General features: G+C 43.6%; 7 protein-coding genes and 1 long non-coding RNA gene across 22 annotated transcripts in view; 6 read left to right on the plus strand and 2 right to left on the minus strand.

The window, feature by feature from the left end:
• Nucleotides 1-5,485: 5,485 nt before the first annotated feature.
• LOC135544259 (U2 snRNP-associated SURP motif-containing protein-like) lies at nucleotides 5,486-17,743 on the plus strand. Of its 2 annotated transcripts, none has more exons than XM_064971732.1 (24): nucleotides 5,486-5,540; nucleotides 6,169-6,262; nucleotides 6,349-6,460; nucleotides 6,588-6,697; nucleotides 6,779-6,846; nucleotides 6,940-7,034; nucleotides 7,124-7,227; nucleotides 7,378-7,543; nucleotides 7,661-7,866; nucleotides 8,870-8,913; nucleotides 9,894-9,998; nucleotides 10,101-10,167; nucleotides 11,023-11,189; nucleotides 11,341-11,503; nucleotides 11,691-11,770; nucleotides 11,872-11,959; nucleotides 12,076-12,204; nucleotides 12,361-12,541; nucleotides 12,630-12,704; nucleotides 12,787-12,850; nucleotides 15,298-15,442; nucleotides 16,793-16,903; nucleotides 17,033-17,241; nucleotides 17,331-17,743. In XM_064971732.1, the coding sequence occupies exons 2-24, from the start codon at nucleotides 6,176-6,178 to the stop codon at nucleotides 17,458-17,460; spliced, it is 2,706 nt and encodes a 901-aa protein (XP_064827804.1). In that variant the 5' UTR covers nucleotides 5,486-5,540; nucleotides 6,169-6,175; the 3' UTR covers nucleotides 17,461-17,743. The 2 variants fall into 2 exon arrangements, with proteins under 2 accessions (XP_064827804.1, XP_064827805.1); XM_064971733.1 differs by having other exon boundaries at nucleotides 7,163-7,227.
• Nucleotides 17,744-17,872: 129 nt separating this feature from the next.
• Nucleotides 17,873-35,078, minus strand: LOC135544258 (WD repeat-containing protein 44-like). 2 transcript variants are annotated; one of them, XM_064971731.1, is made up of 20 exons: nucleotides 34,533-35,078; nucleotides 34,046-34,079; nucleotides 33,514-33,591; nucleotides 26,483-27,089; nucleotides 26,108-26,232; nucleotides 22,592-22,681; nucleotides 22,321-22,457; nucleotides 22,039-22,122; nucleotides 21,815-21,921; nucleotides 21,538-21,689; nucleotides 21,253-21,391; nucleotides 21,081-21,145; nucleotides 20,807-20,917; nucleotides 20,583-20,705; nucleotides 20,250-20,441; nucleotides 19,988-20,089; nucleotides 19,039-19,154; nucleotides 18,825-18,952; nucleotides 18,573-18,719; nucleotides 17,873-18,444 (listed from the first exon to the last, which is right to left on the minus strand). In XM_064971731.1, exons 1-20 carry the CDS (start codon nucleotides 34,604-34,606, stop codon nucleotides 18,326-18,328), a joined length of 2,730 nt encoding a protein of 909 aa, XP_064827803.1. In that variant the 5' UTR covers nucleotides 34,607-35,078; the 3' UTR covers nucleotides 17,873-18,325. The 2 variants fall into 2 exon arrangements, with proteins under 2 accessions (XP_064827803.1, XP_064827802.1); XM_064971730.1 differs by having other exon boundaries at nucleotides 21,072-21,145.
• Nucleotides 35,079-36,410: 1,332 nt separating this feature from the next.
• On the plus strand, nucleotides 36,411-109,573 carry LOC135544260 (kelch-like protein 13). Of its 7 annotated transcripts, none has more exons than XM_064971734.1 (9): nucleotides 36,411-36,497; nucleotides 45,347-45,432; nucleotides 74,051-74,122; nucleotides 79,464-79,605; nucleotides 89,685-89,817; nucleotides 93,261-93,457; nucleotides 93,674-94,469; nucleotides 97,473-97,586; nucleotides 108,390-109,573. In XM_064971734.1, the coding sequence occupies exons 2-9, from the start codon at nucleotides 45,368-45,370 to the stop codon at nucleotides 108,875-108,877; spliced, it is 2,007 nt and encodes a 668-aa protein (XP_064827806.1). In that variant the 5' UTR covers nucleotides 36,411-36,497; nucleotides 45,347-45,367; the 3' UTR covers nucleotides 108,878-109,573. The 7 variants fall into 7 exon arrangements, with proteins under 7 accessions (XP_064827806.1, XP_064827807.1, XP_064827809.1 ...); XM_064971735.1 differs by having other exon boundaries at nucleotides 45,347-45,420; XM_064971737.1 differs by lacking the exon at nucleotides 74,051-74,122.
• A 17,465-nt stretch (nucleotides 109,574-127,038) lies between these two features.
• Nucleotides 127,039-147,343, minus strand: LOC135544264 (uncharacterized). Of its 3 annotated transcripts, none has more exons than XR_010456317.1 (4): nucleotides 147,294-147,343; nucleotides 144,220-144,262; nucleotides 143,941-144,001; nucleotides 127,039-127,099 (listed from the first exon to the last, which is right to left on the minus strand). It is a non-coding gene; the product is annotated as an uncharacterized LOC135544264 (long non-coding RNA). The 3 variants fall into 3 exon arrangements; XR_010456316.1 differs by lacking the exon at nucleotides 127,039-127,099 and adding an exon at nucleotides 137,809-138,120; XR_010456315.1 differs by lacking the exon at nucleotides 127,039-127,099 and having other exon boundaries at nucleotides 143,763-144,001.
• Nucleotides 138,194-142,820, plus strand: LOC135544263 (leucine-rich repeat neuronal protein 4-like). 2 transcript variants are annotated; one of them, XM_064971744.1, is made up of 2 exons: nucleotides 138,194-138,361; nucleotides 139,329-142,820. In XM_064971744.1, the coding sequence occupies exon 2, from the start codon at nucleotides 139,334-139,336 to the stop codon at nucleotides 140,075-140,077; it is 744 nt and encodes a 247-aa protein (XP_064827816.1). In that variant the 5' UTR covers nucleotides 138,194-138,361; nucleotides 139,329-139,333; the 3' UTR covers nucleotides 140,078-142,820. The 2 variants fall into 2 exon arrangements, with proteins under 2 accessions (XP_064827816.1, XP_064827814.1); XM_064971742.1 differs by lacking the exon at nucleotides 138,194-138,361 and adding an exon at nucleotides 138,372-138,595.
• On the plus strand, nucleotides 146,717-154,854 carry LOC135544262 (zinc finger protein 436-like). The gene is made up of 3 exons (XM_064971741.1): nucleotides 146,717-146,863; nucleotides 150,016-150,105; nucleotides 152,393-154,854. The coding sequence occupies exons 2-3, from the start codon at nucleotides 150,066-150,068 to the stop codon at nucleotides 154,663-154,665; spliced, it is 2,313 nt and encodes a 770-aa protein (XP_064827813.1). The 5' UTR covers nucleotides 146,717-146,863; nucleotides 150,016-150,065; the 3' UTR covers nucleotides 154,666-154,854.
• A 12,695-nt stretch (nucleotides 154,855-167,549) lies between these two features.
• si:ch1073-224n8.1 (zinc finger protein 587) lies at nucleotides 167,550-174,262 on the plus strand. Its single transcript, XM_064971745.1, has 2 exons — nucleotides 167,550-168,696; nucleotides 169,950-174,262. Exons 1-2 carry the CDS (start codon nucleotides 167,985-167,987, stop codon nucleotides 170,921-170,923), a joined length of 1,686 nt encoding a protein of 561 aa, XP_064827817.1. The 5' UTR covers nucleotides 167,550-167,984; the 3' UTR covers nucleotides 170,924-174,262.
• Nucleotides 174,263-183,047: 8,785 nt separating this feature from the next.
• The window catches only part of LOC135544266 (latent-transforming growth factor beta-binding protein 3-like), a 51,578-nt gene continuing 20,366 nt past the window's right edge, over nucleotides 183,048-214,259 (plus strand). For all 4 annotated transcript variants that reach the window (XM_064971746.1, XM_064971749.1, XM_064971747.1 and 1 more), the window contains exons 1-2: nucleotides 183,048-183,724; nucleotides 212,120-212,401. In XM_064971746.1, the coding sequence (XP_064827818.1) occupies nucleotides 183,484-183,724; nucleotides 212,120-212,401 (523 nt within the window). In that variant the 5' untranslated portion in view covers nucleotides 183,048-183,483. The remainder of the gene's footprint in view (nucleotides 183,725-212,119; nucleotides 212,402-214,259) is intronic.

A 214,259-nucleotide genomic window follows, 5' to 3' on the forward strand; every position in this document is an offset into this window, starting at 1 on the left:
CTGTAATCAAGGCAAAGAGTGGCTACTTTAAAGAATGTCAAATATAAAATATATTTTGATCTGTTTAACACTTTTTTGGTTACTATATGATTCCATATGTGTTATTTCATAGTTTTCATGACTTCAGTATTATTCTACACTGTAGAAAATAGTCCAAATAAACAAAATCCCTGGAATGAGTAGGTGTGTCCAAACGTTTGACTGGTACTGTAACAAAACGTGGAGAAAGTCAATACTTTCCGTAGGCACTGTATCACTGCACTTACAGTAATAGAGACATGCAAACAGAGGTAATTTACAGCACAAGGAAAATAAGGCATATTACTGGGTACTGTTCAGTTAATACTTATGTTTTCTTATGGTTTACAATAAATGATCTTAGTACGATGTCTAATACCTACTAATTAATCTTAATGAATACACAGAATTATAGAAAAATAAACAATTACATGTTCATTTTTCCGGCTCCTTCTCCATTTCCTGGAGCAAATGGAAAATTGTATAAGTACCAAAAGGTTAGAAGGTGAGATGATGTAACTGTGGTTGCTTGTGACAAATAAACTATTTTATATTGGCAGTATTGCTCATCGTCATCTGCTCTCATATAGCTGGAGAAAGGCGTCCTCTAGTGGTTCTACCTTGACAGTGTCACTTCCCGACTGCAAAACCAACCCAGAGCCCACAAACAGTAGTACAAACTGCAACCCTGCTTTACTGAAATGCATTTGTGGTGTTACGGATACAGGTATCCTGTGTGTGTGTGTGTGTGTGTGTGTGTGTGTGTGTGTGTGTGTGTGTGTGTGTGTGTGTGTGTGTGTGTGTGTGTGTGTGTGTGTGTGTGTGTGTGTGTGTGTGTGTATCCTGTGTTTGCTCTCCTTCTCCCCGCACAGGTGAAAATCATCACTCCCCAAATCAGTCACCAATCAATCATCAATCAGAAGACACACCTCCTCCTGTTTCCTACCCAATCACAGTTCCTTTCCCTTGGTTTAAAAACCCTGTCAGTTGTTTGCTCGAGAGCTCAATCTCTCTGTAAATGCCATGTCTGTAGGTCTCCATGGTGCACTCGCTCGTTGTGTATTAACCTTTTGTTTGAGCACCTCCATAGCACTTTGTCATCACCTGTGAGTTTTGGTTATGGTGTTTGGGTTTGATTGCTGGTGGGAAAAGGGGAAACCAAGACAAGTCGCCCATGGGCATACACTACCCGTAGTTAAACTTTGTTAAATACACTAGTTAGAACTGGGCGGACCACCCACTGTATTTTTGGTTAGTTAGTTAGCTGTTGTTAAAATAGGCTAGTCTAGCTTAGGGGTGTTTTTGAATACTTATTGTTTCTTTCCTTGGGTCCAGCTCAGCCCCTTTTCCTGCTCCCCCCATTACCGTGTGTTTTCAAATAAACCTTGAGTTTGACGGTAGATTTCAGTTGTCCTGGTTATTTCATTCTCACTTTTACTTTGTCACAATTATAATTTGCATGAGTTATGTTACAGGTCTCTTTACCACCCCCCCCCCCCCCTAGACTGTCGGGCCAAAAAGGGATCCGTAACATAAGGGTTCTGCACAAAACAAAGGTTTACTTGTAATTAATATGGATTCAGTCTACAAAAGCTCATTCTTATCTGTCCTGTGTCTTCACCTGATGTCTCTCAGGACCAAGGTTAAGGAGGCCACAGTAATGGATGATTCAGTCCATCAGGGGCAGGGCGTGGGATGTCCATCCAGGCTAAAGGCATCCCTCTCAGATTTAACTTCAATGCCACTGTAAATCAGGTGATATGCCATTACCTGTATTTAGAACATTTAGTACCACGACACCTGCTCGTCAAACATTTTATTCCAAAAATCATGGGCATTAATATGGAGTTGGGCCTCCCCTTTGTTGCTATAACAGCCTCCACTCTTCTGGGAAGGCATTCCACTAGATGTTGGAACATTGCTGCAGGGACTTGATTCCATTCAGCCACAAGAGCATTAATGAAGTCGGGCACTGATGTTGGGTGATAAGGTCTAGTTCGCAGTCGGCGTTCCAATTCATCCCAAAGGTGTTCTATGGGGTTGAGGTCAGGGCTCTGTGCAGGCCAGTCAAGTTCTTCCACACCGATCTGGATAGACCATTTCTGTATGGACCTCTCTTTGTGCTCGGGGGCATTGTCATGCTGAAACGGGAAAAGGCCTTCCCCAAAATGTTGCCACAAAGTTGGAAGTACAGAATCGTCTAGAATGTCATTGTATGCTATAGCATTAATATTTATTTTCCCTGGAACTAAGGGGCCTAACCTGAACCATGAAAAACAACCCCAGACCACTATTCCTCCCACCATTCTTTTAAGTTGGCACTATGCATTCTGACAGGTAGCGTTCTCCTGGCATCTGCCAACCTCAGATTCATCCATCGGACTGCCAGATGGTGAATCGTGATTCATCACTCCAGATAACACGTTTCCACTGCTTGAGAGTCCAATGGCGGCAATCTTTACACCACTTCAGCCGGCGCTTGGCATTGCGCATGGTGATCTTAGGCTTGTGTGTGGCTGTTGAGCCATGGAAACTAATTTCATGAAGCTCCTGACGAACAATTATTGTGCTGATGTTGTTTCCATGGGCGGTTTGGAACTCGGTAATGAGTGTTGCAACCGAGGACAGACAATTTGACGTGCTACGTACTTCAGCACTCGGTCCCATTCTGTGAGCTTGTGTGGCCTACCACTTTGCGGCTGAGCTGTTGTTGCTCCTAGATGTTTCCACTTCACAATAACCGCACTTACGGTTGACCAGGGCAGCTCTGGCACAGCAGAATTTTGAGGAACTGACTTGTTGGAACAGTGGCATCCTATGACGGTGCCATGTTGAAAGTCACTGAGCTCTTCAGTACAGGCTATTCTACTGCCAATGTTTGTCTATGGAGATTTTATGGCTGTGTGCTCGATTTTATACACCTGTCAGCTACGAGTGTGGCTGAAAAAGCCGAATACACTAAGTTGAAGGGGTGTCCGCATGCTTTTGTTTCCTGGTTTTCAGACAGGAGTGACCCTCAATGATCGCTTCGCTGGTATGAGGATCAGGGCAGGCCCAGGACAGGGTCCACAGAGGTGCAGTGGCGGGGAAGAGGCAGAGGCCGGATTGTCATCCTGCAGTGATCACTGTTGAGGACCCATGTGCTTTCTGTGGCCTATTTCAAAAGCATCTCATTAATCACACTCTTAACCCTTCTGATAGGCTTACATTTAACACTTTAAAAACTCAACATCATTAAAAATAATCTTCAGTGTTCCACCACTAGCCAATTTAAAAAATGTTTGCTTTCTCTTTACAGATTTACTGAATATCAACTTGTTTGACTGTAATCTAAAAGCACTAATGCAGTTACTGTACATGCTTTCTCATAAAGGTACATATAAGTACATGAGTCTGAAAGTGTCAAAGGCAAGTCCTCATAGTCCAGTGGTCAAAGTTCAATGAAGTACCCAAAGATGTAGGATGTTGCCACTTCATCTTGATGTTGGTTTTAGTATGTATGGCACAGATATTCATGACATTTCTTGGCTGTTGTAATAATCAGTTACATGGAAACCCGCAAAAGCGTTTTGCAGAGCAGTTAGGCCCATCACCTGAATTAGATTTGACATGTCAGAGAATTTATGTGGCTGTGTTTACAAACGTTTTTGACCTCTGAAGAACTCAATTAATATTAGAACTCAAAAGGACAAGTGATAAAGAAGATCTGAAGTGACAGGCTACACCTATGTTCACACTCTTCATATAGACCCTAGACACACATGTTATTTTGGGAAACATCATGTGAGGTTTGGACAGTGACCTGAACCTGTTACCCAAAGTATTTATAGCACTGGTCTATGCAGCTGCATGTATACAGTGGGGCAAAAGTATTTAGTCAGCCACCAATTGTGCAAGTTCTCTCACTTAAAAATATGAGAGGCCTGTAATTCTCATCATAGGTACACTTCAACTATGACAGACAAAATGAGAAAAAAATATCCAGAAAATCACATTGTAGGATTTTTAATGAATTTATTTGCAAATTATGGTGGAAATAAGTATTTGGTCACCTACAAACAAGCAAGATGTCTGGCTCTCACAGACCTGTAACTTCTTCTTTAAGAGGCTCCTCTGTCCTCCACTCGTTACCTGTATTAATGGAACCCGTTTGAACTTGTTATCAGTATAAAAGACACCTGTCCACAACCTCTCAAACAGTCACACTCCAAACTCCACTATGGCCAAGACCAAAGAGCTGTCAAAGGACACCAGAAACAAAATTGTAGACCTGCACCAGGCTGGGAAGACTGAATCTGCAATAGGTAAGCAGCTTGGTTTGAAGAAATCAACTGTGGGAGCAATTATTAGGAAATGGAAGACATACAAGACCACTGATAATCTCCCTCGATCTGGGGCTCCACGCAAGATCTCACCCCGTAGGGTCAACATGATCACAAGAATGGTGAGCAAAAATCCCAGAACCACACGGGGGGACCTAGTGAACGACCTGCAGAGAGCTGGGACCAAAGTAACAAAGCCTACCATCAGTAACACACTACGCCGCCAGGGACTCAAATCCTGCGGTGCCAGACGTGTCCTCCTGCTTAAGCCAGTACATGTCCAGGCCCCTCTGAAGTTTGCTAGAGAGCATTTGGATGATCCAGCCAGTCTCCAGATCTCAACCCCATAGAAAATATTTGGAGGGAGTTGAAAGTCTGTGTTGCCCAGCAACAGCCCCAAAACATCACTGCTCTAGAGGAGATCTGCATGGAGGAATGGGCCAAAATACCAGCAACAGTGTGTGAAAACCTTGTGAAGACTTACAGAAAACGTTTGACCTCTGTCATTGCCAATAAAGGGTATATAACAAAGTATTGAGATAAACTTTTGTTATTGAACAAATACTTATTTTCCACCATAATTTGCAAATAAATTCATTAAAAATCCTAATGTGATTTTCTGGATTTTTTTTTCTTCTCATATTGTCTGTCATAGTTGAAGTGAAAATTACAGGCCTCTCATCTTTTTAAGTGGGAGAACTTGCACAATTGGTGGCTGACTAAATACTTTTTTTTGTCCCACTGTATGTAGGCCATATTACATGATGTTTATAGCAACTGCTCTGGAAATCTACTGATACAATGTCAAACATTGATTTTAATGAGACTCATATGTTGTAAATTAATTACGAAATATACAAAAAAAACGTAGGAGTATTAAATGTTTTATTTATTTGGTCATCATTACATTTGCATTACCTGTATCTACACTTACATATGTATTGGGTAAAGATAAATTGTATTAAATGAAATTAGCTAGATTATGTAGCTAAATCACATTGCATGCATATTATGATATAATGATTTTATTATAGCCTTGGCCTACTTTTATGAAAGCCTACTGAAAGATCTGACAAACTGAAGTCATATTTCTGGGGGTTTTATTGGTCAGAGCGTGTAGTGACATCAGTTTTTCTCTATGTCCAATTTTGTCGTATTCAAAATGGTGGAGCAATAACAAACGCATTGTAAATTTCTACGGTAAGGAATTTGCAACTTTTAGACTTAATGATTCATACTCATTGCGATGTAGATCATTCAAACCAATCATCTATTTTATTAACTACATATTTGTCTTGCAGTAAGTTAGAAATGATCGCCGTAGCAAAGCTTTGCACCATATCTCACAGCAAGCAAGCGAGATTTGGCCTAGCTAGCTAGCTAACGTTAGCTACACAGTGATTGAATGGGAGGGGAGGGGGCTTGGCAGGCAGGGCTCGTGTATGATCAACTGAGCTAACTAGTTTTTTTTGAAGATTAATGGAGGAAATGATAGCTGGCTAGATATTAATAAGCAAGGTTAGGTTCGTATCTGGCGACGAAATGTGCAGGTATGTCACAGTCAACAAATATGATGACATGTCCAGCTAGCTAATGTTCTTTGGCCATAGCTCGCAGTAGTTCGATAGTTACAGAACTTTCCTAACTACTGTTATTTGCTCCGATTCATGCATCTGCAGTTGTAATACGTTTGCATGCAATAGCATTCATTACACAACATGCTTTTGCAGAGCTGTAGCTGGAAACAAATAGAAGTGTGTGAAGAGACAGAGAGGGGTGCATTTTATTAGACTCCATTTCTTCAATATGACACTTTTTTTTATATAAGTATCAGCATGGCAGACAAAAATGTCAAGAAAGGGAAACCTGTAGGCGTGAAGAGAACATTGACCAAGAGAGAACAAGAAGATCTGAAGAAAAAGGTAAGAGATTTGACCATTTTATAGATAGGCCTACACTTTGTTGCAGATGGCTATGATTTTCAATTTTAAAACAATCCTTTTTCCAGGAAGAAGAAAAAGCAGCTGAAGTTTTTGAAGAGTTTTTAGCATGTTTTGACAGTAACGACAAAAGTGGAGTGAAGACTTTTGTCCGTGGGGGTATCGTCAATGCAACTAAAGGTGAGTGAAACATCCTGGCTAATCCAACTTTGGTTGGGTCTGTGTTGCGGACACTATATTTTTCATTATTTTAATATCTACACAGTTACAGTTACAATTTCTATTTTATTTTTATTTTATTTTGCAGAAGAGGAAGCAGTAGAGGTTAAAAAGAGCAAGCTTTACCGACCAATCACCAAGTTTACTTCAGTGTCCCAGAACGTCTCACCGGCACACTCTTCTGAAATCAGAAGGCCTGTGAGTATCCATGTGAATCACTTACTGTGTATACAGAATGATACATTATTTTGTCCCCTTATATGTTTGTCTGGTCCACAGATTGTTAAAAAGAAGACGGAAGAGAAGAAGAAGAGCAACCTTGAACTTTTTAAAGAGGAGCTAAAGCAGTATGTTTTTGACACGCCGTCGTAATTCATGTTCTTTCATTATTTTACCAATTTGTTGTTTATTTTTGTGTGTAAATAATTGTGTTCTCCTAGAATACAGGAGGAACGTGAAGAAAGGTACAAAAGAAAGACAAATGAGCCTGGGGGAGGATATGGAGACCTGGACGTACCACTAACACGACGATCAAGTAAGAGCCAAGTCTGTCCCTTGCAGTGGAATAAGATTAAGGTTTACTACAATAAGCCTTTGTCCAAATCAAAGATGAACCCTCTGTAGCTTTTACATGTTTAGCTACATATGAACGTCTCCCTCCAGTATTTGATGATGACCCAGCCATACCGAACACAACCAACCTGTACATTGGCTGCATTAGCCCCAAGGTAAAGAAACTATCTGCTTGGGATGTTTTGACAGGAGATAAAGATTCACAATAGAGCCAGCTCTTCGTTTGTTTGGGACAAATTCAACTAACTTAAATGCGGACTGAATTTTTGTGAAACTTTGCTGATATGATACTTCTAATGTGTCAGATGAATGAAGAAATGCTTTGCAAAGAGTTTGGCAAGTATGGTCCCCTGGCGAGTGTGAAGATCATGTGGCCCCGTAGTGACGAGGAACGCACAAGGGTCACAAATAGAGGCTTTGTGGCCTTCATGACCAGGAAAGATGCAGAAAGGGCCTTGGCTGCTCTAGACGGTGAGTCAATCTGTAATTAGGGAATATTGCATTCTGTTCAGTAAACGATGCCAGATGATAAATGCCCTGCTCCGTGTTCCATTAACCTTGTAGGATCATTGCTCCTTTTTGCTGCAGGTAAAATGGTTATGGGTTTTGAAATGAAGCTGGGGTGGGGGAAAGCTGTTCGCATCCCTCCCCAGCCACTTTATACGCCCATAGGGGTACTTAAAATGTCCACACCCCCACCCCCCTCCGGCCTGCCCTTCAACGCTCAGCCCAGAGACCGCTTCCGCAATGACTTTACCAAGCCATGGGGCAGGTCCAAGGAGGAGTTGGACAAGGTAGGTTGGCCCTTTAAAAAAACATTTTTTAAAGAGTGTAGGGCAGGACGCTCCAATCCTGTTTGTGGAGAGCTCCCATCCTGTAGGTTTTCGCTCCAACCCTAATTTAACACACCTTTCTAATAATTAGCTGGTTGATAAGCTGAACCAGGTTAGTTACAACTGGGGTTGGAGCGAAAACCTACGGAAGGGTAGCTCTCCAGGAACAGGGTGAGGAGACTCCTGCTATAGTGTATGTGCATGGTTCTGTCAAGTTGTTTTAAATAATTGTTTTATTTTGTTTTGAACTACAGTTAATTTGCCAATATTAGGTGTGTGTAGTAGATTTTCTATGCATGTTGATACATTTATCATAGGCCCAATCAACTGGACATTGCTTAGAATTCAGAACGGCATTTTATGCACAAAACACAAGAGATGTGATGGCCATGTTCTGAAATAGCAGTTCCGAGTTCCATTTCCCTTTTTTAAAATCCAGTTGGTTTGTCCTGTGGTGCGTGTATAGACCTGTTATGAATCTATTCAGGATATGTTCTAAGGCAGGGGAATTTGACCCAGATGGAGTTATGAGGTAGTTACAGAACCATATGTAATTAAAATGTTACTGTAAAAGTAAGAGGGTGGGGTTATTCTATAGATAATGTACTTTGACAGTGTACATCTACTGTAAAAGTAAGAGGGTTGGGGTATTCTATAGATAATGTACTTTGACAGTGTACCTCTACTGTAAAAGTAAGAGGGTGGGGGTATTCTATAGATAATATACTTTGACAGTGTACCTCTCTACTGTAAAAGTAAGAGGGTGGGGGTATTCTATAGATAATGTACTTTGACAGTGTACCTGTCTCTCGAATGTGGGAACTTTTCCCCTCGTTAAAATAAAGTATAGCTGTTACTGCTGTCCTCAGTTGATATGCTGTATGTATCCTGCAGTGTTTCATCTGTGTATATATATACTCACTTTTTTTTATATCTTCACTATTTTATTTGACTTCACGAACAGACTCTGTCCGAAGCTGTAGTCAAAGTGGTTATCCCAACAGAAAGGTACACACTCTCTATCCATTCTTACTACTACGACTGACCAGACATTCTCACAGACAGAACCGTGTTAGAGGACAGAGGCCCTGCCCTGGTGTACTGTTCTTGTGTACGTACGTGACAGACAAGAAGCCCCAGTCCTAAGTGCTATGTCTGTATGTACATGACTAATGGGAGAGGACAGCTGAGAACATAACTGTCTCATAGTTTGTAGTAGTGTCCTGTTCTAACATTGGTCTATCTATCTTGTTGACAACATGGCCTATGTTCAGGGAATTGGTAACCCCTGCTGCTTAGGACTGGAGGCCCTATATCTAACTAGTAGGAGGGCCATGCGCCTCAGTTGAGCATGGTTGAAGTGAATCATTGGCCTAGTAAGCAAAGCCCACAGTTTATTCATTCATGTCATCCTCATTAGATTAGTAAATGTCACCATTGTAATCCCCTGTCAGAAAAATTGATTGTTAGACTTAAGTGATTGTTGGAGTCAATTATATCCATTGAAACGTACTGGTACTAGCTTCAGTGGCAACCTTTGTTCTTCCTACCTGTGTTGGCTGAGACACTGCAGACAGATGCAGCGAGAAAGCAAATGCATTTTAGATTAAAATCAGTAGTAGCTAATGGTAGTTATGTTGTCACTCATATATATAATATATATAGTCCCTCTTTTTTTCATTTAGACACACTTACTGCTTCTTCATTTAGACACATGACAGAAACACTACTTCTGATGTAACTACACACTAGGGACAGACCGTCTCCCCCACTCACTCGTGTGTGCAGACCAACATACATCACACAACATATCCTCAACGTTGCTGTGATAAATGATTGCAGAGGGACAAATGTTCTAGAAGAGAGACAGAAAGAGGTTAAGGGGCTCGGGGCCAGTGTTCAGTGAGAGCTTTGACATGGCCACTGGTCTGGATGAGGGGGGACAAGTCACAGCGTTTGGTCTCATCCCCTCTCCTTTTACTCCACAGGAATCTGTTAGGCCTCATCCACAGGATGATAGAGTTTGTGGTGCGTGAGGGACCCATGTTTGAAGCCATCATTATGAGCAAAGAGAAGAACAACCCTGACTTGAGGTGATTTACCATTGCTGAGCTCTCCCTTTCCCTCTAGTCATATCACTGGTCTAAAGATGTCTTTTTAAACTAATTTTGAAACTGTTTTATTCATGATTCCAGGTTTCTCTTTGACAACAAAAGCCAAGAGCATGTGTACTACCGCTGGAAACTCTACTCCATTCTCCAGGTAGGACATGATCTGACCTGGCTACAGCCCTATGACCATGAGGCCATCTCAAATCAAGTGTTATTTGTCATATGCGCTGAATACAACAGGTGTACTTGACCATGAAATGCTTTCTTACGAGCCCTTCCCAACAATGCAGAGTTAAAAAAAGTATACAAATAGTAACACAATTGGAATAACATAAACAAGCATGATGCTGTATGCAGGGAGTATCAGTACCAGACCCATGTGCAGAGGTATCTGAGGTAGATATGTACATGAAGGCAGGGTAAAGTGACTAGGCATCAGGATAGATAATAATAAGGTATTTGAGGTAGATATGTACATGAAGGCAGGGTAAAGTGACTAGGCATCAGGATAGATAATAATAAGGTTTTTGAGGTAGATATGTACATGAAGGCGGGGTAAAGTGACTAGGCATCAGGATAGATAATAATAAGGTATTTGAGGTAGATATGTACATGAAGGCGGGGTAAAGTGACTAGGCATCAGGATAGATAATAATAAGGTTTTTGAGGTAGATGTGTACATGAAGGCAGGGTAAAGTGACTAGGCATCAGGATAGATAATAATAAGGTGTTTGAGGTAGATATGTACATGAAGGCAGGGTAAAGTGACTAGGCATCAGGATAGATAATAATAAGGTTTTTGAGGTAGATATGTACATGAAGGCGGGGTAAAGTGACTAGGCATCAGGATAGATAATAATAAGGTATTTGAGGTAGATATGTACATGAAGGCAGGGTAAAGTGACTAGGCATCAGGATAGAAAATAAAAGGAGTAAAATGAAGAACAGTACCTACCCACTACACCTCTGCTGCGCCTCATCCATGTCCCTCTCCTTCCATCCCCAGGGCGAGCCCCCCAGTGAGTGGAGGACGGCAGACTTCCGGATGTTCCGTGGGGGCTCCATCTGGAGGCCGCCCCTCCTAAACCCCTACCTCCATGGAGATGAGGAGGCGGAAGAGGAGTCTCCCTCCCTGGAGGAGGAGCTGCTGAAAAAGGGCCAGCTGAAGCCCGAGTGAGTTGCGTACATACAGGGCAGAGAGGGAGGTTCTGAGGCAGACTGAAGATGAAAAGCATTCTCTCATGAATCTGACGTGTTACTGGAAAAACTGACTTTGGAATATGGACATTCTCAGGATAACAATGAATGCGTGTTTTTATTCCAGGCACAGGGAGAGACTAGAGATGCTGCTGAGAGGACTCACCCCTCGTAGGGAGGACATTGGTGATGCTATGCTGTTCTGTCTGGAGAGAGCCGAGGCAGCGGAGGAGGTGGTGGGGTCCATCGCAGAGTCCCTGTCCCTCCTTCAGACACCACTGCAGAAAAAGGTCCCTTATCCTATGACAGTCTTACACTACCAAGCACATTCACATGGTATATAGTATATAGAAAACATGTATTATCAACGGTCCCTGGAGAAATGAGTGTTAAGTGACTTGCTCAAGGCACATCGACCACTGGGTTACCTGCCTCCCAGAGTATTGCTCACAGTCATGTCTATCTTTATTCCCACAGATTGCCAGACTGTACCTTGTATCCGACATCTTGTACAACTCCTGTGCCAAAGTTGCCAATGCATCTTATTATCGCAAATAGTAAGAAAAGTATATTTTAAATAAGTCTGTCATTATATAATACACATGTTCAGTGGTCACTGTGTTTTTCTGTCTAACGGTTTGTTTCTCCGTTCCTTCAGTTTTGAAGCAAAATTGCCGCAGATATTTGGCGACATTAGTGATGCATATCGAAACATACAAGCAAGACTACAAGCTGAACAGTTCAAGGTAATGAGTGCAGTTAAATAAATAATGCTTTATAATGTTTTTCCATGCTTGTGATCTGTTATTGCCTTGGCCAGAACAAATACATTATCACTCACCCATATATCTTCTGTCCTCAGCAAAAGATAATGGGCTGTTTCAGGGCCTGGGAAGACTGGGCCGTATACCCAGAGTCTTACCTGATCCAGCTACAGAACATCTTCCTAGGTCTGATCAAGGCAGGAGAGGAGGTGATCGAGAGGGTAGAGGTGAGCTGGATCTCAGGACCTTTCCTGGACAAGACCTGGAAAAGAGTTTTGATCAATGCCTATTTTACTGATGACGCTGTTACATTCTCTGATAGTGTGTGTAAATATACAATTCAGGAGCATTGGTTTATGTGGGCTGCGTATATCTCACCTCAGGTGTCGTCTCCAGACCTGGATGGAGCCCCGTTGGACGGGGCGCCGTTAGACGGAGCTCCGCTGGAGAACCTCGACGGCTCACCCCTGGCCTGGGACCCTGCCTCCCTGGATGGGGTGCCTGTTGATGACATCGACGGGGTTCCACTGTGTGCACCCATGGAGGACATTGACGGAATGCCTTGTAAGTCAATCTGGCAGAATTTCTGTGAAAAATGGAAACCATGAAAGCGTTATAAGATGTGGACTTGATGTAAGTTTGTGTTCTGCAGTGGATGAGCTGGCCCACTCAAGAGTGGCTCTATCTAAATGGGAGAGGGTGGACGATGCTGACGCTCTCCCACAAGGTACTGTACTGTCAGCACTGTCAACCCAACAATCATATCTCTACTCCTAACCTACAGCTCACCCTGCCGCTTCCTCTTTCAGCTAACACTGAATCCAAATGGGACACTTTGGGAGAGCGAGACTTGGGGGATGACCTGAATGCCAGGTAAGAACCTGGTGCAGGCACTCTTTTCCCCATCACTGAAACCCAACTCAGAGTTACTGTAACGTAGCATTTACTGCTGTTGAGTGGTGTTTTCCAGCTCCAGTCCTCCAGTACCCCCAACAGTACACAGTTTTGTTGTAACCCTGGACAAAAAAAATGGCTAAATGATTAATTTACAAGTAGAATCAGGTGTGCTTGTATGGGGCCATAACATATATGTACTGTTGGGAGAACTGGAGTTGGGACATAGTGGCTCTTGCGTTTTGCTAAGAGATTGGTTGACTGGCAACAAATTGTTGCTACATTTGGGGGAAACTTCATCTATTTTGTTTTGAACAAATCGTAGATTGCTTAGGGCTGACAAGATAAAGGTAAACTGCAGGCAAGGAGATTGAGTCTAAAACAAGTAACTTAACTTGGTGTATCCCGAGATCAATCCCTTTCTGGAGACCTGATTTCTGCTCAAATTATTTCTAAAATGGCAAACAAATAAACATTTTATATATGTTATTTGGATGTCAAAGTTAAGAAACTGCATGTTGATTATTCTGCTCTGCTTGGTATAGTGGGCTATGAAAAAAGCTGAAGGAGAGAATGCAGGTCATGTAAATGCTGAATGTCCCCCCTAGGACCCAGTGTTATCAGGTATATGCTGAATGTCCCCCCTAGGACCCACAGTGTTATCAGGTATATGCTGAATGTCCCCCCTAGGACCCACAGTGTTATCAGGTATATGCTGAATGTCCCCCCTAGGACCCACAGTGTTATCAGGTATATGCTGAATGTCCCCCTAGGACCCACAGTGTTATCAGGTATATGCTGAATGTCCCCCTAGGACCCACAGTGTTATCAGGTATATGCTGAATGTCCCCCCCACAGTAGGACCCACAGTGTTATCAGGTATATGCTGAATGTCCCCCCTAGGACCCACAGTGTTATCAGGTATATGCTGAATGTCCCCCCAGTAGGACCCACAGTGTTATCAGGTATATGCTGAATGTCCCCCTAGGACCCACAGTGTTATCAGGTATATGCTGAATGTCCCCCTAGGACCCACAGTGTTATCAGGTATATGCTGAATGTCCCCCCCCTAGGACCCACAGTGTTATCAGGTATATGCTGAATGTCCCCCTAGGACCCACAGTGTTATCAGGTATATGCTGAATGTCCCCCTAGGACCCACAGTGTTATCAGGTATATGCTGAATGTCCCCCCTAGGACCCACAGTGTTATCAGGTATATGCTGAATGTCCCCCCTAGGACCCACAGTGTTATCAGGTATATGCTGAATGTCCCCCTAGGACCCACAGTGTTATCAGGTATATGCTGAATGTCCCCCCTAGGACCCAGTGTTATCAGGTATATGCTGAATGTCCCCCTAGGACCCACAGTGTTATCAGGTATATGCTGAATGTCCCCCTAGGACCCACAGTGTTATCAGGTATATGCTGAATGTCCCCCTAGGACCCACAGTGTTATCAGGTATATGCTGAATGTCCCCCTAGGACCCACAGTGTTATCAGGTATATGCTGAATGTCCCCCTAGGACCCACAGTGTTATCAGGTATATGCTGAATGTCCCCCTAGGACCCACAGTGTTATCAGGTATATGCTGAATGTCCCCCCTAGGACCCAGTGTTATCAGGTATATGCTGAATGTCCCCCCTAGGACCCAGTGTTATCAGGTATATGCTGAATGTCCCCCTAGGACCCACAGTGTTATCAGGTATATGCTGAATGTTCCCCCTAGGACCCACAGTGTTATCAGGTATATGCTGAATGTTCCCCCGAGGACCCACAGTGTTATCAGGTATATGCTGAATGTTCCCCCTAGGACCCACAGTGTTATCAGGTATATGCTGAATGTCCCCCCTAGGACCCACAGTGTTATCAGGTATATGATGAATGCCCCCCTAGGACCCACAATGGGGTACAGGAGTCCTGGAGAAGTGGGCTTGTTACCTGTGACATCTTAAAATGATCGTGCCCCAGGTTACATGAAAAACCACTTGGAATGGTCTATAACCAACAGTCACAATACCAGAGCTAGTATTATGTCCAAGAGTAAACAGTGCTGTGAGGACCACATTTTTCTATGGAATAGCCTCCCCTTGGAGATCAAGAAAAAAAAATAGCTAAAGATTTATTTGGACAAGGTTGTCCAAGTAAGAGAAACCACTCCACTGCCCCTTGTGTCCCTACTGCTGGTCAGGTGTGATGTGAAATTAATATGGTTGATTAAGGTTAGGGAAAAGTGACACTTTAGGATGTCAATGTTCATGGTTGTTTAATTTTGTCTTGCCTTTTAATCATTGTTATTACCATCAAGGTCCACTTTGGAAACAAGCATTTTAATGAATACTTTAAAGATGTCCACATTGAACATTTGGTTGTATGTCTGTTACCCAAAATAAATTCAATTCCTCTTATCGCCCCATGGTCCACAGTGCTAACATTAAGGGAGATGGGAAGTCCGAGGATGACAGCAGCGATGATGACAGCCCCTCTAAGTATGACAATGCTGACTTCAAGAGCTCCCTCAGCAGTTTCGAGATGTCCGAAAGCAAGAGGAGCCGGCTGAGAGAGCTGGAGGTAAGCACAGTCAACAATGTCTACTAGGACCAAGTAACACACTGCAGCAGACCTTCTGACGCAGTCCATACCGGTCAACAGACTTACTTTCTGAAGGGCCTGTATGTATTGTATTTACACCTTCACTTATTCCACATTTTGTTATAGCCTGAATTCAAAATTGATTTGTTTATCACCCATCTACACACAAAATCAAATCACATGTATTTATAAAGCCCTTTTTACAGCAGCAGATGTCAAAGTGCTATACAGAATCCCAGCCTAAAACCCCAAACAATGCAGAAGCACAGTGGCTAGGAAAAACTCCCTGGAAAGGAACCACGCTCTGAGGGGTGGCGAGTCCTCTTCTGGCTGTGCCGGCTGAAAATAACAGTACATGGCAAAGTCAACTCATTTAAATAAGTATTCACACCACTGAGTCAGTACTTTGTAGAATCACCTTTCGCAGAGATTAGTGAGTCTTTTTGAATTGTGCAACATTTACCCATTTATTTTCAAAATTCTTCAAGCTCTGTCAAATTGGTTGTTGATCATTACTAGACAACCATTTACAGTTCTTGCCGTAGAGTTGTCAAAACTAACTCAGCTGTCTTCTTGGTAAGCTACTCCAGCGTAGGACAGACATCTTTTGGCAGAAAGCTTAAATTCTTGTTAATCTAACTGCACTGTCCAATTTACAGTAGCTATTGTTTGAGGAGTGCAATTTAAACAGTTATTACTAAAACCATTTGGGCAGTCTTGATGCATTGCTGTTAAATTTTGTAATGGTTCATCAGATCAGTCAAATTTAGCATATACACGGGTGCCATCTAGTGGCCAAAATCTAAATTGCACCTGGGCTGGAAAAATACACTACAGCCCTTTTCTTGCAGTTCAAAGATGATACAAAATAACTTTTTTCAAATGGTACCAAGAATATGCACATCCTTGCTACAGGCAGTTAGATTTTTGTATGTCATTTTAGGCAAATTGAAAAAGGGGCGGATCCTTAGAGTAAATTCTTAATTGTGGTTAACGACAGATTTTTACCTTGTCAGCTCTGGGACAAGGTAAATGTTAGAGTTCAACTTACATGACTTGTTATTCACATTAACCCTGAACTTTAGGCTTGCCATTAAAAAAAAAGGGGTTGAATACTTGACTCAAGACATTTCAGCTTTTCATTAATTTGTAAACCCCCCCCAGAAATTATCACTTTTAAATTCAGGCGATAACAAAATGTGGGAAAAGTAAAGCGGTCTGAAGGCAAAACCCGAATACGCTCGGCAGTTTGTTTGATTTACATTCATTTATGCAACAATTGGACCCACTGTATGTATCTTATATTTACTCAATGTGTCTATGCTGCAGGTGAAGGTGATGAAGTTCCAGGATGAGCTGGAGTCTGGGAAGAAGCCCAGGAAGTCAGGGTTAAACATGCAGAAACACGTGGTGCACTACAGAAACAAGCTATTGCAAAAGGTGGGTTTCTAGTGTACTTTTTCATAAGTAAGGGAAACTGTCCAGATACCATGAAGTTACAGGTTTAAAATGTGACTTTAAAAAAAACTTCACCGGTTGCAATGGCTCCACATGTTCTGTTTACATCAGGAGTTTGATAAGGATGACAAGGAGAAGAGAGAGAGATCCATTCCGAAATCAAAGGAGCGATCAAAGAAGGATGAGCGGAGAGACAAGGCAGAGGAGACCAGTAAAGGACGGGACAAGGAGAAGAGTAAAAGGAGTCAAGACCGGGACAGGGGACGGAGTAGAGACACAGAGGAGCGGACACAGAAATACAGAGGACATTCTCCCGCAAAGTAAGGCCTGTGTGAAACCATTGTTCTGTTTAATTTGTGTTCAGCATTCAATATTTTTTGCACTCACCCCTATCCCACCCTTCCAACAGAATCAAGTCAAAGTCTCCCAAGAAGTCCAAGCGGTCGCGGTCGCCCTCGCCAGTCAGGAAGACGTGGAGGAGGTCTAGCTCCCGGTCGCCACACCGCTCCCACAAAAAGACTAAGAAGAGCAAACACTGATCCTGAGGCCTATGCCTCTCCCCCTGAAGCAGCTAGGCGGCTTTCATGGACTGCCCTGCTCTGCCAGTGCTGACCATGCCACGGCACCACACGCTTCTTTCCCACAATGCCTCTGAACTGCCTCTGCAGACCAACTGACAGCTGTTCCCCTCTGCAGTGAAAATTTGGCCATTTTTTTGTAAGATGAACATTGTTTGTACAGTTCTGTTTTCCCGTCAGGTTGTTTTTAAACCCCATTCAGATTGCGACTAGTTCCTGAGACAATAAATCACTCTTGGCAATGTGTCTGTTGTCATCCATGCTCTAGGATGCTGAATGGATTAGCAGAGGGTACCACGTCATGTCATTTAGCCTTTCTAAACAGCAATGGAAACTAATCTTATCTCCATGGAAAAAAATGTAATGAGAGCACTATCCTTAAAGTGGTTCCATTTTATTTTTCATAATACAAGACACAGATGTACCCGAAATGATTAGAGTTGGTTTTAATTTTAAGACTGACATTCCTGGCAAGGAGGAGAGGGTACGAGAAAAGCAGTGAAGTTCAGAGTAAGACAGTGCCCATTAAAACTGACATAAAAACATACATAACCGTCCACACTGCACTTGTTTAACCAAATTCTGATCCAGTCTCACAAACCTGCTTTACTTTAAACACAGCGTACTTGTGCTTTGTGACAGGACATCTGGGAGCCACCTTCCCATCATCATCCTCTACTTTAGGGTCCCTGTTCTCCAGAGGGTAACTCCTCCCTCCTGGAGCACTCACCAGTAGGAAATTGTCCAGTTCTCGAAGCATTGGCAGGGCAGCGGGTTGCTCTGCCTCCATGGTAGGACTGCACACTGACAAGAGTTCAGTATATGTTCAGGGTGAAGCCTTTAAGGCAGAAGTGCTCAGTATTTTTTTTACATTGATGAAAACTTTAATGGCGCCGGTGAAGTCAGCAGAGAGCAGAACCTCTGTATGATCGGCCTTCAGAGCCCCTGTGGACAAGAAATACCATGTAAAGCATTGAAAGTGTTTTACTATCCACGCAACACAAAGCATTCATCTATCAGTTTATGGTAATCCCTCTGATTAGTCTAAGCGTATCGAAACCGGCATGCTGTACCTGAGGGAATGGTCTCGGAATCAGTGGAGTCCACGCTCTTACACTCTGCTTCGGCCCCAGCCCCCGCTTTCTCTGCCCCCGCCTCCTGGGGGACGATCAGGTTCGGATGGGGGGCGAAAATGGCCGATGTCACTACTGCATTGTGGGCTGTAAGACAAGACTAGACTTAGCAGAGGGATACTACAACCAAACCAACCAGACATTCATGTTACCAACAGTAAAGACCTGAGCACCACAACAGTATCTAGGTACCTTTAATTCCCTCCCAGAAGTCATTGCGGTCTCGTCGTACGGAGGTAAACTTGCTCAGATCATGGTAGGTGCTCCAGATGTACACGTACTTGTCTTCTGAGCCACTCACAATGAACGAATAGTCATGGCTGGAAAATAAAGAGCATAGCAGTTCCTCGATTTGTTGATCGGCAACACTGAACAACATGGCGGACTGAGGTGGAGTAGTTCTCACCTGAAGCTGGCTTTGATCTGACTACTGCTGTTGACATAACCCTTGTACTTCATGGACAGAGACAGGTCCCGCAGGTCATACAGGCGGATCCTGCAGTCATTGGAGGTTACCAGAATCTAATAACAAAATAAAGAGACTTAGCTAACGGACAACTGTCACTGGCAACATACACTCAATTTTAAGTTAAGTGGTCAAGAAGGCTACTGTGGCTATTTGATCATAAGGTAGGGCTACCAGAGTGGCTTACCGTCAAAAACAATAGAGAAAATGCATCCCATAACATTTTAACATGATAGCAGTTTATCATTCAGCCTACTGTAACAGCCTTTGTGTGGTGTTCAATGTAGGCCTGCATTCCATGAGACTTTTGAAGAAAAAAAAACATGCAGGGCTTGACAACCTGTTTATCCACTTGTCTGTCAGACAAGGAGGTGACTGAAATTGTGTTTGATGCAAGAAACCACTACAAAATAAAATGCATTATTATTCCCCAAACATTATTACAGAGAATCAGACAAATTATACTACCCACTGCCCATTGGCTACTTAGCTTATTCAAGCCTGTCTCAAAATACCCCAATAAGACAAAAAAAAGCTAGTGCGTGACAGTAAAATGGAATCCTACGCCGATGCATTCTGCCTACCTTCAACAAAATCTCTTGCATAGTTAGTTTTGGTATGTTGCATTGAAAGTGGATAATAATGCGTTGACTTGATCACAATTCCCACAGTAAAGGGAAATGTTAAGTGTTAACTGAGGGGGAAAACTAGAGAAAGTTGATTGACGTTCAATCTTGTGTTTCTCTGCGTGGGCTGATATTTCTTCTGCGCGGCAGTCCCGGGGAGCTGCACGCCCACAAACGTGTGCAGCTTCGTGGGAACATTGGTCACTAGTAGGTCATCTCCAGAGAGGCATGTCTATGGCAAGTTCATCAGAGCATGGCTATACCTTGTTCTCTCCAGGCAGAGGCTCGATGCCTGTGATTTTCCGTCCCACTCGGTTCCTGCCTCTGGTTGACCGTACATGGATCTGGGTGTGGTATTTAAGGCGCTGAAAAGAGAACCAACTTAGAAATGGTGTACCATTTCCTGTGTTCCTCATTTTCATAATTATGTTCAGCCATTGTAATGCTCAAAGAATCATCAAACATTGGCTGAAATAATGATTCTTCAAACTTGAGGAACAGTGTATAATTCTCCCTCCACCGTACCTCTGTGTCGTAGAAGATGCAGCGGCCATCGTAGGTGCCAATGACGGCGTACTTCCCGTTCTGGCAGAAGTTGGCAGCAGTGATGAGGCGTGTTTGTCCATCCACCTCATTCCATAGAGCCACCTTCTTGTCTGGGATGTTCCACAGACGCAGCTTCCCATCCAGAGAGCCACTCAGAAAGTACCTGTCATCCTAGGAGAAATAACAGATAATTAGTCTGGCTATCAGAGTCAGAACACAAATATAGCCAACTCACTCTGCACTTAAAAAGGGCCATACTTAAACCTAAACACGCACTAACAAAGGCACACAAGCGCACAGAGGCCCACTTACTCTGGGATGGAAAGCGATGGCTGTGACAAAGTCAATATGCTGAAAGCAACATAGACACTCTCTCCTGGATATGTGCCACAGTCGGACGGTCTTATCCATCGACGAGGAAAGCAGGAAGTAGTTCTGGAAACAAAGAACACAGGGAATATTAGGACACAGTGTACAGTCATTTGGGAGTGTTGTATTTTTTAAAGGGGAAGGAAGAAAGGGATTTGGAGTATCACCTTTGACCAGGACAGGTCAAGCAGGTCAGCTGTATGACCCTTGTACTTGCAGAACGGGACTTGGCGGAAGGGGAGATTCTTGTCCTCAGGGTCTTCAGGAACACTGCTCATCTGGGAACAGAAGACACTGAGGTCTGAATGGTAACACCGGTTAAGTTAGACCTTCTGGACAACTGGGTGTGATTGAGCAATTACTACCTCCTTTAGTAGTTTGAGTTAACACAAATAAACCATGCATCTGATTATATCACATATGGGTCCTAACCTTACTCACCCCACCGTCCGTGTCCGATTTGGAGGAACACAGGCTTTCCTGAGAGGGAGAGGGAGACACACGACCTGGTTGACAACATAAAGGGAGGAACCATGAGAAACCCACCAAACAAGCCTTACATTTTCCAAAGCTGTGGTAGAGAGAGAAACTAAACTACTCACGGTCTACCTACCTTCAGTGTTGTACTTTGCCCTCATGTTGTTGAAGTAGTCAAAGGAATTTTTCAGAACCCAGATTCGCACCACATTGTCTTGGCCTGCTGTTGCCAACAGCCTCCCACAGTGAGAGAACTTCATGGTCCACACTGCACCCTGAGGGAACCACGGAACAAGGGTTTGGTAAAATATACATATACTCACGTTTTACATCTACATTCATGGTAACATATGCTTCAGTCACGGCAGTAGTCAATTATTTAATGAAATGAAAGCACTGACACATTAACACACAATCTTACCATGTGCTCCCCGCTCAGGTCCTGGACCACCTTAACCTGATCAAAGTCGAAGGGACCCTTGAAGCTGTGGGCTGCCTTGAACTTGACAGGCCGGGTGTAGGGCATCCCCTCATCGTCACTGGACGACGGGTCATCCTGGTCGTTATGGAAAACTGAGACAACCACGCAGTGAGACTAAACAGGAGCAAAACTACTGACCAACTGATGAAGATCAAATACAAAAATATGTCCATCATGAAAACAAGCAGGCATGTGATTGGGGTGGGGTTTGGCATACCTTCATCACGGACACTCTTCACCTTGTTGACGGCCTTCTCACCATACTCCTCAGCCAGATGCTTGGCCCTCTTCACAGACTTGCCCAGGAACTTCTTCAGCCGAGTGCTGGGGGAGTGAAGACAGACGACAAAACTCCATGAACGTTATCACAGGCTCTGTCACAGCAGCAGAGAGGAAAGACTGTAACCACAGCAAGAGGCAAGGCACTGTTCCAAGTCTTACGTTTTCTGTTTCAGCTTCCCTCCGTCTGTGTCAGTCAGTGGAGCCTGGCCTCTGTCATCATCATCGGACTGTGCTGCGTCATTCCTGACAGGAAAAAAGGAACAAACGGTGATATCCTCCTCTGTATTGCTGCATGTGAGTGCTACTCACTATATCCTTACCAAAGCAATCTGTTAGCACAGGGGAAGGATTATATAGCTGTATGTTTTTTAACCATATACCAGGGATTGGTGTGAGCCCATGAGATATTAGAATAGTTTAAGTAACAGGAGCAGTTCTTACGTGATGTACTCCTTGGTCCTCCTCATGATGTGTAATGTGAGTGGGTTGATCCCTGTAGGAAGCTTCTCCTCTGCCTGGATCAGAGGGATCTCCTCCCCAGTGTCCAGATTCTTGATCATCACACTGGCCAGGATCTCCTATTACAGAGACAGCACACCCAATCAATGAATTGGAAACACACACACTCAAAAAGGTATGTGTAGACAGAAGCAAACCTGTACAAAAGGAGCTGAAGGCTGAATGAATGAAAGACACAGACGACGATATGTACCTCATCAGTCAGCTCTCTGCCAGAGTTGGAGCGTGGGCGCTGAGGACCTAGAGAGTCAATGGGACCGGATGCCTGCTCATCCTCATTCTCCTGTGGGAACACACACTAGGTGTTAACTAACAAGGTATTCAAAATTGTTAAAGGCTGTTGAAAGAGGACAACATAGAACTAAAAGTAAATCCACACACTGGTATGCTGCTCTTAAAGTGTTTATTCAGAAAAGGACTGGGTCTCTGTCAGTACAAAGTGTTCACCAGGTGCAGAAGAATATATACAGTGCATTCAGAAAGTATTCAGACCACCTCCCTTTTCCCTCATTTTGTTACGTTACAGCCTTATTCTAAAATTGATTGATTGAGGGGGAAAAAAAATCTACACACAATACCCAATGATGATAAAACAAAAACAGGTTTAGACATTTTTGCAAATGTATTAAAAATAAAACTGAAATATCACATTTACATAGTGGGGCAAAAAGGTATTTAGTCAGCCACCAATTGTGCAAGTTCTCCCACTTAAAAAGATGAGAGGCCTGTAATTTATCATAGGTACACTTCAACTATGACAGACAAAATGAGGAAAAAAATCCAGAAAATCACATTGTAGGATTTTTTATGAATTTATTTGCAAATTATGGTGGAAAATAAGTATTTGGTCAATAACAAAAGTTTCTCAGTACTTTGTTATATACCCTTTATTGGCAATGACAGGTGTCAAGCGTTTTCTGTAAGTCTTCACAAGGTTTTCACACACTGTTGCTGGTATTTTGGCCCATTCCTCCATGCAGATCTCCTCTAGAGCAGTGAGGTTTTGGGGCTGTTGCTGGGCAACACAGACTTTTAACTCCCTCCAAAGATTTTCTATGGGGTTGAGATCTGGAGACTGGCTAGGCCACTCCAGGACCTTGAAATGCTTCTTAAGAAGCCACTCCTTCGTTGCCCGGGCGGTGTGTTTGGGATCATTGTCATGCTGAAAGACCAAGCCACATTTCATCTTCAGTGTCCTTGCTGGTGGAAGGAGGTTTTCACTCAAAATCTCACGATACATGGCCTCATTCATTCTTTCCTTTACACGGATCAGTCGTCCTGGTCCCTTTGCAGAAAAACAGCCCCAAGGCTTGATGTTTCCACCCCCATGCTTCACAGTAGGTATGGTGTTCTTTGGATGCAACTCAGCATTCTTTGTCCTCCAAACACGACAAGTTGAGTTTACCAAAAAGTTATTTTTTGGATTCATCTGACCATATGACATTCTCCCAATCTTCTTCTGGATCATCTAAATGCTCGCAAGCAAACTTCAGACAGGTCTGGACATGTACTGGCTTATGCAGGGGGACACGTCTGGCACTGCAGGCTTTGAGTCCCTGGCGGCGTAGTGTGTTACTGATGGTAGGCTTTGTTACTTTGGTCACAGCTCTCTGCAGGTCATTCACTGGGTCCCCCCGTGTGGTTCTGGGATTATTTTTTTTTGCAATCATTTTGACACCACTGGGTGAGATCTTGCGTGGAGCCCCAGATCGAGGGAGATTATCAGTGGTCTTGTATGTCTTCCATTTCCTAATAATTGCTCCCACAGTTGATTTCTTCAAACCAAGCTGCTTACCTATTGCTGATTCAGTCTTCCCAGCCTGGCGCAGGTCTACAATTTTGTTTCTGGTGTCCTTTGACAGCTCTTTGGTCTTGGCCAGAGTGGAGTTTGGAGTGTGACTGTTTGAGAGGTTGTGGACAGGTGTCTTTTATACTGATAACAAGCTCAAACAGGTGTCATTAATACAGGTAATGAGTGGAGGACAGAGGAGCCTCTTAAAGAAGAAGTTACAGGTCAGTGAGAGCCAGAAATCTTGCATGTTTGTAGGTGACCAAATACTTATTTTCCACCATAACTTGCAAATAAATTCATTAAAAATTCTACAATGTGATTTTCTGGATTTTTTTCCTCATTTTGTCTGTCATAGTTGAAGTGTACCTAGGATGAAAATTACAGGCCTCTCATCTTTTTAAGTGGGAGAACTTGCACAATTGGTGGCTGACTAAATACTTTTTTGCCCCACTGTAAGTATTCAGACTCTTTACGCAGTACTTTGTTGAAGCACCTTTGGCAGCGATTACAGCCTCGAGTCTTCTTGGGTATGACTGTACAAGCTTGGCACACCTGCATTTGGGGAACTTCTCCCATTCTTCCCTGCAGATCCTCTCAAGCTCGGTCAGGTTGGATGGGGATTGTCACTGCACATCTATTTTCAGGTCTCTCCAGAGATGTTAGATCAGATTCAAGTGCGGGCCACTCAAGGACATTGAGACTTGTCCCGAAGCCACTCCTGCGTTGTCTTGGCTGTGTGCTTAGGGTTGTTGTCCTGTTGGAAGGTGAACCTTCACCCCGGTCTGAGGTCCTGAGCGCTCTGGAGCTGGTTTTCAGCAAGGATCTCTCTGGACTTTGCTCTGTTCAGCTTTCCCTCGATCCTGACAAGTCTCCTAGTCCCTGCCGCTGAAAAACGTCCCCACAGCATGATGCTGCCACCATCATGCTTCACCGTAGGGATGGTGCCAGGTTTCCTCCAGACGTGACGCTTGGCATTCAGGACAAACAATTAAATCTTGGTTTCAACAGCCCAGAGAACCTTGTTTATCGTGATCAGAGTCCTTTAGGTGCCTTTCGGCAAACTCCAAGCGGGCGGTCATGTGCCTTTTACTGAGGAGTGGCTTCCGTCTGGCCACTCGAACATAAAGGCTTGATTGGTGGAGTGCTGCAGAGATGGTTGTCATTCTAGAAGGTTCTCCCATCTCCACTTTGAGGCTCTGTCAGACTGACCATCGGGGTTGTTGGTCACCTCCCTGACCAAGGCCCTTCTACCCCCGACTGCTCAGTCTGGCCGGACGGCCAGCTCTAGGAAGAGTCTTGGTGGCTCCAAACTTCTTCCATTTAAGAATGATGGAGGCCACTGTGTTCTTGGGGACCTTCAATGCTGCAGATATTTTTTGGTACCCTTCCCCAGATCTGTGCCCCGACAATCCTGTCTCAGAGGTCTTCGGACAATTCCTTTGACCTCATGGCTTGGGTTTTGCTCTGACACGCACTGTCAGCTGTGGGGACCTTTATATAGACAGGTGTGTGCCTTTCCAAATCATGTCCAATCAATTGAATTTACCACAGGTGGACTCCAATCAAGTTGTAGAAACATCTCAAGGATGATCAATGGATACAGGATGCACCTGAGATCAATTTTGAGTCTCATAGCAAAGGGTCTGAACACTAATGTAAATAAGGTATTGTATTTTTAATAGATTAGCAGAAAAATACTAAAAACCTGTTTTTGCTTTGTCATTATGGAGTAGTGTGTGTAGATTGATGAGGAAAAAAATAGAATGTAATACATTTTAGAATAAGGCTGTAACGTAACAAAATGTGAATAAGGGAAGTGGTCTGAATAGTTCCCGAATGCACTGTACATCTTGGGCAACAATTAGTGGACCTGTGTCCTGTGCCAATGGAACGCATGGGAAACAAATACCAACTGACCTGTGCTGTGACCACCTTGTCCCCGCTGGTGGCACTGGCCAAGTCCAGAGAGTGTTGCAGATCCTTGGTGATGCCTCTCACTGTGCTGCTGGGAGACACCAGGCCACACTGCTCCTCTGGCTCCACTGCACACAAAGGCCAATCACACAGCAGACAAGCAGGGTCAAAGGTCAACACAGTAACCTTGTCTCCATTGTTAAACAATTGTTTTTAATAGAAATTATAAGTAGAGGTGTGGGGACAGAAATGACGATTCATGAGAGGTCAATGTATTTACGCCCAGTAGGAGCATTTTTAATTGACATGCATATCAGCATTCAGTCGATTGACCTAATGCAATTGGGTGTGTGGTGAAACAAGTACAGCGTTATTTACCAGCCAGTCCTGTGGGCCTCATACACTCCTGGGACTTCTTGCTGAGGGGTAGAGCAGGTCGGGATGGGGGAGGTGGTCGTGGAGGAGGAGCTCCGCTGGGAGGAGGGGGGCGTGAGGGAGGAGGCTGCTTGGTGCTGGCCACAATGTCAGGCTCTACAGTGAACTGCCGTTGGGGTTTAGAAGGCCCAGGGTCGGTGGAGTCACATAGCTTCTTGTCTGTGAGGGGGACCTGGTCTAGGATGTCTGCAGGTCTTTGCTCACTGTCCTCTGCAGACACCCGGGGTAGGTCAGGGAGGTCCGGCGGGAGGTCTGGTTGACTCTGGCCCTGACCCAGGGTGCTGGTGATGTCTGGGGGCTGGACATGCTCCTGTGACCCAACCGACGGGCCGGGGATGTCTGGGAGAACCATGGCGCATGCTCCCTGCTGTTCCTGAGGTTGCTCTGATCTCTCAACCACAGGCTGAGGTTCCACAGCAGGATGCTCTGGTTCTACAGGGGCCTTATTCTCCTTCACCACTGACCCCGCCCTCGTCTCAACATCCCTCTCTCCCAACAGAGCCTCCACCACAATTCCCTTCTGGCTCTCCTCAATGATGCTGTCGATGATCTAGGTGGAACAAGACATCAAAGATGAAATCATCATCATCCAAAGGGAATTTCTCATAACAGGATGTTCCTCTAATGAAGAGTTTGTTCTTGTATTTAGTCACGGTGAAAGAGGGGTGTGGAGAAGGATTAGACAGACAAATGTTGACAAATGTTGCTAGTTATGTATATTTTGATAACCATGATCACCATCATTGCTTACGTTGCTGACGTTAGCCTTCCACAATACAACTTGGATTTGGCTCAGAAACACATTTCAAAAGGCAAATAATTAGTAGGAAAACCTTTGTCATAATTGTGATGTCGCCAGATTGACTTTAGATGCTGTATAACTTTAGCCAGTTAATTAAGATTGAGGGGACCACTGTATTTTAGCGAGCTAACATTACCAAAGCTGGCCATTTTTGAAGCGCTTTGATCACGCACTCCATAGCCGATATGAGCAAGACCTTTAAAACAAGTCAACATTCACAAGGTCCACGGGGCCAGATGGATTCCCAGCATGTGGAATCAGAGCATGCTTGAACCAACTGTCAAGTGTTTTCACTGACATTTTCAACCTCTCCCTGACCAAGTCTGTAATACCTACATGTTTCAAGCAGACCACCATAGTCTGTGTGCCCAAGAACGTGAAGGTAACATGCCTAAATGACTACCGCCCCGTGGCACTCACGTCGGTAGCCATGAAGTGCTTTGAAAGGCTGGTCATGGCTCACAACACCATTATCCCAGAAACCCTAGACCCCACTAATTTGCATACCGCCCTGACAGATCCACAGATGACGCAATCTCTATCGCACTCCACACGGCCCTTTCCCACCTGGACAAATGGACCACCTATGTGAGAATGCTATTCATTGACTACACTGTGGTGTTGACTACATTCAACACCACAGCGCCCACAAAGCGCATCACTAAGCTAAGGTCCCTGGTACTAAACACCTCCCTCTGCAACTGGATCCTGGACTTCCTGGCAGGCTGCCCCCAGGTGGTAAGGTTAGGCAACAACACAGCCAAGCTGATCCTCAACAATGGGGGACCCTCAGGGGTGTGTGCTTAGTCCCCTCCTGTACTCCCTGTTCACTCACGACTGCGTGGCCAAGCACGACTCCAACACCATCATTAAGTTTGCTGACGACACAATGGTGGTAGGCCTGATCACCGACGAGACAGCCTATAGGGATGAGGTCGGAGACCTGGCTGTGTAGTGCCAGGACAACAACCTCTCCCTCAACGTGATCAAGACAAAGGAGTTGACCCTGGGCTACAGGACTGTAGTGGAATGGGTTGAGCATTTCAAGTTCGTTGGTGTCCCCATCACCAAAAAACTATCATGGTCCAAAACACAGCAGCACCATTGATAGGATCCTGACCATTTGCATCACCGCCTGCTAAGGCGACAGCTCGGCATCCGACCGTAAGGCACCACAGAGTGTAGTGCGAACGGCCCAGTACATCACTGTGGCCAAGTTTCCCACCATCGAGGACGTATATACCAGGCGATGTCAGAAGGCCCCCCAAGTCTACGGTCAGCACTTGTGGGTTCGATTACAGGCTCAAAATGGCCAGAAACAATTAACTTTATTCTGAAAATCGTCAGTCTATTCTTGTTCTGAGAAATGAAGGCTATTCCATGCAAGTCCTCAACTGGCAGCTTCATTAAATAGTCCCCCCAAAACACCAGTCTCAACATCAACAGTGAAGAGGTAAACTCCAGGATGCTGACCTTCTAGGCAGAGTTCCTCTGTCCAGTGTCTGTGTACTATTGCCCATCTTAATCTTTTCTTTTCATTGGCTAGTCTGAGATACAGATTTTTTCTTTGCAAATTTGTCTAGAAGGCCAGCATCCCGGAGTCACCTCTTCACTGTTGACTTTGAGACTGGTGTTTTGCGGGTACTATTTAATGAAGCTGCCAGTTGAGGACTTGTGAGGCATCTGTTTCTCATACTAGACACTAATGTACTTGTCCTCTTGCTCAGTTGTGCACCGGAGCCTCCCATCCTATTCTGGTTAGAGCCAGTTTGCGCAGTACGTTGAAGGGAGTCAGTTTATTGAGAGCTTCAGTTTATTGGCAATTTCTTGCACGGAATAGCCTTCATTTCTCAGAACAAGAGTAGACTGACGAGTTTCAGAAGAAAGGTCTTTGTTTATGGCCATTTTGAGCTTGTAATCGAACTCACAAATGCTGACGCTCCAGATACTCAACTAGTCTAAAGAAGGCCAGTTGTATTGCTTCAGTTTCAGCTGTGCTAACATAATTCCAAAAGGGTTATTTAATGATCAATTAGCCTTTAAAAATTATAAACTTGGATTGGACACAACGTGCCATTGGAACACAGGAGTGATGGTTGCTGATAACGGGCCTCTGTACGCTTATGTAGATATTCCATTAAAAACAGCAGTTTCCAGCTACAATTTACAACATTAACAATGTCTTTCTGATCAATTTGATATTTTAAATGTACAAAAAAAAGTGATTTTCTTTCAAAAACAAGGACATTTCTAAGTGACTTCAAACTTTTGAACAGTAGTGTACATTTGGAGGACATAATATGGCAGTTGTTTTCTTCTAATTATTTCCCTACTTTAGCCATGTAATTATATTTCCATGCCACTAACTTAGACAAAACCTTAACATTAGCATCCGAGGTGCAACCCATGTCTCGGGCACAAATAAATAATGGATGCAGCGATGGTGGTACTATGTAGCTCATGTCTGACTACAACAGTGTACTAACTAGCAGCAACAAACTCAAACCAACCCAGGACCATAGCAAAACATGGTCACAGTTGGTTGCATAGTGTAACTGTGTCACCATTCTGAATCTAATCTGGAGCTAGTCAGTCAACATCTGTAAAACATAAAATTATCTTCCAAACAAGATTAAGTTATTTCTCGAACTATGTTTATAACTGATGGATGATGACGACAATCGTTGACCCTGCTTTTCTGTTCAACAAAGTGCACAGTTGGGTGCCAGACTGATTCCCTGGTCATAAATGGATGCAAGCACCTACCAGAAGAAGCATAGGTACCATAACATGTCCAGCAAAGTGATAGCAATGGTTTAGTGACCTCCAAAAATAATCTTGTTCACTTGCTATTTTCACAGGTTGTCAGGTAAGACCTCCGAATAAAAGTGTCATTTGACACAAGTACTCGTGACACCTCTGTTGTTGCCAGTCTTCCATGACCAATGAAAAGGCCCCGCCATAATGAGGTCTCTGTTCGTGACCCGAATTGCTGCCCTAATGAACAACGACAGGTAATGTGTTTTGTGAAAAGTTGCATATAAAAAAATCCCTCCCAGTCAACACCACCTCATAAGATTGCCTGTTGCAGTTGTTAGAGAGAGATCCAGTTTACATCCAAATATGCAGCATAGACAAGACCAGCAAGGGGGCCCTGAACAGCAACATGCACTTTACTGTGAGAATTCCTATGAATGGAACAGTAAGCCACATGTTGACAAGTATCCGGCCAGCAACAGCTTTCACAGGTTCATCATTTGTACAAATACAGAAGGTAAACCACTTCATTACTTTGATAAATTGCTGCTTATTTTCTACTTCTTAGATGCATATACTTTCCAGGGCATAACCTAGCCGGATAGAACCAGCCTGATCGCTGTGTTTGCCATTCCAGTTCACTTCACATTTTATATCTGAAGTGAAATAGAAAGGTTAACGCAGAAATTAGGTCAGTTCCACTATTGATAATGTAATCAGTGCTCTGTGTGACCAACCAGTATTTTTGGTGAGAGGCCAGGAGCTTAACTACGCTGCTATGCCCATCAATTAGGCTCTGGCAAAGACCTCACCTCTTGCCTGCTCACCAATGGTTGTCGATAGGGAGAACAGAATTAGGTAGGTTTGGTCTGCCCCTTTTAAACTTCAACATAGTATATGTTTGTGTGTCAAATATCACTTATCCCTAACTGCCATTAGTAATAGAACAGTGACTGTTTTACAGAGCATTCAGAAAGTATTCACACCCCTTGACTTTATCCACATTTTGTTGTGTTACAGCCTGAAATGAAAATGGATTACAGTGAGATGTGTCACTGGCCTACACACAATACCCAATCATTTCAAAGTGGAATAATGTTTTTCAAAATTGTACAAATAAATAAAAAATTAAAAGCTGAAATGTCTTCAGTCAATAAGTATTTTGTTATGGCAAGCCTAAATACAGTCAGGAGTAACAAGTCACATATGTTGCATGGACTATGTGTAATAAAAGTTTTGAACATGAATTTTGAATGACATTAATCTCTGTAACCCACATACAACTACCAGGGAGGTTTTCCAATGCCTCGCATAGAGTACACATTGGAAGATGTGTAAAAATAAATAAACATTGAATGCACCGTGAAGTTATTAATTACACTTTGGATGGTATCAATACACCCAGTCACTACAAAGATAAAGACATCCTTCCTAACTCAGTTGCTTGAGAGGAAGTAAACCACTCAGGGATTTCACCATGAGGCCAATGGTGACTTCAAAACCATTACATAGTTTAATGGCTGGGATAGGAGAAATTTGAGGATGGATCAACATTGTGGGGTGGCAGGGTAGCCTAGTGGTTAGAGCGCTGGACTAGTAACCGGAAGGTTGCAAGTTCAAACCCCCAAGCTGACAAGGTACAAACCTGTCGTTCTGCCCCTGAACAGGCAGTCATTGAAAATTAGAATTTGTTCTTAATTGACTTGCCTAGTTAAATAAAGGTAAAATAAATCAAAACAATTGTCATTACTCCACAATACTAACCTAAATGAGAGAGTGAAATGAAGGAATCCTGTTTTGGAGTATTTTTTTATTCTGTACAGGATTCCTTCATTTCACTTTAGTGCCTCGTTTACAAAAAGGCACTAAAGTAACACCACAAAAAAAATTGGTAAAGCAGTATATTGGGGGGTCCTGAATACAAAGTGTTATTTTTGGGGCAAATCCAATCCAGCACATTATGGAGTACCACTCTCCATATTTTCAGTTTATGGGTATGCTTGTAATCATTAAGACTGGAGAGTTTTCAGGATAAAAAAATAAACGGAATGGAGCTAAACACCGATCAACAACCAATTTCAATGTGGAATAAGTCAAGGGTCATGAATACTTTCTGAAGACACCATATGTGTTCAGATGCATGAGAGACCTGGCACTCAACACCTCCACAATGAGGTGATTACTAATAATAAAGTACAGCACTAATGTCCAGTAATAGCAACACCCTTTTCTTTCCATGTATCACTGATGAACTCTGCCTATTTCTACTGATGGACCGGAGATGCTTTTGCCAAGCGGCAGACTCAGTCATTTGATGAGGAGACCATAGTAGGGTAGGTTTTATCTGACCTGTTCAAATTTCCACATACCACCTGTTTGTATGTCAGATATTACCTATCCTAACTGCCATTGGTAATAGTCACTGTTCTATGTGTGTATGTGTTCACAGAAACATGTATGGAGCCAGCACATGGAGACGTGATGTTTCAGACGAAAGACAGGCTTGATACTGATGTTTCTGAATGGAGAGAGACCAGGCACTCGGCATTAAAATGTGCCACGGTATCCCCATTAACACCAAAAGGCACAGTATCTGTATCAGCTGGGAATGAGAATGAAAGATATACATTGTTATATTAGCAGAGCACTGCTTCTATGGTATTATGTTTATTCTACATTAAGCAATTACATTCTTCTCACATTACTCTGTAGGCTACTGACCTATTCAAAGCTTCCTCCAGCATCTCACTATGCATCTGCATGTATTTATTGAACTCAGTCTGCAGGCGATATGTCTGATGTGAATGAGTGGGGGGAAAAGGTTGCAGGCAAGGTTCTGACCGATTGGTGTGTCAAGAAACTCCCACATCAAACCACACCCCCAAACCAACTCACATTTGGCTTCTGCCAGCATTTCTTGAGGAGCAAGCCAAAAGGGTACAGGTTTTTTATTGAACCTTTAACTAGGCAAGATAGTTAAGAACAAATTCTTATTTAAAATGATGTTCTACACCGACCAAACACGAATGACTCTGGGCCAATTGTGCACCACCCTATGGAACTGCCTGGATTTGAACCAGGGTGTCTGTAGTGACTGAGATGCATTGCCTTACACCGCTGCGCCACTCGGGACCCCCCAGTTCCCCTGTAATGACCTAGACCACTTAGTGGTGTAATACACCCCTCACTGGCAGCGACTCCATAGAACAGTGAGACTAGCTACATTTACATAAATCCCAGGACTCAGCCACCATAAAAAACAACAACATTTAGACATGAACAACATGTACTCAGTGACTTTTTTTTTTTAAATCACAGGGAATAAAACAAAACTTTGCTTCCTCATGACATTCATAATGCCCCATCTGAGTAGGGATTCATGAGTGTTGGCAAAGATTTGAAGATGAGGAAATACCTGGATGGGGTCATTTTGGCGTGCCTCAAGTGTGGCCAGCCCAACAGCCACGTCCTCTGGTGGGCTCTCTACCACCCCCTGCAGGAACACAAAACAAAGGCACAAAAACAAAAGGGAGAGTCAAACAACCTCATACAGTCCAAGCACTTTAAAATGCTGGGATGTGCTTATGTTTTGTAATATTTTACTAGTAAATGAGATGACAGTGTCCTGAATAGAGTATTTAAAACAACTTCACTGGCAACTCAGGACATGTAATAGCAAACTGCTTATTGCAAACAATCCCACTTAAAGTTGTGTTTTGGGTTAACTTTAACCTCAATAGAGCACTTAAAAGCCATCCTCTAGCTAGCTCATTTGAAAGTAGTTAACAGCAGATATGCCTTTTAAGTAATGATTTAACTAAAACCAGCACTCTGGGTTACAGTCTTTGATATGCCGCTCCAAAGTTAAACTTCACTCTTTAAAAAGGAGATGACTGTTAGAAACAAAATGTTCAAAACTGTAAAATGCTAGTAAGAAGAAGACATACCAGAGGTGTGGGAAGAACAAACTGTGTCGGTGTCCTAAGCAATAAAAAAAAGATGTGTAAAAGTGTGTTAGTCACAAGACTAGTCCTGATATGGTTGTGTGTCAAAGAGACACAAGTCAGACTTCTCTCTCCCTTACACATTGATCACCGTGAAAACACAATTCCTGTTGGTAGACTTGGGGAATTGATCTCCCCACAACATTTGAATAATTAAAAAGATGGGAGTAGAGTAAACAAGGCAAAATCATCCAGACAGATGAGTCGTTATTGTTGTCAAATAATGATAGCTAATAAAGGAACAAAAAAACATTAGTTCCAGAAGAAACACTGAATGTATGAACAAAACAATGTTCTCTCTTGCTAACATCTGGTGCAACTCAATGGCCAGCATCATCTACGTCATATCTGAGAACGTTTCAATGCCAATCACAGCACATAAACACACCATAGTTCTTTAAAAATAGTTGTAAGTAGAAAGGTCACTTACAATTTAGGCGGTGGAGTAAAATTTACGTCTTCAGCAGCATCGTAGAATTCCTCTGTGTCACTATCTGACGCCATTTAGCTAGCCAACGTGAACTAGATATCGTAGAGGCCCTGCATGCATCTAAACTAAGGGAAATCGCTGCAATATTTATATTTATGTGTTCGGTTCGAAGTGAAGAAGACTTCCAATTTGTGCAACAAATAAAAAGGTCATAGACTGAAAACTCACTTACTTCGCTAGGATACACCCAGATGTTGTTAGCTACTAAGTTGCTAATGCATTTGAGAGGCCACTCACCTGTGTGTACTAGCTACTCCTAACTGGCTGCTAACGTAACCAGCTAGTTAACGAAGTTACTTAGCGCTAGTTTTTACCTAGGTAACTACCAAGTTTCTTGAATCAATTCATAAATACATACTCCGAACTAAATGTCTAACGATAAAACGCCTGCACATTAGCGTCTTCCTCAACAACAACAAAAAAAAGGGCTGCAGCCAGGCCAAATGTAGCTTGTGTAATCACAAATAAGGAAGAACACCCCAAAAGATTAATAACGCATACGGAAATCTCGCGATAACTTATCTGAGCCCACTTCCAAGCCCACTCCTCTCGTATCCTCCCCTCATATTGATGTAAATGAGAACTTGTTCTCAACTGGCCTACCTGGTTCAATAAAGGTTAAATTAAAAAATGTAAAAATACAAATATCCTCATGTGTACAGTCCATGGAATGCGTCTCTGATGGCTTCACAGTCAGGCACCATTGTAGCAAACCGTGAAACACCCATTGTGGAACTCGGAACTGGGTATATATAAACACTGCTCCAATAGGGTTAACTCACTTAAGCTTTTCTTGTCTATGTTTCATGTTTTTTCATGTTTTGTGTGAACCCCAGGAAGAATAACTGCTACTTTTGCAACAGCTAATGGGGATCCTAATAAAACACCAAAAACACCACTTTGGGGAGATTGTATTGAGCCTAAGCAAGGGTCATCATTACACTATTACTGAAAAAAAGTATAATACGCATGAATCCTTTATTAACAGCCCTGAAAGAAGTAGACTATTGACCAAATCAGGTTCCCTCTTTGTTTATATATGAAGGAGAGACAGGGACCATGAGCATATGAGAGAAGAGAGGAGTGGGCTTGAAAGTGGGCTCAGATAAGTTACTGTTGCAAAAGCAGTAGTTATTCTTCCTGGGGTTCACACAAAACATGAACCATGACATAATACAGAACATTAATAGACAAGAACAGCTCAAGTGGTTTAACCCTTTTGGACCAGTGTTTAGCAATAGATACCTAGTTTCGAGTTCCACAATGGGTGTTTCACTGTTTGCTACAATGGTGTCAGACTGTGAAGCCATCAGAGAGGCATGCCATGTACTGTATACATAAGAGACTTGGTATAGTGAAGTGTGGAAATTCACTCTCTGAATAGAAGGGATAGTGTAACAACCCTTGCATAGCAAGGCTCATCACAATCACCCCAAACTTATTGAAACAGTGGTTAGTAGTCATTTGCTTGGGGAGCAAACATAGTCTTCAGGTCTGAAGGAAAGAGTGTGGTTCATCGAACCAATTCAATTGCAGGGGTTCAGACCAGACTCAGAAATAAAACACATTTAATCTGGTTAAAAACAATTCCAAAAAATGTGCTATCAATAAAATTGATTTATAAATAAAACCAACAAGATCGATATTTACAGAACTCTTCTTTCTTCTATGAGGTTTCACAACTCCAGTAAATGGCATATTCTACCACCAGCTGGACCACGTCTACTTTGTTTGGTATTTAAGTTTTGCGACTATGAAAAATATTGCCGTATGATCCTACCATTTACCAGCGTGGCTACGTCACGTTCCTTGCAAACGACCATTGGATAGGTTGGAGGCGGACCTTAGTGAGATCTATGGGTAGAGTGGATTTGAGGGTTTAAGAAGAAAACAAGGACGTATCAGGTAGGAATTTCGCTATTTAAAAGTTTATAGAACGTCTTTTAAATTCTCATTTTATATGTAAAATGTTGAATACAACAAAACGCAACCCAACGTTTTCAATTACGGGTAACTAGCCAAAGAAGTAGCTAGCTAGCTAAGTAGCTTAAGATGTAGCTTCAGCTGGCTAACTAACTTCACGGGTAGCCATGCTGTGTGGTTTGTCCTTCCTACAAATGCTCTCGCCCGGCGAAGTTGGTATACATTGACACTGCTTAATGGGTTTAAGCACACTACGATAGCTAGCTGGATAAATATGCGTTCCACCTTTATTTATAATTGTTGCCTTAGCTTTTCACTTAGGTGATCATGAATGTTTGGAATAAAGATGTGTTGTAACTAACTATCCAGCCTGTAGTTACAGCTAGCTAGCTATCCAGCCTGTAGTTACAACTAGCTAACGTTAGCTATCTAACTTTCAGACTTTCTGAACAGTGGTGGTCATACTAGGTAGCTAGCTAGACAGCTAGCAAGCTAGTGAAAGTTTTAGAAGTTTCCAATAAACATGTGTAGTCATGTCCTCCATGCATGGCTACGCTGGGGTTAGCTAGCTTTAAGTTTAACAACGAGTTAACAGTTGACTGTACAGCAGCAAGTTAACTGTTATCTATTTGATATTTTGGTTAGCTTGTATGAACGCCAGGAAAGTGAGGCATGGATAATTATTAATAATAATTTACCTTGTTACCACGATATCGGCGTGACAGACTGAGGTTTAGAATATTCAATTGAATTGAGGGCGTCGACTGGGCGCTGTCCTTTTTTTCTAGTTTCAGATGTCATTCTTGCTGCTCTTTATCATCTATGTTAACGTATTGACTGACATTAGCTAATGATTTAATGACCTTTAACCATGTGAAATTTGACCGACTCAATTGCTCGACAATTTGTGCATCACCTGTCAGAAGGCCTTCTCGTGTAAATCATTTGTTTGTAATATAGGGTCGGTATAGGTGCACTCAGAAGGTGCATGTGTTTATTGGAGGAGCTGGTGTGATGAGGATTGCCATACGAGACAACATCCAAACCGCTAACTGAGTTAGTTACATGCCCCAATGGAGCATGCACGTATTTGCTTTCAAAATCAGTATATCATTATGGAAGCAGCAGACCATCACATGAGCCCTTTTTAGTGTAATGCCAATTGTTCTTTTGATACATGTTTGTCAGATCTGTCCACATGTGGCAACTACATAGCATGTACGGTAGGCTACACAGTATACATCAAAACCTCTGTGTAGGCTAAAGGCTAGCCAGACCTAGTAGACTAAACTCCACGATGAAGGAAGTTTATGATGAACTTCACCAACAGAGTGGAGCAGAGACCAGGCTTTGTGGAATTGAGCTCCGGCGACATCGATTCAGCCATGGTCAATACTTAAATGTAAAATGGTAGGCGTTTCATGATTTACATGTGTCCTCTGTAGTTGCTGGACTTTCTTTGCTGAAATCATACTTTTTCAATAAACGTGAATCAAATACAACCACCAACCTTTTGCTCGTTTCTGTCTCTCAAAGATGACAACTCAGTGCAAATGCACATGTGTCAATTGAATCTCAAAGTATGAATTTCAGCAAACAAAGTCATGCAAGTAAAGATGACAAACATAGGCATAGTGTAGGCATTTCCTGATTGAAAGTTTTGACCTTGGGTGAATCAATGTAGTCGGAGCTAGATCCCACAAAGCCTGGTCTCTGTTGGTGCAGTCATCATAAACGTCCTTCTCCATGGAGTGGCGTTTAGTCTGCTAAGCCAGACTTAGTTTTTCTCAATGTTGGCCATGTTTTATGTGTTTTTGTGTTCTTTGTCCTGAGTGTGACTGGAGAAAATAGTCTACACATTGTTCGCAGTCAAACAAAGGGCCCTTTGCCACTGACCTGCAAAAATAACAAGTAACGTTCCATGTCCAAGATGGCCACTGATTGGCTTTGTGTTTTGGCCTCTCTGGATGGAGAATCATGGTTGAACCTTGTTTATCCTGTCTAGGCCTTAGTAGTTTAGTTCTTCAAGGTTGCCCTCTCCTGGCTTAGCCTGACCTACAATCATGTCCTCAGGTGGAAACTTTCAAGATCAGGAGGCATTTCATTAAAACTAAATGCATGCTCTTCAACCGATCGCTGCCTGCACCTGCCCGCCCGTCCAACATCATTACTCTGGACGGTTCTGACTTAGAATATGTGGACAACTACAAATACCTAGGTGTCTGGTTAGACTGTAAACTCTCCTTCCAGACTCACATCAAACATCTCCAATCCAAAGTTAAATCTAGAATTTGCTTCCTATTTTGCAACAAAGCCTCCTTCACTCATGCTGCCAAACATACCCTTGTAAAACTGACCATCCTACCGATCCTCGACTTCGGCGACGTCATTTACAAAATAGCCTCCAAAACCTTACTCAATAAATTGGATGCAGTTTATCACAGTGCAATCCGTTTTGTCACCAAAGCCTCATATACTACTCACCACTGCAACCTGTACGCTCTCGTTGGCTGGCCCTCGCTTCATACTCGTCGCCAAACCCACTGGCTCCAGGTCATCTACAAGACCCTGCTAGGTAAAGTCCCCCCATATCTCACCTTGCTGGTCACCATAGCAGCACCCACCTGTAGCACGCACTCCAGCAGGTATATTTCTCTGGTCACCCCCAAAACCAATTCTTACTTTGGCCGCCTCTCCTTCCAGTTCTCTGCTACCAATGACTGGAACGAACTGCAAACATCTCTGAAACTGGCAACACTTATCCCCCTCACTATCTTTCAGCACCAGCTGTCAGAGCAGCTCAAAGATTACTGCACGTGTAAAAATCAAATAAAATTTTATTTGTCACATACACATGGTTAGCAGATGTTAATGCGAGTGTAGTGAAATGCTTGTGCTTCTAGTTCCGACAATGCAGGAATAACCAACAAGTAATCTAACTAACAATTCCAAAACTACTGTCTTATACACACAAGTGTAGGGGGATAAAGAATATGTACATAAAGATATATGAATGAGTGATGGTACAGAGCGGCATAGGCAAGATACAGTAGATGGTATCGAGTACAGTATATACATATGAGATGAGTATGTAAACAAAGTGGCATAGTTAAAGTGGCTAGTGATACATGTATTACATAAAGATGCAGTAGATGATATAGAGTACAGTATATACGTATACATATGAGTGATGAATGATGTAGGTTATGTAAACATTATATTAAGTAGCATTGTTTAAAGTGGCTAGTGATATATTTTACATCATTTCCCATCAATTCCCATTATTAAAGTGGCTGGAGTTGAGTAAGTGTGTTGACAGCAGCCACTCAATGTTAGTGGTTGCTGTTTAACAGTCTGATGGCCTTGAGATAGAAGCTGTTTTTCAGTCTCTCGGTCCCAGCTTTGATGCATCTGTACTGACCTCGCCTTCTGGATGATAGCGGGGTGAACAGGCAGTGGCTCGGGTGGTTGTTGTCCTTGATGATCTTTATGGCCTTCCTGTAACATCGGGTGGTGTAGGTGTCCTGGAGGGCAGGTAGTTTGCCCCCGGTGATGCGTTGTGCAGACCTCACTACCCTCTGGAGAGCCTTACGGTTGTGGGCGGAGCAGTTGCCGTACCAGGCGGTGATACAGCCCGCCAGGATGCTCTCGATTGTGCATCTGTAGAAGTTTGAGTGCTTTTGGTGACAAGCCGAATTTCTTCAGCCTCCTGAGGTTGAAGAGGCGCTGCTGCGCCTTCTTCACGATGCTGTCTGTGTGAGTGGACCAATTCAGTTTGTCTGTGATGAGTATGCCGAGGAACTTAACTTACTACCCTTTCCACTACTGCTCCATCGATGTGGATAGGGGGGTGTTCCCTCTGCTGTTTCCTGAAGTCCACAATCATCTCCTTAGTTTTGTTGACGTTGAGTGTGAGGTTATTTTCCTGACACCACACTCCGAGGGCCCTCACCTCCTCCCTGTAGGCCGTCTCATCGTTGTTGGTAATCAAGCCTACCACTGTTGTGTCGTCCGCAAACTTGATGATTGAGTTGGAGGCGTGCGTGGCCACGCAGTCGTGGGTGAACAGGGAGTACAGGAGAGGGCTCAGAACGCGCCCTTGTGGGGCCCCAGTGTTGAGGATCAGCGGGGTGGAGATGTTGTCTCCTGCCCTCACCACCTGGGGGCGGCCCGTCAGGAAGTCCAGTACCCAGTTGCACAGGGCGGGGTTGGGATCCAGGGTCTCGAGCTTGATGATGAGCTTGGAGGGTACTATGGTGTTAAATGCCGAGCTGTAGTTGATGAACAGCATTCTCACATAGGTATTCCTCTTGTCCAGATGGGTTAGGGCAGTGCGTTGAGATTGCATCGTCTGTGGACCTATTTGAGCGGTAAGCAAATTGGAGTGGGCCTAGGGTGTCAGGTAGGGTGGAGGTGATATGGTCCTTGACTAGTCTCTCAAAGCACTTCATGATGACGGAAGTGAGTGCTACGGGGCGGTAGTCGTTTTGCTCAGTTACCTTAGCTTGGTGGCCCTCTTGAAGCATGTGGGAAAAGCAGACTGGGATAGAGATTGATTGAATATGTCCGTAAACACCAGCCAGCCAGCTGGTCTGCGCATGCTCTGAGGGCGCGGCTGGGGATGCCGTCTGGGCCTGCAACCTTGCGAGGGTTAACACGTTTAAATGTTTTACTCACCTCGGCTGCAGTGAAGGAGAGGCCGCATGTTTTGGTTGCAGGCCGTGTCAGTGGCACTGTATTGTCCTCAAAGCAGGCAAAAAGGTTATTTAGTCTGCCTGGGAGCAAGACATCCTGGTCCGTGACGGGGCTGGTTTTCTTTTTGTAATCCGTGATTGACTGTAGACCCTGCCACATACCTCTTATGTCTGAGCCGCTGAATTGAGATTCTACTTTGTCTCTATACTGACGCTTAGCTTGTTTGATTGCCTTGCGGAGGGAATAGCTGCACTGTTTGTATTCGGTCATGTTTCCAGTCACCTTGCCCTGATTAAAAGCAGTGGTTCGCGCTTTCAGTTTCACGCGAATGCTGCCATCAATCCACTGTTTCTGGTTTGGGAATGTTTTAATCGTTGCTATGGGAACGACATCTTCAACGCACGTTCTAATGAACTCGCACACCGAATCAGCGTATTCGTCAATGTTGTTGTCTGACGCAATACGAAACATATCCCAGTCCACGTGATGGAAGCAGTCTTGGAGTGTGGAATCAGATTGGTTGGACCAGCGTTGGACAGACCTCAGCGTGGGAGCTTCTTGTTTTAGTTTCTGTCTGTAGGCAGGGATCAACAAAATGGAGTCGTGGTCAGCTTTTCCGAAAGGAGGGCGGGGCAGGGCCTTATATGCGTCGCGGAAGTTAGAATAGCAATGATCCAAGGTTTTGCCAGCCCTGGTTGCGCAATCAATATGCTGATACAATTTAGGGAGTCTTGTTTTCAGATTAGCCTTGTTAAAATCCCCAGCTATAATGAATGCAGCCTCAGGATGTATGGATTCCAGTTTGCAAAGAGTCAAGTAAAGTTTGTTCAGAGCCATCGATATGTCTGCTTGGGGGGAATATATACGGCTGTGATTATAATCGAAGAGAATTCCCTCGGTAGATAATGCGGTCGACATTTGATTGTGAGGAATTCTAAATCAGGTGAACAGAAGGACTTGAGTGCCTGTGTTTTTGTGACCACACCACGTCTCGTTAGCCATTAGGCATACGCCCCCTCCCCTCTTCTTACCAGAAAGGTGTTTGTTTCTGTCGGCGCGATGCGTGGAGAAACCAGCTGGCTGCACCGACTCCGATGGCGTCTCTCCAGTGAGCCTTGTTTCCGTGAAGCAAAGAACGTTACAGTCTCTGATGTCCCTCTGGAATGCTACCCTTGCTCGGATTTCATCAACCTTGTTGTCAAGAGACTGGACATTGGCGAGAAGTATACTAGGGAGTGGTGTACGATGTGTCCGTCTCCGGAGTCTGACCAGAAGACCGCTTCGTTTCCCTCTTTTACAAAGTCGTTTTTTGGGTCGCCGGCTGGGATCCATTCCGTTGTCCTGGGTGAAAGGCAGAACACAGGATCCGCTTCGCGAAAGTCATATTCTTGGTCATACTGATGGTGAGTTGACGCTGCTCTTATATTCAGTAGTTCTTCTCGACTGTATGTAATGAAACCTAAGATGACCTGGGGTACTAATGTAACAAATAACACGTAAAAAAAACAAAAAACTGCATAGTTTCCTAGGAACGCGAAGCAGCCATCTCTGTCGGCGCACATCTATAGCCCATCTATAATCGCGCCCATATATAATTTAGCCCAAGCAACTACCTCTCCCCCTACTGTTTTTATTTATTTATTTTGCTCTTTTGCACCCCCATTATTTCTATCTCTACTTTGCACATTCTTCCACTGCAAATCTACCATTCCAGTGTTTATTATTATTATTTTTTTAACTTGCTATATTGTATTTACTTTGCCACCATGGCCTTGTTTGCCTTTACCTCCCTTATCTCACCTCATTTGCTCACATTGTATATAGACTTATTTTTCTACTGTATGTTTGACTGTATGTTTGTTTTACTCCATGTGTAACTCTGTGTTGTACCTGTCAAACTGCTTTGCTTTATCTTGGCAAGGTCCTAATTGTAAATGAGAACTTGTTCTCAACTTGCCTACCTGGTTAAATAAAAATAAATAAAATAAATATGTTGTTTAGCAAGAGACTAGAGTTAATTTCAATCTTCATAGAGTTTTTTTTATTTAGGCAAATTAGGCTAGGCACCGGTCGTGGACTGGTCTTTTCCAACCAATTGCATTTCAGCTTGACTATACTAAAGTCATGTCCCAGCCTCTGTTGCACTGCGTGTATGACAACTCCAACTACTTTAATATACATCTGAATGGTGACTAGTAGGAAGAGATTTCTGTCACTACTTTAAGTCATTAGGATATGCAATGTAGCTACATAATTGTACAATTGTAATGCCACTATGCGCACCTAAAATTAGCTTGGATGGTGTGGAAGCCACAGGTGTTGTCACCTTTTATTATAGGTAGCAGACTAACTGCTATATTATCTACTCGCTTTTCATTTTCTGTCACCTCTCTTCCTATGTCCTTCTGTCTGACTATGTAGACCCCTGGTGGGGTCCTGTGGACTGAACTATCCACACAGACTGTGCTGCAATTATCACCCCATCTGATCTCCACTGTAATCATGACCAAGCTGAACAGTGGGGTGCAGGGAGGACAGATGGCAGACAACGCCCCAAAATATGAGTCTGAAATATTAATAGAAAGGCCATATGCTCATGCTGCTAATAAATGGAAAAAGAGAGGAGGCAGAGCTGAGCTCTGTCCACCTGGCCTTGTGGAAATTTGGGAGAGAAATATTTGTTGCTTATTTAATTGTACAACATTTCATTGTCATGTGTTTAACCTTTATTTAATTAGGCAAGTCTGTTGAGAAGAAATTCTTATTTACAATGGCGGCCTACCCCGGCCAAACCCTAACCCGGACAACACTGGGCCAATTGTGTCCCGCCCTATGAGACTCCCAATCACGGCCAGTTGTGATCCAGCCTGGAATCGAACCGGGGTACAGCCTGGAATCGTAGAGATGCCTCTAGCACTGAGATGCAGTGCCTAAGACCACTGTGCCACTTGGTCAACCCTATCTCTCTTATTGAAGATATTTTATGAGGTTAATTAGGATAAAGGTGAAATAAAATGAAACAGTCTTAAATGTAGAATTTTGAACGACTATATTTGAGCAATATTGCTAATAACACAAACCACGTGTTGGGTAGCTCTGCTACCCAACACGAGCCCGACGGGCCCGACATTTATAATGGATTTGCTAAAGGAGGAAGTTATTTTTGGTTCCAGGCAGGGCCTTAAATTTGGCTATCGGGCCTGGGTAGGGCCTGAACGTCACGGGCTTAAAATTCATGCCCAGCAGGGTTATATCCTGAGGTGCCTTATTTGGGATGGGCGGTGTCCAGATTTTCATATGGTCATGTTGTTTCTGTACCATACCGGGGTATATGGTATTACCGGAAGTGCACACAAGGGGCGCTATTTCCACAAAAAATAATTGGACGTAGCGATCTTGATCCAGGAAGGGATTGAATGTCTCTGCTGTAACCAAGAAGCTTGATCTTGACATCGAGCCACTTAACTAGCAAGTTATCAAACCAAATGCATAGCTGGAGCCCAGACCTGGATATAATTTATTTGACACTTAGTAATACTTAACTTATAGTTCTAAGCAGTGGCGTTGGTGTTGGGGGGGGGGGCTCTACTGTATATCGCCCGAGCCTTATTGCTATTATAAACGGGTTACTGGCATGAATAGAACAGTAAACACCTATTTTTGTGTCATACCCATGGTATATTGTCTGATATACCACGTCTTATAGCCAATCCGCATCCAGGACCTAAACTACCCGGTTTATAATGCGAGTTTGAAAACAAATGCACTACAGGAAGGGATTAGCCTATTGCATTTTATGACTTTGAAACTAAACAGGGGAACGGGGTTTGGCTAGGAGTCAGTCAGTGTTGGCAAGGGGGGTAGCACTGTGACAACTGTTAAAGTAGTGTAGATTGTCCATCTCCCATTTCCAGTTTGCGGTCTCGCAGCCCTGAGCTTCGGCTTTCACTGGGACAGAAGGTGACAGTGGAGAAGTGGGATAGGACTGAACCGGTCTTAGATTTTCCCAACACTCCCCAAACTTTCTTTAGGCTATTCATGTGTACAGGCGAAGGGGTTGATGATTGTATTATCACCTAAATGACCTTTGAAGAGCCTTGACAATATCATTAATGTATTGTTCACCTGTTTTTCAGTGGTGTGGTTTTGGCGAGGGCATGGAGCACCCTGTACACAGAGGGGAGACGATGTCCCTCGGACTGCACGACAGGTACTGTGCAATGTATGTCCAAAATTTCTTCTACATCTATACACACAATCATTCAACGTTCCTCACTTTCCTCTGAAGTGGCTCAGTTTAGCCGTTCTGGGTTTTAGCCGTTCTGTGAACATGTAACGTTAGTAATTATCTCATCTCTTAATTAATATATGAAGTTAGTCTAACGACATTAAATATTTTTTATTCTCTCATTTTTATCGGGTCTGCTTGCTTTCTCTTACGGACAGAGATAGAAATTGTGGTTTTAAACAAAAATAATATTTCCTTTTTGATAGTCTGAGTTTCTACCTCTTGCATCATTTGCAATATTCTGTTTCTGTTTAAACTTTAACTTGCCTGTTAAGTAACATTCATGATTACATCTTAAAGTGAGTCAAAGACATGGACTCAGTATGGAGTGTTCATGCAGCTCAGTGTGTGTGGGCTAACTTAGCTGTTGACGATGCTGCAGCAGTGATTCAGGTTGGGTTACAGCATGTATCCATGACTCAGTCTGTCAGAGGGCTGTCATTGTCCCCCTGTTGCTGGGTAAATGGCTGCCTCTTTGGGCCTGTCTCCAGGCCCCTCTTTGGGACATGTTGTTTTTGTACCAAGTGACTAATGCCTTATTTCAAGCTGTGAGTGGATTTTTATCTGTAAGCCAGTTACTATTGTCAACGGTAATTAATTAGGAAGTTGTGTGATTGTGGAGAGTCAGGGGAGATTACTCACAACATCATGACTGTTGACTATTTTAAATTCTGCTGCTCTCATGACTGTATTTTTCTGTGTCCTCTATGGTGTAGTGTCAGCTAGGCTTCTCTAAGCCCCTGTCCTTTGTGCCTTCCTGTGTGTTGCAGCAGCTGTTCAGGGATTTTGTCTTCTCGGAGCACTTCATGAAGATTTTAGTGGAGTGCCTCAACTAGAAATGCTTTCATGACACAATGTTACAGATTTAGCTCTAACTAGAATCTGTGTCAGTGCATTTTGACCTATGGTTTATTAGAATGATGAGCTCTGACTACTCAAGTATACAGTTTTTTTGTTTTTAACAAATTGTATTTTTTTCCACCAAAACAAGTTGCTGTGATGTCGAACCTAATCCTGCCTTCAGTCATTTCCATGACCATAACCACAACAACAGATCTTAACGGGCAATACTTCAGTCGTGTGGTTTTATGGTTTCCCTTTTGTAAAGTTTGTATTTCCTTATTATGTTGTGTCCAGTCCTTTTGAAGCTAAGCAGTAGTTTGAGGCTGCCGGATCATAGGCTTGGGCAGGGCTCTACGCTGGCCTTTAAAAATAAAAATTACAAGGAGCACGTGTGCGCCTAAGTTCAAATGTAGGCACGCACACAAAGAAATTTAGGAGCACAATGAAAAATATTTGAGGTAATAAAGCTAGAATTGTTCATTTTTCTAGGCTCACTGGTGCGCTTAAATAAAAAATAAAAAACACATCCCACAGAAAAATATTTAGCCGCATATGCCAGTAAACTTGTCACACTGTAGATAGAGCCCTGGACTTAGAGTACTGTAGATAGAGCCCTGGACTTAGAGTACTGTAGATGGAGCCCTGGACTTAGAGTACTGTAGATGGAGCCCTGGACTTAGAGTACTGTAGATGGAGCCCTGGACTTAGAGTACTGTAGATAGAGCCCTGGACTTAAGGTACTGTAGATAGAGCCCCGGACTTAGGGTACTGTAGATAGAGCCCCGGACTTAGGGTACTGTAGATAGAGCCCCGGACTTAGAGTACTGTAGATAGAGCCCCGGACTTAGAGTACTGTAGATAGAGCCCTGGACTTAGAGTACTGTAGATAGAGCCCTGGACTTAGTACTGTAGATAGAGCCCTGGACTTGAGCGCTATACAGGGGTATTATTTTCAATACCGTTGAAACAATTTCTAGCTTATTCTTTATTTTTAAATACCTGCAGTCGACTTGTGCGCTAGGTTAATAGATAAAGCAGATCGCGTTCTTCAGTTCACCTGTTGCATTATTGTTTCATTATGAAGCTGTTCCCCAAAGCAGCTGATTAAGCCAGCCACATGGTAGGTTTGTTATCAGAGCAAACGGAATCTTTTGGGACATGACGATCCACTGTTGTGCAAGAGTTAAAATTTAAATTCACTACAACTGTTTGCCAGAGAAAATCTTAAACCTATAGTTATAACTATCTAAGATTCTCTACAGCTCAGGGCTCCAGCATTTGGTTAGCTAACTTGCTAGCTAAGTAGCTAACTTGCTCAAGATCAAGCTTCTTGGTTACAGCAGAGACAGTCAATCTCCTCCTGGATCAAGGTCCCTGCTGTCTAATTATTATTATTATTATTTGATATATTTAAACTTTATTTATAGATTTTCAGATATAACAAAAACAGTACAACACCAACCCCCCATTCTCCCACCCCCCCATCCTTAATTATTTGTTTTGTGCGTGTAGCAAACTTTCAGTAGCCTATTGAGATAGTTGTATAATAAGCTGGGTTGTCTGTACTTGCAATTAGTTTGTTTGCTTGCGCTTGTTAGCATTTAGCTACTGTTTGCTATGGGAAGTTTGGAAAGACTTGCACTGCCGGTAATACCGTATACCCCGGTATGGTATAGAAACAGCATGAAGCTATGAAAATCTGGACACCACTGAAGCCTACTGGACCAGCATGTCCCTCTGTTGTCACGCAACTTGCTACCTCCTAACGAGCATCAAGGAATAGTTGCTAGGCAGTGGCAGTCTTTGGCCAGAGAGCGTGCCGCTGGACTTGACAACGTGGTGCAGTGGAGCGAGAGTAGACTACAAGCTGATGGGGGGAGAGGTTGATGGCTTAATCAAACGCACAGATGGGCAGTTATTATTGACATAATGGGTTTGTCATCATTTCTCCCCTCCCAACCAACAGTACCTTCAGCTTTCTTGCATCACTATTTTTCGGTGCTGTTGTAATGAATAAACCATACAGCAGCTTGACTGGGTTTTAGTGAGTGTATTGTGGGAGTTGAGGTGTTTTATTTCTCTTTCATTCTGTGCTAAGCAAAGTGCCTTTTCAATTTAAGTAGGATCACTATAATGTACATTTCATGTCCAGATGGAGGTAGTAACAATGCACCAAAAAGGCAGGAACATTTCAGTGCATCACTTGTCAAGGTGATAGTCCTAATGCCACAGTTGTTGGCCAGCAAACACTAGACTGCTGCAAACCTTCTTTTGAAGTGGACAGTTGACTCTTCTTAATAGCAAGCTCATGGGAACGTATGCTGTTGGCAAGGTTTGTTTCCCCCATTTTCGCTTTCACCAGCTTCCATCTGTTGCATCGATGTAACCCAATTGGCAAATCCACATCTGTATGCGGCGCTACACTTCTGCTGCCCACATATGAACTCGAGTACCTAAATCCAATGTCTATTCAACCCTGTATACTGAGGTGAATCTGTATTTTCTAAACCCAACTCTTTCTTCTGTCCTCAACCACATACGGTGTGACGATTGGTTTTGTCAAAGGTCTTTTTTTGTACTGCCCTGAATTGATCCCTGTGACCTAGCCTAACTCTGTATTAGAGGTCGACCCATGATGATTTTTCGTCACCGATACCGATTGTTGGAGGACCCAAAAAAAACAATACCGATAAATCGGCCGATTTTTATTTATTTATATATATATTTGTAAATGACAATTACAACAATACATCAATAAAATCAATTTAGTCTCAAATATACACTGCTCAAAAAAATAAAGGGAACACTAAAATAACACATCCGAGATCTGAATGAATGAAATATTCTTAAGTACTTTTTTCTTTGCATAGTTGAATGTGCTGACAACAAAATCACACAAAAATTATCAATGGAAATGATGGAGGTCTGGATTTGGAGTCACACTCAAAATTAAAGTGGAAAACCACACTACAGGCTGATCCAACTTTGATGTAACGTCCTTGAAACAAGTCAACATGAGGCCTAGTAGTGTGTGTGGCCGCCACGTGCCTGTATGACCTCCCTACAATGCCTGGGCATGCTCCTGATGAGGTGGTGGATGGTCTCCTGAGGATCTCCCCCCAGACCTGGACTAAAGCATTAGCCAACTCCTGGACAGTCTGTGGTGCAACGTGGTGTTGGTGGATGGAGCGAGACATGATGTCCCAGATGTGCTCAATTGGATTCAGATCTGGGGAACGGGCGGGCCCCACTAGAGTGAAAACACCGCCAGCATTCAAAAGTGACCAAAACATCAGCCAGGAAGCATAGGAACTGATAAGTGGTCTGTGGTCACCACCTGCAGAACCACTCCTTTATTAGGGGTGTCTTGCTAATTGTCTATAATTTCCACCTGTTGTCTATTCCATTTTCACAACCGCATGTGAACTGTATTGTCAGTGTTGCTTCCTAAGTGGACAGTTTGATTTCACTGAAGTGTGATTGACTTGGAGTTACATTGTTGTTTAAGTGTTCCCTTTATTTTTTTGAGCAGTGTATAATGAAACATGTTCAATTTGGTTTAAATAATGCAAAAATAAAGTAAAAGAAGAGTGCAATATGTGCTATGTAAAAAAGCTAACTTTTAAGTTCTTTGCTCAGAACATGAGAACATATGAAAACTGGAGTGGTTTACCTTTTTTGGCCCGACAGTCTATGGTAATGAGAGTCTTCAAAATTATAATAGTGACAAAGTAAAAGTGAGAGCGAAATAAACAGGACAACTGAAATCTACCGTGTTTATTTGAAAACACACGGTAATGGGGGGGGGAGCAGGAAAAGGGCCTGAGCTGGACCCAAGGAAAGAAACAATAAGTATTCAAAAACACCCCTAAGCTAGACTAGCCTATTTTAACAACAGCTAACTAACTAACCAAAAATACAGTGGGTGGTCCGCCCAGTTCTAACTAGTGTATTTAACAAAGTCTACCTACGGGTAGTGTATGCCCATGGGTGACTTGTCTTGGTTTCCCCTTTTCCCACCAGCAAACAAACACCATAACCAAAACAATACTCACAGGTGATGACAAAGTGCTATAGAGGTGCTCAAACAAAAGGTTAATACACAACGAGAGCGTGAAACACAGAGACCTACAGACATGGCATTTACAGAGAGAGATTGAGCTCTCTAGCAAACAACTGACAGGGTTTTTAAACCAAGAGAAAGGAACTGTGATAGGGTAGGAAAACAGGAGGAGGTGTGTCTTCTGATTGATTGGTGACTGATTGGGGAGTGATGATTTTCACCTGTGAGGGGAGAAGGAGAGCAAACACACACACACACACATCCACAACACCAGGTCAAGTTTTAGGTTGTAGTTAATATAGGACTATTTCTCGCTATACCATTTGTATTTCATATACCTTTGACTATTGGATGTTCTAATAGGTACTTTAGTATTGCCAGCCTAATCTCGGGAGTTGATAGGCTTGAAGTCATAATTTATTTTTATTTTATTTTACTAGGCAAGTCAGTTAAGAACAAATTCTTATTTTCAATGACGGCCTAGGAACAGTAGATTAACTGCCTGTTCAGAGGCAGAACGACAGATCTGTACCTTGTCAGCTCGGGGATTCAAACTTGCAACCTTTCGGTTACTCGTCCAACACTCTAACCACTAGGCTACCTGCCTCTTCAAGCATTGCGAAGAGCTGCTGGCAAACCCTGTATAGTGCTGTTTGAGTGAATGCTTACAAACCTGCTGCTGCCTACCACCGCTCAGACTGGTCTATCAAATCATAGTCTTAATTATAATATAATAACACAGAATTACGAGCCTTAGGTCATTAATAAGTTCAAATCCAGAAACTATCCTTTTGAAAACAAAACATTTAATTTTTCAGTGAAATACGGAACTGTTACGTATTTTATCTACTGAGTGGCATCCATAAGTCTAAATATTCCTGTTACATTGCACAACCTTCAATGTTGTGTCATAATTACATAAAATTCTGGCAAATTTGTAAGCAACAAGCCAGGCGGCCCAAACTGTTGCATATACCCTGACTCTGCGTGCAATGAACGCAAGAGAAGTGACACAATTTCCCTCGTTTTATATTGCCGGCTAACACTAATTTCTTTTAATTAAACATGCAGGTTTAAAAATATATACTTCTGTGTATTGATTTTAAGAAAGGCATTGATGTTTATGGTTAGGTATATTCGTGCAACGATTGTGCTTTTTTCGCAAATGCGCTTTTGTCAAATCATCCCCGTTTGGCCAAGTTGCCTGTCTTTGTTAGGAAGAAATGGTATTCACACAGTTCGCAACAAGCCAGGCAGGCCAAACTGCTGCATATACCCTGACTGCATGCAATGAATGCAAGAGAAGTGACACAATTTCCCTAGTTCAAAGAAATTCATGTTAGCAGGCAATATTAACTACATATGCAGGTTTAAAATATATACTTGTGTATTGATTTTAAGAAGTGACACAATTTCCCTAGTTCAAAGAAATTCATGTTAGCAGGCAATATTAACTACATATGCAGGTTTAAAATATATACTTGTGTATTGATTTTAAGAAAGGCGTTGATGTTTATGGTTCGGTACACCCTGGTGCAACGACTATGCTTTTTTCGCGAAAGCTCTTGTTAAATCACCCGTTTGGCGAAGTAGGCTGTGATTCAATGATAAATTAACAGGCATCTCATCGATTTATATGCAACACAGGACAAGCCAGTTAAACTAGTGATATCATCAACCATGTGTAGTTAACTAGTGATTATGTTAAGATTGATTGTTTTTTATAAGATACGTTTAATGCTAGCTAGCACCTTACCATGGCTCCTCGTGGAGTGCTACGCAGTCTCCGCGTGGAGTGCAATGTAATCGGCCATAATCGTTGTCCAAAAATGCCGATTAGCGATTGTTATGAAAACTTGAAATCGGCCCTAATTAATCTGCCATTCCGATTTATCGGTCGACCTCTAGTCTGTGTGCCGTATTCTCTGACTGGCTGTCTGTGATTATGCAGATGGGGCTGATCTCATCCCATTTAAGATGTTTAAGAAAGATGCATTTTATTGACCGTTAATGTGAAAAGTTAAACATTAATCAGTAACCCATTACCCAGCTAAGCCTAGTTCTAGTAGCAGTTCTATTGTACTACACCCTGGCTTGTTTTATTTAGGACTACACAGAGTTTGTATTGTCTGGCTGAAAGTGGATCATGACAAAAGGCACACGTAGAGAGTGTTCTTATGGTAGAGGTTTGTAGGGCTTTGAGCACGGTTCTATCCATCCTTCTCCAGCCCTGCCTGCCTGCTGCTGTTTCTGCACTCCTCAGTAGAAGTCCTCAGCCTTCAGCATCTGCTGGGCCTCTGCTTTCATCACCTCATCCCTCTGAATCCAGGCAAACGTTTGTTGCTCTCCACCTCAGTCTTTGATTTTTCTACACTGGGTGAGTTTCTCTTAACTAGCACTTTCAGCAGGATTATTTCTCACCCCAGAAATGCTTTGATAACGACAAATGCATATTCTTTTCTGATAATCGCCAAGCCTTGTGAAATGCGTTAAAATGTGAAACAAACCAGGTGCTGTTTCATAGCTGGAACATGACATTCAGGGCACTTGCTTTTAATTATTTTTCTTTTTTTTTACGTGGTTCTTATTTGGATAGAGCCATTAGTACTTTTTAATGTCGGTTCGATTTCAGTTAGATTATATAAAAATTATCACAGTTTTCGGTTCAGATTTTTAGATATATATTTTTTTTTACAATAAATGCACTATACGTTATGTGTGTTCAATGCCGTAACACAGAATAAAACAATTCATAAAAGTCCCATGATGGTAGTGACTGCCCATTACAGCTTATCACTTATTAACTATAAGTCATTCACATTACTTTTTATAAATATTTCAGATGTTGTGTATATTACATTTGTTTTGTTAAATTACTTTATTTGATTCCAAGTCATCATCTCATCTCTATAGAGCTGCTGTCTATGCTGTCTGACAAAACCACTATTTTAGTTGTTCTTCAAAGTAAATAAGGCATACTTTTATGACTGCTGAATACCAACTATCAATCACTTAGATCATGTATTTTCAGGCTCATGAAGCAACTGCTTTATATTTCTCTCGATAGTGCGTTCTCTCAATCTCCGTGTCCGCTGCGCACAAACGGACAAGTTTTTAAGCATGTGTGCAATGGATTATGGTCATTGTAGTTTAGCACTGAAAACGTGGTAATTAACTATGTAGAATATTGGCTTGTTGGAAACTTCAACTCCCTGCTACATCGCACAGTTCAGGCTTGATCTGATTTATCTCTACAAAAACTGCACATCGATCTCACAGGAAAAAAAGCACGAAGTGGAATTCAAATGATTGAACTGTCAATTATACTGAACAAAAATATAAACTCAACATGCAACAATTTCAAAGATTTTACTGAGTTACAGTTCATATAAGGAAGTCAGTCAGTTGAAATAGATGCATTAGGGCCTAGATTTCACATGACTGGGCCGGGTTGCAGCCCACTGGGGAGCCAGGCCCAGCCAATCAGAATGAGTTTTTCCCCACAAAAGGGCTTTATTAAAGAAAGAAATACTCATCAGCACTGTTTTACCAATCCTGTGACAGCTGGATAGACTGTCCGATGAGATGAAGGTTTTGATAATTCTGATCGGGCCAGAGATAGGATGGATGAGGAACCACACTGTGTGGTGGTGACCGCATGCGCAGTCAGCAGCTTGCTTGAGGGGGTATATGGCGTTTAGACAGTACAGTTCCCTCTGTGTCCACTAGATGGTATACATTTGTCTGTTCTGCAGTCAGTCACGAGGGCTGTCTGTTCCCCTGATGCTCATACAGGCATGAACCCACGCCTAATGGCCAGTACAAATGTCAGGCAAAGGCAAGGTGCACCAAACGCAATGCAAAACAATCTTATGGACAAGAAAATGTGTAGATGGTCGACACTTTAATATGGTGTATGTGTTATTTTAGTCCAGTGTGTTTCTGTTAGAACAGTGATGGGGTGTGCGTTAAAGTGAGACAGATTTGAGCAGTGTTACAGCACAGTGAGGATGCATTCCTGTCATCCAGGGCTGTTGGGTCAGTGTGCATAGCTCAGGAGTCTGGCTGTTTCTCTCTCCTCTCCCACCCCTCCCCCCAACGGCCCTAATCGCTTCTGAAAGAAGTCCACAGACTGATGCTCACCAAGGCTCTGATAAAAGCAGACATTGTCAGGCTTCACTCTAAAAGCTGGGGGTGTTTGGTTATTGAGGACTAGGCTATCAGTGCTGCCTCCCCTCTTTGTTCCCAGCCTGTCTTGTTCTTCATAATACTGCTCAGTTATTGTGGCTTGTAGGGCAGAAGTCAAACGACGTAATAATAACGCAGTTTCTTCAATAGATGTTCAGGTGACATTCTGTTTTTGAAAAAGGGAAGTGTTTCATGATGAAACATACAATGATTGCGAAATTGCATTGGCCTAACTAGCTTAGTCCTAAATGTAGAGTTGCCCATTTAAAAAGACTATCTGGTTTCATGACAGATCCAGTACCATGTTTAGATGTTTGCCCTCTCCGTTTTTGATTTAGGATTGTATCTAAATAAAGAGGAGCAGCTTTGGTACCCTAGATACAGGCTGTTGTACAGGTCAGTATAACCTGCACACAGAGCTCAGACTGTAGTACAGGTCATAATAACCTGCACACAGAGCTCAGGCTGTTGTACAGGTCAGTATAACCTGCACACAGAGCTCAGGCTGTTGTACAGGTCAGTATAACCTGCACACAGAGCTCAGGCTGTAGTACAGGTCAGTATAACCTGCACACAGAGCTCAGGCTGTAGTTCAGGTCAGTATAACCTGCACACAGAGCTCAGGCTGTTGTACAGGTCAGTATAACCTGCACACAGAGCTCAGGCTGTTGTACAGGTCAGTATAACCTGCACACAGAGCTCAGGCTGTTGTACAGGTCAGTATAACCTGCACACAGAGCTCAGGCTGTAGTACAGGTCAGTATAACCTACACACAGAGCTCAGGCTGTTGTACAGGTCAGTATAACCTGCACACAGAGCTCAGGCTGTAGTACAGGTCAGTATAACCTGCACACAGAGCTCAGGCTGTTGTACAGGTCAGTATAACCTGCACACAGAGCTCAGGCTGTTGTACAGGTCAGTATAACCTGCACACAGAGCTCAGGCTGTAGTACAGGTCAGTATAACCTGCACACAGAGCTCAGTGTTTTGATCCAGAGACAGGCTTGGTGCGTTTTTTTTTCACTCTGATATTAATTGTATTTTGTATGGAGGAGGAGCAGGTACAAATGAAAGTATTCAGCCATGCTTTGTTCACTCAGACAGACGCATATTAATAATTTTTATGTGCTCACATCTGGCTCAGTGCCATCCCCACTCATCTGACAAAGGGTTTTTAATCCCCTGGTTTCCATTGTCTGTTTCATTCCTACCGCCATCATAGAGTTTAATCTGCACCCATAAAAATATTCTCCCCGTCATCCTCTGTAACCACAGACAAAGACTGAGAACATGACTACCCTGCCTGAGAGAACAGGCTGTGTACTCTGTTGAACGAGTTTCATAGTGAAGAAGTGGTCCAAGACATCATGGCCCCAAAGAAATGACCTGCAGTGGTTCTATTGGTTGATATTCTCCCTAGATATGGGACGAGATGGTGAGGAGTCAACCTTGAGGGAGGGTTTAAGAGCAGGTTGGAAGACATTACCTTAGTTAAGCTCCAGAGTGAGAAAGCAGGAGTGGGCTGACTAGGGGTACCAGCTTGGCTGAGGCTGGCACTTTTAGAAGTTCCACAATAGGTCGTTTTTCATGACGATGGGAGTAGAAGAGATTTGAAACAAAGGGCTAGAGAAAGGGCTTGTCAAAAGGAAGTAGCACACAGGAAATTACTTTGCTTTAGACTTCTTGACAGGGCCTTCAGAGCTCTTTGGACAAGAGGGACTGTAATCGTGGAAATGAGCTGCACAGTGCTCTATTCATAGTTGTATTTTTCTCTTAGTGCTTGGGTGAATGTTGATCTGAGGTTTAAAGGTGTTTTAGTGTTCCATCTTGATCAGCTAGCTGTCTCAGGCAAGACCATGGCTTACTGCACACTGTGGGAAGATCTCAATTGCATACTCCTCGCATCCTCTCTCCTTGTCCCCTTTTCAAAACGCATTGGATTAGAAAGCCCGAGGTCCCTCCGCTTTTGACTTTCTGATCCAATGGGTTTTGAGAAGGAGAAGATGAGAGAGGACGCAAGGAGTATGCAATTGAGATGATCTCTGTGTTCCTGCCAGATAAGAGGGCACCGTGGATGACGGCCATGCAGGAGACACTATGAGGGGACAATACAACTGCAAGGGTCCAGTGAATGAGATCTTCATTGTATATCTACTTGTATAGGCTATACAATCTGCCATGCTTGCATATTAGGCTTATATTTTATCTTTGATAAAAGTGGAGAATAAACATTACCTCCGAAGGTGTAGGGGGACAAGTTGTCCATAGAAATATAATTCTATTCCTATGATGTACTCTCTCTCCCACATGGAATTTCACCTAGCCTCCTAGCCTATCTGAAGTCGCACTGTAGAGGTTTTATTACTAGTTATAAATGGGAGGATGTAAACTTAATGGATTGCTGGTTAGAAATACCAAACGTTCCTTTTTATTTCCCAGTGTAAACTAGTGGTATTTTAGTCCCCGCTCTCCTGAGGGTGGGAGAGACGCTAGCTACTGTATTTAAGCCTCTGCCCAGTGCTGTGGGTTTTTTCTCCTCCCTTTCTCTTACTCATCCCTCCTCTCCACCTCTCCCCTCCACCTCCCCCCTCACTATAACAAGCCCAGCACTGCAGTCGCCGCTCCTTTAACAAGGTGGCACTGTTGTTGAGCTGCTGGGCTGGAGACGGCACAGCCTCAAAGGACTGGAGGCTTTTCCCCTTCTAACAGAGATGACTGTGAGCTGCCGTTGCCCCTGTAGACACAGGAGATAGGATCTATTGGCTTCTTCTCACTGCTACCACTGCTACCGTTAGTGTCATAAGCCGGTGTAGCCTGCGCTGCTGTTGCTGCCTGTACCACTCCACCGCTGTCGCTGCTGCTCTCCCTGCCTCTGATCCTTGTGGGCAGAGTGGGATGGAAGCCCTCGCTGGAAGCCTGTTCATGGAAATGCTCTTTGCCGTTGTTTGCACTGTAGCTCCGTGCTGGTGACAACATGCCGTTAAAATGGAAAAGCGGTTCTCCTGTCAGCTGGAAATTCCCAGTGCAAGTTCTTAAGACATCCAGGTCCTCACCGCTCTCTCCTGCCTATATGTGAGTAAGGAACAAATTCCATTCATAGCATGCTGTGGTGGTGTATTTTCAGTTTTAGATTTTGTTCAGTTGTGGTGTATTATTTTGGGGTATGGGGAGTCCCCCTCTCTCATTGCAGCCTAATTGGGCAGAATATGATGGGAGCTTTGTTGTGTGTCGATTTAATACCCTCCTTTGTGCCGCGTGTGATGACTGGCCAGCTAGCGGAGCGCTGTCCTCTAGATCAGTGTGATGACTGGCCAGTCACCGGAGTGCTGTCCTCTAGATCAGTGTGATGACTGGCCAGCTAGTGGAGCGCTGTCCTCTAGATCAGTGTGATGACTGGCCAGTCACCGGAGTGCTGTCCTCTAGATCAGTGTGATGACTGGCCAGCTAGTGGAGCGCTGTCCTCTAGATCAGTGTGATGACTGGCCAGTCACCGGAGTGCTGTCCTCTAGAGCGGTGTGATGACTGTCCAGCTAGCGGAGCGCTGTCCTCTAGAGCAGTGTGATGACTGGCCAGTTAGCGGAGTGCTGTCCTCTAGAGCGGTGTGCTGACTGTCCAGCTAGTGGAACGCTGTCCTCTAGAGCAGTGTAATGACTGGCCAGCTAGCGGAACGCTGTCCTCTAGAGCGGTGTGATGACTGTCCAGCTAGCGGAACGCTGTCCTCTAGAGCGGTGTGCAGACTGTCCAGCTAGCGGAACGCTGTCCTCTAGAGCGGTGTGCTGACTGTCCAGCTAGCAGAACGCTGTCCTCTGGAACAGTATGGCTTAATATCCATGGCCATGGCCCATTTTCAATTTTTTTGGGGCCGGGACCACATCCACTGCCCCTCTCCGCCCTCCCTGGGGCTGTGTTTTTCCGCCTGCAAGGACTGTCGGCCGCCACAGCAAGCTTGGGAGGAGGAGCCTGCCTTCCTTTGTCAGGGCATCAGGCTTGCCCTGGTTTAGGAGCTATTGTCTGTTGCTGTGGAGGGGGGAAGGGCAGAATATGGAGGGTCCCTCCAGGCTCTCCTCCCTCCATTTCCTCCTTTCTGGGGAGAAGCCCCATATCATATCATGTCCTCTGCCAGTCACCCTGCTAGGCTAGCTCTAGGTAAATGGCAGGGATCAGAGTATCTTTCCTAACCAGTGTACAGTAGTAACCTGTTTTAATCTGTCTTGGAAGACAGTGTACAGTAACCAAGCTTAATCTGCCTTGGAGGATAGTGTACAGTAACCAAGTTTAGTTTGGCTTGGAGGATAGTGTACAGTAACCCGGTTTAACCTGGTTTGGAGGACAGTGTACAGTAATTTGGCTTAATCTGGTTTGGAGGACAGTGTACAGTAATTTGGCTTAATCTGGTTTGGAGGACAGTGTACAGTAACCAGGCTTAATCTGCCTCGGATGATAGTATACCGTAGTAACCTGGCTTAATCTGCCTTGGATGATAGTATACCGTAGTAACCTGGCTTGGAGGATAGTATACAGTAGTAACCTGGCTTAATCTGCCTTGGTGGATAGTATACAGTAGTAACCTGGCTTAATCTTCTTTGGTGGATAGTATACCGTAGTAACCTGGCTTAATCTGCTTTGGATGATAGTATACCGTAGTAACCTGGTTTGGAGGATAGTATACAGTAGTAACCTGGCTTAATCTGCCTTGGTGGATAGTATACCGTAGTAACCTGGCTTAATCTGCCTTGGAGGATAGTATTACCATAGTTACCTGGCTTGGAGGATAGTATACAGTAGTAACCTGGCTTAATCTGCCTTGGAGGATAGTATTACCATAGTAACCTGGCTTGGAGGATAGTATACAGTAGTAACCTGGCTTAATCTGCCTTGGAGGATAGTATTACCATAGTTACCTGGCTTGGAGGATAGTATACAGTAGTAACCTGGCTTAATCTGCCTTGGAGGATAGTATTACCATAGTAATCTGCCTTGGAGGATAGTATACAGTAGTAACCTGGCTTAATCTGCCTTGGTGGATAGTATACAGTAGTAACCTGGCTTAATCTGCCTTGGTGGATAGTATACAGTAATAACCTGGCTTAATCTGCCTTGGAGGATAGTATTACCATAGTAACCTGGCTTGGAGGATAGTATACAGTAGTAACCTGGCTTAATCTGCCTTGGAGGATAGTATTACCATAGTAATCTGCCTTGGAGGATAGTATACAGTAGTAACATGGCTTAATCTGCCTTGGTGGATAGTATACAGTAGTAACGTGGCTTGGAGGATAGTATACAGTAGTAATTTGTTTTAATCTGGTTTGAAGGATAGTGTACAGTAACCTGTCCTAATCTGGTTTGGAGGACAGTGTACAGTAACTTGTTTTAATCTGGTTTGAAGGATAGTGCACAGTAACTTGTTTTAATCTGGTTTGGAGGATAGTGTACAGTAACCTGTCCTAATCTGGTTTGGAGGACAGTGTACAGTAACTTGTTTTAATCTGGTTTGAAGGATAGTGCACAGTAACCTGTCTTAATCTGGCTTGGAGGACAGTGTACAGTAACTTGTTTTAATCTGGTTTGAAGGATAGTGTACAGTAACCTGTCCTAATCTGGTTTGGAGGACAGTGTACAGTAACTTGTTTTAATCTGGTTTGGAGGATAGTGTACAGTAATCTGTCCTAATCTGGTTTGGAGGACAGTGTACAGTAACTTGTTTTAATCTGGTTTGAAGGATAGTGCACAGTAACCTGTCTTAATCTGGCTTGGAGGACAGTGTACATTAATCTGTTTTGGAGGACTGGCATCCTCAGGAGCAGAGAAGGTATCAGTGCTGTCAATCCTGGCAAGTGAAAATGAACGGTGGTACATTGCTTCTTAGTTAAAGCTAGATTGAAAAACTCATGGTCAGTTGATGAATGTGTGTTTGATTGTTGGCTTCATTTTTATCCTGATATTTCTAGTGGAATTTCAGGCTCTGTTTGCTAGTTCTTTATTGCAAGATGAATGAGATGGTCTCGATATATGCTTTACCATACAGTAGATGCGTCATTTACATTAGATATTGCATGCGGTTACATTCGGCTTATTGATATAAAAATGTCTACATTTTACCTTGCCTTTCTATAACCTTTCTATGCCTCCTGAGTGGATGCAAATACTGTAAGTTTGTTTACATTGCGGTCGTCCATGCCCTATTTAAGTGAACTCCCTAATGCGTTGCAGGCGCGTAGAATGTTTGATTTTTCCCATCCACCGAATTATATTTACATGGTAAAGCACCAAGAATATGCCTTCAGGGTTTGAGGTAAATGGAATGGCAGGTAAATCTCTAAAAGAAAAAGGGGTTGAGTTTTAATGTGCATTAGTTTACATACGGACTCGCATTAAGTCTCTGCCTGTAATGTTTTTGGCTAATTTCCCAAAACCAGAATGATATCATAGAAAAAATTACTTTACAGTCACGTTACATTTCTAAATGTAATTCAAATTGAACATTTGCGCATAATTGTATATCAAAACATTTAATTTATTTTTGTATCCTAAATTGAATTGACATGGACTTGACCCCAGTCCTGGAGCCACCAATTCTCACATGGGAGACTTAGTTTAAAGATGATTCATATGGATTGAGAAACTAACATACAGACTCCAACCACTACACTGGGGCTATAGACCTACATATTTTACCATTGCATATAGCACCTTGTCTCTAACGTTAGGACAGTCAAATAGCTTTTTCCTTTATAAAAATGACTAACAAAAAGACTAACCTTTTAATACTGAGTCATGCCCTTCCTAGCCCGGCCCAGTTGCTATTTTTCCTTCTGATTCTAGGTTTCTCTATACAGCCTACGGCAAGGATGGGAATAGGCTCTGTGTGCTTAGCTTCTCCCCTTTCACTAGATATGGCCGTTTTCAACATGGAGACTGAGTAGCATATGGGGATGCCTCTTTAACATCTACCACAGGGATAGGGTGGAATTTTAGTTTTAATGTCACGGGCAAAAGTACAGTGAAGTAAATACATTTCTAATAAGAGCTAACATCTGCATTGCTTGCTGTTTGGGGTTTTAGACTTGGTTTCTGTATAGCACTCTGACATCTGCTGATGTAAAAAGGTCTTTATAATACATTTCATTGATTCATAACCTCAACAATTCAGTAATAAATATTAATGCAGTACTAAAAATAAATTGAGTTAAAACAAACACAGGAGAAATAGAAATAAGAACACAAGGTAAATAAGCTATATACAGGGTCAGTAAGCTATATACAGGGTCAGTTCCAGGGTCAGTAAGCTATATACAGGGTCAGTTCCATGGTCAGTAAGCTATATACAGGGTCAGTTCCAGGGTCAGTAAGCTATATACAGGGTCAGTTCCATGGTCAGTAAGCTATATACAGGGTCAGTAAGCTATATACAGGGTCAGTTCCAGGGTCAGTAAGCTATATACAGGGTCAGTTCCAGGGTCAGTAAGCTATATACAGGGTCAGTTCCATGGTCAGTAAGCTATATACAGGGTCAGTTCCAGGGTCAGTAAGCTATATACAGGGTCAGTTCCAGGGTCAGTAAGCTATATACAGGGTCAGTTCCATGGTCAGTAAGCTATATACAGGGTCAGTAAGCTATATACAGGGTCAGTTTCAGGGTCAGTAAGCTATATACAGGGTCAGTTCCATGGTCAGTAAGCTATATACAGGGTCAGTAAGCTATATACAGGGTCAGTTCCAGGGTCAGTAAGCTATATACAGGGTCAGTTCCATGGTCAGTAAGCTATATACAGGGTCAGTAAGCTATATACAGGGTCAGTTCCAGGGTCAGTAAGCTATATACAGGGTCAGTTCCAGGGTCAGTAAGCTATATACAGGGTCAGTTCCAGGGTCAGTAAGCTATATACAGGGTCAGTTCCAGGGTCAGTAAGCTATATACAGGGTCAGTTCCACGGTCAGTAAGCTATATACAGGGTCAGTTCCAGGGTCAGTAAGCTATATACAGGGTCAGTTCCAGGGTCAGTAAGCTATATACAGGGTCAGTTCCAGGGTCAGTAAGCTATATACAGGGTCAGTTCCAGGGTCAGTAAGCTATATACAGGGTCAGTTCCAGGGTCAGTAAGCTATATACAGGGTCAGTTCCAGGGTCAGTAAGCTATATACAGGGTCAGTTCCAGGGTCAGTAAGCTATATACAGGGTCAGTTCCAGGGTCAGTAAGCTATATACAGGGTCAGTTCCAGGGTCAGTAAGCTATATACAGGGTCAGTAAGGGTCCAGGGTCAGTTTCAGGGTCAGTAAGCTATATACAGGGTCAGTTCCAGGGTCAGTAAGCTATATACAGGGTCAGTTCCAGGGTCAGTAAGCTATATACAGGGTCAGTTCCATGGTCAGTAAGCTATATACAGGGTCAGTTCCAGGGTCAGGGTAAGCTATATACAGGGTCAGTTCCAGGGTCAGTAAGCTATATACAGGGTCAGTTCCAGGGTCAGTAAGCTATATACAGGGTCAGTTCCAGGGTCAGTAAGGTCAGGGTCAGTTCCAGGGTCAGTAAGCTATATACAGGGTCAGTTCCAGGGTCAGTAAGCTATATACAGGGTCAGTTCCAGGGTCAGTAAGCTATATACAGGGTCAGTTCCAGGGTCAGTAAGCTATATACAGGGTCAGTTCCAGGGTCAGTAAGCTATATACAGGGTCAGTTCCAGGGTCAGTAAGCTATATACAGGGTCAGTTCCAGGGTCAGTAAGCTATACACAGGGTCAGTTCCAGGGTCAGTAAGCTATACACAGGGTCAGTTCCAGGGTCAGTAAGCTATATACAGGGTCAGTTCCACGGTCAGTAAGCTATATACAGGGCCAGTTCCAGGGTCAGTAGCTATGTACAGGGTAAGTTCCAATACTATATTTACAATGTGCATGGATACTGGAGTGATGGAGGTAGATAGGTATAGGGGTAAGGTGACTAGACATTAGGATATATGATGAACAGAGTAGCAGCTTCGTAAATTAAGATGATATGTGAGTGTGTGTGTAGAGTGAGTATAAAGTGTGTGTGTGTGTGTGTTGGAGTGTCAGTGTGCGTGAGTCAAATCAAATTTTATTGGGCACCCACACATGGTTAGAAGATGTTATTGCGGTGTAGCGAAATGCTTGTGCTTCTAGATCTGACAGTGCAGCAGTATCTAGCAGGTCATATCTAACAAATTCCACAACAAAACCTAATACACACAGTCTAGTAAAGTAATGGGATGAGAATATATAAGTATAAAACATAAGGATGAGCAGTGACAGAGCGGCTAAGATGCAATAGATAGAATAGATAGTGTATTATACAGTATATACATATGAGATAAGTAATGTGAGATATGTAAACATTCTTAAGTGTGTAGAATATTGTGAGTGTGCATAGAGGCAGTGCAAAAATAAAACTAGATAGAAAGTCCGTATATAACTAGACTCAGTCCGTATAGCCATTTTGTTAGCTATTTAGCAGTCTTATGGCTTTGGGATAGAAGCTGTTCAGGATGTCTCGTTTCAGACTTTATGCACTGGTGCCACTTGCTTTGCTGAAGGAGAGAGAACAGTCTATGGCTTGGGTGGTTGGAGTCTTTAACAATTTTCCGGGGCTTCATTTCACACACTGATTATAAAAGTCCTGGATGGCAGAAAGCTCTGCCACAGTGATCTACTGGGCTGTCCTCACCACCCTCTGTAGTGCCATGCAATCGAGGGTGGTGCTGTTGCCGTACCAAGCAGTGATGCAGCAGGTAAAGATGCTCTCTATGGTGCAGCTGTAGATAGTGCAGCCAAACATTTTTTTCAACCTCCTGAGGGGAAGAGGCACTGTTCGCACCTTTTCCACGACGGTGTGTAGACCATTTTAAGTCCTTAGTGATTTGGACCCCAAGGAACTTGAAGCTCTCGACCCGCTCCACTGCAGCCCAGCTGATGTGGATGGGGGCGTGTTCCTGAAGTCCACAGAAGAAGAGCTGGTATGTGTGTTAGCTGGAGATTATTATAGAGAGGGGTCTGTGTGTTTGCCTTCAGTGATTCCACTCGTGTCTAAATATAGCCTCTGCCCGTGGTGCAGATTTCACGCTTAGAAGGAATGTCAAAGGTGCACTGCCCAGAAGACCCATGGAAGTTCACTGGGAATTTCGGGTGTTTATCCTTGCCACTGTGCAAAGTCCTTTACAGTTAATTTCATCCTTGCGTCAAGGACACTGATAAAATTATATTCAGCGGTTTGTGCTATTTTAACATTCATAAACATTTTCCCATCTGTCTTCCTCAACCAATGTCCATAAGATTGTTTGACCCTATGTTAACCAGTGAAAGACCAGGCCATAAGACAAATTAGTTTAGGCTGTATGATCTGATCTTCGAATGACATCATATTAATGAAACATTAGGCCTACGGTGATCAACAAGAAATGAAATGGAAGTGGATTATTGTTCTATGGCGGCGTAAGGAGAACCAACACCCTCATGTCCTGATTTTCCTGGCATCCGAGGGAAAACAATTCACTTAAGTGAAAAAAAAGAAACATGTAATAAACTGTCTGGAAAGCATATTGTGCAGTAAGACTTTGCATTTGGCGGCAGAATCAGCTCATGCAAACATTGATCTCTACTCCCTGAGGAATGTAGCTGGCTGGCCCTAACCCATCAAGGCTGCTCCGTATCTCTATTTTCGGTTCTCTGTCCACTGCTCCCAGTTCCCTTGACACCACTGTTTTACCTTGTTACGATGAGGCTGGACACTACAGTCCAATTTGACACTGCTGTTTTATCTTGTTACAATGAGGCTGGACACTACAGTCCAATTTGACTTGTGTGATAATCATCCTGGCTTGGCAACCAGAAAAGTGGAGTTTCCAACCTAGTGGCCCATACCATAGCAGGGGGGGTTGTAGACTAGATGAACTGTAACTAGTCTAACCACACATTAATTTTAGTCTCATTACTCTCAAGAGAGCGAGCCAGCCAGGAAATCTCTTTTTGGGGGAGCCTTATGGGTTTTGAACTGTTTTAGCCTTGTTTCATCAAAAGCATCCTACTCTAATCTTACATTATTGTTCTTTAGTGAATGGGCGTATTAAGGTGTGTGTGTGTGTGTGTGTGTAGCCTGGCAGGTACAGCAATGCCATACGACGTCCCCAGTCCACTGTGATAGACAGCTAAACACAACAGCACCACATTTCTCCAAGTTTGATTGTCCAATGTTTTCAAAAACACTCCAACACTCATTAAGCCTACATGTTTTGTGCCCCCTGCATATCAATTCAGTATGGTTGAGAAGAGTGCACCCTCAAAAACCCAATATAAATGTGATATGATTATGCAATACTCAGGATTTATTTACACAATAGGCTAGTAATAATGCTTGAATGGTTTGTCTACAATTCAGAGTCCTTGCTCTCCCTCCCAGACAGTGTTTTCTGATGAATCATACCTCTGCTTTCACAAAATGGCCACAATGAACCTTTGCTACAGAAATAGACATTTGACAAGTAAGACTTTCTTCAAGGGGCAGTGCAGTTAATAATGTGATTTTCAATGTTTTTTGGTGATATTTCCACACTGAGGTTGAAATAACACTATGATACTGCCCTGTTTGTCTTAGAGCTGTTTCAAAACAATACCTGGATTTTTAGCCTGCTCAGGTGGGATGAAACTTTTGGTCCACATCATGACGTCACAATGTGATCTGATTTGTAATAGACCAATGACTGTTCATCTGATTAAGATTCACCAATTTGTAAGTCGCTCTGGATAAGAGCGTCTGCTAAATGACTTAAATGTAAATGTAATTAAGGGGGTGGGCTCTTGTCCAGCATATCTGCCAATCAGGGCTGTGTAAAATACTGTATCTTCACATTTGTTTCCTAACACCAAAGAAGCTCAGGAAAATAAATGATAATGAAAATACCTCTGACATATTTTTTTAAATAAGCAGTTATTTCAAACCAAATTTTATTGGTCACATGCACATATTTAGCAGATGTTGTTGCGGGTGTAGCAAAATGCTTGTGTTTCTAGTGCCAACAGTGCAGGAGTATCTAACAATTCACAACAATACACACAAATCCAAAAGTAAAACAATTGAATGAAGAAATAAATAAATATTACGATGAGCAATGTCGGATTGGCATTGACTAAAATACAGTATATCCATATGAAATGAGTAAAGCGTTATGTAAACATTATTAAAGTGACCAGTGATTTCATGTCTATGTATATAGGGCGGCAGCCTCTAAGGTGCAGGGTTCAGTAACCGGGTGGAAGCCGGCTAGTGATGGCTATTTAACAGATGTCCTTGAGATAGAAGCTGTTTTTCAGTCTCTCGGCCCCAGCTTTGATGCACCTGTACTGACCTCATCTTCTGGATGATAGTAGGGTGAACAGGCCATGGCTCAGGTGGTTGATTTCCTTGATGATATTGTTGGCCTTCCTGTGACATCGGGTGCTGTAGGTGTCCTGGAGGGCAAGCAGTGTGCCCCCGGTGATGCGTTGGGCAAAGTGCACCACCCTCTGGAGAGCCCTGTGGTTGCGGGCAGTGCAGTTACCATACCAGGCAGTGATACAGACCGACAGAATGCTCTCAATTGTGCATCTGTAAAAGTTTAGGGTTTTAGGTGCCAAGCCACATTTCTTCAGCCTCCTAAGGTTGAAGAGGCACTGTTGCGTCTTCACCACACTGTCTGTGTGAGTTGGCCATTTCAGATTGTCTGTGACGTGTCGCCGAGGAACTTAAAGCTTTTCGCCTTCTCCACTGCGGTCCTGTCGATGTGGAAAGGGACTTTCCTCCCTCTGCTGTTTTCTAAAGTCCACGATCAGCTCCTTTGTTTTGTTGCCGTTGAGGGAGAGGTTATTTTCCTGGCACCACTCCGCCATGGCCCTCACCTTCTAGACATACAGTTATGATTTAAAAATACAATTACTAAGACTGCATGGGGCCTTTAATCTATGTAGGCTAAATGAAATTGATATCGGCTTATGCAGGTGTACGTGTTCAGGTGAAGGAGACTTGAGAGGATTGGTATTTTATTAGTGTTGGGAATAAGTCTCTAATAGAATTGGCCTTTGCCTTTTTACGAATAAGAAGTGCATTTTCTCGAACACATGGATTGCTGTCTGCCACTGAGACAGTCAGTGGAGAATAGATGCTGCTGTGTGTTTGGTGTGGCTCCTCTTCATACGCTGCATTCACCCCAAGGTTTATTTCTGTTCCAGACAGCTCAGATAGGATGGCATTACAGCAGCTCCCAGTAGCTTTAGCATATCTTTCTTCCTGACTTTTTAAATTATGAAATAGAAAATCTGCCGACAATACTGCTGGATAAATAAATGCTGGAGATCTTAAGCGTTTCTCAGTAAAGCACATTTGATGCAGGATGTGGTGACTCATTGCGTGAATGGAACTCTATTCTCCTTCATATCAGAAATGTCAGTTTTCTTGGCATAATCTCTAAAACTATCCCATCAGTGGATGCTCACAAACTGCAGATCACCTGCACTCATATTAATGTAGCAGGAGAGGATACCAGGGGTTGCGTGAGCATTATCAATCAAAGTTTTTTTTTAGCTGCTGTGTCAACTTAACAGTTGAGTACAATCTGTGTGCAGTTAAAATGCACCCTGTCTTTAATAAAAATGCCCGCTGCTTATATTACATCATGGCTACTTTTTTGTCTCAAAGCTAGTATTATTATACACCTAACATTTTCTGTAAATTAATCTGTTGTTTTTGCTCTTTATTCAAGTGCTTGGTGCTTTATTTGCAAATGGGTATAAACACTAACGGGCTCAGCAAACATTTTATTATTTTCTAGTAAGCAGCGTCCCGATTTCAAAAGTCAATGGGGGGGGGAGTAGAAAGACACCTTTCTGTTTGATCTGGTCGCTCCTTAATCCAGAGGCGAGCGTCGTGTCCAACAAAGTTGGGTAGTTGGGTAGTCAAAGATGGGGATGTGCTAAGGTCAGTCCCTCAGTGTATCTCATTCACAGGGAGAAGAAGTCTGGCACAGAATGAAATCACATCACAGCTGCCCTTCAAACCAGTAGCCTATTGGAACACACTGTAGTATATCATTATTAATTATTTTAGGGATTGTGCTGTTCTTTTCTTTTACCTGTCTGAAACGATGTCCTGGTTTTATAAAAAGACACAGTAGAGGAGTTCATGAGGTGAATTAGGATTTCCCGGTGTGCTGCAAGGGGTCTTTTCACCTCCTTTGAGGTACTGTTGGCCAGATAGCAAATATGGTATCATCCCGTGTTGGTGTTGGAGGGGAAACCTGGGCCAAACTATAACATTGTAAAACATGACTTGCTGCGAATAAGTGGCTTTGTTGGATCAGTATGCTGCATAGCATCTAGTCATTTAATTTTACTGAACCAGTTCCCTGGGGGAGGGGGGGGTATTATCTTTCGTTGGTGTTTGTGATGTGTTCTTGTGCAGTATGTTTCTTTTAATTCTTTAATTGTTTTGTCAGTAAAGGCATCATCTTTAATTTATTATTCTTAATTCCAATGATTGTCACACAGACAGGAAGTGGAGAAATGGCCTACTAAACAGTGTCCGTTTGATGAATGAGCAGCTGTCAATGGGTTTTATTTCCTCATTGTAGGGTGGAGATAGATGGTTTGACAACACTCTGTTCCTCTATATTTAGTTTTAATCCAATACTTCCCCACTTTTATAAATTAATCCCTCAAACAGATGTGTGAATGAGAGGAAATAGAGACAGTCTGCTGCTCTTAAGATGCATGTTTTCATTAGTCATCTTCCAATTTACAAAAGCAATTAAGATGCATCGCACACCTAACCCCCATCCAATTTGTCTAATTCTAATGAATTATTCCCTGATGTATTTCTGATAAATGGTTCAGTCCCCATTCTATAAAGCAGACCCAGGTTTTGAATGGGTTGCGAGTGGCTGAGTAATTTTTATTTATTTATATGTATGTGTGTGTGTGTGTGTGTGTGTGTGTGTGTGTGTGTGTGTGTGTGTGTGTATTATTATTATTATTATTATTATTATTATTATTATTATTATTGTGTATATATATTGGACATATATATACTTTTGTAACAATACTGAATGAACATTTATTTTAACTTAATATAATACATATGGGCTTCTGGATGGGTGTTCTTAAGGTGATTCCACAGGTTGGTGGTATTAGCTGTTGCTGACCACATGTTTACATCTTTATCACAAATAAGACACCTTGCTTTCCCTGGTGCCAATTCCATGTAACAGTCCCACACTGGTGCTCTGCTTTTCTCTGCCATCTGTAAAACACACACACAGCTCTGAAGTGACAATGATGCTGAAGAGTCTGCTTAGGAGACAAATACTCTCAACTGTTTGAATAAAAATAGAGTTTAAGTTACCTGTGATGAATGTTGAAAACAAAAACTAATTTCTATATGCAGGTAATCCTATTTTAATAATGGACATGGTAAGAATTGACTACCAAAGTGCAGGTCATAATTCTCATGACACCTAGCAAAATCTGAAAAGCGGTTCCTTCATTTATTCCATAGGATATTTTTAGATTCACTTAAAATAAGGTCTGTGTTTCGTGTAGGCTTATACCACCGTGCCAATTTTAGAACTGTGTAGATATCCATAGGACAAGGTAACTGATCAACATTGGCTAAATATAAGCAAAGATCATTTTTTTTGTAGAGTGCATTTATGAAAATATTTTGACAAACGTTACATTATCCTAGTGAGATTTACACGGGTATCAAAACGCCGAGGCGGTTTAAGCCTGAACAAAACACAGACCTTATTTGAAGTAGCTCAAGACGTTCTCTATGGAAGACATGAACGGTAAAATAACGAAGGAACATCTTTCAAGTTCAGCCGCAAGTTATTACAGGAATTAAGGCGCGTCGACTGTTTCTCTCTAAACCATATACCTTTGACTATTATGAGCCTGCTGCTGCCTACCACCCCTCAGTCAGACTGCTCTATCAAATATCAAATCATAGACTTAACTATAATAAACACACAGAAATATGAGCCTTAGTTTCCGGATTTGACCTATCATCTCAAACAAAACGTTTATTCCGTTCCGTATTTTATCTAACGGGTGGCATCCATGAGTCTAAATATTCATGTTTCATTGCACAACCTTCAATGTTATGTCATAATTACGTAAAATTCTGGCAAATTGGTTCGTAAAGAGCCAGGCAGCCCAAACTGTTGCATATAACCTGACTCTGCGTGCAATGAACACGAGAAGTGACACAATTTCACCTGGTTAATATTGCCTGCTAACCTGGATTTCTTTTAGCTAAATATGCAGGTTTAAAAATACATAATTGTGTATTGATTTTAAGAAAGGCATTGATGTTTATGGTTAAGTACACATTGGAGCAATGACAGTCATTGATTGTTTTTTATAAGACAAGTTTAATGCTAGCTAGCAACTTACCTTGGCTTACTGCATTCGCTTAACAGGCAGGCTCCTCGTGAGGCAGCTGGTTAGAGCGTTGGACTAGTTAACTGTAAGGTTGCAAAATTGGATCCTCCGAGCTGACACGGTAAAAATCTGTCGTTCTGCCTCGTTCCTAGGCCTTCGTTGAAAATAAGAATGTGTTCTTAACTGACTTGCCTAGTTAAATAAAGATTAAATAAAGGTGTAAAGAAAAAAGTCAAAATCGGCACCCAAAAATACAGATTTCCGATTATGAAAACTTGAAATTGGCCCTAATTAATCGGCCATTCTAGATAGATAGATAGATAGATAGATAGATAGATATATGCTGAACAAAAATATAAATGCAACATACAACAATTTCAAAGATTTTACCCAAATTCATTGGGCCCTAATCTATGGATTTCACATGACTGGGAATACAAAATATGGATCTGTTGGTCATAGATATCTTTATAAATAAAGGTAGTGGTGTGTATCAGAAAACCAGTCCGTATCTGGTGTGACCACCACTTGCCTCATGCAGCGAGACAACATCTCCTTCGCATAAAGTTGATCAGGCTGTTGATCGTGGCCTGTGGAGCATTGTTCCACCCCTCTTCAATGGCTGTGTGAAGTTGCTAGATATTGGCGGGAACTGGAACACGCTGTCGTACACATTGATCCAGAGGATCCCAAACATGTCCAATGGGTGACATGTCTGGTAAGTATGCAGGTCAGGAGGAACTGGGACATTTTCAGCTTCGAGTAATTGTGTACAGATCCTTGTGACATGGGGCTGTGCATTATCATGCTGAAACATGAGGTAATGGTGGCGGATGAAGGGCACAACAATGGGCCCCAGGACCTCGTCACGGTATCTCTGTGCATTCAAATTGCCATAGATTACAAAGCAATTGTGTTCATTGTCCGTAGCTTATGCCTGTCCATACCATAACCCCACCGCTACCATGGGGCACTGTTCACAACATTGACATCAGCAAATCGCGTGCCCACATGACACCATACACGCTGTCTGCCATCTGCCCAGCACGGTTGAAATCGGGATTAATTTGTGAAGAGCGCACTTCTCCATCGTGCTAGTAACTGACTTCAGGTGAGCATTGACTGAAGTCGGTGACGACGCCGAACTGCGGTTAGGTCAAGCCCTGGTGAGGAGAACGAGCACGCAGATGAGCTTCCCCAAGACGGTTTCTGACAGTTTGCAGAGATTCTTTGGTTGTGCAAACCCACAATTTCATCAGCTGTCCAGGTTGCTGGTCTCAGACGATCATGCAGGTGAAGAATCCTGATGTGGAGGTCCTATGGCATGGTTACACGTGGTCTGCAGTTCTGAGGCTGGTTGGACATACTGCCAAATTCTATAAAATGTCATTGGAGACAGCTTATCGTACAGAAATTAACATTAAATTCTCAGCCAATTGCACGCTCCCTCAAAATGACATCTTTGGCATTGTGTTGTGTGACACAATTGCACATTTTTATAGTGGCCTCTTATTGTCCCCAGCACAAGGTGCACCTGTGTAATGTGGAGGCAAAAGAAACGCACACCTGTTTAGGTGAGGTACACCTGTGTAATGATCATCAGCTTTTTGATATGCCACACCTGTCAAGTGGATGGCAAAGGAGAAATGCTCACTCAAACAAATTTGTTCACTACATTTTTTTGTGTATGGAACATTTCTTGGATCTATTTCAGCTCATGTAACATGGGACCAACATGTTGCGTTTTATATATTTATTTATTCTTACCCTCTTTTCTCCCCAATTTCATGGTATCCAATTGTTAGTGCTACTATCTTGTCTCATCACTACAACTCCCGTACGGACTCGAGAGGGGCGAAGGTCGAAAGCCATGCGTCCTCCGAAACACAACCCAACCAAGCCGCACTGCTTCTTAACACAGCGCGCATCCAACCCGGAAGCCAGCCGCACCACTGTGTCAGAGGAAACACCATACACCTGGCGACCTGGTCAGCGTGCACTGCGCCCGTCCCGCCACAGGAGTCGCTAGTGTGCGATGAGACAAGGATATCCCTGCCAGCCAAACCCTCCCTAACCCGGACGACACTAGGCCAATTGTGCGCCGCCCCATGGGCCTCACGGTCGCGGTCAGCTGCAACAGAGCCTGGACTCAAACCCAGTCTCTGCTGGCACAGCTAGCACTGCGACACATATATATAGAAAAGTATGAACTTAAACCAGGTAGAAAGTGTGTCAATTATTATAATGAACAAATTAATAAATAATTTAATCTCTTAACAATTTTTCTTTAATCACAATATTTTCAATCTAGAGATTTGTGGTCTCAAACCATTGCGTTTATTAACATTATTTATCAATAATATGGGCAAAATTGTGTTATTGACAATGAAAGAGGTGGGAATGTTGTTCCCTTCTCATAGAATTGTGACATTTACTGTCAATATAGCATAAAAAAATATCCAATATATATTGCTGATTTATTTTTCTAGACAATTTTGGTCCCGAGGCACAACTTGTTCACGAAAATTGGCTTAGTCTGTGCATTTTTATTTTGTGCGTGTGTATGTGTTTTTCACTATAAATCTGCTGCTCGTGGATGAAACGTCAGATGCCATTTGTGTTTGTTCCTCCCACCGACAGCAAGAAACAGAGTTTTTATGACTGGGATGCTGTAAGTCAGGGGTCCCCAATTACATTCAGTCATGGGCCGATTCTTCCTTGAGCGGATGATATGGGGGCCGGAACATAGTTATACATAATTTGTACAAAGCAAATTGACCACAATAAACCCAAACTGTTTTATATAGTATTTGACAAAACGGAATAGTTTCAAACCTTGATTAAATTGGGATATAATCACATATGCCCCTCTAGTTATGCCTAAGAATACTTGAATAGATTTAGTCAATTAATATCACTTACAGTGTTTTATGTCTAAGAACGAACATTATTATTATTTTTGTTCAGAAAACTTGGGAGGCCAAATAACATCATCCTGCTCTAGATGTTGTTTTCTTTGTTTTTCGTTCCGGCAGCCACCAGCACTCCTTTGTGGTATGGACAACCCACTCTCTCCTTGCTGCTTCTCCGACTTACCACCTGACAGGGTAAATGTACCAGTACCCTGCCTGTGCTGTGTGTCAGTGTGTTTGTTGTCACTCCTCAAGCCATGAATCCTCAGCATCTAGTGGTGGTGGTTTTGACCCTGAATTCCTGCAAGCTAGAGCCCACTAGGCCATCCACCCTCACCTCCCTGTAGAAACACTAGAGCCCACTAGGCCATCCACCCTCACCTCCCTGTAGAAACATACCTGATAGTATTAACTGACCCCCTGATTGTCTCATCCAGTTACATTCATTAGAGACTCCTGGATGATCATCATATCATGTGTTTAAAATAACTTGTAAAGAATGTGTTGTAAATAAATATGGACTGGTTGTCCTTAGTTATGGTGGTAGCCCTAGATCTATAAATAGATCTCCCTTCGTGTGAATTCGATTTTTCTTTGTTAGTTTTATACATTTTTGCATTACCATGGTTTTTACATGCCGTGTGAGGAGAATGAGATTTGCGATTATTCTTCCCAGCCTCTCTGTCTGATTATTCTTCACAGCCCCTCTCTGTCTGATTATTCTTCACAGCCCCTCTCTCTGTCTGATTATTCTTCACAGCCCCTCTCTGTCTGATTATTCTTCCCAGCCCCTCTCTGTCTGATTATTCTTCACAGCCCCTCTGTCTGATTATTCTTCCCAGCCCCTCTCTGTCTGATTATTCTTCCCAGCCCCTCTCTGTCTGATTATTCTTCCCAGCCTCTCTCTGTCTGATTATTCTTCACAGCCCCTCTCTGTCTGATTATTCTTCACAGCCCCTCTCTGTCTGATTATTCTTCACAGCCCCTCTCGGTCTGATTATTCTTCACAGCCCCTCTCTGTCTGATTATTCTTCCCAGCCCCTCTCGGTCTGATTATTCTTCACAGCCCCTCTCTGTCTGATTATTCTTCACAGCCCCTCTCGGTCTGATTATTCTTCACAGCCCCTCTCTGTCTGATTATTCTTCCCAGCCCCTCTCTGTCTGATTATTCTTCACAGCCCCTCTCTGTCTGATTATTCTTCACAGCCCCTCTCTCGGTCTGATTTATTCTTCACAGCCCCTCTGTCTGATTTATTCTTCACAGCCCCTCTCTGTCTGATTATTCTTCACAGCCCCTCTCTGTCTGATTTATTCTTCACAGCCCCTCTCTCGGTCTGATTTATTCTTCACAGCCCCTCTCTCTGTCTGATTATTCTTTCCAGCCCCTCTCTGTCTGATTTATTCTTCACAGCCCCTCTCTGTCTGATTATTCTTCACAGCCCCTCTGTCTGATTATTCTTCACAGCCCCTCTCTGTCTGATTATTCTTCACAGCCCCTCTCTGTCTGATTTATTCTTCACAGCCCCTCTCTGTCTGATTTATTCTTCACAGCCCCTCTCTGTCTGATTATTCTTCACAGCCCCTCTCTGTCTGATTTATTCTTCACAGCCCCTCTCTCGGTCTGATTTATTCTTCACAGCCCCTCTCGGTCTGATTATTCTTCACAGCCCCTCTGTCTGATTATTCTTCACAGCCTCTCTGTCTGATTATTCTTCACAGCCCCTCTCTGTCTGATTTATTCTTCACAGCCCCTCTCTGTCTGATTATTCTTCACAGCCCCTCTCTGTCTGATTTATTCTTCACAGCCCCTCTCTCGGTCTGATTTATTCTTCACAGCCCCTCTCGGTCTGATTATTCTTCACAGCCCCTCTGTCTGATTATTCTTCACAGCCCCTCTGTCTGATTATTCTTCACAGCCTCTCTCGGTCTGATTTATTCTTCACAGCCCCTCTCTCGGTCTGATTTATTCTTCACAGCCCCTCTCTGTCTGATTTATTCTTCACAGCCCCTCTCTCGGTCTGATGTATTCTTCACAGCCCCTCTCTCGGTCTGATTTATTCTTCACAGCCCCTCGGTCTGATTTATTCTTCACAGCCCCTCTGTCTGATTTATTCTTCACAGCCCCTCTGTCTGATTTATTCTTCACAGCCCCTCTGTCTGATTTATTCTTCACAGCCCCTCTGTCTGATTTATTCTTCACAGCCCCTCTGTCTGATTTATTCTTCACAGCCCCTCTCTGTCTGATTATTCTTCACAGCCCCTCTCTGTCTGATTTATTCTTCACAGCCCCTCTGTCTGATTTATTCTTCACAGCCCCTCTGTCTGATTTATTCTTCACAGCCCCTCTGTCTGATTTATTCTTCACAGCCCCTCTCTGTCTGATTATTCTTCACAGCCCCTCTCTGTCTGATTTATTCTTCACAGCCCCTCTCTCGGTCTGATTTATTCTTCACAGCCCCTCTCTGTCTGATTTATTCTTCACAGCCCCTCTCTCGGTCTGATTTATTCTTCACAGCCCCTCTCTCGGTCTGATTTATTCTTCACAGCCCCTCTCTGTCTGATTATTCTTCACAGCCCCTCTCTGTCTGATTTATTCTTCACAGCCCCTCTCTCGGTCTGATTTATTCTTCACAGCCCCTCTCTCTGTCTGATTTATTCTTCACAGCCCCTCTCTCGGTCTGATTTATTCTTCACAGCCCCTCTCTGTCTGATTATTCTTCACAGCCCCTCTCTGTCTGATTTATTCTTCACAGCCCCTCTCTGTCTGATTTATTCTTCCCAGCCCCTCTCTCTGTCTGATTATTCTTCACAGCCCCTCTCTGTCTGATTTATTCTTCCCAGCCCCTCTCTGTCTGATTATTTCAGCACTGCCAATCTTTGAAGTAGAAACCATTGAATCATTATTTAATGCAAAATGATTTGATGAGAAGAAGGGGAAAGAACGTCTTCCGTCCACACAAACAACTGCCCCATTTCTAATAAAAGTTACTGTCTGAGCTTTCTTCCCAAGTGAGCCTGAATGTGTCTGACTGAATTGTTACAGCATTAAAGCAGCATTAAATCTGTTCTGTTTGAGGAATTCCCATAGCAGTTGCATGCTCCATTGTGATTAGGAGTGTGGAGACATGTTGGCCATGATGCATCTCATAAAAGTGCATGGTGCTACTTTTCCTTGTCTGAGAGAACGACTTCCCAAAGTGAGCTCCCTCTCCTCCTGCATGTCCTCACATTAATGACCCTCATGGTTTAGGTGCTGTGCCCTACTAATCAGTGGAAACACTGGTCAGTCCCCAGTAATTATAGGCCTAATTAAAGTTTCTGTAGTTAAAAAGATGTTGCGTCTGTGTGTTGCATAGAGCACTAGTATTGCTTCATCGGGTTCGGGGTGGAACGCTCCTATTGACGGAGCGGAATGTGGCGGAGGAGTTAAGCACACCATTATGATTGGCTCAGGGGCACCAACCAAAGCAAGTCGTGTCATTCTCTCACAATCTCAATGAGAGCATGGCCAGACCGTCTGACATCAGAAACTATGGGATGTTAATTGCAGTTTCTGATGGACAGAAGGTTGAGGTTTGCTGTAGGTTTGAAGTGTGAGGATGATGATAGGATAGCGCAGGGATATTCAACTCTGACCCTACGAGTTCTGGAGCCTTCTGTTTTTCTGTTCTACCTGATCGTTAATTACAACCAACTGGTGTTTTATTTTGTTGGTTGTTAGTTCTGAAATATTATCTTATTTTTAAATATATATCTCCGTTATCTTTTATACATACTTTATTTCTGGTTTTAGTCTTTTCAGTTTACACTGACAATGTTTTAACATCCCAAAAATTATTTCTCCCCCCACCCCAAATGATAAAAAATAAATAAAAAAATAAAACATTTGCAGTGGTGGCCACGATTTAACAGACGTGGTTCACCACTGCTATATGCATATAGGGGAAATAGGACCTCTTCACTTGTTAATTCTGTGTATTCATTATCCTTTTCCACAAACCCCCTTCCTTAGCCTCTGTGCTTGTACAGTGCATTCGGAAAGTATTCAGACCCTTTGACTTTTTCCACATTTTGTTATAGCCTTATTCTAAAAATGATAAAATTGTAATTTTCCTCATCAATCTACACACAATTTCCCATAATGACAAAGCAAAAAGTTTTTTTTTTAATTAGTAAATGTATTAAAAACATTTACAGAAGCATTCAGACCCTTTACTCAGTACTTTGTTGAAGCACCTTTGGTAGCGATTAGGTTGTCAGGTTGGATGGGGAGCGTCGCTGCACAGCTATTTTCAGGTCTCTCCAGAGATGTTAGATCGGGTTCAAGTCCGGGCTCTGGCTGGGCCACTCAAGGACATTCAGAGACTTGTCCCGAAGCCATTCCTCTGTTGTTTTGGCTATGCGCTTAGGGGCGTTGTGCTGTTGGAAGGTGAACCTTCACCCCAGTCTGAGCCCCTGAGCATTCTGGAGCAGGTTTTCATCAATGATTTCTCTGTACTTTGCTCTGTTCATCTTTCCCTCGATCCTGACTAGTCTCCCAGTCCCTGCCGCTGAAAAACATCCCCACAGCATGATGCTGCCACCACCATGCTTCACCGTAGGGATGGTGCTCGGTTTCCTCCAGACGTGACGCTTGGCATTCAGGCCAAAGAGTTTAATCTTGGTTTCATCAGACCAGAGAATCTTGTTATTCATGGTCTGAGAGTCTTTAGGTGCCTTTTGACAGGCCGCTTGGAGTTTGCCATGTGCCTTTTACTGTTGGTGGAGTGCGGCAGAGATGGTTATCCTTTAGGAAGTTTTTCCCATCTCCACAGAGGAACTCTGGAGCTCTGTCAGAGTGACCATCGGGTTCTTGGTCACACCCCTGACCAAGGCCTTTCTACCCCTAGTGCTCAGTTTGGCCAGGCAGCCAGCTCTAGGAAGAGTCTTGGTAGTTCCAAACTTCTTCCATTTAAGAATGATGGAGGCCACTGTGTTCTTGGGGACCTTCAATGCTGCAGAAATGTTTTGCTACTCATCCCCAGATCTGTGCCTCAACACAATCTTGTCTCTGAGCTCTGTGGACAATTCCTTCGACCTCATGGCCTGGTTTTTGCTCTGGAATGCACTGTCAACTGTAGGACCTTATATAGACGGGTGTGTGCCTTTCCAAATAATGTCCAATCAATTGAATTTAACACAGGTGGACTCCAATCAAGTTGTAGAAACATCTCAAGGATGATCAATGGAAACAGGGTGCACCTGAGCTCAATTTCAAGTCTCATAGCAAAGGCTCTGAATACTTGTGTAAATAAGGAACCTGTTCTTGCTTTGTCCTGATAGGGTATTGTGTGTAGATGAGAACAAAATTATATTTAATCCATTTTAGAATAAGGCTGTAATGTAAAAAATGTGGGAAAAGTACATGGATCTGAATACTTTCCGACTGTACTGTGCTTGCAAAACACACTCAATAAGTAGATTTTTATTATTAATGTGTGCTTGTACTGCATGATTGTGAGCTAAACATCTCTTTCCCTCTCTGCCTCCCCTGAAGATCCCTTGTGGAGGACGACGACCCTCACATGAAAGTGTCGCTGGGGTGTGGTGACATGGGCATCTCTGCCCACTTACAGGCTTCCAAAACAGGAAACACTCGCTTCTTCACAAGCAACACACACAGCTCAGTGGTCCTTCAGGTGAGCAGTAATGGATGGGAGGAAGAGGTACAGGAGAGAGACCGAGAGATGGTGTTGCTTCGGAGGATGTTCAGATTGATGAACCTCATAAAAGCCCTAATGAAATATGCCAGGGTGATTTTCATGTGCCTTCAGAGGTCCAGTGATTGATTGAAAAGCTAGATAGTCAGTATGTCTGTATGGTGTCTGAGAATCTTCCAGACAAAGGCCAAGGGTCCGATCTGGCCTTTACCCAAATCTAAAAATATCTACAACACAACAAGAAATTACACAAATGGCCCTGGGATTGTTTCCATTAGGTTTTCTGTAGAAAATAGTTTTCCAAAACCCATTGCCGGTAACAAAAAGTAGTTCCTGTGCAGCACCAAACATGCGCATCTATCTCCAACAATCTAATCTCTAGTGTATGATTTTTTTTATGCAACTCTAAATCACAAGTCATTTTTCCTTTACGGTAGTATTGCATGGTATACCTGTACCGCTGTCATATCACAGTACCAAAATGTCATGATATAAACATTTTAGAAGGAAGTAGTACCATTTCATATGATTCTACTACATTTTTCAGCCCTAGCGATCTAAAGAACCTGCTGACTCCTGTTATAAAATGTTTATGAATTCAGTTGAATTGAAGTGACAGCCACTAGTCTCTGGTATGCACAGGTCCAGTCATATCCACATCACTTTCATGCTCACATCACGTGTAGCAGCTGTAATCAGCCAGCTTAACCCCCTACCAGCTATAACCATAACTACCAGCCCTCTTTCACCTGCTTATCTCCTGCTGCTCTTCATGAGCATCTATTCCTCAGTCAGTTAAAAAATCAAATCAAATTTTATTTGTCACATACACATGGTTAGCAGATGTTAATGCGAGTGTAGCGAAATGCTTGTGCTTCTAGTTCCGACAATGCAGTAATAACCAATAAGTAATCTAACTAACAATTCCAAAACTACTGTCTTATACACACAAGTGTAAGGGGATAAAGAATATGTACATAAAGATATATGAATGAGTGATGGTACAGAGCAGCATAGGCAAGATACAGTAGATGGTATCGAGTACAGTATATACATATGAGATGAGTATGTAAACAAAGTGGAATAGTTAAAGTGGCTAGTGATACATGTATTTCAGAAAGATGCAGAAAATGATATAGAGTACAGTATATACGTATACATATGAGATGAATAATGTAGGGTATGTAAACATTATATTAAGTAGCATTGTTTAAAGTGGCTAGTGATATATTTTACATCATTTCCCATCAATTCCCATTATTAAAGTGGCTGGAGTTGAGTCAGTGTGTTGGCAGCAGCCACTCAATGTTAGTGGTTGCTGTTTAACAGTCTGATGGCTGTGAGATAGAAGCTGTTTTTCAGTCTCTCGGTCCCAGCTTTGATGCACCTGTACTGACCTCGCCTACTGGATGATAGCGGGGTGAACAGGCAGTGGCTCGGGTGGTTGTTGTCCTTGATTATCTTTATGGCCTTCCTGTAACATCGGGTGGTGTAGGTGTCCTGGAGGGCAGGTAGTTTGCCCCCGGTGATGCGTTGTGCAGACCTCACTACCCTCTGGAGAGCCTTACGGTTGTGGGCGGAGCAGTTGCCATACCAGGCGGTGATACCGCCAGGATGCTCTCGATTGTGCATCTGTAGAAGTTTGTGAGTGCTTTTGGTGACAAACCGAATTTCTTCAGTCTCCTGAGGTTGAAGAGGCGCTGCTGCGCCTTCTTCACGATGCTGTCTGTGTGGGTGGACCAATTCAGTTTGTCTGTGATGTGTATGCCGAGGAACTTAAAACTTACTACCCTCTCCACTACTGTTCCATCGATGTGGATAGGGGGGTGTTCCCTTTGCTGTTTCCTGAAGTCCACAATCATCTCCTTAGTTTTGTTGACGTTGAAATTGGAGTGGGTCTAGGGTGTCAGGTAGGGTGGAGGTGATATGGTCCTTGACTAGTCTCTCAAAGCACTTCATGATGACGGAAGTGAGTGCTATGGGGCGGTAGTCGTTTAGCTCAGTTACCTTAGCTTTCTTGGGAACAGGAACAATGGTGGCCCTCTTGAAGCACGTGGGAACAGCAGACTGAGATAGGGATTGATTGAATATGTCCGTAAACACACCAGCCAGCTGGTCTGCGCATGCTCTGAGGGCGCGGCTGGGGATGCCGTCTGGGCCTGCAGCCTTGCGAGAGTTAACACGTTTAAATGTTTTACTCACCTCGGATGCAGTGAAGGAGGGTCCGCATGTTTTGGTTGCAGGCCGTGTCAGTGGCACTGTATTGTCCTCAAAGCGGGCAAAAAGGTTATTTAGTCTGCCTGGGAGCAAGACATCCTGGTCCGTGACGGGGCTGGTTTTCTTTTTGTAGTCTGTGATTGACTGTAGACCCTGCCACATACCTCTTGTGTCTGAGCCGTTGAATTGAGATTCAACTTTGTCTCTATACTGACGCTTAGCTTGTTTGATTGCCTTGCGGAGGGAATAGCTGCACTGTTTGTATTCGGTCATGTTTCCAGTCACCTTGCCCTGATTAAAAGCAGTGGTTCGCGCTTTCAGTTTCACGCTAATGTTGCCATCAATCCACGGTTTCTGGTTTGGGAATGTTTTAATCGTTGCTATGGGAACGACATCTCCAACGCACGTTCTAATGAACTCGCACACCGAATCAGCGTATTCGTCAATGTTGTTGTCTGACGCAATACGAAACATATCCCAGTCCACGTGATGGAAGCAGTCTTGGAGTGTGGAATCAGCTTGGTCGGACCAGCGTTGGACAGACCTCAGCGTAGGAGCTTCTTGTTTTAGTTTCTGTCTGTAGGCAGGGATCAACAAAATGCCTTATATGCGTCGCGGAAGTTAGAATAACAATGATCCAAGGTTTTGCCAGCCCTGGTTGCGCAATCGATATGCTGATACAATTTAGGGAGTCTTGTTTTCAGATTAGCCTTGTTAAAATCCCCAGCTACAATGAATGCAGCGTCAGGATGTATGGATTCCAGTTTGCAAAGAGTCAAATAAAGTTCGTTCAGAGCCATCGATGTGTCTGCTTGGGGGGGACTATATACGGCTGTGATTATAATCGAAGAGAATTCTCTTGGTAGATAATGCGGTCGACATTTGATTGTGAGGAATTCTAAATCAGGTGAACAGAAGGATTTGAGTTCCTGTATGTTTCTGTGATCACGTCTCGTTAGCCATAAGGCATACGCCCCCGCCCCTCTTCTTACCAGAAAGATGTTTGTTTCTGTCAGCGCGATGCGTGGAGAAACCCGCTGGCTGCACCGACTCCGATAGCGTCTCTCCAGTGAGCCATGTTTCCGTGAAGCAAAGAACGTTAGTCTCTGATGTCCCTCTGGAATGCTACCCTTGCTTGGAATTCATCAACCGTGTTGTCATGAGGCTGGACATTAGCGAGAAGAATGCTAGGGAGTGGTGCACGATGTGCCCGTCTCCGGAGTCTGACCAGAAGACCGCCTCGTTTCCCTCTTTTTACGGAGTCGTTTTTTTGGGTCACCGGCTGGGATCCATTCCGTTGTCCTGGGTGAAAGGCAGAACACAGGATCCGCTTCGCGAAAGTCATATTGTTGGTCGTACTGATGGTGAGTTGACGCTGCTCTTATATTCAGTAGTTCTTCTCAACTGTATGCAATGAAACCTAAGATTTTCCCCCCGACTGACACAATAACAAGCAGGTCATTATGCAGTGTTTTCCCCTTACTGATACAATAACAAGCAGATCATTATGCAGTGTTTTCCCCTTACTGACACAATAACAAGCAGATCATTATGCAGTGTTTCCCCCTTACTGACACAATAACAAGCAGATCACTATGCAGTGTTTCCCCCTTACTGACACAATAACAAACAGATCATTATGCAGTGTTTCCCCCTTACTGACACAATAACAAGCAGATCACTATGCAGTGTTTCCCCCTTACTGACACAATAACAAGCAGATCATTATGCAGTGTTTCCCCCTTACTGACACAATGACAAGCAGATCATTATGCAGTGTTTCCCCCTTACTGACACAATGACAAGCAGATCATTATGCAGTGTTTCCCCCTTACTGACACAATGACAAGCAGATCATTATGCAGTGTTTTCCCCCTTACTGATACAATAACAAGCAGATCATTATGCAGTGTTTTCCCCTTACTGACACAATAACAAGCAGATCATTATGCATCTATATTCCTTCCTCCCAATCCTCTAGACAAATCACAGATAGGCCTTTGCAAATATGAGCAAATCAGCCATTCTATGAAGTATTATATTATATACTAAGCAGTGTGAAGTTCAATTCAATATGTTGGATTGAGTAGAAGTGTGAATTTCACTGCCAGGTTTTTGAGTAGCACATGCACAGAACATTTAGAAAATGGTCAATGTTTTAACTTGTTTTTCCATATATAGACAGACACACCCATGTGTTTGAATAAAACCAACTACATATTTTTTTATTTAACCTTTATTTAACTAGGCTAGTCAGTTAAGAACAAATTCTTATTTTAACCCGGACGAAGCTGGGCCAATTGTGTGCTGCCCTATGGGACTCCCGATCATGGCCGGTTGCGATACAGGGATCGAACCAGGGTCTGTAGTGACGCTTCTAGCACTGAGATACATTGCCTTACTTAGACTGCTACGCCACTCGGGAGACAATGTACTGAGTTTGTCTGATGTTTTAAGCACACTGTTTGATTAAATAATTAAGACACACACATGACTCAAGAACGAGCCCGACGGTCACACTTTAAAAAACTAGCGCCTCTGTGACTGGCGCACGTTGTCTCGCTCTCCTCTCTCCTGCAACAAAAAGGCACCACAGCAAGTGTTTATTGCGCTGTCCGTGCTGAAGCTGCTACATCATTTCAGCCATTTAGTTTAATTTTTGCTTGTGACTCAAAAGCTATGTTACCGAAATCCCTAATTTGTTTAGGAAAAACATTCCCTGTTCCCTCATCCCTTGCTCTCTTTATGTGAAACATGGACGCATTTCATCGCATCTGACCAATAGCCGATCATAGTCACATCAATAAATTGCTTATAAGAAACTCCAAACACTGTAATGTCGACAGCAAAATGAATGCTGAGGGCGTGAAAAAGAAACTCGATATGGGCGAATGTTTAATGGTTTCTCTGGAGGGAAAGGAAGTCAGATGTGTGGAAGACATTTGATTTAGGAGATCAAGAAAATGGATCTTAAGTATTATGTGTGCCAAACAGTTGCATTTTTCTGACCATTTGGAACATTGTAAATAATGATAATGACATGACTTATTATTATTATTATAGTGATGATCGTAATAATAATAACAATAAGAAGATCATAAAAAAGGAGGGAATAGGTGCGAGGGCTGCGTGCATATCTGTGATAATCACGTGCTGTTAGATTACGATATTATTTTTTTGCCTGTTTGGAACAGTGTAAACAACATGAAATAAATTATAAGTAGTACTAGTCTGTTGTAACGGAAGAAAATGGAAAGCCATTATTACAGCATAATAAATGCCAAATATGTGAAATTGCTTTATCCGACATTTTGCCATTGCATGAGACTCGGTGTACACGGAATCAGTAGGCTAGTAAAACAAACACTCAAAATGGCAACAGAAGCAGCTTTTGTCTTATTTCATTAGATATATATGCATGATTGATCAAGCAAGGCACATTTAACAGTTAGGCTATTGATTATATACCTAATTTAAATTGGGGTTTGCCCGCTCCTCAATTTTCTTAGACAATTGGGCTAAGCCCTATTCGCACGGGGCTAGTATTACTAGACAACGTTGGTGTTGTAATTATTACACCAGAATGTACATTATTCCAGAGGACGGTTCGGATGGGATTAGTTTTTTTCCAAACTGCTCCCTGTAATTATTTCATTTTTTTCTAATTAATTGACAGTTATAACGGACACCTGGAGTTTTATTTTCTAGGTGTGAAGACAAGTCCAGACGATAAAAGGGCTACACTGATAACTCGAGCTTGGTTCCCAAATTTCTAAACCTTACCAAACCGTCTGGTATAGTGTCGAAATAATATTTGAATTGAGGAAGTGTGATCATAATCATTAGGATATTTTAGCGATCCGCATTAGACGTCCTAAATGCCCCACAGCCTTCAGATGTGAGCTAAACAGTGCACTTGCTCTTGAGATGCGTTTTAAGTCTGTGGATGCGAAAGTGAATTTATTATTTCCCAACATTTAGGTCAGTTGTATGCTGCTTTGCATCTATTAACAGAAATGGTTACATTAAATAGACGCAATATTTTTAACTGATTCATTTGACAATATTCAATTCATACTCACAAAACGTATGAACAAAAACATTCACTGTGAAAGTTGATACATGTAGGCCCTTCAAATATTTTGATGATGCGCAGCACTTCATTCAATTTATCGAATCCGTTATTGTTTTCTTGCTCAAACTGTTAGAAACACCTGTCAAACTCAGACATTTATCTCAAAACACAGGGATGTCGATTCGCATAGGTCTAGTATTATCAGAGGACCTTTTGAGTTCGCCAAAAAAACAGTACAAATTACTGACATGGCAGATTCGGACTGGACTAAAATGACAGATGTGGTGTTTTGTGCTTGGTCACATAATTACATTACCCGACCACACCCAGCAAAACTAATCCCGCCCGAATAGGTTTTAAGGCAAGGACTGCCTCCGCAGCATTGTTCTCAATCCCAATATGATGGTTAATTTTGCTATTATGTACATAGCAACATAGAGAAAGGCGCATTAATTATACGGCGCACTGAAGATTGTTTCAGAACTGTATACAGTGACCATATCCAATGCGGGATAAAGCGCATTTGTTATAAAATAATTTTGGATTTATTAGTGTTGCACCATTATTTTTTGACATAATATAGCCATGTACAATTTCAGTATCACATGTCTTAAAGTGATGGACTGTGCCATCCCCGTGGCATCCGCAATGGATTAGTCCTCTGAGACAGGTGCCACAGGTGTCTTGACTGCTTGACTACATGCTGACCACACCGCTCCATCGCATGAGTTGCAAAATGCTTGCGCACGCCAAAGTGCGTCTGCGTTGCCAAGCCCTAAAATGAAGTCCGTTTTATTTGTGATGCTGAACACGGTGCAATGCCTGCATCTCCCATCTACTCATTGGTTTATGGAAGCATATACCCACATGCCATCTCCTCATTGGTTATACCCACGTGGGTGATTAAAAGTTGGTCGGTTGTGGTAATACACCTTATTATGAAAGTTAGATGCCAATTGCCATATAAAGTCCAAAGAAGAAAAAGCCTGGAAGGAGGAGAGATGACTGGAAATGATTCGGTTGACCGTTTTATGTGTGGCTTAATTGTCAGAGTAGAGGACCTTGTGCATTTCAGGTAAAATAACAACTCAACGTTTATATCCCAGGACAAATTAGCTAGCAACAGCAAGCTAGCTAATAGGACAAATTAGCTAGCAACTGCAAGCTAGCTAGCTAAATTGCCATACATGTTTAATCCTTTTCGACCTGTCCCTAAATTAATATAATTCTTTTGGAGTTTTTGCCATTTCAACCTGCGTCTTGTGCTCGTGTTTGGTGTGGGGGGACATAATCTATTTGCACATGATGGCACACGCATGCGAGTGTCCGGGTTTGGGCATGGTAGAAATCTCTGTCGACCAAACAATGGACATGTCGACTAAATGGGGTCAGCCTTAGAAAAAATCTGGTGAGTTTTTTTCACAATGCAGTGAACGCGTCACCTTTATATAATTCTAACAATCACACCCACACTAAGAACACGACTCACCCACTCTAATCACTGGCACATCTGAAGTAAGGATGTGATGCGTGTGGAGGGTCAAAGCACATAAATAACGGAATAAATCAGGGTCACGTGTGCAAGCTGGTTAAGATAAGACTGGACTTTCATACCCATTCACTGCATTTGATAAGGAGGATGATCAGTCAATTATTCCGTTGACTCAAAGGGAATTATGTTCTAAGAACATTGAAAACGGTCTGTTATGCTCTCTACAAAGAGTTGTCAAACTGTGTCTTCATGAAGTTGGATTGAAATCACGGAAATGGACTGTTCCCTCTTGTTGAAATGGTCTACTTTTTTCATTGCACGCATAGAACAAGATGTCTTCTGCATATGAGAAGATAAAAAGAAAGCGTAATACAACTGAATTGTAGAAGAAATCCATGATATTGTTTATATACAGTAGCTAGTTGGAAGGGAGAGACATGGTGAGTGAGTCATTCAGTGAGTCAGGCTCCAAGGCCTGCCTTGCCCATGCCAGTCTCTGTCCACATGTGAAGGTCGTCACGGAGAGAGGGGCCCCCAGGCCAGGCAGGAGCTGGCAGAAAGCTGTTGAACTAGTCAATGTGTGACCTTTCCACACTGTGTGTATTCCACAACCTGCCACTATGATGGAGGTGTGTTGTGTGGACGTGTTGTTAGACAGAGTGCTTCAAAGGTTTCCTTTCAACAGTGTAATAGCCTTTTAGCTGGTGAATAGTTTTTATACCTGCTGTTGAAGAGCGTATTATTGTGTTGAAAAGGTCTCAGGAACACAGCACAGAGTGGGTGTATACGTGTGATTTAGCCCAATGCTGATGTGGGTTGTCACTTAATCACATTGACACTGTCTCTGTCGTTGCTGCAAGTAGGGCTGTGATGGTCATAGAATTTTGGATGATGGTAATAGCAAAGAAATAAAAACGTTTTTTTAGATGCACATGGCCTCCTTTCCTCTACTCCTGAATGCATGTGCTGCCATAGAAATATAATTAATTTGTCGATGATGGTATAATGGGTGGACTGGTGGCCATTGCGAGTGTAACTATAGCAGCATCTCATTAGTGGAAACCAAGACTGTTCTCAGGGCAGGTCTGGTTGTAGCTAGCACAACTGTCTGTGATCAGTAGTACCATAGGGCAGCGCACAATTGTCCCAGCGTAAACCCGGGCTAGGGGAGGGTTTGGCCGGGGGGGGGGGGCTTTACTTGGCTCGTCGCTCTCTAGCGACTCATTGTGGCAGGGCGGGCGCCTGCAAGCTTACCTTGTTTATCAGGTAAACAGTGTTTCCTCCGACACATTGGTGCGGCTAGCTTCCGAGTTAAGCAGGCAGGTAATAATTAAGAAGCGCGGCTTGGTGGGTCATGTTTCGGAGGATGCATGAACTCGACCTTCACTTTCTGAGCCTCTTGGGGAGTTGCAGTGATGAGACAAGATCAAAATTGGGGAGAAAAGGGGGTAAAATGTAAAATATTTCTCGTTGAATAATAACACTTTATTGAAGAATCCCTACTGTTGACCAATCACCGGCAACGGGGCGTAGACTTCGGCTACCGACTTCGGCTTGCATCAAAAAAATACAAATAAATTACCTTGCCGAAGACCAAAACAAACAAAAACGTCATAAAATGTTGTCATAATATATACACAAACTGTTCCGAACGGTTTCAGATGGGAAGCATGCAGACGCGTTTAGACTCTACTGTGGGTTTAACGACACCATAATTGTCCTATTTAGCTAACATCGACATCAGTTTTTCCTCAACATAAGAACGTTTTAAAAAATGTTGCTGGAGTAATGACTTTGTATTCGGAATGTCAAGGAAGCCGTCTAGAAACAACCAATTTGACCAGTAGAAAATGTGATATCATTGCTACATATTGCTATTAAACCGGGTGAGCATTATAGTTCTGTGGCATATTCATTTAACATGTATTTGTCTGGTTTTACCCCCCAAAAAATATTTTCCTGGGAGGAATTTACATTAAATCAATATGAAATTTAAAACGTGCTGTAACATTTTCTTTATGAAGGTAGACAAATAATGATTTTAGGGATATACGTGTTTTATTTGCAGGAAGGTTGTCAAGAAACGGTAGCGCTGTCGTGTAGAGATTGAGTTAGGATCATTCAGTCTCTGTGTTCCAGTCTGGGCTATAGGGAGCAGGTTGAGCCCCTTCGGAATGAGGCCATGGTTCAGGACAGATAGGGTCTCTCCACAGTACACAGAGCAGCTTTCTAACAGGCTGGTCTCTCCTGTCTCTCTCTCTCCCTCCTTCCCAGGGATTTGACCAGCTGAGGATAGAGGGATTACTGTGTGATGTCACGCTTGTGGCGGGGGACGGAGACGAAGCCTTCCCAGTGCACCGCGCCATGATGGCCTCCTCCAGCGACTACTTCAAAGCCATGTTCACAGGTAAGACAATATTCCTCTGTCTCTCACCCGCAGCACAAATCACAGGATGGGATAACAGCATATTGTGTTTAAAGTTCATTAACAGACTGAGTGATCAGAGGATTAGCCTGCTTGTCACACATCCGTCAATCACTCTCCACTCTGGGGCTCTGCAGCTGTTAGCATTGTGTTGTCTGGTTGTTGCGAAAATCTCCTTCTGATTGAAGCACTCTGTGTCTGTGTGTCTGTGTGTCTGTGTGTCTGTGTGTGTGCCAGCCATGGCGAATCAGAAGGGCGTTGTTGGTCTCTGTCTTGTTTCTCCTGCCTGGTTGATGGAAATATTATTAACGTGTCAATCTCCCTGAAAGAGGCTTCTCCCAAAGTGCTTTCTCTTTAAGCACAATGTGAATCCTCCAGGGTTTAAGATGCTGCTATTTACTTCCTCTGTCATCTCTACAATCTGACAAGCTACACTACATGACCAAAAGTATGTGGACAACTGCTCGTCGAACATCTCATTCCAAAATCATGGGCATTAATATGGAGTTGGTCCCCCCTTTGCTGCTATAACAGCCTCCACTCTTCTTGGAAGGCTTTCCTCTAGATGTTGGAACATTGCTGAGGGAACATTCTTCCATTTGGCCACAAGAACATTAGTGAGGTTGGGCGATTAGGAAGCACTGAATTGTGTAGAATGTCATTGTATGCAGTAGCGTTAAGATTTCCCTTCACTGAATCTAAGGGGCTTAGACCAAACCATGAAAATCAGCCCCAGACCATTATTCCTCCTCCACCAAACCTTACATTTGGCATTATGCATTCGGCAGGTAGCATTCTTCTGGCATCCACCAAACCCAGATTTGTCCACCAGACTGCCAAATGGTGAAGTGTGATTAATCACTCCAGAGAACGCGTTTCCACTGCTCCGGAGTTCAATGGCGGCGAGCTTTACAACACTCCAGCCGACGCTTGGCGTTGCAGATGGTGGTCTTAGGCTTGTGTGAGACTGCTCGGCCATGAAAACCCATTTCAAAAAGCTTCCGAAGAACAGTTCTTGTGCTGACGTTGCTTCCAGAGGCAGTTTGGAACTCGGTAGTGAGTGTTGCAACCGAGGACAGACGATTTTTACGTACTACGGGCTTCAACATGTGGTGGTCCCGTTCTGTGAGCTTGTGTGGCCTACCACTTAGTGTCTGAGCCGTTGTTGCTCCCAGACATTTCCACTTCACATTAACAGCACTTATAGTTGACCTGCGCAGCAATTTGACAAACTAACTTGATGGATTTTATACACCTGTCAGCAACGGGTGTGGCTGAAATAGCCAAATCCACTAATTTGAAGGGGCGTCCACATACTTTTGTATATATAGTAGAGGTCGACCGATTATGATTTTTCAACGCCGATAACGATTATTAGAGGACCAAAAAAAGCAGATACCCATTAATCGGCCGATTTCTTTTAGATTTATTTGTGATAATGACAATTACAACAGTACTTTATGAACACTTATTTTAACTTAATATAATACATCAATAAAATGTAGCCTCAAATAATGACATGTTCAATTTGGTTTAAATAATGCAAAAACAAAGTGTTGGAGAAGAAAGTAAAAGTGCAATATGTGCCATGTAAAAAAGCTAAAGTTTAAGTCCTTGCTCAGAACATGAGAACATATGAAAGCTGGTGGTTCCTTTTAACATGAGTCTTCAATATTCCCAGGTAAGAAGTTTTAGGTTGTAGTTATTATGGGAATTATAGGACTATTTCTCTCTATACCATTTGTATTTCATATACCTTTGACTATTGGATGTTCTTATAGGCACTTCAGTATTGCCAGTGTAACAGTATAGCTTCCGTCCCTCTCCTCGCCCCTACCTGGGCTTGAACCCGGAACACATCGACAACAGCCACCCTCGAAGCATTGTTACCCATCGCTCCACAAAAGCCACGGCCCTTGCAGAGCAAGGGGAACAACTACTCCAAGTCTCAGAGCGAGTGACGTCACCGACTGAAACGCTATTAGCGCGCACCCTGCTAACTAACTAGCCATTTCACATCGGTTACACCAGCCTAATCTCGGGAGTTGATAGGCTTGAAGTCATAAACAGCTCAGTGCTTGAAGCATTGCGAAGAGCTGCTGGCAAAACGCATGAAAGTGCTGTTTGTATGAATGCTAATGAGCCTGCTGCTGCCGACCATCGCTCAGTCAGACTGCTCTATCAAATATCAAATCATAGACTAAATTATAACATAATAACACACAGAAATATGAGCCTTTGGTCATTAATATGGTCGAATCCGGAAACTATAATTTCGAAAACAAAACGTTTATTCTTTCAGTGAAATACAGAACCGTTCCGTATTTTATCTAACGGGTGGCATCCATAACAACCTTCAATGTTATGTCATAATTATGTAAAATTCTGGCAAATTATTTTGCAACGAGCCAGGTGGCCCAAACTGTTGCATATACACTGACTCTGCATGCAATGAACGCAAGAGAAGTGACACAATTTCACCTGGTTAATATTGCTTGCTAACTGGATTTATTTTAGCTAAATATGCAGGTTTAAAAATATATACTGCTCAAAAAAATACTGTTCAAAAAAATACTGTTAAATAAAGTTGAAAAAAAGAAATCGGTGTCCAGGAATACCGATTTCTGATTGTTATGAAAACTTGAAATCGGCCCTAATTAATTGGTCGACCTCTAATATATAGTGTACCTTACCTTGAATTAGACATCGGGCCTTTTCCCCAGGCGTTAAGGTTTTGATTTGCCTTGTGCTTTTAGCAAAATAATAAGGCTTTTCACAAGACAATGCAAATATTGCATTCATCACGGAGATGAACCTGGGGTTGTTTAGAAATGTGCTTTATTTTATTGTACAATGCCTGGGAAATCATTTCTGTTAACAGCAACGATATTCAGCATTTCGGTTTTTCTTGTTGTAGCTTAGCAACTGCCTCACTGATTACATGAATAGAAATAACTGATAGATGGAGTTATTCCCCAAAAGTTAGGAAATATCATGTCCTTTTCTTAACAGCCAAAATTGGAAAGCCTTAATACATGTAAGTGGTTCAACAGATATTTGACAAGTGTGCAGCCTATCTGAGCGGTTCACAAGTGTTGTTGAGCTGAAATAGATGTGTTAAGAGGGAAGTGAGTCACAGTTTATGCCTGTAGTAAGGAGGGGAAGTATGCTGCTGCGACGCTGGGCAAATGCTTTTTACTGCAACTCACAGCCCTTTCTGGGTGAATTATGCAACAGTCTCCAGGCTTTGGCGAATACATTTCCTTTACATGCAACCATAATGGTAGATGTGTGAAAGCTTGGTGAGGTGGCGTCTGTTTCTTCGGTTAGCCTTGACTGTCAAAGGTAGAGCTCATAGGTGATGCTGTTCTGTTTTTATCTGACTGGTGCATTGTATAATGCTTCTCTCTCGCCTCATCACGCAGGTGGAATGAAGGAACAGGATTTGATGTGTATCAAGCTTCATGGTGTCAACCGAATAGGCCTGAAGAAGATCATAGACTTCATCTACACGGCCAAGCTGTCTCTCAACATGGAGAACCTGCAGGACACACTGGAGGCAGCCAGCTTCCTCCAGATCCTCCCGGTGCTAGACTTCTGCAAGGTCTTTCTCATATCTGGGGTAAGGAACCTAACACAACCTGCTCAGCCCTCTAGAACCAGCCAGGGGGGTTATACTCAGCAGTTTAAGATATCTGACTACTGTACCCTACTGCTTACTTTAATATCTACATTTGGTCTGCAGTAAAATCACTGTGTAAAATGTGTTTGTGTAGTGTTTCTGTGTGTGATTGAGAGTGGTTGCTTCTCACTGCTTCCCCTCTCTCCTTGGCTGCAGGTGTCCCTGGATAACTGTGTGGAGGTGGGGCGCATCGCTAACACATACAACCTCACCGAGGTAGACAAATACGTTAACAACTTCATCCTCAAGAACTTCCCCTCGCTGCTGGGCACGGGGGACTTTGTCAAGCTGCCCTTTGAGCGGCTGGCCTTCGTTCTGTCCAGTAACAGTCTGAAGCACTGCAGCGAGCTGGACCTGTTCAAGGCTGCATGCCGCTGGCTCCGCTATGAGGATGGGCGCATGGACCACGCCCCCAAGCTCATGAAGAACATCCGCTTCCCCCTCATGAACCCCCAGGAGCTCATCAACCACGTGCAGACTGTGGACTTTATGCGCACAGACAACACCTGCGTCAACCTCCTCCTGGAGGCCAGCAACTACCAGATGATGCCCTACATGCAGCCGGTCATGCAGTCAGAGAGGACGGCCATCCGCTCAGACAGCGGCCACCTGGTCACCCTGGGCGGCGTCCTGCGCCAGCAGCTGGTGGTCAGTAAAGAGCTGCGTCTCTTTGACGAGAAGGCCCACGAGTGGAAGGCGCTGGCGCCCATGGACGCCCCCCGTTACCAGCACGGCATCGCTGTCATCGGCAACTTCCTCTTCGTGGTGGGAGGCCAGAGCAACTACGACACCAAAGGCAAGACTGCGGTGGACACGGTGTTCCGGTACGACCCGCGCTACAACAAGTGGATGCAGGTGGCGTGCCTTAACGAGAAGCGCACCTTCTTCCACCTCAGCGCTCTCAAGGGACACCTCTACGCCGTGGGTGGCCGCAACGCTGCTGGAGAGCTGGGTTAGTTTAATTCACCAGGGTTGGTTTATCACGCTGCTTTTAGTCCTGCTCTGATGCTTAACATATCTGGGTATATTTGGAAAGGGACATCTCACAGGAAATGGTAAAATGCAAGGCACAGCAGTTGTCACAACTTGATGGTATAGCACAGGTGGCTGTGTGATTGTGGCATAGCCCTGGACCAGGCAGAGTGTAGGATGAGATTAGGGAGGGCTAGCTGCAGCCAGACCCTGTGAACGACTGCAGCAGAAACCTCAAGGTGAAGGAGGTGGTGGTCAGGGTGGAATGTTTGTAAGTAGCATTGCAGGATACTGTGATCTGATGTCAGTGCTCAGCTCAGCACATAGACACTCAATGCAGAGTGCCACCCTACTACCTCGATGCAGCCCTGTAATTGTAGGGGACAGGCTGGCCAGGTCATGGGGGGGGGGGGGGGCTGCACGTGCGTGCATGAGTACACTCTGAAGGGACAGTCTCGTTGGCTGGTTAGTGCCTGTTATCCTTGGGAAGCCAGTCTGGCACTCAGACATTCAATCACTTGTTTCAAACACAGAGTTCAGCCTTTTGAACATAAATCGTTTTTGATGTAGCTATGCGGAGGAGGGAGGGTTTTGAAACTTTGATTTGTTCCTGAGGTTCTGTCAGCTTATTTTAAAAGATTTAAAGAACATGAAAGGCTCCCCTCAGTCAGGGTGGTTTGAGAGTACAGGATGGTGATGTTTGTGTGTGTGTGTGCATCTACAGTGACATACGCTAACACACAACCATTTGTTAACATAAGTTCTGATGGATGATGTGGTTATATTTTCAGGTTTAAAGGACATCCATCCTGTTTATACCTCTATGGCCTCTCTCCATAACTGTCCATGTGAAAGCCTGTCATATTAATCCACTAAGACCGCCAGAGTACAAACATGTGAGGAACAATGACAGCACAGCTATCTCTGATGTTTGAATAATGAATTTGTAGGACGGTCTTGTAAATATAACAGCATGTAAAAGAAAGCTCTTGAGCACTCATTTGCATGTATACCTTAAAGCAACAAGCACTCTAAGGACAAGTGAACATGTACTTGTTAGCTGGGACTATTACTTAATTTTTAAGCTTTGAATATTTTTCAGAATGCATTTTTGCAAGTCATCAGTTATTGTTTAGGAACTGTGTAGGAAGTAGTAGATAGAGAATAGAGAGAGAACAGATGACTGATTAGTAGGGTTCTAATGAATCACTAAATGCCTGGTGCTGCCGTTTTAGTCTCCCAGTAAAGTTCGCTAAAGATATGTCTTCTTCTTCGAATGATATGGACTGTTAATGTTAATTAGGCCTAGGCTGCTTCCGTTTGACAAGTTCTCACAGGAAATATTGGAGAAGTGAACACTGGCCTTAGTGAGATAATGATGACAACGTGATGTAGTGATGCTCTGAATTGGAAACCATCCATTTGGTCCACTGGGACTGCTCTATCAGACCTGTAGCCAGAGCTCTTTGTATCTGGGCCTAGGTTAAACCCTATAGGTAGGTCCCAGGGATTAGATCCCAAGGGTCAAATCAGCACCATGTTGGCACATAGGCTACCATTATTTCCCAAACCCGGTCTTCTGGACCCCAAGGGGTGCACTAATCATCAAGCTTTAATTATTTGAATCAGCTGTGTAGTGCTAGGGCAAAAACCAAAATGTGCACCCCTTGGGATCCCCAGGACTAAGTTTGGGAAACACTGGTAGCCTATGTGCCAACACGGTGCCGATTTGACCCTTGGGATCTATTTACTTCTATATTCAGCACACAAAGTACAGGTCAGTAAGGAGAGTGGAGGGTCAAGAAAGATGCTCTTGACGAAGTTGGAATTAGAGCTTTAGGAGATGTTAAGTGGTTATAGGGAGAGGTAACTAAACTAGTGTTTCCCCTATATGTATTTCGCAGCAGCGTAGCCCACTTACCCATTCAAAGTAGGAGGATAACTTTTTATTTAATTTTTGTAATTATTTTTTGTACCCTTTTTCCCCTCCCCAATTTCGTGGTTTCCAATTGGTAGTTACAGTCTTGTCCCATCGCTGCAACTCCCGTACGGACTCAGGAGAGGTGAAGGTCGAGAGCCATGCATCATCCGAAACACAACCCAGCCAAGCCGCACTGCTTCTTCACACAATATCATGCTGTGGGCCAAATATTTAACAACAAAATGTCTTACACTAAAAGGACATTATCATTTTCACAATTTCAGAGTGTTTTTTTCAACCTCCTCGTGTGGAAATATGATGAAAATCACGTTTTTGACCGCACTGCCCCTTTAAATAAAATAAAATATTTTGCTCTTCATTTGCCTGACCAATAACAATCATCCAAATGTCCATGACTGTCAGAGCCCTAGCCAGGGCTACGACAAAGTAGGATTGAGTGTTTGACCTGATCACCTGGACAGTCAGGTGGTATCTAAAACCCCATCACCCTCCAAACCAGCTTCTCCTTTAGACTTCCTGATAATATCCTTTCTACTTCCAACTGCCATATGGAGACTCCTTAACCATTCTGCCCGGGTGCCAGCCAGCTTGAGAAATCAGCTTTGCCCTCTTTCTGAAAACTTGATTGGACAAATCATTTTCTAACCTGACAAATCACTGCACAATTGAGAGGTTCCAGATGGAGTGGAGTGAAGAGAACATCCCAGTCTGGCACCATACACACTACTGAATTATGATAAGAGCCTTCAAGTGGAGTGGTACAGAGTAGGCCCTAATTATGTAATGGGGAGTAGATGCATACTCCCTAGTCTCTCGGTATAGACTAGAGTCACTGCAGGTTAGGGGCTGGGGAAGGGGCTAGTAAGGGGAGTGGTGGTTGGTGGTGGATGTCTGCTTTGTATTTAGGTGTCCTGGTTCAGTAGCTCCCACACTGACACCCTCCAAGGCTGCATTTGCAGCTATGTTTGTTCTCCTTAGTTCTCTCTTGAACTACTTTCCCCTTTAATCCTCTGTTTTCTCCTCTCGTTCTTCCCCATGCAGCCACAGTGGAGTGCTACAACCCCAGGACAAACGAGTGGACGTACGTCGCTAAAATGAACGAGCCACACTACGGCCATGCAGGGACGGTGTACGGTGGTTACATGTATATTTCAGGTACGTTAGTCCTATTAGATCCGGGGTTTGGTGAACTTTTGTACTATGGGGGATAGTAGATTGACATAGGCTAGTGCTTTTGCTGTTGGTTAGGCTACTTATCTTGTTGGCTGATGAAAAGTACATGCGGACAGTTCTTCTAACATCTTCAATATGCGTCTCAGAATTGGATAAGAAGGACGCACACCGTTGCGTTCCCGATGTGTCTGTCTTCACTTGAAGCCTACTTCGGAGCTGAGATGCCTATGAAAAGGACCCGATCAATTGCGGTCATTAGCTAATAAGAATTGAGATACCTGACAGAGCTATGTGAGGGAAAGGCGCTTCAATGCAGAGTATTCTATTCTGTTCTTCTGGAATAGACTGCATTTTCTTCATATCATGTTGCTTTAGACCTGTCTAAAATAAATAATGGATTTATTGTGAAGGTGTAGGCTTTATTAAATGGATTTATTTGACTTTTTAAAATGTAGATGTTCCAAAGGTCAGCATCAGTGGTTTGTAGGCTATGTGTGGAAGCCAGGAGATTGTAAACATGTTTGTTAGTTAATGGTCAATTACCGCGAGACAGTTATTTTCCTGACAACTTCATGACCGCCACAGCCCTACGTGGTACCCCAATGTGGCACACCACAAACTGAGCATTCATTTTCCAGAATCAATGTTCATTGATACTCCCGTTTTAGTAGTGTCTGTTCTGTGTGGAATCTGAGTAGTTGAGACGAGTTAGAAAAGGTAACTTATCTTTTACAATAAAATAATATCTCTGTGTTTCAGTGTCGATATGACCCATTCTGTTTGACCAAACCTCAAATTTAAATAGCGAGTTGAGGCCACTTGTCAGAGAGGAAGATGTGATCTCTCAGCTGTGTTGGTGTGAGAGGCAGGGGGAGGGGCTTTGTGTGTGTATGTGAGAATTGAAGGTGTACACAGCACAGGAGACGAGACCAAAAAGACAACATGAGGACAAATGGACTTAAAAGGTAACAAAAACCTTGATTTATCACGCAAAAACATACATTTGAATGAATTGGATATATCCCCCTACTGTGATGTCAGCAAAGCATCCTTCATTAGAAGGTCATACAGTGGCATCCTGCAGACCTCACCCCCTCCCTTACACATCACATTGCTGGGGTCCAGTTCTCTGTGATGTTTTTGGGGGGATATTCTAAAGATGATTGGAAGTAATGATTGTGTAGTTGTCTGACTTTGGTGCTACTAAATCCCCTGTCTCTCTGTTGGAGTCAGCCCTGTGCTTGTTTACTTCATAGGATTGAAATCAAATCCTGCCTTAAGGAGAGATGAGCCCCAGTTTCCCAATGTGCGACTAACACAAAGTGATGCTGTACAGGGCAAAAGAGAGGGAAGGATAGATGAGTGAGAGAAATGGGAGGGACAGGTTGATGACTGTGTAGGAGGTGCAGAACCATAGAGCCACAAACACAGGCAAGGTTATGTTCATCTCCCTTGGCCTCTGGGCACAAGTGTTCATATAAGCGTAACCCATCCACCTACCCCGAACACCATAACCCTCCCTCACCCAGTGGCACCTCACCTGCTCTGCTCCAGCCTGAGCCTCCATTAAATAACAACATGGGCTTGGTGGATCTAACATTAGCATTTTAGCTTCCCAGCCAAGGGGGTTACTGCCTCATCCTCCATGTCAGGGGTTCACGTTTTGGTCTTTGCCCTAGCACTACACCGCTGATTCAAATAACCAACTCATTGTCAAGCTTCGATGATTTGAATCAGCTGTGTAGTGCTCGGGCAAAAAACAATACGTGCACAAAGGGTAAACCCTGGTCTATGTTTTTCTATCTCTGGTTGGCTTATGGGCCGACTGGCACCTCTGGGCAGTCGGCCCAGAGGTGCCAGTCCTTTACTGAGAGGAAACGGGAGGGGTAATGGTGTTTGAACTATTAATACACCAGAAAGTCAACTTCCCTCCCTGTGAGCATCTCTTCGTGTCACCCTGATCTCACTGCACGTGTACCTCACTATAGTTACAGTAGTCTGCCTGGAGGAACTGAGCAGTGGCTAGGCCTACATATCTCCACCTTCCCAGATAGATGGCTGTACTGTAGAACTTAATGATTAAACAGGCTCCCATCCAGCACAGAGGCAGGCTTCATTCTTCCAAGGTCACTGGCAACATGCACGGATGAGATTTTCTGACAGCCTGCATGTTATAACCTCTCACTAGTGATGGTAGTCAGGTGGAGTTGAGTCATTCTTTTTGCCTGTGTCTCTGTCCGGGAGCGCACCCCGTATCTCAGGGGTCATGACCTCACTGTGAAAGGTGACTCACATGGGGGTGCAGGCTGTGTTTCGCTGTCGGTCCAGATAAGGTGCTGGGCGGTGGCTGTGCTGGCGTGCTGTCTAAAGACATCCTGTCAGGTGAATGGAGCTGACACACTGAGTCAAGCCGCAGGTCATCATTGCTCTGCTCTCGCTCTCAGGGTGGGGCTCAGACCCCTAGCCAGCACGGCTTCACATTACCACTACTGTCACACAACACAACGCTACTGGAAACCACGGGGGACATGGCACCTTTACTTCAGTCTGGAGTACAGTGACTACTGATTCACTTATTTAAATAAAAAAATAAAAATATTATGATCCCAATAAATGCATTTTATTTTCCTCTTGGTCTGTGTTTTGATCTGTAAAGAAGGATTTATTTTAATAGGATTGTATACTATTTCCATTTTAGCTGCTCTACAGTATATCTCTCTGGCTTAAACCAACTGCCTCCTGAAGCTGCCGGCCATCCTGTCTATTTATTATCATTGGGTATTTTTGGAACTTGCTGACCCCATGGTTTTGTGTCTCCCCTCTGTTCCCCGCCTCGATTCTTTGGGTCTCATTTGTGCCAGCACTGTGCTTCCTCCAAGCAGGTCATACATTTTTACCACGGGTCAAAGCACCGGCACAATTTTATCTCCACGAATAATTAGATAAATGTGCCAGGAAAATGGCAATCATTGTGAGCTATCAAGAGGGCACCTCGACCAATGAGCTCAGGTGTCTTTGAAAGGACAACCATTTATACGGTCTTCAAGATGCAAAAGATACTCATATTTTTAAGCATCTCTAAATGCTTGCAGTTGTTTTCTATACAAAAGCTTTTGCCTTTGTTTTAAATGAAAGCTCCAATCATCTTTAAACTGTGATGATACACATTCCTTAATTAATTAAAGGCTGTAATTAATAGTAATAATAAATGGTCATGTTTTTTTAAAGGGTACTTTTTACCCCCTTTTCTCCCCAATTCTGTGATATCTAATTGGTTGTTACTCAGACATACAGTGCCTTGCGAAAGTATTCGGCCCCCTTGAACTTTGCGACCTTTTGCCACATTTCAGGCTTCAAACATAAAGATATAAAACTGTATTTTTTTGTGAAAAATCAACAACAAGTGGGACACAATCATGAAGTGGAACGACATTTATTGGATATTTCAAACCTTTTTAACAAATCAAAAACTGAAAAATTGGGCGTGCAAAATTATTCAGCCCCCTTAAGTTAATACTTTGTAGCGCCACCTTTTGCTGCGATTACAGCTGTAAGTCGCTTGGGGTATGTCTCTATCAGTTTTGCACATCGAGAGACTGAAATGTTTTCTCAATCCTCCTTGCAAAACAGCTCGAGCTCAGTGAGGTTGGACGGAGAGCATTTGTGAAGAGCAGTTTTCAGTTCTTTCCACAGATTCTCGATTGGATTCAGGTCTGGACTTTGACTTGGCCATTCTAACACCTGGATATGTTTATTTTTGAACCATTCCATTGTAGAGTTTGCTTTATGTTTTGGATCATTGTCTTGTTGGAAGACAAATCTCCGTCCCAGTCTCAGGTCTTTTGCAGACTCCATCAGGTTTTCTTCCAGAATGGTCCTGTATTTGGCTCCATCCATCTTCCCATCAATTTTAACCATCTTCCCTGTCCCTGCAGAAGAAAATCAGGCCCAAACCATGATGCTGCCACCACCATGTTTGACAGTGGGGAGGGTGTGGTCAGGGTGATGAGCTGTGTTGTTTTTACGCCAAACATAACGTTTTGCATTGTTGCCAAAAAGTTCAATTTTGGTTTCATCTGACCAGAGCACCTTCTTCCACATGTTTGGTGTGTTTCCCAGGTGGCTTGTGGCAAACTTTAAACAACACTTTTTATGGATATCTTTAAGAAATGGCTTTCTTCTTGCCACTTCCATAAAGGCCAGATTTGTGCAATATACGACTGATTGTTGTCCTATGGACAGAGTCTCCCACCTCAGCTGTAGATCTCTGCAGTTCATCCAGAGTGATCATGGGCTCTTGGCTGCATCTCTGATCAGTCTTCTCCTTGTATGAGCTGAAAGTTTAGAGGGACGGCCAGGTCTTGGTAGATTTGCAGTGGTCTGATACTCCTTCCATTTCAATATTATCGCTTGCACAGTGCTCCTTGGGATGTTTAAAGCTTGGGAAATCTTTTTGTATCCTAATCCGGCTTTAAACTTCTTCACAACAGTATCTCGGACCTGCCTGGTGTGTTCCTTGTTCTTCATGATGCTCTCTGCGCTTTTAACGGACCTCTGAGACTATCACAGTGCAGGTGCATTTATACGGAGACTTGATTACACACAGGTGGATTGTATTTATCATCATTAGTCATTTAGGTCAACATTGGATCATTCAGAGATCCTCACTGAACTTATGGAGAGAGTTTGCTGCACTGAAAGTAAGGGGGCTGAATAATTTTGCACACCCAATTTTTCAGTTTTTGATTTGTTAAAAAAGTTTGAAATATCCAATAAATGTCATTCCACTTCATGATTGTGTCCCACTTGTTGTTGATTCTTCACAAAAAAATACAGTTTTATATCTTTATGTTTGAAGCCTGAAATGTGGCAAAAGGTCGCAAAGTTCAAGGGGGCCGAATACTTTCGCAAGGCACTGTACAGTTGAAGTCAGAAGTTTACATACACCTTAGCCAAATACATTTAAACTCAGTTTTTCACAATTCCTGACATTTAATCCTAGTAAATAATCTCTCTTTTAGGTCAGTTAGGATCACCACTTTATTTTAATAATGTGAAATGTCAGAATAATAGTGGAGAGAATTATTTATTTCAGCTTTTATTTCTTTCATCATATTCCCAGTGGGTCAGAAGTTTACATACACTCAATTAGTATTTGGTAGCATTGCCTTTAAATTGTTTAACTTGGGTCAAATGTTTCGGGTCGCCTTCCACAAGCTTCCCACAATAAGTTGTGTGAATTTTGGCCCATTCCTCCTGACAGAGCTGGTGTAACTGAGTCAGGTTTGTAGGCCTCCTTGCTCGCAAACTCTTTTTCAGTTCTGCCCACACATTTTCTATGGGATTGAGGTCAGGGCTTTGTGATGGCCACTCCAATACCTTGACTTTGTTGTCCTTAAGCCATTTTGCCACAACTTTGGAAGTATGCTTGGGGTCGTTGTCCATTTGGAAGACCCATTTGCGACCATGCTTTAACTTCCTGACTGATGTCTTGAGATGTTGCTTCAATATATCCACATAATTTACCTTCTTTGTGATGCCATCTATTTTGTGAAGTGAACCAGTCCCTGAAGCAGCAAAAGCACTGCCACAACACAATGCTGCCACCCTTGTGCTTCACGGTTGGGATGGTGTTCTTCAGCTTGTAAGCCTCCCCCTTTTTCCTCCAAACATAATGATGGTCATTATGGCCAAACAGTTCTATTGTTGTTTCATCAGACGAGAGGACATTTCTCTAAGAAGTACGATCTTTGTCCCCATGTGCAGTTGCAAACCGTAGTCTGGCTTTTTTATGGCGGTTTTGGAGGAGTGGCTTCTTCCTTGCTGAGCGACCTATCAGGTTATGTCGATATAGGACTCGTTTTATTTCTTTAGATTTTCCCATGATATCAAGCAAAGAGGGACTGAATTTGAAGATAGGCCTTGAAATACACCCACAGGTAACACCTCCAATTGACTCAAATTATGTCAATTAGCCTATCAGAAACTTCTAATGCCATGGCATCATTTTCTGGAATTTTCCAAGCTGTTTAAAGGCACAGTCAACTTAGTGTATGTAAACTTCTGACTCACTGGAATTGTGATACAGTGAAATAATCTGTCTGTAAACAATTGTTGGAAAAATTACTTGTCATGCATTAAGTCGATGTCTTAACCGACTTGCCAAAACTGTAGTTTGTTAACAAGAAATTTGTGGAGGTGTTGGAAAAACAAATTTTAATGACTCCAACCGAAGTGTATGTAAACTTTCCTGATGACCAGGGATGTTCTCTTGATAAGTCTGTGGTTTGGACAATTTTCCTGTCAAAATGTAACGAGTACTTTTTGGTGTCAGGGAAAATGTATGGAGTAAAAAGTACATTCTTTTTTTTAGGAATGTAGTAAAATAAAAGTTAGCAAAAATATAAATTGTTAAGTACAGATACCCCAAAAAACGACTTTAGTTCTTTCAAGTATTTTTACTTAAGTACTTTACACCACTTGTAGTTAGTCTTGTCCCATCGCTGCAACTGCCGTAAGAAACTCCGGAGATGTGAAGGTCGAGAGCCATGTGCCCTCCAAACACAGCCTGCCAAGCCGTACTGCTTCTTGAGACACTGCTCGCTTAACCCGGAAGCCAGCCACACCAATGTGTCGGAAACACTGTACAACTGGCGACCATGTCAGTGCGCATTCGCCCGGCCCACCACAGGAGTCAATAGAGCGCGATGGGACAAGGACTTCCCGGCCGGCCACACCCTCCCCTAACCCGGACGATGCTGGGCCAGTTGTGTGCCTCATGGGTCTCCCGGTCGCAGCCGGCTGCAACACAGCCCGATATTGAACCTGGATCTGTAGTGAGCCGCTATGATGCTTAGTTTTAACAAAAAACTGAACATTGAGTCTCTGAGATTCTTTTGTCAAATCTTTGGAAACAAAATCTATCCTCTCCACATTTGCTGTAAAAAATATATCTGTAATAGAGCTATCCTTCAGCCATTAGAAGCCCTGAAGGTTGTTGGCCAGTTACATCAGTTAGTGTAAGATGCTACTTACTTGAGAGAGGCCTGTAATTATCATCATAGGTACACTTCAACTATGACAGACAAAATGAGGGGGAAAAATCCTGAAAATCACATTGTAGGATTATTTTATGAATTTATTTGCAAATTGTGGTGGAAAATAAACTTTTGTTATTGACCAAATACTTATCTCAATACTTTGTTATACACCCTTTGTTGGCAATGACAGGTGTCAAGCGTTTTCTGTAAGTCTTCACAAGGTTTTCACACACTGTTGCTGGTATTTTGGCCCATTCCTCCATGCAGATCTCCTCTAGAGCTGTGAGGTTTTGGGGCTGTTGCTGGGCAACACTGACTTTCAACTCCCTCCAAAGATTTTCTATGGGGTTGAGAACTGGAGACTGGCTAAGCCACGCCAGGACCTTGAAATGCTTCTTACTAAGCCACTCCTTCGTTGCCCGGGCGGTGTGTTTGGGATCATTGTCATGCTGAAAGACCCAGCCACGTTTCATCTTCAATGCCCTTGCTGATGGAAGGAGGTTTTCACTCAAAATCTCACAATACATGGCCCCATTCATTCTTTCCTTTACACGGATCAGTCGTCCTGGTCCCTTTGCAGAAAAACAGCCCTAAAGCATGGATGTTTCCACCCCCATGATTCACAGTAGGTATGGTGTTCTTTGGATGCAACTCAGCATTCTTTGTCCTCCAAACATGACGAGTTGAGTTTTTACCAAAAAGTTCTATTTTGGTTTCATCTGACCATATGACGTTCTCCCAATCTTCTTCTGGATCATCCAAATGCTCTCTAGCGAACTTCAGACGAGCCTGAACATGTACTGGCTTAAGCAGGGGGACACGTCTGGCGCTGCAGGATTTGAGTCCCTGGCGGCGTAGTGTGTTACTGATGGTAGGCTTTGTTACTTTGGTCCCAGCTCTCTGCAGGTCATTCACTAGGTCCCCCCGTGTGGTCCGGAGATTTTTGCTCACCGTTCTTGTGGTCATTTTGACCCCACGGGGTGAGATCTTGCGTGGAGCCCCAGATCGAGGGAGATTATCAGTGGTCTTGTATGTCTTCCATTTCCTAATAATTGCTCCCACAGTTGATTTCTTCAAACCAAGCTGCTTACCTATTGCAGATTGTCTTCCCAGCCTGGCGCAGGTCTACAATTTTGTTTCTGGTGTCCTTTGACAGCTCGTTGGTCTTGGCCATAGTGGAGTTTGGAGTGTGACTGTTTGAGGTTGTGGACAGGTGTCTTTTATACTGATAACAAGTTCAAACAGGTGCCATTAATACAGGTAACGAGTGGAGGACAGAGGAGCCTCTTAAAGAAGAAGTTACAGGTCTGTGAGAGCCAGACATCTTGCTTGTTTGTAGGTGACCAAATACTTATTTTCCACCATAATTTGCAAATAAATTCATTAAAAATCCTACAATGTGATTTTCCGGGGGGTTTTTTTGCCTCATTTCGTCTGTCATAGTTTAAGTGTACCTATGATGAAAATTACAGGCCTCAATATTTTTAAGTGGAGAACTTGCACAATTGGTGGCTGACTAAATACTTTTTTGCCCCACTGTACAAAAGAACCACAGCCTGTATCAAGCTGCTCTTCTATTAGAGGGTTTGATATGTCTTTCTTGTCTCAGAGATTATTTTAATGATGCTCACTCACTCTCACACACACACGCACACGCACACGCACACACACGCACACACACACACACACACACGCACACACTTGAATAACGAGAATGGATTGAACTCTGGCATCTAAGTGTTTGCTCTAATGATCGAGGAGGAGGCTGGTGTTAGACTTCTGATCAGTCAGGGCCACTGACTAAAAATAGGTCTGTATAGATTGAGTATGGGAGGGAGAGCGGGAGAGAAAGAAAGAGGTAAAGAAAGCGAGAGATCATTGGGCAGAAGTGGATGGATTGGGGCACCATTCCGCATGCACTGCAGATCCTCACCTCGCTGGGTATGCTCCCAGCCACTCTACACAGCACAGGGAGGAAGGGGTGCCTGCCTGGCTCTCACCCAGTTGCATGCTGGGATTGTGTGCCTCTTTATTTTCAGCCTTCCCTATAGACATGTCCTGTTTTGTTTTTTCCCTCCCTTTTCCTCAGTTTTGTGTGTCCCTTCTATTCCTTTGTTTCCACCACTACAGTGCCTATGTGTACATGCCATGGTTATTATAGTAAACTAAAATAAATTTTCTGTAAGATAAAATCATGTGTTTTCAAGCTTTTTTTTCCTAATGGGTTATTCGAGCTTCTGATTCTGGTGAGTAAATGTTTCAAATAAGATTAGCTTGTGCTTCACTATTGCTAGATATCACCAGAGAGGAGAGGTGACACGAGAGGATTACCTCCGCCCAAAATCAGTCCCCGCGCCCCGCGAGCTAAGCAGACCTTTTAGCATGGAGATCTATGAGTGTCAAATTACGTTTGGCTTATTTGATCAAACCGAGTAATGTTTAGGTTGTTACAAATGTAATGATATAAGTGAATTCATATGACATTCTGTAACTTTGAGAAAAACAACTTAGTTGTGCCTGTTGTTCACACACGTATCTGCCCTCTCATTGGCTAGAATGGTCCCAATTGATCTTGTCTCCTCCCACCTGCCTTCCATCTATGAGGACATGTATTTGAATTGTTATAGCTGTTACTTGAACATATTTTCAAAATAATAGACCATTTGCTATCACTAGCTAACAACAGGGAAGAAATCCAGGGCAAAGACAGAGAAAGCGAGACACCCCCTCATTTCTGATCGGGGCAGGTCAACTCTGGTCTGCGTATAGTCTCCGCGGAGGGGACAATACGACTGTGTCATCGACTGACTGATTGCTGTAACATATGATGTGGTCAGCTGATACTTAAAGTACCTATCCAGGTGTTGAAAGATCTGTCAGGCGTCCGCAATGTCTATGCTCTGGAACGCGGCCTAAAATAGGTTTAGTTTGAGTCATAATTTAAACCTATGACGTTCCTTATTACTGACCCCTAGTGGCATGAAGTGACATCTTAAAAAAACTAACTAGACCTACCCCACATAAATGGCTCCGAGCCTCTCACGCACAGACTACTCTCAGGCCCCAACAATACAACTGAAACTCAATCATATAATCATGCCGTCTTTCTATCAAACTAAATAAAAACTCGTAAATCAAATCTGAAAAGTAACAAACTAAATAACAGAATTTTAAATAAACTAATATAAATTAAAACAACTATTAATAACCTTGGTACACATGCACTGTATTATAGTGTTATGCATTTCTGATATTTTATTTGTCATATTTTATTGCAGGTATGTGGCTGAGAAAGTGTGTGTTGGTGGTGCTAAGCATTGGGCTAATTGTGTGTGTGTTGCTGGGAAGAGCAGCCGTGTGTTTCTGAGGAGGTTGTGTGGAGTAAAGTGAACTGGGGGTTCAGGATTACATGCTCTGCAAGGCCAGTCACAGTGCTGTGGTCTGGCCATGTGACTTACAGAACAGGAGCTGGTGGCAACACAACGTGGCAACACAACGTGGCAACACAACGTGGCAACACAACGTGGCCACACAACGTGGCCACACAATGTGGCCACACAACGTGGCCACACAACGTGGCAGAGCTGAATGTAGATCTAGGTTGAGACCAGGATAGAGTTACTATTAGGTCCAGTTCAATTGGCTCAGGCTATTAAATGCTTTTGATTAGACCCCAGGGCGGTTTTCAACCCCAGGAAATCAATGTCATGGGTCTTATTTAATATGGTTTTGTTCTGTGTTGCAGGGGGAATCACTCACGACACATTTCAGAAAGAGCTGATGTGCTTTGACCCAGATGCAGACAAATGGACTCAGAAAGCGCCCATGACCACGGTGCGTGGCCTGCACTGTATGTGCACGGTGGGCGACCGCCTCTACGTCATCGGGGGGAATCACTTCCGGGGCACCAGCGACTACGATGACGTGTTAAGCTGTGAGTACTACTCCCCGGCCCTGGACCTGTGGACGCCCATCGCCGCCATGCTGCGGGGCCAGAGCGACGTGGGTGTGGCCGTGTTCGAGAACAAGATTTACGTGGTGGGAGGCTACTCGTGGAACAACCGCTGTATGGTGGAGATAGTGCAGAAGTACGACCCGGAGAAGGACGAGTGGCACAAAGTATTTGACCTGCCTGAGTCGCTGGGCGGGATCAGAGCCTGCACACTGACCGTGTTTCCTCCAGAGGACTTGATGGGCTCCCCCTCCAGAGAGTCACCCCTCTCAGCACCTTGAAGAACAGGGGGGGGAGCCCACCCCGCTCCTCTCACACCCCCACAACCCCCAACACCCTATAGACATTGTTTGCACTTCTTCTTTGGACTACATCTGTACTGCATCCCGATACACCCCTTCCTCCCTAGTGATGAGGTCTACATCCCGATACACCCCTTCCTCCCTAGTGATGAGATCTACATCCCGATACACCCCTTCCTCCCTAGTGATGAGATCTACATCCCGATACACCCCTTCCTCCCTAGTGATGAGATCTACATCCCGATACACCCCTTCCTCCCTAGTGATGAGATCTACATCCCGATACACCCCTTCCTCCCTAGTGATGAGATCTACATCCCGATACACCCCTTCCTCCCTAGTGATGAGATCTACATCCCGATACACCCCTTCCTCCCTAGTGATGAGATCTACATCCCGATACACCCCTTCCTCCCTAGTGATGAGATCTACATCCCGATACACCCCTTCCTCCCTAGTGATGAGATCTACATCCCGATACACCCCTTCCTCCCTAGTGATGAGATCTACATCCCGATACACCCCTTCCTCCCTAGTGATGAGATCTACATCCCGATACACCCCTTCCTCCCTAGTGATGAGATCTACATCCCGATACACCCCTTCCTCCCTAGTGATGAGATCTACATCCCGATACACCCCTTCCTCCCTAGTGATGAGATCTACATCCCGATACACCCGTTCCTCCCTAGTGATGAGATCTACATCCCGATACACCCCTTCCTCCCTAGTGATGAGATCTACATCCCGATACACCCCTTCCTCCCTAGTGATGAGGTCTACATCCCGATACACCCCTTCCTCCCTAGTGATGAGGTCTACATCCCGATACACCCCTTCCTCCCTAGTGATGAGGTCTACATCCCGATACACCCCTTCCTCCCTAGTGATGAGATCTACATCCCGATACACCCCTTCCTCCCTAGTGATGAGATCTACATCCCGATACACCCCTTCCTCCCTAGTGATGAGGTCTACATCCCGATACACCCCTTCCTCCCTAGTGATGAGATCTACATCCCGATACACCCCTTCCTCCCTAGTGATGAGATCTACATCCCGATACACCCCTTCCTCCCTAGTGATGAGATCTACATCCCGATACACCCCTTCCTCCCTAGTGATGAGATCTACATCCCGATACACCCCTTCCTCCCCCAAAGCTGTGCAGAACCCACCTCCCTAGTGATGAGATCTACATCCCGATACACCCCTTCCTCCCCCAAAGCTGTGCAGAACCCCCCTCCCTAGTGATGAGATCTACATCCCGATACACCCCTTCCTCCCCCAAAGCTGTGCAGAACCCCCTCCCTAGTGATGAGATCTACATCCCGATACACCCCTTCCTCCCCCAAAGCTGTGCAGAACCCCCCTCCCTAGTGATGAGATCTACATCCCGATACACCCCTTCCTCCCCCAAAGCTGTGCAGAACCCCCTCCCTAGTGATGAGATCTACATCCCGATACACCCCTTCCTCCCCCAAAGCTGTGCAGAACCCCCCTCCCTAGTGATGAGATCTACATCCCGATACACCCCTTCCTCCCCCAAAGCTGTGCAGAACCCCCCTCCCTAGTGATGAGATCTACATCCCGATACACCCCTTCCTCCCCCAAAGCTGTGCAGAACCCCCCTCCCTAGTGATGAAATCTACATCCCGATACACCCCTTCCTCCCCCAAAGCTGTGCAGAACCCCCCTCCCTAGTGATGAAATCTACATACCGATATGGTTTGGCAACCTAATTACATGTTAATGTTACATATTCGGTATATTTTGGCAGGAAATACCTTGACTTGAAGAGTGACTTTGCAATTCAACTTTTCTACCTGATGTCTTTGAAGTTTTATTACATCCTTTTTCTTTAGACGTTTTAGCGGGTAAAAACCATTCTGTTGGTTACCATACTGACTCTGTTTTAGTCTGCCAGGTTAGGGCCAGCTGACACCCAGCGCAGCAGGATAGGGGCAGCTGAGCTCCACACAGAGATAGTTTTAAACTCAGGGGTCGGCCCACCCCCCCCTCCCTCTTTCAGTTTCAGTTCTTTCCTGCTATTGCTATGAAACCGTTAACAAAATTGTGTTTTCTAAATTTAATAAACAAGATTTTGAAAAAAGAATGGTGTCTCCCCAAAGTATCTTGCCATTTACTTAGGCACATGGTTGGCGCGTTCTCTTTGTTATTGAGCTGTTTGAGAACCTCCTGGAAAGTGTATTCTCCCCATTAAAAACACTGACGTGTTCTATTTCTCAATTTACTTGTTGAAAATAATCTCATCATAAAGCATTATGTCCCTTCAGTACAGCCTCAGAACCCCTACCCCCCCTCCTCCTCCTCCCCCCCTCCTCCTCCTCCTCCCCCCTTCTCTCCTCCCCTCCTCCTCCTCCTCCCCCCTTCTCTCCTCCTCCCCTCCTCCTCCTACTCCCCCCCCCTTCTCTCCTCCTCCCCCCTCCTCCTCCTACTCCCCCACCCTTCTCTCCTCCTCCCCCTCCTCCTACTCCCCCCTTCTCTCCTCTCCCCTCCTCCTCACATCCCCCTCCTCCTACTCTCCTCCATTCCCCTCCTTCTCTCATCCTCCCCTTCCCCTGCTACTCTCCTCCCCCTCCTACTCCCCTGCCCCTTCTCTCCCCCTTCCTCCTCCTTACTCCCCCTCCTCTCAACCAAGCCCCTCCTCCTACTCCCGCCCCTCCATCTCTCCTCCAGTCCCCTCCTTCTCTCCCCTCCCCAGCTAGTGTTGTCCTCAGAATGAACCAGTTGTCATCTGATTAAATAGAAAAAGACTTTATTGTTCACAAGATACAAGAGATTTTCAAGACAGTAACTGTAGATGTACACACAAAGTGAAGATGCAGTGTCTGCTGTCTTAATCCTAATCACAACCATAGCCACTATTCTTCACTGAGTTGATTCCTGCCCAGTGATTCAGGACACCACCGTCCTCCACTGTGTCCTTTCACCTGGCACACAGACAGACGGTAAGGTCACCCACAACCTAGCCACCTGCCTCTGGCCCATTAAAACCTCAGTGGCAGCATATGGTGTCCAACACAAACAAATCTGCTACATGCTGGAGCAAGGAAAGGAAAACTGTGATATGTCACTGGTTGTTTTTGTTTGATGGTGCATGAAAGGATACACTATTGGGCACAGAATATTTTTTTTAAATAAACAATTTTCATATAGAAATGTATGACTGAAAACATGTAAATGCTATAAGATGATCCAATGGTGCCTCGGGCGGTGCATCTGGGCAACAGCCTCCAGTGAATGTGCTCCATCGCCACCGCCTGCCCTTGTCCTGTTCACTCATGTCTCCTTCAGCTCCAGACCCTCAGGGCCAGTAGTGTGCTGGGCTATTTTAACACATCCAGATTCCAGTGCCAGTTCGAGGGCAGGCGACTGGGAACACCGGGGGATCAGGGGAAGGTACTGCTGGGGGGGGGGAATATGATGGGGAATGGGACTGGAGTGATTGGCCTTGGTTTTCCTGATGGATGTTGTTCTGCTCATCGACAGCTGCACTCTGAATACTACTCATATGGGACTCTGAGCTCAAGTGCCGGCAGTTGTTTACTGAGAGTGGGGAGAGTGGAGAGTGCCAGAGCTTGGTGCTCTTTGCTCAGGATCCATGTGCTATTTTACACTACGCTTAAATTACTTGCACTTAACTGAAAAGTCTTTCCATCAGTTCATCACAGTCACTGATATTTGAGGGGCACAGAGGTCCCTGGGAGAGGAGACTACGCTCTCACTTGAATGGGAAATTAGTTTAGTCCTGACTCATATTTGAGACGAGCAATACAAATCCTAACCCATCTCATAGTAGGTGTATAGTAAAATGCTGTGGACTTATACAGTGTGATAAGAGATCAATGTGACCTTCATGGATGGTAAATGTATTCATAATGCCAACCAAGAGGACAGAGCAAGCCCTTTTATTTAGATTTTAGGGCTGATGGTAAGGCTAGTTAGTCACACATTTGTTCTGTTCAGAAGGTATACTTCAAGGCTGCTTCAGTTGGCCTACTTCACATTTACATCAGCAGCGTGCGTCATCAGTCAGTTATGTTTTTTACATTTATTGCTCGCCCTGGTCGTGTGGACCAGGATATGGTAATGGTGTTCTCTGAGGACCAGGATATGGTAATGGTATTCTCTGTGGACCAGGATATGGTAATGGTGTTCTCTGTGGACCAGGATATGGTAATGGTGTTCTCTGAGGACCAGGAAATGGTAATGGTGTTCTCTGTGGACCAGGATATGGTAATGGTATTCTCTGTGGACCAGGATATGGTAATAGAATTCTCTGTGGACCAGGATATGGTAATGGTGTTCTCTGTTTACCAGGATATGGTAATGGTATTCTCTGTGGACCAGGATATGGTAATGGTATTCTCTGTGGACCAGGATATGGTAATGGTGTTCTCTGTGGACCGGGATATGGTAATGGTATTCTCTGTGGACCAGGATATGGTAATGGTATTCTCTGTGGACCAGGATATGGTAATGGTATTCTCTGTGGACCGGGATATGATAATAGAATTCTCTGTGGACCGGGATATTGTAATAGAATTCTCTGTGGACCGGGATATGGTAATGGTGTTCTCTGAGGACCAGGATATGGTAATGGTATTCTCTGTGGACCAGGATATGGTAATGGTATTCTCTGTGGACTGGGATATGGTAATGGTGTTCTCTGAGGACCAGGATATGGTAATGGTATTCTCTGTGGACCAGGATATGGTAATGGTATTCTCTGTGGACCGGGATATGGTAATGGTATTCTCTGTGGACCAGGATATGGTAATGGTATTCTCTGTGGACCGGGATATGGTAATGGTATTCTCTGTGGACCAGGATATGGTAATGGTATTCTCTGTGGACCGGGATATGGTAATGGTATTCTCTGTGGACCGGGATATGATAATAGAATTCTCTGTGGACCGGGATATTGTAATAGAATTCTCTGTGGACCGGGATATGGTAATGGTGTTCTCTGAGGACCAGGATATGGTAATGGTATTCTCTGTGGACCAGGATATGGTAATGGTATTCTCTGTGGACCGGGATATGGTAATGGTATTCTCTGTGGACCAGGATATGGTAATGGTATTCTCTGTGGACCAGGATATGGTAATGGTATTCTCTGTGGACCGGGATATGATAATAGAATTCTCTGTGGACCGGGATATTGTAATAGAATTCTCTGTGGACCGGGATATGGTAATGGTGTTCTCTGAAGACCAGGATATGGTAATGGTATTCTCTGTGGACCAGGATATGGTAACTTTGTTCTCTGTGGACCAGGATATGGTAATGGTATTCTCTGTGGACCAGGATATGGTAATGGTATTCTCTGTGGACCAGGATATGGTAATGGTGTTCTCTGTGGACCAGTATATGGTAAAGGTATTCTCTGTGGACCAGGATATGGTAATGGTATTCTCTGTGGACCAGGATATGGTAATGGTATTCTCTGTGGACCGGGATATGATAATAGAATTCTCTGTGGACCGGGATATTGTAATAGAATTCTCTGTGGACCGGGATATGGTAATGGTGTTCTCTGAGGACCAGGATATGGTAATGATGTTCTCTGTGGACCAGGATATGGTAAAAGCTTAATTGATTTTGAGTGGAGAGAAGAGAAGATGTATCATGCATTTTTTTTGCACTGATTAGAATGAAGCTGATTAATTAAATAGTTTTTTGGGCCATTTATTCTACTCCAAGGAGAATAGGCTATAAACGCAACAATTTCATTGATTTTACCGAGTTAGTTACAGTTCATATGAGGAAATCAGTCAATGTAATAAATTCATTAGGCCTTAATCTATGGATTTCACATGACTGGGAATATAGATATGCATCTGTTGGTCAAAGATTCCTCCCCAAAAATGGGTCTCACAATGGGCCTCAGGATCTCATCACAGTTTTTTTGTGCATTCAAACTGCCATCAATAAAATGCAATTGTGTTCTTTGTGTCCGTAGTTTATGCCTGCCCATACCATATCCCCACCGCCACCATGGTTCTGTTCACAACGTTGACATCAGCAAACCGCTTGCCCACACGACGCCATATACATGGTCTGTGGTTATGAGACTGGTTGGATGTACTGCCAAATTCTCTAAAATGACATCATCGTTCTCTTAGGGTAGAGAAATTAACATTAAATTCTCTGGCAACAGCTCTGGTTGACATTCCTTGCAGTCAGTATGCCAATTTCATGCTCCCTCAAAACTTGAGACATTTGTCATTGGGTTGTGTGACAAAATTGCACATTTTAGTGGTGTTTTATTGTCCCCAGCACAAGGTGCACCTGTGTAATGATCATTCTGTTTAATCTGCTTTTTGATATGCCACACCGGTCAAGTGGATGTATTATCTTGGAAAAGGATAAATGCTCACTGACAGGGATGTAAACACACTTGTGAACAACATTTGAGAGAAATACGTTTCTGGGATCTTTTATTTCAGCTCATGGAACATGGAACCAACACCCTACATGTTGCCTTTATATTTTTTGTAAAGTATATATGAATTATATGCTAATGTAAACACATTTTCCATTAATTAAAAAACAATTAAATGACAGGGTGCTTCAGCGAATGTCTCCCAGCCTGTGTCGGTAGCTCCCTGTGTGTCTGTCTGTCTGTATAGAGCCCAGTGAAAATTCCCCTCCTGTCTGCCAGGGTCTCTACTGTGATCCATTACAGCTATCATCGCTCTCACTTCATTATCCCTGTATGCCAGGGTCTCTACTGTGATCCATTACAGCTATCATCATCCTCACTACATTACCCTGTCTGCCAGGGTCTCTACTGTGATCCATTACAGCTATCATCATCCTCACTACATTACCCTGTCTGACAGGGTCTCTACTGTGATCCATTACAGCTATCATCATCCTCACTACATTACCCTGTCTGCCAGGGTCTCTACTGTGATCCATTACAGCTATCATCGCTCTCACTTCATTATCCCTGTCTGCCAGGGTCTCTACTGTGATCCATTACAGCTATCATCGCTCTCACTTCATTATCCCTGTCTGCCAGGGTCTCTACTGTGATCCATTACAGCTATCATCGCTCTCACTTCATTATCCCTGTATGCCAGGGTCTCTACTGTGATCCATTACAGCTATCATCGCTCTCACTTCATTATCCCTGTATGCCAGGGTCTCTACTGTGATCCATTACAGCTATCATCATCCTCACTACATTACCCTGTCTGCCAGGGTCTCTACTGTGATCCATTACAGCTATCATCATCCTCACTACATTACCCTGTCTGCCAGGGTCTCTACTGTGATCCATTACAGCTATCATCATCCTCACTACATTACCCTGTCTGCCAGGGTCTCTACTGTGATCCATTACAGCTATCATCGCTCTCACTTCATTATCCCTGTATGCCAGGGTCTCTACTGTGATCCATTACAGCTATCATCATCCTCACTACATTACCCTGTCTGCCAGGGTCTCTACTGTGATCCATTACAGCTATCATCATCCTCACTACATTACCCTGTCTGACAGGGTCTCTACTGTGATCCATTACAGCTATCATCATCCTCACTACATTACCCTGTCTGCCAGGGTCTCTACTGTGATCCATTACAGCTATCATCATCCTCACTACATTACCCTGTCTGCCAGGGTCTCTACTGTGATCCATTATAGCTATCATCATTCTCACTACATTACCCTGTCTGCCAGGGTCTCTACTATGATCCATTACAGCTATCATCATCCTCACTACATTACCCTGTCTGCCAGGGTCTCTACTGTGATCCATTACAGCTATCATCATCCTCACTACATTACCCTGTCTGCCAGGGTCTCTACTGTGATCCATTACAGCTATCATCATTCTCACTTCATTATTTATTATCCTGTATGCTTAGTATTCTCACACAACTGATTGTGAAAAGACTGGATCAGATAGGCTGCAACATACTGCTATATAACACATAGATCGGTAAAGGGGGTGTATGTGTTTTCATCATCGTATCAATAATGTAAGATATTAGATTTAGTCACCAGAGTCTAATTAGAGTCCCATTGTTATCTTGTGTTTCCTATTGGTCCGTCTCAATGCAGCAGCATCTAGAGCCTGACTAAACACATCCTTTAGTCTGTATCTTTGGTTTGTTAATGAGGGCTGTTGTGCCCCAAATGCTAATCCGACGTTACAGGAACATCAGAATGCAAGGAGAAGTGGAGTGCTTTGGAGTTGGAAATTACACTGCTGCCCCCCCCCTCCCCCCCCCCCGTTTTACACACCTCTCTCCCAGGTGTTCAGCACCACTGTCAGCATGTACACTTCCTTTTTTGAGAGAGAGAGAGAGAGGAGGATGGAAAAATGTGGATTCAGTGTGAGTTTTTACACATGCATGGTTTTCTATGTCCCCTGTGGGGCTATGGTACCAAGCAGAAAATGACCCAGATTCTCCAGGATGTAGGTTGTGTGCAGAACACATTGTCAGTCAAAATACTGCTTGTTTTGGATGAAGTAAAATGAGTGTGGAGGAGATGGGTATCAAACAATCTGGGGGTCTGTGTTGATAGCTAAGGTAATGTAATGGTGAACAGTGTAGGGCTCTCGACTCTGCTGTCTCACCAATACTCCTAACACATCAATACACTCCGGATGGTGATTGACTCCGAGGCCATTTCAGTGTTGACCTGAAGGCTTTTTTTCTAGCATTAAAAGTAAGGTCATGCACCTATACACAGATTCCCTGACACACACAAGCCATTTAATACACAGACATGCTTAGAACATACCCCATTATTGATCATTTTTCATTATCTGACCAATTTCCTTTAATCTGAACAAAGAATATCTTATTTCTTTGGATTCTGATTCTTGTTGGAGGACGTTCTCTTTGCCTGACGCAGCTGTCATTTGTGATAAAGTGCACAGGAATGCCAGCAGCAAAATGATTAACCCCAACCATGGGCGGCAGCAGGTAGCCTATCGGTTAAGATAGTTGGGCCAATAACCGAAAGGTTGCTGGTTCGAATGCCTGATCCAATTAGGTGAAACATATGTCAATGTGCCCTTGAGCAAGGCACTGAACCCGAGTTGCTCTGGATGAGAGTGTCTTCTAAATGACTACAATGTAACTCAACTCAATAGACACAAAACACGTAATGAGTTTCCTACCAGATCTAATTGGTTATTGTATTCCAGCCACATCCTCCAATTGTTTTATATTATTAAAAATGATCTATTTTTTACGATTTTCCTCAGTTTATCATTCTGTTCCATACATGTGGGGACATTTTTATTTAAATGTCTTAGCCAAAATATTATTGAAATGGGTTTATCCCATGTACAAATCTACTGCGGCACTCCAATCCCTGTTACTCTGCTCTGTTGAATATCTGGTATATCTCATATTAGGGTGGTTTTGTTCCTGTTTTCCCCCCATGGTCAGGGGGTGGGTGGGGCCGGGTCGCAGGTCTCCATGCTAAAGTAACAGAGAACCCGCAGAGAGTGTATGGCGTGACACTGGGCCAGACGGGGATGCTGCTGTGAGTGGAGCGGACCAACAGACGCACACACTGGGCTGTTCTGTGTGTCTCAGTCGTCTGGTTCTTTTTCTTTTAACCTATGAGACTCCTCTCTGTCACTGCAAAGGAAGCATCTGATTGATTTAACTTCTCCTGACTCCCGGTCTGCAGAGAAGGCCACCCTGCCTGGGCAACAGAGGGGACGAACCACTGGGAGAACTCTGTGAACACTTATTCTTTTTCAAGGTTAAATACTGTTCAGGCTTTATTTTACACCAGAGACCAGGATATAGACTCACAGATTCATCTCACGTACCCTTTATGTGAAATAAGTGGATTGAGGCAAAAATGTTATATTGTAGTCTTGGCTGGATGCTCTTTTTCACTAAGGTCTTAATGGAAACAGAATGGCTGGATGCTCTTTTTCCCTAAGGTCTTAATGGAAACAGAATGGCTGGACAAGGCTGCTGAAATGACACAATTCACATGTCATAGAAGTTGTCACCTACAACTGTTAATATACACAATAGTAAAAGTGAAAGCATCTGGGTACACTTCTACATGCAGACCTTTTTCTGTCGGCTAGTTTGGATGTTATTCTGGCCCCATGAGACAAAGTACAGGACCTTTTCCTCATTCGATTTTAACCTTGAGAACCTTGCTTTCACCTACTGCTCTTAGATAAACACACAAAATGAAATTTCAGCTACTATAAGTCAATATTCTATCATGTCTTGGAAATACCTGATTAACATATCTGATTAATTCCCAATATAATATACTTAATCAATAAAAATTCAACTTGCACTGAAACTTCAAAGCAAAATATGCACCGCATTGCTGCTATCCTATTGGAATGTTGCTCTGGGCAGGAAATTAATTAATGGAATTATTTGATGTTAATTCATTCCAAAACTAAACTTTTTCTTATTTTTCACTGATTCATTGCAAGCCTGCAGTCTATGCAATGACCTTGAATTTGTTTTGTAAAAATCCTAATTATTGTACCTTTTTCTACCCTTTTAATATTGTAACAAAAAAGAAAATACACAATGCCTCAATTCTGTTTTCACAATATAGTTCCCTCATGTATAAAGCGTTAAATTGCAATGACTTGCTGAATGAGGGAAGTTCTCTTATCTCTTTAAGATACCTCAACATGGTTAGGGAAAGGCCAGTATGGTCAAATGTTAATATCTGTTTGGTTTATCTGTGTTCTAGTTGATTATAGGAGCAGAGCATCCGGGGGAGGGAGGGGGAGCACTGCGGTTGAGTTGTGATTAAGTCTGGAACAGGGCTGCCTGGGATACGGTGCCATGTCTGTCCCAGAGTACTATAACCACCCTCGCATCGGCATCCGTCCGCCCACACTCACGCTACCTCCCCTCTCGGGACTGATTGTAGTCTGTACCCACCACTGTCTGTAGTCTGTACCCACCACTGTCTGTAGTCTGAGTTCCAGCACTCACATCACAAGGCTCAGAGACCAAATGTCCCCTCTCCTCACACACATTAAATACTTTATTTGAATCCATCAATCAAATGTACAAAAAAAGGATCCAACATTTCAAAGATCCCTGTATGCATGGCAGTCCTCCAAACCACTAGACTGCCTACGACAACTGAAACAGATCAGTACCTAGTCAATTGCCTTGCCCAAGTTTTTATCAGACCCGCAATCTGGAGGTCATGCACTACAAGCCTGTGTACATGGCCGAGACTACCAAATATCAGCCCCACCAGCTTGCACCGCCACCCGAGGCTGTCCCAGCGTGCCACACGGGGCTGGTATTTAAACAGATACTCTGCAAAGGCCTGCACCATGTAGCCGTCCAATGAGCAGTCCGCTTCCAAAATGAGCCCCTCCACCTGGCTTCCCCCCACAACAATAATATCATGTTTGTACCATGTTTTGTGCTGCTACCATGTTGTGTTGCCAACAAGTTGTTGTTATGTGTTGCTACCTTGCTATGTTGTTATCTTAGGTCTCTCTTTATGTAGTGTTGTGTTGTCTCTTGTCGTGATGTATGTTTTGTTCTATATTTACATTTTATTTATATATATTTTTAAATCCCAGCCCCCATCCCCGCAGGAGGCCTTTTGGTAGGCCGTCATTGTAAATAAGAATTTGTTAATAACTGACTTGCCTTGTTAAAAAAAAAATAAATAAAATAGAAATATCTGGTGTATTTGTCACACAGAAAAACACATCATCATCATCAGCTTCCCCGTCCACAAGAATGTTCCTGCATGTGTACTGTTGGGGAGACTACTTGTCTCACCTCTCTGGCAATCAGATCAACAAGGTGGTCATGTCTAGCAATGTACAAATCCTTGTATGAACGGCAGCCATTCACAACATGGGGAATGGACTCCATTACATTTGACTCATGTAGAATACAGAATGGGTCATGGTTTGCAGGGTACCAGAGTGCTAAATTATATTTTGTCGGTGGAACTTGCAGCCTCGCCTTAACAGTAAAGGTGAGAATGTCCTCGCCAACGGCAGCATTCTGGTACATGGAATGGGAGACAGAGTGGTCAGCAGAGTCCAGAGCAGCGAGTTTCCCCTGCAGCCCCTGCTGTCATAGCACGCGCTATCCTTCCCCTTCATCTTCCACCCAATTAACTATACCTCCTTCCTACACACCTGGAATCAGATTCATTAGTATGGCAAATTTGTGAACCCAATTTTTGCAATTCTGTACTTTCAAATGGAATAAAATGACAACATAAAAGTTTCCCCACACACACTGCCTGTGGGCGTTGGTACACTCCACAATCCTTTCAGTGTGGCTATATAATTTCAGTAGTGTGTGCAAATGTGGCAATGATCGCTAGCTGACGATTGCAAAACAGTGTCTGAATTACTAGATAAACATCCAGGAGTTTGTATATACGTACAGAAGCTGTTGTTAACAATGATGTCACACTCTGAGTCAGTCATGGCCATTAGGCTCTGCTCTGATTCACAGGGGCAGCAGGTACCCTAGCGGTTACGTGCGTTGGGTGAGGAACTGAAAGAGTTCCTGGTTGGAATCCCCAAGATGACTAGGTGAAAAGTCTGTCCTTGAGCAAGGCACTTAACCTTAATTGCTCTGATAAGTCGCGCTGTATAAGAGTGTCTGTTAAACATTAAAGCGACAGTTCGCGGCTATGTCTGTATTGCTTAATCATTATTGTACCTGGAACAAAAAGCATAGGAGGACCGTTCGCATGATTTCTGGATGATTACTCTGCTTGACTTTCAATACATCATCAATGACCATTGGAACCCTATGCCTTGCCGCACTAATGTTATGACAAAATCTAATTGGGTTCTTAATCATCCGGACAAGTGACACCCATATTTCTCCCTATGTCATGATTTTCTGCCTTTCCAACTGTCATATTTGTTCAGTCAGGCAGCTTTTGTCTCATTCCATCATATTTCAAAGACCAAAGTGTCACACAGTTCTACCTCTCTCTTCCATTTTGTTCCAATCAGAGAATACCTCCTGCATATGACTTCTGAGAAGTTACGTTTCTGACAATAACAAGAGGCAGGAGTAAACTGCAGCAACCTGGGCGCAGTGCAGCACAGCCTCCTGGGCCTGTCTCGCTGTGTTCAGCTGTGGATCTGGGGCAGTGCAGTTCGCCACCACTCCTCAGAATGAGCTGTTGCCATGACACCTTCCTCTGGGCCACCCGGCTCTTGGCTGCAACCCTTCTTGCGTGACAAAATGGCGGTTCATTATTCAATGGCTAACGGGGCATGAGGTTGAAGAGCTTTGTAATCGGTAAAGCCAAGAGGCACTTCCACAGATCCACGAGCACTTCCACAGATCCACATTACACTAAAGACCACAGTAAAAACTTGACTTTGTTATTGATCAGCTAGAGCAGGTGAGGGAACAGGAATGTAATGAAGCTTCAGAATCACCCAATGACTCTACATGTATATATGGAAAAAGGATAGATGGGTGCTCAATGCTTTGTTGTTGTTGTCTATTCTCTTCCTGTCAGTCTGAGTAATGACCTAACTGCTGCAGCCAAGTCAACCTTCAGATGTCTGAGAGGGCATCACATAAGCCCTGGCTTCGCTCAGAGGGGCTTTGGAGCCCAGAACACGCAGAAGAAGCTGCCAGGTCTGTGATCCAGTCCAACCCCATCCCAATTTCACCCCTTACCCCTCTCCAGGTCACTGTATTGATCAGCTGGGGAGGCTGACTAGGTTATTCCTCTCTGGAGAAGAGGGGATTGGATTGCTATTGACAATGACATTATCAACTGTAGCTCCATGTTGACATGCAGCCTGCTCCCAGGCCTGTGATGGATCCATAAGTAAAGGCATATTGGCATCTAACTGGTAGACTCATTTACTTTAATAAAAGGGGTTTAGTATTTTATTAGTGCGTAACTGTGTGTGTGTGTGTGTGTGTGTGTGTGTGTGTCTGTGAGAGAGAGAGAGATTGAGAGAGAAAGAGAGAGAGAGAATATGCAGGTTGACACAGTGTGTGAGTGTTGGCAACAGTGATTTAAACTGCTCTCTTCCTGTCTGAACTCAATATCAGCTTCCTCAGCTCTCTCCTGCATAATCATACAGTGCTGCTAGTTGCCACGGTTACCACGCTATTCATATTATAAATAAAAAAGGAAAAGATTTTAGGCCTTTTCGGTTTGCTTTTCTCCCGTTTAAGTCCTCTTTTATTAAACACACCAATCAATAGGAGCTAAGGAGAGTCTGTCGGGTAGCAAATAGCAGATCAGAGGCAAGCCAAGGGAAGGGGCTTGAATTCACAAAAGAAAAATGTATAATTTTATGGATCAGTAATAATCAGTTATCTACATAGTAAGAGAGCAACTATGCTTATTGTAAATATATATTATTTTTTAACCAAGTATCTCCTGGACATTAATGTAAATCCAAGAATGTACAAATCTGTTCTTTATGCAGAAAATGTCTTAATTTCTGCATTATTCTCTGTAATGATGACATCTAGTGGTAATCATGAAAACGGGAATCCATAAAAACATGTCAGTTCGATACAGCTACTGTATAACTGGAAGTGACCTTTCGTAGCAGGCTAGGAGAGCATTTTAGATAATCCTAACACTTTTCCTAACCTTAACCTAATTCCCCTACCTGCTACGTTAATTCTCATAACCTGCTGCATAAGTTCTCCTAACTTGCAATGAAAAAGTCCCTACCGGGTCGTAGATGTATTGAAGTGATGTGTTTTTAGGGAATCTCCATGAGAACGCTGGTATATCCATGTCCTCCAAATTAATCAATAACATTCATAAAGAAAACTATAATCTTTCATTTACTAGTAGATCACATACTAGTTATAGATCTCTGATTAATTTGTATGAACAAAATACAAACTCTTTATGATTGTGACCTTGGGTCTATATTATGTTCTTTATCAAAAATGTGTTCATTATAGTTTTTCATTCATTTTTAGTACCCTAGCCCTAATCCTAACCTTAGCCCTTACCCTAACCCTTATTCTAAACTTAACCGTAACCTTAACAAGCAGTTGCTTATCAACTGATAGTTTGTTGATAGTATGGCCATCTGTAGAGCATCTATCCGGACTATCCAAATAAAGTGTGACATTTGGAAATGTGACAATGTTATTTTCAACATTTCAAATGTCGCTGTTGATGTGACTGTTTCCTCTTGCAATTAATGAGATCATTTGTGTAGACTACTCACCATGAGCCAGCATTATGGAAGTGGTTTGTGTTTACATCAGAGACAAAATAGACAAACAGCTCTAAACCACACAGGAAGTCAGAGCAGGATAGAATGACCAAGGATCGGTTTTCCACAACACCCCCTCCATCCATCCCAGGGATTCCTCTGTGGGGGGCCTCAGTCTGCTGAGTGACGTGTCTCTCTCTGGGAGGCCCAGTTGTGTGCCCCTGAGTCTAAACCTACTCTGCTGGACAGATAGCCACAGAACTGTGAGCTTAGAGTATTGCGACCCCTACACTGAGAAGCACTCCCAAAGACTATTCCCCTACCTTATTTATTTATTTTGCTCCTTTGCACCCCATTATTTTGATTTCTACTTTGCACATTCTTCTACTGCAAATCTACCATTCCAGTGTTTTACTTGCTATATTGTATTTACTTTGCCACCATGGCCTTTTTCTTACCTTTACCTCCCTTATCTCACCTCACTTGCTCACATCGTATATAGACTTATTTATACTGTATTATTGATTATTGATTGTTTTACTCCATGTGTAACTCTGTGTTGTTGTATGTGTCGAACTGCTTTGCTTTATCTTGGCCAGGTCTCAATTGTAAATGAAAACTTGTTCTCAACTTGCCTACCTGGTTAAATAAAGGTGAAATAAATAAATAAAATAAATATGAGGGGGCGCCGGCTGTCCACACTCAGATGACAGGGGTCAGGCACAGGGGTTCTAGGAGGGTTAAAGATAATATTATCAATGAAGTTTCCTTTTTTCTCATAGATGAGTTGATTTGAACGTCTGCCAAAAGCACTGGACCTGTCTCAGCCTACTAGCTGGTGTTTCCATGGTGACTATGAGTAGGAAGCTGTGGAGTCAACACCTTCAAATAGGGGATACAGCCTCTGCTGAACAGGTGGATAGAAAAACAGGTATCGTATATAACACTAACTCTCCCTCACTGACGTGTGCAGAGCGGGATGCTTTCCAGGGATGATTAATCCAATGTACTGTATTTCTATCAGACCTGTTACGTTTTTTTGCTGCACACTTTGTATATGCTCCATGACTTCTCATTTGTGTTGTTGTTACATTCTCAGTAGTTGTCATGACATTGTCTTGTTGTTACATTCTCAGTAGTTGTCATGACATTGTGTTGTTGTTACATTCTCAGTAGTTGTCATGACATTGTGTTGTTGTTGCATTCTCAGTAGTTGTCATTACATTGTGTTGTTGTTACATTCTCAGTAGTTGTCATGACATTGTGTAGTTGTTACATTCTCAGTAGTTGTCATGACATTGTGTTGCTGTTACATTCTCAGTAGTTGTCATGACATTGTGTAGTTGTTACATTCTCAGTAGTTGTCATGACATTGTGTTGCTGTTACATTCTCAGTAGTTGTCATGACATTGTGTTGCTGTTACATTCTCAGTAGTTGTCATGACATTGTGTTGTTGTTGCATTCTCAGTAGTTGTCATGACATTGTGTTGTTGTTACATTCTCAGTAGTTGTCATGACATTGTGTTGTTGTTACATTCTCAGTAGTTGTCATGACATTGTGTTGCTGTTACATTCTCAGTAGTTGTCATGACATCGTGATGCAGTTACATTCTCAGTAGTTGTCATGACATTGTGTTGTTGTTACATTCTCAGTAGTTGTCATGACATTGTGTTGTTGTTGCATTCTCAGTTTTCATGACATTGTGTTGCTGTTACATTCTCAGTAGTTGTCATGACATTGTGTTGTTGTTACATTCTCAGTAGTTGTCATGACATTGTGTTGTTGTTACATTCTCAGTAGTTGTCATGACATTGTGTTGTTGTTGCATTCTCAGTAGTTGTCATGACATTGTGTAGTTGTTACATTCTCAGTAGTTGTCATGACATTGTGTTGCTGTTACATTCTCAGTAGTTGTCATGACATCGTGTTGCTGTTACATTCTCAGTAGTTGTCATGACATTGTGTTGTTGTTACATTCTCAGTAGTTGTCATGACATTGTGTAGTTGTTACATTCTCAGTAGTTGTCATGACATTGTGTTGTTGTTACATTCTCAGTAGTTGTCATGACATCGTGTTGCTGTTACATTCTCAGTAGTTGTCATGACATTGTGTTGTTGTTGCATTCTCAGTAGTTGTCATGACATTGTGTTGTTGTTACATTCTCAGTAGTTGTCATGACATTGTGTTGTTGTTGCATTCTCAGTTTTCATGACATTGTGTTGTTGTTACATTCTCAGTAGTTGTCATGACATTGTGTTGCTGTTACATTCTCAGTAGTTGTCATGACATTGTGTTGCTGTTACATTCTCAGTAGTTGTCATGACATTGTGTTGCTGTTACATTCTCAGTAGTTGTCATGACATTGTGTTGCATGGTGATAGTTGAAGGTGACATCACCAAGCCTTGTAGGTCTTTATGTAACCCTGTAAGTCCTTCACTTCATGGCTGTGACGTCATGTATGTGATTATTAAAAACGTTAAGGTGATTCATTTGGTCCAGTGGGATATTTGCATTATGGAATGCCACTGAAACCCATACATCACAGAGGCCCTGGTGTTCAAAAGCTCTCTTTTCCCCCCCAAGTTATTTCTTGCTCCCTCTGTGCGGCTTTGATGTGTGCATTTGTGGAGTATTCATAATTAGTTGAGCTAATATCTAATTAGCTATAGGTTTTCTTTGGTTCTTTCCTCATCACCCCAAGCTGGTGACTAAAGAGACACCTGTAGGTCATATACCGAACTGCAAAAAGGAATGGTACATTCAACTTACACATAGAAACAAGCGCAGATACTCAAACATGCACATCAACACTCAGTAAGAAGCGGCCGACCAAATGCCCCGTCTCTCTTTCAATGACTGATCGCTCAGTCTGATGTGAATCCATTCCAAATAGTAGCTGTGGTTTTTGTGGCCGGCACAGGCAGACACCGGGAACGAGCTCTGTAGTGATTCCACTTGACTGGACTGGGTGAGACTGGAGGCCGGAGCCTGTCAACATTCAATAAATTGGTCATTAGCTACAATAACAGTCCAACTCTCCTGTCTCACTGTGAACTAACACTGACTAAACCCACAAACATTCTGCAAATTACTCTGACAGACTGCTTCATGAGAAATACCTGATCAAAGCTCTATCCAAGCCTTGACGAGCAATCGTTCAGACCTAAGACTGACTTTTCATATTACTCACTTCTGTGAGTGTATAATGTCTTGGCTTTTCTTACTGTTAGCATTTAGATTGAGTCTTTCATTCTGAGTAAATCAAAACCCTATATTCAGTGCATTCGGAAAGTATTGCGACCCCTTCCCTTTTTCCACATTTTGTTACATTTACAGACATATTTCAATGGATCAAATAAAAAAATCACCAATCTACACACAATACCCCATAATGACAAAGTGAAAACAAGTTTTAATCAGAAATACCTTATTTACATAAGCATTCAGACCCTTTGCTATGAGACTCGTAATTGAGCTCAGGTGCATCCTGTTTCCATTGATCATCCTTGAGATGGTTATTCAACTTGGAGTCCACCTGTGGTAAATTCAATTGATTGGACATGATTTGGAAAGGCACACACCTGTCTATATAAGGTCCCACAGTTGACAGTGCATGTCAGAGCAAAAACCAAGCCATGAGGTCGAGGGAATTGTCTGTAGACCTCTGAGATAGGATTGTGTTGAGGCACAGATCTGAGGAAAGGTACCAAAAAATGTATGCAGCATTGAAGGTCCCCAAGAACACAGTGGCCTCCCTCATTCTTAAATGGAAGAAGTTTGGAACCACCAAGATTCTTACCAGAGCTGGCCGCCCGGCCAAACTTAGCAATCAGGGGAAAAGGAACTTGGTCAGGGAGGTGACCAAGAACCCAATGGTTACTCTGACAGAGTTCTAGAGTTTTGCTGTGGAGATGAGAGAACCTTCCAGAAGAACCATCTCTGCAGCACTCCGCCAATCAACCTTTATGGCACAGTGGCCAGAGGGAAGCCACTCCTCAGTAAAAGGCACATGACAGCCGGGTTGGAGTTTTCCAAAAGGCCAGTTTGGTGCCAGTTTGCCTGAAATCATCTCTACAGTGAAGCATGGAGGTGGCAGCATCATGCTGTGGGGATGTTTTTCAGCGGCAGGTACTGGGAGACTAGTCAGGATCGAGGCAAAGATGAACAGAGCAAAGTACAGAGAAATCCTTGATAAAAAACCTTCTCCAGAGCGCTCAAGACCTTTGACTGTGGCGAAGGTTCACCTTCCAACAGGACAACAACCCTAAGAACACAGGCAAGACAACACAAACTACCTGCCCTCCAGGACACCTACTCCACCCGATGTCACAGGAATGCCATAAAGATCATCAAGGACAACAACCACCCGAGCCACTGCCTGTTCACCCCGCTATCATCCAAATCAAATCAAATTTTATTTGTCACATACACATGGTTAGCAGATGTTAATGCGAGTGTAGCTAAATGCTTGTGCTTCCAGTTCCGACAATGCAGTAATAACCAACAAGTAATCTAACTAACAATTCCAAAACGAATTTCTAATACACAGTGTAAGGGGATAAAGAATATGTACATAAATATATGAATGAGTGATGGTGCAGAGCAGCATAGGCAAGATACAGTAGATGGTATCGAGTACAGTATATACATATGAGATGAGTATGTAAACAAGGTAGCATAGTTAAAGTGGCTAGTGATACATGTATTACATAAGGATGCAGTAGATGATAGAGTACAGTATATACGTATACATATGAGATGAATAATGTAGGGTATGTAAACATTATATATTAGGTAGCATTGTTTAAAGTGGCTAGTGATATATTTGACATCCTTCCCATCAATTCCCATTATTGAAGTGGCTGGAGTTGAGTCAGTGTGTTGGCAGCAGCCACTCAATGTTAGTGGTTGCTGTTTAACAGTCTGATGGCCTTGAGATAGAAGCTGTTTTTCAGTCTCTCGGTCCCAGCTTTGATGCACCTGTACTGACCTCGCCTTCTGGATGATCGCGGGGTGAACAGGCAGTGGCTCGGGTGGGTGTTATCCTTGATGATCTTTATGGCCTTCCTGTAACATCGGGTGGTGTAGGTGTCCTGGAGGGCAGGTAGTTTGCCCCCGGTGATACGTTGTGCAGACCTCACTACACTCTGGAGAGCCTTACGGTTATAGGCGGAGCAGTTACCGTACCAGGCAGTGATACAGCCCGCCAGGATGCTCTCGATTGTGCATCTGTAGAAGTTTGTGAGTGCTTTTGGTGACAAGCCGAATTTCTTCAGCCTCCTGAGGTTGAAGAGGCGCTGCTGCTCCTTCTTCACGATGCTGTCTGTGTGAGTGGACCAATTCAGTTTGTCTGTGATGTGTATGCCGAGGAACTTAAAACTTACTACCCTCTCCACTGCTGTTCCATCGATGTGGATAGGGGGGTGTTCCCTCTGCTGTTTCCTGAAGTCCACAATCATCTCCTTAGTTTTGTTGACGTTGAGTGTGAGGTTATTGTCCTGACACCACACTCCGAGGGCCCTCACCTCCTCCCTGTAGGCCGTCTCGTCGTTGTTGGTAATCAAGCCACGCAGTCGTGGGTGAACAGGGAGTACAGGAGAGGGCTCAGAACGCACCCTTGTGGGGCCCCAGTGTTGAGGATCAGCGGGGTGGAGATGTTGTTGCCTACCCTCACCACCTGGGGGCGGCCCGTCAGGAAGTCCAGTACCCAGTTGCACAGGGCGGGGTCGAGACCCAGGGTCTCGAGCTTGATGACGAGCTTGGAGGGTACTATGGTGTTAAATGCAGAGCTGTAGTCGATGAACAGCATTCTCACATAGGTATTCCTCTTGTCCAGATGGGTTAGGGCAGTCTGCAGTGTGGTTGAGATTGCGTCGTCTGTGGACCTATTTGGGCGGTAAGCAAATTGGAGTGGGTCTAGGGTGTCAGGTAGGGTGGAGGTGATATGGTCCTTGACTAGTCTCTCAAAGCACTTCATGATGACGGAAGTGAGTGCTACGGGGCGGTAGTCGTTTTTCCTAGCTCAGTTACCTTAGCTTTCTTGGGAACAGGAACAATGGTGGCCCTCTTGAAGCATGTGGGAACAGCAGACTGGTATAGGGATTGATTGAATATGTCCGTAAACACACCAGCCAGCTGGTCTGCGCATGCACTGAGGGCGTGGCTGGGGATGCCGTCTGGGCCTGCAGCCTTGCGAGGGTTAACATGTTTAAATGTTTTACTCACCTCGGCTGCAGTGAAGGAGAGACCGCATGTTTCCATTGCAGGCCGTGTCAGTGGCACTGTATTGTCCTCAAAGCGGGCAAAAAAGTTATTTAGTCTGCCTGGGAGCAAGACATCCTGGTCCGTGACTGTGCTGGATTTCGTATTATAGTCCGTGATTGACTGTAGACCCTGCCACATACCTCTTGTTTCTGAGCCGTTGAATTGAGATTCTACTTTGTCTCTATACTGACGCTTAGCTTGTTTGATAGCCTTACGGAGGGAATAGCTGCACTGTTTGTAATCGGTCATATTACCAGTCACCTTGCCCTGATTAAAAGCAGTGGTTCGCGCTTTCAGTTTCACGCGATTGCTGTCATCAATCCACGGTTTCTGGTTCGGGAATGTTGTAATCGTTGCTATGGGAACGACATCTTCAACGCACGTTCTAATGAACTCGCACACCGAATCAGCGTATTCGTCAATGTTGTTGCCTGACGTAATACAAAACATGTCCCAGTCCACGTGATGGAAGCAGTCTTGGAGTGTGGAATCAGCTTGGTCGGACCAGCGTTGGACAGACCTCAGCGTTGGGGCTTCTTGTTTCAGTTTCTGCCTGTAGGCAGGGATCAGCAAAATGGAGTCGTGGTCAGCTTTCCCGAAAGGGGAGCGGGGCAGGGCCTTATATGCGTCGCAGAAGTCTTCTTACCAGAAAGGTGTTTGTTTCTGTCGGCGCGATGCATGGAGAAACCCGCTGGCTGCACCGCCACCGAAAGTATCTCTTCAGTGAGCCTTGTTTCCGTGAAGCAAAGAACGTTACAGTCTCTGATGTCCCTCTGGAATGCTACCCTTGCTCGGATTTCATCAACCTTGTTGTCAAGAGACTGGACATTGGCGAAAAGAATGCAAGGAAGTGGGGCACGATGTGCCCGTCTACGTAGTCTGACCAGAAGACCGCCTCGTTTCCCTCTTTTACAAAGTCGTTTTTTTGGGTCGCCGGCTGGGATCCATTCCGTTGTCCTGGTTGAAAGGCAGAACACAGGATCCGCTTCGTGAAAGTCATATTCTTGGTCGTACTGATGGTGAGTTGATGCTGATCTTATATTCAGTAGTTCTTCTCGACTGTATGTAATGAAACCTAAGATGACCTTGGGTACTAATGTAAGAAATAACACGTAAAAAAAACTAAAAACTGCATAGTTTCCTAGAAACTGCATAGTTTCGAAGCGAGGCGGCCATCTCTGTCGGCGCCGGAGTCTATTCCAGAAGGCGAGGTCAGTACAGGTGCATCAAAGCAGGGACCAAGAGACTGAAAAACAGCTTCTATCTCAAGGCCATCAGACAGCCATCAGTAACATTGAGTGGCTGCTGCCAACATACTGACTCAACTCCAGCCACTTTAATAATGGAAATTGATGTAAAAAATGTATCACTAGCCACTTTAAACAATGCCACTTAATATAATGTTTACATACCCTACATTACTCATCTCAAATGTATATGTATATACTGAACTCATTTAAACTGCTGCATCTACTGCATCTTGCCATCTTTATGTAATACATGTATCACTAGCCACTTTAAACTATGCCACTTTACGTTTATATACCCTACATTACTCATCTCATATGTATATACTGTACGCCTTACCATCTACTGCATCTTGCCTATGCCGCTCTGTACCATCACTCATTCATATGTCTTTATGTACATACTCTTCATCCCTTTACACTTGTGTGTATAAGGTAGTAGTTGAATCCATTTTAGAATAAGGCTGTACCGTAACAAAATCTGGAAAAAGAACAGGGGTCTGAATACTTTCCGAATGCACTGTATTGCAATACTGTGTACGTGATGAAGCAGTGTCTGGCCTATGTTCTTGGAAAGGAGGAAGTTTCTGTGACAGCTTGTGCATTCCACCCTATTGAGCAATTCCTCATCCAGCAAGATGTCAGGCTACTGACATCAATCTTCAGTATTACCTAGTAACCTTTCTTTCTAAAGAAAATACCCTTGTTGAACACACACGGAGACTAGTGATCAAATTTACTTCAAGGATTTTGACACAGAAAGTGTTTAGGTTTGTGCACTGCTATGATCTTAGCAACCGCTCAGAAATGCAGGACATGAAATACGGGCTGGTTTTCATGACAGCTGATTCCTGCCCATATTACCACACCATGCAACTGTAAACAGACGTGGAGAAAGAAGAGGGAGGGATGAATAGAGATGGAGAAAGGAGAGGGAGGGACCAATAGAGATGGAGAAAGGAGAGGGAGGGACCAATAGAGATGGAGAAAGGAGAAGGAGAGACCAATAGAGATGGAGAAAGGAGAGGGAGGGACCAATAGAGATGGAGAAAGGAGAAGGAGGGACCAATAGAGATGGAAAAAGGAAGGAAGGAAGGAGTGCAGATAGGAATGGGTTGTGGAGCAGATGGACAGAGAGTAGGGAAGGATGAGAGTGGACAGAGAAAAGGGATCAGGGCAAAGAGCATGGGGTTATAAAACTAAGGCAGGGAGGGGTGGAAGCTGGGCTGGTACAGTCTTGACATCACTGCTAACATGCCAAAGTAAGCCTCTACAAAAAGCCCCACCTCACAACCCCGCAGAAAGTGCACTCGTGTAGAATACTGGTGTGTTGAGCTCAGAGTGTAATGGCACACTAATAAGGCTTACCGACAACGACGAGACGGCCTACAGGGAGGAGGTGAGGGCCCTCAGAGTGTGGTGTCAGGAAATTAACCTCACACTCAATGTCAACAAAACAAAGGAGAAGATTGTGGACTTCAGGAAACAGCAGAGGGAGCACCCCCCTATCCACATCGACAGGACAGTAGTGGAGATGGTAGTAAGTTTTAAGTTCCTCGGCATACACATCACGGACAAACTGAATTGGTCCACCCACACAGACAGCGTTGTGAAGAAGGCGCAGCAGCACCTCTTCAACCTCAGGAGGCTGAAGAAATTTGGCTTGTCACCAAAAGCACTCCCAAACTTCTACAGATGCACAATCGAGAGCATCCTGTCGGGCTGTATCACCGCCTGGTACGGCAACTGCTGCGCCCACAACCGTAAGGCTCTCCAGGGGGTAGTGAGGTCTACACAACGCATCACCGGGGGCAAACTACCTGCCCTCCAGGAAACCTACACCACCCAATGTCACAGGAAGGCCATAAAGATCATCAAGGACAACAACCACTGCCTGTTCACCCTGCGATCATCCAGATGGCGAGGTCAGTACAGGTGCATCAAAGCTGGGACCGAGAGACTGAAAAACAGCTTCTATCTCAAGGCCATCAGACTGTTAAACAGCCACCACTAACATTGAGTGGCTGCTGCCAATATACTGACTCAACTCCAGTCACTTTAATAATAGAAATTGATGTAAAAAATGTATCACTAGCCACTTTAAACAATGCTACTTAATATAATGTTTACATACCCTACATTACTCATCTCATATGTATATACTGTTCTCATTTAAACTGTTGCATCTTCTGCATCTTGCCATCTTTATGTAATACATGTATCACGAGCCACTTTAAACTATGCCACTTTATGTTTATATACCCTACATTACTCATCTCATATGTATATACTGTACTCTATACCATCTACTGCATCTTTATGTAATACATGTATCACGAGCCACTTTAAACTATGCCACTTTACGTTTATATACCCTACATTACTCATCTCATATGAATATACTGTACTCTATACCATCTACTGCATCTTTATGTAATACATGTATCACGAGCCACTTTAAACTATGCCACTTTACGTTTATATACCCTACATTACTCATCTCATATGTATATACTGTACTCTATACCATCTACTGCATCTTTATGTAATACATGTATCACGAGCCACTTTAAACTATGCCACTTTACGTTTAATACCCTACATTACTCATCTCATATGTATTTACTGTAATCTATACCATCTACTGCATCTTGCCTATGCCGTTCTGTACCATCACTCATTCATATATCTTTATGTACATATTCTTTATCCCCTTACACTTGTGTGTATAAGGTAGTAGTTGTGGAATGGTTAGGTTAGATTACTCGTTGGTTATTACTGCATTGACGGAACTAGAAGCACAAGCATTTCGCAACACTCGCATTAACAGCTGCTAACCATGTGTATGTGACAAATAAAATTAGATTTGATAGGAGTGGCTTCGGGATATGTCTCTGAATGTCCTTGAGTGGCCCAGCCAGAGCCCCAATTTAACATCTTTGGAGAGACCTGGAAAGGGCTGTGCAGCAATGCTCCCTATTCAACCTGACAGAGCTTGGGAGGATCTGCAGAGAAGAATGGGAGAAACTCCCCAAATACAGGTGTGCCAAGCTTTTTGCGTCATGCCTAAGAAGACTCAAGGCTGTAATCGCTGCCAAAGGTGCTTCAACAAAGTACTGAGTAAACGGTCTGAATACTTAGGCAACTGTGATTTTCATTTTTTTTCTTTCTAAAAACCTGCTTTGTCATTATGGGATATTGTGTGTAGATTGATGAATCCATTTTAGAAAAAGGCTGCATCGTAACAAAATCTGGAAAAAGTCCAGGGGTCTGAATACTTTCCGAATGCACTGTATTGCAATACTGTGTACGTGATGAAGCAGTGTCTGGCCTATGTTCTTGGAAAGGAGGAAGTTTCTATGACAGCTTGTGTATTCCACCCTATTGAGCAATTCCTCATCCAGCAAGATGTCAGGCTACTGACATCAATCTTCAGTATTACCTAGTAACCTTTCTTTCTAAAGAAAATACCCTTGTTGAACACACACGGAGACTAGTGATCAAATTTACTTCAAGGATTTTGACACAGAAAGTGTTTAGGTTTGTGCACTGCTATGATCTTAGCAACCACTCAGAAATGCAGGACATGAAATACGGGCTGGTTTTCATGACAGCTGGTTCCTGCCCATATTACCACACCATGTAACTGTAAACAGACGTGGAGAAAGGAGAGGGAGGGATGAATAGAGATGGAGAAAGGAGAGGGAGGGAGCAATAGAGATGGAGAAAGGAGATGAGATGGAAAAGGAGAAGGAGGGACCAATAGAGATGGAGAAAGGAGAGGGAGGGACCAATAGAGATGGAGAAAGGAGAGGGAGGGACAAATAGAGATGGAGAAAAGAGAGGGAGGGACCAATAGAGATGGAGAAAAGAGAGGGAGGGACCAATAGAGATGGAGAAAGGAGAGGGAGGGACCAATAGAGATGGAGAAAGGAAGGAAGGAAGGAAGGAAGGAAGGAAGGAAGGAAGGAAGGAAGGAAGGAAGGAAGGAAGGAAGGAAGGAAGGAATGCAAATAGGAATGGGTTGTGGAGCAGATGGACAGAGAGTAGGGAAGGATGAGAGTGGACAGAGAAAAGGGATCAGGGCAAAGAGCATGGGGTTATAAAACTAAGGCAGGGAGGGGTGGAAGCTGGGCTGGTACAGTCTTGACATCACTGCTAACATGCCAAAGTAAGCCTCTACAAAAAGCCCCACCTCACAACCCCGCAGAAAGTGCACTCGTGTAGAATACTGGTGTGTTGAGCTCAGAGTGTAATGGCACACTAATAAGGCTTACCAACAACGACGAGACGGCCTACAGGGAGGAGGTGAGGGCCCTCAGAGTGTGGTGTCAGGAAATTAACCTCACACTCAACGTCAACAAAACAAAGGAAAAGATTGTGGACTTCAGGAAACAGCAGAGGGAGCACCCCCCTATCCACATCGACAGGACAGTAGTGGAGAGGGTAGTAAGTTTTAAGTTCCTCGACGTACACATCCCGGACAAACTGAAATGGTCCACCCACACAGACAGCGTCGTGAAGAAGGCACAGGAGGCTGAAGAAATTCAACCTCAGGAGGCTGAAGAAATTTGGCTTGTCACCAAAAGCACTCACAAACTTCTACAGATGCACAATCGAGAGCATCCTGTCGGGCTGTATCACCGCCTGGTACGGCAACTGCTCCGCCCACAACCGTAACGCTCTCCAGAGGGTAGTAAGGTCTGCACAACGTATCACCGGGGGCAAACTACCTGCCCTCCAGGACACCTACACCACCCGTTGTCACAGGAAGGCCATAAAGATCATCAAGGACAACAACCACCCGAACCACTGCCTGTTCACCCCGCTATCATCCAGAAGGCGAGGTCAGTACAGGTGCATCAAAGCAGGGACCGAGAGACTGAAAAACCGTTTCTATCTCAAGGCCATCAGACTGTTAAACAGCCACCACTAACATTGAGTGGCTGCTGCCAACATACTGACTCAACTCCAGCCACTTTAATAATAGAAATCGATGGAAAGAATATATCACTAGCCACTTTAAACAATGCCACTTAATATAATGTTTACATACCCTACATTACTCATCTCATACAGTGGGGCAAAAAAGTATTTAGTCAGCCACCAATTGTGCAAGTTCTCCCACTTAAAAATATGAGAGGCCTGTAATTTTCATCATAGGTACACTTCAACTATGACAGACAAAATGAGAAAAAAAAATACAGAAAATCACATTGAAGGATTTTTAATGAATTGATTTGCAAATTATGGTGGAAAATAAGTATTTGGTCACCTACAAACAAGCAAGATTTCTGTCTCTCACAGACCTGTAACTTCTTCTTTAAGAGGCTCCTCTGTCCTCCACTCGTTACCTGTATTAATGGCACCTGTTTGAACTTGTTATCAGTATAAAAGACACCTGTCCACAACCTCAAACAGTCACACTCCAAACTCCACTATGGCCAAGACCAAAGAGCTGTCAAAGGACACCAGAAACAAAATTGTAGACCTGCACCAGGCTGAGAAAACTTAATCTGCAATAGGTAAGCAATCTTTATGTACATATTCTTCATCCCTTTACACTTGTGTGTATAAGGTAGTAGTTGTGGAATTGTTAGGTTAGATTACTCGTTGGTTATTACTGCATTGTCGGAACTAGAAGCACAAGCATTTCGCTACACTCACATTAACATCTGCTAACCATGTGTATGTGACAAATACAATTTGATTTGATTTATTCAGGTTGACTTTTGGAATCCACATTTCTGTAATTTAACAGATTGTATTGCACAGTGCTAAGCAATTACTGACTACAACAGACATTGCAGGCACCAAAGGATTGAGGAAGTGGGCAAGAGAGAACTGGGATCAGTGTTACCATTGTAAAGCCCCTAATGCTTCATAGTCTCACAGCAAGATAATTCCATTTACACCAGCTACATATTTTCACATCCCACCTGCCCTGACTAATTCTTACAAAACATTTTAGCGCCTGTGCAATCTCAGCCCTACGTGGGCATTAGTTCACTTTTTGTTTTTGTTTGTTTTGTATAGAGTAATTCCAGAAATGTGAAGAAGAAATCAATACACTCAACCTGATTCGCTATTCTATCTTATCCTTCTCTTGTCCAGCTTGTGCAACTGTTTCAATGTGTTGCTTTCTCTTGACTGAAAAGCTCAGCCTCTCTTCAGTGTAAATAACTAACTACTATTTTCTGTTGAGCTTTGATTCAGAGCAGCAGGTGGGCAAGTCCAGTCCAGTCAAATTCTTCTCTGACTTCATTCAACCACTGAACGCTTGCCTCCTCCATGTATGATGACAGTATGTGCATGTAGAACAGTCTTGACCAGACAGTGTTTGGGACAGTCATTCAGCCAATAAAGAGGGGGGAGGAGAGGTGAGCCATTGTGCGGAAGGGTTGGGAGGTACTGGTGTGTGTCTGACAGCGACAGATGTGTGTGAACCTGCCTGGGCAGCAGACAGAATCAACCCCATCCATTCCCTGTGCTCCAGCCCTAACATGCAGAAAGTCTCATTCATGAACAGGGTTCTCTGGAAAAAAACACACATCAATGGAATGCAATAGGAGTTCATGTGATTTGCAGCTGACTGCACTAGGAGTTACCTCACATACAGGGGAAGCAAGCGAGAGGCACACACACGCACATTGCCAAACTACCATGGAACAGAGAGAGAGAGAGAGAGAGAGCGGCTGAGCAGGAAGAGAGGGATACCAATAGACCGGGTAGAGAAGGGGTAAGGGGAGAGGCACACACACGCACATTGCCAAACCACCATGGAACAGAGAGAGAGAGAGCGGTTGAGCAGGAAGAGAGGGATAGCAATAGACCGGGTAGAGAAGGGATAAGGGGAGGGAGAAAAGAAGGAGGGGATTGTTGGGGAGTTAGGAAAAATGTATAAAAAGAGGGAGAGAGAGTAAAAGAACAGAAAATAAGAGATTTCAAAAGCGTTCAATGACTCGACTATCAGGTGAACAAATATTTTTTTAACATTTTCATCAATCTAAAATGTTCTATTCCTTATTCTATATGAATTACTAAAGAAAACATTTGTTTACAACTTTTTGAAGGCTATTGACACACATGTAACTCGTTAACTACTGGCATACAGTTTTGTTGATTCGGCGTCGTCTCTCTCTCAATGTTAGTGTAGTTCTACTAAACCTTACCTCCGTTTTTTTAGTGTGTTCTGTTAGTATTAGTATGTTTATTCATCCATACTTGTTTATCTAGGGTATCTTTCAGGTAGATGTACTGTTTTTGTATAGAATCATGTGGAGATTGCATTGGCAGCTCTGCTGTAGAGGTGGAGGTGCTGTAGCTGGAGCCTGGCTCTGACCTATTGTGCAATAAAGTCTGATAGTTAGATTATTATATAAACTAATAATCTTTGGGTTTCAGATTACTAAATTGTTGTTCTTTTAAATCCCACATGAGGGTGGTGCCTGTAACCACTTCCACTGGTGTGATAGATAAAAAGTTTTGAATTAAATAAACTTGACGATTAAGCTGTACAATATCCCATGAAGGTGAAATCAAGCCTTCACAAATTTAAAAATAACAACACATTTGGAATCTTTTGTAAAAGTCTAACAGACTTAGTTCTTGGTATGTCTCCAAACGAATAAATTTAGGGTGGGTTGTCTCATAAGCAGATCGTGTCAAACCCTCTGTAATGGAATGCTATGTTCTATCATCTTCAGATGCAATGTCCACCCACAGGGATCCTCCACCTCCCCTCATAATCCTCACACTGGCCCTTCTCCATGGATACTCCTCCTTCGCTGCACCCTCTGACGTCTCAGGGACCAACCACACAGCCACCCTTCCTCTAAGACCACACGGACGCATGTATGAAATGTTGGCGCTCTCCTCAAATGATGACTATGACCTGAATTGGGACACCACTCCACCCCCGCCTACTTCCTCACGGGGCACCAATCCTCAGTCCTGTGACTACAACCCCTGCCGGGAGCTACAGACCCCCTGTGCCCAGCTGGCAGCCTCTAGCGGCTGCCTGTGTCCAGGGGTGAGTGGGCCCCACGTGGCCCCAGAGCCTCCAGACCTTAAGAGACTGTCTATGGAAGGGCCAGGGGTGGTTGTTCAGTGGTGTGCACCATCGTCTGTTGTGACCCATTATGAGGTGGTGGTGGGTACCCTGGAGCCCCTGGTGTTTGGGGAGGACAAGAGGAGTGGTGTTGTGGGAAAGGTGGGGCAGGGGGTGGAGGTGTGTGTGGTGGCGGTGAATGACGCAGGAGTCAGCGAGCGTCAGAGGCGGTCCTGTATGATGTACCAGCCCCCTGGAGACAGTAATCTGGCCCTAAAAGCTGGGCTGATCGGAGGGGCCCTGGGGCTCCTGCTGCTCCTCACACTGGCTGTCCTGCTTTGGAGGCACAGGGCTCGGAGAAAAGCAGGTGCCAGGATCACCCAGGCCACGGAGGAAACACTATGAAAGGACTGAAGGAAGGCTATGGAAGAGGCTAACTCAAGAGTAGCTGTCCAGAACTGAGGCATATTTTACCATAAGAGACTGTTGTCTGTCTGTCTGTCTGTCTGTGCGTGCGTGTGTACACGTACTGAACAGGATGCTGAATAGGCCTGTGCTCACCGAAAGGCAGGAGGCACTCAGTCAGTCAGGTGATATGAAACAGCTTCCTGTCTTCTGTACACATCTCAATTCAAACAATGACTCATCTCCTTTTGCTGACTTCAACTGCATTCACAGCCCAGATAAAATGCTCAAGCAAATACATTCAAAATTAAACAAGATGCAGGTAACATAACATAACATAATATAATTTAAAAATATTAAAACAATGATTTAACATTTGTTATTCCTTATATAAAAAAAACAGTTTGTCTTTTCTTGCTCATCATTGAAATAATATACATAGTCTAGAGGAGAAACGTTTTAAACGGTTTCAGAAAAGGAAGTGAATTCTCGTCTTATGTTCTGTAAAGGCAACCATACAGCAGTTTTCAGTTACAAACAGCTGTTTAACTAGCGGTCTATTGAAATCCCTCTTGAATGGGTTTGTGAGACAATGTCATAGAAAATATTGGTCGCCCAATTCTATAGTATTGGCATCAGAACAAAAGTAGCACCAGTGTTCTATTTCCCCACAGATGAGATTCATGTGAAAGCTTGTGCTGGATGGGAAATGGGGAGGGGTATGTAACCTCTTCCCCAGGCTATAATGAAATGCATTTGGCCGGCCGAGTCTAAGGGGGATGTGACACAGGATGTTATCCTCCTTTAGGAATAGTCTAAGTGGAAATATATAGGAAAAGTCAATGTGGGATCCAACTCTGACATCACTCCAAGGAAGTCGATATGTAAAAGTCAGGGTAATTTTTATCTACCTTTATTTAACTAGGCAAGTCAGTTAAGAACAAATTCTTATTTCCAATGACGGCCTAGGAACAGTGGATTAACTGCCTGTTCAGGGGCAGAACGACAGATTTGGACCTTGTCAGCTCGGAAATTTGAACATGAAACCTTTCGGTGATTAGTCCAACGCTCTAACCACTAGGCTACCCTGCCGCCCCGTTAAAGTTAGGGTTACGGTTAGTGTTTAGGGTAGGGATGTCCCAAGGTTCCCGCTAAGCATCTACTGTACAATATACACTGAGTGTACAAAATATTAGGAACACTTGCACTTTCCATGACATAGACTGACTGACCAGGTGAAGGTGCCAGGCTCACCGGTTTGAGTGTGTCAACAACTGCAACACTGCTGGGTTTTTCACTCTCAACCGTTTCCCATGTGTATCGAGAATGGTCCACCACCAAAAGGATATTCAGACAACTTGTCAACTGTGGGAAGCATTGGAGTCAACATAGGTCAGCATCAACATGGTCAGCATCCCTGTGGATTGCTTTCGACACCTTGTCGAGGACGTGCCATGACGAATTGTTCTGAGGGCAAAAGGGGGTGCAACTCAATATTAGGAAGATGTTCCTAATGTTTTCTACACTCAGTATATATCAGGGCCATATAGGCTAGTCTGAGTACCAGTCTGTTTAGCTAACATTCCACTCCTTTTACTCAGAGTCATTTCGCAGATGAAAGACATGGGGCCGAGGGCTGAGGGTTAATATGTTTACCAGATCTACCACTAAGGGGCAGCAGACTCCATAGATCCAGATTTCTGATACTGGTAGGCAAAGTCTCCCTCAAATATTGGTACAAAAGTATAGCCTACAAACAGACTTGGCACTGAACATACAATATGACAATTATTGAAATAAATGTCAATACTACACTATTTGTGTTGGTTTGGTCATTAGGCCTACTTTAATTCCTTTGTAATTTGCAGCCTCATATAAATACAGTTAGTAAGTGCCTATTGCCTACTAGGTTTATTTAAAGCCTACAAGGCTGGGGTTTTTGGTCATACCAAAGAGTATTGACTATTCATACCATAGCCATTATTGTCAGATGGGTAGCCAGCATTTGTTGATCCCCCTCGTTTGATCTCCGAGTGGCCATTGATTTGGCGGCAGAGGGCTTGTTCAAAAATGGCAGTCGACTATGCAGGCGACTACCGAATGACTGCTCTACAAAGAACCTTGCATCATAAATAACTAGACTCATTATTATTTGTAGATCAGTCACAATTTACCCATGATACATTATAGTTTTGATCCTCTTGAACAAGGCCAGTGTCACTCCATCGAATGGAAGCCAGAGCCTTCGTGCACAAACCCATGCAGTGTGATAAATGTAAATGATTTGGTTATCTGTCTGTAAACGAGAGCAGTATCATATGCCAGCTGAGCCTAAATGCTACAATTGTGGTGGTGAACATGCACCTGAATTTCTGAATCAAATCAAATGTATTTATAAAGCCCTTCTTACATCAGCTGATATCTCAAAGTGCTGTACAGAAACCCAGCCTAAAACCCCAAACAGCAAGCAATGCAGGTGTAGAAGCACGGTGGCTAGGAAAAAACTGCCTAGAAAGGCCAAAACCTAGGAAGAAACCTAGAGAAGAACCAGGCTTGCATTAGTCATTTAGGTCAACATTGGATCATTCAGAGATCCTCACTGAACTTCTGGAGAGAGTTTGCTGCACTGAAAGTAAAGGGGCTGAATAATTTTGCACGCCCAATTTTTCAGTTTTTGATTTGTTAAAAAAGTTTGAAATATCCAATAAATGTCGTTCCACTTCATGATTGTGTCCCACTTGTTGTTGATTCTTCACAAAAAAATACAGTTTTATATCTTTATGTTAGAAGCCTGAAATGTGGCAAAAGGTCACAAAGTTCAAGGGGGCCGAATACTTTCGCAAGGCACTGTATTTATTGACTTTTAAAAAGACCACAGTAACATGACAGAATTTGTGCAAATGCAACGAAATCTGCTAGGGGATATTAAATGTACAACAGTAGTATTCTGTAACAAGCAATACCTGTTAAACATGAGACACATACAATCATGACAGCCTCTTTATGAAAGGCCTTTAACTATGGCTAAACAGTTTTCTACACATCTTATTAATTAATGATGTGGGCATACCCAGGATTTACAGGCAGGACGTTTGATCTACACATGGAGGGAAAACTTACAGATTCAGGTTTATCATGACAGCCTCTTTATGAAAGGCCTTTACGACTGAATGGTTTCACAAACTCCCTTTAAAGGTTTAGTAAGAAAGTTGTAACAGGCCTCATTCAACAGTCTAGAGATGAACCTAGAGACACCAAAAACATCACCGTTTAGAGCAGCTTGGAGATTATTACCCATGTAAGTGGGGAGCAAAAGAGCGGATTTAACCAACTCTGTACAAACCCCGACACGGGGTATGATAACTCTGACGGGTACGTCTAATGATTATTGTAGATGTTTACAACTGAGGGAGTTGACAGTAGGTCAATGAGATGTATAAAGGCAAATTGACATAACGGACCTCATAGACCAACAGCCTACTTTATAATATAGAATGCAGGGGTGTGTACTGAACATGTACCCATTATAAAACAAAATGGTTTACGGTCAAATGCATCTATAGTTTTTAATGAAGTGGTCGCTGCATTCATTTAGATTATTTCAACATAGTCTAGATCAGTCCACAGGTTGCATATACATTTTTTAGTATCTCATTATAGTGTTATATGTTGGTAGGTCTAATAAACAAATATATTGTATACATTGATAATATTATTTTGTCAGAAATTCAACCCGTTGACACAGTTGTGTACTCGATCACCCGCCCTGCTGATCGTGCTCTATCTGAACTACATTAAGCTTTCATTATTTTGCATCAAATATTTATGGACCTTATATTATTATAGAATACACAATATCTCACCCTTTAGTGACAGGAACATGTCCTTTCCATCCAACACCTCGGTCACGAAGAAATGTCATGTCTGAAAAACACATGGGTTATTTTATAGTCTTACCTACAATGGTATGTTATAAAGTTTGTAATAATGTACAACTGTAGGCCTCCAATGTTTTTACATTAAAACACTAATGATGCATGTTTAAACAGTAGTACAATTTGGTAATTAATTCTAACATGTCTTTAAAAAGTGTGTACTATATATTTTGGTATTAAATCAATGGTTTTAAAACAGTATCTCACCCTTTAACGATGGGAAAATGTCCTTTCCAGCCATCACCCCGGTCTGTCACGAACAAAAAAAGACATGGAAAATCAGGGGGCGTGCGTGAGTGTGCGTGTGACGGAGTAGCAGGGAAGTGTATGCGTTTCAAAAACAAAAGGGGGCGTGTGTGTGTGTGTGTGTGTGTTCAACAGGGGCCCAAGCCCCAAGCCCCTGTTACAGGGGCCCGGTGCCCCCCACCACAGTTGTAGACAGAATGTCTCGACCCCCCCCTGTAAACTCATTCCGTACTTTCGCTAGTTAGGGACAGAACGTGGAGCATATACTTTAACACTATGTTACCACAGCTTTAGCGCAAAACCACAGGCCCGAATATTTAGCTGCCAGGACAGATTAAAAAAGAAAATCATTAATTAATAAGATGTGTAGAAAACTGTTTAGCCATAAGTAAAGGCCTTTCATAAAGAGAATGTCATGATTGCCTGTGCCACATGTTTAACACGTATTGCTTGTTACCGAATACTACTGTTGTACATTTAATATCCACTAGCAGATTTTGTCGCATTTGCACAAATTCTGTCATGTTACTGTGGTCTTTTTAAATGTCAATAAATATGTGTGTAAAGTGTACATGTTTGTTTCACTGTAGATTTGTTTAAGCCCTCCTAGAAACACCTAATTTCATCATCCCACAGCATTAATTAATAAGATGTGTAGAAGCTGTTTAGCCATAAGTAAAGGCCTTTCATAAAGCGGCTGTCATGATAAACCTGAATCTGAAATTACCTTTAGGATCTTTTCTTTAGTGTTCTAATCTCCCCAGGTGTACATGCACTGAAAATCCTTAGGCTGGAGCCATCTGGAAGCTGTGCATGTACATATAAAGAGAACTAAATAGTAAACCAGGCTGAGAAACATTATTTAGATGGCTGTTTAATTGTTGTTTAAAGCTTGAAATGGACACAATGCCAAGGGACCTTGTTTCTAACACACACACACACACACACACAGACACACACATTCCTTGTTTCTAACACACACACACACGCACACACACACACACACACATTCCTGCTTCATAGACAGCAACCATAAGGGCAATAAAACTGGGGGTGTGGGGGCCATACACTTTCAAAAGTTCAAACACTGAACCCCCCCCCCCAGTTCAACCAGGTCCCTAGACATCAATCAGCATGACTACTTCAAAGGAGGCAATATAGATATAAAATAACACACCCTCTAACACGTGACCACAGGAACAGGATGGCCTGGCCGGAGGCCCATATTTGGACACGTAGACGTCATCATGGACACAGGGTCATAAATCAAAACTTTGACCCATGCCGTCTACTTTATTCTCTCTACCAAGGAATGTGTAGTATTGGGGAAAGTAGTAGAATGTGTTAATTGTAGGGCTGCCCATTGAGCTTGTGATCAAAAATGCGAGAGCGGCAAGTTGAGGTTTCCAGGGTTAGAGTGGTGCAGAAGTTGTCATATGCTGAGGCAGTGAAGAAAATAGAGGTAGGTGGGTTAAGGGGGAGGAGTGGTGAGAGTAGTAGATATATACCAGTACAGAGGGAGGAGTGGTGAGAGTAGTAGAGATATATACCAGTACAGAGAGAGGAGTGGTGAGAGTAGTAGATATATACCAGTACAGAGGGAGGAGTGGTGAGAGTAGTAGAGATATATACCAGTACAGAGGGAGGAGTGGTGAGAGTAGTAGAGATATATACCAGTACAGAGGGAGGAGTGGTGAGAGTAGTAGAGATATATATACCAGTACAGTACAGGGAGGAGTGGTGAGAGTAGTAGAGATATATACAGTACAGAGGGAGGAGTGGTGAGAGTAGTAGAGATATATACCAGTACAGAGGGAGGAGTGGTGAGAGTAGTAGAGATATATACCAGTACAGAGGGAGGAGTGGTGAGAGTAGTAGAGATATATACCAGTACAGAGGGAGGAGTGGTGAGAGTAGTAGAGATATATACCAGTACAGAGGGAGGAGTGGTGAGAGTAGTAGAGATATATACCAGTACAGAGGGATAGGCCAAAAAGTGATAGAAGTTTCAGTAAAATGGGATTTTTAGCATTTATAGCAATGGTTATTTATTGTACTGCAGGGATGGATCTGAAGTCTCAGAAAATGGAGGTTGTGGTGGCAGCTGCAGAGAGGTATTTGGGTGTGCGAGACATGACAGCAGAATAGTTACAGGGTGTGTTAAGTGGTGTTGTCCCATCCTATCCTTTCAGGATGATGGCATGAGGTTGGAATAAATACATGTAATTAGGGGTGTAGGGTGGTGGTAATTTTATTTTAGATCATTTTGAAATTAGTGAGTGTAGTGTTAGATGGTAGGGTATTTATTTAGTACATTTTTATTTAATTGTTTTATATATATTATTATTTTCAAGCAAAGTATAAGGGAGTTGTACTCCAGTCTAGTAGGTGGCGGTAATGCAACAAATTGGATGCCAACCACCGTTAAATCTCATAGAAGAAGAAGAATGGGCGTGTCTAGAGGGGCTGCTGTTGGTCTAGAATTTTGGGAGCGCAGTTCCATCGAAACTTTGAAGACAATATGTTGAATCTTATTTTAGGTGCTGTTTTGTAGTGCAATGCTTCATCGAAGAGAGGTGGCAAATCGCGTGCTAACGATTGATCCGTAAGTAGAATATGTCATACGTGTCGCTATATTCTTGTTGTTGTGAGCTTGCTGAGCCTCAAGGCAAATTACCTGTATGGATGCATGCATTTAATTCCATATGACGCGTACCCATGGCTCCCTAAAATCAGGGGTCGGTTTAGGCTAAGTTTAGCACCACTGAAATTAGCCTTAACGGAAAGGTTTAATGTTTTTGTGCATCCATTCCCTGTGTCATTTCACGTTTGTCTTTTGAGTTATTTGCGCGCAAACATCCGGCCGATATTACGTAGCACTGTGATAAAGTCGCTCTCACGACAGTGGAAGTTAACAGGAATACGACTAAGATCGCGAAAACGTCTATCATACATGTCAGACTTTAATACTGGCCTGTGTCATAACTCGGGGTGATATCTTCCCTCGAAGGAGCCATTGATCATATTTTTCCTACCTCAAATGTGTCTAGCATATGTGTTCCCATTTGTCTGCCTGTAGTCCAGGATGCATTGCATGGTGCAGTTTCCAGAGATATTCTGGAAAGCACAGCATGTCAACCAATCGGGTCCACGTTGTCATGCTTCGTCATGCTATACGATACTTCAGTGAGTAAGTTAATTATCTCGGAAAAGATTTGTAATGTTGACGAAATCCGTGCTAGTGTGTGTGTTTTTTTTTAGCTAGCGTCCAATAAACTCCCATTCACTCCTTGAAGGAGAGCGCGCCATATCCCAGTATTGCACAGCTTGCGGCCCATAGACGTAGCATAGGCAACGTTTCCCATGACTAAAAAAGAATATCTGCCGTTGCGAATGTTAGACTCCACACTGTACGGCTGGTTGAACATGGTGAGAGGGCTGTAAAATCGCCAATACAAACTGCACTAACCAGCTACGTTAATGCTTATATTGTCTTCGGAATTATTTCGTGTAACTACGCCAGCTATCCGGCTCACTGAGAGCATTGCATTGTGGATTTTGTAGTCGACTTGAGCTGAAACAGATTTCCAAAACGATTTCTCATTTTACCAACCTTGTAACGCCAGAATGAAAAATTTTTTCACCATAAAATATAGTTCTCACATAGTTTAAATAAACATAGGTTGGAGTCATTAACTTGTTTTCCATCCACTCCACAAACTTATTGTTAACAAACTATAGTTTTGGCAAGTCGGTTAGGACATCTACTTTGGGCATGACAATACATTTTTCCAACAATTATTTACAGACAGTGAATTATAAGTGCAATAGTCTATCACAATTCCAGTGGGTCAGATGTTTACATACACTAAGTTGACTGCCTTTAAACAGCTTGGAAAATTCCAGAAAATGATGACATGGCTTTAGAAGCTTCTGATAGGATAATTGACATCATTTTGAGTCAATGGAAGGTGTACCTGTGGATGTATTTCAAGGCCTACCTTCAAACTCAGTGCCTCTTTGCTTGACATCATGGGGAAATTAAAATAAATCAGCCAAGACCTCAGACAAAATATTGTAGACCTCCACAAGTCTGGTTCATCCTTGGGAGCAATTTCCAAATGCCTGAAGATACCACATTCATCTGTATAAACAATAGTACGCAAGTATAAACACCATGGGAACACACAACTGTCATACCACTCAGGAAGGAGACGTGTTCTGTCTCCTATAGGTGAATATACTTTGGTGTGAAAAGTGCAAATCAATCCCAGAACAACAGCAAAGGCCCTTGTGGAGATGCTGGAGGAAACGGGTACAAAGGTAACTATATTTATAGTAAAACAAATCCTATATTGACATAACCTGATAGGCCGCTCAGCAAGGAAGAAACCACTGCTCCAAAACCGCCATAAAAAGCCAGACTACGGTTTGCAACTGCACATGGGGACAAAGATCATACTTTTTGGAGAAATGTCCTCTAGTTTGACGGAACAAAAATATAACTGTTTGACCATAATTCCCATGTTTAGAGGGAAAAAATTAGAGGCTTGCAAGCTGAAGAACACCATCCCAACCGTGAAGCACAGGGGAGCATCATGTTGTGGGAGTGCTTTGCTGCAGGAGGACTGGTGCACTTCACAAAGTAGATGGCATCACGAAGGAGGAAAATAGTGGCTATATTGAAGCAACATCTCAAGACCTCGGTTAGGAAGTTAAAGCTTGGTCGCAAATGGGTCTTCCAAATGGACAATGACCACAAGCATACCCTCAAAGTTGTGGCAAAATGGCTTAAGGACAACAAAGTCAAGGTATTTGAGAGGCCATCACAAAGCCCCAACTGCAATCCCATTGAAAATTTGTGGGCGGAATTGAAAAGGCGTGTGCGAGCAAGGTCTACAAACCTGACTTCGTTACACCAGCTCTGTCAGGGGGAATGGGCCAAAATTCACCCAACTTATTGTGGGAGGCTTGTGGAAGGCTACCCAAAATGTTTGACCCCCAAGTTCAACAATTTAAAGGCAATGCTACCAAATACTAATTGAGTGTATGTAAACTTCTGACCCACTGGGAATGTGATGAAAGAAATGAAAGCTGTAATAAATAATACTATTATTCTGACATTTCACATTCTTAATGAAGTGGTGATCCTAACTGACCTAAAACTGGGAATTTTTACTGGGATTAAAAGTGGGAAGTGTGAATAACTGAGTTTAAATGTATTTGGCTAAGGTGTATGTAAACTTCTGACTTCAACTGTAAATGAAAGGGAATGAGTGGTTTTGGGTTGATTTTTCCATTTAATATGCTTTTGGGAAACTGGGTTGTTTACGCAAGCAGCTGAATCCAGATATTTTGCTAGCTAAGAGATTAACGGGCAAATCTAATGTGATGCTCCAGACCAATAATGGACTAAAGGAGCCTAACGTTACTCCTTACACGTTCTGTTTTGAGGTGAATTGGCTCTAGAAACGTGAAAGAAGAGGGCTTCATATCACATTAAAATAATTTCACAACTGCAAAATATACACTTGAGGACAGCTCATAATGTCTAGACTGGAGCAAATGGAATGGCAAACACACAGAAACCATGTATTTTAATACCGTTCTGCTCCAGCCATTACCACAAGCACGTCCTCTCCAATTAAGTTGCCACCAACCTCCTACTATGTACACTGTTTTAACTGGTTAACACTTGCACCCTACAGTATTTTTCAGTAACAACGTGTTTGGCGTCCATCTTCCCTTTACCCACAGGTGTTTGGAGACGCAGATAGTTCATTAGCACAGATTGTCAACGCTTTAACATGGAAAGATGGCAGTGTGGGAAGCCTAACCCTATAAAAGGTGTAGTAATTTAACCTTTTGTTTTTTGAAAATGATTTCTCGCTGATGTACGTTTACAAAACCATACAAAAAGTGATGTGTTAACGTATAGAGCTTGCGTTGGTGGCTCTTAAAAAAACTCCCCCTGCCAGAAGATACTATGTCAATAGGCACTAAAGGAAGTTTGCGTCTATGAATGGGCCACTGTTTGGTAGCACAGAATTTGACCAACCGTAACTTGTCGACACTTGCAAAGACAACCAATGTCTTCTAAACATCCATGTCTAGTTGCAGAGGTTTTGTTTTAATTTAGAAAATGCTTTATTAAATATTTTGATCGAAAAAGAAAAATGAGCACACACATTTTTTTTATTTGACCTTTATTTAACTAGGCAAGTCGGTTGTGAACAAATTCTTATTTTCAATGACTGCCTAAGAACAGTGGGTTAACTGCCTTGTTCAGGGGCAGAATGACATACTTTTAGCTCAGGGACTCGATCTCGCAACCTTTCGGTTACAAGTCCAACGCACTAACCACTAGGCTACCTGCCGCCCCATTCATACACCAGTATATGTGGGTAAATCTGATATGGTCACATGTAAGACTGATTTGAACAGAAAAAAATATTTGAATTGGTTCTTTGGGTGGTACCACTGTGATACCAACTTTCTGGGTAAAAATTCTGAATAAATCAAAAAAAAATTGGGGCGTGGATCAGAAAACCAGTCAGTATCTGGTGTGACCACCATTCACGTCATGCAGTGCGAAACATCTTGGAGTTGATCAGGCTGTTGATTGTGGCCTGTGTAGTGTTGTCCCACTCCTCTTCAATAGCTGTTCGAAGTTGCTGGATATTGGCAAGAACTGGAACACGCTGTCATACTCGACTTGTCTGCTGAGTATGCAGGCCGTAGAAGAACTGTGACATTTTCAGCTTCCAAGAATTGTGTACAGATCCTTTCCACATGGGACAGTGAATTTTCATGCTGAAACATGAGGTGATGGCGGCAGATGAATGGCACGACAATGGGCCTCAGGATCTCGTCACGGCATCTCTGCATGCAAATTGCCATCGATAAAATTGTTTGATGTCCGTAGCTTATGCCTGCCCCATAAACCCACGGCCACTATGTTCACAACATTGACATCAGCGAACCGATTGCCCACAAGCCGTACACTCTTATCTGCCATCTTCCCGGTACAGTTTAAACCAGGATTCATCCTTGAAGAGCACACTCCTCCAGTGGCCATCAAAAGTGAGCATTTGCACGCTGACGTTGGTTACAACGCCAAACTGCAGTCAGGTCAAGACCTCGGTGAGGACAACAAGCACGCAGATGAGCTTCCCTGAGACGGTTTCTGACAGTTTGTGCAGAAGTTCTCCGGTTGCGCAAACCTGCAGTTTCATCAGCTGTGCAGGTGACCGGTCTCAGACGATTCTGCAGGTAAAGAAGCCAGATGTGGAGGTCCTGGGCTGGCGTGGTTACACATGGTCTGCTGTTGTGAGGCCGGTTGGACATACTGCCAAATTATCTAAAATGACGTTGGAGTTGGCTTATGGTAGAGAAATTAACCTTCAATTATCTGGAAACAGCTCTGGTGAACAATAGAGGCCTTCTATTGTCCCCAGCACAAGGTGCACCTGTGCAATGATCATGATGTTTAATCGGCTTCTTGATATACCACAGCAACAGGTGGAGGGAGTATCTTGGCAAAGGAGAAATGCTCACTAACAGGCATGCAATCAAAAATGTTTCCAGAAAACAAACATTTTAGAGAATATTTTTGTGCATATGCCACATTTCTGGGATCTTTTATATCCGGCAATGAAACACGGAACCAACACTTTGCATGTTTGCGTTTTTATATTTTTGTTCAGTGTACTTCCGTCTTGTGCTCGTGACTTAGGTGGTGAGCATTCAAATCGTCAGCTATACACAAAGAGCCAAGTCTAAATCAGGTTATTAATACTGTAGTACGGACTGTTTGGTAGCGATGTGTGAGAAAGGAAATTCCACACTCGGGTTCTAAAGGAGCAAGGATCCTGGAAGCCTACTGTTGGTTCTTTATTTTTCATTAAAAAAAAGAGGCAGCACTCTTGCTCAGAATGAAAAGCTTTTTAAAAAATAAAATAACAATTGTCAGCCTACATTTCATGTTATGTTCTCATAGATTTGCATACTATTGAATATGCAGCATTATTATAAAATGCCCACCATAACCTTAGTCAATAAAATATAGGGCTAATACAATGAATGTTCCTAGTGTATATTTTAACTCAATAACCCCCTGCATCTCATTTTGCAGGTGAGGACACGGCTGTAAACGTTGAGGACCAGAGTAATATCTCTGGAGGAGGTGATTCCCATAAGGAACTACAGATAGACCGCTTTGGACATCCTCTTTTTCGTCTGAGCCCATCATTGAGAGCTGAGCCTGTGCCGCAGACGCTGGGACATTCAGACAGTTTCAGACTAGACGAGCATCTGGGTGTGTCTCGGAATGTTGAGGAGATCCTGGACTATTGGAGACTGGACCCTGTTTGTAGTTCTGGAGGTTCAAAGACAGGAGCTGGAGATCCAGAGCTATTACCAGTCGGTAACAAGACACCAACAGCTATGATGGACGTTCCTGTGTTTACTCTAGCCTCACAAATAGATCTGTCCAATGGAGGAGTAACATGTGAGCCATGTGATGTTAAGAAAGTACCTACAGAGACCAAATGCAGTGCATTGACCTCCCTTCACATTAGATCCAAAGAGAAGCAGCAGTCAGAGTCTAGTAAAAAGAGTGAATTGGATTTATCTCAGTGTAAAAGTGAGATTATGTCTGAATGTCCTGAGATGAAAGTTGAGGATCCTATTTGGTCACATTATTATCAGATTGAATCCGGCATGACTCCAGTTAAAAAAGAGTCCTCAGAAAATGCTACTGCAGCTGTCAAAACCAAAAATGAGGTTGATTCTGAAATGAAAGTTGAGGATCCTATTTGGGCATGTTATTTTGCAGAACAGGAAAAAGGGGTGCCTAATGTTGAAAGGAAAACATATGCTGCACATGTGAAAGAAGAACCTGTAGATATTAAGATTCCATTCAGCTTTGCTCTTGGTTCATCTTCACCGGAAAACGGTGTTCAGTTGACTCTGACTGACAGATGTGATCAAGATGGAAACGGAGGCCTAAATGCAGTGAAACCTGCCGAAGAACAAAGTGTGAAAAACTCTACAGAAACTTTCTATGTGAAACGGGAAATGGTGGATATCAAAAACGAAGATGCCATATGGGCTAATTTTCACCTGAATGAAGTAAAGGATTTGAAGCCAAAATATGATAATTTAGTATCTCTACTTCCGTCAATGATAGAAGACAACCATCAGCCACCAATCTTCAAGGAATTGCTATCATTGAGGACTGAGAGTACGCAACCCATCCATATGGTCAACATATCAGTGCCTGTAATCACAGGAGGGCAGGAACGCACTATGACCTCTGACCCAAAAGGCTCTTCTCAGCCCATTTCACACCAGCCCAGCAAAAAGCAAATGTTGGAGTGCGAGCCTGGTGACAAATCACTGGCCTCTAACTCAACACAGGCAAATACAAACCAGAGATCACATAATAAGCCGCAGCAGCAAGATGGAACACCAGGTTTTTGTACATCTACTCATTCTCATCATACAGACATTTCCCAGTCAGACCTGGGTTCTCAGCCAAATACGACAGACCGCTCATTACCAATGCCAGGTATAAAACATCTGCCTCAAACATCAAACATCTACAACAAACTTAAACCATCTATTACTGCAAAAGAAATTGTAAATACCTGCCAACTATGTGGGAAATCCATTGCTTCACATAAACTGTCAGCAGAGGCTGTAAAAGGACCCGGACAGACAGACACAACTAGACCCTGGATATGTTGTGTATGTAAAGCAACATATAAAGGCCAAGGAACGTGGGTGTTTCACAGACAAAAACACATTAGTGGCTTAAAATGCCTTGAGTGTGGAAAGTGTTTTAAAACACAACATAGCTTGGATGTTCATAGTAAAACACATTCTAAGGAAAGGCCTTTCTCTTGTGAGGAGTGCGGCAAGACCTATCGCACTCTCAGCCTTCGCAACGCACACATTTACAGTTGTCACAAGACTCCCAACCATGCCTGTCAGGAATGTGGCAAGAGTTTTAGGCAAAGAGCCCACCTACACATTCACATGAACATACACACAGGAAATAGACCCTATCAGTGTACAGACTGCGAGGCTGCCTTCAAGTCGCCCTCCGCACTGTATACACACAAGACTATTCACACAGGTGAGAAGCCCTTTGTCTGCTCTCTGTGTGGCATGCGTTTCCGCCTCAATGCCTTCCTCACTGTCCACCTGAACACACACACTACCACCAAAGGAAAACAACTGCAAAATAAGTCAAGGAAAAGACAATCGAAGAGGGAGCAGTCAGACTCTGAAGAGACCTCAGACTCCCTCTCTGACTCAGACACCCTCTCTGAAGCCACCCCTCAAACCCCCACCTCTAGAGAGACCAGGAGTCAGAGGAAATTGAAGCAGGTGGAAAACTAAAGGTGAATGGAACACTATCGTTCCTCTTTATATGCTATGATCCAAGGATGAAGCATATTTTATTTTAATGGGTATATTTTACGATCTTTGTGCTTAGTGAAACCTAGTTTTAGGTTCAGCCTAGTTACTGTTTTGTTGATTGCTGTTTCACAAAATGTTTTGTTCAAATTAAACTAACTTTACAATGTCTTTGTTTATTTGTTTCTATTGACTGTTGTCATAGCACAATGGGGTCCTCAACATTGATCAAATCAGTGAACTGGAGAGTAGGATATGTTACCTCTCACAGCACCCCATGTGTACATGCACGTGTGTATTTGTGTTAATATTTGACTATTATTTTGCAATACAAAGGAAACAGGTCAGAACAAGCATAGTATTGTAAGGGTAATATTTCCCTGTGAATCCTTTTGCTGAAGCACTTGATTGTGTGCTGGATGTTAACAGAATGGGCTGTGTGGCAAAGGATGTAAGTGTGATATATTGTATCATTGAGCAGTTCAAACTGCTGAGGACTACAACTGAAGAGCAGTAGACTCCATATATTTGGATATATCAGTATTTGTTTTTACAAAAACATTGAAGACCTGTATCAGGTATATGAATTAGATGCTGATTACACAGTCTTTAATTCATGGATTAATTACAATTGTGTAGGTAATTTATGTTTTGATTTTGGTGATAGAAAAACAGAAAAAACCTTTGTGTCTAGGACTAGTATATATCAGGGCCATACAGGCGAGGGCCCAATGAAGTTTCAGGTCCATTGTCAGTAAAAGACGAATGGTCAGGTCACATGCCCACGAAGAAGGTCCACCAGGTGTACCACTAAGGGGCAGCAGACTCCATGGATCTAGAGTTCTGATACTGTATGTCGGGGATGGGCAACATTGATGTGGGTGGGGGCCACAAAAAAATGGAACTCATGAGGGGCTGCAGTGGCTCGTGGGCCACATCGGGAAAAGTTTAGTGATAGGCTCTATTAAATGTATAACCTACAAACAGTATAAGTTGCAATTTGTGTTGGTTTGGTCATAATTAGAGGTACTTTATCTTACCCATGTGGAATTAATCCCTTCACTTGACCTCTGAGTGGCCCTTGATTTGTCAAGTCACTCACTCCATTCATTGGAAGCCATGGGCTACAGGTTTGACTGTATATGAATGGACAAAGCCAGCAGTGATGTCACACCATTCATTATTATGTGAAGACTCAATGGCGCATTTGAAGACTAGGAAATTGATTTTAGTGACTAAGATGGCATCTAATGGGAGACATTTTCGAGATAACATCAGAAAGACAGAGACGAAGCAAGAGGGTCCACTACCGTCTAAATCTGTCCACGCAGGAATACAGCGATAAACCGACGTCCTGCCTTCCCGCCTTAGGGATAACGACTCATTGTTTGGGCAGGGATTGGAGACAAGACAAACTTGTCATTATATTATGCAGTCAATCTATCCTATAGACGGGTTGATTGTTAAACAATAAAACCAACTTGTGCACAACTATGGGGCAAAACAGACAGTTGGCTTAGATTGTTGACGTATATTTCGTCTCCAATGTTTATTAAAAACATAACTACATTTGCACTATAATCACTTGTCTTTCAAACGCATCTTGGTTAGCTAGCCAGTGAATTTTAGCCATATTAGTGTTGACATGAAATCAGTCAAAACACTTCAAAACAAGATATGGTATCAACAACATGATTAAACTAGCTGAAATGAGCCACATATGATACCACACATTACATTTGTCTTGTCATTGTTTCTGGCTATAAAGAACCACAACAACTCATGGGCTTCTGCCCTACTGATGTGTGCGCATCGTTTTCGTGACGTTGTCAGCTAAGGAGGGGTCGACTGTTACCAACTCCTCAGTAAGAAAAGTAGCTATTGGCTGTCCTAAAAATCGCTAGAAATCGCTAAATGACGTCATAGTCTAATTTGCATAATTGGCCATGTGCATGTAATTGTGATGGATGCAGTAACGTCGTCAGATAAAAAGTGAGTATGTTTTGAACACAAATTTATGGACCCCATTGTTAATTAGTTTATGGACCCCATTGTTAATTAGTTTCTCTTTTTTAAGACAACACTTCTCGAGGAAAGCCACAACAGCACAGGCTATAGATTTGGCATCTCCTCCCACCAACTCAACAATCCCCAGAAATGTTGATACAATTGTCTGCTTGGTGTCACTAAAGTACCTTATCACAACCCCCAGGTACTTAGAAACACTCATCGAGGAGGAGGCTGAAACTCTGGTCACCCACATCTGCAACCAACTTTTTCAGAAAGTATCGTGCTAGAACACCATTAATCATTTCTGTGCACTATGTCCTGTGCATTTTGAAGTGGGTAGCAGCAGTGGAGTCTGAGAAAGCAGCTCTCCATGCTTCTCCAATGTGATCACATTCCAGCATGGAACAGTGTTCAGCGATAGCTAATGCCATGGTGGCCTGAGCCTTTTTTGAAGAGTCTAATTTTTTAAACCATAAATGGCAGCTTGTTTTGGTGGTGGAACTGTTATAAGGCTTTGTCTTTTGAGTGTTTTTGAGTTGTCATGTGTTTGTTTTTACATCACTAAGTTTGGTGTAGAAATCAGCCTGACAATACAGGTAGTATGCCCGTGTATCATTTCCAATAAACAGCTTCAACCAGCCATGGGTTCAGGGTTTGATTCCCACTCTTTTCTGTATTTTTGAGTGTACAGTTTAGACTGAGACATGATGAGCTAGCCAGCTAGATGTTTAGCTTATGTCACAGAGAGGCACACACAGTGGACAAGGTGAGTAAATGACTGAGGCTCTGTGGGTCAAATGCAGTGATTCATTTTTGTGCAGTGATTCATTTTAGACAAAGAACATTTTACATTTCCATCCCGCCCTGAATGTAAGCCAGGGCGGGATCAGCCAGTGGAGGCTTCCCGCATGCGCGATTCTTTCTTCAGTCTGGACGTGGAGGGGTGAACATCTCCTGCTCTGACTGCAGCTGGGAAGGGACTGCTGCGTGAGGACTGGGAGTGCTTTGGGACAGGGGTGGAGCCCACGGCAGCATCCGCTTCTCGTTGAGAAGAGTAAGAACGATACGTGCTTTCATGTCAGAGTCTCCAAAAACACCAGAAAAAGTCCTAGATTTGTCGCTAGTTGGTTTTTTGAAAATGTGTAGCTAGAGGGGTCTGAATATTCGCTAAATATAGCGACAAAGTCACTAAGTTGGCAACACTGGGATCCTGCCCTCAGGCTGCTGCTGCTTCTTCTTATTCTCCTTCTTCTATGATATCATGGCGGTCCGCAAACAATTGTTTAAGTGCATGCTTACACCTACTGAGCTGGAATGTATGATCAATCATGATCTGCCCAATTCTGTACTACCATAAAAATAAAATTCAAAACCAAATAAATTCAAAACTTCTACTACATCCTCCCGCAAAACTCCTCCCCAACCCCATTCAACTTGATCTATGTCATGCTGAAACACTCCACCCTTAGGATTGTTCAGCATGTCAACAACCATTTCAAGACTAACATCTGTCACTCCTAATATCTATTTTGCCATCTCCACAATAACCTTCAACCTGGCATTTCTGCTTTCCACAGCCCAAGTCGTATTAATAACCTTATCAATAAAAGCTATGAAGTCAACTTTATTCATTGTCAAAGTGTCATTTGACACTGCACATTCATGAGCACAACATTTCTGAAAAGGCCTTGAAATCCTGCCAAGACAAGCACCAACCCTGACAGTAGGTGCACTTACTACAGGTACATCCATGTAAGCTACATCAGTCCGCAATGTATTTCTACCAATCTGTTTTACAGCCTCTGCATATGATACATCATGACTGATCCTATATCTCTGAGCCTCTCTCTGTACCTGGCATCCACCAAATGCTGCACTGTGTTCTCCCCCACAATTACAGCCGTTAACCTTGACATTGTTTCCACATTCACCGGTATCATGTTCCCCTCCACACTTGGCACATCTTTTCTTTCCTTGACACTGAGCAGTTACATGTCCCATTCTTTGCCATTTAATGCCATTTAAAACACTGCAGTGCATATGAGACACATTCTCTAACATTAAAACTAAGGAATCCTATCTGTACTTTTCTCAGCATCACTAATAAGCTTTCACTTCTTTGACACTCTTTCCTACTGATGAACCTTTTGGCCTCCCTTCACATTTTCTTTAATATTATCTGTGGACATAGATATTGGGAACCCAGTGATGACTCCCCTCAACCTCATAAGCAGCACGGACATGGCTTTTAATCTTCTTCCCCATTAAGCTTTTCCATTTTCAAAATCTTCTCTTGCTGAGCCTGAGATGCAAACAGATCCACCTGCACTCTCCAAAACCTTTCCCACAGCTGTAGCATCACCTTGGGGTGTAGACTCCAGTCCACTTCCGGCGGGCCATTTCTCTAAAGCATGTCCGTTGCCCGGTTCAGGACCCCGGGGATGTGTGCTGACCACAGTGGCACTAAGTGGGTCTGAGCCCACAGCAAGAGCTCCAGAGCCAGTTTGTGGAGGTGCCGTGAGCTCAGTCCCCCCTGGTGATTGATTGTCTGATCTGACCAGGACATACTTCCCTCCAAGTAGGGCATGAACTGTTGGAGTGCTGCTCTGAGCTCCAGCACATTGAGCCTCGCCACTCCATGCGAGGCTCCAGCGTCCGCTCTCTGCCATTCCTTTGAACAATGTCCCCTAACCCGCTAGCGAGGCATCGGTGCACACTAGCTCCCTGTGGTGGACTCTGTTCAGTGTCACTCCCTCCAACAGGAAGGAGTGAGAGCACCATTTTGACAGAGTCCTCACACATGTATTCGTCACTGATAGCTGACGATGTCTGTGTTATCTATGGTGCCACATGGTGAGAGTTGAACCATCGCTGGAGTGGCGGCCTGAAGTGAAGAAGGCCCAGCAAATCAACAGAGAAGCCAACGTGAGTAGGCCGAGTAACTTCTGACACTGTAATACGGACACGGCTCGTCCTGTATCTTCCCCAATCTTACCTAAGGGAGACGTGCTCTCATAAGAGTTGCGTCGATCAACATCCCCAGGACCACCATCTGTGAGCGAGTCAGGTTGCTCTTCTCCCTGTTTAGGGTGAGGCCCAGGTCTTGAATGTGCTTCAAGATTATCCTTGCTTGATTGAGCACACACCAGACAGTCGTCCAGGTTGTTCAGCACTAGAATGCCCTGGGACATGATAGGCGCTAGGACTGTGTCCATGCACTTTGTGAATGTACGTGGCGCCAGTGAGAGGCCGAACGAGAGGACTTTGAATTCAATGGAGAGAGAGGACTTTGAGGACTTTGGCTTCAAAGATGGCGGTGTAAAGTCACCATTGAAGCCAAAGCCTTGCCTTTAGCATGTATAATGTCCATCTGGAGCATAGTGAGCAGCCTTGACACCTCTGTGGCCTCCTTAAGAAGCTCAATACCACCCCCTGGGAGGCAAGGGATCAGCAAGACATGGTAGGATTACAGTGTTGTAGCCGCATTTACGAGATGTGCCATGATGGTAAGGGTCTCAAAAGTGCTTTGCATCCATTCGTCGCTTACTCTTTCAGGTCCTGGTTCGAGTTGAGGCACCTTACCAATGATCTCCTTGTCAAGGAGGATCATGGCAGCCACCATGCCATCAATCACCAGATAGTGGTCTAGCACCAAGGACTCTGCATTCCTAAGGAGAGTCCACAGCCTAGTCTGGTTGTCACAGCAGAATTACCCTCTAGGACAGGACAGGTCATGCAGGCAGGCAGAGTCTGCATCCCCGTGGGCAGGGGTACCCTGCATCTCTCACAAAGAAACGTAAATGTAATTCCTCTGTGTAAGTGAAGCCAACAGTGTGATTGTAACGGTATCCCTCGTCATCTGAGAAAGAGTAGTCAAGATCGGACCAAAAGAAACAACGATTGACAGCTGCCTCTGATTGGGAACCATACCAGGCCAAAAGCAGAAATACAAAACATAGAACAAAAACATAGAATGCCCACCCCAACTCACACCCTGACCAAACTAAAATAGAGACATAATAAGGGAACTAAGGTCAGGACGTGACAGTGATATTACTATGTGTCTATATTATACACTGTGCAATACTGGAATAGGGAAAATACTACAGACCTACAGTACCAGCCTTAGTCTTATACTTATTTTTTTATTTGACCTTTATTTAACCCGGTAGGCCAGTTGAGAACAAGTTCATTATTTACAGCTGCGACCTGGCCAAGATAAAGCAAAGCAGTGCGACAACAACACAGAGTTACACAAACAAACGTACAGTCAATAACACAATAGAAAAATCAATGTACAGTGTGCAAATGTAGAAGAATAGGGAGGTTCCGCAATAAATAGGCCATACAGGCAAAATAATTACAAATTTAGCATTAACACTGGAGTGATAGATGTGCAGATGATGATGTGCAAGTAGAGATACTGGGGTACAAAAGAGAGAGGATAAATAACAATATGGGGATGAGGAAGTTGGGTGTGCTATTTACAGATTGGTTGTGTACAGGTACAGTGATTGGAAAGCTGCTCTGACAGCTGATGCTTAAAGTTAAAGAGGGAGATATAGGATTCCAGCTTCAGTCATTTTTGCAATTCGTTCCAATCATTGGCAGCAGAGAACTGGAAGGAAAGGCGGCCAAAGGAAGTGTTGGCTTTGGGGATGACCAGTGAAATATACCTGCTGGAGCACGTGCTACGGGTGGGTGTTGCTATGGTTACCAGTGACCTGAGATAAGGCGGGGCTTTACCTAGCAAAGACTTATAGATGACCTGGAGCCATACACTATCTGAAGGAGAGGAGATGTGAACAGGGTGTGAACTGCCTGATCCAGGGGGAGGGGAAGAGCACACAAACTCACAAGTTAGCTCGATCCTAGCGTGTGGGTCGGCTGTAACTCACGCCACGTTATAGTTTATTCTACCATACATGGGGGTGTTGGCAGGTTGTAAGGTGTGAGCTTAGTCCTGCGGTGGTCTGCTCTCATTAAGCTAGCTACTGCATAGCTCGTTCACTGTGGAACAAACAAGAGTTTTGACAAGATGTAAACTGCCCTGTGAAATACCAGAGTGACACGCCTCGCGACATGTGACTGACTCTCCAGGGAGAACTGCAAGCCTGCCGGAGCAAAACATACACAGACTCCCTATCTTGCGGGGTTAGGCTAACTGGGAGGATTCCGGTGGACAGACAAGACACAGACAACTAGGACAAACTCTCAGTGCCGTAATAGTAGTAATTAAAACGAGATGGCACAAGCCAAACTGAGTGGGGGGACAGAAGAGCACCCTGATGGAGAGGCTAGCTGCTCCAAGCTATTGAATAGCTGCGGGTATACTTCTGAGCTTTTACACCCAAACATAGAGCTCTTACCAAATGAATCCTCTCTGGAATGAGCCGAGAAAAGAGAGAAGTGGGAGTAGTAAGACGGGGGCTATTTTAGGGGGTCAGCCGCTGCACTACCCAGTACACAAGGATTCATCTAAAATTCTTACTCGGAATGCATCCTGGTGAGGGGAAGAATACCATATTGGAGAGATCCAATATAATGCTACATAACAAAGACAGTATTTGTATTTATTATGGATCCCCATGCCTTGACAGCAGCTACTCTTCCTGGGGTCCAGCAAAATTAAGGCAGTTTATATAGTTTTAAAAACATTAAACTACATTCACATATTTCACAACACACTGTGTGCCCTCAAGCCCATACTCCACCAGTACCACATATCTACTGCACAAAATCCATGTGTAAGTGTTTGTATAGTGTGTATGTTATCGTGTGTGTGTGTGTATGCATGTGTCTGTGTTTGTGTTGCTTCACAGTTCCCGCTGTTCCATAAGGTGTATTTTTATCTGTTTTTTAAATCTAATTTTACTGCTTTCATTGGTTGCTTCATGTGGAATAGAGTTCCATGTAGTCATGGCTCTATATAATACTGTGCGCCTCCCATAGTGTGTTCTGGACATGGGGACTGTGAAGAGACCTCTTGTGGCATGTCTTGTGGGGTATGCATGGGTGTCCGACATGCATATCATTAATATTAGCTCTCTGTGTACATCCAAGGGCCAGCTATGCTGCCCTGTTCTGAGCCAATTGCAATTTCCCTAAGTCCCTTTTTGTGGTACCTGACCTCATGACTGAACAGTAGTCCAGGTGCGACAAAACTAGTGCCTATAGGACCTGCCTTGTTGATAGTGCTGTTAAGAAGGAAGAGCAGTGCTTTATTATGGACAGATTTCTTCCCATCTTCGCTACTGTTGTATCAATATGTTTTGACCATGACAGTTTACAGGGTTACTCCAAGCAGTTTAGTCACCTCAACTTGCTCAAATTCCAACTTGCTCAATTTAGTTGAGGTTTAGGATTTAGTGAATGATTTGTCTCAAATACAATGCTTTTAGTTTTTCAAATATTTAGGAGTAACATATTCCTTGCCACCCACTCTGAAACTAATTGCAGCTTTTTGTTAAGTGTTGTAGTCATTGCAGTCGCCATAGTAGCTGACATGTACAGTGTTGAATCATCCATACATAGACACATTGGCTTTACTCAAAGCCAGTGGCAAGTCGTTACTAAAGATTGAAAATAGTAGGGGGCCTAGACAGCTGCCCTGTGGAATTCCTGATTCTACCTTGATTATGTTGGAGGGGCATCCATTAAAGAACACTCTTCTGTTAGACAGGTGACTCTTTATCCACAATATAGCAGGGGGGTGTAAAGCCATAACATACGTTTTTCCAGCAACCGACTATGATCGATAACGTCAAAAGCCACACTGAAGTCTAACAAAACAACCCCCACAATCTTTTTTCATCAATTTCTCTCAGCCATTCATCAGTGCTGTGCTTGTTGAAAGTATGCTGAAAGTCTGTTGTCATTTTGTTTACTGTAAAATAGCATTGTATCTGGTCAATTACAATTTTTTTCCCAACAAAAATGTACTATGGGTTGGTAACCGGCTGATTGGTCAGCTATTTGAGCCAGTAAAGTGGGCTTTACTATTCTTAGGTAGCGGAATGACTTATGCGTCCCTCCGAGCCTGGGGGCACACACTTTCTAGTAGGCTTTAAATTGAAAATATGGCAAATAGGACTGGCAATATTGTCCGTTATTATCCTCAGTAATTCTCCATCCAAGTTGTCAGACCCTGGTGGCTTGTCATTATTGATAGAGAACAATAATTGTTTCACCCCTTCCCCCACTCACTTTACGGAACTCAAAATTACAATGCTTGTCTTTCATAATTTGGTCAGCTATACTTGGATGTGTCAATGTTTGCTAATGCCTAAATTTGCTAATCTTGCCAATGAAAAAATCCTTCAAATAGTTGGCAATATCAGTTGGTTTTGTGATGAATGAGCCATCTGATTCAATGAATGCCAGGCTTTTTTGCCATTCCTTTTGCCTCATCCCCCTCAACCATACAATTGTTCAATTCCTCATCAATCCATGGGGATTTAACAGTTTTTACAGTCATTTTCTTAATGGGTGCATGCTTATTATTAACTGGAATAAGCAATTTCATAAATGTGTCAAGTGCAGCCAAATATTCTTTACATCAACAACATAGAAATCACTACAAAACTTATTGTATGACCTCTTATACACTATATTACGCCCAGCCTTGGAACTTCGGTTTTCCTAGATATGGCTACTATATTGTGATCACTACTTCTGCAGCATTAGTGAAGATGTGATCAATACATGTTGTTGATTTGATTCCTGTGCTGTTTGTAACTACCCTGGTAGGTTGACTGATAGCCTAAACCTGATTGCAGACACTGGTTAAAGTTTGAATCTTTTTCTTGAGTGGGCAGCTTGATAAAAGCCTGTCAATATTTAAATCACCCAGAAAATATACTTCTTTTGATACCACATACATTATCTAGCATTTTACACATGTTATCCAGATACTGACTGTTAGCACTTGGTGGTCTATAGAAGCTTCCCACAATAATGGGATATAGGTGAGGCAGATGAACCTGTAGCCATATTACTTCAACAGTATTTAACATGAGATCCTCTCTAAGCTTTACAGGAATGTGGTTCTGAAAATAAACAGCAACACCTCCACTATTGGCATTTCTGTCTTTTCTGTAAATGTTCTAACCTTGTATTGCTACCACTAAATCATCAAAGGTATTATCTAAGTGAGTTTCAGTGATTGTCAAAATATGAATGTCATCTATTACAAGCACATTGTTGATTTCATGAACCTTGTTTCTTCAGCTACATATGTTAACGTGGGTTATTTTGAGCACTTTTCTTCTGGGACGCTTACTTGTTTCCATTGCTTTACTGGGAAGCTTAGCAGAAGTAGATATGCTCATGTTATTTATGTTAGTGCAGGGTGATCTGCACACAGTGGATTTCCAGCTAGGGCACACTGCCTCAGTGCTAACAGTATAAATCTGGTTCATAGGTACATGATTACTGCATACAATAGCTGTAGCATCAGCAGAGGCATTCAGGGCAGTTAGAAGGACATAAATTAGGTTATTTACATTGTCTACCAACGCCCCTGGTACAATGTACATTTGGTAGGGATTATCTGAGATGGGCTTGGGTCAGTGGTAAGTCATTGTCTCAACGCAGCCCTATAATGATTTGGGTGTATCCCATCCTCCTTATAAAACGTGTTTTGTTTCCAAAAGGTATCGAAATAGTCAACAATGTTACACCCATTGAGCTGCAATAATCACGTAGCCAGTTGCGAAGAGAAATAATCCTGCTAAATCGTTCAATGCCATGATTCAGAGGGCACAGGGTCAGATATGATGGGTCTTTTGTTAGTGTCTTACAGAGAGTCAATCAGCGCTTTAAAATCAAGTTTGAACTGTTCAGAGCTGCCCTTCATAATGTCATTAAAACCCACATGGACTACGATAGAATTTATTTCTATGTCCTGACGTAGTAAATTCGGGAACAGCTTAGTAATGTCATTTACTCAAGCTCCGGGATAGGACATTGTTTTTGCATCAGGAACTGTCACATTTCTTACCATGGAGCTGCCCAAAATCACAGCTGGCGAGAAGGACAGGGAAATCAGCCAACTCCCACGCTTCACAGGATTCGCAGAACCATTTATGGACGGGCGAGAGGCAGGATAACTTGAGCCCGTTGCTCCCATTGCCTGGTGCAGGCCTCTGACAGATGGAGAAGCCCCGCTCGATCCAGAGCAGGGACGGAAGGTTGCCAACGTTGACTTCGAAATCGTAGGAGTAGGAACTGCAGCCACAGACACAGGCACCACCAGCGACGAAGGTTCAGGAAGATCAGACTCCAGGACAGCAAAACTATTTGTTGTTTGTATCCGCTCCGGGCCTCTCGTTAGGAGTGTAGACTGCTTTGCGGGAGTCCACTGTCTTCTTCAATTTGCATTGATTGTCTTGCTCCTCTTGTTGTGCTCCTTCAACTCCGCTATCAGATGGGGGAGCTCTGGGCAACACCGGCCAGTTGGATAACAACAAACAACAAGGCAGAGATGCATCCAACAAGCGCAAACTCCGTGCAGGCACCTGGGTAGAAAAGGTAAACATTCCATTCTGCATTTTTCCCAGTTTCTTACGTAGGCTGTCGACCTGTGTGATCAAGGAAGCAAGGAAACAATTGCAGCATTGAATCTCTGACTGCTTCGGTTTGTCCCAAAACAAAGCGTAGTAGATACAGCTCCTACAGCGCTGGAACCGTTCATTTATTTCTCCAGAAGAAGAGGGCTCCATTGCAAAACTCATCTGGTACCAACTTCTTTTGAAGGCTAGCAGCTAAGCATCTCTGTCAAGCAGGCTTCAACGTGTCTGTTAAGCGGGATTCTGGGACAAAAATAGCATTCCTGGCTGTTAAAAGCTAACCGCGTCGCAGAATCCACACAAAAACAAGTTCGGTATACATATTTAATGAATATTCCTTATGTTTTAGTAAAATATAACAAACTGAATGTTTTCATCATACAGTGTTCAACCGCGTACTCTGAAGATTGGAGAAGCAACTATAGCCAATCGAAATCCCGATCACACTTCTAGGTGATGGCGAGTTGCCAAGCTAGGCTCAATCTAGCCTAGCTAGGCTCAAGTCTCGCACTGAACTGCGCATGTGCAGGCCGTCAAATCAAAGGCACTCTTTCGATATAAAGTTGTTTTTGACTAAATTGAAAACGTGTCAGTTTGTCACTTTCATGAGGTTGGAGTAATAACATATTGAAATACTTTAGACATTGGCTATAATCTAGGTTGTGACTTTAATTTTTCACTTCTCATTGACTTCTCAAACCCCAGGCCTGGTCTGTTTGATCTGTTTCGCAAGGGTTCCTGGAAGCCTCGCAATGTTGCGCCTCTGGGTTTAGAAACTTTGTGAAAAGAACATGTAGCCAACCATTGATCATGTTTCCATGCATCAACCAATTTTTGCGTGATACCTTATCGACTGTATCATCAAGTTAGATATTCACTTTTGTTTATTATCTATTTCACTTGCTTTGGCAATGTAAGCATATCTTTCCCATCCAATAAAGCCACTTAAATTGGATTGCTTTAACTATTTGCACATTGTTACAACACTGTATAGACATAACATGACATTTGAAATGTCTTTATTGTTTTGGAACTTGTGTTAGTAATAATTTCTGTTCACTTTTTATTGGAGGAGCAGGAGAACGTTGTAATATTTCTACAAACGTAAACATATGTTTCCCATGCCAATAAAGCCCCTTGCATTGAATTGAATGCTATAACATATGATTTGGTTAGCTGATACTGAAAATGCCTTTCCAGGTGTTGTAAGATCTGGCATCCGTCAGCAACACCAGAGGAACGCTTCCGTTGCATGTACAGAGTATACGTCATTCATGTGCGACGGTGAAACGCCCCTACCTAGAAGTAGAAGATGGACGTCGAACGGATGTTGGCATTGCGACTGGCATAGCTCTCAATTAGATTACAGTGCAAGTTTACTCCAAACACGTTGTTAATATAAAGCAAAAACAAACTTCTGTTACTGAATTTTGACAGACCATTTTCATTCATTACCGTCAGTGTCTTTGGTCAACTAGCTAGCTGATGTTAGCTTGCTTGGTAGCTAACAGTAACGTTAGCTTATTTTTTCGGGTTTAGCTAGTGAGCTAAACTTGTCAAGAAATTACATTATTTATTGGCATAGTGAACGGTACCTTGTTGGATTTGCTTACAGCGAAATAGTTATCTTTCACGTTTGAACTATTAACTAGTCTCAGGCGGCCTTTGCAGTCGGCGCAAGCTGGCCAGCGCAGTAACATTAGCTACTGTAGTTAGCTAGCTATGGCTTCCAGGCGAGGAAATTGTAACAGCGGCATGGATTCTCCGTTGAATAGCAATAGCACAGCCGGTGGTGCTAATCGTAAACAAAGTATAATAAACGCACCAAACCGAGCTGGGACTGAGTCTTGTGATCGTAAAGTAGAGAAAGCTGAGTATGCGCACCAAGCATGCCAGGGCAACATTACTATATCCTCACTCAAGACACGGTTAGCCCCGACCATTCGAACCACGTTATCCGCTGCTGTGGATACCCTCTTGGGCGAGGTAGTACTTGTGCTCAACGAGACCCAACAAGAGCTGGTTAACAAGGAGCAGGAGAATGAAAGGCTCAAAGTGGAATTGAGGACGTTGCAGGAATGTCTTAGCAGCGCCCAAAAGTTAATTGACCAGTTGCAAATTCCTTTCCCTGGTGCACAGACCATGGGCCAGTCAGTTTTCGCCCCCTCTCTCACATCTATTGGCTCTATGAACACAAATATGGACAGGGACCGCCAGAGCCACCGTAATGTCAATGGCGCGGACGGACGGTGTGTTTCCGGAGTCGACCTAGAGATGAGTGGCTCTCTCAGTGAGTCTCTGCATGGGTATGACTCCAGGGATGACTATAAAATGTGTCAGCTCTCTATCCAACCAGACGGCTCTGTGACCAACCATTCTATGGACTCTTATGCTGCCAACACACCTAACATCTGCTCTGACCACAGCCGGCCAGGTAAATTATTCCTATTTGTCATAAGGCAATCCTATGTAGATATAACAATTTAGAATATCACTTCCTACACTATATATACAAAAAAGTATGTGGACACCCATTCAAATCAGTCGATTCGGCTATTTCAGCCACACCCGTTGCTGACAGGTGTATAAAATCGAGCACACATCCATGCAGTCTCCATAGGCAAACGGGCAGTAGAATGGCCTTACTGAAGATCTCAGTGACTTGCAACATGGCATCGTCATAGGATGCCACCTTTCCATCAAGACAGCCCTGCTAGAGCTGCCCCAGTCAACTGTAAGTGCTGTTATTGTGAAGTGGAAACGTCTAGGAGCAACAACGGCTCAACCACGAAGTGGTAGGCCACACAAGCTCACAGAATGGGACCGCTGAAGCGCATATCTCGTAAAAATCATCAGGCCTCAGTTGCAACACTATCGTGTTCCAAACTGCCTCTGGAAGCAACGTCAGCACAAGAACTGTTCGTCGGGAGCTTCATGGAATGGGTTTCTATGGCTGATCAGCTGCACACAAGCCTAAGATCACCATGCACAATGCCAAGCGTTGGCTAGAGAGGTTTAAAGCAGTCCAACACACCAATCTGGGTTTGGGGGATGCCAGGAGAATGATACCTGCCCAATGCCTAGTGCCAACTGTAATGTTTGGTGGAGGAGGAATGGTCTGGGTTCAATGGTTTGGGCTTGGCCCCTTAGATCCAGTGAAGGGAAATCTTAACCCTATGACATTCTAGATGATTCTGTGCTTCCAACTTTATGGCAACAGTTTGGAAAGGCCTTTTCTGTTTCAGCACAACGATGCCCTTGTGCACAAAGGGAGGTCCATACAGAAATGGTTTGTCGAGATCGGTGTGGAAGAACTTGACTGGCCTGCACAGAGCCTGACCTCAACCCAATCGAACACCTTTAGGATGAATTGAAACGCTGACTGCGAGCCAGGCCTAATCGTCCAACATCATTGCCCAACCTCACTAGTGCTCTTTTGGCTGAATGGAAGCAAGTCCCCACAGCAATGTTCTAACATCTATTGGAAAGCCTTCCCAGAAGAGGGTAGGCTGTTATCGCAGCAAAAGGGGGACAAACTCCATATTAATGCCCATGATTTTTCACAAGCTGCTGTCCACATACATTGTCTCATGTATGTGTTGTGGTTAATGCCATTCATTTGGAATGATTTGAAACATTTGAATATCTGTGTGCTTACAGCCCTTTCTGTTATTTTGTACTAAACAGATGAGAGGAGGCAGCAGCAGGGGACACGAGCAGGAGGAACAAGATTTGAGATCAAAGAAGAGCAGGGGCCTGGTACAAGTTCAGGTCCAGAGCAGGCTTGCAGGAGAGGGCCAGGGCCGAGGAGCGCCGGGGGTGCTGGCGGCAGTGAGCAGACGGCCCAGAATGTGGGTGATCTGGGATATATCCATGTGGTGGAGCAGGAGGGGTCATTGCGCTCCGGCAGCTACTCTCTTCGACACCCAAAACCCACGAGGCCACGTACTGCCACTGGTGGTCCGACTCAGGGTGGACTGGCAGGACAGAAAGTGGTGTTGAGGTCTCCTGGAACAGTGGGAAGGGACAGCATATCCCCAGGGAGGGCGGGAGAGACAGCAGGACCATCCACCTCTCCAGGAGATCCAGATGCAGATCGGCCCCACCACTGTCTAGAGTGCGGTAAGACCTTCCGCCTCATCTCCAGCCTGAAGAAGCACATCCGCATCCACACAGGAGAGAAGCCCTACCCGTGTGGGGTGTGTGGCCGCCGCTTCCGTGAGTCAGGGGCCCTGAAAACCCATCTTCGCATTCACACAGGCGAGAAGCCCTACTCCTGCTCTGAATGTCCTAAAATCTTCCGCCATTTAGACGGCCTGCGCAAGCACCAGCGCACCCACACGGGTGACAAGCCCTATGTGTGTGCCATCTGTGGCAAGCGTCTGAGCCGACTGCAGCACCTGAAGCACCACCAACGCATCCATACCGGAGAGAAGCCCTGCATCTGCCCCTTCTGCAACCGCACCTTCAAGGAGCCAGCGGCGCTGCGCAAGCATGTCCGCACTCACCGTGAGGAGTCTGGCAACATGGAGGCAGGCCTGGGAGAGGAGCCGGACCCAGACGCCCTGGACAACATCAACAGCCTCCATCCTGCTGCCCCATCCCCTCAGATGAGGTTTGATGAGTGGGGAGCTGAAGGGGAAGATGTGGACTGTGTGTAGGATGGCCACATCCTTCTGCCGAGTGCATTAGGAATATGACAGTAAAGAGTCTTCCTATTCCATTACTGTACTGTGTGAGGAAGTCTAAAATTCCATCCCTGAGAAACAGGCTATCTACATCCTTAGTATTGTCACTTGACCAGGGTAGCCTATTCATTTCAGAGACACTTCATGTGCCTGTCTGACCCCCTGACATATACTTTAGTGCATTATAATCTTAGAAATGTGAAAGTAGTTTATAGAATATGAAATGTACCCATGTCTCATGTCCCCCTTCTCCCATGCAACTCCACAAACTACCTGGTGTGTATCATCGTTGTCTGCTGGAGATACTCATCCTTTAAGGTGCTCTCGTCATGTGTGTTTTCATATGGAATGGAGTTATATGCAACCATGTCCAAAGACCATTTTATAGAATTGTAACAATAGTTAGTTTGCTACTATTAATGCCACCGCCATGGTGACATTAAACGGAGACTCAGCGATGTGACGTTACCATGAACAGCAGTGCAATAACTTCAGAAAGAGCGCAATGCCTTGTTAGCAGTGGTGGGGGAAAAGTACCCAATTGTAAACGTAAACATATCTTAACAGACAATAACTCAAGTGAATGTCACCCAGTAAAATACTGGAGTAAAAGTCTAAAAGTATTCGGTTTTAAATATACTTAAGTATCAACAGTAAATGTAATTGCTAAAATATACTTACTTATCAATTGTAAAAGTATAAATTGTCATTCTGTATATTAAGCAAACCAGGTGGCACCATTTTCATGTTCTATTAATTTATGGATTGCCAGGGGCACACTCCAACACTCAGACATAATTTACAAATTAATCATTTGTGTTTAGTGAGTCCGCCAGGTCAGAGGCAGTAGAGATGACCAGGGATATTCTCCCTGGTCCATTTTCCTGTCCTGCTAAGCATTCAAAATGTAACGAGTACTTTTGGGTGTCAGGGAAAATGTATGGAGTAAAAAAATACATTATTTTCTTTAGGAATGTAGTGAAGTAAAAGTGGTCCAGAATATGAATAGTAAAGTACAGCTACCCAACAAAAACCTACTTAAGTTTTACTTTAAAGTATTTTTACCTAAGTACTTTACACCACTGCTTGTTAGAACCCACCCACACAGATATACTGATAAACAGCTGCATATATTTGTACCAGCCAGGAGTGTTGATAGCTGTGTGGTAATGCTGCCCAGATTAGCTTCTTCCTACTCTCTTCGTCAGAAGTCGATATTTATAGTCACGTCATATTGCTGAATGTACTTTTAACGATTAATGCCACCATGAAATGTAAATATGTAATCACTTGCAATTGTTCTAATTCTTCCTGTTATTGATCGGCCCATTCAGAGAGAAAATGGAAACCATCTCTATCTGAGGTAGTTTGTCTGATGTTTGTCTGATTAGAACAGAGCATATTTAGTTTCAGCCTTTTAGCTGTCAATCTCTGTCCCAGTGTATTATCCTTGTAAACTGGTCCATCTGCAATTATGGAAAATGTCCATTACTAATTTAAATCCCCTCTAAATAGGTTGACAATACTGAGAATATACAGTAGCAGTCAAAAGTTTGGACACCTATTCATTCAAGGGTTTTTCTATATTTTTACTATTTTCTACATTGTAGAATAATAGTGAAGACAAACTATGAAATAACACATGGAATCATGTAGTAACCAAAAAAGTGTTAAACAAATCAAAATATATTTTATTTTAGATTTTTTTGAAGTAGCCACCCTTTGTCTTGATGACAGCATTGCACACTCTTGGCATTCTCTCAACCATGAGGTAGTGACCTGGAATGCATTTCAATTAACAGGTGTGCCTTGTTTAAAGTTAATTTGTGGAATTTCTATCCTTCTGAATGCATTTGAGCCACTCTGTTGTGTTGTGACAAGGTAGGGGTGGTATACAAGAGACAGCCCTATTTGGTAAAAGACCAAGTCGATATTATGGCAAGAACAGCTCAAATAAGCAAAGAGAAATGACAGTCTATCATTACTTTGACTGACCTTCATGTCTTAATCTGGAAAATTTCAAGAACTTTGAAAGTTTCTTCAAGTGCAGTCGCAAAAACCATCAAGCACTAAAATGAAACTGGTTCTCATGGGGGCCGCCACAGGAAAAAGTTACCTCTGCTGAAAGAGTTACCTCCAGAGTTACCTCTGCTGCAGAGGATAAGTTCAATAGAGTTACCAGCCTCAGGAATTGCAGCCCAAATGCTTCAGAGTTCAAGTAACAGACACATCTCAACATCAACTGTTCAGAGGAGGCATTTATGGTTGAATTGCTGCACAGAAACAACTACTAAAGGACACCAATAATAGGAAGAGACTTGCTTGGGCCAAGAAACACAAGCAATAGACAGAGTCCAAATTTGCGATTTTTTTGGTTCCAACTGCCATGTCTTTTGTGAGACGTGGAGTAGGTGAATGGATGATCTCCGCATGTGTGGTTCCCACCGTGAAGCATGGAGGAGGTGTGATGGTGTGTGGGTGCTTTGCTGGTGACACTGTCTGTGATTTATTTAGAATTCAAGGCACACTTAACCAGCATGGCTACCACAGCATTCTGCAGCAGTCCCATTAAGCGCAAACCAAATGGGATAATAAATTGTTTTTCAACAGGACAATGACCCAACACACCTCCAGGCTGTGTAAGTGCTATTTGACCAAGAAGGGGAGTGATGGGGTGCTGCATCAGATGACCTGGCCTCCACAATCACCAGACCTCAAATCAATTGAGATGGTTTGGGATGAGTTGGACCGCAGCATGAAGGAAAGCAGCCAACAAGTGCTCAGCATATGTGGGAACTCTTTCAAGACTGTTGGAAAAGCATTCCAGGATAAGCTGGTTGATAGAATGCCAAGAGTGTGCAAAGCTGTCATCAAGGCAAAGGGTGGCTACTTTGAAGAATATAAAATAACTGTAGTTTTGTTTAACACTTTTTTGGTTACTTTGTGATTCCATATGTGTTATTTCATAGTTTTGATGTCTTCACTATTATTCTACAATGTAGAAAATAGTAAAAATAAAGAAAAACCCTTGAATGTGTAGGTGTGTCCAAACTTTCGACAGGTACTATACTTTCAAATGCACAGCTGGAGTTACATCCATCATACGTAGTGGGTTCTCTGCACCCAAGGCAACAGGGTCATGTACTGCATTCAGTGGTTATTTTTGCACGTCAATTTTTAACAAAATGTCAAATTTTAATGAACAGGATTTTGCTATGACCTGTCCTGTGTTTAAAATGTATTTTTGACCCATGATGCATCGTTACTTTGTCTTAATGTTATACTATACTTATTAAAGGGCCTTTGTTCATATTGTGTTCTCTTAGTTATGCTTATTATTGTGCAGTGTATTCAGTACCCTTGACTTCATCCATATTTTGTTATGTTACAGCCTTATTCTAAAATGGTTTGAATTTGGGGGTTTTCTCATCAATCTACACACAATAACCCTTAATGAGCTATTTTCAAGGTCTTTCCAGAGATGTTAGATCGGAAAGACTCGAGGACATTCAGAGCCTTGTCCCGAAGCAGCACCTGCGTTGTCTTGGCTGTGTGCTTAGGGATGTTGTCCTGTTGGAAGGTGAACCTTCACTCCAGTCTGATGTCCTGAGCGCTCTGGAGCAGGTTTTCATCAAACATCTCTCTGTATTTTGCTCTGTTCATCTTTCCCTCGATCCTGACTAATCTCCCTGCCCCTGAAAAACATCCCCACAGCATGATGCTGCCACCACCATGCATCACCGTAGTGATGGTGCCAGGTTTCTTCCAGACGTGATGCTTGGCATTCAGGTCAAAGAGTGCAATCTTAGTTTCCTCCGACCAGAAAATCTTGTTTCTCATGGTCTGAGAGTCCTTTTGGTGCCTTTTGGCAAACTCCAAGTGGGCTGTCATGTGCCTTTTACTGAGGAGTAGCTTCCGTCTGGACACTTTATCGTAAAGGCCTGATTGGTGGCGTGCTGCAGAGATGGTTGTCCTTCTGGAAGGTTCTCTCCTCTCCACAGAGAGACTCTGGAGCTCTGTCAGCGCGACCATTGGGTTTTTGGTGACCTCCCTGACCGAGGCCCTTCTTCCCTGATTGCTCACTTTTGCCAGGCAGACAGCTCTAGGAAGATTCTTGGTGGTGCCAAACTTCTTCCATTTAAGAATGATGGAGGCCACTGTGTTCTTCGGGACCTTCAATGCTGCAGAAATGTTTAGGTACCGTTCCCCAGATCTGTGCCTCGACACAGTCTTGTCTCGGAGCTCTACGGACAATTCCTTCGACATCAGGGTTAGGTTTTTGCTCTGACATGCACGGTCAACTGCACTTTATGTAATCAATAGCGCTATATTTCTTGATCTTGCTATGAGGGCTTGAGCTTGCACTATTTTTCACAAGGTTTATGAGGCTTAGTGGCAGTATAATTTCAAGTCAACAGTGGAGTGCAGGCATATTAAATGTAAGATGTTCTTGGTTGAGGCGGAGTTGAAAACGGTGTCCTCTGTGATCAGACTGGTGTTGTGGCTGGCGGCCCTGTGCTTTTGATTCACACTCAATTTCTAGCCATGCAACCAGAGTAGTGACCCTGCTTCCTTCTGTGACGGATATGGCCCTGCGGACACCCTCACCCAAAGACCACTCACAAACAATGACACACACAGTCACCCTGGATAAATTATAATGACAGCCTTGTGTAAATGCGCACAGAAAAACACACCCATTCCCAATTCTTTCCACAGGGCCCTCGTCATAAATGTTGATGACATGCTAGTAGACTAAGTCACAGGATATGCCTGGAGAAGCACCATATTTAACAATCAGGCTTATGGAAAACCAGTAGCATACGAAGGTTAGATAAATAGGACAACCCTGCCAACCACAGCCAAACACTTCCATCCCTTGTCAAACTTGCGCCAGCAGTCTCCTTGTTTGCCCAGTCCCACTGAAATGTGAGGGCTGATCTCTGTGATGTCTAGGCCCACAGCCTCCACCCTTCCCTGGCCCTGTGGTCTCACCGTCTGTCCCACTGGTACCACTGACCCAGTCTGGTGGGGTTCTGGCTTTCACAGTTATCCCACGTGACAATTGTCTTGATATGGAAGATGAATATGTGTTACTACTTGGTTTGTAAGTAATAACTATTGAGTTTACAAAGGGGGAAATTTCACACAATTTCGCAACAGAAGTAACTGGAATCCCTTTGTCCCCTCTGCGACTATAGAAATTAGGCAGTGATGTAGCCCCCCTCCCCCTTTTCTATTGCTGTGACTCCCTGACATTCCTGTTATGTGGATGAGTGGCAGTCAGTGATCAGACCGTTTGATAGCTCTATGTGCAGGTGGTGGTGCCCCGAGTGTGTATTTCCAACTCTCCATTTTTCATCCGTTTAGTCTGAGTACCTCTCTCCTGTTCTAATGTTAAAAGCTGGACTGGGCTCTTGACTCAGTTGTGTGTTTTGTTGGGGTGTGAGTGAAGGTGCTTGAGTAGGTGTTTTTATGTGTTACAGCTCCACTGGGTTCTATTTCTGTGCTCTCCTGTGAGTTAAAAAAAAAAAATGATTGTGAGTTTGCATGTGAATGTTTTGTGCAAGTGTGTCTTGGCAAGGCATGTCGCTGTGAGGGGGAGAAGTGGAGGCAGAGAAATGTGAGAGCAGCCTGTGAACTCTCTCCAGGCCCAATGCAGTCATTTCCTTAGCGACTGAAAGCAAACATTCTTACTTTTTGGAGAGGAAGTGACTCAACCCCTCTCCCCAACTCTTACTTTCTCCTCCTGGCCAATCACATGACCCAACCGGATGATATTCCTGACCCCAACTGTACATTATTAACTGATTGTGAAGGTCAACCTATCATCATGGTGTGTGGTCTGTAAAAGGCACTGAATGGTCAATCCGAAGTCTGCATTGGCCGTGCAGCATTTACAGTGATATGGCTTCTGGAGACGTCAGGGCATTCATATTTCTTGTGCTTTGAGAGCAGTGCAGAGCTGTTGTGAAGGAAGTTGTCAAGGAAGTGAGTTTGTGTTTATATAGGACCTCTCGCCCTCACCTACCGTCAACCAATCATGTAAATGTGGAGCTATACGGAGCCCTCTCCATTGTTACAAAATTTGAGAGGCACACTGCGATGTGATACAGAGCTCAATTTGGCCTCTGCATGCTTCTGGAGTCTCCGCAATTGTGTCACACCATCTATACAGCGCCTCCGACCACATTTTCAGATCAAGCATTACATTTACATTTACATTTAAGTCATTTAGCAGACGCTCTTATCCAGAGCGACTTACAAATTGGTGAATTCACCTTCTGACATCCAGTGGAACAGCCACTTTACAATAGTGCATCTAAATCATTAAGGGGGGGTGGTGAGAAGGATTACTTATCCTATCCTAGGTATTCCTTGAAGAGGTGGGGTTTCAGGTGTCTCCGGAAGGTGGTGATTGACTCCGCTGTCCTGGCGTCATGAGGGAGTTTGTTCCACCATTGGGGGCCAGAGCCAGTTTTGACTGGGCTGAGCGGGAACTGTACTTCCTCAATGGTAGGGAGCTTAGGCCAGAGGTGGATGAACGCAGTGTCCTTGTTTGGGTGTAGGGCGTGATCAGAGCCTGGAGGTACTGCGGTGCCGTTCCCCTCACAGCTCCGTTAAAAACTGGAAGCCAGTGGAGAGAGCGGAGGAGCGGGGTGACGTGAGAGAACTTGGGAAGGTTGAACACCAGACGGGCTGCGGCGTTCTGGATGAGTTGTAGGGTTTAATGGCACAGGCAGGGAGCCCAGCCAACAGCGAGTTGCAGTAATCCAGACGGGAGATGACAAGTGCCTGGATTAGGACCTGCCGCTTCCTGTGTGAGGCAGGGTCGTACTCTGCGGATGTTGTAGAGCATGAACCTACAATTGATGTTGGTTGAGAACGACAGGGTGTTGTCCAGGATCACGCCAAGGTTCTTAGCGCTCTGGGAGGAGGACACAATGGAGTTGTCAACCGTGATGGCGAGATCATGGAACTCCTTCCCCGGGAGGAAGAGCAGCTCTGTCTTGCCGAGGTTCAGCTTGAGGTGGTGATCCGTCATCCACACTGATATGTCTGCCAGACATGCAGAGATGCGATTCGCCACCTGGTCATCAGAAGGGGAAAGGAGAAGATTAATTGTGTGTCGTCTGCATAGCAATGATAGGAGAGACCATGTGAGGTTATGACAGAGCCAAGTGACTTGGTGTATAGCGAGAATAGGAGAGGGCCTAGAACAGAGCCCTGGGGGACACCAGTGGTGAGAGCGCGTGGCGAGGAGACAGATTCTCGCCACGCCACCTGGTAGGAGCGACCTGTCAGGTAGGACGCAATCCAAGCGTGGGCCGCGCGACCCAACTCGGAGAGGGCGGAGAGGAGGATCTGATGGTTCACAGTATCGAAGGCAGCCGATAGGTCTAGAAGGATGAGAGCAGAGGAGAGAGAGTTAGCTTTAGCAGTGCGGAGCGCCTCCGTGATGCAGAGAAGAGCAGTCTCAGTTGAATGACTAGTCTTGAAACCTGACTGATTTGGATCAAGAAGGTCATTCTGAGAGAGATAGCGGGAGAGCTGGCCAAGGACGGCACGTTCAAGAGTTTTGGAGAGAAAAGAAAGAAGGGATACTGGTCTGTAGTTGTTGACATCGGAGGGATCGAGTGTAGGTTTTTTCAGAAGGGGTGCAACTCTCGCTCTCTTGAAGACGGAAGGGACGTAGCCAGCGGTCAGGGATGAGTTGATGAGCGAGGTGAGGTAAGGAGAAGGTCCCCGGAAATGGTCTGGAGGAGAGAGGAGGGGATAGGGTCGAGCGGGCAGGTTTTGGGCGGCCGGCCGTCACAAAAGCGAGATTTCATCTGGAGAGAGAGGGGAGAAAGAGGTCAGAGCACAGGGTAGGGCAGTGTGAGCAGAACCAGCGGTGTCGTTTGACTTAGCAAACGAGGATCGGATGTCGTCGACCTTCTTTTCAAAATGGTTGACGAAGTCATCTGCAGAGAGGGAGGAGGGGGAGGGGGAGGAGGATTCAGGAGGGAGGAGAAGGTGGCAAAGAGCTTCCTAGGGTTAGAGGCAGATGCTTGGAATTTAGAGTGGTAGAAAGTGGCTTTAGCAGCAGAGACAGAGGAGGAAAATGTAGAGAGGAGGGAGTGAAAGGATGCCAGGTCCGCAGGGGCGAGTTTTCCTCCATTTCCGCTCGGCTGCCCGGAGCTCTGTTCTGTGAGCTCGCAATGAGTCATCGAGCCACGGAGCGGGAGGGGAGGACCGAGCCGGCCTGGAGGATAGGGGACATAGAGAGTCAAAGGATGCAGAAAGGGAAGAGAGGAGGGTTGAGGAGGCAGAGTCAGGAGAAAGGTTGGAGAAGGTATGAGCAGAGGGAAGAGATGATAGATGGAAGAGGAAAGAGTAGCGGGGGAGAGAGAGCGAAGGTTGGGACGGCGCGATACCATCCGAGTAGGGGCAGTGTGGGAAGTGTTAGATGAGAGCGAGAGGGAAAAGGATACAAGGTAGTGGTCGGAGACTTGGAGGGAGTTGCAGTGAGGTTAGTGGAAGAACAGCATCTAGTAATGATGAGGTCGAGCGTATTGCCTGCCTTGTGAGTAGGGGGAAGGTGAGAGGGTGAGGTCAAAAGAGGACAGAGAGGAATGAGTCAAAGGTAGACGTGGGGAGGTTAAAGTCGCCCCAGGACTGTGAGAGGTGAGCCGTCCTCAGGAAAGGAGCTTATCAAGGCATCAAGCTCATTGATGAACTCTCCGAGGGAACCTGGAGGGCGATAAATGATAAGAATGTTAAGCTTGAAAGGGCTGGTAACTGTGACAGCATGGAATTCAAAGGAGGCGATAGATAGATGGGTAAGGGGAGAGAGAGAGAATGACCACTTGGGAGAGATGAGGATCCCGGTGCCACCACCCCGCTGACCAGAAGCTCTCGGGGTGTGCGAGAACACGTGGGCGGACGAAGAGAGAGCAGTAGGAGTAGCAGTGTTATCTGTGGTGATCCATGTTTCCGTCAGTGCCAGGAAGTCGAGGGACTGGAGGGAGGCATAGGCTGAGATGAACTCTGCCTTGTTGGCCGCAATCGGCAGTTCCAGAGGCTACCGGAGACCAGGAACTCCACGTGGGTCGTGCGCGCTGGGACCACCAGATTAGGGTGGCCGCGGCCACGCGGTGTGGAGCGTTTGTATGGTCTGTGCAGAGAGGAGAAACAGGGATAGATAGACACATAGTTAACAGGGTACAGAAGAGGCTACGCTAATGCAAAGGAGATTGGAATGACAAGTGGACTACACGTCTCGAATGTTCAGAAAGTTAAGCTTACGTAGCAAGAATCTTATTGACTAAAATGATTGAAATGATACAGTACTGCTGGAGTAGGCTAGCTGGTAGTGGCTGCGATGTTGACACTACACTAATCAAGTCGTTCCGTCGAGTGTAATAGTTTCTACAGTGCTGCTATTCGGGGCTAGCTGGCTAGCTAGCAAGGTTGATTGCGTTCCGTTACTTTAAAAGAACGACAATAGCTGGCTGGCTAACCTAGAAAATCGCTCTAGGCTACACAATTGTCTTAGATACAAAGACGGCTATGTAGCTAGCTAGCTACGATCAAACAAAACAAACCGTTGTACTGTAATAGTTACTACAGTGCTGCTATTCGGGGGCTAGCTGGCTAGCTACGTTAGAAAGAACGACAATAGCTGGCCAGCTAACCTAGAAAATCGCTCTAGACTACACAATTGTCTTAGATACAAAGACGGCTATGTAGCTGGCTAGCTACGATCAAACAAATCAAACCGTTGTACTGTAATGAAGTGAAATGAAAATGTGATACTACCTGTGGAGCGACACCGGGTAGTTGGAGTTCAATTCGGTAGAGGTTGGCTAGCTGTTGGCTAGCTAGCTAGCAGCATTTCCTACGTTAAGGACGACAAATAGCTGGCTAGCTAACCTCGGTAAATTAAGATAATCACTCTAAGTCTACACACTCTAAACTGCACAATTATCTTGGATACGAAGACAACTATGTAGCTAGCTGACACTACGCTAATCGAGTCGTTCAGTTGAGTGTAATAGTTTCTACAGTGCTAGTGGACAGTGGATGTTAGCTAGCTGCTTAGCTAGCTGCTGGGCAGATACGTTAGGACGACGAAATACGATAATTATGCAATTGTCGTTGATACAAAGACGGCTATGTAGCTGGCTAAGAAGAAATTGCTAAGATTAGACAAATCAAACCGTTGTACTATAACGAAATGTAATGAAAAGTTATACTACCTGCGGACCGAAGTGTAGATGCGACCGCTCGCTCCAACCGTATGTGGCATTGCTCTGTTGTTACTTCGTACTTTAAAAAAAAAAAGTTTTACATTTTTTTTTTTAACCCTTTTTCTCCCCAATTTCATGGTATCCAATTGTTTAGTAGCTACTATCTTGTCTCATCGCTACAACTCCCGTACGGCTCAGGAGAGACGAAGGTTGAAAGTCATGCACAACCCAATCAAGCCGCACTGCTTCTTAACACAGCACGCATCCAACCCGGAAGCCAGCCACACCAATGTGTCGGAGGAAACACTGTGCACCTGGCAACCTTGGTTAGCGCGCACTGCGCCCGGACCACCACTGGAGTCACTGGTGTGTGATGAGACATACTTTGATCGGATAGCAAGATTTGGCACTGTTACCGTCTCATCCAGTCGTTGTGCTGTCTCACATACACTACCATTCAAAAGTTTGAGGTCACTTAGAAATGTCCTTGTTTTTGAAAGAAAAGCACTTTTTTGTCCATTAAAATAACATCAAATTGATCAGAAATACAGTGTAGACATTGTTCATGTTGTAAATGACTATTGTAGCTGGAAACGGCAGATTTGTAATGGAATATCTACATAGGTGTACAGAGGCCCATTATCAGCAACCATCACTCCTGTGTTCCAATGACACGTTGTGTTAGCTAATCTAAGTTTATCATTTTAAATGGCTAATTGATCATTAGAAAACCCTTTTGCAATTATGTTAGCACAGCTGAAAACTGTTGTTCTGATTAAAGAAGCAATACAACTGGCCTTCTTTAGACACGTTGAGTATCTGGAGCATCAGCATTTGTGGGTTCTGTTACAGGCTCAAAATGGCCAGAAACAATTAACTTTCTTCTGAAACTAGTCAGTATGTTATTGTTCTGAGAAATTAAGGCTATTCCATGTGTGAATTTGCCAAGAAACTGAAGATCTCATACAACGATGTGTACTACTCCCTTCACAGAACAGCCAAATTGGCTCTTGCCAGAATAGAAAGAGGAGTGGGAGGCACCAGGCCACAACAGAGCAAGGGGACAAGTACATTAGAGTGTCTAGTTTTATGAACAGACGCCACACAAGTCTTCGACTGGCAGCTTCATTAAATAGTCCCCCCAATACATCAGTCTCAACGTCAACAGTGAAGAGGCGACTCCGGGATGCTGACCTTCTAGGCAGAGTTCCTCTGTCCAGTGTCTGTGTTCTTTTGCCTATCGTAATCTTTTCTTTTTATTGGCCAGTCTGAGATATGGCTTTTTTTTGCAACTGCCTAGAAGGCCAGCATCCTCTTCACTGTTGATGTTGAGACTGGTGTTTTGCGGTTTTCAGCTACAATAGTCATTTACAACATTAACAATGTCTACACTGTATTTCTGATCAATTTGATGTTATTTTATTAGACAAAAAAAATGCTTTTCTTTCAAAAACAAATACATTTCTAAGTGACTCCAAACTTTGGAACGGTAGTGTATGTACCAATATTGGTCATCCATTTTTCATTTGTCCAGATATGAGATAGGCCTCAATTATGAGGGCTAATTATTCATGTTTTTTGGGGGAAACAGTTTTCTCAGCAGGCACCTCTTTTCCTCCCACAACTGTAACTGTAAACTAGATTTTTGTGAATGAGGAGCTGCTACACACTGTTGGCAGTTCAGACTTTTTTGATAAGGAGGTGTTTTCCAGAGCGACGCGTACAGTTGTGCGGTTATCTTTTGCTGGATGGGAGGATAGGGGGCGTTAGAGAAATGACCAACATGCCTGGCCTGCTGCCAGCCCTCTCTGGAGATGATTGGCTCCCTCTCCCTCTCTCCTCCCCTTCTTTCCCAAACCCAGATACGCACACGCCAACCATCCAAGCAACATCAGGGAGAAAAAAGAGCGAGAAAGCGGGTAGGAAAAGGGGAAAGTTATCTCGGTAACTTTTGGGTTGTTAACGGCGTCCTGTATTTTAGCAACAAAAAAGGCATATGTTTTACTGTTCTGAATGAATAATTGTTATATGCAGGGTGACTGAAATGAGCTGTTTTGAAAGGGCAGGAAGGAAGAAGTACACCACTGGAGTTTTCTACATACTTTTGTCGTTGTATGAGGCACCTTTATAATCAACATTTTGGATTATCTACGGAAGTTAGTCGGCTGTTTTCAGGGTTCGATTGAAAGGAATACCGACTCCATTGGTGGTTTGGTCCGGGCTAAACAGTCTTTAGGAGCATTGCATTTTGCCACCGTGAATGCCCTCATCTCTTCGTGCACGGCAGTGAAGGATGCCAGGATGCCTTCTCTGATCATTTCCCATCTGCTCGTCATCTGGCTGGGTGTCCAGAGGCTGGCCTGGTGCGCAGAGCGCGCATCCACCCGGGAGCGCTTCAAAGTGGTCATCGCCCCTCTCATCTGCAAGAGAATTTGTTTGAAAGGCCAGTGCCAGGACACCTGTGAGCAGGGCAACAATACCACACTGATAGGCGAGAACGGACAGTCAGCGGATACTCTCACAGGTCCTGGATTCCGAGTGGGTGAGTGGTTGGTTTGATGCTCATTTTGGCGACATATTTCTGAACAATATCAGTCCTACTAGGGAAGAAATTGCACATAGACCCCTAGGCCTAAATCATCAAAATCAAAAGAAACAATTACATCTCAGTGGAAACTTTATTACCTTGCATTTCTCAGACATGGCTCTTTGGCATATTTCAGCTTTGCCCCTCCTCTAACCACATCTCCACATTGTATGGCTGGCATGTGTTAAGTCTATCTGCACAGTATCAGATAAACTGTGGTAAGGCATGGAGCCTTATGCTAGTTTACACTCTTGAGGCTACACTGGAGTTGACTCTCCTCTCCCACTGCCCTGTAAAGGAGGTGGCCAGTAACAGGTCAGTCACTCACAATCAGGGGCGTAGGAGCTACTCTGACATTGGTGGGGACACATTTTGCTTCTGAGTTCCAGGGGCATGCCCCCTGATTTAAAAATTAAAATAAAAACAGGTTTTAAATGCTAATTTATAGTGACTTTTGAGAATATTATACAGACAAATCTTATTAACCTACAAATAGGCACATTTACAAGTCTAAGAGGGACCTTGGATAGGGGCACTTTCTCTGGTACAGTCCAATTAGTCTTGGGGCCATGGCCATTCATACTGCATACCAGTGTGACTGTTAATGGGGACAAATTCAATTCAACAAACATTGTGTCCTCTTTTTCTGCTACTGTATGATTTTCCTAGTATGTCAGGTTGTTACTACTGCTGCTCTACATACTGTATGGTTTGAACCTTAACATAATATTTTAAATGCATAATACAGTTATTAAACTGTAATAATAACCAGCAACATACACAGTTGACTGTTTTTTTAAAGGTACAAATGAAATGTTAAACTGAAATGAATCAATATCTCCACTCAATTATCAAAAATAAAAGATCATGGTTGCCTCTCTCCTGCATAAAGTTAAAGGGATACTTTGGGATTTTGGCAATGAGACCATTTATCTATTTCCCCAGAGTCAGATACATCCTTGCATACCATTTTAATGTCTCTGCATGCCAGTGGAGGCTCATCAGGGGAGGAAGTGGAGGACCATCTGCCTCAGTGAATTTCATAAAAAATGTCAATAGTGAAACATTAAAAAAGTTATCATTTTTAGATAAAACTATACTAAATATATCCACGTCACTAAATAATTTATTAAAACACTGTTTTACAACGAAGGTCTCAACAGCACTCTCTGGGGTAGCAACATGATTTAGCCATAAGACAGCTAGTTTCTGTCCTTCTCTGGGTACATTGACTTCAATACAAAACCTAGGAGGCTCATGGTTCTCAATAGTGGAACAGTTCTGAGCAAATTAATTTCTTGAAAAATAAAGGAAAAGCAAGAAAGAGTGAGCCATCTATATTTCGTTGTATTTTTTTTTCACTTTCACATACTTAGCTAGCAAATTCAGCTAGCTAGTTTAGCCTACTCAAACACACAGCTCAAACAGAGAGGGATACCATGTTTGCTAGCTGGCAATAGCTATCCAAAAGAAGTCTTCCAAGTCAAGGTAAGCTTGGGGTTTTATTAATTTACTGCTACCGGGCCCACCGTTGTAACTGCTAAAGTGTTTGCTGTACTCTGTACTGCATGATTTTTGCGGTTTTACTAATGCATTAGTTCTAGTAGCTATGTTGACTATGATGTTAGCTAATATGGTGACACAACAATGTAGGCTGTGTGTAGCAGTTAGCGATAATGGTATGAAGGTTTGGCTTGGAATGGTTTTTTTTGCCTGGTCTCGGACAGCTGTTGTGTTGAGCAATGAAGTCCACAAGCAAAGGGAAAAGGTGAGAGCCCATAGGTGTTAGAAGGAATTATACAATGAGCAAAGTGATCATGCTGTTCGTATGTGGCTGCTATGAAATTGAACTGTGTTTGCGGCCAGGTGATCAGTGATTCATTACGGCAATTGTGTTGAAAAACATTTCTTAAATGAATGCAAACGAAACAGGAATAAACATACCTGAATTTGTCCAATAGAATCTCTCCTTTGCAACTGTTTGGAGTGGACTAATGATTGCACCCTAGATCAGCTAGATGCAGGCAAGAGTGTGCAAGGCGATATTGAATGTGTCACTTTCTGTCACCGTGTTTACTATTTTTCTCTCGATCTGTGCACCTACGTTGTAAACTTTCATTCATAGGCTAGTTTGTAGCAACCTCATGATGGGTATAGGGAAAATTTGAGTATCATGTAGTAGCCTAAACCTAGTGATGTTACAATGAGCTGGGTGAATGGAATATGAATGACAGTCATCCAATGTGCTGTAATAGAAATAAGGCCATGCTCATTAAAAAAAATCACCCTGCCTCATTTTAAAGGCAGTTTGAAGGAAGTTTCTAACTAGCGTCCTTTGGGTGGTGGACCATTCTTGATACACCCGGGAAACTGTTGACCATGTGAAACTCAGCAACATTGCAGTTCTTGACACAAACTTGTTCGCCTGGCACCTACTACCATACCCTGTTCAAAGGCACTTACAATTTTTGTCTTGTCCATTCACCTTCTGAATGGTACACATACACAATTAATGTCTCAATTGTCTCAAGGCTTAACAAGTATTCTTTAACCTGTCTCCTGCCCTTTACCAACGCTGTTTGAAGTTGATTTAACCTTTTACGACTAGGGGGCAGTATTTTAATTTTTGGATAAAAAACGTTCCCGTTTTAAACAAGATATTTTGTCACAAAAATATGCTCGACTATGCATATAATTGACATGTTTGGATAGAAAACACTCTGACGTTTCCAAAACTGCAAAGATATTGTCTGTGAGTGCAACAGAACTGATGTTACAGGCGAAACCCAGATAAAAATCCAATCAGGAAGTGCTGCATTTTTTGAAACCGCCTCATGTGACATCAATAAGGGAACATAGCTTTTACCTGGATTCACCTGGTCAGTCTATGTCATGGAAAGAGCATTATGTTTTGTATACACAGTGTATATGATCATTCAGATTGATTCACAGTTCACAGTATGACAGATCATCAGTCTATGAATGTTATGGCATGGAGTGGCACTTCTATCTTACCTGTTGGTTTGAGAGAGCACTGTTATTATTTGCCCAGCTTTTCATTAGTCGTGATTAGGGGGTATCCCTTTCTGTGATGAGAGGTGTCCCTTTCTGTGTTGATCCGTGTGGGGCCAAAGGTTATTTTAGGTTGACTTACACCCCAACCCCACAATTAAGACAGACTACGAACAGGAGCCCAAAATAAACTGCAGTGGTAAAACTAAACGTAGACACTGATTCAGTCACTATGAAAGCTACATTTATACAAATACAGCAGAGGTCAACCTTGAACTGTTGGCTGTGGGGCATCGTGGTCAAGAGGGTTAGAGCAATATTCACATTCACTTATGCCCACACATTTCCTATACATTTACACAATGTTTCTATTTAAGAAAAATACAACTAATGACTGTAATTTCAGTTGACCCTTCATGATGTTTTCAAACAGATTTTGTTTTGGAAATATTGTAGTGAAATGTGAAGTTGCTAAGCTTTTTCTCCCACCAGCCCTTCATTACAGAACTACAGCATATTTGTAAATTACAAAAAGGGGTTTTGTCATAATAAGCTATATTTTTCTGCACTGTAAATGAATTGTTCAAAACAACATCAGAATGACCCTGCATTTATTCTACAATTGTAATTACAGTACAATACTGGATTATTCATTTGGTGTCATCTGAATATTTGGTCCAGAGAATCAAACTAGTGTACTATCGGGCCTGTGTCTAGTATTGTACAGGTACTGTAAGCTGCATTTACCCAGGCTTGTGTCCAATTGTGTGGGTTTGCCTGGCTGGGGCTACAGAGTGCAACCTAAGGCAGCGTAACTTTTGGCAGACCAAAGGTGTGTGTGGACTGTGCACTCAATGGACATGCAGAATTTTCTCTGTAGCATGTTGCAATGGCCGCTGGTCAATGACAACAACAACGCTTTTCAATATCTGAGTGGTTGTGACTTCAGCACCACAGCGAAACTGAGGCCTAGACTGAGCAAACCTGCGAGAACCTTGCCGTTGTAGAACATGATGACAAAAAGGATACATAAGGCTTTGTGAGTTTCAGGTAAGTCTGTTAAGCCTCAGTCTACCGGACTGGTTTTGTGTAGCTATTGCTATATTTTACAGTAATTACATTTCCATCCGAGATTCTGAGAGTTCATTTAAAGTAAATGTCCAGTGAAAATCTCACTTTTAAAATGTCATATTCTGTTAACTTACCCATACCCAAATAAGGTTGTTGACTTGTCCTATACTCATATTTGTGTCCAAAGCATAAATTGGAGGGGAGAAAAAAACTTCAAAAATCCCACCTCAAACTTGCATCTCCAACAGACCGTTTAAAAAAATGCTTGCTATTTCCTCATAATCATGGATGAACTGGCCAATCAGTGGCCTACCCACATTAATATTTTCGATGACTGGTATACGCCCAAAGCATTCTGTTGTTGGGGTACGTCCACACCATTCCAACACAGAAAAGCTGCTTTTTAACATACTAAAATGGACATTGCAGTCAAAAACGTGATTTTCCTGTTTTTGTTCTATTTCGACACTATGAGGATGAAATAATACTCTGAAATTGTGAAAATGATGATAATGCCCTTTTTGTGTGAGAAGTGTTTGAAAATAATTCCTGGCATTTCAGCCTATTTCAGTGGGTTGGATTTTTTGGCCCAGATAATAACATCACAATCTGATCTACTTTGAAGGGGTAAGCGGGGTAGACTCGAGTCTAGATGCTTCTATCCGCCAATCAGGGCTGTGTATGTAAATATATACACGTTTTTTCTATCAACACGCCCACTCGATCAGACTGAATATTTCAATGGCAAAAGGCGGCTCGGGAAATAAATGCTAAAATAGTTATTTTCATGAAATAAACACATAGAGTGATGATTTAAAAAGATAATTTAAAAGACAACATGGGGGCTTTAATAAAAGAAGATGGAAGGAAAACTATTTCATTTATATTGTAATTAATTATAGGTAACATTTCATAGAAATATGGAAACGCTGTATACTTACTTTAAAGATTTGTAATAGATTCTGACATGGTTAATGCAAAAAAACAACTGGTAAATGAGAATTGACACAAATCAGTCAACCTCAACTCCAACAGTGAAATGATATAAGTGACCCTTTTCCATGCTCATTCTGTGCTCCTTCTCTTCACATTTCTCTTATGCTACTGTCAGAAGTGTATATGGCACAGGTCTCCTAATATATCGTGTTAAGGAATCCCAGTGGTGTGGGAGTCCAGCAGGGTCAGAGAAGGATTAGTTACTGCTGACTCAAAATGAAGAACGTAAGCTGATTACTTTTGGATAAACCAGTCATTGTCATGAATTTGAAGTTCGACAACTATGCAATTGTTGTTATTATGTTAATATAAAATAGGGTTCCAGAATTTTCCTTTTTTTTCGTTCAATAGAGATGCATTTGTCTACACCTTTTTTTGGCGTAAATATCACATATCACATAATTCATTTGGGGCTAATTCACCACCTGAGTAAGTGGTTAACTAGATCGCTAACTCTTAAGTATAGCCTAATATTACTGATAGTTGATATCTAACAGTACATTTAACGTATAGGCCTATGCACCCACCTTGAATGGCCGACGCGAGTGTCCTTTGTTCAATAATAAACACAATTCAGACCAGAAAACTGGGACCCATTTATCTTCAACAGTAACAACACTGGTTGCTTTCAATACAGTGTTTGACCGCAATTACATGTTCAATTATTGTGCAATCAAAAAGCATTTTACAAAGGAGAGAGAGAGCGTGAAACTGCACTGCTTCAAAGCAGAAAGCAGGAACTCTGTAGTCCAGAACAGGGTTTCACAAACTCAGAATGGCAGTGTTGCCAGAGAATAGATAATGAAGTAGCTAAATAAACCATAAACATAGTTATATTTTTCTGCATTTTTTTCTTGTCATACTCAAATAACATACTGTATCAGAGATGAATCCCATAATAATATCAGATATGGCATGTGCTGTGTATGTTGACATACTTTTACATGTTTCATTTCCAGCAGGTTCTATAGATTAAAAGAGTCAGTCAGCGGTTGATCTTTAAATCAGGCTCGTATTGTTCTGTGTTATGTCTCCTCCATACAGTCTTAGAGGTTGAGCTGGGTTGTGCAGGTCAGAGTGAAGCAGCACTGTATGACCAAAGAAGCTGAGAATGGGAATCCAGTGAGATTACTGATAGATACTCCTCCCACTGCCCCCTCCCACCCTCCATGCAGTATTTACCTACAGTAGCTCTGAATCTGGGTTTTCCTGCTCACAGCTCTGTTTGGGTGAGGGACGCTGGACACTGCCTTTCTTCTCCTCAAAGGTTGCTACCACACAGGCATTCCATCCATCAATCTCAGTTGCCTGGTAGCTGTTGCTCCCCATCTCAACTAGACCTGTTTCTGCTCTCCCCACCCAGTCGTTCTCCCTCTGTATCCTTAACCAGACCTGCCCAGCTCAGCCCAGTCACTCTCCCTCTGTGTCCTTAACCAGACCTGCCCAGCTCAGCCCAGTCCCTCTCCCTCTGTGTCCTTAACCAGACCTGCCCAGCTCAGCCCAGTCACTCTCCCTCTGTGTCCTTAACCAGACCTGCCCAGCTCAGCCCAGTCCCTCTCCCTCTGTGTCCTTAACCAGACCTGCCCAGCTCAGCCCAGTCACTCTCCCTCTGTGTCCTTAACCAGACCTGCCCAGCTCAGCCCAGTCCCTCTCCCTCTGTGTCCTTAACCAGACCTGCCCAGCTCAGCCCAGTCACTCTCCCTCTGTGTCCTTAACCAGACCTGCCCAGCTCAGCCCAGTCACTCTCCCTCTGTGTCCTTAACCAGATCTGCCCAGCTCAGCCCAGTCACTCTCCCTCTGTATCCTTAACCAGACCTGCCCAGCTCAGCCCATTCACTCTCCCTCTGTGTCCTTAACCAGACCTGCCCAGTTCAGCAGAGTCACTCTCCCTCTGTATCCTTAACCAGACCTGCCCAGCTCAGCCCATTCACTCTCCCTCTGTATCCTTAACCAGACCTGCCCAGCTCAGCCCATTCACTCTCCCTCTGTGTCCTTAACCAGACCTGCCCAGCTCAGCAGTCACTCTCCCTCTGTATCCTTAACCAGACCTGCCCAGTTCAGCAGAGTCACTCTCCCTCTGTGTCCTTAACCAGACCTGCCCAGCTCAGCCCATTCACTCTCCCTCTGTGTCCTTAACCAGACCTGCTGTGCTTATCCCAGTCACTCTGTAACCATCTGTATCCTAAACCAGGCTTCCTGCTTCATTCAGCCCAGTCACTCTGTAACCATCTGTATCCTAAACCAGACTTCCTGCTTCATTCAGCCCAGTCACTCTGTAACCATCTGTATCCTAAACCAGACTTCCTGCTTCATTCAGCCCAGTCCACAGGAGGTTGGTGGCACATTAATGGAGAAGGAAGGACTGGTGGTAATGTCTGGAGCGGAATAGGTGGAATGATTTCCAGGTGTTTGATGCCATTTAATTTACCCTGTTCCGGCCGTTATTATGAGCCGTCCTCCCCTCAGCAGCCTCCTGTGGCCCAGTCACTCTGGCTCTGTTTCTTTATAGATCTATCCATATCGTAAACTCAGGTTTCCACCAGAACTTTGATATGCTGGGTAGTGCTGGACCTAAACAATATTCCCGTCCTTACTATTAAGGCTGAGCTGACCTCTCTCTATAGAATGTCCTATATCACTCCCCCTGTATTGCGTGCCTAAAGGTTCATCTCTCTCCATCCGTGACACAGGTTGGAGGTCATGTGAGGATGTGAAATGGCCAATGTGGTCATGCACAAAATATGACGTTAATGGGTCATTCAATACCAATCATGTATTTAATTCTGAATGCTCAGCTTCTGTCCAACATTTTATTGCAGTGATTTATTTAGGTTTTCCCTGGGTCAGAGGTAATGGGAGAAAGAAAGGTCAAAGGGAAATCAGCAGAACAAGCAGAACTGGACCAGCCCAAGGCTAGCTGTCCGTGTTTAGAGACACACTTTTTTCCCCTCTGAGAGCCCTCTACTCTTCCCCACACTCACTCACTTCCTCCTCTGATGCCAAGTTATGGGTGCTGTGGTAAACATGGGAAACCCAGAAACCTGCACCACTCCACAGTGTGCCAGGGGCCTGGCTGTGCACTGAGATGGGGCTCAGCATGGCTTCACTCACACACTCTGTCAGTCTCTCCCTGGGGCATAGAGAGGGGGATTCATTCAGCCATTTTAGAACTGTGTGTGTGATGACTGCCTGATGACTGCTTGATGAGTGCTTGAGGACTGCCTGTCATCTGAATCATCAGATCAGCTCGCTGGTCACCATAGCATCACCCACCTGTAGCACGCGCTCCAGCAGGTATATCTCTCTGGTCACCCAGAAACCAATTCTTTCATTGGTCGCCTCTCCTTCCAGTTCTCTGCTGCCAATGACTGGAACAAACTACAAAAATCTCTGGAACTGGAAACACTTACACTTACTTTCGCCTTGCGAAAGTATTCGGCCCCCTTGAACTTTGCGACCTTTGCCACATTTCAGGCTTCAAACATAAAGATATAAAACTGTATTTTTTTGTGAAGAATCAACAACAAGTGGGACACAATCATGAAGTGGAACAACATTTATTGGATATTTCAAACTTTTTTAACAAATCAAAAACTGAAAAATTGGGCATGCAAAATTATTCAGCCCCCTTAAGTTAATACTTTGTAGCGCCACCTTTTGCTGCGATTACAGCTGTAAGTCACTTGGGGTATGTCTCTAGCAGTTTTGCACATCGAGAGACTGACATTTTTTCCCATTCCTCCTTGCAAAACAGCTCGAGCTCAGTGAGGTTGGATGGAGAGCATTTGTGAACAGCAGCTTTCAGTTCTTTCCACAGATTCTCGATTGGATTCAGGTCTGGACTTTGACTTGGCCATTCTAACACCTGGATATGTTTATTTTTGAACCATTCCATTGTAGATTTTGCTTTATGTTTTGGATCATTGTCTTGTTGGAAGACAAATCTCCGTCCCAGTCTCAGGTCTTTTGCAGACTCCATAAGGTTTTCTTCCAGAATGGTCCTGTATTTGGCTCCATCCATCTTCCCATCACTTTTAACCATCTTCCCTGTCCCTGCTGAAGAAAATCAGGCCCAAACCATGATGCTGTCACCACCATGTTTGACAGTGGGGATGGTGTGTTGTGGTTGATGAGCTGTGTTGCTTTTACGCCAAACATAACGTTTTGCATTGTTGCCAAAAAATAAAATTTTGGTTTCATCTGACCAGAGCACCTTCTTCCACATGTTTGGTGTGTCTCCCAGGTGGCTTGTGGCAAACTTTAAACAACACTTTTTATGGATATCTTTAAGAAATGGCTTTCTTCTTGCCACTCTTCCATAAAGGCCAGATTTGTGCAATATACGACTGATTGTTGTCCTATGGACAGAGTCTCCCACCTCAGCTGTAGATCTCTGCAGTTCATCCAGAGTGATCATGGGCCTCTTGGCTGCATCTCTGATCAGTCTTCTCCTTGTATGAGCTGAAAGATTAGAGGGACGGCCAGGTCTTGGTAGATTTGCAGTGGTCTGATACTCCTTCCATTTCAATATTATCGCTTGCACAGTGCTCCTTGGGATGTTTAAAGCTTGAGAAATCTTTTTGTATCCAAATCCGGCTTTAAACTTCTTCACAACAGTATCTCGGACCTGCCTGGTGTGTTCCTTGTTCTTCATGATGCTCTCTGCGCTTTTAACGGACCTCTGAGACTATCACAGTGCAGGTGCATTTATACGGAGACTTGATTACACACAGGTGGATTGTATTTATCATCATTAGTCATTTAGGTCAACATTGGATCATTCAGAGATCCTCACTGAACTTCTGGAGAGAGTTTGCTGCAGTGAAAGTAAAGGGGCTGAATAATTTTGCACGCCCAATTTTTCAGTTTTTGATTTGTTAAAAAGTTTGAAATATCCAATAAATGTCGTTCCACTTCATGATTGTGTCCCACTTGTTGTTGATTCTTCACAAAAAATACAGTTTTATATCTTTATGTTTGAAGCCTGAAATGTCGCAAAGTTCAAGGGGGCCGAATACTTTCGCAATGCACTGTATCTGTTCAGCCTTTACTGCGCCAGGGTAACCCTCCAGGTCACATGGTTTTTTTGGTGATCTTAACAGGGATTTCTCATGGAATTTGATTCCTCCTCTCAGGTCTATTCCCATTTTGTCACTGGCTCTATTCAAGTCAACACTTTGGCGCAGGTTGAGAAAAAAGTGGCAAATTGTTTTTGGCAGCTGAAGCTCCAAAAACAAACACTAAGTAGAGGTCATTTCTTAAGTGATGAGGGAACACAGTGTGTGTGTCATGGAGGAGGCTATCTCGCATTTGAGGGAAATATAGGAGCTAGCTCAAAACAACATCCCCATCTTTATCCCGCTTTCCTCCCATTTGCTTAGTGAGGGGGAGAAAAGGAGCAGTTATTTAACGCTGGTCAATGGAATGTGAGACTGTGTGACTGCACCCTGCCAAACCTCTAAAGCTGCACAGCCATTAGCCAGGGTAAATACAGAATAACAGTGCTGCTCCCAGGCCAGGCCGGGGGGAGAGGGCCCTAAGACACCCCAGCCACTACAGCTCCCCTGAGGGGTGTGCCACCACACTGCAGCCGGGCCTGGGCAGATATCTGAAGTCAGCTCTGCTGGGTACACTGTCAGCGCTCCTCTCTCTACCTGCCTGGTCTGCTATTATACTGTAGGCCCAATGACAGTGGGATTAGACCAGCGATTATATGACAACATTCACACTGTTGCCAACATATTATCTCTCTCTCTCTCTTACACAGTGCAGTATCATGGTCTCACACCAGATTAATTGTAATTTTAGAAATGATATAGAATCGAAATAAGTGTTTAAAATAGGGGGTGGGTGGGTTTAATGAAAGTGGACTAAGTAGTCAAATGGTTAACAGTGGCGGTGTGTGCTGTTTAAGATGAGGAAAGACAATTATTTTTTTAATGAGCGTGGCCTTATTTCTATTACAGCATATTGGATAACTGTGATTCATATTCCATTCACCCAGCTCAATGTAACATTGAATAGGTTTAGGCTGCTACATAATACTCTAATTTTACATATACCTATCATGAGGTTGCTACAACCTAGCCTACGAATGAAAGTTTACAACGTAGGTGCACGTAGGTGTTTTCCAACAGAATCATCGGAATGAACACACCCCTGATCAAATGCAAACAAATCCCTTTCATAGCCACATACAAACAGCTTGTTGCATTACTTCTCGCATCTACGCACTCTCCTCCTCTCATCTTTTCCTTTCGCTTGTGGACTTGCACAACATATCAGCTGTCTGCAAAAAAAAATCTTTCCAAGCCAAACCTTCATATCATAACCACTACACACAGCCTACATCGTAGTCACAGCATTAGCTAAAGTAACGTCATAGTCAACATAGCCAATAGAACTAAGAGGTGAGTAAACCCGCTATAATCATGCAGTACAGTGTACAGTCAAAAGCTGTTTAGCAGTTACAACAGCAGGCCCATGTGGCAATAAATTTGTAAAAACCAAAGCTTACCTTGACTTGGAAGAGTTCCAGTGTTGGGTAGTTATAGCCAACTAGCTAACATAGCATCCTTCTGTTTGAACCAGGTGTTTGAGTAGGCTAAACTAGCTATCTGCATTTGCTCCACCATTTTTGAAGAAATTAAGTGCTAGCTTGCTCTAGTTTATGCCTTCAGTACTATATTCATTATCTGATCCTTTGATTGGTTGGACAACATGTCAGTTCATGCTGCAAGAGCTCTGAGAGGTTGGTGGATGTCCTCCCGGAAGTTGTCATAATTACTGTGTAAGTGTATGGAAAAGCGGGAGAACCATAAGTGTCCTAGGTTTTGTATTGAAGTCCCAGAAGAAGACGGAAGCGAGCTGTCATCTGGCTATTTCATTGTGCTACCCCAGAGAATGCTGTTGAGGCTACTGTAGACCTTCATTGTGAAACAATGTGTTTTAATCAATTATTTGGTGACGTGTGAATATATTTGATGTAGTTTTTTCTAAAAAGTACTTTAAAAAAAACGTTTTCAATGTTTCACTATTTTTATTTTTATGAAATTCACTGAGGAGGATGGTCCTCCCCTTCCCCCTCTGAGGAGCAGAGGGGGATGCAGAAATAGCACTCCAAAATATATTGGCAAAACAAATATTATTACCCAGTTTAGTTGATAAAAGTGTTTTCTACAAGGGGTGTGGTTTTCTTTAGGCAAGATTTTGGCTCAGTCATTTTTTGCCAGTCGTCTTTTAAAGACAGCAGTCATTTTAGTGACCCTTTAAATGTTCTACACATTGTGTGTAAGTGTCAAAAATAGGAAAATAACAAAGTACCCTGTTTAGGACAAATGTCCTCGCACCCCTCTGTCTCTGTTCAAATCAAATCAAATTGTATTTGTCACATGCGCCGAATACAACTTACAGTGAAATTCTTACTTACCCTTAACCAACAATGCCGTAAAATAAAAATGGAGAGGCTATATACAGGGGGTACCAGTACAGAGTCAATTTGCGGGGGAACCAGTTAGTTGAGGTAATTGAGGTAATATGTACATGTAGGTAGAGTTAAAATGACTATGCATAGATAATAACAGAGTAGCAGCAGCATAAATGGGGAGGGGGGGGTTGCAAATAGTCTGGGTAGCCATTTGATTAGATATTCAAGAGTCTTATGGCTTGGGGGTAGAGCTGTTTAGAAACCTCCTGGACCTAGATGTGGCACTCCGGTACCGCTTGCCGTGCGGTAGCAGAGAGAACAGTCTATGACTAGGTTGGCTGGAGTCTTAGACCATTTTTAGGGCCTTCCTCTGGGCTGGAATGGTGGGTTCTTCTGCCCTCTGAATTGGGATGGAGGCCTAATATGGTGACACAAGAAACAGACCCATAAAGAACGACTGTACAAATAATGAAAAATACAAAAAGTATTCCTTGGGTTATCACGAAGAGTAAAATTATATGGAATGGTGAACAAATGTAAAAAATCAACATATCATGTCATAAGTAAATTGAAAATATGATTCTACATATTGGAAGAACAGTGAGGTAGGCCAACATAAATTTACATAAGACAGAGTAGGTTCTCACAGCAGGTTTCCACAGCTCCCTGAAGCTCATTTGAGTACTAATTTGAATGTTTCTTAAAGATGCACTCTGAAACTTTTGTAAAAATTTCAGCCAGCAGTGTTAAAAGTGGTGCTCACGAGCCAAAAGTGGTTCCTGTTTTTTGTGTACTATGTCATCAAATTGTGTACCACGTCATCCATTTCCTATGATATGTTACATCCTGCGAATATACAGTACCAGTCAAAAGTTTGGACACACCAACTCATTCCAGGATTTGTCTTTATTTTTTACTATTTTCTACATTGTAGAATAATAGTGAAGACATCAAAACAATGAAGTAACACATATGGAATCATGATTTAACCAAAAAAGTGTTAAACAAATTAAAATCTATTTTATATTTGAGATTATTCAAAGTAACTACCCTTTGCCTTGATGACAACTTTGCACACTCTTGGCATTCTCTTAACCAGCTTCATGAGGTAGTCACCTGGAATGCATTTCAGTTAACAGGTGTGCCTTGTTAAAAGTTCATTTGTGGAATTTCGTTCATTCTTAATGCGTTTGAGGCAGTCAGTTGTGTTGTGACAAGGTAGGGGTGATATACAGAAGATAGCCCTATTTGGAAAAATGACCAAGTCCATATTATGTCAAGAACAGCTCAAATAAGCAAAGAGAAATGACAGTATATCAAGGCACACCTGTTCATTCTTATCTGTGTCCTTTAGAAAAACCCTGGAATGAGTATGTGTGTCCAAACGTTTGACTGGTACTATATATATATATATATATATAGTGCCTTCCGAAAGTATTCACTCCCCTTGACTTTTTCCTTTTTTTCTTGTGTTACAGCCTGAATTTAAAATGGATTCATTTGAGATTGTTTTGTAACAGGCCTACACACAATACCCCATAATGTCAAAGTGTAATTATGTCTTTAGAACATTTTACAAATTAATTAATAATAAAAAGCTGAAAAGTCTTGAGTCAATAAGTATTCAACCCCTTTGTTATGGCAAGCCTAAATAAGTTCAGGAGTAAACATTTGCTTAACAAGTCACATAATAAGTTGTATGGACTCACTCTGTGTGCAATAATAGTGTTTAACATGATTTTTGAATGACTGCCTCATCTCTGTAACCCACACATACAATTATCTGTAAGGTCCCTCAGCCGAGCAGTGAATTTCAAACACAGATTCAACCAAAAAGAAAAGTTTTTCCAATGCCTAGCAAAAAGGGTGTTTATTTGTAGAATGTTTCAAAAGCATACATTGAATATCCCTTTGAGCGTGGTGAAGTGATTAATTACACTTTGGATGGTGTATCACTAGACCCAGTTTCCACAAAGACACAGGCGTCCTTCCTAACTCGGTTGCCGGAGAGGAAGGAAACCTCTCAGGGATTTCACCATGAGACCAAGGTGACTTTAAAACAGTTACAGAGTTTATTAGCTGTGATTGGAAAAAACTGAGGATGGATCAACAACATTGTAGTTACTCCACAATATTAACCTAATTGACAGAGTGAAAAGAAGGAAGCCTGCACAGAATACAAATAGTCCTAAAATTGCATCCTGTTTGCAACAAGGCACTAAAGTAATACTGCAAAAAAATGTCACTAATTAACTACACATGGTTGATGATATTACTAGTTTATTTTGCGTGTCTTGCTTTTGCTTATAATCGATGTGGTGCGTATCGTTGCTCCAATGTGTACCTAACCATGAACATCAATGCCTTTCTTAAAATACACAGAAGTATATATTTTTAAACCTGCATATTAAGCTAAAAGAAATACAGTTTAGCAAGCAATATTAACCAGGTGAAATTGTGTCACTTCTCTTTGCGTTCATTGCACGCAGAGTTAGTGCATGTGCAACAGTTTGGGCTGCCTAATTTGCCAGAATTTTACGTAATTATGACATAACATTGAAGGTTGTGCAATGTAACAGGAATATTTAGACTAATGCAGCTCTTCGTTGTGCGTCAAGCATTGCACTGTTTAAGACTTCAAGCCTATCAACTCCCGAGATTAGACTGGTGTAACCCGATGTGAAATGGCTAGCTAGTTAGCGGGGTGCACGAAAATAGCGTTTCGAATGTCACTCGCTCTGAGACTTGGAGTGGTTGTTCCCCTTGCTCAGCAAGGGCCGTGGATTTTGTGGAGCGATTGGTAACGCTGCTTCTAGGATGGCTGTTGTCATTGTGTTCCTGGTTCGAGCCCAGGGAGGAGCGATGAGAGGGACGGAAGCTATACTGTTACACTGGCAATACTAAAGTGCCTATAAGAACATCCAATAGTCAAAGGTTAATGAAATACAAATGGTATAGAGAGAAATAGTCCTATAATTCCTATAATAACTACAACCTAAATCTTCTTACCTGGGAATATTGAAGACTCATGTTAAAAGGAGCCACCAGCTTTCATATGTTCTCATGTTCTGAGCAAGGAACTTAACTTTCTTACATGGCACATATTGCAGTTTTACTTTCTTCTCCAACACTTTATTTTTGCATTATTTAAACCAAATTGAACATGTTTCATTACTTATTTGAGGCTAAATTGATTTTATTGATGTATTATATTAAGTTAAAATAAGTGTTCATTCAGTATTGTTGTAATTGTCATTATTACAAATACATTAACAAAATCGACTGATTAATCGGTATCGGACTTTTTTGGTCCTCCAATAATCGGTATCGGCGTTGAAAAATCATTATCGGTCGACCTCTAATAGGTAGCTCTATCTAGTTCCCAATTAGTCAACAGAGTCCCTTACTCCCAGGCAGCCTGCTAGCCGGCTGGAGGAAGTGGAGGAGACTTTCTCAGGCCTGTGTTTTAAAAAGCCAGTGATTAGGTCATTTACTCTGGGCTATGGGCACAGCTACAGAAGTCCAGAGTCCACTCTGTGTATGTGGTATGTGGTCTCACAGCGCCAGTTTAAAGCAGGCATATTTGGGGATGTGGTTTCTTGCTATTCTACTGATGGTAAAGACAAGAGCATCATAAGACCTTGTGCCTCCCATTATTGTCATCATGCCCTTTTAATAGTGGTAGTAGTGGTAGTGGTGGAGATCGTTATTGTGGTGTAATGTTGTTTTTGTCGTTGTCCTTTTGATGGTATTTTTGCAGGGGGTGTGAAGAAATTCAAATGGAGTTATTTGATGTGGGTTGTGGAGCTTATTGGAATTATTGAATCATACATTGATTGCTAGTGACCCATAATGTGTCATTCTCTTATCATTATATCATTATATATTATTATTATCATCTATTTTATCTGTTATCACTAGTACAATATTTGTAATGCTGAGTTGTACTAACAATGAGAACTTTCCTGTGGTTACAGATAGAGGGTTTCACTTAATATTATTATTTTCTGATGGTTTGGCAAATACTCTCTCCTCTTTAACACCATACATTTTTAAGGCATATAATCATACTCTCATAATCACTGACTCAGGGATGGAGTTCTTTGATGGGGTGGTCGCCACAAAAAAGAATTGAACTCATCGTGAGGGGAAGCCGTGGCTTGTGGGTCTGCGTACCCACATCCATACCTACACGTGCAGTCAATGCCTGCCTTAGCCTAAGTAAAATTGACCAAACAAATGTTTAAAGTTAATTTCCTGAAATGTACACATTTTGCCATGGGGTATAGAGAAAATGTGCCAGTTTGGAATGAAGTTTGCTGCAATGCTCCACTTTTTGCCATGGGGCGGAGAAAATATGTTGCAATTGTATAACTAATTTCATGCAATTCTACTCACGTTTTCATGGAACAGACAGAAAAATGTGAGTTTTAAGGGACATTTCCTGCAATTTTACTCATTTTGCCATGGGGTGGAGCAAGATGTTTGCAGTTTTGAATATATCTGAGTGAGAGTGACTAACCATGACTACTACAAGTTTAGATAACTGGCTAGACAAACTTGCCTAACTTAAACATGTTAGCTGACATGGGTTAATTAAGTGACTTTCAGTGAATGACATACTGTACTGAGAAAAATTCTAAATTTGGAAATTGAACCTTGTATATTCTACTATTCTACCTCTCAACATTAAGTTGAGACCCCGACTGAGTTTAGTTTTTGGAAATTGATCCGCGGGCCTACAAAAGGGGGGCTGCCAGTTGCCTATCCCTGCTTTAAAGGATGATAAATAAGCTGGCCAGCCTTACTGACCCACTGACATATTTCAGATTGTCTTCTAAGAAACAAAAGCTTTCAGATGTACACCGGGATTCATCCCTTTTGCAGCTCACTGTACGTAGACTAGCTGTTGAACTGGAGCGTTAAACTATCATTTGTTCATTTTGAGCTGGGAATATTTGAGTTGGGAGAGAGAGGCTGTGGTTGGATGTGAGGCTGAAGTGGGAGGCAGTCAGGCTGCTGCGTCATCTCCAGACAGAAGTGCGTGGGTGAGAGGCCACACTCCGAGCCAAACCCCAAACACACAAACAGCATACAGACAGGCAGGAGATCCCCTCTACTAAAGCTCATGCTGAGGTCTGGGGGATGTATGAGTTTTTCTGGTTTTACATGCACTGTATGAACTGTGATGCAGTGATATGAGAGAGCTCTGAGCTTTCATCTCTTCAGCTAGGTTTCATTTGAATGGGCATTTAGTTGAACCTATTGTTGCTCCTGGGGCTATTTTCACTGAAAAGAAAATAGAATGGTCCTTGCTCAATCTGGAGTGTAGAAACGTCCAAGTCTTGAGTTAGTAAAGTAAGACCTAATGTTGAAATATTTTCCTCGGCTAAAATTCTTCCCCCTTATTGTCCTCAAACCTGGTTGATTGGAATGAAAACCTAGCAACCAGTAATTGGTCTGAAATAACATAATTAAACATTCCAAAATGTGTCAGTATTTCTGTGTATGTACAGTATGGTACATATCGGTCTATGTTAGTGCAACCTGGACTCTGGGGTAGACATAAAATAGAAATGTAAATCCAGGACACTCCAATTGGTATATGTTATGTTTCGTATGGTATGTATTAATTTGTGGATGACCATCATCCATTTCATATGAAATGTTATGGATTACAATTTCTATGATATGTTACGTATTGCAATTTGTACAATATGTTACAAATTGCAATTTGTTCTATATGTTGCGAATTCCAATTTGGCTAACGTTAGCTAGGTGACTAGGTGGCGGGTTAAGCATAAGATTTAAGGTTAGGTTTAAGGTTAGGATTAAGGTTAAGAGTTAGGTTGAAGGGTTAAGGTTAGGAGAAGGGTAAGCTAGCATGCTAAGTAGTTGCAAAGTAGCTAGTAAGTACACTGAACAAAAATATAAACGCACATGCAACAATTTCAAAGATTTTACTAAGTTACAGTTCAAAGAAGTAAATCAGCCTCCCAAGTGGCACAGAAGTCTGAGGCACTGCATCGCCGTGCTTGAGGTGTCACTACAGACCCAGGTTCGATCCCAGGCTGTGTCACAACCGGCCATGACCAGGAGTCCCTTATGGCGGCGCACAATTGGCCCAGCTTCATCTGGGTTAGGGGAGTGTTTGGCCAGGGGTGGCTTTACTTGGCTCATCGCTCTCTAGCAACCTCTTGTGGCAGGCCGGACGCCTGCAGGCTGACTTCAGTCATCAGTTTAACGCTGTTTCCTCCAGGACATTGGTGAAGCTGGCTTCTGGGTTAAGCGAGCATGTGTTAAGAAGTGCAGTTTGGCGGGTAATTTTTCAGAGGACATGTGACTCGACCTTCGCCTCTCCCGAGCCCGTTGGGGAGTTGCAGCGATGAGACAAGATCGCAATAGGATATCACAAAATTTGGGAGATATCAGTCAATTGGCCCTAATGTATGGATTTCACATCTGGGAAAACAGAAATACATATTTTGGTGACAGATACCCTAACAAAAGGTAGGGGGGTGGATCTGAAAGCCAGTCAGTATGTGGTGTGACCACCATTTCCCCCTTGCAGCGCGACACATCTCCTTCACATATTGTTAATCAGCCTGTGGAAGAGTGTTGTCCCACTGTTCTTCAATGGCTATGCGAAGTTGCTGGATGTTGGCGGGAACTGGAACACGCTGCCGTACACGGCGATCCAGAGCATCCCAGACAGCTCAGTGGGTGACATGTCTGATGTACGCAGGCCATGGAAGAAGTGGAACATTTTCTGTTTATAGAAACTGTGTACAGATCCTTGTGACATGGTGCCGTGCATTATCATGCTGAAACGGTGATGGTGGAATATGAATGGTACGACAATGGGCCTCAGGATCTTGTCACGTTATCTCTGTGCATTCAAATTGCTATGGATAAAATGCAATTGTGTTTGTTGTCCGTAGCTTATGCCTGCCCATACCATAACCCCACCGCCACCATGGGGCACTCTGTTCACAACGTTGACATCAGCAAACCACTCGCCCACATGACGCCATACAAGCTCTCTGTCATCTGCCCGGTACAGTTGAAACTGGGATTCATCCGTGAAAAGCATATTTCTCCAGCGTGCCAGTGGCCATCCAAGGTGAGCATTTGGCCACTGAAGTCGGTTATGACGCCGAACTGCAGTCAGGTCAAGACCCTGGTGAGGAGGATGAGCACGGAGATAAGCTTCCCTGAGAAGCTTTCTGACAGTTTTTGCAGAAATGTTTCAGTTGTGTAAACCCACAGTTATATCAGCTGTCTGGGTGGCTGGTCTCAGACCATCCTGCAGGTAAAGAAGCTGGATATGGATGTCCTGGGCTGGCATGGTTACATGCCTGTGGTTGTGGAACCACATGTCTGTGGTTGTGGAACATTTTTGGGTTCTTTTATTTCAGAGCAAAAAACATGGGACCAAGACTTGACACGTTGCATATATATGTTTGTTCAGTATAGTTGCAAAGTTGCTAAAATGCTAAGGTTGTCAGTGATGACATTCAAACACCAACCTTTGGATTGCTAGATGTTTGGTTCTATTTGCCCGCCCATCCACTCCGACCAAAACCTCTGTACTTTAGGTTTTCCCATAGTAACCTTTTGTCTTATGAAACCAAACGTAACATGTCATACTAATTTGAGTGTCCCAGATTTACATTTACTATGTTACGTCTAGTATATGAAACCAGGCTGGTTAGTGTGCCAAATCTGTGGTAATGCATCAGTGGCACACTTTGTGTATGTGTGTGTGTGTGTGTGTGTACATTCATATCTATGTGTGTATCGTTGTCTCAGCTTGCTCACACTACAGTTTAAGAATGACAGGTATGTATTTATGAAAAAGTCTCTCTGCATCTGAAGAAGCGATAACAGCAGATTCATTTGGATCCCTCTGATGGTTCTTCCATCGCACTTTTTTTTCTATTTTACTTCTCTTTCTTTCTCTCTCTCTCTTTCTCACACACTCTCCCTCCTTCTTCCCCCCTCTCCACTCTCCCCTTTCTTCCTTCTCTCTCTCTCTCTTTCTCACACACTCTCTCTCCTTCTTCCCCTCTCTCCACTCTCCCTTTTCTTCCTTCTCTCTCTCTCTCTCTCTCTCTCTCTCTCTCTCTCTCTTTCTCTTCCTATCCCTCTTTCTTTCTCTCCCTCTATTTCCTGCAGTTTTCTGCAGTTCCTCCCCTACACACTGTCTGTCTCAGTCTAAATCATGGCATTATGAGAAAGGAGCTCTCACTCCTCTGTCACATAAAACACCATGTCGAGAAGAGCTTTGAAACACAAAACAAAGTCAGTTCTCCCTCCTCCTCTCCCCCCGTCTTTTCTCTTTCGCTTCCAGCAGATGCTGGATAGGAAAAAGATTTCCCCTTTAAATGCGGTTTGGAACATACCTGTGAGCCAATTTTTTGAGTATGAAATCTATTTCCAAAGACATGGCATTAAAATTGTATAATGTGAAAGTGACATGTGAGGATAATTTAATACACATCCCCTGAGGATTTGGGCCTCGTTATTAATGGTGGGGGCCGAGAATTTATATCCATATTGGGATATGGGTTTCATATGGATATCCATATGGGTTTCATAGAAGTGCTTTATAATATATAGTGCTATATAATATAGCCTAGATAGCACCACCCACTGGGCACAGACATGAGTTCAACATATAGTTTTGTATTACATTTGGTTGACTTGTAAACTAACATGAATTCAATGTGAAATCAACAACAAATGTCACCATGCCATTGGATTTAGTTTTTTTTAAATGCCCTTACGTTGATGAGTTTTTGCAAATACAATCAGTTTTCCATGGAGATTCAGCGTCATCGAATAGACATTTTGTGTTAAAATTACGTGGAAACAACTTTGATTCCACCAGTCTTTGCCCATTTGTTGGCATGGTAATAGAGCTTAAAGCTGGGTGGCTCTAGTGTTTCAGATGATCGACACTAGGTCATTCTGACACTGTCTGCTACCCACTAAACAGAGTGGGACATTTTCACCTCTGCAGACATTCTGTGCCCAGTTGGGTTTCATAATTCAGGGATGCAGTGGAACACATGTTATCATGACTGGATCATAACAGTGTCACGACTTCCGCTGAAGTCGGTCCCTCTCCTTGTTCGGGCGGCGTTCAGCAGTCGACATCACCGGCCTTCTAGCCATCGCCGATCCACTTTTCATTTTCCATTTGTTTTGTCTTTGAAACACCTGGTTTCAATTCCCCAATTACATGTTCATTATTTAACCCTCTGTTTTCCCCATGGTTTTTGTGCGTAATTGTTTTATTTATGTTTGGTTCGTTATTGTGGGCTCGGTATTACGACATGTTATTTGAATATTTGAGTAGTTACTTTGTAACTTGTGTTACTCATCTCTCCTGCACCAGCTACATCCAGACCATTACAGAATCACGCACCACAAATGGAGTCAGTAGGTGCAGACAACCCCCCTTGGGCGGTCGAGGAGTGCGTCCAGCAGCATGCGACCATGTTGCAATGTCTCTGCACCGCCATGGATCGTGTGCTGCAGACGATGGACCACTACAACAGACACCACTGTTCACCCCTCCTTCACCTGGTCCCAGTGGGATTCGGCTCGCGCTCCCGAGAGAGTATGATGGGACGGCTGCCGGATGCCAGGGGTTCCTACTCCAGCTGGAACTCTACCTGGCGACCGTCCACCCGGCTCCTTCGGGACATGAGAGCATGTCTGCCCTCGTCTCCTGTCTCTCAGGGAAAGCCCTGGAGTGGGCCAATGCCAAATGGGGGGAAGGAGAAGCGGTGTTGGACCATTATGCGGTGAATGTCTGTTCCATCTGAGGCACGGGCCTAGGAGCGCGCAGGGGTTCGCCTTGGACTTCCGGACCCTGGCCAACAGCGTGGGATGGAGCGACAGGGCCCTGATCAATCACTACCGGTGCAGTCTGCGCGAGGACGTCTGTCGGGAGTTGGCCTGCAGGGACACCACTCTCACGTTTGACCAGCTGGTGGACCTGTACATCCGGCTGGATAACCTGCTGGCTACCCGCGGACGTCAGGATCGGGGCCTGTCTGTTCCATCCCCCAGCACCACCGCTCCGACGCCCATGGAGCTGGGAGGTGCTGCGCTTAGGGCGGCCGGAGGAGGGGCCGTTTCCTGTACCATCTGTGGGCACACTGCTGGTCGGTTCTGGGGAGGTTCCTCAGGGAGTTGAGGCAGCAGGCAGGGCACTCTCGTGTCACCCCAGGTGATTCGGCACCAGGCTCACTCAGAGCCCCCTGTTGATCACATGTTTTTGTTTATAATTTTCCTGAGTTTTCCCCTCGTAGATTCAGGCGCAGCTGGGAATTTTATTGACAGAGCATTTGCCCATAGTTTTGGGATTCCCCTTGTTCCTGTGGATATGCCGTGCATTGACTATCGAGGTATCAACCAAATCACTACCCGCTGCCTCTCATAGCCAGTGCGATAGAGTCAATGCACGGGGGCGCGCATCTTCACAAAATTGGATCTCAGGAGCGCTTACAACCTGGTGCGTATCCGGGAGGGGGACGAGTGGAAGACTACATTTAGCACCACCTCAGGGCACTATGAGTACCTTGTTAATGCCGTACGGGTTAATGAATGCTCCATCAGTCTTCCAGGCCTTTGTAGACGAGATTGTCCGGGACCTGCACGGGCAGGATGCAGTGGTATATATCGACGACATTCGGATATACTCCTCTGCTGGGATAGGAGCCGTGCTCTCTCAACGCTCGGGTACACCACCACAGCTCAGCCCCTGTGCTTTCTTTTCGAAGAAGCTCAACCCGGCGGAGCGAAACTATGATGAGGGGGACCGGGAGCTGTTGGCTGTGACATTGGATGGGGGGTCTAAACACCCTTTTCTCATCTGGACTGACCACCGCAATCTGGAGTACATCCGGGCAGCGAGGAGAGGCAAGGTGGGCCATGTTCTTTACCCTTTTTGTTTTCACCTTCCTACAAACCAGGTTCCCAGACCGCTAAGGCAGACGCACTGTCCCGGATGTATGACACAGAGGAGCGGTCCATAGATCACACTCCCATACTTCCGGCCTCGTGCCTGGTGGAACCGAGGATGTGGGAGCTGGACATGGACATCGAGCGGGCGTTACGTACAGAGCCCACTCCCCTCCAGTGTCCAGCTGGGCGTCTGTACGTTCCGTCTGCCGTCCGCGACAGGTTGATCTATTGGGCCCACACGTCGCCCTCCTCTGGTCATTCTGGCATTGGTTGGACAGTGTGTTTTATTGGAAAGTACTGGTGGTCCACCTTGGCCAAGGACGTGAGGGTTTGTGTTTCTCCTGCTCGGTGTTCACCCAGTGCAAGGTCCCTAGGCACCTGCCCAGAGGGAAGTTACAGCCCTTACCCCTTCCACAACAGCTGTGGTCACACCTATCGGTGGACTTCCTCACAGATCTTCCTCCCTCACAGGGTAACACCATGATCCTGGTCATTGTGGATCGGTTCTCTAAGTCCTGCCATCTCCTTCCTTTGCCCGGTCTCCCTGCGGCCCTACAGACTGCGGAGGCTCTGTTCACACACATCTTCTGGCACTACGGGGTGCCTGAGAATATAGTGTCTGATCGAGGTCCCCAGTTCACATCAAGGGTCTGGAGGGAGTTCATGGAACATCTGGGGGTCCGTCAGCCTTACCTCTGATTTTCACCCCGAGAGTAACGGGCAGGTGGAGAGAGTAAGCCAGGATGTGGGTAGGTTTCTGCAGTCTTATTGCCAGGACCGGCCGGGGGAGTTGGCGGCGTTCATCCCCTGGGCAGAGATGGCCCAAAACTCGCTCCGCCACTCCTCCACTAACCCCCCCCTTCCAGTGAGTACTGGGGTATCAGCCGGTTCTGGCACCTTGGCATTAGAGCCAGATCGAGGCTCCTGCGGTGGACGACTGGTTTAAGCGCTCGGAGGAGACCCTGGACTCCGCTCATGTGCACCTGCAACAGGCCGTGGGGCGTCAGAAGGTGAGCGCCAACCGCCACCGCAGTGAGGCCTGGTGTTCGCACCGGGGGACCGGGTCTGGCTCTCGACCCAAAACCTGCCCCTCCGCCTGTCCTGCTGTATGCTGGGCCCGCGGTTTGTGGGGCCATTCAAAGTCCTGAGGAGACTGAACAAGGTTTGCTACAGGTTAGAGCTTCCCCCTGATTACTGTATTAATGTGTCTCTCCTCAGACCGGTGGTGGCTGGTCCACTTCAGGAGTCTGAGGTGCGAGAGGTTCCTCCGCCCCCTCTGGACATCGAGGGGGCCCCGGCGTATGCTGTTTGAGCCATACTGGCCTCAAGGCGTCGGGCGAGGGGCTTTCATTACCTCGTAGAGTGTGAGGGGTGTGGTCCGGAGGAGAGATGCTGGGTGTTGGTGGAGGACGTTTTGGACCCTTCGTTGCACCGTCTCCACCGAGTTCCACCGCCTCCATCCGGATCGCCCTGCGCCTCGCCCTCCGGGTCGTGCCAGAGGTCGGTGTCGACACACTACTGGAGCCGCGTGTCAAGGCGAAGTCGGTCCCTCTCCTTGTTCGGGCGGCGTTCAGCGGTTGACATCACCTGCCTTCTTGCCATCGCCGATCCACTTTTCATTTTCCATTTGTTTTGTCTTTGTTTACACACCTGTTTTTAATTCCCCATTTACATGTTCATTATTTAACCCTCTGTTTTCCCCATGGTTTTTGTGCGTAATTGTTTTATGTATGTTCGGTCCGTTATTGTGGGCTCGGTATTACGACATGTTATTGGAATATTTGAGTAAAGTTACTTGTGTTACTCATCTCTGCTGACTCCTCTGCACCAGCTACACTCAGACCATTACAAACAGTCCCACATCGTCTCACTCACTCAGACAGTCTGCAGAAAGCATTAGTCCATGTGTATTACACCCATGTCTCTCTAACTGCCCTGGGTTGGTTTAGATAGACGAAGCAGATGTGGGAGAGAGTCTAGTTTAAACCCATCCTGTATACTGTAAGAGGACCAGTTTGAGTCCTGGCCTCCTGATCCATTCAGTGTGGTGTAGACTGATTAGTGGACTTGGAGGTCCACCCTCTCTACCTGATTAGTTACTGTATTTGGTGAGTCACCAGTCCTCCACTCAACTACTGTAGCTAATCTGTGGGGAAGGGAATACCATTCCAAATACAAGCACACAGCAAGAGATGTGCTTGAAATGGCAGACAGCCCTGTGCTGCAGTGCCTGTTACTTCTAAACATCAAAAAGAATGATTAGTTCACCTGATTTTTTTAAACCACCGTGAAGTACAGTCTGCTTCATGGCATGTGCACAACATTTTCTTGGAGACAAAAATATATTTTGATGTACCGATACCTAAGGGCTGTGTTATTTTTTCAAAGGAGTCCTTCCTTACTGTTTGTCATGGAGGGACCTAAGTATTGCTTGAGTGAGTGTGTGTGTGTGTGTGTGTGTGTGTGTGTGTGTGTGTGTGTGTGTGTGTGTGTGTGTGTGTGTGTGTGTGTGTGTGTGTGTGTGTGTGTGTGTGTGTGTGTGTGTGTGTGTGTGTGTGTGTGTGTGTGTGTGTGTGTGTGTGTGTGTGTGTGTGTGTGTGTGTGTGTCAGAGGGTCTACTCTGAGTCCGGCTTTCTCCCCAAGCCTTTACCAGACTTTTCCTATGTTGTCTCTCCAGTCTCTGTGGGTTTTAGTTGTATAGTCGGGTTTGGATGGAGGTTACACCCCTGTCTTTCTTTCTCTCTCTCTTTCTTCCCAATTGTATCTTGTACTTGTATTTATTATGGATCATTAGCTGCTGCCTTGCTCTTCCTGGGGTCCAGCAAAATTAAGGCAGTTATACATTTGAAAAACATTACAACACATTCATAACATATTTCACAACATATTAAGTGTGTGCCCTCGGGCCTCTACTCTACTACCACATATGTATAATACAAAATCCATGTGTACATGTGTGTATAGTCCGTATGTTATTGTGTGTTTGTATGCATGTGTCTATGTTTGTGTTGCTTTACAGGCCCTGCTGTTCCATAACGTGTATTTTATCTGTTTTTTAAATTTAATTTTACTGCTTTGATCAGTTACTTGATATGGAATAGAGTTCCATGTAGTCAAGGCTTTATGTAGTACTGTGCGCCTCCCATAGTCTCTCTCTCTCTCTCTCTCTCTCTCTCTCTCTCTCTCTCTTTCCAGCTTTCTATACTGAGACAAAAAGTCAGCCAGACACACATCTGGAGAGCTCTGCTCTCCACTCTCCCTTTTAGGGAAGTCATTCTCCAGCTGGATTACGCTCCATGTTTTCCCCTGCTATCTGTGAGCCTCCCCAGTAACCAACTGCTGCATGTAGCTGCCTGCTCTGGGTTAAAGACCACTGTCACGGGTAATTATGGTGCAGGCTGCGTCAGAACAGCCCACCCCGCTGCACATTTAAACATTAGAGGGATTTCTCCAGTTGCTATTTTCCTTGACTTTCATTGGTTTAAAAATTCCCCGTTGTGTTTGAGGGCATCTAGTCCCGTTATTACACAGCGGCCTAGACTCCGAGGCAGTCCAGGCCTAATTGCTCCAGTGTGTGGAGCTTTGCTCTGCCGGGCGGGTAACACGAACAGGCCTCCTCTCAACCACTGGGTGTGTCCCCGTCAGACATGATGAGCCATATCTCTCTCTCTGCCTGCCTGCCCAGGAACTCATGCTGCCTGCATCCCTGTGATTCTGTTATGTTAGACTGCAGGGCAAGACATCCAAACAACTGAGCTTCAGCTTCTAATTTCTTTCATGAACACAACATGGGACATAGAGAAACTACAACATTTTGGGAATGATAAATTGTAAAAATGTCCGTTTGTTACTGTTCATATTATTTAGTGCAATTTGTGATATGTCTATTCTAATATGTGCGTTATTAATGCACCAGTCTTCACCATTATTTCTGCTGATGGTCTCAGTCTGGTGTGTACTCTGCCCCCACGGTTTCATCTGATTGTCCTTTAGGGAGAAAAGGAGCTGCTTGAAAAGTAAACCCAAGGGAAACCTACGGAGCAGTGTATATGGCATAGCAGGGCTCCTGTGGTTTCAAGTGTTTTCCATAAACCAGGAAAAAGCGGTCATTCGTATCAATATTCTGCTCTGCCCTAACCTAGCGCAGCAGGCGTATGAGATACGCCTGAAACTACATCCCCTAAATCAGGGTCATTCAACTCTTACCCTACGAGGTCTCCGGAGACTGCTGGTTTTAAGCTCATCCTGATAATTAATTGCACACACCTGGTGTTTCAGGCCTAATTCAGTCACTGATTAGAGGGGAACAATGAAAAAATGCAGTGGAACTGGCTTCGAGGTCCAGAGTTGAGTTTGAAGGCCCTACATACTGGGCTTGATGAGGAGAAGAAAAAAACATGTTGGGGGAGGTGGTCTTCTGCACTTTTCAACCAATCGAGTAAATGTGGAGGAGGAGTTAAGATGGAGTGTCGTTTTGTTAACGGATTAGTGGAAGTTAGTGGAAAACCGGAACATCTAGCTCTCAACTTTTGCTCTCTGCTGCTGATTGGCTGAGGCAGTTTATTTGCGTATGGAGCTGATGTGATTTGACCGTGGCATTTAGTCCCAAAATCCAAAGTGACTCATACTGGAAGCTGCAGACATCAGTGTTTTGTTTTGGATCTATGTTCCTGCTATTGTAGAAGTCCCAACTGTTCCCTGTTTAAAATAATGCTCCAAATGAAAAAGAGCTGACATTACATGATGTTGATGGATGATGTTTGACATGTGCTCTGTTTCTCCTTTCCTATACTACTCATGGCTTGGTGATGCGTTTGAGATTTTGTTCAATAGCAACACCTTTTTCTCTCTTCCTGTCTTTCTAGTTGTGTGTCCACTGACCTGTATGAATGGAGGGGTGTGCAGCTCGCGGACCCACTGCCTGTGCCCGCCAGGTTTCACTGGTCGGCTGTGCCAGTTCCCGCTACGGCAGATGCCCGAGGCCCAGGCGGCGCGGGGCAACAAGCAGCCCGTATACACCCTGTCGGTGCTGTCTGACGGCCAGAGCCAGGGAGAGCAGGTGGCCATGGGGCGACCACAGCTGACACAGACCCACTCTGTGTTCACCCTGCCCCTGGCACAGGGGGCAGGTCACCACTCATCAGAAGGTACCCATCATGTCAAACTGTTGTCACTGAAACCACAGCCACATTTCTGTATATTTTCATTCCTGTGCCCATATACAGTGGCAAGAAAAAGAATGTGAACCCTTTGTTTTAATAACAGAAATAACCTCAACCAACCATTTTCTGTAGTTGCGGATCAGAACGGCACAACGGTCAGGAGGAATTTTGGACCGTTCCTCTTTACAAAACTGTTTCAGTTCAGCAATATTCTGAGATGTCTGGTGTGAACCACTCTCTTGAGGTCATGCCACAGCATCTCAATCGGGTTGAGGTCAGGACTGGGCCTTTCCAGAAAGCATATTTTTTTCTGTTGAAGCCATTCTGTTGTTGATTTACTTCTGTGTTTTGTGTCGTTGTTCTGTTGCATCACCCAACGTCTGTTGAGCTTCAATTGGCAAACAGATAGCCTTACATTCTCCTGCAAAATGTCTTGATAACTTGGGAATTCATTTTTCCGTCGATGATAGCAAGCTGTCCAGGCCCTGAGGCAGCAAAGCAGCTCCAAACCATGATGCTCCCTCCACCATACTTTACAGTTGGGATGAGGTTTAGATGTTGGTGTGCTGTGCCTTTTTTTCTCCTCACATAGTGTTGTGTTCCTTCCAAACAACTCAACATTAGTTTCATCTGTCCACAGAATATTTTGCCATCTGGAACATCCAGATGCTCTTTTGCGAACTTCAGCCATCCGTGGTGTCCTCCCATGAACACCATTATTGTTTAGCGTTTGACGTATCATACACTCATCAACAGAGATGTTAGCATGTTCCATAGATTTATTTAAGTCTTTAGCTAACACTCTAAGATTATTCTTAACCTCATTGAGCATTCTGCACTGTGCTCTTGCAGTCATCTTTGCAGGATGGCCACTCCTAGGGAGAGTAGCAACCGTGCTTAACTTTCTCCATTCATAGACAATGTGTCTTACCGTGGACACCATGTGATTCAGTGTAGCAATACCCCTCTCCCTGAGATACTTTTCTAACCCTTTCCAGCTTTATGCAAGTCATCAATTCATCATCTTGGGTCTTCTGAGATCTCTTTTGTTTGAGGCAGGGTTCACATCAGTCAATGCTTCTTGTGAATAGTAAACTCAAATTTTGTGAGTGTTTTTTATAAGGCAGGGCAGCTCTAACCAACATCTCCAATCTCATCTCAATGATTGTACTTCAGGTTAGCTGACTCCTGACTCCAGCTGACTCCAATGACTTTGGAGAAGTCATTAGCCTAGGGTGTAATGTCCTTCGTTAAATGAAGACCAAGGTGCAGCGTGGTAGGCGTACATTTTCTTTAATTTTAAATGTTCCACCAAAAACACATGCAACACATACAACACACAAAGACAAGATCACACAACAGAAGGTGGGAAAAAGGGCTGCCTAAGTATGATCCCCAATCAGAGACAACGATACACAATTGCCTCTGATTGGGAACCATACTCGGCCAACAAAGAAATATAAACATAGATTTCCCACCCTAGTCACATCCTGACCTACCAAATAGAGAATTTAAAGGATCTCTAAGGTCAGAGTGGCAGTAAACCCCCCCCCCCAAGGGGCGGACTCCCGGCCGCAAACCTGAACCTATAGGGGAGGGTCCGGACGGGCATCTACCCTCAGTGGCGGCTCCGGTTCGGGATGTAGCCCCCGCTCCCTACGCTGATCACTCCACTTCTGTGGAACCGGACCGTGGATCGTCGCTGGAGACTCAGGACCGTGAATCGTTGCCGGGGGAACCGGATCGTGGATCATCGCCGGAGGCTCTGAACTGGGAACCACCGCTGGAGGCTCCGGACTGCAGATCGTCGCCGGAGGCTCCCGACTGGGAACCCCTGCTGGAG

Source organism: Oncorhynchus masou, chromosome 8 (genome assembly GCF_036934945.1).
Source record: "Oncorhynchus masou masou isolate Uvic2021 chromosome 8, UVic_Omas_1.1, whole genome shotgun sequence".
NCBI classification, from domain to species: domain Eukaryota; kingdom Metazoa; phylum Chordata; class Actinopteri; order Salmoniformes; family Salmonidae; genus Oncorhynchus; species Oncorhynchus masou.

Bases quoted from the DNA above. Each gene is read 5' to 3' on its own strand.
- LOC135544259 (XM_064971732.1), top strand. From the start codon at position 6,176: ATGGCAGACAAAAATGTCAAGAAAGGGAAACCTGTAGGCGTGAAGAGA. The intron at 10,168-11,022 runs GTAGGACATGAT...TTCCATCCCCAG, and splicing joins AACTCTACTCCATTCTCCAG to GGCGAGCCCCCCAGTGAGTG. The intron at 12,542-12,629 runs GTAAGTCAATCT...TGTGTTCTGCAG, and splicing joins GGACATTGACGGAATGCCTT to TGGATGAGCTGGCCCACTCA.
- LOC135544258 (XM_064971730.1), bottom strand. From the start codon at position 34,606: ATGGCGTCAGATAGTGACACAGAGGAATTCTACGATGCTGCTGAAGAC. The intron at 22,458-22,591 runs GTACATATCGTC...TCTCTGTAATAG, and splicing joins GCAGAGAGCTGACTGATGAG to GAGATCCTGGCCAGTGTGAT. The intron at 20,090-20,249 runs GTACGGTGGAGG...TTCTCTTTTCAG, and splicing joins GCATCTTCTACGACACAGAG to CGCCTTAAATACCACACCCA.
- LOC135544260 (XM_064971734.1), top strand. From the start codon at position 45,368: ATGGAGCACCCTGTACACAGAGGGGAGACGATGTCCCTCGGACTGCAC. The intron at 74,123-79,463 runs GTAAATGTACCA...CCTCCCCTGAAG, and splicing joins CCGACTTACCACCTGACAGG to ATCCCTTGTGGAGGACGACG. The intron at 79,606-89,684 runs GTGAGCAGTAAT...CCTCCTTCCCAG, and splicing joins ACAGCTCAGTGGTCCTTCAG to GGATTTGACCAGCTGAGGAT.
- LOC135544262 (XM_064971741.1), top strand. From the start codon at position 150,066: ATGGAAAGATGGCAGTGTGGGAAGCCTAACCCTATAAAAG. The intron at 150,106-152,392 runs GTGTAGTAATTT...CTCATTTTGCAG, and splicing joins GAAGCCTAACCCTATAAAAG to GTGAGGACACGGCTGTAAAC.
- si:ch1073-224n8.1 (XM_064971745.1), top strand. From the start codon at position 167,985: ATGGCTTCCAGGCGAGGAAATTGTAACAGCGGCATGGATTCTCCGTTG. The intron at 168,697-169,949 runs GTAAATTATTCC...TGTACTAAACAG, and splicing joins CTCTGACCACAGCCGGCCAG to ATGAGAGGAGGCAGCAGCAG.